This window comes from Colias croceus, chromosome 21, assembly GCF_905220415.1.
Source record: "Colias croceus chromosome 21, ilColCroc2.1".
Lineage (NCBI taxonomy): Eukaryota > Metazoa > Arthropoda > Insecta > Lepidoptera > Pieridae > Colias > Colias croceus.
Genome location: NC_059557.1, coordinates 4556975 through 4773414, shown reverse-complemented (window position 1 = coordinate 4773414; position 216440 = coordinate 4556975). Strand labels below are relative to the sequence as shown.

General features: G+C 32.4%; 13 protein-coding genes, 2 long non-coding RNA genes and 1 other non-coding gene across 22 annotated transcripts; 10 read left to right on the top strand and 6 right to left on the bottom strand.

The window, feature by feature from the left end:
* Positions 1-7378: 7378 nt before the first annotated feature.
* Trnan-guu lies at positions 7379-7452 on the top strand. The gene has a single exon. It is a non-coding gene; the product is annotated as a tRNA-Asn (tRNA).
* Positions 7453-16281: 8829 nt separating this feature from the next.
* LOC123701484 (alpha-N-acetylgalactosaminidase) lies at positions 16282-66604 on the top strand. 2 transcript variants are annotated; one of them, XM_045648975.1, is made up of 10 exons: positions 16282-16444; positions 44401-44663; positions 45996-46170; positions 57784-57877; positions 60517-60692; positions 61073-61234; positions 61856-62053; positions 62891-63055; positions 64291-64363; positions 65652-66604. In XM_045648975.1, exons 2-10 carry the CDS (start codon positions 44494-44496, stop codon positions 65756-65758), a joined length of 1320 nt encoding a protein of 439 aa, XP_045504931.1. In that variant the 5' UTR covers positions 16282-16444; positions 44401-44493; the 3' UTR covers positions 65759-66604. The 2 variants fall into 2 exon arrangements, with proteins under 2 accessions (XP_045504931.1, XP_045504930.1); XM_045648974.1 differs by having other exon boundaries at positions 64291-64366.
* A 2232-nt stretch (positions 66605-68836) lies between these two features.
* On the top strand, positions 68837-69609 carry LOC123701559 (hemicentin-2-like). The gene is made up of 2 exons (XM_045649069.1): positions 68837-69000; positions 69374-69609. The coding sequence occupies exons 1-2, from the start codon at positions 68886-68888 to the stop codon at positions 69607-69609; spliced, it is 351 nt and encodes a 116-aa protein (XP_045505025.1). The 5' UTR covers positions 68837-68885.
* A 426-nt stretch (positions 69610-70035) lies between these two features.
* Positions 70036-71320, top strand: LOC123701483. Its single transcript, XR_006752743.1, has 3 exons — positions 70036-70143; positions 70633-70728; positions 71280-71320. It is a non-coding gene; the product is annotated as an uncharacterized LOC123701483 (long non-coding RNA).
* A 631-nt stretch (positions 71321-71951) lies between these two features.
* Positions 71952-76292, top strand: LOC123701481 (immunoglobulin superfamily member 10-like). The gene is made up of 9 exons (XM_045648973.1): positions 71952-72019; positions 72223-72391; positions 72589-72779; positions 73064-73148; positions 73222-73367; positions 73920-74131; positions 74578-74774; positions 74980-75139; positions 76125-76292. Exons 1-9 carry the CDS (start codon positions 71966-71968, stop codon positions 76249-76251), a joined length of 1341 nt encoding a protein of 446 aa, XP_045504929.1. The 5' UTR covers positions 71952-71965; the 3' UTR covers positions 76252-76292.
* A 1288-nt stretch (positions 76293-77580) lies between these two features.
* On the bottom strand, positions 77581-78843 carry LOC123701480. Its single transcript, XM_045648972.1, has 2 exons — positions 78442-78843; positions 77581-78093 (listed from the first exon to the last, which is right to left on the bottom strand). The coding sequence occupies exons 1-2, from the start codon at positions 78803-78805 to the stop codon at positions 77615-77617; spliced, it is 843 nt and encodes a 280-aa protein (XP_045504928.1). The 5' UTR covers positions 78806-78843; the 3' UTR covers positions 77581-77614.
* A 4151-nt stretch (positions 78844-82994) lies between these two features.
* Positions 82995-84566, top strand: LOC123701479. The gene is made up of 2 exons (XR_006752742.1): positions 82995-83118; positions 84236-84566. It is a non-coding gene; the product is annotated as an uncharacterized LOC123701479 (long non-coding RNA).
* Positions 84567-88955: 4389 nt separating this feature from the next.
* LOC123701478 lies at positions 88956-91618 on the bottom strand. The gene is made up of 5 exons (XM_045648971.1): positions 91590-91618; positions 91392-91473; positions 90016-90184; positions 89676-89769; positions 88956-89316 (listed from the first exon to the last, which is right to left on the bottom strand). Exons 2-5 carry the CDS (start codon positions 91454-91456, stop codon positions 88979-88981), a joined length of 666 nt encoding a protein of 221 aa, XP_045504927.1. The 5' UTR covers positions 91457-91473; positions 91590-91618; the 3' UTR covers positions 88956-88978.
* Positions 91619-91913: 295 nt separating this feature from the next.
* LOC123701477 (WD repeat domain phosphoinositide-interacting protein 4-like) lies at positions 91914-99587 on the top strand. Its single transcript, XM_045648970.1, has 8 exons — positions 91914-92127; positions 93035-93109; positions 93674-93851; positions 96215-96389; positions 96725-96936; positions 97302-97462; positions 97924-98009; positions 98084-99587. Exons 1-8 carry the CDS (start codon positions 92073-92075, stop codon positions 98111-98113), a joined length of 972 nt encoding a protein of 323 aa, XP_045504926.1. The 5' UTR covers positions 91914-92072; the 3' UTR covers positions 98114-99587.
* Positions 99588-100002: 415 nt separating this feature from the next.
* On the bottom strand, positions 100003-101341 carry LOC123701298 (small integral membrane protein 20). The gene is made up of 3 exons (XM_045648721.1): positions 100683-101341; positions 100460-100516; positions 100003-100124 (listed from the first exon to the last, which is right to left on the bottom strand). Exons 1-3 carry the CDS (start codon positions 100795-100797, stop codon positions 100072-100074), a joined length of 225 nt encoding a protein of 74 aa, XP_045504677.1. The 5' UTR covers positions 100798-101341; the 3' UTR covers positions 100003-100071.
* Positions 101342-101919: 578 nt separating this feature from the next.
* On the bottom strand, positions 101920-104645 carry LOC123701277 (gastric triacylglycerol lipase-like). Its single transcript, XM_045648694.1, has one exon. It carries the CDS (start codon positions 104480-104482, stop codon positions 102917-102919), a length of 1566 nt encoding a protein of 521 aa, XP_045504650.1. The 5' UTR covers positions 104483-104645; the 3' UTR covers positions 101920-102916.
* Positions 104592-114612, bottom strand: LOC123701278 (GDP-D-glucose phosphorylase 1). 4 transcript variants are annotated; one of them, XM_045648697.1, is made up of 8 exons: positions 114494-114609; positions 114246-114348; positions 109705-109843; positions 107431-107581; positions 106956-107058; positions 106204-106489; positions 104925-105040; positions 104592-104702 (listed from the first exon to the last, which is right to left on the bottom strand). In XM_045648697.1, exons 1-7 carry the CDS (start codon positions 114496-114498, stop codon positions 104931-104933), a joined length of 897 nt encoding a protein of 298 aa, XP_045504653.1. In that variant the 5' UTR covers positions 114499-114609; the 3' UTR covers positions 104592-104702; positions 104925-104930. The 4 variants fall into 4 exon arrangements, with proteins under 4 accessions (XP_045504653.1, XP_045504652.1, XP_045504651.1 ...); XM_045648696.1 differs by having other exon boundaries at positions 107431-107578; positions 114246-114612; XM_045648695.1 differs by having other exon boundaries at positions 114246-114610.
* A 442-nt stretch (positions 114613-115054) lies between these two features.
* Positions 115055-117087, top strand: LOC123701279. 3 transcript variants are annotated; one of them, XM_045648700.1, is made up of 4 exons: positions 115055-115251; positions 115432-115721; positions 116058-116162; positions 116758-117087. In XM_045648700.1, the coding sequence occupies exons 2-4, from the start codon at positions 115449-115451 to the stop codon at positions 117070-117072; spliced, it is 693 nt and encodes a 230-aa protein (XP_045504656.1). In that variant the 5' UTR covers positions 115055-115251; positions 115432-115448; the 3' UTR covers positions 117073-117087. The 3 variants fall into 3 exon arrangements, with proteins under 3 accessions (XP_045504656.1, XP_045504657.1, XP_045504655.1); XM_045648699.1 differs by lacking the exon at positions 115055-115251 and having other exon boundaries at positions 115265-115721; XM_045648701.1 differs by lacking the exons at positions 115055-115251; positions 116058-116162 and having other exon boundaries at positions 115262-115721.
* A 747-nt stretch (positions 117088-117834) lies between these two features.
* LOC123701276 (probable cytochrome P450 301a1, mitochondrial) lies at positions 117835-129780 on the top strand. Its single transcript, XM_045648692.1, has 8 exons — positions 117835-118323; positions 125199-125392; positions 125873-126074; positions 126839-127001; positions 127434-127603; positions 127923-128001; positions 128815-129012; positions 129374-129780. Exons 1-8 carry the CDS (start codon positions 117848-117850, stop codon positions 129479-129481), a joined length of 1590 nt encoding a protein of 529 aa, XP_045504648.1. The 5' UTR covers positions 117835-117847; the 3' UTR covers positions 129482-129780.
* Positions 129781-143815: 14035 nt separating this feature from the next.
* Positions 143816-170896, top strand: LOC123701281 (probable cytochrome P450 49a1). Its single transcript, XM_045648702.1, has 13 exons — positions 143816-143929; positions 147011-147130; positions 149696-149863; positions 163199-163364; positions 165632-165721; positions 166392-166508; positions 166750-166826; positions 167208-167403; positions 168003-168144; positions 168429-168592; positions 168937-169015; positions 169513-169710; positions 170222-170896. The coding sequence occupies exons 2-13, from the start codon at positions 147025-147027 to the stop codon at positions 170327-170329; spliced, it is 1611 nt and encodes a 536-aa protein (XP_045504658.1). The 5' UTR covers positions 143816-143929; positions 147011-147024; the 3' UTR covers positions 170330-170896.
* Positions 170897-171421: 525 nt separating this feature from the next.
* On the bottom strand, positions 171422-216020 carry LOC123701252 (nascent polypeptide-associated complex subunit alpha, muscle-specific form-like). Its single transcript, XM_045648667.1, has 9 exons — positions 215941-216020; positions 184132-184184; positions 182967-183247; positions 182195-182354; positions 181434-181607; positions 180706-180884; positions 180258-180393; positions 172583-179537; positions 171422-172483 (listed from the first exon to the last, which is right to left on the bottom strand). The coding sequence occupies exons 2-9, from the start codon at positions 184162-184164 to the stop codon at positions 172248-172250; spliced, it is 8154 nt and encodes a 2717-aa protein (XP_045504623.1). The 5' UTR covers positions 184165-184184; positions 215941-216020; the 3' UTR covers positions 171422-172247.
* Between the last annotated feature and the right edge of the window lie 420 nt (positions 216021-216440).

Sequence of the window (216440 nt, the reverse complement as noted above, 5' to 3'; positions counted from 1 at the left end):
AATATAGATGTGTCTTAAACCTACGTAAGCTGTTAAGAAGCTTTTCAGTCATATTTATTCATCTATTTAATAAAGGGCTTAAAAATTCTAAAATGAATTTACCAAAAACTAACATGATGTACAGAAAGCTACATTTTCAAAAATTGTGATGTTTATGTTTAATTCTGTCACACTATTTAGCTATTGTTACTTGCTTTCCTTTCGTATCTTTACTTGCATGACAAAAAAGCTAAAGCTACCTTATTATTTATTAACATACATTTTAAAGCTTCATAATAATTACAATGTGGCAGCCCTAACATTAAGATCATTTATCTTTCTTTTAACCAAATAGGTAGTTGGGCCAAGTTGTATGCCAAGTGCGAAGAGTTCGACAATGGGACATCAAGGTCAGATATGGTGCACACACACAAACAGCTAGATATCATTTTTTATCAATTTTATTTACTACTAGCCCCAGCAGGCGTTGTCCTGCCCTTTGCCTGTTTTTCCTTATTTTTTCATAGAACCTTCCTTGTACCTTAAAAAGGCATTAAAAATAGCCAAATTAGTAAGTATTAGGTTTAGCAACACATTTGGTGATTCATTATTATTACCTATATTTAGACAAGATATCGTCTACGGTTCCGTCCGCTTTATCAAAGAAAATTAACAGTTGCGACTTGCGTTACATTTTTAATGTAGCGCCACCTATCGAAGTTAAGCTATTATAATTTCGATTTCTAATAGGAGAGGAAACATCAAAGAACTTTAAGGGATCAATCTGCGCCTGATTTCACTCGATTAAATCAAGTCCACAATCTCAAAAGACTTATAAGTTATAATAATTTACCACGAAACTATTCGGGACGAGACTAGGTTAAATCTAAATAAAAATAACTATTATTCTCAGTCATTCTGTAACTTTATAAATTTGATAACCGTGCTGAATTTTTAGTAAGTCCATTTAAAATATTTGTCAACCTCTTAAGAAAGCAAATCCATAACTTTACCACATCATACTATAAATGTATAGATACTTTGTTTTACAAAAAAAGAGATTCAGGCTATGAAAGTTTATTAAAATGTTTACTATAATACACTTTTATAAATTATATGTATATTGTATACCTCTGATTTTCTCCTGCAATGTGAGGCTCTCAATATAGAGTCTTGCACACATTACCGTATACAATATTACTATATTACCCTACTAAAATCATTCAGCAGTACATTTTCTAACAATAAGTAAGTATTTATATACAAAGGTGAAAGGTATAGTTTTTTTACTAAATCGATAGCTTATTTGATGACCTCATATCGTCGATTATCTGTTTTTCGTAGAAATGTGACTAATTTTATGACTCCATGGGCCGTTCGCCTTACCACTTTGATTTGATTAACAATATCATTGATAATTTATTTGCAAATAGTTAACGGACCACGGTAAAGGCAATTTAATGAAACGGTAGGTAATTTTAAATGAAAAATATTTACTTACTAATATTAAAGCAATAAATAAGCAAGAATAATAAAAGAGCATTTTATGAATAGGTATTAAATTAGTAAAAATGTCCATTTTTTTCATTTAAGTACTTACATAATCTATACATATAATATTAGGTATTAGAACATATAAGTATATTGAAATTTTTAATACTTTGGATTGGCATTTTTATATGCATATTTTTAAACGCAAAAATCACGTATATTGTTTCAAAATGTTCTTATTTTTAACACAACACCCTTGTTTTTCTTACCACGCATTGAAAATACTTATCTAATAAATTATTTCCATCGGTGGACAGACTTCGGTCCTAACTCCTACGCCTGTCAGTCTTCCATTCATATGAAAGCTACGTTCAACTTACAAGCCGAAGAGAATATTCCTAATGAATTAAATATACATAATGTAATATGCATATTTTCATGTAAAAATTTAAATATCCTTACCACATAAACTTCGTAAAAAACCAAAACAATTTAAATAAATCAGAAATGAAATTAAATTTAAAATAACAACGAAAAACATTGTTGTTATAACACATTGTAAATAAACAGGGTTTAAAAACTTGAGCATGGTTGCAGACTACATTGACAAACGGATCGACTAGGTACGCACGAGGACGCCTACGATTTTTGAATTTGGAAACATTCCTTCAAGAATGAAACGTAACACCATTGCTTTTCATAGGTGTGAGCGGGAAAGCTATACCATCGATCGGATTGCGTCACACAGACCGCGTGGGCGCGATGACGTCACGCCGTTTCCGCCAATCGCAAAGAAAGGAAAAGGCGCGACGAAGAAGTGCAAATTACTAAAGGAATACTGAATAGTCAGGGATAAAAATATATTATCTTTAAAATATTGTCTGATTTAATAGCACTAAAATCTAGTTGTTTTTATTAAAGTTTAGGATTGGAAATACATAACTTAGAATGATGAAATAAATAAATAAAAATTACATTTTCTGTTCAGTTATCAATTCTAAAAATTCGTTTTTACGAAAATATTACCAAAATAGATAATTTATGTAATTTGTGGAAAGGAAACATCAATCTTAATAAATTACCTGTTATTGCTATTGTGGAGAATGTAAACGACACTAGACAATGTAATAAATAATATTACGTTATTAAATTGAATTCGTATCGGAATAGTAAATTCTAAATTACATAATTATTACCATTAATTATCGTACTTATTATTAATGTCATAATGGTATAATTTTATCACAGAATACATAATAGTAGCTAAACGCTAATTTTATAATAATCACAATAATTTATAACGTTTGAAGAGCGCCATCTATATATTTTCCTCATGACGTCTTAAATGCCATTCTAATACATGGAGATACTATTATACATCAACAGATGGCGCTTTTTTCAAAAGGTAAAGTTCAGCATTCAGTGGAACATTTGGATTTCTCCGAACTGGATTTCTGAAATTATTGTACCTAAGAAAACCTTTAAGGATTTTTTACATCCACATTGTATGTAAAATTTACAAAAGTTTTGAAAAATTATTTTTTTTGGAACTCTATTTTTTTGATGCAATCCTGAATTAATAGGACAAATTGCGCCTTAAATTTAAATCTTTTCGTAGTTAGTGAGTTTATTAATATAAATACTTACCTGCAAAAGGCAACGGTGACATTAGGCTCCACGTGTGGAATATCCAAGTGGAATCCAACAGAAAAATTTTGTTTTTAAAAGAGCATTCCCATTATTACTGGCCAATGACATTTGACATTTCAAACTGGTCAGAGAAATGTTACATTTATGCAAAAATGTTAATAAAAAAGGAAAAAAATAAATATAAAACTATTGAATTTATCTTTGAATTTAGATTCCTCGGAGGCATTAATGAGATCCTTGTTTGGTCGAAAGAGTGAAGGTCAAGTTATTCTTGCTAATGATACAAGAAGATCCGTCCGATAATCACGCGTGAAATTAACTAAGTGGATGTTTTTTATTTGTTTTAGTAGAATACAATGATGTGTCCTTGCTGATAACGCTAAAATAACTTCCCTTTCAACACTGTCTCTACATAATATGTTATACCTAAGTATATACAATTTTGATGTATGAACTACTATATGAACACAATATGAAATTGAAATGCTTTCAGTATTTCGAGGTAGGTATCTCAGGGAAGAAAAGCTTGAGAAGAGTAATTCCAACCGTTTTAACTCAATAAAAATATTTTTCAATGCAAGACAACATCTACCATCAGCTGATTGCAAAAGACATTAATTATTTTAATTTTAAAGAATTGCAAGCAAAATATCAAAAAAATGATAGGTACCTACAGTTTTTATCGGTAGATAATAAAACAATTTTCTTCTGTTTAGATTAATAGGTAGGTAGGTAGAATATCAAAATATACTGCAGCTTTATAATTAATACGTCTATAAAACTAGTCTATCGAAAAAACTAAGTTATTTATTATGTTATGTAAAGGTGAAAAACCGAAGCAGTTTTTTATATAGGTATACGTATGTATTTAACTAATAATTCAGAACATCTGATGTCATTGACATCATTAATTAGGTATTACATACGTAAGATGGAGCGAAAAATATGTTTGCTATTTGTGTATTATGTCAACATACATAAAAATAAGAGACCGTAAGAATTAATTACAATTTTTATATATTCAATCGATCCATTTACTCTTTGTAATATGTATTATTAATAAAACTGAAGAGTTTGTTTGTTTGATAGGTTGACGGCGCTAATGTCAGGAACTACTTGAAATATGTATATTTTTGTGGGATTGTGATAAATCCATTTATTGAAGAAGGCCATGAGATATTATTACAAAACGCTACGACCTGTAAGAGCAGACTGATCATCGTTGAAAATGTTACGAAAATTGGAAAATTATTTTAAATAGAACTACCCTACATAAAAAGTATAGATATTTATTTTGTAATATGAAGCTTCAATTATATTATATAAAATGTTTATCAAATTGTATTGCAATGTCTAAGAAATTATGAATTGCTAACACCATTTCTTACATAATATATTATAATAAGTTGTGTTACACTTACATTTAAGTAAGTATACGTAAATTTAATAAAAGCAGTAAGTAGCTCTACCAAGCTCACTTTATTGTGCAAAACTTTTTACAATTTACCTACGGAATACTAAATCATACTATTATTCAAATAAAAGTATTTTATGAGGTCACCTACCTTTTCTGTTCATGTAAGCGGATATCAATAATTTACTTAATCATTATAATATTATAAATTTAATTTTATCTTTCCTTGACGAGACTGGTTCCAATTGTGTCATCGACTCCAACTACTTAACACTAAAAAAAGTAGAAATTCCTTTAAAATTTGAACGTATTTAATATTTATATTGAACAATTTTAACTGCAAGTAATAATAAGCTAATTTTTGATAGTCTAATTTTTTTAAAAATTGCGTATGACACCTATAATTCTTCAAAGAAAAAAAGTCTTGCAATAAAAAATAAATTTATGTCTGATGGATCTATCTAATAGCAAAAGATTAAAAATTACACGTTAAAAAATGTCTATAAAGTTAAGGATATTTTCCTGTGCAGATAAGATGCGCACTAATAAAAGCAACTACTGCCGCCATCCAGAGTCCAGACAGCCCGGACTCTAACCGAAAGAGCAAGAGAGACAGTAAGTATATCAAAAAAAAAAACCACGTTCTAAAACCATCCCTCGAAAGCGTTGCTACCTCCTATACTATTAGGTGGTGGAGCCTTGCATTTAGATAATGAATAAAAGTTATTGTATCAATTATTTTTATTTTGTTTTGATTATATCAATCTTTTAGCTAAGATAATCTTAATATAAAACGAGACATTTTTTATCATCCAATAATCTATTTCCAGTTTTTATGTCCCTACAATTATGTTAATTATATCGATTACATATTTGTAAATCTTTAATTATAGCAATTTGCTATTAATTTCTATAACAACAAGCTACTTGGTATTGTAATATATTATTTTTTCGTAATATTGCAACAATAGGCCAGAATATTTCTATCTTCTGACGATGGGAAATTTCGTGATTGAATGGTGGCCATTGTTATGTCCAATAGCATTGTAACATACTTTTGATTGTATTTAATAGATGGAATAATGTGTGGTTCGTTTTAATTTATTTTTAGTTTGATAAATCACTTGATAAAGTTATGTAGAGCTGAGGGAATCTGAGAATTACGAACAGTTGGCTTATATTTGGTGTGTTCTTGCTTGTTTGTTTTTTGACAGAACATTAGGTATTGAAAAATATTGTTTAATTATTGTATGTAGAAATTGGACCAACTAAAGCTAATAGCATAATATAGAGAATTAGAGAGGCAGACAAATATATCTGTTTTCTTAAATCTGTGTGTAATGAAATTAATAAAACTTTAAGGTTTATGAAAATTTTCCCCCTATTCTTCTTTTTTTTTCATAAAGCTACCACCTGTCATATATTAACTAACATTATCATTTATAAAGTACATACCTACTTAAAGTCCCAGAATTGGTCAAGTTTTATGTATTTCATCACTTGGCCTCTATTTGAAGACAAAAGATACAGAACATAATGAAATGGAAGTACAATATAAGAAATTTACGCATAATTTACTCAATACGTATAATACAATATATGTAATGTTATGGTAAGTTTCAAAACGTATTGTTAACGTAAAATATATTGCAATACATATTAGAAAAGCCTTTTTATAATAATATCCCATTATCAAAAACCGAGAGCCCTAACACCAATTTTCCTAGCGGACGTTAGCGTTAAATTCTTAGAGCATTAAACCAACGTTAGATTAGTATAATATAAACTATTTAATTTTTGACTGTCTGAAGTTCATTTGAATATAGTTTATCAATTATCTAATCATTTATCATAATTATACCAATAATTGCAACACGCTGTTTCTTGTCCTTACTAACGATTCAGTCTTATGTCGTATACCATATTAGGAAAACAATTAGGATTCTGAGCAGAGAAAGACACGTGCAGAGTGCACAGTGCACACGTGTGTCAATCTTAGTATATCTGCATCTACTATCTATATCTTAATAAATAATTAAATATACTATAAAAATGCTTAGTATTAGGAGAGGGAAAAAAATGTTTTAGGCATACAGGTAGTTAGTTAAAAAAAACAAAAAAAAAAACAAATGTAACGACTGAGGAAGTTTTGAATTTTGATAGAGTGCTTCGATTTTTGAGTTTATCTGCTGCCTATGTTATTAAATTCAATTAATTTTAGCGATAATGTTAATAGCTAAAAGCTCATAGGTCAACCTTTAAGGAAGTGATTGTGCAAGTCGTGTTTTGGCCCAGTTTTCCCTAAAGGTGAAGGACAGTTGGTAAGGCTATGGGAATTGCGGACTAAATTGAACGGACATGTTGTAATATTTTGTATGTGATTATATTTAACGAACAACGCCCTTTCCTTATTTTAGACTTCAGAGATACTTCACTTTTAATTTGGTTAGGTACCTACCTATATAATATACATATATCAATAATTTACTGAACGATTTTTAGTTCTGTTTTGGGCAATTGAACAGTATTATGATTGCTTAAAAATATATATACGTATATGTATAAAGCTATTTAAGAGTTTTAAACAAATGTGACTATTTTCGAATTGTTAACGGTGTTTAAATAAATATGTGCCCTGTGTGATTTCCCCAATTTATAATTTCAGTATTTCAGTATTCACTATTTAAACGAATCGTGATAAATTATTGTTTCAGTTGATTATTATTATTGATTCAATTGTTTCTTATATTCTCTAATCTTTATAATAATTCAAACATAGGTACATTGTTTTCTTACGCAATGATGTTTGGTAAGTGATTGGTAATTTCACATGCATGCTCATCTGCCTCCGTGGCGCAATCGGCTAGCGCGTTCGGCTGTTAACCGAAAGGTTGGTGGTTCGAGCCCACCCGGGGGCGTAAATTTTTTTTGCTTTTATTTTTCTGTATGAGTACAGTTATAGTGGTAATATATTGTGAAATAATGAAGCATTTTTCAAATTTAATATTATTTATCTAGTTTAAAAAACGAAATGTAAATGCAACTTTTTAAATCAAAATCGTAATTTGTATCTATGATTAAATACTTATGTTTAATATATGCGTTTATATAAGTACTTAAAAATATAAAAATAACTTACGCAATAATTAAAAAAGTAATGACAAACCTATTAGCCACGATAGATATTTTTTAACATTTATGTATAAATTTTGCAAATGATTTAAATAGTTGTCAATATTACCATTTAATGTTTCCTTATATCTTAATATTTATATCTTATTATTAATTTATAAAATTACATGAATAGTAATTTACAACTAATAATTAATAATCAAAATCAATTTGCGTCTGCTTGTAATGTGAATTTGCGTCTACTTATGGTTATTTTTTTAGGTTTAAGTAGAGATATTTAAAATATTATAAGTACCTACTCTTAGTTAAAGTTTTCAAACAATCCTCAAAAATATTTTCTACATAATATTTAATATTTTTTAAATATATCGTCCCCTTACTGGTAAAACTGACTAACTGCACATTTTTACAAAATTAAGTTATATACACCAATCAATTCGTCTCGTCAAGATCTATCTTCAGGTAAAACCCGTTATCTTCTACGGTGCGTAATACAAAGTTAGCTTCGGCTAAAACAGACTTTCTTGCATGATTCTCCACAATTGCTTCTATAAAAAACGACTAAATTGCTTTAGGATATTATTTTAAAAAATGTATACTGTTAAGACAATGTTTCGCGTTTTAACACGTTTTCGTTTATTGACACTTGTATTCATCATACACAGAAACGATTCATTTAAAACCAGTTATCCTACAGTACTTAGTTTGTTGTGGTTCTTTAAATTTTACAAAATTATTGATTCACAATTCATAAAATAAAAGTTAAAAAGCTTTAGTTACTTTTTCTTGAATATTAGTTAGCGTATTTGCCTTTTTCGAGGCAAGTAAAATAAATTATCCAATTGTAGTACATTATTACTGAATTACATTAGTTTCACGCTTTTTAAATTACTTCAGACAAAACAAACTGCAAGCGCCCCCTCAGCTTATTCTTCATTTTTCTTGAAATTCTTCTGCAATTTCTTAGATTATTTTCTGATAAAACATTACCTGAATAATGGGCCTTTCATAACAAACCACTAATAACCTAGATTACTGATATCTACACATCTTAAAATGTTGTCATACTTTCAAATGCTTATAACTCCAGTTTATGTTTTGTGCAGATAATCACTTTTACCAGTAAGGGGACGATATTTTCTAAGTGTTATGAAATTTGATCCTCGAAAAACTTGTAGAGAAAATACCGTTATTCAGTATAGACGAAACAATAATTAACTCAATAACGGATTCATTATAAATGACATAAACTCGTAAATCATTTGTCATTAATTTACGAAACCATTGAATATTAAGCAACTCGTTCTCACAGTTATTTAGTGATCCATCTTCATGATAAAAAGGACGATGAACCTTTCTTTTTATGTTGAATATAATATTTAAAATATATCCTTAGTCCACTTGAGGTTCAGCAAAGTGTGAAGTGTTTTTTTTTTACTTGTGTAAAATATAAATTAATTCTTCCCATTATTTTCTTATAAATCTATTATCCGCGTATGTTTGTATAAGTATTATAAAATATATACCTATTGAAAACCGATTATCGAAAAATATTACCTATAGGTATTCAGTCGAGTGACTTTTTTCTTCAAATGCTCAGAGCAATTAAATAAAATTTAACCAATTTATATTTCTAAATTCAGTCGAAGTAGTTAAGTATCCTCCAGTGTGTATCTATTATTATTGTTTGATTTTGTTTTGTTTTGTGTGTGAAAAAAAGTGTTTTTTATTTTATTTATTTATCCTCCACATCACTATACCCATAAATTATATATATATATATATATATAGATATCCCCATGGGCACTATGTTGATCAAACGTGCCATATAGTTAGTAATTATTTGATCCGTTTTCACTTGTTGATCCGGTTGGTATTTGTGGATCCATTGCCACACCACCGTTTGTATGTGGATCCGAACGGAGCCACAAGTGTCACCATCAGTAATAATAATAATTACGTGCTTTTTATACAAATCCACCTTTTTTGCGTTTTTGCTCTTGTTGATCCGATTCAAATGAGCCAATCAGAGCCCACCGAGCTCAGCCATTGGTCGCTTGCGGCCTTAGCCATTTGAAGGTTTAAAGACATTTATTCCCGTTATAGAAACGTATGTTGCCGTTCGCCTTCCATAATTTGTTCGGATCTTCGGGAGGGCAAGATAGCTAGCTCGTCTATTAGGATAGTGGCGATTTGATGTTGAGATTATAATATTTGTATTTATGTTTTTATGTAGCGCTTTGCGGATGAACATACACGTATTATAAAAATATAATTGTTTTAAATTCATTATTTTAGTGTCGTCGTAGATTTGATTTGTAGAAGTTAAAAAAGGATAGTTAAAGATAGTTTTAATGATTTTATTTTGTAAAATTTGGAGTGGCGCTAATTTATTTTTGTAAGCACTCCCCCATACTCCTATTAAATACATTAGGTGCGGCTTTACTAACGTGTTGTAGATGGTGTGGCGTAATTTATGAGGAATGCAAGAAGTAATATTACGCAGAGATCTAAGAAGAAGAATAATAAGAAGTGAAATAAATAAATAAATAAATAGATAAATAAATAAGAAGTGCTGATAATTTATTTTTTAGGTGGTCGATGTGATGATTCCATTTTAGAGAGCTGTCGATTCGCAAACCTAGTAGATCGGGAGATATTGACACAAAATTTCGAGTCATTTGTAACAGGATGGCGGTTCTACAGGGGTCTTAGTACGCAATGACGAAAAGAAAAATGATGGTGTGAACGCTGGTACCGGCGGCTTAGTCGCGTGGGCGTTAGTCGAACTCGTCGGAAAAATAGCGAAAGTCAAACGATTTGTAACACAAACATTTTAGAATTTACCGATAGCCCATAAAAAAGATGTAGACGGTAGTGTCATGCCATACTTTTCCGGTGTGACATAAAGCCCGCCATACCGACGCGACGCGAATGCGTTGATTTTAAAAAACAATTCAACCATTGGTACCAGGCTATCTTTTGCACAGGTAACCATCGTCGTGCAGCCATTTACGAAAATCGCCATGCCATACTTTTCAGACGATTCTAAATGGTCGCCATACCGCACGCCGAAATGATTTTGTTTAATTGAATGAAATGTTGAAATGAATGTTTAATTGAATGAATTTTGTTTACTATTTGTTCATTTGAGCATACATATTTTTCAAATAATGTACTAATACGGCTCAACTCCGACCGAATATCCCTCATATCATCACTACATCTGCAATCTTGTTCTAGTGGTTGTTTCCGTTGTCTGTAAGTAATTTGAGTATCAGTTGGCGTAGAACTCGTAGAAAACGAACTTAGCTTCGATAGATCGGGATGCGATCCACCGGCAGTACCCACTGCACCACTGCTGGTTAAACGTGTTGGCGATCTGCGTACACTCATATTTACTCCGCAATGGATAATTTGTGCAGGAATATTAGTCGTCATTTGTTTTTGACCTAAATCTAACATTTTAATTATTTTATCAGATTGATATCAGAATCAGGGCAAAGGCGAACGCTACACGTCAATAAATATTATGATAATTATCTTGATATTTACTGATGTATCTTGGGAGGGATCACAGCACACCCTACACCATCAATACATATCGCGTCAGTACTGAAACGTTCTTTGTACAAGCCAGACGTGATGACGGCAAGATAAATATTGCGATGTAGGTCCTGGGATCAGATCACAAGGAGTTCCAGAAATCCAGCGATATACAGGGTTAGTTTTCAATGACCGGCCAAATTTTCAGAAATGGTTCAGAATCGATAGCATTTTAGATCTAATGAAAAAAATAACTTTTTTTTTAAATTTGATTTCATTCCTGTCCACCACTAAAAAGCGAACGTGTGGACATTACAAAAGCACAATTCAGTTCAACAACCTAGATAGGTAGAAGTTAGCACACACATAAATTTGGCGATGCGCGCACGCACACAAGTGCATTGATTCTGGCGGTGTTTACGATTTAGGAAATTTTTAAGACATTTTCAAATGAATGCTTTTATTTTTATTTTATTTTATTCGACAATAATGTTTCAAATGTACCTTTGGTTTAATATCTAGATCTTAATTTTAAATTTTGGCTGGTCATTGAAAACTAACCCTGTATTGTGATCCGTCAATACACTACCCTACACGTCAATAAATATCGTAATCCGATAGTAAATATTGACGGATCATAATATGGATCTCACGTGTAGAGTTCGCCAAAGAGTTGCCCTGATTCAAGAGGTAGGTTGTTATTTGTAGGCTGCATACTACTTGAGAATTATCACCGTCACTGTATGACGAAAGGTTCGTCCAAATATTTATCTTTTTAGGGTTCCATATTTTTAGTCTCACAACGTTTTCTATAAGTTTCAATTGAATTACGGTCGACTTCTTCAACTTCCAAAAAAATCAGGAGATTTTTTGCTAGCCCTAATTTCATATCCGCATGTCAATGTCATAGTAAGTGCATATAAATGGAACAGATCAACATACGACTTATGATTTGGTATATAAAAAGGAGTCAAGAAGTATTTGAGCATTTCAAAATTTGAACCGTTACGAAGTCGAGTTCGTCTAGTCTAGGCGGATTTAGCAATGTATGGAACATTACCTATGTTTGTGTACGGAGCCAACAAATACTGTAGTGTTTACGAAAACTTAATCTACGTTACTTAATATACAGTTTCGTTTTGTCGGATCAAATAAAGCTGTAATTTTGATAATATAAATGGATCTGATCAACATACGACTTTGGATTTGGTATATAAAACGGAGCCAACAAGTGTTTATGGGTTTCTGAATTTCGGCCGTTACGGAGTCGATTCAGTTCGAGATCTTAGCAATAAAAATGTTGAGTATATCAACTTCTCCACGAATACGTTTGGCAACATCGCCCAAAAATTTGCGCCGTTGCCACTCCGGGCAAGATCTATGCAACCGGAGTCGAGTAATAAGGGGGAAAAGGTGGAGTCAGGAATGCACGGCAGTCGGGCTGGATCAACTTAGTGCCCAAGTTGGTATTTATATATATATATATATATATATATATATATATATATATATATATATATATATATATATTAATTGTATATTTTTCTCTACATTTTATATGACTATACTTACAAGTAGGTATGCAGTATTATTTAACATATTGTACCTTTTCTGTTAATAAAATTAATTTAATATTATGTCGTTGTACGGTATTTTTAATTTTTATAAGATTATGCACCACTCGCATCATATTATGTTTGTAATAGATTTAAATGTATTCAATACAAAATAATAAACAACTAACTGCGTTGAAAAGTGCAAGCTGAAAATAAACGGAATTACGAAACAAACAGACATGAAAGTGTAGCGTAAATATATGACCTTGTTACAACATTCGATTTGAGATAATATGCCCACACTAGAATAATTCGTTATTATGCAAAGTCTCAATAGTTGATTCGATCGATATTTATGTTGTTATTTTCTAGCTCTATGACGAGAATTTTAAAATTTAGGGTGTTATCTCATACTTAAAAAATAGGCTTGGTCCTGTATATAGAGTAGCTTTCTGTTGGTGAAATAATTCTCATGATGGAACCAGCATTTCCGAATATTATCAGAAACATAAAAATTTGAAATTTGTATAATATGGGAGGACAATGATTTATTGGATAAAATTTTGCCATACGACAGACTGAAATCCTACCTCACACGATGATTCTTATAGATATTTCATTGGTTTTATCTATTGAAATAAGTGTCCCAAATATTTTACTAACATTAGCTTGTCGTTGTCTTCAAGTCTTCTATTACCGTACCGAATCTTTGATCTAAGTACCGAATACAAAATACAAATTTATGTTGTACTAATTATATTCGCGAACAAACATTACATGAAATAATATGGCCACAGCATTACTTTGAACTGGGTTCAAGATAAATTCAATATGTTTACGAAACCGGTAACATTAGCTTGAGCTGGAACTGGAAGTATCAATAGTATCCTAGTCAAAATGTTGGGTCAATATTTGTGGTATGGTCTTAATTTTACATCTAGTTTAATTGTAATGTCCACAGTATTTCGTATGTTTTTTTTTAATGGAGTATTCATACATATTCTTAACTACTAAATTGTAGAGTCGAATGTAAGTACTTACCTCCTACTTACATTTTCGACTCTATAACAGCAAATCCGTATAGAAATCTACAGATTACAACAAAAAATAAAGCATAATTACTTATTGTTTTTATCAGGTGTTAAAATTACGCATTTCCTATACATACATTATTGTATACATACAGTATTTGATTGATATCTGACGGTCATTGCCAAAAACTTGAAGCAAAAGGCTCGCATGTTCACTTTAAAATCATTCATTTCTACAAATAAAGGAAGGACTAAACTTGAAGTTGTTATTTGTAAACTTCAAGGTCTCGGGGTCAATAACCTCGCCCTTGTTGAAAAGGCAGGAAATATTCCTTCCGAGTACAATGTGTATAATAATTACATCCCATAAGAGGCTTGAACTTTGCCTGAACATCAGAATCGTATGTATATTTTTGGTCACAAATAAATATCGTAGAACTTGATACAACGAAGAAATAAAATAAAGATGACGTTTTGTTTCGGGGTTTCTCGTTTAAATTAATTTGTATGATGTGTTTTGAATTTGTTTCTTCCTTTTTTGTTCTTATTTATATGTATTATGTACTTCAAATAATTCTTCGAAGTCAACAGCACCAGAAACTAAATTAACTATAAACATAATATTATTCGTGGCTAATAATAATTTTAATTAATTAAATTTGTCTATAAAATTATATTATACAATAAGAAATATAATTTATAACAGCGTGAGTTATTAAAACCTTGATAAACACTTAAACTTTATTTATGAAGGTTTTATAAAAAGCTATTCAATGGAGAAAGATTCTGTAACTTTTCATTGATTTTTTATTAAATAGATTATAAAAACTATTCTTCATTTAATTGTAACTTCTTCAATCTATAATTATAATACTATTATAATAATAACTAGTTCTTCGTAATAGATTATTATCAACTATATATTAAACTGTGCCGCGCAGTTTTATGCGGACGAACCCGCGGGAAAAATCAAGTATTTCTTTACCTCATGTGCACAGAAATTTAAATAACAGGGCAATGTTGATTAGATTTCTGTGTGTGTGTGTTATTCTGATGTTAGTAGGACAGTATTAGGTGTGCGCGGTTTCTCCCGTGGAAAAACCTTTGTTTAAAATCCCGGATTAAAAAATATACCCTCACCTGTAAATTAGATGAAACAATTTATTATAGACTGATTTCAATTTTATGAATTTATAAAAACAACCTCTACCACCATACGTCTGCTGTAGGTACCTAGAAACCAGTAAAAGTTTTTTTGGGCTGTTTTTCAGTTTGGTACATAAGCTACATCACTGCACTGAAAATATAATCTTCTAAATCAGACCTTGGACATTAATTATTGTGCCTTGGAAATAAATCTTGTATTAAACAATATGTAATTGTAATTCTGCATGCAACACAGGGTATCACTCATTTATCAGATAAACAAACCCACATATAATGACATAATTATATTTATTTTTTACATTGTAAGATAATTTTAAACTAAATAAAAATAAAGATAGAGTCATATTATTTGCTTGATAGCTTAAGGACACTGATTCGTTTGCGGTATTAGGATAAAAACGATACTAAGTATATGACAACTAAACAGACAAAATTTATTTAAATCTAAAATAAATGTCTTATTTATATCATATTATGTAGTGTACCTCGATTTCTCAGTAGCAGTCTCGAAGATGCCTTGATATATAAGCTTTCCGAATACTTCACAGTTACAAAGGATATTTAAGACTTCGCTACTGAATTTTGTATGTTCAGAATCAATTTTTGAAGTATACATAAAGCTTAAAAATGGAGCTTCTATCTCTCGGTTATCTACAAAATAAATGCGTACATTTTTGCTGTTATTTCCAGCAAAAAAGTATTAAAACAGTATGGCCTCTTGCAACCATGCAGTTAGAGTCACAATCCATAAATAGAGCATTTTTTCTCACACTTTTTAAAAGTCCAAAGTTCTTGGAATTGTTACAACAAGAAACGGTATTTTGTATAGAATGCAAACTTGGTTGTCCTCTTAAGACATCCAATTAAAGTTCGCATGCATAAAGAGAAGGTTATACCATATTGTTTTTATATTTATTTATTTCCTCCTCAGATATTATCGATAAAATGTAAATTTATTTCAGTTATATGTTTATTATAAATTTGCTAATGAACCCCGAAACAACGAACCAACAAAATAGCAGGAACACGAGCAGAATTTGGATGTTATCGTAAATCTGAAGGATATTTGAAATATTAATAAAATTTAATTCACAGAAAACATTTACTGTTAATTTTTTTACGATGCGTGACAAGATTTATGTGTCCCGCGGAAACAAAGATTGACAGCAGTACATTGCTGGTATGTTTCGGTGTTAAAACGTTGGCTGGAAACTGGAGGAGTAGTAGATTGTATTGAAGGTGGGGTGGTCGTTCGTTGAAAGTGTGGTTACTTGGTAGCGTATTGACCGATGCGCGGGGGAACCAACTGCTTTAGCACCAGACGCCAGTCGACGTTTCGTTGGGAACGCGACTGCTTGCGCCAAGCACCATACAAGTTCAGTCCCATAGAACCGTGGTTCAATTCGTTCACGAACGAGTAAGTGAGTGTAATTTTGGGAATAGGATTTTGATATCGTAGTGTCATCGTCTCCCTTACGGTGAGTGATTTTTTATAGCTTGCCAATGAAATAATTATTTTCTTCGATCACGATATAGCGTGTTTACATTACGATTTTATTTACGGAGAGATTTTATAATCGCATTATTGGTTTTTATTTATTATATAAATAGCGTTATTAGATGCGATTAAAATACCATTGAATTTTTAACTGATAATTTATTAATTAACATAGAGGCATATTTCATAAGCTAAAGAAATAATTGAACTAACTTTTTTTTAAACAAGAAATAAATAATTATTTAGATATTTAACTTTTTTACTACAGAAACATTCCGTACGACATGCTTATGCAACGAAAGAAAATAATTTTACTTTCTATATTATGCACACGTTGCGGTCTATTAAACCTGCCACTTTTTAATAATAAGTATGACTTTTACGTAATTTAATTTTCCGCATTTTTCTTATATATTTTTTAACACAGTCAATCCAAACATGTAATTTATTAAGATCTGTGATTATGTCACATAATTTATCTGTTCCACATAGCTGTGCGCTAGAAAAGAACTAAACGGCGCACGCGCACGTTACCTAATCGTACCGTGTGGAGCCTTATTTAGGCAAAAAAGGAAGTCTTATTTGTAATATTTACGTATTTAGTTCCATTTTGAATGTTAATTTTATGGAGTTGTTTACGTACAAAAATATTAGGCAAGTTAAAAAAAATAACGTCGTGTTGCCAAATATTAATAACTAGCTGTGCCTCGTGGTTTTACCCGCGTGGCTGCTCCTTTTGGTCTTAGCGTAATGATATATAGCCTATAGCCTTCCTCGATGAATGGGCTATCTAACACCGAAAATTTTTTTCAAATCGGACCAGTTGTTCCTGAGATTAGTAGGTATAAAAATAATACTAGGAATAAATAATATATGTATGTATTTAAATTCAAATCCGGTTTTCAAGATTTAAAATATCAAAATAAGAGCTTCCGTTTACTAATTCAGCCAGGCATAGAATACATTAAAATGATGCTGGATTATTTAAATATTTTTTTACCTGTAAATTACAATAATGCATATCAATTTATTTTAACAGCATCAAAAACATTAGCACGCAATTAATATACCTATTCTTGACAACTTGTTCAAATGATTTGCGAATTCCATGAGTGGATTCCTTATTCATGGTAACCAGAATTTAAAAACGAACACGTAGCCGGATGAGCTGATACTACACTACATATTTTGTTACGTTAGCTGTGGCTAGAACAATAAAATATTATGTAAACAAAAATTTACCTGCAATTAGAGAGCTAATCTAATAGTCCATAATAATACCACAGATATACCTTATTATCCTGGGCATAAAATAGGATACTTTTTATCCCGGAAAAATACGTAGAAAAAAAAAATCGTAATTTTTCTTAATTTTTCCGCGCGGACGGAGTCGCGGGCGGAAGCTAGTAAACAAATAATTTTAACAATATATGTTGAGTTGTTGTAGCTTTCCTAGACTCTATCTCTTTCCGCCTGATTGAAATCCTAATAAGAATAATTAATAAACACGTAAATTGTATTTAAAACTACATAAATACATGTACAAATATGTATGTACATAAAAAATATTTTTACGGTCATTTAAAAGAGTAAAAAATAATTTTAAAACTGATACTTAATAAATAAGGCCAAAAGTTAATAATATATAACGTAATATACAATAAACACTTATAAGTTGCTAAAGGTATAAAGTTAAGGTCACAATTTGTGCCAAGGTTGGGTTAAATGATCTATATTTATAATTTTATATTTAATTTGAATATACATTAACTACAATTTAATAATAAATTATTTTTAATGTAGCAGGAAAAAACTTAATAGAAAAAATATTACTAAAAATATTAAAATTGGGAAGGATTTTTTTTAATAAATGCGTTTTAAAAAGCCATGCTGAATAATTAAAAAAATAAGTACTATTTGCAAAACTATCCGTGATAAAAATATACGTGAAAAGAAGATTGAGGATATTTCCTTGATTTGTATTTGTCGTTTGTCGCATGTATTAATTTTTAAATTAAATTTATTTCTCCATGAGTTTTTTTTTCTATTCTATTTGTAAATACATTTTATACTAGATACATATTTATAAATGACTATGATAATTAATATTACGTTATATAATAAAATTTGTAAATTTGTATAAAAGATCACTATATCATCACCTATTTAAAAAAGTCATCACTCACTTTGAAAAGGATAATATAATCGGAACAGAATGAATTTTGTATTAGAGTTAATTACACATATTAATTTATATAATCTCAGAAATTCTAATGATTTATTGAAACAATGCAATAGGATTTCTTATACATTAGATTTCTTTAACGCACATGCATCGTTCTAAGTACTTGTGTAAGTACTATGACTATTATATCAAATGAGTATTAGTAATTCTTTGAAAACCAATTAATATTTAATAGATGACAGGGCTGGGAACCAATGTTTAGAATCATGATATTGTAATTTGCATATTACGTGATCCAACCTTGATATACATACTTATATCAAACGCATACAATAATGCAATTGTAAAAAATATCAATCATCCTGAAACTATTTGTTTTTTATATAATTACCGATGTTTATTTATGATTATATTGAAAAGAAACTTAAATATCTATTAATATTTATATGAATTCTTGTAGATAAACATCGTTATTTAGGCATGCAACTTATTAATATTAAAACAGATGTAATTGCACTTGCAGCAAATGGTTAGATAACATTGGTAGTATCGCGTGGCTCGTATACATTGCTGTTTTAATATGAGAGGAATGTTGTTGTTTCGAGCATATGGAGTAATGTAACTGCAAATTCAATGTTAGTTTTCGTAATTTTAACATTCAACTTTCTCGTATGCACGGAACCGGATAAGCGGAAACCAGCGTGTGGTTGTAATGTGGCTGTAATTGTTAAGGCGAGTGTACATTAGCTTAAATATAAAGTTGCCTATTCATTAGTGTTGCTTTTAAAATAATAATTCACGATTTTAGTGTTAACGTGCAAAATATAATTAAGCAAATATTTCAAATAATTAAAAAAATGTAGACCTTTATAATTTTTTTGTAGTTGAAGAATAAAAAAAAAACATAGATTAAATATCATTTAAGTTTTTAATACGCAATAAAACTTAATGACAGTAATATTATCATAGTTAATGTACTTAAGAGTTAATATCAACAAGCTAAAAATATAATGTGCATTCGACGAGAAGCCTTCCATTTTATCACATACATAATAATATATCTAAAGGACATCACGTAATAATAATAATAGCATTTTTATTTAGATTTTTTTAGATAACATACTTTTTGAGATTATACAGATTTGGTAATAATGAGAAAGAGACAAAGAATTGTAAATTCAAAAGTTGTATGAATATACTTTTAACATTTTGGTTGGTATGTTTCAATCTATACACGTTTTACCTATTATTAAATTAGGTCACTTTATAAACTAAACTGTGTCTCTATGTTATAATTAATGTCTATGGCTTTCGTAAATAAAAATGGGACATAAAAATTTGCACTTAGATGTCATATTTACTTGTTTCTGATATTTGACTTGAAAACCAGACTGTATGTATTTGTTAATAAGTACAGTAATCCAAAATTAATAATGCACATGCAAATCTTCGCTAATTGTCGTATTTCCGAAGACACTCGAATCATTGAATCGTAAGAGCCCTAAACAACGAACTTGCATTTTACACCTTGTTCAAAAGAAATAGAAGTCAATTCATGGTCATACACAATCAAAAACAAATCGGGCGGTAGGTGACGGTAGCCTGTCAGTCAAAAAACTCAAAAATCCGTCAGTTGTCTTTAAATATTGGTGGTGACTGAAATTGTTCTCTCTGTGTGGAATTATATAGAGCTGCTATTACGTACCCTTCTTGGTTTTTTTTTAAGGTGAATTGAATTAATCGATGAAATGATTTACACAGGTGATGGCAGTAGGGAAAGTGAAAATGAAGAAGAGTTCCGATGTATCTAAAATGTCAGAAATAAAGATAATCCCTGATTTTGATTGTTTTTATTTTTTTTGTAATTGTCATAATATTGAAGAATGATCAGTACTGTAAATACTTTTGAACTGAGATTTTAATGATAAGATTTACATATACACACCGGCACAATTAGCGGAACAAAAAAAAAAGTGAGACTATGAGATAATAACGCATATATTTGACGAAAATGTAATTAGATACAAAATAACAAGTTGATTAACATCTTTTAACAACGACTTTGAAAAGTCTTCGTTATTTTTTATTGAAAAATTAAGAAATTTGAAATAAGTGAAATATTTAGATGAATATGAACCATCACAAAAAAATAAAAAAAGTAAGCATTAAATGATTTGACAATAAAATTAAAGCAAAATTAATAACGAGTGTTTCCCCCTCTATCTCTGATTACGGTTTCCATTCGTCTGGGCTTGCTACAGATTATGTTATCGATGATTTCTTGAGGCAATCGCTCCCACTTCTCAAGTAATTCGTTTCCAAGTTCATTCAGATTGTTGGCGGGTGGCATTCTGGATTTAACCCTTCTTTTTAGCAAGTCCCAGACATGCTCTATCGGATTCATATCGGGGGAATTTGCTGGCCACTGCATCACCGGTATACCTACGTGGCTCAGATATGCCTGTACCGATTGTGCACTATGAGCACGAGCATTATCTTGCATTAGAATAAAGTAGTCACCAATAAATGGGGCAAATGGTACAACATGTTTTTCTTAAATGTCTCTGATGTATCTATCTGCTGTCATGGTCCCTCCTGTGACTATCACTAACTACGTGCGAGCTCTCAAACATATCCCTCCCCAAACCATTATCGAGCCGCCACCATAAGCTACTGTGTGTTCAAAATTAGACTATATTTGGCGTTCTCCTCTGTGTCTCCATATTCGCTGTCTCCCATTAATCTGTTTTAAAAGAACTCTGCACTCATCAGTAAAGAGAACCTACTGCCATTCGTTCAAATCCCAGACGATGTTCTCGCGTATCGGTTTCTGTTCCGCTAATTGTGCCGGTGTGTGTATATGGTTTAAATATAAACCTGTGTTTGAAAACCATTCTTTATCTACACTAACATTATAAAGAGGAAAACTTTGTTTGTTTGTTTGATTGTGATGAATAGGCTCATAAACTACTGGACTGATTTTAAAAATTCTTTCACCATTCGAAAGCTACATTATCCACGAGTAACATAGGCTAGGTTTTATCCCGGAAATCTCACGGGATCGGGAACTATGCGGGTTTTTCTTTGAAAACGAAGCCGCAGGCGGAAAGCAAGTACAATATAAATTTTGTATTATTTTAACCTTCTTTTCTTCCATCATTACACCAGCTTCAGTAAGACACTTTAAAAGTACTAAATTTTCCAAGTAAATCAATCCAACAAAGATAATATGTATATTCGCAATCGTGGGGTTATACTCGCTATTTACTTACAAGGAATTATCGAAACAAAATCGTTACTTACCTACAAATACATATTAATCTCTTTTAGCACAAAACATATAATTTGACTAAATTATGCATGAAGAAAATGCATTTAACCGCTCTATATAGATATCATCTTCGGACTCTCCGAGAATATGACAGTTGCCGAACAGTGACGAAGATTTCTATGCGCATTATTACTTTTGGATTACTGTACATACCTACTACAATATATAATATTGACTATCAATATTATACTACTACAACGATAGTATAATATTGATAGTCAATATTATATTATTATCGTTGTAGTCAAAATAACTTAGTCATTATCGAATCAACCATCAGAGCTAATTTAATACGATATAAAAAAAGGTTTACTTCAGTAACGAAACTAGATAACTTCTTTCACTTTTTACGGATTGAAAATGAAAGTTATACTCAATTAGACCTTATTTTAGTACATCCTTATAATCAGGTTCTTACCTGGGCTTAGAGAAAATGTATTTAATGCTGCAAAAATATACTTACAAGAATGTTTTGATGACAAGAAAATCGATCAGTGAAACAGATGTACCTACGCACAATGCATCTGCCTCTTATCCCAGTGACTAGGGGACACGTGACTTCACTTTTTTATAATATATAAATTATAAGTCAAAAATTATAAGTATCTACTAGGTAGATAGAGCCTGCTAAAACTTTCCGCTTACTAAATTTCATGTAGATCCAAATCCAATAAAGTATGAATGAAAGAAAAATAACATTTTGTCATCTTTGGGAGGTTAAATTATGTTACCTACATAATATTTGAGTATCTCTTCTATAATCTTATAATTAAAAAAATAATACAAAAATCAACTTTGTGCAATCGTCTAATCTCTGAGTTTTTTATTCTTTAAACTATGTATCTGTTCTGTAACACATTTTATTATAAAAGTTTATGAATAATTATACAGCTTTACTCCGCATACCTTGAATATAAAATCTTAATTTTAATATGTATATTTTTTTTCTTATTATTAACTTACTTACCTATCGTTTTTATTCTATTAAGGGCCGATTTTTCAATCCTTGGTTAAATCTTATTCGTGAAATATCGTATATAAAACAACCATTTAAAAAATGTATTATTTGCTCGTTTTTTGACATTTTACAGGCATCTGTATATTATTGTGTAATACTTTATTGGATGGATAAGATTTATCCAAGGATTGAAAAACCGGCCCTAAATAAAATATATATTTATCCAAAATTTACAAGATAGACTATAGGGAATTGTTTTTTTTTTGTGTATAAAATATTATGTTGAATTTCTATACGTACTTATAACACGCTGTCTTTTACTAATATTTAACTGTAATACTTGTAACGCTTTTACTGACCGGTTTCAGATTTAAATAGTTAATACCATTTGATAAGAAAGTATTGGACGTTAAAAATTTAATCTTTGACATTGAGATTAGATTGTGCTAAGTATAATAGAGAAAGTGTGTTATGTAGCCGTGAATTAAAAACTTGATTGATCAGAGTCGCAGTATTAAACTAAATTTCTTATTGATGTTTTTACTTTTAATTATTAAATCTAGGTAACTTTTAACTGAGAATACTAAACTTGGTCGGGGAAAACTGCTGTTTCTAACCTAATAATTTAAACATCTCTAGAAAAATATGAAATTGTTTGCGATCTATCTACAATTTGGGTGTTAGTTGTTATTAATTGTGCTGACTTCTTTTTTAAACGGTAGCTTAAAAATGTAAATCTGCAATATGTGTTCGACTCATCACTCATTATAACGCACCAAAAGAAACACAATGAAATTTTTTAACAACTTTCTTTGAAAACATTGAAACCAAGGCGAAGGCCATGCATGCACATTTAAAAAACAAAACGCATTTTGCATATCAATTGAGCTTGAAGAATAACTCATGATAATGCTGTTTCGTAAAATAACTCGCTAAATGAGTAAGATAAAAGGTATGTACCTACTTGTAATTTTTTATTTTACTGATGATAATTCAAACTTAGGTACATGAAGCACATTCTGTTCCGACTTAATTAATCTAATAAAAACAAAAAAAATAGGTATTATTAAAGTTTCAGGTAAATGTCTATACTAATATTTTAAAGCTGAAGAGTTTGTTTGTATGTATGTTTGTTTGAACGCGCTAATCTCGGGAACTACTGGTCCGAATTGAAAAATTATTTCGGTGTTAGATAGCCCATTTATCGAGGAAGTTTATAGGCTATATATCATCACGCTACGACCTACAGGAGTGGAGCCACAGAGGTGAAACCGCGCGGAGCAGCTAGTATCGCATATAAATATTTAAACCTCATTTTACTACGAAATAATTAGGTACGTCGAATATATCACAAAAACGTAGATATGTATTACGTAAATCGTGATATAAAACTGTTTCTACAAATATGGCAGGATCGTTTTCTCTGCGCAATTATTAAATTTTATTCAATAACAATTATTCATATTGTCGCATATTTACATTCTATACATTTTTCTTTTTAAAATTATTTTACAGGATAGCCATATTAGTCATGAAACTCGATTGTTTCAATACAATTAACGAGCGACTACATAATGTATAAATATAGGTACTAATTATATAAGGGTATTCTAAACATATTCTATTTCTTTTTTCTAAAAAAAAAAAAATCTTTATTTGTAATTACATCTAATTTACTTCCAATGTACTTACATAATCTCCTTGACTTCTTCTTAATATAATTAACAATATAAATCTTCGCAAAATTCAATAAACACACGGGGTTTCGAGGCTTTGAGGCTGATAAACACGCACTTTTAAAAATGATCTTTTTAAAACATGTCAAAAGCTTCATACTAGGCCGAACATTATGTAAGCTGTTGCGTTAATAATCACGTTATATGTTACAAGACTACTTATTTATGGCATCATCGTTTGCTCCACATATGCTTTAGGCACAAAGAAACATGCGTGATGTGCGTATTCCCCTAAGGCATCATACGAATAACTAATTATGTTCTTGTTCTATTCGAAATTTGAAATCGGTTTTCTTTTTTTTTTGTATCTGGCTCTCATAAAAAAATCATATAGGTAGAAAAACTTTATAAATATGATGTAAAATAATATTGTATTTACATAAAAATGTGATGATTATATTATAATCATCACATTTTATTAGATATCTGTTAGACAAATATTTAAAAATATTCACTTGCACATGTAAATTTTATAATGGCATCTTAAACTGTAGGTAATAAAAAAAATTGGCGCGAACAGGATTTCGTCCGACTTCTGGGTAATGACATTGACCTCATAGAAAACTTTAATCGTTACTATTTTAATTTAGTAGATATATTATTTTATTAGACAACAAAGCAAGGACACGTTACATATACTTGTAGTTTACAATGTCACAGTACCGCGTTTAAAAGATTAATAAATATATCCCACACATAAATAAAATTTTATAACGATATCAAAGTTATAAAATTATATTTGATCAGTCTGCAGCCTTGCAAATTATTTTATGGATCTTAATATTAATTGAATGCAAACTATTTGGAACAAGCAATTTAAAGCTTTATCTTTTAAATCTTTAGTTATAAAATTGCGTACACAAACATTGTTATACTAAATATTGAGCAACTTCCATTGCTGTGTAAGTTAATCTTTTGTTTCATATCATCAATCTATTATATTAATTGTGTTGTCAGAATATTGCTATTAAATTTAATAATTTATTTCGTGTGAGATTAGCCTTAACGCCTACCTTTATGAATGAATGTAATTAAGGCGAAAAAAACACAATAAAAACTTTGTTTTGTTTTTGTGTTTGGATATGGGACCGATTTTTTGTATAAACAAATCTCAATTGATATGATCATCATACATAAAAAATATACTAAATCCTACAAAAGTATACGAAGCTATTTCGATTTACATTGTTTATAACAACGCAACATAATACAGGGCAAAACAAAAGTTATAGGTAAATTATTCAGTTTATAAGTGTTTCCTAAAATAAATATTGCTAAATTATCACATGCATCCTAATTAAATTATTCGTTCTTTCCTCACAAACACTCATTCAATACGATGTCATTGATACCATTCATCACAAGAAATGACCCCTACTATGATTATATAACTCACGATATTTCGCTTTTAGAGCACATTAATTTGTTGCCAATTAATTATAGATGTGCGATTGAAACTTGTAAATTATATAATCTTATAATGATGCAAATATTACATGTTTTATGATGATCGATTTTTCGTTGCGGTAGATTTTTTATTGGCGAACACAAATTAGAAGCAGACTAACAGATATACATTTAAATATGGTCATCGCCGCCAGACAGCTTTGAAACCAATTATAAATTGATTAAATTGAAGTCTTAAGTTGATATTGCTCAATATTAAGACATTGTTTATTATCTACATCTCAATAAACTTATCTTATACTATAAGTATTTAGTTACAAGTTTGAAAAATAATAGAAACAAAAAAAATCTATTTTTGCTCTACACTTAAAATGCATATATAAACTGAGGTCCAGAGGCTATGTGACTGGTATATAGAGCCTTAGAATACATAGGTAATATATAAACCGTAGGTCAGTTTATATAATATTATGTATTCTAAGACTCTAGAAAACAGTCACGATCAGCGCATACCTACATTCTCCTTGTTAAAAAAATAACTATTTCACTAATAGAGTTGTTATAGAATTTCTCATCAAATAATCGAAAGCATTGTTCGATAGACCCATAGTACGGGATATCAATGTCGAAACACCGTGAATAATCGCTTAACATCGATTCTAATACTCACACTTTTTGCGAAGCTACGCCTTTGTTCTGTTTTTGCTTATTTGCATGTTTGGTTGTGCAAACCGTACGTCTGAGAAAGTGCTATTGTTCTTGCTTATTGGCTATTGATAGTAAACGTGGTCTGCTATATTAATATATTACACTTCCTGGTATGCAATGCGTACCTACTTACTTTATTATTCAAAACGTACGTCTTTATGATACAATTACATTATGAATGATTACAAAATTGTCTATGTAAGGTAAACGCAGGTATTAACGACCCCTCTAAGGCAATTTCAAAATCAACCATATTTTTTAAGTATACTTGTTCTTCTAAAGATTTATAATTTCATTTTATATGCTAGTGTTATGTATAAAAAATGTATTTATTGAAGCAAATACATTCTAATAAAGGATTATCTTGTAAAAAATAATTTCCAATGTGACTTAGTCGATTGTTGCTATTACCGACCCATAAAAACGGCTGTGAAGCTATAAACGATTTTTATGCAGCTATTCCCGATCGTATGTGAGAGGAAGCCTTTTTCCAGCAATAGAATGTATAGAAGCTAGTGATGATGATGATAACCGATCTTAATAAAATGAAATAAAAATGCAAATATATTCGTATTTTTTTGTTGTCAACATAATACTATTAATATATGTACATATATTAAATTAAGGATTTCAAACTCTAGGATATTTCGTTATGCTTTTTGATTGATTGCTTCGGCGAGTTGTGTTTTACTGAATACTTTTCGCCGCTTTCGTGGCTCCATATTTCTGGAAAAAATATACCTAATTATATCGCACCTTCGGTAGAACAAGGGCATAATTGTCAAAAATTGCCAAAATGACTTAAATATGCAGAAATGCTTTAAAAAGGCCCTTTCAACTGGAGGGACAAAGACATTCGTTTAATTCCTACAAAAAACAGCCAGATTGAAATAGTGGCGTTGTCATTTTGGCGCTATTTTGTTTCTCTCTTGGCGAGACAAAGTCTCATTGGTTAGTTGTGCCATCGGCGGGGACTGAGCTAGCTGTCACTTGGAGCGCTAACGTCGTTTATGTAAATATGCCCTATAATGTTTTTGATTTCTGGAACGACAAGGCCATATCTGTCACACTTATGCCTAGTTTACGATTTAAAAATTGGGAGGACAAAGTCGTTCAGACAATTGTGCCCTTGTCTGTCCAAGATTTGTTATACTCCATGGTCTTAAAAGTAACATTTTATTCCGATAATTGCTGTAGAGAGCAAAAAAAAACAAGTTAGTTTTTTAGAAATTTAAACGATAGGACTGCCAATCAAAATACAACAAACACCCACAAATCTATCCTCAAAAACTTTCGAGTTTACATAATAAATAATAATATTAGTAAGATATTTATTCGTAAATAATTATTTTTCTTTTTCAAATTTGTTTTTGGAATGTATTATTTTGCTGTGAACACATTGCCTATAAAATCGATCATACATAAATTAGGGGACCCAGCATAAAGCCGATGCCGTCCATTCCGGAATGTAAAACGTGCAAAAAAAGCTGGCCCAATATCAATATGCACTCCGGCAGAATACATAAGCCTTATAAAAAATGCCTCGAAAAAGGAGGAATTATTTAATGTCAAGGAATTGAATTATGATTCTTTCTTGTTCTGTTATCTTAATATAATATTATTCCAATTTTTAAAGCGATTCCAAAGAATTTTGCTAGGAAACATAATAGTTTCAGATTGGAAGATGTGTAATGGCTGATTAGTAAGTTTTGATCTCTATTTTTGTGATAAAGTACTGCGGCTTTCTAAAGTGTTTAAGAAAATAAAACATTTATACAAAAAAACACGTTATTATCATTCCAAAATTATTAACTTAAAGCTTTAGATATGGCCATATTTACAAATTAATTTTCTTGTTGGTGGAACAAGGGCACAAATGTACACCTACTTAAGAAAAAAATATTATTAAAAAAAAACTAGCAGTTTTTAATATTTGTAAACGATACACCTAAAAGAATATAGTATATAGTTTATGTCATACAAAGCAGAACAACCATAAAAAAATTATTATCATAGCTAGACCACATTAAGTACTACAAATATCTTAAAATGGCTCTCCTGTAAAATTGCAAAAACTGTAATTGTGCCCTTGTTCTACCGAAGGTGCGATATGTTTTATGTTAATTTAACCTAATAAAAATAAAATTTTTAATAGGCACCTATTATGTCATAAAAGTAATAAAAATATATTTGCACGCTCAATTACGAGCAGAATGTTTAAGGATCAATATTATCTGTATATACAAACATCTTTATTCTACATTCTGCAAATTTGAATTTGTAGATGAGAAACTAAACAATCTATATTCGATCGGTAATATAGCTTCCTATAGTTGCTATTGCCGACCCACATGGGTCGGTATTAAAGTATGTAAGTATAAACCTAAATTGTATTACCGACCCATAAAAAAATGGTTATTTTAATTCATTTGACCATCAGACTATAAAATAGATTATAATTGATTAATGTCATACAAAATATGAACAAATGCATATTGTTTAAACAAAAAAAAAAACAATGATTTACTACTGTAACTATTCGATAGGGATCCTCGAAAATATCATAACTTTGTATAAATTGACAACGCTAAAAGACACAACACTAGACAAAAAAGTTTAGTCGCTAATAGATTTTTATGAAGACTCATAGCTTAGATTTAAACTGGTCCATAAAACCACTTGTGTTAGTGTGATATAATAACATAAAAGAAAATAAAACAAAAAGTTACGTTGCTGCCATTGCCGACTTACGGGTCGTTGATACCTGCCGCGGCTTAAACTGGTGAAGCTAACACCGTCCCATTTTAATTTTAAGTTTTATCGTTTCAAATTACTTTTTATTAATAAAATGTTGTAAGAAATGAAAAGTTGACACTTAAATGCATTGACATTTAGTAATATAAATTAAAGTATAGATGTCATTTGTTTGTAAATGTCTTAAAAAGATACTCACAGTACTTACCCGAAGGAACAACGGAACAGTACGACACGTCCTGCTTCCACGCTACCCCGCAGCAACTTACGCATTTTAACTCTTTTTTGCTCAGTTACTCACTCTAACGTTAAAGTATACGATGCTCAAGTAATACATTCGTGTATAACTTTGCCTACCTATAGCTAGAATAGTTCTGGAAACGTTTAAATTTCGAATTACTTTTATAGGTCGGTAATACCTTCAGATTTTCGATGGGTCGTTGATAGCTGCGTTTACCCTAATATATTAAATTTATTGAGATATTGTTTCAACTGTAAAACCAATAAGTATTTAATTTTCTAGTTAAGCATTTCATGAATATATGTTTTAACGTTAATACACAACTTACACGATTTAATAAGGAACTACGAACTATTTTAAAATCTGTGTCAAGTATGCACACAGCGTCCTACTTAACACAGACAATTTTAAATAGAAACTTTGTTGACATTTTTCCCGTATTTCATTTCCGTAAATATCACACAAAAATATTTTTACAATGTAAAGCAAGATCAAGGTAGCTCACGAGATTTTCGCGTTCTATAAAAAAAAGCTCTTCAGCTTTTTAAAATTAGGTTAGTTAAGTGAAAAAGCGTATTCAAATTTTAGTAGTAACGTTTGTTTGATAAAACTTTTATGCAAATATTAACTCATATTGTAACCGTTTAAATTAAATATTGTGGACTAATCTAGTACATATTCATATAATATTGTCATTAGAAATGAATGCTTTATTATTAAGAGTTATTAGAATACCTATTAAGAAAATAAAGAAACCATTGTAATACATATTATCATTCATTCAAATCACTATTTGCAAATCATAAACCATGCATTTAGTTTAAACCGAGAAAAGATTCAGATTAGATATTTTATAAAGAGTAAAAAATGATAATTTATGAACTATTTATATAAGGTACTAGATTTCCGCCCGCGACTTCGCTCGCGTTTGCAAAGGAAAACCCGCATAGTTCCCGTTCCCGGGATTTCCGGGATAAAAACTATCCTATGTGTTAATCCAAGTAACCCTCTATATGTGTGCTAAATTTCATTGTAATCGGTTCAGTAGTTTTTACGTGAAAGAGTAACAAACATTCATACATCCATACAAACTTTCGCCTTTATAATATATATATTAGATTAAGATGTTTATATAACTATATTAATATATTATAACGATACTTAATATTTATGTCTATATGAACTGCTAGTTCCGCTAAATGAATTGAACGAAACATATTAGTTTATGTTAGCGATAAGTAATATTATAATATAATGCTCATTATAAAAGAAAATGACTTATTTATTTTCACGAAACATATTAGGTTTTATATCTTTCACTATTCACCAACTCTTCCGCTAAAAGCTCACCAAACTTTGGGTATACAATTTTTTGTAACATGTCATAATCTAGACACGCGGCAGCGTGTCAAGCCGAGTTCAAGCGAAGAGAACTGGCGAGCAGCAGCCGTGTGTATATTTACACGAACCATTTCGAGCCACTTTTCACCCCCTTATAACTCGAAAACTATTTAAGTTATATAAACCAAATTTGGTACATATCAAGAGGACCTCAAGATAAACAAGAACCTTAAATTTCATAATTACAGATTAAACAGTTGCGTAGATATTAATATCCAAAAATCGCAATTTTTAAGACTGACTGACTTATAGACATATACAAAACCTAACCCACTTCCAGATGACCTAGAAAGTTCAAATTTTGTAATCAACTAGGTAATAGTGAGTGTACAAAGAAAAAAATCAGAAAATACTGAATTTATTTGTATTTAATTTTTTTTTCAATGACATAAATTTTGTTTGTATGGAAAAATGGAAAAGTTTAAAAAAAAAAGAAAATAGTATATTCACCTTACTAGTCTTAAAAAATAGATCAAAACTAATCAGTGGCCGAAAAAAATTTTGAAATCCATCAATAAATGACTGAGATATAGATTATTGAAGTTTACATATTTTAGGACGAAACATCTGTAGATTCGAAGCGCCTCTGACATCACACTCACTCGCGCTAGTATCGCTAGGGCGGATTACTTCGATTGCATGATTTCTTTATTCAAAACTGTTATTAAACGTAAAATAAAAGAAAATTGTAATAAAAATATTGCCTTTATTGCTCATACAGTTAAAAATAATATATCATTTTACATATTCACATTTATTTATTCTTTATTTATGAGTGTTTAGTTTAGTTTTAATTTCAGTGTAAATAAATAAATAAATAAATAAATAAATAAAATCTTTATTTTGCTTTAAACATGGTATTCAATGGTGATACAATTATAATAATAAAGCACAAACATGTTTAGCCAATACAAGCATGCAAAAATAATTACCATAAATGGTGTAATGGAAGAAGGCTTCGTCGAAGGTCGAAATGATTTAATTTAGGCGCGTTTAGAGTAAAATTTCAAGATCGCGTCATGGCAATACCGTAACGTCATGGAGTAAGGCGACGATTCTTCTACAACGATCTTTGCATCTTGGTAATAAATAGTGTGTGTACAAATTCACGCTGGATGGAAAATCATGTAATCTTTTAAACAGAAAACGAGTTTAAAAAATTGCAGATAATGACGGGGCAATGTGCGCTGACATTCATAACATACAAGAAAATATAGAAAATAATACTAAACAAACCATACAGAGAAACCGCAAGAAAAAAAATCGTATATAAAAAGTATTATATTTATAAAGTAAATCAAATTTGCAGAGTAATTTTCTGTACAAAAAGTAATGATATCCCACCAAAAACATAAATGTAAAAATTGGAGCCGAGTTCAAAAAAAGAAATGAGATCTAAATGTGTGCCAAGTTCTGCAGACAGTCCAGAAATTTATTTACAAAGATATATTCAGTTCTTAGGTTGACTGAAAACTCAATTGTTTTATTTTCCCTTAGAGAACAATGTTTATTCCAAAATATAACTTTTTTAATTTGAATAATATAATTATTTTCACAAAGCAAACAACTAATGACCTATTGAACCCCATAATTTGATGAGGCTAGTTTTACATACTGTTTATATTTTGTGAGGTTCTAAAAACTAGCCTCATCAAATTATGGGGTTCAATAGGTCATTAGTTGTTTACTTTGTGAAAATAATTATATTATTCAAATTAAAAAAGTTATATTTTGGAATAAACATTGTTCTCTAAGGGAAAATAAAACAATTGAGTTTTCAGTCAACCTAAGAACTGAATATATCTTTGTAAATAAATTTCTGGACTGTCTGCAGAACTTGGCACACATTTAGATCTCATTTCTTTTTTTGGCAAATTAAGTCAACGATTGAACTCGGCTCCAATTTTTACATTTATGTTTTTGGTGGGATAGTATCTCACGTGAAAGACGGGTCAAAGATTAATGTTTCGCATATTATGACCATATTATATAGACCTCATTTATTGGAATCTTAGATGTAGAGTTGGTATACATCATGCATTTGGTTAAAATTGAATAACTTCTAAAAAAACATTTGAACAGTTTATTTATTTTTGTTGTACATATACGTATAACAAAATAAAATGGACACGTAATTTTTCACGTAGCGTGTATATTTGGTCCACAGTACCTTAATACATTTGGCCTCTATTTAACCTAATAGTCACTGCTAATGACTTCTCATAATGCTTTTATCATGTACCTGTCCTTAACTATTTTGTCACGACTTACAATTTTGGTCACTCCACTGCACTCTAGCTCATACTTACAACCTCGTAACCTATACCAAATAAGGGCAAATTATGCGAACCTACAAAATCTCACAACAATTCAGTCCTTAACCATTTCAAAATAAGGTCAGTTTTTCTATTTCGCAATTTGTGGTCTACGTCATCTTTACTAGCGCTTACGTCACAGACATTTGTTTTCACTACTTTCGATTTTCTATACACGTATAAGATATAAGATAAATAAGTCATTATGCAGGTATTTTTACGGATTGTAACCACCATATCACATCTCCACTCATGTTAATAATATTTAATTGTAATTTATCATAAATTGTCGCTGAGATAATAGTTCTTGTACAATAGAATAAGGTGCGTTACTGATGCGGTATGTGATGTATTTACAAGGTGATATTTAATGAAAATAATAGTGTTTATCAAAGGACAAATATTTTTTTTGTACTTATTTCTATTTATGTATAGAAATATTATCGTCAATTATCATTTATTTTTTGCATTTATAGGATTTTTTGCTTAATAAAGACTGCGATAGCTCTATCATGCTCTATGTTACAAATTTTGTTATTATGTGTATTTCATCCTCTCGGGTTTACATGTTGTACATTCGTTATCTACAAATAAAATAAAAACTCAAATAATAAACTCTATCAGTGAAAAGTATATACTATTGCAAATACAATTTGTTGGTAAAACAGTTTCTATCTCAGTAACTTAGGTATAGCTCTCTCTTCACTAAAGAAACCAGTCTTTTCCATACATTACTATGTTAAATAATAACTAATTCTAGTTAAATACCTCGATGTTAAATTTCCGAGAAGCAAATGTTTGAATTATAATCTTGAGTAACGAATATGCAGAAAAAATCCGGCCAAGTGCGAGTCGGACTCGCGCACGAAGGGTTCCGTACTATCATCTATAATAGAAAACCATTTAAGTATTGTATGGGTCCCCATAAATATATATTTTTTTTAATTTTTTGTATTTGTATTACTTGTTAAATCGGCAACGGAAATACAAAATTTGTGAAAATTTCAGCTATCATGGTTTATGAGATACAGCCTGGAGACAGAGATGAGACAGGTTTAGTAATAGGGTCCCATTTTACCCTTGGGTACGGAATCCTAAAAATGCAATTGAATTTGAAATTAACCAGCAGTATTAAGATTGTGTGAGGATGTTATTTGTCCACATTTGCGTGATTGATAGATGTGTATGATCGAAATTATCTCATCGCTAATGAATTAATAAAAACTGATTAGATATTTGTCATGTTTATTAGTTTTTACTGAATAATTAAAATGGTTTGAGTGTTATTATAGTTATTAGTAAATGTTTACATGATTGTTTTTAAATGTACCTAGAGAATAATATTAATTATAATAATATTCATTCGCATTAATTCACATGATAACATTATACTTAAACTAAGGATACAACGGGATAAACACCAACAATTAGAATAGTCCATACAATAGATAATAAAGTTAAATAAAGAACCTAAATTAACTTTTAAAACCACATGTACTTTTATACCTTCATCATTCATGTTCAAATGTGAAGCAGTTTAAGCACATACATTTTTGTCAATATTGTTTGTTAGAGCAGGCTCTCAGTGGAGTTTCGTTTGCAAAAATAGCGGACCTAAATCTGACTTCTGATATATATTGTATAGATCCCAGACATCCTATAGACAGATGTTGCCAACCAGTTTTGTGGTCCCCCTGCCCGCACCCCGGTAATTAAATATGGCATACAAAGAAAAAAATAAAAATTTCCAAAACATGCCGTGTGGGGTATCAAATGAAAGAACTTATTGAGTAGATCACGAATATATAGCATACTACATATATACATTTCTTACACTTTCTCTAAGATTTTTTAGAAAATTTACGAAAATGGTCCATTTTTGAGTTAACTTTAAACCACTATAGATTGAAAACTCATGAATATATTTTTTAAATTATTATTTTAAATAATTAACAATAGTCCATTGTTTACGATTCAATAGTTCGTACAGTGAAATAGTTGCATGGGGCAGTGGGGGGAGCATTCTAAGATGGCGAGTTTCGATATTTGGATCACAAAACTGGTTGGCAACATCTGTTTATAGGATGTCTGAGATCTATATAATATATATCAGAAGTCAGATTGAGGTCCGCAATTTTTGCAAACGTCTCCACTGAGTCCGAAATTTTAAGAAATAAATATATTGAAATATCGAAACTCGCCATCTTAGAATGCTTCCCCCACTCCCCCATGCAACTATTTCACTGTACGAACTATTGAATCGTAAACAATGGACTATTGTTAATAATTTAAAATAATAATTTAAAAAATATATTCATGAGTTTTCAATCTATAGTGGTTTAAAGTTAACTCAAAAATGGACCATTTTCGTAAATTTTCTAAAAAATCTTAGAGAAAGTGTAAGAAATGTATATAGTATGCTATATATTCGTGATCTACTCAATAAGCTCTTTCATTTGATATCCCACACGGCATGTTTTGGAAATTTTTATTTTTTTTCTTTGTATGCCATATTTAATTACCGGGGTGCGGGCAGGGGGACCACAAAACTGGTTGGCAACATCTGTCTATAGGATGTCTGGGATCTATACAATATATATCAGAAGTCAGATTTAGGTCCGCTATTTTTGCAAACGAAACTCCACTGAGAGTCCGGTCTATGTCAATTTAACATAATTTAAGCTTTTCCTCTTTCAAAAATTTACCATATTACATAGACCTATAAATATTTTCAATAAAATCAAAAGTGAAACAGTATGCTGTGAAGTCATATTGCCTAATGACGATAAAGGGAAGGGCCAGGCAGAAAGTGCAAGCGAACTGGTTTCATTGACATATATTACATTATACGAGAAACCAGATCAAAATAAGTGGTTTTAAACGATTTTCGCGTTTATACAGTAAACTATACAGGCTCAAATCCTTTACAGTGCTTGAAGGTAAAGATTGGATCATAATTTATAGTGTTTATGGATTGTTATTGTGCGAAATAGTTGAATTGATATGGATAATTTTGAGGATTTTTTTATGAAAATGAGGTAAGCAAGAAGAGGTTTTTGAAAGCGAAACCCAAGCACAGAAGATTCGTTTCCAGATTATAAAATGTTGAATCAAAGATTAATAACTCAGCCCCCGGAATCACAGACACAATAGAAAATCTATTGCTCGGGGCTCAATGGGTTAAAAGTTTCAATATCCTGAGATCTGAATTTAAATAAACATAAATAAGTACTAAAGAGCACAATATAACTAATGACTATTTAGTAATCTGCGCTAGTAGTATTGGTACAAATAAAGTACATTTTAACTCATTGCAAAATTAATCATTGCAGACTCTTTGTCCAAATTTATACACAGTATAATTATTAACGTGTCATTTACCCATGACTCTGTATTCACGAATTAATTCAATTAAGACCTTGTTCACGTTTGTCTACCTGATATAAACCTTTAAACTGTAATACTACCTTAAATAAACCCCTAAATTATGCCTTTGCTTTTTATTAAAAGAAAAAAAGTATACTTCTCATATAGAACATGCTTTCCCATACATTGGTATGTTATTAATCTATCATCACTATTAACTTAATCAATTTTTGTTTATCAAAATGTAAATATAAAGTCATTAGAATTGCATTTTGATTGTGAAACACTGGAATTTACTTGAATTTAAAGGTCACTTGTATCTGTTAGTGCGCGAATACGTGAATTATAGGGTGTCCCAATAAGAACGCAAGATTTAAATTTGACATAAAACGCAGATATTTAAAAAAAATTTGTGAAAACTATATTATATCGTAAAGTAGACAAGATGAGGTTATGTTTGGAACAATACATCAGGGAGATGGATGCCGCGGCTTTGCTGGCACATACGCGATCTTTTAATGAAATTTTCAATGACCGTTTTACATAAATGCTGTGGTATTTCATTAATACAGCGTCCAATTTCGTCTTTTAAGGCTTGAGTCGTCGTCGGCTTAATTGCATAAACCATCGAATTCAAAAAAACCCCTAAATCGCATGATCTAGGTGGCCAATTATGGTCCCCAAAGCTTGAAATAACACGACCGAGAAATGACTGATGCAGCAATTGTATTGTTTCTATGGCTGTATGACATGTGGCGCCGTCTTGTTGAAACCACATCCCCTCCATCATGCAAGACGCAAATCTTTCGTCAAAATTCGCTGCATAGTGGATTCGGAAGCACCAATTTTTGGAGCTCGGTGTTGAATTAAGATGGATGGAGTTTGAGCGATATCATCACGTACTGCTGCGATATTTTCGGTTGATCGACCTGGTCGAAGGCGCGTTGTTGTCTTTACATCACTAACAGACCCAGTTTCAGCAAATTTTTCCATTAATCTCTTTTTACTGATCGCAATTTCTTTGATCGCAATTTTTGTACTGTAGCCGCAAAACTTTCACTATTTTGGTAAAACAAATTTTGCAATGAGAATGCGTTGATCCTTCGTTTAGCGTTCCATTTTTACTAACCTTATACCTTCTACTAAAAAAAAATTACATTTGTTGATATGTCAAACAATGACACTTCGAATGGCGCCAAATTTAAATCTTGCGTTCTTGTTGGGACACCCTATATAATTGAATTAGCAAATGGTAAATGAACATTCTTATATGATTGAGATAAAGTTTAATAGACGGGGAATGTCTTGATAGATACGAATAATAAAATAGCTTATGTAATTTAGGTTTTCATAGATATGAATTATCTAAATCTAGCTGCATGCTCATTTGTTTAAGTCGTTTTACTATATAGTATAGATAATATTATATATTGTATCATTACAAATTTTAAGAGACCATTTTTCTCTATACATACATAAATGTATTCTCTGTTTTTCATATCTGCAGCAGTTTTGAAGTTTTAAATCTTAATATTTTGCAAAAATCAAAGATATCGAAAAGTTTAAAAAAATCCACTTTAGAGCTTATATAATACTATGTTATTGATTTATGAGTCTGTCTCTGAATATGAGTCATTCTATGTTACAGATTTGTATCTACTGTTTTTTATCATAACCTAGTGTGAAGGTCGGTTTCATAATATTAACCTTATTTAAGGCTCTATAAAATTTACTTTATCTTGAATCACACTAAACTTTTATGTGTTATTTTATCTTTATTATTTACTCTGGCATTTTGAATGAACGTTGTTTATGTTGTTGTTTAGCTCAAAATAAACAAACTTTTAGATATATTTTTAAATGTCAGATCAAATAAAAGGGATTGCTGGTCAAGTTTTTTAAATCATGGCAGTATCTACATAATACGAACAAGAATAAGTTATTAGTTTTATAATAAAATTGCCCCGTATTTCATTTATTTAAGAGTTATTAAATGTTTTTAATAGATTTAGTTATTTATCCACTTAAAATTCTATTTTTTAACGTCAATATTTTTAATAAAGTATCAAGGCTGAAATATTCGCTACCTGCTACGACTTGTGACAAACCATCTCCTTGTGGAAGTAAAAAGCCAAGCAAGTCGTATGAATGTAGAATGCGGTAATATATTAAAAAATCAATTGAAAAAAGATGCAAATGACCATCTGATTGACGGAAATTACGTTGAAACGTGTTCTTTTAGACATTTTCGCGTAAATATAAGCATTTGGTCCGGTTTCTTATATAAAGTTACGTAAATTTGTACACGTGACTATAATTAAGTGTCATAAGCATGTGCTTATACAAGTAGTGCGGTAACTTTAGGCTTTAAGTGCATATTTATGTATCTGTATGGTTGGATGGTGCTTATAAAATTCTTAAGTATGATATTAGCAAGAATTACCTTGGTTCAATTTGTACTTAGAATTTTGGACATTATTTCGGATATGAAGTTCAGTATTTAATTAGTATCTTATTTAATAAAATAATAGCTATTTAATTATGTAGGTAAAAAGATTTTTTAAAGATAGATCCATTTTGCACTATTAACATTATCTACTTACTAATAACTAGAACGAATTAAATGACAAATTATGTATTTAGAATAAAACCATAAATCAATGTAAATATTGTTGCTAAAATGCCAGGAAAGAACTAAATTGAATAACATAATATTAGAAATAATGCGATCATAATAAATAACAAATTATGTGTTACGGAAGCGTTCAGCCGGACGGAATCTATTAATAAAATATCAAACAGACTTGTTGATTAATTTTCTTACACTTTACGTAACTAGCCTGTGATAATTCTTCTTCATAATTGTTTTCTTCATTAATTCTTCATATTTTATTGTGTATGGAAATATTATCATTTCATTTTTAAATAATTAATTTTAATGAAAACAAGACGAATTGTTTATTTAGGCACAGGATTTTAAGTGGATAATATGGTTTAGATGAAGTGGTGTAAAAAGCTATTTATTTTTATATTAAAATGAAATTTTCACATCCTACTATCATACTACTAGGTAAGTAAAGGTTATTAACGCGTCAGTTTGTAAGATAAATGTTTGTTCGTGTACGCAAAAAAATACCCGATTTAATTGGATTAAGTATAATATGAAGATTAGATTATTATTATGAAATAGACTTGCACGACCGTGTTCATTTTTTTCTAAGTGTCACGCGAATCGACCAGCAGACTGAAGTTAAATAAGAATAAACAACAATGAATTAATGTGTACTAAATATACACAAGCTGTGCTGTGCGGTTTCACCCGCAGTGCTCCGCCTCTGTTGGTCTTAGCGTGATAATATATAGCCTATAGCCTTCCTCGATAAATAAGCTATCTAACACTGAAAGAATTTTTCTAATCGTAGTTCCTGAGATTACCGCGTTCAAACAAACAAACTCTTCAATTTTATAATATTAGTAAAGAAATCTACAGTTATCTGTGGAATCTGTCACTTCTGCTGATTACGTATGAGCCAATCACGTCGTCGCGTCACTTTTTTGTGCTGTCATAAAATGACATTTTAACATGATTGCAACAATAGCACACATCATTCTGTAATAATTCGACTAATTCTACATAATTCCATACTTAACTATTATTACTTTTGAATTAATGTTTTTTCAAATTGCCACTCAAATTGGTGGGTTTTTAGCTCTGGGTTTCCCTAAAGATCATTTGAGCTTTTTATGCTTATTGTAAAGTATGTTTGATACAATCGGATTCATTTAAATACTTAATAATTATAAATTCGGAGATTAAAGGCTGTATGTAAAATAATTATAGAGAAGACATGATAAAAGTCTCGACTTCCTTAGTAACAACACGTCTGGTATATTTGCGCGTGTATTCACCTACGTTTTTTATGTGTTAAATACTTAGGTAAAATCTATTTGCGTTTTAATTTAACCTTAATATTATATACATATCAAACTTAAATGTCAAAAAGGAGTTCAACTACCTATACATATAATTCTGTCTATATTTCATTTTAAACAATCAATTCCGCACCATACAAAATCTTTGCAAAAGCTATACCTAGGTAATTTTTTAGTTTTCTAAATTTCCAAGGATATTTTTGCGAAGAGCAACACATTAATCATATAAATTACGACAACACTGTTGGCTGTTGCAACATGAAGACTAAGATGGTGGTAGCATTAGATACCGCTAGCGAATGTAGGTAAACTATATAATTATATATTACGTGTATCATTCCGTATAAAAACTACTGTTAAATGTCATGAATACTTCTTTTTGCGATTTCAAATGTGTATGTTTATATAAAAATTGGTGATTAGTATTGGTTTCTGTTGATGATTAGTGTTAAAAACGAATTTATAGCCGCCGGATTTCGTTGATGTAATAAGTAATAACTACCAATGATTTTTTAATTCATAAGACATAAAAGTTAAATATTCATATTTTAACAATTTTTTTCTCAAGTGTCAATAAACTTAAGTACGATTGCATTGTAATTATACAATTTTTTTTTATAAAAGAAGGAAATATAAGCACAATTGTGAAGTGTTTTCGCAATAGGAATTAATTGGTATAATTTAAGTAAATCATTTTACACGTTAATTACAAATATGTTTCTTGGTTTACATAATCGTTTTTTAAGAGAAATAATTACATGCTGCGTAATAACTAATAAGTGCATATAAATATGTAAGAAACAATGAATCAATAAAATGAAGTAAAATAATATTATCACAGACAAAAAATGTTCAGAAAGATAAAATTGAAAATTATTAAAAAAATATGCATATCTAAATCGCATTTTTAAAAGATATAGACAAAAAAAACTAGTGGCATTAACAACTCATATAAGAATTACGAAAAAGATATAACAACTCTTTGGTCTCTGGTCTCTTTCATATTCATGTTCCATATTTGAAAAGTAAGTACTAACTGGCCATAATTATTTTAAGAGAAAAAAAAAAAGAATAAAAAAAATAAGCGCAATTTTTTTGTTCACAAACTAATCTACATAATTATTACGATTATTATTGGTTTATTAACTGTATCACGAAGTTGGCAAAACGTCAATCAAGTAATTTTATATCAAATGGTGTGACCGTGACTGTGGAGATGAATATTTCATTGTGGATAATACAATATGTTTACTTTGTAAGCATTGAACATTTTGATTAATACTGAACAATTATATCGAATTTATATATTTCATTAAGAAATTACTTTTTTCTATATTTATTCAGACATTTTGACTCATTTATACATACATACATATATAATAAATCTGTAGAAGGGTCAATTCTGTACATTGAAAATATTGAAAAAATAAATAGCAGGGGATGTTACTGGATACCAAACCCAAATATGTGATTAAAAAAAATTTTGTCTGTCTGTCTGTCTGTCTGTATGTGAAGACATCACGTGAAAACTACCGGTTCGATTTCGATGAAACTTGGTATAATTATACCTTATTATCCTGGGCGTAAAATAGAATACTTTTTATCCTGAAAAAATACGTAGAAAAAAATAATCTTAATTTTTCAGTTATCCATAGACGTTGTTCTGTAGAACCGCGAACACACGTTGCGTATTATTATAGGCCTAGGCGTATTTGGGTCAGATAGATATTTATAAGATAACATTGTCAGAGTTACTCAAAATGGAGAAATAAACCATCCACGCGAAGACCGACATCCGCGCGGACGGAGTCGCGGGCGGAAGCTAGTATAATAATATGTATAAACATATTTTGTATTGATGTGATATCAAGACAAATATACAATATTTCCTAAAACAAAAGAAGAAATTTAAATGTTATTTTGTAAATTTAAATCTTTAATATTACAATTTACACGTGTATTATAGAGTCGTAACAATTAATCAAGATCAAATTTAAAGAACCAATTTTACAGGTCTACCAGTTTCAATCTATATTCAGTTAACACTAGATACTACTACTAGTAACTAGATAATAAAATAGGTACCATATTTAAAGACAAAATCAAGGGAATCCTGTCCTACTAATGTTATAAATACGAAAGTTTGTGAGAATGTAGTATGTGTGTATGTTTGTTACTCTTTCACGAAAATACTTAGGCGGATATTCAAGTATGTAATAATGCATATCTGATACCTTTCAACCAACTTGTTCATAGCGACGTAACTAAAATCAATCAGTCAATGAATTCTGAGATCATCCATCATTTATGATAATAGAAAAATCTTGTAAATAATTAGTATCTTCATTATTTAATGGCTGATTGAAATTGCAATTTAATTGATGTATGACATGATTTTATCGAAGGATTGTAATTTAAATGTCCTATTGATGTCCGATGACATTATTCATAACATAATTTAAAGATTGAACGCTGCGCTTTTATAGTATAGAAAATTTGCTAATGTTATTCTTATAATTTCTTTAAAAATATTATTTTGAGACGTCCGTCCATAGTTTTATTTTGCACTATTCTTTCATTTCTATACCCGTTCCCCGTAAAACGTCTGATTAAAATAATTCATTGTAAGGATTGATTGATTGATTATATTTTCTTACGCAATGAATATCCTATGCTATACATAGTTATTTTAACAAACTAACAAAGCAAACAACTATCTATCTACGGATGTAGCGTGAAAATCGTTTGAAAATAGTGTATAAATTACATGCAAATAGCATTTTATATGAGCGCTGCACTACAATTACACCACGTTTGACCTTTTATCGCGATTAATATAAATATGATTATTAATACAAATACACACGTAATTACACGCTAGGGATAACAGGAAATAGGATAATTTTCACGATTAAATATGAGTGAATAATTATTGCAAATAAGCATTAATTAATTCCCACGATTAAATATGTAAAAGAAATTAAAAGGTTTATTATTTATATCTCGTTTATTTCTGCGTAATCTTATGAAGTAAATGAATGATAATTTTATATGAACACTAGCTTTTCGCCCGCGGCTTCGCCCGCGTTTTCAAAGAAAAACCCGCATAGTTCCCGTTCCCGAGGGATTTCCGGTATAAAACCTATCCTATCTCTCAAGTTGGATCGAACTGCACATGGTGTGCGAATTTTATTATAATCGGTTAAGTGGTTTAGGAGTCCATTGAGGACAAACATTGTGACACGAGATTTATATATATTAAAAAATTTATTGTTTAATTTCTATTTTCCTGAATTTAAATTCATTTTTCTTTCAATGGTTGGCACTTGGCAAATATTAAGTTACTTGGCAAGCAGTTGTTTCTACGTTGTTTATGTTCCCTTTAAGTGCAATATAAAATTATATTATTCAAAAATTTACACGCATAAGGTTTACAATATAAGGAGTATATATATTTTTTCCAATAAATAGTCTAATCAAGATGACGCAGTTGACACTCGACAGATTATTTTTATCTGTCTCGGATGTGTCTAGGGAAATGTCATAGTTCATAAGCCACTCACTAAATAAACAATAACAAGATTTATTTCCGTTGTTACAGATCCCTGAATGGACTAGTGAATAGCTGGCTTCTATATAAATAAGTCGTAAAGCATGAGTATAGTTTCTTTGGGAAATTTATAGTATTTTTGCAATGGCGTCTGTGAAGTCAGTTGTTTGGACAATCGGTGGGGTGTTGTGTCTTCTGGGGCAGATTTTGGGACTGGACAATGGTTTGGCGCTCACTCCGCCTATGGGCTGGTTGGCATGGGAACGGTTCAGATGTAATACCGACTGCAAGAATGATCCGGACAATTGTATAAGGTAAGAACAATGTTTTACTATGTTATACTTGGTTTGTTGATGGTTTGTTGTGGAAGCCTTCGGTGGAAGCTTATCATTAATGTGAATAGGAAATCTTTGAAAAAAGGGAGCCATGTTAGGTTTTGTTAAAATAAATAAATAAATAAATAGAAAAGATTAATTTGTAACGATCTTTATTGATAGGTATATTTAATATCAACTCGGTTAATTTATACGAAGCTTACGTCCAGTTATAAATTAAATTTATAAAAAAAATAATATGCAAGTTAGTTAAGTATTTCATAGCTAAATAAATATAGAAAACCATTTACGATATTAAATATCCATCAGGAAACGTAATGTTAATGTATGTTTAGGGGATATTACGAAAATCCAGTCGTAAATTGATGAATTACGCATAAGAGTTAAGACCCGCATGTATTACCTAGTGTTATTGGTAAATATGCGATAGGCGCGAAGAGAATTTGTCGCGGGTACTGATTTCATATGCTGAATGAATTATATTCACTAGTTGGTTGGCCCGTCTTCGCCTTTGTAAGGTTGGTATCTTCTCTAGATACAGGTTTAGCAATTGAGAATACATACTTAATAACTTTCGTATTTATAGTATCAATGATCAGGGTTAAAATTTCAATCACTTGACTTTGAAATTTTACCTTTGTTGAGTACCTAAGCTGTAAAAGCAATTAAAAATTTATATTCGTAAATTGTTATAATCATGATTAAAATATTATCGAATGTACTGGAATTATTGTTTTATTTATATAGTTATTTAATTAACGCCTCGTTATGCAAAGGAGCCATAAAAACATAGGAAGTAAACATCATAAATAAATAAACGTTTATTATCATTATGAATGTAGTATAGTATACTTATTGGTTACTTAAAATGATACGATATTCAATTTGATAAATACTAATTACATTTTTCGCAATAAATAATTTAAAACCCAATAATATTATTTCAAGTTCTAAATGAACTGTAGATACACATCGATAAATATTTGTTTTCATTGATATGTACTTGTTTTTTTTTATTTTACATTTAACTTTTAGGTCAAGATGCAAAGGTCTTAAAATATAAATTTTTCACAGTGTCCAGTGTAATAATATGTTTTATGCGAATTTTATATCACTATTCATTACTTTAATAATAATACAGCATACAGTCAAAACTCAGAGACAGTCAAAACCACTTTTCACTGCAAAAATAAACTAAATACGTTTTTGATCGATGCCCTCATTCAAAGACTTGATAATTGCTTTGACTGAAACATAATATAAGTACCTATAACTTAAATCATAAAATTATGATGCAAAATACGCTTCCAGCGACCGTCTATTCCGCACAATGACGGACATCCTAGTCTCCGAGGGTTACGCAGCGGCTGGTTATGAGTACATCAATGTTGACGACTGCTGGCCCGAGCGGGAGCGGGACCCGAGGGGCCGCCTGGTGCCAGACAGGGAGCGCTTCCCGTACGGCATGAAGAGTCTGGCTGATTATGTAAGTATTTGTTTGTAGTTTTTATTAAAGTACGTGTGAAATAATATTATACTTAGGCGTAAGAGCACGCAGTTAGCATCGGAGAAGTTATGCCGACAGAAAATCGGCGCGAAGAAGTATCATGGACCAATAATATTGCATGTGCATGGTAGTATATATCTGATGTATTACTTTATTCAGTCTGTCTGTAACTGTACTTTGTATTATTATTTTTCGCTCTCTCTCTTTCTCTTTTATCTTTTTGTTGTGTAGTTGTGTAGTAGAGTTTTGATAAACTATTTAATATTTTCGAGTAAATATTTCAATATATATAAAGGATCAGTTTTATTCCAATTTGAAATAAAAAGTGTGGTAAGCATAGCAGATTATGAAATACGTGTATCTAGGTGTCTTCTAATTTATAATTAACGTCATATTTATTACGCGATTTATTAATTATATTATTCCACTTACCGTTTCGTTTTACAAACGATGACACTGCGACGACATTCGTAATATATTATCATGTCAAAAAAATATGTAGTCTTTAATTTCTAAACGTTATTTTAACTTTAATAATTTAACAATGTCGTCAAGTTTCACTTTTTCCTCTAGAATTCGGAATGTCTCCATAGAAACTGTGTGAAGTTTACTTTCGCCAGTAATTTGATCAAAAATAGAGTGAAACGAAAGTAAATCTATGATCATTATTATCATTAAACATCTTAAAATCTTGTACATTGGTGGCGTGTTTGTTGTTATGTCAGTCACACAGACTGACAGTTCATCTCGATTATCAAGATCATGTAATTGATACATGAGTATACATGCCAATATAATTATTTTTTTATTTTTTTGCGTTCATGTTATCTAATTATAATTAATAAAAATAATAATCCGCCTGTGATATTTATTGCTACTTCCGTGATAGCTACTACTTATTTATATTATGCTATGAAGACTTAAGGCTTATCTTTTTTAATTTTTTATCTGCTTGTGAAGGTCAAATTTTGAATAGCACGAACCAATTGTAATTGTAACTAATATAATAAATCTGCTTCTTATGTCAGCATTCTATCTCAAAATTCTTTTAAAAATCGCGAACTACATACAAAAAAAGCTTTTTTTCCACTAGCGGTATCCCTATTTCTGTACAGTGGAATAACCCTCACATTTACGGTGTACAGTTGAAATAATTCGTCTTGCGTTGCGTGTAGTACATTCTCGCTAGATCTCCGTGACGACGTCATTATACGATGAATAAATCACTTTTTAGATCAATTTCAATGACATAACACAGGCCGTTGATCCAGCGGTCTTTTGTTGTTTAAACGGAGAAAATGTATGCATAGGATTGCGTTTGTGCGCACGTGTACTATGTTTTATTAATTATAGTCTGTTGTGTGATACTCCTTTTTGGGTGTTTCGTGTTTGCGTTATGCTATACCTAGATTCTAGATATTGGATGCGTTAGTTTAAGAATTTGTTAGTAGTTATAAGTTGGTGGGTTTTGTTGTAACTAGTGTGTGTTTTAGGTTTTGTAAGGAACGGTTTTTTAATATTTTTAGCAATTGGCTTTCCGCTTTGTTCGTGATTAAAAATGCCATTCGATCTAATGAATAAATGATAATTTTCTTTAAATTTAAAATATTCTTATATATATTTTTTTTTTTATTTAAATAGAAGTGTCAAAGTAAATTGGTGTCCTTATAAAAATCCAAACTTTTTTATGACTATGTTCCCACTACCTTCCTACTGTGTAAACATTGTGAAATTTCCATTAGCAATTGCGAATATAAAATTAGTTAAAGCAATAAAATTAAATGGGCTTACAATAAAATATTTTTGTATACAGGGTTACTTGTAAAACACAGCAAACAAATGTTGAACAAATGTTGTTACTTAGGTATAATGTTAGCAATCTTGTCCTGCGAGGTTGCTGGTGTTTTACAAGTAACCCTGTAGAAGTAGATAAACCTACTCTTGTATTTTTAATTTCAACATTTATTCGTTGGGTCTTATAAAGTAAATTAAAGGACACTTAGTTATTTCTTTATCGTCTTTATCAGCAAGAAAACGGCAAGAAGCTTATTAAGTTTATATTTCATAGAAAAACATAATATTTATAATATTATGTATTAAAACAGGTTAAACTTGACTATAATAATGTCTAAATTAGTTAAATCCATAAAACACATAAATATATACAAATATTGTCTTGGTTATGAATAAATTATTATATTTATAAGTATCACTACCTAGTTACCTACGTTAAAATGTTAATAATAATTATTTAAACGTATTATTCAGAAGTAAGAATTCCCAATAAAACCCTTAATTTATATTTCTATAGATAATAGGTACTTACTAGTGAGGATTTAGAATTTTAGAACTTAATTTATAATATGTTTTACATATTATTAGGTACATCAGAGTAGAATTAATTTTGTTCAAAGCGGAAGTTTAGAACCATCTTTTCAAATGAAATACATACATATTTCTCTCATATAATCCTTATTAAATGCGAACTCATTTGTACTTGTAATGCTAACAACATATTATGTTATTGGAAATAAATCAAATAAACACGCAGATTCACATATTATTATGCTACATCTTTGGAAAGCGATCGTGGAAAATTCACTTTTTCTCTAAACGTTTCTGGCTATTGCATGTTTTAATATTAAATACTAACTTATATATTAGCGAATAGCGATAGCATTTAGAGCTCGTAGCTCTATTTCGTATTCTATGGCTCTGGTGTTATTTTCTTCAAGGCCAGTAAAATACCAGCCATTCAACAGCATTTCTTACATGTAAATTATATACATATTATAGGAACATAAATGAATCGAGATAATGCCGATTTTAGGTGTCGAATTTAAGCTATTAAATGGACACTATAGAAAAGATGTCACTGACCATGCAAGGACGTATTGACTTGATTATATTATAGCAACTGCTTCTAAAACTCTGCCAAAGAAAATTGTAACAATAGTAGGTTCTAAAATTTGTTATGCATCACGTCAACTTTTTTATAGTACTTATCTATGAATTGTTATTCCGCCATTGTCAATCAAATGATAGTCATTAATAAAATAGCAGTATCAAACGCAACTGGTCTACTGTAATTACATCGTGACAGCCTTTCTTTGACTTTTTGTTCATTGTTAGGAAATCTCACGCGTGTCTTAGAAATTGTATTACGAAATCAAATGGACAAAAGTGCCCGTTTGTAGGTATTTCTCTTTATTTGATTTCTTGAATGGATCTATGATGTAATGGTTGTTGAATGATGTTGTAGAATTTGAATATTAGTGGAATATTAAGAAGAAATTGTTTTGTTCACATAGGTAATAGGTACATTATCACCTGCATCTTTGGCGGCAGGCAGAGATCGATGAGCAATAATTAGGCCGTCTCTTGTAGGTACCATATTCTTTTTTCTGAAGTGTAGCCTATATGTAGCCGCAGAAAATGTTATTTTTTATCTAATCATTTATTTTCACAACTATTGATCATTCTATGTGTACTTAGGTATCAGAGATGAATAGGTATGTTAAAATTAAAACAGTTATGAAAGTAAATAAATTAGTGTTACAAAATATACTGTTAGTTATCTCTGTAATTGTAAACAAATGAATGCAAATGAGAAGAAAGTTTGTGTCAAGTTCACAAGGTTATCAGCGCTCGGATGCGCACGTGTTATTAATGAGGTTAAGACATGACTGAAGATAAGGAGGATTGATTTGAATTTCTTTTTCTGTATTGTCTTTTTGGTTTACTTCTATTGCTATTTATATGCTACTCGAACGAATAGGATAGGTACATGTAAAAACTAAAACGGTATGAAGGTGGAAGGATCTTGCCATGGTACCTATAGTTTGTATAATATCAGACTTTATAGAAATGCAGTTCAAAATGTTTATCTTAAATTATAAGTAGGTACTAAATAAACTAGTCGCTCATCTTTATTTTCAACAGAATTTAATTTTTCGTATACTTCAAATAGCACGAGTATAACAATTTTCTAACAAAGCACCTATTAAAAACTAAATTCCCTTGGATGTCTCAGTTAAATGGGCTAATGGCAACGTGTGTCGTGCAGATAATTGATTAATTCTGTATTACAAACGTATAGATTATAAGAAATATCACTCTTATCATAATCTTATTATGCACTAATTGTTCTAAGTCATTCATTTTCTCAGCATTCACTTTCTCAAATCCTTGAAATTCAATAATGGTTAAAGTTCAACAACTGCGAGCAAAGAGAAATGCATACTAAAAAATTTTTTTTAAATGTGCACAGATTAAATATTTCTTATTGTGACAACCAATGAGGTAATATTTGGAAAAGATGATTACTGGCCGGTTAGAAATAGTTCCAGAGCGCACTTATAAAAAAAAACTAAGAACAAAAGTTTAATTAATATAAATGCGCGCTGTTTTGTTTAATAATCGTATAAATTTAATATTTAGGTATTAATTAAGTGAAATTTTTGTGTGTTGAACATATTATGAAGTGGACCAGAAACAATAAAAAGTAGAAAGTAGTAGAATGAAAAAAAAACAAAGGTACATTTCAATTTCTATTAGTACTAACTTATGACAGTTCTATAGTACATTATAAAATACATTATTGCAGTGTGAAGGATAGTAAAAGTTTGTTTACAATATCATTTTTCTAACTGCTCAACAAAGCCGTGAACACCTTATTACTTTGAAAGAATGCGGTAGATGACAACTGTATAGGTATGTATTTATTTGTGTTGAATCAATTATAGCGAAGTATTTGCGACTTATTCGATTTTATAATGCGGTATTAAAAACGTTTCCAATAATATGTTTTTTCGTAATAGTGTCATTGTCCATTTATATTAAACTAGCTTCCGCCCACGACTTTGTACGTGCATCCCCGTTTTTCCCCGTTCCCGCAAGAATTTCGGGAAATCCTTTCTTAGCGGATGCCTACGTCCTAACATCTACCTGCATGCCAAATTTCAGCCCGATACGTCCAGTGGTTTGGGCTGTGCGTTGATAGATCACTATATCAGTCACCTTTGAGTTTTATATATATATAGATTTCTTACAGTTTTTTTTTTGCGATTCGTGTACAATATAGTGCCTAGTCTGCTTCATTAAACACCATAATTTACTAATTTATGGTAATTTTGTTATTAAAAACAAACTATTATTATTCAGTTAATAATATAAAACAATAATTTGTTGTAAAATGTTGAAAAATGCTTGTGTTCTTATCCCAATTAACACTTCAGTGCAAAATGCAATATCCATAAAATAAACTTCTCTTAATAATCTGAGAAACCGAGTCTTTAATGGTTTAAACACAAAAACAGTAATCGTTTGGGTTACAATTTAGCATATTTTCTCAGGATCGGTCAACGACATTTAACAAATATTTGCTCACGAGCTAAAATGTTTGCAAATACTACATTTTCTACTTCTAAATTTGCATGAACAGTTACTTATCTGTAATAAAATCCACAATATACTTTACTATATTTTATTCAATAATAAAGGAAATCAAACTAAGTAGTTACGTATTAGCTATAAAATACCTATTAGGTAAGTATCTAACTAATAAAGAGGGAATCAATCTTTGTCTATGTCATTAAGATTCTTAAATTTTTGCACAGACTCTCGAGTCTCGTTACGATTCAAAACTTTTTATTGTTTTAAATATAATTTAGCTTTTCTTCAAGCTTTTTTGTTTATTTCATTAATGTCCTTAAGAATCATTCTGATTTTGTTCGTTATGTTATAACTTATAAACCTATAGCTTAGCAGTGCACTTTCTGTTATTAGTTAGTACCGTATCTACTATAGCTAAGCAGTGCACTAGAGCAGTTCAAAACCTGTCGTCTCTATGGAAAATGCAGATGATCCGCTGACCCAACATGCATTTTCAAGATGGCAACCCACTTTCCCGCCAAATGAGCACAAATCGGGCTGAACAAAAAACGTCACGGATATAAGACGATTTCCATAGACGTCATGCTCGGGAGATGGAAAATCACATTTTGTGCAGGGCAACTTTCTTTTGCAATCTCATCAAGTTGTTTATGCTTATTTTATGCAATTCAATTGCATTGATGGATGTAATTTTGAGTCATCTAATTTACGTATTCTCTTTGAAAATAAAAGACTCCAATTGCTAAATCATAGTGCGTTTCTAATAATAAATGTATATTACTAGCTGCTCCGCGCGGTTTCACCCCCGTGGCTCCACTCCTGTTGGTCGTAGCGTGATGATATATAGCCTTCCGGCCTTCCTCGATAAATGGGCTATCTAACACCGAAAGAATTTTTCAAATCGGACCTGTAGTTCCCGAGATTAGCGCGTTCAAACAAACAAACAAACAAACTCTTCAGCCTTATAATATTAGTATAGATTAGACACAATACATATTCATACACTGTTAACCACATATTTTTAATTGATACCAATATAGCATGCCTCAGATGCAAATCATGTACATATACATAATATTTTATATTATAACGATTATACATTGGACTTATTTAAAGACAGAGTGGAATAGAAAAGATCACATTTTTAGCATGTATAGAAATAATTGCTATTTCTTTGACATTTTCGAAGCATGCCCGTGACCCACATCCCGCCCTTATATGTTATCGGCATTGTTATCAGATCAGAAGCGTGGGAAATCACGTACAAAACACGTCTTGATATTTATCTCTTAGTACGTGCGCTAGTTGGATCCGAAGAAGGGCCTAATTGGATAGTTTTGTGAGAAATGGAATTTTAAAATGACAATTGAAGATATGGAGAAAGCAATGTTTGTGTGTTATGTTATAGACTAATTGGTTGTTAATATTTTTGGTATAACGTCCAAATTAGAGCAAACAACGCATAATATACAAGATAGGTACAAACTTTGTACTACAAAGGAACTTTGAAAAGTGCAAGTTAGTGTCTTAAATGGTCAGAATCTTAGTCATATACCCTTTAAAATGCCTGTTTTTTATATTGTTATATTAAATATGCAATTATGCAGTTGTTTTGACATACCTACATATCCGGACGCTAAAAGTACTAAATGCAATAGGACTTCCCATCATAATTGCAGTTTAGCCGTTTAGGATGTAATTTCAATAAAAAATTAAAGGAAATCGAAGCAATAAAATAATTTAAAACTTAATGCGTATATCTGTCAAGTAAAAAATAATGCATTTATATTTATGTATTTAATACAGTTCAGGGTGAACTGGGTGATACATATGTCGATTAGTTTAATTAATAGACTGGTATGGATATGGCGGTTAGCGAAAACGGATATTTTGACGTTTCAATGTCGTGACCACCGTGTGAAAAAGTGGCACCAACACTAGTAATAGTAGGTACGTTAAAATATAACTAATAATTATTTTAACAAAAAACTAAGCCACCTTCAAATGATTTGCCTAAATTTAAATGCTAACAACTAACTCAATTTGGGTGAATTTAGTTAGTTCCCCCCGGCGAAAGTCTTGCTGAACAAACTCAAAGAAGATGAAGTTTAATTATTAAGAACCTCTTCGATTTTTTTTTATGTTTCATAAAAAATGACTTCACAGTCCACCATTCGTGATATTGCAGCTAAATATCGTATTCATTTCGCATTTTATTCATAACATAATCGCAACACAAACAATGGTAACTCATTAGCATTGGCTCTAGCTGTAACAGATAATATAATTCTATACGCACTATAGGACTGTCAATTCAGACAAGCGAAGGTTGGAGTAAAAGTAAAAAATGCGACGCCCAATTAACTAGGTCAAGTTTATCGAATAAGAGTAGCGGTTTTAATGTGATTTTGTACGTTTACTTTCACTCGTTATTAGCGTTTTTTTTCTTTTTTAATTCTTTTAATACATTTTATTTTATTTTGTAGCTGATTGTTTACGTAATTGCATTGTTAAAAAGCTCATTATTTATTCGTTTCTACGATTTTAACTATTTTTATTTTTTTAAAAATTTTATATTTAAAATAATTAACTTTTACTCAACGTTACATCACTTATGTAAATAATCATTCAATTTGAGGAGAATAAATTAATGAGCTAGCAGCATTTAAGGATTACAAAATGGCTGTCACGAATAACGTATAATAATTATATCACGACTATTAGATTACGAAAACCAAGTATCAGATGTAGATACTTAAAAACCTTTCAATTCTTCATTCTATAGCTTTTTCTGATCACATCGGCCGCAATCTCATTATATCACAATTGTGTTGCGACACAGCCCTTGCTATGTGAATGGAGAACAATACATAACAATAACATATAGTGGAGCTAAAATCTTACGATCTGATCCGACCTTGAGGAAAGGATAGGCGTGGGAACGCCTATGTCGTGTCGTTGAAGACAAAAGGCGTCAAAGTAATTTAAATTACTGTTTGTTGTGGCGATATGGTAATCATATCAGTTTTGGAAGGCATTGTTAAATTGTGTGGACGTGGCGTTAGGGTTGTCAGTTTTGTGTTTGTGCACGAAATTTAAAAAATGAATTGAATTTGTGGATGTTGACTAGTGTTGCGGAGGGTTTAGAACCCTTCGTTTGATTGTTTGCTTCGTTAAAGTATCTAGGATAAGATGAATAAAACCTTGGGAGAGCGAACTATGATATTTTGTATCCTTAAGAAAAAACCTCCAGAAACATGTATTAAAGTAAGTTTTAAGGAGACGAGTCTTATCTATACTATCAAAAATAATAGTAACTGCAAATGTATAACTAACCTAGATTTATTAACAATAAATAAAGAGCACTTCACAATAAACTTTATCATTGCTGCAGCCCTTTAACAGACCATTTTTAAAACGTTTATACCCCATTGACCAATGATTACCAAGCTTATTAAAGAAGCATCAGCAGAGCTGCGAAAACTTTTCTGGAGATTGTCTTGAAATAAACAAATAGACAGTGCAGTCTAATTGAAGCTATGCAATCTTGTATTTATATGTCAGTGTTTACAAACGAGTCTGTGGAGGAAGTCATTATTATGTTGCCACAGTGGCACATTTCGTAACTATCCGAGGCGGCAAACACTTTCCCACGCACTACGCTTCTGTAAGGGAATCACGATTTAATGTTGAATAAAACTGTAGATGCTGGATGGGTGTCGAAATAATAGGACAGGTACGGTGATTTGTCGCGAGCGAATCGTTTGACGACTGTGTTACTGGCAGGTTGCGGTATTCTTGGTAGGGTTGTCACTGTTGATTTTTATATTAAATTTAATAATAGATGAGAATTATGAAAATGTGATTCTTTTTGAAAATGTCTATCAGTTTAAACAAAGAAAATTGTTGAAGAAATATTAATTGTTACCTCACATTTATTGTACTTTTAAATTACCAGCTGAGAGGTTTGCAATAATATATTATGTTAAATGTTAAGAATGCAATGTCTTCTAACATGTAATGTTCATATATGTACAGATAGGTCTTTAAATACTGTATTGCCCTTTGATATTTATATAACATCGCCATGTATCATCATATCGTCATCCAATTATTTCTACTCTATAATTCACGAGTAATAAACGCACAAGACAAAGCTTTTATAAACCTGCGATTTCTCAAATGTCAATAAATGTAATAATATTATTATACCCTCAATAAATTTACGCCTACAAGTCGATATAGGTAAATGCTTATTATATGAACGTATAAACTTTGACTGGCGCACCCATAAGTATGTTGCTTCAACAAATATCATATTATTAATGATTTGATTCATATTGAAACTAAATTACTTTGTGCTTTTGCATTTACAAAGTTCTTAGATTACTCTTCCAAGAGATCGTTTTTTCATAAAATCTATTTGAAATGTGTATGTTTTGCATCTTAACATAGACAACTTAACGTTAAAATTATACTCAAATGATTGTACATAATATCATTTTTTGTCCAAGGTAGTATTCGTTTATTCGGTCAGCAGACCTTTTTGGACAGGAAAAATTTTATAGCCCCTAAAAACTTTTTTTTCATTCTTGAGGTCGTGAATCGTGATGCATGAACGATCCAATGATCACATTATATATTTAACCTGACTAATAATTTGATAAAAACAATCCAGTTTTTATTTTACAAGATGTAACCTTCAAAGTTCCGAATCAGTGACTCATATCATAAATCATAACCGAAGATTAGCCAGTTTTTTCGCTCTATTGTATCTCATTTTCGACAGTCGATTTTTATCGATCATTGACCAATAGTTAGCATATAATTTGTATGTATACATCATAAGGATATGATTAACATAGCTAATCGATTTTATATGTTAAGACTGTTTGGAATAAAGAGATTTTAACGAAAGCAGTTATGGGGTCATTGCGTACGTAAAACTGATTTAATTTTTTAATAAACAGATTATTAAAACCGGTAGGTAGTTCTGCTTTAGGTACAAGTTCACAAAAGCTTTTGTGATGACTATAAAATTTTCAATAACGGAATGCCTCACCTACCAACCAACCACATAGAATATATTTCAGTTAATTCAATTAGAGATTTATATCACGTATTCTTGACACACACGTTATAAAATCTCTACTATTATTATAAATGCGAAAGTAACTCTGTCTGTCTGTCTGTTACGCTTTCCTGTTTAAACCTCTCAACCGATTTTGATGAAAATAGGCACAGACAATCTTAAGACCCTGAGAAAGAACATGGGCTACCTTTTATTGCGAAATATGTACCACGGGCGAAGCCGGGGCGGACCGCTAGTAGTGTATACATATTTAGTGTGCATATGTGTGTTTTCTCATATTATTAATGCTTCAAAGCGAAATCAAATAATTGAACAGACTATTGCAACAGCCAACTACTCTACAGACCATATTTGGTCTGTGGACAGTGAACCTGTTAAATTATGCCGGCTATTTAGCGGAGCTTTTGCGCGTGTAGAAAGGTGTTAAATCTGAGGCCATGAATAAACATGTAAACATACTTTCCATACATTGAGAATTTCTGACATAATTTAGATATAATTACAAGGATATTAACTTTGTAGAAATGATGAATTTTGCGATTTTGAATCATTTTATTTAGTCAGAGTTAGATAAGTATCTCTCTCTCTCTCCCTCTCTCTCTCTCCCTCTCTCTCTCTCCCTCTCTCTCTCTCTCTCTCTCTCTTCAGCCTTTCTCCGTCCACTGTTGGACAAAGGCATCTCCTAAGGCACGCCATTAAGTATCTATTGATATTTAAATAAGTAATCGAACTAGTACAAACAAGAAACTTGATTTCATTTGAACAACGAAACAAAACTTTTCTAATTCTAATAATATGCATTACTTATATTTGACTAGCTGTTGCCCGCAGCTTTGCTTGCGTGGAAAAGATAAATTTTCATGGTATAAGTTTTCATCCCCTATTTTACCTACCCCTTTAAGGGATGAATTTTCTAAAATCCTTTCTTAGGGGACGCCTACGTTATGACATCTACCTACATGCCAAATTTCAGCCCGATACGTCCAGTGGTTTGGGCTGTGCGTTGATAGATCACTATATCAGTCACCTTTGAGTTTTATATATATATATAGATAGATTTCAACAAACTTTAACGAGAGAATAATTTCTTCTATTTCTCTTTCCAGGTACACAGTAAAGGATTGAAATTCGGTATCTACGAGGATTACGGCAACTTTACATGCGCAGGATATCCGGGTGTTGTCGGCCATCTTGCTGGCGGTAAATATAATAACGTTTATTTAATTTACATGAATTGCATATCGATTTCCTTAATGCATAATATATCGGTGTATGCAGATTATATTATTATGTAAATACACATAAATATGATGATTACGATTCCTATATGGACGTGTAGGTCATGTGATATCTCAGATATTTCTGTGTCAGAAAATTTAATATTAGTCAACATTTGTGATTAATACATTGTTTTCTTATACAGTTTGTCAACCTTTAATTAAAATGCTAGAGCAGTTCTTTGATTCTTATAAATTTCGTTTTTTCCCCGCAAAAAGCTGGATAACTGTAGAGTAGGCATTCAATTTCAATTCAAGTAGTACATTCAATATGCGCCACTTCATAATTAACAATATAGAAATAAACATACCTACTTACATAGTATCTAATACTATGCTCCGCTAATCATAGCGGAGCATAGAATTATTAGTGTTGCTATGTAGATAACTAACGTAAATACTAAATAGAAATGCAGGTTGGAAAATTAAAATTAATGATTGTGTAAAAAAATATCTTGCGAAGATGAATGAGTTTGTCCAAGCCATTATACTATGAGGTTAAACTTGAGGAAAGGATTTTTGTGGCCTTAAGCCTTTCTCGGTAAATGAGCTATCTAAGACCGAAAGAATTTTTCAAATCGGACCAGTAGTTCCTGAGATTAGCGCGTTCAAACAAACAAACAAACAAACTCTTCAGCTTTATAATATTAGTATAGATTAATTTAAAACTAAATACCAAGCAAACAAACACGTGACACTCGCATGCAGTGTACGCAAACAAATGTTTTATTTCGCGTGACATAGATTTATGCAACGTATCGATTTAAATAACGTAACCGGTGCAAGCATTAACAATTCAATGCGCGGTAATACTGACTAGATACGGCTAAGAATGTATGTGTGATTACGATAATTTACATTCACTTGTGTTAGCGTAGAAATTTAACAAATTTTGTGTCGTAAATTTGTTGATCACGTGGGCTATGGTAGGTTCTGATTGGTGGATGAAATAGTTCGCGGTAAAGTTAAATTGAAAACTTGTATTTTTAGGAATGTTTAATGAAATAACCATTATTACTTTATGTCGTCAGTCTTCTCAGTACTTTTGATGTTTTTTTTTGGGATTGTTAACCGTTTCAGTTTAACGAAATCAGTCTTCTGTACCTCAGAATTACGCTCTTTATTACTGATAATTAAAATTAAAATCAAGATATTTCAATTTGCATTATTAATATTATCTACCAAGCACCTTCCAGTAGTTCTTCCTACGAAATTACTTAGTGAATGAAAATAGAGAACTTCAAAAATAATATTTTATTTTACATAATATGTACAATGGGATATTATATATGTGCTACAATAAACAACCTTAACTAAATATAAATTAATTTCAAACTTGCTCTACACACTGTAGTGGGTGATGCATCCTTTGTAAAAATATTTTTTTTACAAACTGATAAATATCACGTGTATAAAAAGCGTCCAAGTTACATAAAGGCCGCGTGTTTTTATTCGAACCAAGTGGTAACTTCCTAGACTATTGGGTCTATCGGTTCTGCTCATTAACCTTCATTAATATTGAACATGCGATTTCCTCTCTGAAATAACCACAAAGTGATCCCGCTGAATAATAGCATAACAGCTAGCTTTATGATAGAGTTACCAAAGTCTAGAATTGTTCGCTAGTGCGCTACAATTATCGATAAAACTTGATATACATTAGTGAAAAGATTATTATGTCTAATATTTCTCTGTCTTAAAAGTATTTACCTGTTCGTGGTTAAATTCAGAATTGAAACAAATTACACTGCAGTCGTACGCTACGTTACGTTCTAGGGTTTAAGCAAAATGCCTGAAAAGACATCATGTACTAGTCAAATAATGAAAACCATTATTATAAAGGTGGAGTTGAACCATTTTAAAGAAAATACCGTTTACAAGATAAATACGATTCGTAACCTATGAGATGGGAAGATTTCATTAATTACTGTTACGTTTATTTTTCCTAAAACTGAGCTCATATTTCTCAATTTTGAATCATTTTCCAATTGCTCCACATACTAGGCATACCCTGGTTAGTGTGTGTCGCTTGACTGCCCCTTACTTAGTAATTAACGACTCCTCAGCACCTCCTTGACACAATTTGGTATTGCATCGGTCGAGCGACTGGTGATTATATTACCAAATTCGGTGCAATATGTCGTATCGAATTCACGTGTCGGGTTTAAACTAAGCATTGCCTAGCCAAGAGCAAGTCATGAAATAGAATAAGGTCTGTATATGTGAATACGAATGACGAATGGTTTGTTAAATGATTTAAAACTTATACACGTCGGTGAAGGTGAAATAACACGTTTAGGATTCCTAATCTACGCTTCTATTTAAAACCAACTTAACACTTTAGAAATTTTACTGTTCAGATAAATCAAACTGCAAGTGTTTTATTTTATAACATTTAATAATTGGACACAATACGATTTGAAAGTTTACAAAACTTTCCTTGACAAATACTTGCGACAATCGCAATTTCCAAAATTGATTCACTTTCCATCCGGTTTCTTGTACCAAAGTAATTTCATAATTTGTGATATAAAGTATAAACTGATTGTGTTTTGTCAACAGATGCGGCGACATTCGCGGCCTGGGGTGTCGACTATGTTAAACTGGACGGATGCTACGCTCTTCCCGCTGATATGGACCATGGTTATCCCGATTTTGGAAGACAGCTGAACTTAACCGGCAGGCAAATGGTCTACTCTTGCAGTTGGCCAGTCTATCAGATATATGCCGGTCTACAGGTAACTGTATAAAGAAATCAGAACAATTATCCCATAATGTGTTTTTTTTTATGAATAATAATTCTTTTTGGTATTCACTTTTCCAAATAGAATTGACTAATCAGTAATCAGTAAGACTCATTGATGTTATTATACGCTACATTTTACCTTACATTTTAGTTATTTTAGTTTAGCCTTACATTTTTGCAAGTTGACACTTTTCGACAACTGATTGTAATCTTTCCTATTAATGACATTTAGCTTATGAATCAAGTTCAGTATTATGCCATCTCCTTTGCCTATTTTATGACCGACTTCTTTCAAAGTTCATAATAAATCAAAATATCCTTAAGCTGCACAGTTCGAATTATTATTTATATTATGATCATCTCTATTTCCAGCCGAACTTCTCGTCGATAATCGAGCACTGCAACCTGTGGCGCAACTTCGACGACATACAGGACTCGTGGGCGTCCGTCGAGTCTATCATAGACTACTACGGAAACCACCAGGACGTGATCGTGCCGAACGCTGGCCCGGGGCATTGGAACGACCCGGATATGGTAAGTAGAATTAAAGGTACTGTTACACATGCTTATTTCAAGCACGCAGCATGATTCAACCGAGCACTTGCTGCTTACAAGCACGTGTGTCCAAGCCCTTATTTCGAGCATGCTATTTTAGAGCATGTGTAACAGTAGCTTAAGTTATTAAAAACATAGAACGTAGGAAATGACAATGACAGAAGAATTATCAATTAAGTAATTATAGGTACAGGAAATGATAAAGACAAACATATACAGACAATAGCGATAAAGATATGTGATGAAAGGTAAATAGTATGTAAAAGTGAATTGCTGGTGTTTCTGTGGTCATATTGCAGCTTGAAATTGACTTAAAACGATTTAATTGTTCTGAAAGTTTTATAGTATTTTGAAAGCTCTTACGAAATGAAAGATTTAGAAAAGATTAACAATAAACAACATTAACATTTGCGTAGAGTTATAAAATTTATATTATATTTGTACCTACAAGTAGATGTGCATTTGCTCAATTGTGACTGAAGGAGAGTTATAATACCGCTCGATTGGTTTATAATAAAATCTGTTGAACAATAAATCAAATGATAATTATGTGTATTTTCAGTTTTATTTTAAAAACTATTTAAAATATTTTTTTTGCAGTTAATCATAGGCAACTTCGGTCTATCGTACGAGCAGAGTAAAACGCAGTTTGCGATATGGGCGATATTGGCTGCGCCGTTATTGATGAGTGTCGACCTGAGGACAATCCGGCCCGAGTACAAGGCGATCCTGCAGAACAGGAAGATTATAGAAGTGGACCAAGATCCTCTGGGAATACAGGGAAGGAGGATTTATAAGGTAATAATGAAGATGCATTCGCATACAGATTAAGTGGTGATCTAATAGTTTAATAGTTGGTCGTTTAATTTGTCATATACTTGTAATTTTACATTTTCTATATTTGTTTTTAATAAGTGATCATCATTATTAAATCACGGTTTTTCAGCACTGCGGTAAGATTAAGTCACTATCAAATCCAGTAGATTATCGTGCAAGAAAAATCTGTGATGAAATCTTAAGTAACGTAGCTTTAATGTAGTTGAATTTTGACGTTATTACTACGCTTTTTTTAGCGTCACCTTTATGGTTGTGTATTTAATTGACTCCATAAGAGTTAATTTGACCCAAATTAAACGCATAGATTTAATTCAAACTTTATAAATTTATCAAGGATCGGTGATAATATGATAATTTCATGAGATGAAGCGTGTTTTGTTTAGTTTTGTTAAACTGTATTACTTAATCTTATGTCTTTTTTTTTCAAGACCTTTTTTTATAATTGTTGTATACGCCTGCTTTATGGCCAATTCAGTTTATGAAATAATTATTTATGTACTTCTGTAAATTGTATTAATTGAGTCATTATTGGTGTGTCTAATAAATATATAAATAACTAGCTGTTGCCCGCAGCTTCGCTTGCGTGGAAAAGAAAAATTTTCATGGTAATAATTTTCATCCCCTATTTTATCCCCTTGATCAAAATCCTTTTTTAGGGGATGCCTACGTTATGACATCTACCTGCATGCCAAATTTCAGCCCGATACGTCCAGTGGTTTGGGCTGTGCGTTGATAGATCACTATATCAGTCACCTTTGAGTTTAATATACAATATAGATTAATAATGTCTCTTTCCAGCACCGCGGCATAGAGATCTGGTCGCGTCCGATCCTGCCGATCCAAGGGCAGCACTACTCGTACGCGGTCGCGTTCGTCAACCGGCGCACGGACGGCACGCCCTCAGACGTGGCCGTCACCTTGCGGGAGCTCGGCTTGAACAACCCCAACGGGTATAGGGTTGAGGTGAGTGATTTAGTAGAGAGAAGTTGGTAAAATCTTCCTTAAATTGTAGAAACTGGTCTCTAAGAAACTTTAGGTCAATAAGGACACAAGGAAGTTTTATGAAGTCTAAACGGTGTAAAAATAGTCGAATATACCTGGAAACCGGATATACCTGGAAACGGGCAAGTGGCGGAGGGCCTGGAAACGGGCAACTGCTGGGCGGGACATGCGGAAGATTGCGAATGTGTACCCGCATCCCGTCTAAAACAGCGCGTTGGTACACGGTGGGGTTTTAGTCGGTAGGAATCCGACATAACCCACGGCTCCTTCCCCGGGAGCCGTGGGTATCTTAGGCAAGATTTCCCCACTTGAAAAAAAAAAAAAAGGTTGATTAGAAGATGGGTTATAGGAAAGTTGGAAGATGCTTTAGGTTGTAGGGAAGTTGGCAGAAATTTGAGATGGAGCTATAGAAACTATAAATGGTGACATTTTCAGAAATATAATAGGGAAAGAATCTTTAGCTGAACTAGTTCACAGGGTTCACGGGTATCGGGTTGGGGTGCGTCTTATATTAAGATACTTTAGATAATGAGAAAGGCCAAAATGTAGCTTAGATTATAGGGAAGTTGGCAGCAATGTCAGATGGAGCTGTTGAAACTTTAGAGGAGACATTTTTAGAAATATAATGCCTTAGATTGTAGAATTTGTAGGTAAGTTGGCAGGAATGTTAGGTGGAGCTATAGACCCTTTAGGTGATAGAGACATTTTCAGAAATATAATAGGTGGAAAGAAAGATACTTTAGGTCAGCAAAGTAAGAAGGAAGTTTTCAGATGTCTACATGATGGAAACAAGTGTCTATAAATGTAAATAGTGCACCTAGCTCATAGAAATCTGGTTTCGTCCGATCCTACCGGTCTAAAGGCACGTGCTACCTTAGAAACTTATGGTGATAAAGACATTTGGTTAAAACGGAGTTTTCAGAAGTCTACCTGAATGAATGATGATGATAATGATGATAATAATATTTATAACAAACAAAAAGAAGATATCAATGATCAAATACTCTCTCAAACTATCTTTTTAACGTCAACGACTGTACCGTTTTCAGTTTTATGGGCTTTAAAACATTCAGGTAATAAATTCAGGTTTTAAAATATTTCTAGCAATGATTTTTGGACTAAGTTTTTACTAAAACTGGCATCATTTCTAGAAATATTTTTCGATTTATTCATAATATTGTTTATTTAATTTTCAGGATCTGTACGAAGATGTTGATTACGGAGTGCTGTCGCCGCAGACCAAGATCAAAGTGAAAGTGAACCCCTCAGGTAGAAAGTGTCGCACTTATTTATGTATCCAAGGGCGCGGTATTATATATGCAGTTGTTTATTTATTTATCTATACATATAATAAATCTGTAGAAGGGTCAATTCTGTACATTGAAAATATTGAAAAAATAAATAGCATAATAAATAATTAGTGTTACTGGATCGATATGTACCCAAATATGTGATTAAAAAAAATTTGTCTGTCTGTCTGTCTATCTGTCTGTCTGTCTATCTGTCTGTCTGTCTGTCTGTCTGTATGTTCAGGTATCACGTGAAAACTAACGGTTCGATTTCGATGAAACTTGGTATAATTATACCTTATTATCCTGGGCATAAAATAGGATACTTTTTATCCCAGAAAAATACGTAGAAAAAAAGTAAATCTTAATTTTTCCGCGCGGACGGAGTCGCGGGCGGAAGCTAGTTATTTACAAACATTTAGCGGTAGCTTAAACTAAGTACCTACAATTGGTGTGATTTTACCATTTTTACTGAAGTGTTTGATTGAACGAATCTCAGAAACTGCTACAGCTGGTTCGAATAAAAAATGAAAATATTTTTTAATCAAGTTTTATGCACCCACATCACTGTCACTCGCTTGGCTTTTTAATAGTTTACGGTTAATGAAAATGCTTCACACAGCTTATTACAAACTAACAAACTGCACTGTATGATATCCATTGCTGTCACCTCCATCACTAAACACATTGTTTAACTCAATATTAAAAAATATACCTATACAATGCTATGTATAAAAATAAGAATAATAATTATTACCTCCCAAAACAAAAAACTTGACTCCTAATTTATGTACCCTATACCACAGTAATTCTTATGATTACAACGCCTCATATAAAGATAATAGATACCTAATTAATGTAATGTACTAACAAGAAATCACTAACTATGATGGTCTGATAATAAATGAATTTGAATTTGAATTTGAAAGGGCGTTGGGGGAAACATACGGAGTACAGAAATACATACATACACTCGAAAAAATGTGTGCGTGTACTAGTGTACACACGTAAGAAGTGAAACTTCTTTATGACCTTATTTTTCAAAAAATAATTTACTATAATAAATGCAACTTTACAGAAATACGTCGAATCACGCGTCGTAGGGATAAGAAAAAGATGGCGCGTAACGGAAAAATGACACGTGTTGTGCGTAACGAAAAAATGTTACACAAAAAAATTTTCCAACCCCGATAAAGAAGTTTCACTTCAAAAATTTAACCCTCCTTCCACAGCCATAATAATATATTCATTGTGGTTTTTGTATGCAGGTGTGGTGATACTCCGAGCGGACGCGCAGCCATCGTTCGCGTACAACGCGATACCAACGCGAACGCCTTACTCACCCCTCAATGATGTGTTTAGACTTAAAAAATAGATTAAAAATAACCACCACATAGTTTGAAAGCCATCTTTTGCTATAGAACATAACCCCAATAATGTCTATTGAAACGTGCCACTGGAAAGGGGTGTTTCATTTTAGTTTGTGTGATCAAAGTTGTAATATGTACCTACCACGGGCGAAGCCGGGGCGGACCGCTAGTAAAAATATAAAAATAAAATGAACAATGGCGCGAAATGAAAATAGTGTGAACTGTCAAAGTGACAAATGTCAACATGACATTTGATACGTCGGCTATTTTGTAAAGTAGTGTTGCCATCGCGAATATTTTGAAGACCTAGTAATTTAAATTTATCTAAAGTGAGGAAAAATGATATTAATAGATATATCACGGTTTATGAAACATCACCTTTCATCAATAGATTACAATAACATTAAAATACTGTGAAGACTATCGAGGTCTACAAGTACAATATAAAAAAATCTTTAATCTTATGTTTGATTTCTAATTTTGTGTGATAAGTTTAACGCAGCATGATGGATCTCAAAAAGACATCAGTTTATGCTTCCCTTATTTTAGGCAGATTGAAGTACATTTTTCAAGATTTTTGTGTTCAATATTTAAATCAATACTTCATTATTTTTAAAATGGATTGAATAGTTTCATTATTGGATTTGAATGAACTGGTGTGATGTTACCAAGAGGGTCTAGCAACTTGCCTAGTTAAAGATTAATTATTTATGATATTTGCTACTAGTGTGATTATGGACATAATAATGTTGAATTGATATTGCCATTACGTTGTACTTAGAATAAGGATGTACATTGTGTGTGTCTTAAATATAAGGTTTTTTTAGAAAATAAAAATAATTAACTTAAAACGTACTTTTATTTCTACTCATAATTACTAATTATCGTATTATAATACTGAGTTGTTCTAATAATCACGTGGATTTAAAAATTCTTCAATGGAACGCGTGTGAACTATCTTTATTTCTCTTCGCCTATACTTCTGAAAAAAAAAATAATATAAAAATTAATAGAGCAATAGCATCTTTAAATAACAAAAACATTACCTACAAAATAGGAAAGGGACGAGAGAAGATTACATTTCAAATTAAAATTATAACTTATAGTAGTTAATTTACTTCGTTATTTGAGATTTACTAAAATATTTGTTTTATTACTACATTTCTACAATATATTCAGGTTACCTTTTTGATCTGACTCTGTTGCTAGATCTTCTTCTCCCTTTTGTAAATCTCCTTCATTCGCTGTGTCTTTGCCTTTCTCTTCTTTCGGTGGAGGTGTTATACTTGGTTGAACGAATATAAATTCAACCTTATCTGCTTTTTCATTTGCCTCATCCAGTAGATTACTTTTGGTTTCGTTTACTTTCAAATCGTGTGGAATTAGTACAGTAGAATTAGTTTCTAATATTTCTGGTGTCTTTATAGTAGTTTCATCTTGTGTTTTTAAACTGTCGTTGTTTGCCACTTTCGGGATTGTATTCTTCAATGTATGTTCTTTAACAGCTACGGTGTTAGGTTTCGCCTTCAATTTATTGGGCAATTCACCCATTATCTTTCTGTAAACTTTCCTAGATCCAGCAACCGCCATGTCGCTAGACGCATAGTTGTCATAATTATCTCCGTTGTTAGATTGTGAACCTTTATAAGCCGTTGAATTTTTTTTCGAGAAAATTGGATTCAACATTTTCCTCTTAACGTTTGAAAAGAGATCTTCCTTACTTGGTGGAGGTTTGGGGCTAGTTGGAGTGATGACAAATTTACGTTGTTTCATTATTGGTCGATGTATAATTGCATTCTTTTCTTCAATAACTTTTTCTGTAGGTATAAATTTTCGCATAACTGGTTTTTTCCCTACATAGTATTTATACAAAGATTCCAAAGGCTGTTGAGTAGTTGTTTCAGATACAATAAACTTTAATTTACTTTTTGGTAACATCACTATTGGCTTAATTTTAACTGGACTGTCTGCATCACTAGATGGCGCTTCCACTTTTGGTCTTATCCTTTCGATGGGATTGTAATTAGGTGAGGAAGGTGTACCATAAGTCGTACTTATTATTACAAGAGAACATAAAATAATTACCTGAAAGAATGATGAATTATAATAATATGCCAACGAGTAAGAAGAATCAATAATGGGTAAGTAAAACGGAACTAAATATTCGGCAACTCGCTTAAAAATACAATTTTCATAATAATAAAAATCACTTACTTGTAAACTTTTCATTTTTATATCCTCACGACACGTTACCATTGATGCACATACACTGAATGATGGAAAACTACAAAACGAATCCTTAAATACATAAACTCACCCCTAATTTGTTAATACGTGTAATAACATTCGTTAATTGCTTTCTAGGGAACTATTAGAAATTTCCTAGGATTTTAATATTATAATCACATGGTCTTTACCTGATTTAATCCTTTAATTATTATCCGCTGAAGTCATTTGTTTCTATGAAATTCTTAGGCCTCACTTTGAAAAGGATTACCAGTTAAAGAACAAATTAGAATTCAAACGAGTGAGATTAACAGGTTAAACGAAGTAGTTGGAATAGCTTAGAACAAAGGGTGTAATATCAAGAAAAGCACGCATTGTGGTAAATTCATTCACTGCTCGTGTTAATTTAACTTTACGTATCATAATGGTTTTCGAGCCAGCGATGATTTCTTCTGGGCTGATAATAATTAATGTGTACAATGCTTGATGAATGTACAATAATTAAGCATGCCAACCGTCAGTTGCTTATTTTTCAGCCACTTCCTCCGGCTTGAAAATTTCTGATCCATTGTACAAGTCATTAGCCCAGAGGAAATAATTGTCACAATTCGCTATAAAAATACGAAGAATTGCGGTTATCTTAAAACATTATCACTACAATAACAATTTTTTTTTTCGTATTTACGGATGGATAAATATCATATATTCAAAACACCAATCATAGTGTGACAGTGTTTTATCTTATTACAAACATAATTCTCGTACTATCCGCAAAAATATGCCGCATATGCTATTGTAAATATGGATTTTATATATTCGATTTTTATTATATTAGTTGTATTTCAAATAGTAAATAGTGAAGAAAGAACTAGTAGTCTTACCTTTGTAATTGATAATACGGATTCGATGGAAGATGATATTGCACAAGTTAAATTAAGAACAAAAGAAATATGCGATGCAGTGGTTGAGTCAAATGTATCTGTGATCGAAAATTTCGTTTTAGCTACATTCAATGATCCTGGTGAGTATTTTTATGATTTAGTATATTATATTTCAAGAATCGATCATTTATTTTAAGACGAAAATATAAATATTTTATGATTTGTTAATATACAATAGACTACATATAATTTAATGTTTAATTTGGGCTCTTGAAAACATGTCTCTATGATTCGTCTCTTGATAAAAAGCACCCAGCACCTTTTGGACCAATTATAGCTATCGTGATTTAAAAGTTTAACTGTGCTTTAAAACTCCATGCTGGAAAATACTTACAACGTACGAATAACATAATATTTAAATTATATTTACATAATAAAACATAACATTTTATAGGCTCACCAAATTGTTTCATAACCTAGAGACAATATATTATAATAAGTATCATCTTTTAGGTGTCGAATTACGGATAATAACAACAAAGTACGATGATTTTAAGATTGCCCTAGACGCTGTAAGTCTTGATGGCGGTGGAGACTGTCCCGAAATGTCCTTATTGGGAATTGAATTGGGCATAGATTCAAGTAATCCGGAATCTTTTGTATATGTTTTTACTGACGCCTCAGCGAAAGATTATCGTAAATATGATATTGTTTCAAAAAAGGCATTAATGAAAGGGACAGAGGTATGAATTTGAGATTTGTTATTATACTTCAGATTTTTAAAGAAACACATAATTCACTAGTTACGCTTTCATTTACTTCTGATTTTTATTTTAATAAACTCATAAACTATATACTTAATTATGCAGTTCCATCAAGAGGTTACCATACAAAGTATAAATAAGAATTTAGATTATTATTATATTTGGGGGAAACATCCTCGATTGTAAGATTTTTTTACATTAATCCAAATCATGGCAAACCCATTCATTTTTTCATAAAAACTTATAACTATAGTTACAAAAAAGTACAATTAAACATAAATAGAGAGGACTTTTGTATACGAGCCATAGTCTGTATGTAGATCTCTACCCAATAGGAACACAAAATTTCATGAGAATCGGTCCAATCGTTTCTGAGGAGTATGATTTAATTTGCAGGTGACATTTTTATTAACAAAAGATTGTGGTTGCCCAAATTGTCCCAATTATAAAGTGTATGATCGCTTGGCCACTGCTACCGGCGGACAAGTGTTTCATATGGATAAACCAAATCTTTCAGAGGTAAATTACATTTTAAATTACATAGTCAGGGCAGCTAGGTTTTAGACAATAATTGATCTTATTACATCATCCCTAATTAAGGATCTTGTGATTGTAATTAGCGCGTAGAATCTTCTAGGTTCCTTATTGAATTCATTGTGATACAGAAAAAATATAAAGTGAAGGTAAAAGAGTACACTATGCTTGTTGTTATCATAATTAAGCTGTAACGATTTTGTGCAGTGTAGACGAGTGGTTACGTAATTACGTTTGATCTTTCAGGAGGACTATTATTATTAGTTTTAGTATCCTTTGGATTTACAGAATTGATTTTGATTTTTTTCTTAAAACTTCTATAATAAAAAGTAAGAATAAGTCCTGCGTAATAAGTATATGTGTGAGTCTCATAGCGTCATTCCAATCTAACCTTGATAAGTGGCTCCGAATTTTTTTTCGATAGTAACATGAACTAACAATATCTAACATTATTAATAACATACTTGATTTTAGGTGCTGAACTATATTGTTGACTCGGTTAAGAGCAAGAATTGCCTGATAAGCCACGACATTTTACCCAAAATAAATGGTCGGGTTATTACGCACCCAGTAAGTTAAATAAAAATAATATGTAATTGTATAAATTTATAAAGAATAGAAAAAATTCGATCACGAGGCGGGACTCGAACCCAATCCTGGGCGGATGCTTTACCAACTCAGCCACTGGTGGCTCTATTATAATTATTGTACCTATACGAGATACATAAGGGTTTCGAGGACCACGTTTTATTTGGATTAAAATATTTTATAAGTAGTAGTTATTTACAATATAGCCAATACATTACATCAATTAAATTACAATTTGTCTCCGTGACACATTTTTTCGTTTTTGCATCAACTTAATAAACAATAACCAAATTAATATTTTTAATTGTACATCATTATCAACTTACTTTATTTGTTAATTACTTTGCTATTTAAATGTAGGACGCAATTATGTATTAATTAAAATTGTTGATTATGTGAATAGGTACTAATAATAATACACTCTCATTTTAAAGAGGCAAGATTTGTTTTAAAGTTTGTTTATTTCGAAACTTTTGAACTGATTTTGCAAGTTATTTATAGGTACCAGTCTAATACCTATTATTTTTATTAAGTTTTCAGTTGACTGTAAGATGAGAGACGTCACACTATCCCTGGGGCCTTAGACAAACGTACGTAACGCCATGGAATAGAAACTGCTAACGCTAATTATTGACATAAGCTCATGACATTTTGGTAATGGTTCGATCACACTACCAACGACGCAGACGACCACGACCAAAGTTCCAATCTTGCCGAAATTTGTTCAAAATCAATATTAAAATCTCCCGTCATTCTGGTACTCAGGAATAAAAAAATTCGAGGTCAATTAATAAAAAAGAAATAGGGTTTTTTGCGATTTTCGCCGAGACGGTAAGTTTATCATACAATCACCTGAACCAAAATTGTATATAATCTAATTATCTATAAAAAAAGTTAAATACATTTTTTTCTAGGAGCCACCGTTTCTATGAAAAACCTGTTTGTTTATCCATTGATCTCAAATTTTTTTTTTCCAAACACCAATACGACAGGAAATTCTTAAATTTCATTTTTAATTGTGTTTTGCACAATTTTATTTAATTGCGACTGGATGAAAATTTTGTTCGTGGTCGTCGTTGTCGTTGGTAGGGTGACCGAATCCTTATGCAAAACATCATACGCTTATGTCAATTTCTATCGATAGCGTATTCTATTCCTTGGCGTTTTGCCGTTTGGCTAAGGCCTGTTAGGCAATTCGCCAGAATTCAAAGTATATCATATGGATGGTTCAGAGGTGACGATGACGCAACTTGTAAAAACTAAGAATATATATGTAAGTTCAATTTTTTTTGTATGTAATGAAATATACAGTTTAAAAACTATATTAAGTACACGCTTTAAATCCTAAAATTTTTTAAAAATTCCGAGCATTACAAAGTGACGACGTTTTTTGTATACGGCGAAATTATACAATTTGGCTGCGACATATACAAATATGTAATACGTAATGTATTTACCTATATCTTTTTAATTCAGATAGCCAAATTTAACAATATAGTACCGGGTGACTATATTGCAAAAGTGAGCGTTACGGACGGAGATGCAGATCTCATGATAACGGGAGCGTGCTCGTTTTCATTTCGACATGGATTCTCACCGTTTCCACCATCATCTATAAATGAAACCATTTTTACTCCATCTTTAGGTACGTACTTATTATTACGAGACAATATTATATCACGATTATCAAACAGAATCCTCCGTAAATTATGGTTTTATATTTATTATTTATTTTAAAAACAAGAGTATAAAACATTATTTCATTTTAGTCTCTACATGCTCAAAATCTTCGACGTATCTTAATCAAAGTTATATTTTGATTATTAAACAATATTATTTCAGGAGAAAAAGGGTTTCTATCCGTCGAACTCATAAGTGAAGATACTGCTAATGATGTGAAACTATTGGGTGTACAAATACGTGACATAGATGGAAACGCTGTCATGAATTTAACACTAAACATCGCTAATGCAAAAGAAAATTTGTATGTATCTGATGGATTTGTAGCTCCAGATAAAGCGTTCAAGATTGCTGTAAGTAAACGTTATGATATAATTTAGTTAAATATTTTAAAATCATTATAAAGCATTTGAAGGACCGATGATATAGGATAGGAACAACGAAGCAATTTCCTAAGTTATTAAGAAACATTTTCTATTTAGTAACACGCTATGTATTTTAGACGTTGTTTTAATATACTTTATTTTCACAGCAGATGTGATTGTTGTTCTTAGTTTGGTGTTTTCCAAACTGTTTAAGTATGTCACAGTTTTCTGTCATAGTGTAATCAAAATTAGAATTTGTTTAAATATTGCAGATTGTAGGTGCTGCTGAAAATTGTGGAAAAAAGGAAATTATAAGAGTTACTAAGTCAAGCATCGAACCTATGAATCACAGTCCTGGTTAGTCATTTTTGGAATACGAATTAATTTGTATTGTTTCTTTTAATTCATAATTGTTATTGTATATTAACAGGTATATTCAATCAGGTCCCAACCATACAAAAGTTAGAAATTATAACAGCTGATAAGGATACAGTTTCAATACTATGTAAGGCTAGTGGCTATCCCAAACCAAAAATCATCTGGAAAGATAGGAATGGAGACACTATAAGCAACGCTGTAAGTTCACATATTATTTAAGTAAGAGGAAAAAATTCTTAAATTCTAAATTCTAAAATTTATTTCCGAAGGAGATTATTTATTGACCCATAGACGATAGATTTAAAAAAAATATACTTTGTTTAGACGTTCATGTATTTAATAGACATAAAAAACAAACAAACAAGTATCTTCCAGCATTACACAATACACGATCCTAATTACTTACTAGATATTTATAAATAAATTTACGGCCTGAGGTGACCACCATTATGCTATATAATTATTGTATATTTTCTTCGTAATATACTTTGTATACGAAAAAAGCAGTGGTTGTTCAGGGGTTCGGACCTTGGACTTCAAACCGATAATCGGGGGTTCAAGACCAGGCGAACGTGCAGGACATAAATAAAATTATTTTTAGTCATACTTACTTAAATTTATCTGCGCATGTTGATAACATGACCACTGCTCAAATAGTGAAAGACAACAACGTGAGGAAACCGACTACTCAAGGAATGAAAAAGTTTGACGACATGATGTGTAAACTATAAAAAGAATTTCTGTTTTAAGACAGCAGTCGACGACGATGTAACTGGGAAACAAATAACTAGTATCCTGACAATGATAGAACCTGAAGACAATCTATTTACATGTGAAGCCACTAATGACGCCGGCACGGACTCTGATTTTATTCCCTTAAAGTTACCAAGGAAACCAGTGATTGATAAAACAATTAAAGAAATAGTTAAAGTTAAAGGTAACGAAGTTGAAATATTTTGCAGGTATGATGTTTCGTTTGTTGATTGATAATACATTGTAGGGCTGGATTTGGAAGACGAAAATACATAAGATTAGAATATATTAAAAGTAAACTTATTATACCTACCTGCAATGCATGTAATGTTGTTGTGTGTTGAATAGGGATACAAACGCATACAAGCATTTTAGCAGTAATTCGAATTTCGAAATATCAGTGTACCTACTGGCGTTTTGTCCGTTTATTTTGATTTTCTGGAACTTCTCACAAGTTCTGCAGTTATCATAGTTATGCGATGATTTTAAGTTAAATGAATGTAATTTTTTAACAAACATTAATTTTGGTTTATACAAGAATTTTTGCCTTTTTCATTTTAGCTCAAGCACTTATATTCTGATAAATTATTCATAATCAATTTTATGTCACATAATAGTTAATATAACTTAAATTAATATTCAAAATACATTTTAGCCTCAAGCAAGGGAATCCAAAGCCAAAAATTTCTTGGTACTTTATGGAAGATAATGATAATGAATATGTAAAATTAAAATACACAAGCGAATCATTGCTCATATATAATTTGGGTATTCGTAACTCTGGCTCGTATAAATGTGAGGCGGTCAACTCTGAAGGTAGTGATACCTATGAAATGGATCTTTTTATATCAGGTAAATTAATGTATTAGCTTACCGGTTAAAGTTTCACCTATACCTATATTAACCTTTTTTTTTCAATATGCTAAATATTTTTCTAATTTTTCTTAAAGAACTTTTTAAACTATTCTTCCATTAATGATTGTTGTACCCAGTTTCTTTTATAAATTTGCACTGAAATTTTGTTTTTTATAGATAATTACTAATTAATATATTGTAGATCCCTGGGAAAAAAAAGTTAAAGCGTACGAAGGTGAATTGGTAACATTGAATTGTCCCGGTCGACCTAACAGAGCACAGCCTTCCGTGCGATGGTTCGTCGACGATCGCGAAGTTGTCAACGGTGGAAGATATCATATTCATAGAAACCATTCTTTAAGGTATAAAAGTGAAGTCCTATGTCCCCTAGTGGGGTAAGGGGCAGATGCATTATACATCTGTTTCACTGATCGATTTTCTTTAGGGACAAGTAGGTGATCAGCCTTCTGTGTCCTACCAGACCGAGACATTTTTTTTCTTCGTCTCCACCAGGAATCGAACCCAGGACCCCTCGGTGCTACGCTCACGCGTCAACCACTGTACCAAGGAGGCGGTCCAGGTATAGGTACTTATCATTATTAGGTTTCTCTCCATAATACACGGGTACCACCAGAAGGAAGATTCCCGGTCCTTTGGGAGGCTTACGTGGAGACAAAGCTCCAACACGCATAGGCCCTTTTGAGAATTTTAATACGTTGTGGGACATTATTATTATATTATTTGAATAGTACAATTGTTCCAAGTTTCATCAATATAGGTTCAATGGTGGCGGAACGACGGTGAAAATAATAATAATAATAAAGTAATTAATTATGAAATTATTGTATAGTTACCGATCCTTGATAAGTTTTGACGTTTTAACTATATCTGTACTTTTAAAGTGCGTCAAAATCGAGTCAAGGAGTCGGTTACCTACAAACATACAGTTGAAGGTAATAAAAAAAAGCAAAGAAACTCTACATAATGAAGGAAGGTACCTACACCATAGAATAGGTATCATCACTACATAGTATAAAACAAAGTCGCTTTCTCTGTCCCTATGTCCCTATGTATGCTATCTTTAAAAATATGCAACGGATTTTGATGCGGTTTTTTTAATGGATAAAGTGAGTCATGAGAAAGATTTTAGTATATAATTTATTAGGTTTTAGACAAAGCGGGCGAAGCCGCGGGCGGAAAGCTAGTATTATTATAATTATACTCTTACGCCACTCTACACTGTCGTACTAAGACATACCATCTTCGGTACCTTGTTTCCTACAAAACCTCGTTTCTATAGTTCGTGTATAACCTTAAATTCTTATATTCTTATTCTCTTGTTTTCAGTTTCAAAGCAAGCACTTATGACTACGGTCGATACGATTGTGTCTCAATCAATCGGAAAAAGCGGGAGAGAAGAAAAATGTTTAGACTTAAAATAGATCCAGTTTTACAGTTCAGAAACCTAAACTAATATTTTGTTATGGCTTTTATGTAAACAAAGTATTAAATAGACCATACATCTATTCGGAAGCAATTACAATAACAGAATTCATCATAATGATTAATTTGTTTATTTAATTATTAAAACGTGGAAGAATAGAGTTCTTTCGTTTAATTTTTAAAAACTAAGCTCCTTTTTACAGGAATAGGTAGCAATGGCATAGGTACAAAGTTTTAACCACGTGGAAAAGAAATGAGATCCATATTCACGTGGAAAAGAAAAAGATTTTGATAGGTATCTATATCCAATTGAGTTTTAAAATAACATTGCTTTAATTAAAAAAAAAAAAGTTGTGTGGTTTTATGAAACCACGGTAAAAGTGAAACTTTTTTTCACACTATAGACATTTAACTAAAAATTATCGTATTTGTACGATAATTATCGTACGTATCGTGCGTCACGCGACATGCGCTACACAGACCAAAAAGTTTGAGACGATGTAATAAAAGTTTCACTTTAATATATCGCTAAATCGTCTTTTCCTTTAATACCTATGGACTGGTTTATGTTAGTAATGTAAAAAATGTTAATGCCTGTTTATAATATGTAAGCAAAATCTCAATTAAACAACATATTCTTTATTTATATGATTTCGTCTGTCGATCATAAGCTTCCAAAATGTGCTTGGATGATACAATAACCATCCATACTAATATTATAAATGCGAAAGTAACTCTGTCTGTCTGTCTGTCTGTTACTCAATCACGCCTTAACTACTGAACCAATTTGCATGAAATTTGGTATAGAGATATTTTGATACCCGAGAAAGGACAAAGGCTACTTTTTATCCCGGGAAAATGACGCAATCCCTGAAATCCCACGGGAACGGGAACTATGCGGGTTTTTCTTTGACTGCGCGGGCGAAGCCGCGGGCTGAAACCTAGTTATTTATAAATTGTTTATAAGTTTCTGTATAATAACTTTTCGTTTTCACTCATCGTTTGTACATATGTAACTAATAAAGGTTTATGTTTTTTAATTTTTTTTATTTCTAGTAAACCTATTTATGCAATTTATATAGTTCGGCAATCGTTAGAGAAATATATTTTGCGTAAATATTTATTTCGCGTAAATTTCCCCTTAATCGGATCAGCCGTTTTTATTCAATAACAAGGATAGATTATAAATGATTCAGATAATCTAGAATTTTAGTCGCATTTTGTATGCTTTGTATGATTTCTAGAACACAATATCATTTATGTGTGGGTGTATTATAATTTGAATTGATACCGAACAGTTACATGCATGTATTGGGGCCAAATAAATAAAATATATCAACGAAAAATGAATACACTCATCGATATTATTAAACACGATTGACATGATTTATATATTATATAAGAACACCACTGACATCAAAATAAGGTAAATGATTAATAGTAGCTCTAAAATCTGGGATTGTGCAACAAAAAGTATACCCCTCAGATGGATTGTCGGGATGCCAGGTCAACCAAGAAAAATTATTATTACTCCGACACATATCCTCACAAAAGAACATTTCCTTCGCTTCTCTTAGACTGTAGTATGGATTGTTGATACCGACGTACGCTATCCCCTTTTTACTACTAGGTTCGTACACCACTTTGTAAAAATATTGTGGGATCGGTATAACAGTACCGTGCAAATAGAGATCAACTCTCTGACCGTATTGATTTGTAAGTTGAGTGATACCATAAGTTCCCGTATAAATGACTGTGTTATAACCAACTTGGTGTACATGATTCCGTAGGTCCACTTCCAGAGTGTTCCAATTGCCACCGTTGAAGCCGCCCCACTGCGGCGCACAGTTCACGTAATGAAATGTAGCACGCTCTGTGAACGCAAAAACGAAATCTGTTTTAGCCGCTAGATGGCCTCTCGATAGAATTTCGTTCTTATTTATATAAGTGTCCACTAATGGACCAACCAATTTGGCCACCGCTGCTCTTTGACCTATCTGCGAAAATAAAGAATCCACCGGAATGTTTCTGTAGTTATCATTATCATGAAAATATGGCCTCTCCACGCGCGTTTGATATAGAGCATTGTATGGTTTCTGTGTATATTTGGAATAAATTGGAGTAAACATAACATCATTGAAACAAGACTCATATGATGGATAAAACTCATTCTGGACAGTATATCCGACTTCTATTATAGGAAATCCTTCGAAACACGTACGATTCGTGCGTCTGCTGTGATAGTCCGGAGCATCGTTACAACGAAATGATGAAAAACTTCCTGGGAAATTGAGCAACTCTTCGTTTTTGAAAGTATCACCATTCTCGCATGATATGATTGCTGTAGGTACTTCTTGTTTTGCATTTGGATGTCTTATGGACATGGATTCTCCACAACTGAGTGTTAGCGTATCACCATAATTCAAAATAACATTACCATTATTATCATCGGGTTCTAAAAGCTTTCCATTTCGCAAGATCACGGGAAGAGGTTGTCCGAAATTAACACGTGTGTTAAGTATGCACCTCTGGGTATTTTGTATGTTAAAAATACATAGTATGAGCATGTAGAGTTTGTGGAACATATCTTTTTGTTGTTATTTATTTATATTTATACTTCATAATTTTGAATAATATGTAATCAACATGAGTTATGTAAATGAAATGAAATGTATGGTGAAATGTCGCAATGTCATAGTAATGTCTAAATAATAATAAAATCTCTTTGACATTCCTGAGTTTATTCGGGGAAAGCCCAATCAAAGAAATTACAATTCTTTCTATTGAAAAATGGACACGGCACGTTCCCTTGGACACGGCATTACGCGTGCAGCTGGACCGATTTCCATAATCCTTATTTTGATGTCGTAATTGTCAGGAGAAGGAACTTGTAATAACGATATTAAATAAATAATAAATATGAATAAACGTTTCACCTATCTGTCTATAAAAGAAAAACTAAAAAAAAAATGCGCCAAAAAATTAAAAATTTAACAGAAACTCACTCCGTTGTCCGTGTTTCTCTATCACATTTAACAAAAGCAGCAATACTTGCAAGGGACATATCTAATTATCTCCTCGATCGAGATCTAATTTGTCAATAAGTAATAGTATTTTCTGAAATAGTTTAGTTTCTTAAAATCATTGTTATCTACTTCTCTAACCATTTACCTTTCGGATTCCTTTTTAAACAAGTGATAACTGCGTTAAAAACAACCGACTTCAAACTTGCACTTGCAAAATTTACAAATACCTACAGACAAAAATGCTCATAAAATAAAAACTACTGGGCCTATCCGAATAAAATTTTTATGGGACCAATTCGACACCATCCCGCATCGAACAAAAAAAGAATCACGTAAATCGGTTCAGAAACCTCGGAGTAATCGGTGTACATACATAAAAAAAAAAAAATATACCGGCCGAATTGATAACCTCCTCCTTTTTTTTGAAGTCGGTTAATAAATACATATAATACGGCAACTGTAACCAAACTGCTAATAACTTTACAAGATAAGAGCTTTTGTTTGAAATTGCAAAATACAGCAATCCAAAAAATTTAAATTAGTATCAGGTAGAAACAGAAGCCATTGTTTAAAATAATAATGTCATACTGTCATAAAATATTCCTTTTTTTACATTTATACTATGTATAAGTAAATAACTTAGCTAGCTATTGTTGCACTTCATAATAATCCTAATATCTAATATATATTATAAAGGCGAAAGTTTGTATGGATGTATGGATGTATGGATGTTTGTTACTCTTTCACGTAAAAACTACTGAACCGATTACAATGAAATTTAGCACACATATAGAGGGTAACTTGGATTAACACATAGGATAGTTTTTATCCCGGAAATCCCACGGGAACGGGAACTATGCGGGTTTTCCTTTGCAAACGCGGGCGAAGCCGCGGGCGGAAATCTAGTTATAAATAAAAATATATTATACATAAACGCGAAAGTTTCTGATAAAACCTATACCTAGATGGATGGATGGATGTATGGATGTTACACTTTCACGTAAATCCTACTGGACAGTTTTTTATGAAACTTTACAGGACAGGACATCAGAATAACACATGAGCTAGAGAATTACTTGAAATTGCAGGCGAGTTCGTCCACGACTGAATCCGCGGAACACAACTAGTGAAAAATAATACTAAAACCACAGATAATGAAGATAAGTACGTACGTATAAGAATATAAAAAGTTTTCTTAGTGCAAGTATTGAACAAGGTCTTTAAAACAGTCACAATTGTTTTGACTAGGTATGAGAAAATAGATTATAAAGTTTTTGTCATTTCATTATGTTGCACATTTCCGCTCTATCAAGCAATATTTAAACTTATTTTGAATCATATTTCGTTTTTATATTAACGATAATTTTAGCTTCTTATTTTATGAAAAAATCTCTAGAAAACAACCTTTCCTTATGATAAGAGTTAGTGAGTACTTAGGTACTTTAAAAATAAAAGTTTGGTACGAAATTTTCTAGGTATTTCATTGTTGATTAGTTGACATGTTTATTAACCGCTCTACATAAATAAAATCTAGGTATTTGTAAAAGATAGAACCACGCCTTTCAAAGGCAAATGAATAACAGTAGGTACCTACGTTGCCTTTGTTGATTAGGTCTATAAAAAATACAAAGCCAGGTTGAAACTCGTGCGCAGTGATGACAATGCACAAAATAAAAAGGGGTCCAACACAATATGTGATTGTCAACAAACGAAGTACGTACATTCACGTCAATATTCAGTCAGAGGAAATCATTTGAGAGGGTTCTGTGTTTGGTATTAACTATTAAGTCTATTAAGTTATCATTTTTAACTTGTGAAAACAAAAGTGTAAGTTATTCTCATTAATAATTTACAATAATTAAACGTAGCTAGATTATGGGATAAAGCTCGCCACCTGATCTCGAGAAAATAAGTAATACCTATCTATATATCTAGAGAAAGCGACCAACAAGAATAAAATACTTTAATTTGACATACTAGGCACAATCGTCCATATCTTATATAATCTGTACAATTAAAAAAAAAATATTTTATTAGTGTCGCAATTTTCCTAGGTACAATGAACATTAGGTTATTAAGTTTTTCAGAGTACATGTAATTAGTAAGTATTTCAAGTGTCTAAACTCTAACATTTTCACCAAATATTTAAAATAAAAAATATCGATAAATGATAGCGAGTTACAAATATAATGTTGTTTTAAATAAATTATTTATTACCTACCTACTTAATATACCCAAATAACATTAATTTTATTTCAATAACTGAATATTGAGTCCTAAATTTTTCAATGAAAAGCTACAAAAACATATTGGCCCTTTTTAATAGTTCCTAAGTATATCTATTAAAAAAAACCGCATCATAATCCGTTGCATAGTTTTAAAGATTTAAGTTTATAAATGGACATAGGGACAGAGAAAGCGACTTTTATACTATGTAGTAATTCTAGTGTTATCTATCGACTGTTTAAGATAAACCTTGAATCGATATTTTCAAAGAGATATGTCACGTGAATGATCGTGGACAATAACGTATCTATTGTGAAATCATTTCATAAGATATATAAGAGGCTGATATAAAACACTTATCAATGATGCGACTGTTTCCCAACAGTAGCTTATAGAACTAATGTAATTTTTATGAATATGAAGTCATATCATATCAAGGTGGTTACAGATATATAAATTCTTTAGTATTTCAATGTTATTTACTTCTTATATATAATAGGGGGTATAAATCACCAAAACTAAAAGTAATTACACAAAATGCTCATACAAAGCCCTCACAAATGCTTTAATATAATTGTTTATGAAATAAAAATCATAATTGGTATTACCATGTCAAGTAGAAAATGTAAAAGTGTGAAAATTAGAGGTAACTTCGTGATTGCGAACCTACCTTTGAATTTATATAACGTTTAAGAATATCTCAAGATTTGGCATTATATATCTAGATAAATTAAAAAGATAATAAAACAGTTTTAAAATCATCAATGTTGCATTATAATGAATAATCCTTGACATAAAAGATAAATAGGAATCTTATCTCTATAATCAGATATCTTTGAGATGAGTGGATAGGTATCGTCTATTTTTATTATTACAATTAAATAATAAGAAAATTATGAAATTTGTTTATTATTAACATAACTTTCATAAGCATCCATAAAGACCGCTCTTTAATAATATAAACTTTCCGTACAAGTGCTGAAAAAAAATAAGAAATATAAAATATGGCGCCAACGCCAACAAAGTGTCCTCTAAAAGATTTTAATATTATAGATATTCTGATAAGTTATTGTTTAGTTTATTAAGTATGCTTCAATGAGTTTTAATAATACATAGAGTACAATTATTATTATTATCTACATTCGCATATTTCAAACACGTTAACATATAAAATCTCTAAAGAAACTATATCTGTTATTTAGGACATAGAAAACAAAAATATAAAAAAACTATCACACGTGGTTTTTCATCACCAAAAATAAACTTCTTCCGACCCAGTAACAACGTAAATTAACTGTCAATGAACTTAAACTATTATCATGCAATTACGTTATGTGTAACGGTATTATATTGTAGTATTGTTTACAAACATGTAAACATTCATCTATCGTCATTCATTATTGATTAAACTTTGATCCAGACATGATAAGTATGAGATGCCAAAGAACACTTTAACATCTTTATTTTGTACTATAATATTACGTGATATTACTACATTTCAAGCCATACATTTCAAGCCAAGCCAGCCACTCATGTCTCATTCCCATTTTGACAGTGGATCGTGATAGACTACTGCAAGTGAAATCAATGAATTTATAAACGGACTTATTTAGTGAGTGAACTATTATAAGATGACACATAGAATGGTAAGATTCGTGTTGTTTTTTTTTAATCTCTTTTATTTATCCTTTCTTTGAATAAAAGTAGTTTTTTTTTGCAACAAAAGAGCGGCAAGTTCATATTACTGGCAGGTTAAATACTTTTTGACAAAAGCTTATAGAATACTAACATAAAGAAAATCTTATCTAGTAGTAATAGCTCTATACTAGTAGGTAGGTAATTACAACGAAGTAACTTCTTCGTTTCTTATTCCACATTTTTTTTGGATTTTGTGCTTCTTTATGTTCTAAAATAATAACAAAGAACTTTTCATATACAAATTAGAAACAAAACTTTTAAATTTAGTGAAATAGATAGATATTTTCATTCTTAGCATTGAGTTCATTTTATCTTTTAGGGACGCGTTACATTTTTGGTGAACGGCGTGTTTAAAAATAACTTCCCAATAACGTTGAATCATTGTGTTTACTAGAAAAACATTTGGTTTTATTTTGTGATAGCTTTAAACAAAACTAGTAATTTTATGTATGTCTGGATCTTATGGAAGAACATTAATTTATCATTAGTTGCCTTTTTAGTTTTTACTTTGCTTTTAAAACAAGAGTCTCGCGAATGTCAAAGATTCCAAGACTCTTGATTTTTTCTCATTAGTAAAATCTCATTAAGACAATGAAAGAAATATGTAGGTACCTACTGTACGAGTATAATGACTGACACAGTACAAAAGGTCATGAAAGGTTATCATACTTGACTTTTTGCGTTTATTTCCTACCTATGTTGCTATTCATGAAGTCTGCTTTGTATAGGAAAAATTCTCAATTGTAATAATAATTATCGATTAAAATACGGATATAGTAAGCTACATTATTGATTATATAAAATACAGTTACTCAACATAGGTACATTATACATATTCCTGTCGAGAAAAGTGTGATAAATTGTATTTTAATTATTTACTAAGATTAAATAGGTAAAATAACGAAGTAATGATCAGTATAATCTCCCATTATGTTTTCATATTTTGATCGTTAAAAATACTAAATAGTCCTCCTCACATACAAAAGCTATGATAATATGAAATAACACATTATTAAATTGTCGGTTTAGATAAAACATGGTCCATATTGTCATTTATAATTTCAGATTCTGGTGCTCTGCTTGTTATTAGCATTTAATGTCGTATTGACGTACGTTTTACCGCCAAAAAGCTACCACAGAGAAGATATTGATGAAAATAAATTGAACCAATCTGCGATACGTCATTCACAAGACTATATTAAATACAACTATCTTATAACAACGTACTTATAGTGCCAATTGAATAGTAAATAGTTTACTGTTTATGTAAGTAATAAGTTTTAGGTTAGAATCTCAGCTTGTAATACATTATACACCTCGACAAGAATTTATAATAGAGCTCTACCTATATATTTTTTAAATGATTTCTAATATTTTAATAAAAAGTTTTGATGTATTTACGTGTTTTATTTAGCAAAAAAATCGCCATGTGATGATGATGATGATTTTTTCCTTGAACAAAGTCGAATTTCTCCTTCCTTCATCATCATGATGATAATGATGAAAATGACTTTTTTATATCGGAGATTTTTGTCCTTGATAAAATTTGGTAAGACTTACCAGATTATTATTACTCATTTGACATTACAAAAAAATCTATACCTAATTTTACCTATGGTTGAAAATAGTATTTTAGATAAGTTTCTCTTGATAAAAGGAAGAAAACATAGGTAACAAACAACAAGAGCTTTAATAAACTACTATTGCAGGTAAATTTTTTATAAAATGCCTCTCAACTTAGTAACCTCCATTTATAACATTCAGACAAACGGTCAAACACCTTAATACACTGTAATCAATAATGATTAAGCTATTTCTGTACAGCGTTTTTTGTTCTTTGAAACCACAGCAAAATAACTAGTTTATTTGTTTAATTTACTTATGTTTAAAATCACATTCTGAGAGACGTCTAGATTAAGAAGTACCTAGTTATTAATTATTATTTTCGAATCAATGTCTATTATTTTTAAAATATAGTGTAATAACACGAATTTATTATTATACAAAATTGCGAGTAATAACGTGATGGACCTTTAGGAGAGAATTATTAAAACATTTTCCAAAAAAATGGTAGGTGTATTTTGTAATTTAACTGAAATAATCAACAAAATAACTCGTGCGCACAAAAGTTGCTGCAAAAGCAACTTTTGTCTCCGCAACTATATTTTGTCTCTTATCTCCCATCAACTCTGGGCTAGTAAGAAATTGCGCGCACGTAGCGACGCAACTCCCCATATTATACCTAGTTGATGGGAGAGACAAAATAGTTGCGGAGACAAAAGTTGCTCTTGCGCGCTAGCTCAACACTCTACACATACTAATATTCTTCAAATTGTACCATATAATTTATGACAGTTGAAATAAAATGTCACCTCCCTGATCCCCCTAAAGTTGATCGTTGATCATCAATGAGCGGGACATTAAAATGAAACAAATTGACCTAAATAGCTCTACATCACTTAATTGGTGTTTATGTCGTGGCCATATCGTAGATTTGCTCATTTCATGATATGATCGATCATTTCACGAAATGGTCGCATTTCATGAAATGGCCAACATAGTTTGATCAGATCGTTAAAATATAGTCAACGTTTCACGATTTGGTCATCCACATTTGGCCAGATCGTATAAAATATACCTAAAGAGTCCATATTAAAAAAATTCAGAATATTCTAAAAACTTGTTTAATGTCATTTAAGTTAGTGCCGCGGCAGCGGCCGGCGAATGCCAAAAGCGAATCGTTTTTGCAATAGAAAACAGTTAGGTTAGGTTAGATTAGAGTTTGATAAACAACGCACGAGCCGAGCGAGCAAAGCGAGCGCGCCGACGCATTTTTTCTTCAATACATATATAAGATATCCACATTTTCCATAGTACTCGAACCTCTTCGTCGTATATTCTTTGCTATGACTTTTTTATATTGTTATTAAAAGAATTATGAAGTTTTAACTGCGAATAATTAAATTTTCGCCAGCGGCCGCCATCTTATCTTTTAAACAACGAGCCTGCAGCGCCTCTACCAATGATTAATGTAACTATTTTACGATATGATCAAATAATTTTGATCATTTCATGAAAAAAACGCGCGTTTAGTTGGCCATATCGTGAAACGATTTCTTATCATTGATCTGCTCAAACCACATCATGATGTGGCCAAACTAAATTGGCCATTTCACGAAATGGTCGCATTTCGTGAAATGGCCAATCATTTCATGAAATGAGCAAATGTACGATATGGCCACGACATATACAGAATTTTTAAAGGAAGTTTAAAATGTGTTCTTCGTGTAGGTACGTTTTACAATAATGCATCTTGTGTCATATTATTTGTACATAAACACTTGTTGCATGTAATAATATCAAATATGTGCTAAAACCATTGAGCTATTATTACTACGCTAAAACTGATTGTATTAAACGGTAACAGTACCTATATTCTTAATAATTACATAGTATAAACTACACATACATAATTACGTAAATATATTATTAATAGTGAAATGCACGTAATGTATGTACTAAAGAATAAATAAATGAAATTGGTAAAGTGTAACTGGAGTGTATTATTTAAAAAAAATAACGAGTTAATGTGCAGTGCATTTTAGTTAACGTTTTATTGTCAGTTTTGGTTGTAATCAACTTACTAGGAATTTTAACTAAATATAACCACAGTATTACAATATTATTTCCTAATATAACTTTGCGCATAGATTAATCAGTTTGAAAAGATAGTTTTATAATTTATTTCACATTTTTTAATGTATCTCTACCTCTCTACATTTTAATTTTTAAGTTACAAATATTTGACTTAGGTCCACATCATTATTCGAAAGGTCCCTAAAAATGCATAACATGACACGTTTGAAAAACACTTACAAAATATATTAGGTTCTAGCACAGTTGACAGATATGTACTACGTACATAAAGTTAGGAAACTAAGCCCCTGCGATGAAATTATGACGTATAGGGCTGTTACTTTTTGATATTTAACTGACTTGAAAAATAAAGGAGAAGGTTATCAATTCGGCCGGCCTGTATATTTCTGTTTGCTTTTTTTCACAGTTGATTTTGTGGTAATTTGGAGATTAAAACCCGTTAAAATACAAAAATGGTGTAGCCTAAAATACATATAATTTACAAGAAGAAACAATACAACAATACAGCTTGTAAAAGTGAATACGTTTTTATCAGTGCTATATTTCGAAATCTAGTTCTGTTATGGACGCCGAAGGCTATTTAATGTATTTTATAAATTATTTATAATGCTTGATATTTCTATTATACATATATTCAATAATTATTTTAAACCAGAATTTACAATACTTGTATGTAGGTATACCTACTAAATTATTTTTAAAACGATTAATTAAATTAAATTAAAAAACACAAAATATGCAAAAAATAAATTAAAATTATTATTATACGAGCATAGAACCTCTACCTTTTTGTTTAAGGAAGAAAAAGAAAATAGTTTGACAGGCTTAGTGCTTGACAAAGTGGAGACGCCACGTATCGATAAAAATACAATAATTATAATATCTATCTTTTTCTTCCCTAATATTTACGTAATTATGCACATAAATTTAAACAAGATTTTTTTAAGGTTTCCTTTTTTTATATTTTCGTGCTCTTCTAGATTGCGTAAAAATAGATGCGACCTTTAAACAGACTGGACTCCTAATAGTGTCTATTTGTAGCTATCATTTTGGTAGAAAATATGTCAACTTAATTTAAAACTCATGCTGCCATATATATAGAAATTAAAAAATAGTCTCTTTTTAACTTGTAGTCAGATACGGTATTTACAAAATATATTTATTGAAAGGGCTACAAACTGAAACAATCGATATTTATTTAATGTGAATTGACATCACTTTAAACTTTTTTCCATAATAAATTCAAAATCTATGAATGTGTCACCCGCTACTATCGATCCCCCTCAATACCCTCGAAAACACGCTTGATGGGGGGGGGAGCCATTTCGAACATTTTGTATGAAGTTTCCTTACTGTATGTATCTGTATATTGTGGTTCTAGGTAGTGCTTTGTTAGTTGTTACATCAACTTGGAGTTAAGCAATTTCCTACCAAAGAAGCGCATTATGACTCGTTTGATGGACGGTAATGTTACTAACATTCTAGTAATCTAGAAATAATAATTCTGAGTTACAACGTCTAACTACGAAACAATTCTATGTTACCAGAAAATAACCATAACCGAATAACCAAATACTTATTTTATTTGTGTTTATTATAACTAAGTAACAACTTAGCTAAAAATTAAAAATTATATATGAAAATTTTAATTATGCTGGTAGTTACCTTATTTCCATAAGTTACTAAAGAATTCGTATTTTGTCTACAACTGACCACAAGAAAGCTTTTCCGCCAAAAATGTGCGAGGATGTGTAGGAATTAGTACTAGGTATAATTTTGAGTAATAGAAGACCCATTTCAACGCATTCTCGCACCGCACATTTTCCTCGAACAGCTTTGGTGGAAAACACCCAAAACCACAAACATTTGCTTAGCAATTCGCATATCGTCGTTTGTCGTTTACTTGTATGTACTTGTCATTAACACCCTAAACATTATTGTCGTATATAATTATATTACATACTTATAACAAGAGTATACCCAATAAACGCTTGAATTGGCTCGTCGTGATAAAAAACATTAAAAAAAGAAATCGACTTCACTGTTGTATCTGTATATTGTGGTATTTACTAACTAAGTTTTTGAGTTAAAAAACAAATAAATAAATCCTTTACAAATAAAAAACAAATTATCTTCCCACATTTTATTAAATCACACACACGTATCATCAGCCCTTCGCCTGGTCGATGGCAAGGGCTCCTTATATCTTTGCATCGATCTCCAACACGCCTTAGCAGACGCACTGTACGTGTCCATGTACTCAGACCGTCCGGGAAAGTCTGTGAACCAAGTCTGTATGGACTTTGGTGTAACTCCTGTATGCACGGGCCCTGGAGGGTTTATTGTTGGTCGAACTGTTGGTGGATGGTCAGAGAAATGCGTGGGATCCTTGTAACACCGGAGTACGCCAAGACGATTGCTTTCCATGGGAATTGGTGCGGTTGATTGCGAAGCTGCTATTATCTTCTCGTAGTCTTGTACTGGGAATGCTGTGGAAATTAGTTATGAAAGAATTTGGTTTATAATGGTAGTGATCAAGTCTCGGCTTCGTTGGCCGATATTTATTGAGAGTACCTGATTGTGGAAGGAATATTGTTGGTACATTATTGTACACAAACATCACATGCTCTCTATTCACTCACTAATATAGAGTTAATACTTAATAATAAATATAAAGTTTAAGCTATAAAATAAGTTAGTGACTGATTTTATAGCCAAAGTTACTAAAATGGTTTCGGAGAGGAACAAAGATGTCGATGGTAGTGGGTATCTTTTCATCATCGGTATGTTCAAATTATAGAAATCAAATTATATTATAAAACAAGTATAAGATATCGTAGCTACTAACATCTCTTTTTAAAGGTAGCCTGATACATTGTAGTCATTTTCGTATCGAGATCATCGCATGGGTGATCCAGTATATCGTTGGTTACATCCACCATCTGTAATAATTATGATTTATAATTTAAATTAGCATTCAATATAAGCAGTTATTAAAAGTGGATTCGAACTTTACACATGAATATAAAACAGTTTATCTCTCCCGTGACCCCGCGGCAGATAAAAAATAAGGCGGAAGTCAATTTTATGTACCCCTTATTTTAAAGTTATTCCTCTATAAACAAAATCTTTACGCTATTAAATTGCAGATATTGTAGTTCAAGATTATTTTATGCGTTTTTTTTTACCTGTTTTCTCAACTGTTCATAATCCTGGCAAAGCTTCTGCTCCTTTTCAAGTAACTGCTTATATTGTTCGACCCGTGGTGAATAGGAGTGAGCATCGCAGTGACAGTACGGGGCGACTGGCGGAGGTCTGATGGGAGGTGCGGCGTCTGGTTTTGGAGGCTCACATGGTCTGATACAAAAAATGAGTATAAATAATTAATACCAGACCCTTTCAATTGGTCTACTCTCAACAGGATATATTTTGTATAGTTTTTTTGTTGGCGCTCGGTTCATATTGTTTGTATCGAGATCTGAGATTAGATAAATAATCAAAAAACCCCTTCAGCCTGAACAGATAAAAAAATTCAACAGTAAAAAATATTACTTTATTTACGTTTTTTTTATTATAGTTATGTAAATGTTATAAGATGAAGAAACAGATGTTTGAACTATCACAAAATAATATCATAATAATGCAATCGAAGCGTATTTTCTGCAAGTAAATTATAGAATATTATTTGACGTAGTAGTAGTAGTAGTTTGACCTGCTATTAAAAGTAAATTTGCTAACAAATCATACAGAGTACTAGCTCCTCGCTTATACAACAAGTTGAACAATATTAATGTTAAAAAGCTAAATAGGAACGCCTTCAAGAAAACGGTTTTATCATGGCTAGACGACTATGATTACGATGGCATAGAAAATCTCCTTATCTCACAAGTTAAATAAATTATTATTAATGTAACTCAACTCACCGTAATAATACAGATTACACAACATGTTCACTCGTTACCCAAATAAGTTAAACACACACTCCCACAAAAACTCAAACACACATCCACCCACACTCACTCACATACATGCACACACACACACACACACACACACACACACACACACACACACACACACACACACACACACACACACACAAACACTCACACCACACATTCATTGGGTTGGCTATCCCCCTTTTATTTTTAATTTTTGCCTTTGTATAAATTTTCTTTTTGTTTTAACCTTTATCTAGACCACAATGTATTAAGGGAAGGGACTGGCTTTCTTAACACAGGCTATGCCTAGCAAGAGAGCCAGAGCCTCATAATCAATATTGTATATTTTAAAGGTGAAATAAAGATTTAAAGTCATTGTGGAAAAGTCTACATTTTTCCATTTCATATATAAATAATTATAAATTACTGCACACGCGCAAGTTCAATTCAGGTTATTAGTCATCAGACTAGAAATTACTTAATTTTTATATTTTACATCGCCTTGAGAAAATGTAATAGCAAGTTTTTATATACTCTTTAAATACCGATTAATTCATCAGGGTTTTTTATTTAGTTTAAATATGTTAATGAATTGTAATTATTTATTAGAGAGCATTACGTACTTGCCAACTATAGGTTTTGGAAAAGGCCACTGATAATCAGCGTTCACTGTTGTACTGAAATCCATATTTTTATGTCGCTTTCCTAAAGTTACAATGGAAAGACTGTTTAATATAATTTTTTTTTAATTGATAATATAATATAACATTAATATATTATTATTTCTTGCGCGAAAGTCAATTATAGTTAATGGTACTTACGTTAGTTGATTACGTTAATATTTTTCAAATTTATAATTACTATTTTTGCTAATTGACACCCTACATAATTTAAAACAGCTTTTGAAGCCAAAAATTTAATTTGCAACAGGATTTCTTCAAAGAGGGAAGATAAAAACATTTTGATGTTTTATATTTTTTTTTTATTATTGACAAATGACAATAATATTAGTTTATGAGCCAGTGTCTTTTTAAGTCAAAAATAAAATAATATTGCCATATTTTTTTTATTAATGTTCTAAAAGACTCGCATCCGAGTTGGCATTAACTTTTTAAAATGTTTATTTACATATGGCAGCACCTTGTGTTTTTATGTCATCAGTCATCAAATCAGCTGTGTACCACACACAAGGAACATGTAACATAATAAATGTGCGTATTTAAAATTTCGATGTGAAAATGTCCACAGGGATAATTGACAAAAAAACGACTAAATGTTTATGATAAATTTATTGTGGAGTGACCATGGCGCGCCGGAGAAGCAGTGGTATCACGAGCCTGGCTTTTAATCAGAATCAAGGTGTGTTTGACTTCCTAGTTCGTCACCCCAAGTTCTTTGTTCTCAAGTGTAAAGCGTGATATATTCATGATGTGGATGACCCGAGCGGTACGGGGGCGATCAAGTCAGGGGTAACGTGGCTAGCGGATTCGCGTTAGTAATTAAAATTTGCGTCAAATGCAATTGTCGCACTCTTAGTTCCACGTGTTGTTTATATTTTTAGTTTGCGCGCCTACGTAGATTAGTGCGTATTCGCTTAGCCTTTGTTTTGATTTGGTTCTGTTCAAGCATAATATAATTAAACTTACACAGTTTAAGTTCACTGAGCATTCCACATTACAGAAATAATGTTTATCGAAAATCAAGCATATAGTATATTATATTATTTAGTAATATTCATATTATATTATATTTTATAATTTAATTTTTTTTTATGCATTCAAACTGTTTTCTAAAAAAATAAGATAATATTAAGAGTTACATTTCACCATAATAATAATATCATCTCTCTTTACATTTTAAAATAGATTTCTATTTATATATATAATATTACAAAAAGCTTCATATTACTGGGTTGTGTACTTACCACATGGCCTAATAAAACCTTGATACATTTTATGTGAATGAATGACATTGATAAATATCCAAACCTTGCTTTAGAATACACATATTTTAAATAATATTGTTTTTTAATTTATAACTTATGGAAAATATGTTTCCTCCAAATAAATATGGGGAAGACATACATTTCAGAAATAAAATAAATCTACAATAAATCTCTTTCTTAGTAAAAAAAAAAATATATTAGTTTAAGTATGTACGCATGAAAAAAAAACCATATTTGTGCCAATTATTATCATTACTGTCAAACCATATTTTTTTTTTTCAATTTTGGCAGTAAAATTGTACCTTTTTATATTTATTCTAGGCTGCTTCACATGCTGCCTAACATCAGGCCTGCGCGTTTACAATGTCGATCCACTTGTCGAAAAGGCCCATTACAGTAAGTATTCATTACACAAAAATTTCTCATTACATTTGAGAGTTCCTTTCATCCAGGAAATTTTACTTAATATTTAAATAAGTCACGTTATTTTTATTAATTAAACTCTTGTTTATGTCACCTTGCAATCCTATACTTACCAGTTAGAATTACCATTGTATAAGTATAAGAAAAATAATAATTACAATGCATCTATTAGTCTTTAATCTATATATACCTGTGTTTTTTGCCAATTAAATTACCTCAACTTAACATTGTTCAGATCCTATCCTACTTCCTACTAATATTATAAATAAGAAAGTTTGTGAGGATGGATGTGTGTATGTATGTTTGTTTTCATGTTTGTTTTCACGCAAATATTACTGAACCGATTACAATGAAATTTAGCACACATATGGTAACTTAAATTAACACATAGGATAGATTTTGTCCCGGAAATCCTACGGGAACGGAATCTATGCGGGTTTTTCTTTGAAAACGTGGGCGAAGCCACGGACAGAAAGCTAGTTTATAATATGTATAAGTAAGTATAGTCTCTTTAGTAAACTGTATCATTGTGACCAGGCAAAGAAGAGCTGGGCGAGGTGTCACTATGCGAGATGGTGTTCCGCACCAACTGGCTGCTGGTGGTGCGCGCGCGGCGGCCCTGCAGCCTCATGCTGCTCGATGACCAACAGCGTGCCTTCCGAGCGGAGGTGCTCTTCAAGTCGCCGATACGGGCCCTGCGCGCGAGGAAGGATAAGTGAGTGTTGTGTTTCTGGAAACATTGGTGTTCCTGGGAACAATATGCTTGTCAGTGTGGTGTAGCTATGTGAGATAGTGTTCTAGTGTGTTGTAGGAAGAATAAAAGTGAGTGTTGTAGTTTGGGGATGTTTGTTGCTTTTAGAAATACTGTTTTAGGTGTAATTTTGTTGGATTTTGACTTGATATATACTAAGTCCGGAGGTAGATACCAAGCTAAATATCGCGAAGAAGAATAACACTAGTAACACATAGCAAGTGTTGCTGTTATATTTAAGACAAATTGTATTTAAATAAAAATGATTGGAATACTTCTTGATAAAATAAAATGCTTTAAGAATTCGAATAAGGAACAATCTGATAAGATAAAAGATGACCTTAACCAAATAACCCAGAAATATATTTCATTAGTTTGTTCCGATATAACGACTTATTGATTTTAGCTGCAAATTAAGCAGATAATAATTAATGAATGCATTCGTCATTTAGAACGTGAAATTACTTCACGCGAGTTTTTTATAATGCAAATTAAACTTGGATTTGCAACAATTTTATCTATAGGTACGGATAATTAACTTTAATGTGATATTAAATAAAAAACTAGAATTATATAGTAAAAATTTGTACAAACTAAGACAACCAAAAATACATCTCTGATTATTTTTTTAAATCGCGTAATCAATTCCTCAATTTTTACATTACAATTCAAATTGTAAACAAAGTCACTTGAAAATAGTAATACATTCTGATTTAATGTGTTAATATAGCCGGTTTAAATCAATTTTATATTTGATTTCTTATCGATTAATGCGCGCATAGCTAATTTAATGTTATTATTCAGATATCCAGGACGATTTCAATAGTAAACTAATGTTTAAAATATAATACCTCAACCTTTTTTCATCGTAACCCCATAAGTATAAATATTTTTTTTATTTCGTTGCTCGTCGGAAGTGATTTCAAAATATGATATTCGCTTTCCAGGATTAGGATTTGACAGTTAAAAAAATAATGGCGGTAAAACCAAAAAGCGTGGAAATGTGCTCATATCCTCTTTGCATATGAATAAACAGATGTGGACAGTGCAATCTTTATTCGTTAAATTTCTATGCAAAACTTAAGCGTCCAATTTAAGAAAAAAATATTATGCTAAAAATTGAGAACCGTAGTCGCAGTAGGTATACCTACAGAGTAGGTATATTATTATAGTCTTTAGTATATTAGTGTCACAGAATTTATACAATAAAAAACAAAAAGTATGTAAATACTTAAAATCGGTCCGTGATTAATATTATGCCACTTGCTACTCAAAAGTCATAGGATTTTTGAGTAGCAAGTGTGTAGGTGTAGCAATCGTTTTATCATGTGTGATTCACATTACATTGTGTTAGTCGCTCGCTAACCGAACTAGGAACAACCGAACAAAGAATCATTGTCGAATACCTACTTAATATGTAAACCACGAATTACGCACAAAGTTAAGGACAAACTGAAGGTCTCTTAGATTCAATGTTTAATTTAATTCCAAATCCTGTCTACGTTTCGGTTTATAAATATTGATGGATATGTGTGATCGTTTAAAATGTAAATATTGGGTTAAAGTTATGACGTATATATGCTCATTAAAATGTACATAATTTTTTACTTAATCATTTTTATATTATGACATAAGGCAATAATCATCAAAGTCGCGTTCAAACAACACAGAAATAGTTTATTCATATGCGTGAAATGTCAGTCATGGAAATTCTCGTTCTAGTTGTTAGTGTAGTTCTCGTTGTGCTATTACTTTAATATTAAATATTCGTGCTATTTCGATAAGAGGCCTAGCGTAAATCCTTATTAGTATGGATTTCAACAAATACTTTAGAATATCCAAGGTTAGGATGAAGCAAATCGACTTCCGATTGCGATTAAGCCTAATGTAATTTATCTTACACTTCTAACATTTCGTCTTTGGTGTAGAGGAAAAGCAATTAATTTTCGACTCTCGATTACCTGCAAAGTAAATTTTCTCTCTTCTACCTTAGCTTGTTATGTATTACTCATATTCGGTTTTTATTATCATTTGCGTGTGCTTAAGAGCTGTCTTGTGGAGGCATCACTCAGAAGACCGAATGCGAATGCTGCTGTATTTCGACGCTCGAATCCCATACCTTTTTCCTTACCCTTCCCAGTCCATTCCTTTCTTTACTCCATACCTTGTTAAGGTAGCAAACTATTTGTATTTTGCAAAAGCGTAAAGTTGGCAAACGACTTTACGCCTCTGCGAACATTCATGAGCGGTGGTAGCAAGCCACGAGCTTCTTTGCCAACTATAACATAAAAAAGAAAGCTTTATCATCAAATTTCATTGACTTCCAGAGTGGCGGTAGTATTGACATCCTCCATCCAAGTGCTATCACTGCCATCGTTACAGCGCGTAGCGTTGCTCCGTACTCCCGCGTCCGCCCGGCCGCTGTGCGCGCTCGCGACTGACCCCAACGCGGTGCAGTTGTTAGCTGCGCCAGCGCATAGGAAGGGATCGCTGCAGTTGTTGGTATGTTTGGTCATTTGATTGTTGGTTTGAGTACAATTATTAGGTACCTTAATACAAGGAGCATGTAGCGACCCGAAAAATAACAAAAAATAAAACCGAAAAAAAATATTACCGATTTTAAAAATGTTCCATTTTATTTGCGAAGTATATGATTTTCTTGATTTAGCCACAATTAACCGCACATTGTACTTGGTTTTGTAAATACATACTTACAATTTTATTGAACATCCTTGTTCCAAAGTCATTAAAATTTAAGATTATTCCACCCGAATTAAAATTCTCACACCTTAAAATTAGATTCAGATCCATGAGTCATTCAAAAATTTTTCCACCAGGATGTATCACGGGCTGTGAAAGGTGCTCAGTCAAGTTCCCCTGCGGTAGTGGGTTGCCATCAAACGGACCTCGTGTGCATCAGTCTATCGGCTAACGGGGCGAAACTGGCAACCGCGTCTGAACGGGGGACCATTATACGGCTGTGGGACACTAGTACTAAGCAAATGATACACGAACTGCGGAGGGGGTCAGACTATGCGGATGTCTATTGGTATGTGTATTTTGTTCAATTTATTTTCGTAGATTTATTTATTATGATTTAAATGCCCAGATTCACAGGTTTACACTTTTTGTTGTCCTTTATGACATCAAAATTAAGGTTAAAGCCATTCCTAAATAAAGATGCTATTGAATACAATAGCCTCATACAACATACGTCGACATAAAGGGAACATCACTTTATTTTTCTCTATATTCATCAATTATTGTGAAATATCGCAGTTATCACATTTTAATGGTTTATCTATTACTAGCTGCGCCCCGCGGTTTCACCTGCGTGGCTCTGCTCCTGTTAGTCTGATGATATATAATAGCCTATAGCCTTCCTCTATGAATTTGTCCATGCTCATTTTCCAGTATAAACTTCAACTGGTCGGGCTCACTCGTGTGCTGCGTGTCGGACAAGGGCACGCTGCACGTGTGGGCGGCGCGCGGCAGCTTCGCGCGCGTCTGTGCAGCGCCCGCCGCGCCGCCGCTGCGCGCGCTCTGTGCCTTCGCGGACGATACCAGCGCGCTAGGTACGTGTGGGTGTGTGTGCGTGTGTGTGCTTCGCGGACGATACCAGCGCGCTAGGTACGTGTGGGTGTGTGTGCGTGTGTGTGCTTCGCGGACGATACCAGCGCGCTAGGTACGTGTGGGTGTGTGTGCGTGTGTGTGCTTCGCGGACGATACCAGCGCGCTAGGTACGTGTGGGTGTGTGTGCGTGTGTGTGCTTCGCGGACGACACCAACGCTCTCGGTACGTGTGTGTGTGTGTTGAGTGTGTTGCGTGTCAAGGGAAAGCATTGCGGCCTGGGCAAAGTTTCTCATCGCAAACCCACCGCACTTGAATGTGCCCACCGCACCAAAATCATATCAAAAAATCGATTTGATACTACGTGACATAAAGACAAACAAACACACTTCCGCTCATAATTTAATTGAATTAATTTTAGTATTATATGGCAGGACAAGAATTGTAATATTATTTTTTTTTGTAGTGATATGTGAAGATGGAACTTTTCACAAATTTACCTTTTCGGCGGAAGGCAACTGCCATCGTAGTGATTTTGAATACTTCTTACAGGTAAATAGAATATTTTATCAACAAACAATATATGCAATTTTTTACATACACTTAATTTTTTTTTATTTTTTCAGGTGGGAGATGATGATGAATTTCTTCATTGATATTCGGACTGTGGGTCTAAATTAGTAGGACCTAAATATATTATTTTAACCAATAAATCAGTGTACAAATTGGTGGACAAGAAAGTGAATCAACAGTTTAATATTTATTTTGTTGTGAAAAGTGAAACCTTTAATATTAGTACAAAATTATAGTGACCACAAAATAGTTTATATTGGTGATATTTTTTCAACACAAAAATAATTTTTATAAGGTGCAATATGTTAGAAAAATTAAGAAAGTCAGAAAATTTGCATTCCTCCTAACTTAAAAAAAAAGAAGCCCTAATATTTCCTCCATTATTTTTCCTCAATAAATATAATATATATTAATAGAAACGATATAGCAAAGTAGTAGATACACTTCATATTAACACAATGCAAAACATTTAAACTATAAGTTTTTAGTTATTTAAAATAATAACAAATTCAATTCGACCTAACTTTTGAGATTTAATTTCGCTTTTATATTTGAACTGCGAACAGATAATTTATTTTTAGAGTTTAAAACATTTTGTTTTATCCAATTCTATTTTTTTAGACCAAATTCTTGGTCCAAATATTGTCGGCCATTTGCATTTTTAATAATAAGTTATGGCCTTTATAACCATTGTCTTTGTCTTTAATATAAACGAAATCTATATTTTATGTATCTTTTAATTTATTTCAATATTAAAACTTTAACACGTATATTATTAGTCTATTTGTACCAGAATTTATATTTACATAAATTTATAAAAAATATAACGCGCAATGTATATAATTATTTTAATTATTCGTAATGCGTCTTAATCGAATCATAGCCTTTTTCTATCTTCTTATCATAAATAACTTTAGAGTTTTATATTAAAAAAAACACTTTTATTGTTCTGCATAAACATTAGCCTTGTGAAGAAAGGGTGATAAATGTAATCGCTCAATATATAATTTTGCAAATATATAAGTGACGTACCAAATTGCAAATGTAATAAAAAAAGCAACGAATTATTTACGCGGCTACGCGTGGGCGGTATTTGAATAATGTGTGATGTCTTACTTAGCGGTCTATGTTAATTTTAAGTTTATAATCTAATATTACCTTAAATTAATAGTTGAATTGAACTGAGAATAGATATTCACATTAATACAGTATACAACATATTGTAAAGTTGTATACATATTTGTAAATAACTAACCACATGTTATTAGGATTACGATATAGAGATATGAATAATATATTATGTGATCGCTTGTTAAAAGTTACGTATTTTAGGATGTATTGAACACTACATTTGCAATAAACAGTGTTTCAAACATCATATCATTATAAGGGTTAATGTTTGGCTACATGAGCACACTTATGTAAATATATTAGGTTTATTTTTTTATAAAATTGTGACAATGACAAACTCCACTGTTTTGTATAGAAATGCTAGGGTGTGGAGGTGTGTTCTCAATAGGGTATTTGCAATTTTCACAATAAAAGATTCCTTTTGTATCATTTGTTTTATTCATTAGATCCTAATTAATTTGGTACCATGAGGTCTATTTTTTTTCAGGAATATGGGAAATATTGTAAAGGCAAACTCACTCACCACATTTACTCAGGAAATAAATATCCATTGATAATAAACAGATACAAAATTACTTTTACTGGTTATTACTAACCTATAATAATATTCTAACTCTTGAATGTTTCATTTGATTTAAATAACTTAGAACTTTACAAATAACTCACTTAGTAAACTGGTTGGAGTTAGTATAGGATTATCATTCATTGGAATTCATCATACAGAATTACGGTCTTACTAATAAAATGTTACCCATTCAACTTTTCATTAGTAAGACCGTTAAACAATAACAATTTAATAAATTGCTAATACACATTTGATTTAGGAATAACTAAACAACTGTTATTTAAATAAAATCTATATTTCCTAAAATTAAAAACAAATTATATACAAGCTAACTATTTACAAGCATTACTCATTTTGTGGTTTCTTCCTATCAAATGGATCTGTCCATACTTTCATATCTGTAAAAAAGGATTCAGAATATATTTTTAAGTACTTACTCACAATAGCATTTATGTTCAACGCTTCTTTCACCTACCCTTCATATTATAATAAGAACGTTTAGGTCTTATGTCTGTACAAATTTTAATGCATATTATTTTAACATTCTCATAGACTGTTCAATCAATTACAATAAAAATAATCAGTAGATACCTAATAGTCTTGTTTTTATAGTAAAAATGTTAACAATGTTTTGGGTCAAATATATCATTGAATCGTTATAAAAGCAACATTGAACACAGTATCTTGTAACATCTAAATTATATGTAGGTACAGAAAATGTTATTTTACTTACTTCCAGGTTGTATGTCCTCTTGTTTAATATTTTTCCTTGTTACTTTCTGGATTTCCTCTAAAATATAATAAAAATTTTCATTGTACCTACACACTACACAGTTTAACTTTTAACCGAATTCGAATCTATGTCTTTTCAAGTAATTTGACTTCATATTTCCAATAAATTTATGAATTATTTATTTTGTATAATAACAACATTAAACAATAAAGTAGAATCTTACTATATTTTGAAGAATCTATCATGGGGCTTACAGCGATGGGATATAACGTCAGCCCGACCAGGCCAACCATACCACCGATTAATGCTGCAAAACGCCATCCTTTATTAAACACCATTACAAGTATTATAATAAATGTAAATTTTTAATATTTTTCTATTATTTTCTTATTATTTAGTTCAGTTTTTAGGTTATGTGGTTATTTTTATTCAATTTTGATAGCTGACACTTGACACTTGACACCCAAATGCCAATGTCAATCTATTTTTTTTTTTCGTTTATCATGGCAATAATAAACAAGGCAATAAGACCAAACTACCTATTTGCCAAATGTGTCAATCTAATTACCTATCTGAAATGTACGTACAATACTAGCTACTACTTATCTAGCTAACCACTAGCTAACAGTAAATACCTATAAATTCTCATATTCCAAACTTCGTCTGCTTACAGACCACTGCGAGCAGTACATACCTAATATTTTTTTCCATTAATATGTTCCTTACTATTTATGTGCTATTGACTTTGGCCTTACCTAGCGTAATTTTATACAGCCTACTTAAAACCTTCTTAATAAATTAATTATCCAACACCAAAACAAATTTTCAGCACTTGAACGTGCACCAACCTTTGTGGGAGTATTTTTATTCTAGGTAGACTGTACCTACATCCATAGGAGAGCGATTTTTGTGTCCATTAAAAAAAATCAATATTTATCTTTATATGTTTAGGTCACAAATAGTAAGGTGCTGCTGTTATTCGTTGTATGTTTAGTAGGTAGATTTCTTCTTGAGCAAATTATTATCGAAACGTAAAACTCCAGAGTCCAGACTTGTCTTTTTTGCGCCAATTTCAACAAGATTCACCCAGCTGCTGCTATGGTTCGAATGACTTTAGTAACTTCGTGGTCAATTCGAAGTTCAAGAATACCTACGCGTAGATGAAGAAAGTTGCTGGCCGAGTGATCGCCATGGTTGATGGTACGGCGAGACATGGGTTCAAATTCCACATATAGGTACTTATGTATTAGATAGCTGTTATGATATATATATATATATATATATATATATATATATTTTTAATTCTTCAATTTTTTCTATTAAAAGCTTAATAATGCTATGAAAATAAAAAAATCAAGTTGAAAGTCGGACTCACAGAGCAAGTAAGTCGGACTCATTAAAGTTTTGTGTGACAATTTGTTCACAACAGAGGGCTGAATTGATGTGAAATAAAACTGCGGTTAATTTAAATAAGATCTAACTATATATTTTACGCTTAGATCTAGTTTGTACATTTTGATAATAGGTACCTAGTTACCTACTTTAAGTAAAATTACCTAGTTATTTAAACAAGCGCCAGTAATTACCGATAGGAACGATAATATTATCTTTCGGACCTCTTAAAATGCCATTTTTTGTTTATTACCAAGTTATTTGGTATGTTTAGAACTTTATCGTCATGCAAATTCAATATCAAAATTCCATCAGGTAATTAATTGCGTGAGTTGTATTTCGTAACTTTGCTTGGTACAAAGTAGTACAAGCTATTGATTTGTTTTCAATAAAGTTGAATCTAGCACTGACGTAATTATAATACCTACCTATAATTATGTAAATATTATGTGTATTAACTATCTCGTTGCGATACAAAAAATTTCATCTTTAAAATTTAATAATAAAAATAATCTACAAGCCCCCTAATATTAATACAAATACTTACCAATTGATTCCTTGATAATAATATGTCAGATAATTATAAGTATACGAAGTACGAGTCTAATTTTAAATAATATAAAGATATAAAACTAATCAATCTCACTATCACGTCCACGATGACGGTTTTCTATTAGAATGTTGTTAGCAAACACTATATTTGTTATACTAATTTTACACTGTATCATGATTTTATCAACATTGAATAACATAAACAAGTTTATAGTTCAACGTTCAACTGCAGTAAATAATGAGTCACTGGTCATTATCAATTGATGAGTCATTGGTCAAAATAATTTAATATTATAATAATAACAATTACATATTCTAACAACAATTTATGAAGATTCCTAATATCTGGAGCATTTTCTGATGAGATCGAGAAACTGTAAGTGCTAACAATGCAATTTTCTCGTTACATGATAATAATTATATGTACAGATATGCTTTTTTACATAATTAACTAACTAGTTACTTACCTAGTATTTTTTTATTTTACGTCAATTCAATATTCAGACGATTTACCTATATATTATTTTGAATTGGTAAACCGATGTCAATATCGTTTATTAAATTTGAATCACTTGTCCCTTCTTCAAGCAATTCCAAAAGTTTAGCATATACAAGCGTCGGTGCATCGATAGCCCAAAGGAAGTCAATGTGATTGAACTCTTTCAGTGGTACTATATAATGTTCTATAGGATTGGGTAGTTGTACATATAAATTAGTGACGTCTACATCACCGGCCAGCCAATCATTCTCAGAACTCAACAGAGCAATTGGCAGAGTTATTTTATGTATCGGATACTGCGGAGGTGAAAGATTACCATAATGCTTAAAGTTTCCTTCAGGCCCATAATCGAATTGCTGAAATCTTCCTGCGTTTTTGATCTCTTGTGCATAATGAACTAAGGTTTTCGTTGAAGCGCCAGCAGGGACATGGCTTAACATGAGAGGCAGAAGGGTCTTATTAAATTGCCGTTGGTCGTGACCACAAAGAACGAACATAGAATTTTCACAAATAGCCTCCTCGAATTTATTTATTTCACACGCGTGTTTTGACAACCAGCGCAGCACTGCGTTTTGTGGTAGAAATTCATTAGCTCCAAGAAGTTTGAGGAGGTATTCCAAATTATTACTATATTTTGCTAGAAGTTTTATAGGGCTTTCTATATGAGTCATATAGGCGACTGGAGCCAATGCGAAACCCGCTCTCAAAACTTTATTGTACTGGGTTTTAGTAGATAACATAGCAAATAATATCGTTGTGCCCATCGAGTGGCCTATGTAATTTATTTTAGAGTCCCAGCCCTTTTTCTCCATAATGTAATCGATAACTGCTGGCAAGTCATGTTGGCTGACTTCGTGAAATGTGAAATTCCAGAATTCAAATGTGTCAGAATTTAAAGAAACATGAGCTCTTGAATATGTATTGCCCCTAACGTTCGCCAGCCAAACATCGTAACCCGCTTCCGATAAAATGTAAGCCAAACCTTTTTGCGGCCCAGGAATGATCCAGTCTGCGGAACTGCCAAGAAGACCGTGGTGGAGTAACACAGTTTTACGTGGACTCGTTCTTGTTGTAGAATTTTTGGAATACGGTATGCGATGCACTGTCAATATGTAGCCGTCGCTGGTCACAATTGTATGCGATTCAGAAGTATATCCATGGGACGCTATTAGTTGCGGCGTCGTCATGTGAATACTGGGATCATTATCGTTGCAGTCATATTCAATCCTTTCCGGTGCGATAACATCAAAAAGCTTCTTATCCTGCGCTTGAGCATCTTCGACGTAATCATTAAATTTGCGTTTCATCCGTTCCGGCCGTATTGTGATATCTTCCTCCGTTAGATTACTCGGGGACAGATAAGACACTATTCGGTTTTTTACATTATCAACGTAGAATTGTTTGATACTACGCCCTTTCGAACGCACATAGTCTTTTATTTGTGTCGTCTTATTTGTAAACGTAGTCACTAGGTTTTGTGGTAACCAATCAGTGTATCGACTTTGACTGCATTGTATTAAGACGAAAAATGTAAACAATACAATATAGAGCTTCATGTTTACATCGATGCGCACACGCATGCGGCGTCGGAACAACTGAATTGGTAAATGAAGCGTAATTGTTATTTATCTGAGTTGCAGGTCAAGGAGCAGTGACTAATTTGTTGATATAACTTGATACAAGATTGACGTGTGATACAGTTTTTGTTAGTGCGATTAATCATAAAGAACTGCAACGCAACAAAATGTGTGCTTTTTCAATCGAGAAGTTCGAGAACACTTACGGAAATTCAAGATTAATCTGAAATTTACAGGAAAAGGTGCATATATGAAAATCAAGATGTTAAAATGAAAAAAATAAATAAATTGAATGTATTATGTATAAAATAGGTTTATGGAAATGTTCTTATAATAATTACATGAGTATTTCTATTTATAGATTGTGGTTTTTATGTTTATGATGCAGGAATATGCAATTGAAAGATGATATTGTAACTATTAATTTATTTTAATGCATACTTACTTAAAATTAATATAAAAGTTCGATATCTGTACATAACTGATCAAAGTCTTCATACTTCCATTTACACAGTTCCGCTTCCAAACTTTTGATATCAATATTTTCATAATCTTCAGCACCTAAAATAAATTTGTTTATTAGTATTACAAAAAAAAATTACCTGTCACTTACTAGAAACTATCACTAAATTTGATTAACTATCATTAAAACTAAACTATCAATTTTTTTTTGTAAGACTGTAACTACTTATTTTTTTTAACCTTTAATATTTAGTATAGACTCTAACTTCTATTTTATACTAGTTATATGTGGGAGTTCATATAACCTTTTAATATTTTAAAAGGATAAATATTTTAGATAAATAAGCTAATAGAGATTAACTTTAAGGGTTAAGGGCATAACAATATTTAAATAAGATAATACAATAATCAAGATGTAAACATTTAAATTATTTCCTAGCATTGTTAAGCTTTGGATTATAGGATCCAGAATAGGGAATATGCATAAAATTTTAAATGACCTAAAATATTTTTTTCTCGAATACTTATTATCGTAAGATTATAATGAAAAGGATTTTTTTTATTTACTTATTATTTAAACCCTTAAAATAATATTCAAAAAGTGCAAAACAAGGGAGCGAAATTCAAACTTCCAAAACGCGCCACCACTGGTCGAATGAAATGTGACGTCATCTGACACGACGTTGTATTCATCACTCCATATCTAGAGTATTTTGAAGCCCATTAATATTTTTTTCTACGTTATAAAATAGTAAACTATTAATTTAAAACAAAAAAGAAAAACATGAATATTCCCCATTGAAGAAAACTATTGAATATTCCTTAAATGGCTTGTTTTCTAAAAATAATCAAATTGTTTTAATCTGAACAGTGAACATTGAACACTATCTATAGTGTAGATAAAAAATAGTCAGGGATGATAGAATACATAATTTTCTGTTATTTATGTATTTATGTATTCATGCATTAATGAATGCAAGTAGTATAATTAAAGTGTTTATTTTATATTGAAGTACCTACTATAAGATAGAATATTAAAAATGCGAATGTGTCTTTGTCTTTCTTTCACGTGGTTACGAATAAATTTTATGACATGATTTTTATGTCTGGTGATAGTTAATAGTCCAGACTCCAGAGAGAGCCGAGAGGCATAGAGAATTTTACCAAATATCTCATTGCTATGATGATTCCCTTCGAATACGCGGGCGAAGCCGCGGGCCGAAGGCTCGTAAAATATATTTAATTATATAATTTCTACTTACTATATACTGGGAACCATCCACTAAGCTCACATACACCTGCATTCATTTCAGTTAATTGTTTTGCACCAGAACTACTTTTTCTTGGCCATATGAGAACTCTATGTGTTTCCGAGTCGCTTTCAAAACAGCGCCCTCTAGTGACGAAAATGTTATGTGCTATTGATTTTTTGAAGAAATATTCTATTATTTTATACATTTCTATCGCACTTGTGGTTATTTCGAAACAAAACGCTGGTATGGGGTAATACTGTATCACCCAGATTGGACCTTTGATGTTTTTACATTTCTGTAAAGAAAAAAAAAAAGGATTTATCATCTACTTAGTTATTTTGATTGATTTGTGTGCTTCTAATGTCCAGTTATTATACCAGTAGCTATTGTATACAGACATGAATGTAAATAACTGAACAAATGTTTCATTCAAGAAAATTCAAATGGTATCACCACAAAACAATTTAAACACAGTCTAACTTTAAAGTTTAAACCAGGCATCTGTCACTTTAATAGTTGTCTATGTGAAATACGACAAAACCAGATTAAAGAGAACCCGCTCTTAAAGTTAAACCCTGTCTAAAGTTTTTTGTGGTAAGACAGAAAGAATCTAGCTACTACACTTCAATAATAATTTGCTGTCTCTTATTTTCAATGTGTGAAATGATTAAGATTTTTTTTTTCACAAATAGGTACCTACTACACAATTTACATTTGTTTTCAAAATGATAAAATATTATTTTATATTATAACATACTTACCACAGTCTCCACTGGTAAGTTCTGGCTCACAATAAATAAATGGTAGTGTAAATGATTAACTGACGCCATAGCACATAAGCTGTTGAAGCCTATTCGTAAATCCCTACAAAGATATTATCATACAATTAATATATGGAATAGACAGCAAATTCATGAAGAAAATTTACTTGTATGCATTTATTTATAATTTTAATTAATGAGGAACAAATAGTAAAAAATATAGTATAAGTAGTCTAATTAATGGTATAACAAAGAAGATAAAAAAATTATTAAAAAGCAATGTGAACAACTGGCTTCATTGAATCTATAACAATGTTCTGATCATATTATCAAGTTCACTGCAAAAGTATTAATTCCTAAAATGTACCTTTTATTATGCCATATTTAAATTAAAAATTGGATAATATGATGACACTTAATGAATAATGATGTATGCACAAGCAATATGAATGAAAAATTACTTGCCTACACTCACCGATCCCCCGCCATGGTATATAAATCGATTACCAGTTGAAGACTTTCCAATGTGATCATTTGTGGCAACATCTTGTTCACAGATGGACATAATAAAGAATGGTACTTATTTATTGGACTCACATTTACTAGGATTGTGTGGACGTCATCTGCTAAAAAAATGTTTTAACTTTATAAATTAAAAATATTGGTCAGAATTTTGATAATTGATATATTAGTAACAACTAAAAAACAAGTGATACAATATATTATAACAACTCTTAATAATAAATCTTTTATATCAGTGCTCAATTAGTGTATGTACTGTTAGAAGTAACTTTTGATTTAATCATTTTGTGGATGAATAGTTGTCACTATTTCCTATCAAAACATGCTTAGCTGTCGAATTTTATAAAATGCCGCTTTCCTTTGAATCGTGGCGCATTCATACAAATCCTGTCTAGAGGCTCGGACGTTGTTTATACAACATTCGACCTAACTACCCTCACTTTGCTAATAGTTGTTGACTTGCTGCGTTTTGTTATTATTATTAACTACCTACATCAAGGTAGCTGTGTAGAATCACAGTACATTCTTATTATATTCAAACTAATATTGAACCCGGCCTCGTGTGTAATTTCTATCAATCCTATAATTTATAAGAATAAGTTAGTCTTGTTATATTAACCTATAGTAAATAAGATATTTTTGTTATTTATAATATATACTGCAAAAGTTAACTATTAGCCTCGTAACGCCCAGGCTATTTTTACCAAACATTGGCTTGCAGCCCAAGTACCTTTTAAAAGGTTCACATGGTGCGGACCCGGACGTGATGAAATCTAAAAAAAGTGCCTTATTATTTCCGTATGAGCATGGGATTTTTTCTGCATGTAAATGTATGTCAGTGGAAGGTTTTGAGACGCTAAATAACCCCAAATTCGTTATTCTTTATTTAGGCATATGGGCTTTAATGTATTACAAAACCCGATTTCGCAAAATTCGTATTTTTTAAATTATCGATTAGCTGTAGACAATACAAGGTTTATTTTATATTACAAAAAACAATGAACATAAATATTTGGATTAATACATGTCTTCCAAAATTTTAATGACCAAAAAGATATCTCACACTAACAATCTGAGAAAAAAATATCAATTTTTGAACAATATGATCATTATTTTCTGTACTTATTATTTTTAAAGGCTAGTTTATCACGTGTTTTAGGATTTCTATCAGAAGAAATCCACTTCCAACAGATGACAGAAGCAAAAATTAGCAAGTTTTTAAATTGGACCCAAAAACACTATATAATAGCAACCCATATACCTTTTAAAATCAGAATGATAGTAGGTAAATTGATATATTTCTATAGAAATTTTAAATACTTTTGCAAGTAAGGTTTTTAATAAAAAAATATTATTTTCAGTTTCTTCCGAACTGGAAGAGCTTTCTTGGTTTTGGTTTATGTTGTAATCCTCATCTCCAAATAGTTCATACTCTTCTATATCTGACTGATTTCATACTTCTAAAGCATCTTCGATTTGCTCATCTCTCATTGGGTTACCTGAAAAGGATAGGTACTAAAATATTCTGTAACGGACTAAATAATTTACTTTATATTATGAAGGAGAAAACGGTCTAAATCATAAGTTGCAAAGGCAAATCAAATTGATTAGTGGTTTATTCCCTTATACCTTTTAAAATCCAATAATATGTTAATACTCTTATACCTTCTAAAAGGTATCCAGATTTTACGAGGTTATTTTACACGCATATTCTTTATTTTCGCGTAAATCTAAATGTAATTATAATATTTACTTATTTGCCAACAAGCAGAGTAAGATACTCTCAGTTAAAAACCTAAGATTGCATCAATAATCATGGATTGAACTTACCACGTCCTCTAGTCAGTCAAGATGGCCAGACTTTTCGCCGGAAATTACACATATTTTATTTTTCTATTGGCACTATTGCTTAACCATAGACAAAAACATACTTTCCAGTAGCCGGATAAAAAACAGTAATTAGATTTGGAGCGTAATTTAAAATGTTACGGCGTTTTCAAATCAGATACTGTCAGATACCTTTAAAAAGGTACCGAGGGCGTTTATGTCATAAAGTTGGATAACAGCTTGGGCCGGTACCACTATCGAGCTGCATGCCTTTTAATAGGTATCTGGGCGTTACGAGGTTAGTACTAAGGATAATATTTTAACCTTATAGTACCCAGTACTCATTAGTACTAGTAAAATATTATCAATTATACTATGTTGTCTTGCAACATTTACTTACTTTTATTTTCCCTCCAAAATTGAAAAATGACTTCTTCTGGCGATACCTTGCAGAAGTTAAATTTGTTTTTGTCAAATGCTTGGCAAACATCATCTATTTGTTCTGGTGGTCTCCTCTTTGCATTTCTATATGGATTGAACTAAAATTCAATATTCAATATAAGAAATTTTCATAATTATGTGAAGTAATTTTTATTTATTTATTTATTTATAGCCTTTATTGCCAATATTACAGGTTACATTTTTACTTAAAACTAAAATTAAATTTATATGTGGGTACTGGCGTGTCCTTGTGACACAAAGGCCTCTTCCAACTTCTTCCACTCGCCACGTTCTTTCGCCTTCCGTAGCCATAGCGGCCCCGCCACTCTCCTTATCTCATCGGACCACCTTTTTCTTTGTCTTCCTCTTTTCCTTTTAGCATCTGCTCTGGGAGTCCATTCAGTAATGACCCTTGTCCATCGGTTTCCCTTTTCTCTGAGCATATGCCCTACCCACCTCCATTTAAGAATCCTTGTCTTTTTTACAACATCTTCTATTTTTGTTATTTTTCTTATATCTAAAGCTCTTTTTCTATGTTTTTTTGTATAACCTAGTATGCTCCTCTCCATAGCTCGTTGGCATGTTACCAATTTTGTGTCATGTTTTTTTGTTTTAGCCCAAGTTTGGCAACCATAGGTGAGTATTGGCAAAATGCAGGTATTGAATAGTCTTCTTTTGATTGTGATATTGTATTGTGTATTTTTAAATATTTCTTTCAGCGACCAGTATCTCTTCCAAGAATGGGCAACCCGTCTCTCAATTTCATGTTCCATTTGGTCGCTGAAAGCTATTATTTGACCTAAATAAATATAAGAATTGACATATTCGATTAACTTATCTTCTATTTTAATTGGGGTTCGCGCTCTATTTGCTATGATTTTGGTTTTTTCATAGTTAATCGATAGTCCCACTTTTTTGCTTTCTTGTGCCAGTTGAAGAAGCATGGTTTGAAGATTTCCAGGGTTATCTGATATGAGTATTATATCATCAGCAAATCTGAGATGATTCAGATTTGTCCCATTAATGTTTATGCCGAAGTTATCCCAGTCTAATTTTCTAAAGATTCCCTCTAATACTGAGGAAAAAAGTTTTGGTGAGAGTGGGTCTCCCTGTCTCACGCCTCGATTTATAGGGAATACTTCACCTTCGGTTTCCAATTTTACTCTGCCTGTGCTGTTTTTGTATATATTCTTTATGATCCTTATGTATTTATTGTTTATTCCTTGATTCTTCAAAGCTTCCCATATAGATTGGTGTTCCAGTGAATCAAATGCCTTGTTGTAGTCTACAAATGCCATGTAAAGTCGATAGTTGTATTCATGGCTTTTCTCAATCAACTGTTTCACCACATGAATATGATCCGATGTAGAGTATCCTGCTCTAAACCCTGCCTGTTCCCTCGGTTGTTCTTCGTCGAGCTTTTTAGTGATACGGTTAAGCAGTATTTTTGAGAACACTTTATATACGTTCGACATCAGGCTAATTGGGCGATAGTTACCTATTTCGGATCTGTCTCCTTTTTTGTGAATGAGAGTAATGGTAGTTGTTGTCCACTGTATGGGGATGAATTCAGTGTTCAGGATGGTATTGAAGAGCTTAGTCAGTCTTTCTAACGTTTCCGGTAGTGTAGCTTTCATCATTTCGTTAGTGATGTTGTCTAATCCTGGTGCTTTATCATTTTTCTGGGATTTTACTGCTTGTTGGACTTCGCTTTCGAGAATTTGTGGGATATCTTCTGTACAGTCTTCGAGGCTTAAGTTACAATTTAATTGGATCTCTTTGGTAGAGTATAGAGTGCGATAAAAGTCTGTAGCAATCTTGAGGACTGGTTGTCTCTTTGTGATTTGTTTGTTTAATTTGTTTTTCACTTTTGGAATCCAAACCTTTTCCTCTTTTAGTTCTCGTAATGCCTTGTTTATGCCTCCTGTTTTCGATATGTGGTGTTTTATACGTTCAAATCTTCTGTCAGCTTTGTCTTGTTTAATTTTACGGTTAATTTCTTTGCTCAAGTTATTTATTTCTTTTAATGTGGCTTTGTCTCTTCTGTTTCTAAGTAGTAGTTTCCTTTTCTGAATAAGATCAATGGTCTGCGAGGTAAGTGGGTTGTTCTTAATTATTTCCTTATTTTTTATTTTATTTATTATATAAATCTCATTTATTTCCGAGTTGTAGAGTTCCTGCATCATATCTCTTTCTTTGAGTGGTAATCTAATCCTTGGAAGTGCGAACATTGTTGTTGGGTTATTTTTCAGGTATTTTCGTCGTTTCCTAGGTTGTTTGTTGAATAAACTTGCTCTGACCATGCGGTGGTTGCTGTTAAAGTTAAAGTTATTTATAACGTTGACGTTTTTGAATGATTTAGGTTGATTGGTTATTATAAAATCTATTTCATTTCGATAGGTTCCGTCTGGTGATATCCAGGTCCATTTTTTGGTTGGCTTCTTCATAAAAATACTATTCATAACAGTTAGGTTGTTTTCGAGAGCTAAGGTTACAAGTCTTTTACCGTTCTCACTTCTCTTTCCTGTGCTATATTTTCCAACTACATGCTCTTCGCCTTCATTCTGTTTGCCTATTTTGCCATTAAAATCTCCCATTACAATAGTATTTTTATGAGCCGTCTGTAATGTATCTGAAAGTTGACTATAGAACTCATCTTTAGCTGTTTCTTCTGCTGCTTCTGTTGGTGCGTATATCTGTATTATAGTCCAGTTATTTTTGTATCCCTCAATGCGTATATTAAGAACGGCGATTCTTTCGGATATACCTTTGAACTCTAGGATTTGTTTTTTAAGATGCTTTCTTACCATGAACCCCACTCCATGTAACCCCTTTGTTTCACCTATGTAGTACAGAATATATTTATCGTGTTCTTCAATTTGGTTTCCTAATCGTCTTACTTCGCTCAGACCTAAAATGTCCCATTTAATATCTTCTAGAGCTAGTTCAAGTTCCGTAAGTTTTTCTGGTGTCCTTAAAGAAAGTGTATTAAAAGTAGCTATATAAATATTTTTTAGTTTTTCTTTATTTTTAGTATTCTTAGTGTTCTTCGTTGGAAGGTAGTGGTCGTCTTCCCCCACGGTGACCAACCGGCTTGGGGTGTGTTCTTCAGTAGTTGTTTTGCATAAAGTTGTGTGATATTGGGTTTGATTCCAGGTGCCGGTGGTCGTTACAAGTTTTTTGGGATTTCTGAGAGTGAAGCTGACCTAGGTCGTTCCATGAAGTTAAGGATAGTTGGTTTAATTATGTTTTCCTTCACAGCTCCTTTAGATTTTGTAGCCGTTGTATATGCTGTGTCTTTTGTGTTTAATTTCTTTTGAATTGATTTAGGAGAGCCCGAGGCTTCCCTTTTCCTCTTGTCTCTTGCTTGATCTAATGGTTTCTTCACTATTAATTTATCATATTTTATAAAGGCTATGTTTCCCTTCTTTCTTTCTTCCTCCACCTGTGGTTGTAGTAACTTCCGTTTTTCCAGTGTTTCTTTCGAGAAATCTTCCTTTACATATATGCCTTGCGGAAGTCTAGCTTTATTTTTCAAAATAAGATGTTTCTTCCATGTAGATGTTACTGTAACCACAATGGGGCGATTTTTATTATTAATTCTTTTCCCAATTCTATAAATGTTACTTATCTCCTGGCTGTCTAGATGCGTTCCTGAATCGATAATAGTTTCTTTAATGTAGTCCACAAGCTCTGCTTCCGATTTGCCAATTTCGTCAATTCCAAAAAATACTAAGTTACATTTCCTTTTATCCTTTTCGATTGCATTTAATTTTAACTCCAACTTCGTTATTTTAGATTTAAGTTCAATATTTTCTTCGGTTATGGTTTTGATTCTCTCATCTATAGCAAACATAACGTTTTGCGTTACTGATTCGGTTATGAGCGTGACTTGTTGATTTAATTTCGCGTCTAATCTTGACCAGAGCAACTCCATACTTTTCTCCATTTTTTTTTTTTTTTTGTTGTGGTAAATATCGAGTACCTTATGTGGAAATTGTAATCTGTTACTGGCAACACTGAGTTGTAAGTTTACTGTCACTTTGGTTGACACCTGACAATTGACACTTGACAGGTTTAACGGTTATCCGTTATGTTGGTAGCACCTTTATGATGGTGATAATTAGTTTTTAGGTTATGATATTCGATCGTAAAGTTGAGATTTATTGATGAAATAGATGTAAATTTTGCACTGTTCACTTTCTACAATTATAGTTTGATCACTAATTCGGACGAACTTGTGGTGTAGCACATTTATCTTTCGCAGTGTACAATATTATTAATTAATATTAACGGAGCAAATTTCGCGTACGTGTTTACAATACGATCACCGGAACCGATGTGAAGTAATTAGGTACTTTCAAATTTAGCTTTAAATTAAAAAGTAAATAGGTACTCACCAAAGTATTATTTTGAATTATGAAACGCAAGTTTCTACTTAGTTGATTATTTTTATGTAAATTTTTAAAGATAAAACAAGGAACGTAACAGCTTACTTACTTGAAACACATAGGGGCCTTCAATCTTTTGCTTTAAATTGTCCACCTTATATCTAAATACATCAGTTTTCGTGTGTATTTTCTCCCAAATATCTTTAAGTCGACTAGCAAAGGAAAAAGTATGAGAACTATGTTTATTTGATTTATCTTCAAACACAAACATATTTCTATTAAGATTGTAGAGTTCTCAATTTAGTACTATTGTGATTTTTATAAATACACAAACGGATAATTACACAAGGTAATTACTTCATAATCCTCAGTCCTCGTGGAATTTATTGAAATTTTCAGCATATTACGATGATAAGACTACGGATTTCAGTAAATTCAGCAGTTGGCAGTTTGGCACTTGGCACTTGTTGGCAGCAGGCACAGTTGCCATCACAGTTGCCATTTGTCAATTCCCAAGCCAATTCTTGACTTCAATGACGCATATTGACAGAATCAAAAAAAATAACGCTTCTGAAATCCAAGCTGAAGCCCTGTGCAATGTGCATGTGCTGTGCATCTAAGTGCTGTGCAGACACAGAGCAAGTAATGTGTGCTGAGGCCATTGAGATATACATATTATGGAGACGACACCGCACTCAGTCGCTTGCTCGCAATTGCGAGCAAGCGACTCACGACTGAGTGCAGTTAAGCCATATGGTTTATGGTGAACGGAACATAAGTAATGTAGGCGGTGTCGTCTCCATATGTATATCTCAATGTTATGTTAAGATAATCTACAGTATTGTTTATCTGTTAACTGTTCGAATTTTGACATCCAGCTCAATTCTCACAAGTTTATTATTTTTGTTTACATTTTATTCACGAGTTTAATTTTTAAATTAAGATGAAATAAAATAACAAAGTATTTAATTAGAGTAATAAATTATATTATATTGTATAGAGCGTATGTAAACCTGATGTAATTATATCCAAAAATAAAGTTTTAAAAATTCATAGTTTTAGAATAGAAAAAAGGACTAAAATTGGTTGATTATTGGTTGAATAAAATAATATCTTGACAGTTGAAATTGATGTCGAAGACGAAGAGCAATAATAGGTACCTACCTAGTTCAATCATCGAGTAATCATTTAAAAATATGTCGTAAAGATATTACAGAAAGGAAATAAGAATAATTTATAATGGAACAAAATTAACTAGAAAATATTTGACCCGAAATTTACAAGTTATAGGTACCTACCTAGTACCTACAATATGCTGTCGGATTTCGCGAAAGAAAAAGTATTCTGGACTAGAAAGATGAATTTAAATTTAGTGAAATTTATTCAAAGTAGGCCAAATATATGGAATCCAAAACATCCTAAGTACACCTCAAGTGAATCAAAAGATCAGACTTATGCAGAATTTGCTGCCAAGTATGGGGATGAATTTTCTGGTCAAGCAGTGAAAGAACGATGGACTAACATAAGATCCACTTTCGCTAATTATTTACGAAAAGTTAAAGCCAGTTCAGACTCACAGAGCGAAGTAAGTTGCACACTATTTGTAACTTTCCTTGAATAAAAAATAATATTGTAACTCTAGTAAAGAAACCATTATGAATAAAGTCAGATGAAATAGCTTTGCCTGTGGAACATGTTTAAGTTTTCTCTCCATAAGAACCATCCTCATACATGAAAGAATATTATAAATAAACAATTTCAGCCATTCTTGATTTATGTGCTTACCAACACATTTTGAGACTGATTTTTATATTATTCTATACCTATATAGGTACATTAAAATTAAAATTTGTATTGAAATCATTCAAATAAACCTAGTCAAGAATATAATGCATATTTTTAAATTCCTTTCTTGTTTTAGCCATATAAAGTAAATTGGCATTTGTGGGAACCGTGCCAATTTTTGGTAAAAGTAAATAGAAGCTATAGAAATGACACAGGGCTTGATGAAGAAAAAATAACAAAAGTAAGTTTTAAGCTTGTTTAAATCTATTAATTTCAGGGAAATGTTATGATGTAATAGCTTTTAATAAACATTTGAGTATAAAAAATATCCAAGTTTTGTTACTTTTCAATGTAATGCTTCTTTTCAAAAGCTAATGTGAAACCCGTTTCGCATTGTCACGGCATCACTTATAAACAGCTGAACCGATTTCGACAATTCTTTTTCTATTATATTCCTTGAAGTACGAGGATGGTTCATATGTAGAGAAAACGTAAATATGTACATATGTAAACGTATAATATGTAAACGTAATAAAGTATTAAATATATAGCATACTAGATTTACGCACCCGCATTTTCAAAGAAAAATCTGCATGCTCTCGTTTCCGGGATAAAAAGTAGCCTGTCTTACTTACCTTACTTATTTTGAGTCTTCATGTACATGCCAAATTTCATTGTAATCCGTTCAGTAGTATTTGAGTGGAAGAGTAACAAACATCCATCCATCCTCACAAACTTTCGCTTTTATAATATTAGTAGGATTTAAAAATGTAATTGCTTATATAGTTGTAACTAAGCCAAAGCTAGGTTATTTATGCAATAATTTTTTTTTCTAGAATACATCAGACTCTGAAGAGCAAAACCAAGATTGGGCCAGTGACCATTCACAGGACAGTTTTACAAATCCGACCAAACTTACTTGTATGGGTATAGCGGAAAATCTTTTATCAGTATTTAAAGGTGTTCAAAATGATGCTTTTGGCTTAGAGAACAGTAAAAACAGTAAAATAGGCAAAGCAGTGGTGGAAAAATTAAATCAAATGGACTCTTTAGAAGCGGCTAAGGTGTCAATGAAAATTTTGGAAATACTTTGGATGTACGATGAGAATAATCCGATAAATCCGAATAATTTAAAGCCGGAGCTGTTTTAAGTTAGTTAATGTAAGTAGTAATTAGTATCTATAATCTATCCAAATGTAAATTGTTTTTATTGAATGATGCGTATATTATCCTCAATATAAAGTAGAGTTTTAATATCAAACAACTTTTTTATTGTGATAAAAATTGATGTGATATTGTATACCTAGTTGTGGTATATTTTATGTGATGCTTTGAGACAGTAGTGGATGGTCGGATTAAACAAACACACATATACAGAGTGGAATTTTGTAAAGCTACTGACGGAAGCTTAATATGTATTTATACAGATACAGAAGATAGAAAATTTAACTAAAATGAAGCATTCCATTATTTTTTAAATAAAGAAAACTGCATTTAAGGATTTCCAAAAATGTACTTGCCACACCAGGAATTTGAATCAACTTCACTCTGTTAAAAATATACTTACCTGCACTTTTATTTCATTGATTGGGGTGGGAAATAAATAAATATAGTTAGGTAGATCAAATCCTTGATAAATCAAATGAGGGGGAATCATGAAAATATATCATACAAGCTATAAAGTATAAATTATTGTTAATGAATACGAAAATAAAACAAAAGAAAGACTCAAGAAGTCATGTTATTTACACCGCGTATAAAAACAATAACAGCATGGTGAACTCGGCGCAGCGCTATAGAAAGTTAAAAAAAAAGAGAACGCACCCATGTCCGTGACTGCAATGCCTCGTCACCTAACGGCAAATCTGCCGTGTACGGTGTATCTCGCGCCAGTCGTCAAAAGACCGCCAACCGGTCGACATCGTTATGGGGCGTTCCTTACAAAAGTTCACCGCGTACGCGCGCCCTTTCTCCGTAACACACGCCCGCCAAGCGACCACGGGATGCCCTTTTTCCAAACGTCAAAGATCCCAAATAGCACCCACTGCCTCTCTCACCGATGAAGTATTTGCCAATGCTAAACCCTACTCCGAAGTACCAGGTCCTAAACCCATTCCTCTCCTTGGTAATACGTGGCGAATGGTTCCTGTTATCGGCCAGTTTGATATATCCGAATTCGCTAAAGTGACCAAATTGTTTCTCGAGAGATATGGAAGGATTGTGCGCCTCGGTGGCTTGATTGGCAGGCCAGATCTGTTGTTTGTGTATGATGCTGATGAAATCGAGAGGATGTACAGGCGAGAGGGACCCACACCCTTCAGGCCAGCTATGCCATGTCTTGTGAAATATAAGTCTGAAGTTAGGAAGGATTTCTTCGGAGACTTGCCTGGAGTTGTGGGAGTGTAAGTATTTTTTTTTTATAATTAACTGTAAATCTTGAAATGAGAGTTTTGGAAAACATTTCTGGAAGTTCTTTCTTAAATATTTTTCAAAATAAAGAAATTACAATATGGTTCTACCTCTATTTAGTAGCGTTCCAAATGAAGTGCGATATAAAGCTGCTTTCTCTCCTAAATTCTTGTTCCATTTCCCCCAGAATGTTTCTAAAGCTCTTATTATACGTTCGTAGTGTATCTCAAATCTCAGTGATGTTGTCAAAACTCAAAAGTAGCCTTGACTTTCGCGGCGACTTTCACCGCGCCGTATTCGCATTAAAAATTAAAATATGTTAATTGCGAAATATACCGTGATATTCATTTTTCTATTTCCTATATAACAGTCTGAATGTAAATTTAACACACGCAATACTTTCATTCAATATCACATCGTGGATTTATTAATTTTATTTTATTGAATAGCTGATAAAATTTGAATGTAAAATAATTTTAATAAAAAATTTATCAATTTACTAAAGTTCATGACGACGTTTCAATAAACTAAAAATACCTTAAAACTATTTAATGTTTCATTGTATTAAGAATACTTAAGGCCAAAGATGTTGCTTAAGCATCTTTGTAAAATGATTAACTGCCAAAAGCCTTGAATTGTTAAAGAATGTTACTCACGCAACTGTTTTTTTAAATAATATTATGCCCAGGTATCTAAGCCGCGCCCAACGATTAAATCCATTAGATATTTCGCAACTAATCTAGGTTTAGAATACTTTCTAAAATAGTTTCCTTAATATTACATAGGTATTATGGTATGAATTGGATATAGATTACAAATATATTTTTGTGAATATTAGAAATAATTTTTGATAATGTTCTGGCTATTCGTAAAGAACCTTAAATTTTTAATTGTCAAAGCTAAACTTGCATATCCTCCATATATACAATTAAAAATATTACACATAGAGCTTTTTGTTTATAACTTTTACTGACCTTTGTTTGGTTGGTTGGTTCCATACAATTTAGCTATTAACCCAAATTTGTTGCTACCAAAGTGTTACAGCGTAGTCTGTAGATATCGCAATATAAATGTCTAGACTCTAGCTATTTACAAATCTGTCATCGTTTTCGAAGACACGATCGACACAGTGTCGATAAAAGTGTAATTCTATGAAATAATCCTAACCATTTACATTCTTTTTACGCGTCTGCTAATGCTATCTTGCCCAGTACGGGAATACCAATCGCTGTTTATGCCTATTTATTGAATACTTCAGCATCTATTGACTCACACGATTCAATTATTCTTCACCTTGTGATTGTTTGCTTATTTATATAAATTTATGCCTTGTCACGTATATTGGTCTCATAGGGCATAACTTAGACCTAGGCATTGTGATTATACAATGATTTATTATACTGGTTCTGTTCTGTACCTAGATAATCTAGTCTCAGTATTTTAGGACTTGTAATTGGAGTACTGTGGTTAGTGAATTGTATACCTCAACGAAGTGATAGAAGGTTGTTGTTAATTGCTCATGTCGAAACTTGGGTAGATCGTGTCAACTTTCAAGATCTCGTTTTAATATTTTATAAGGTCAATAGATTTCGATGTGTTGCGTTAAGAAGCAATCGTTAATAAATAAATGCGAAAAATATGACCGCCTCCTTGGTACAATGAACGCGCATAGATGAGAGGTACACAGTTATTAATTGCTAGGGGAGATTAGGGAATGTGAAGGAAAAATAATGTTTCGGACATACAGGAACGATAGGACTGAACTGATCGAAACGAAAATCAATCAGCGAAACAGATCTAACATGCAGCATAAAGGGACTTCCTACTCTTCCTGCTTTTGTTCACGATCTTCGGATATTGTTATTATTTTATTTAATCGTTGGATCCGGTATAATCATTTTTTAGTTGATTGTTATAATTTTATCTGTCAAATTGCAACATTTCTATTAATACAATTTAAAAACTATTAAATTCCATTTAGATCTCATAACGGCTCTATCAAATTGGTTATACAGTGTCCCATGTATCAGAAAATAACTGCGAAATTCGAGACTAGAACTAGAGGAATTTACTTATGATACAGTTTACACGACCTTCAAAACTGTTGTGTCATTGTTTTCCCAATTACTTAGCACTGAAATGTACTAAACTGAATGACAATGACACTTAGCGGGATGGTATTGAATGTTTGTTTAGCACTTGCGTTGGCGCTCCTGACATAATGCACTTGGAAACTAGAATATGCGTAATGTTATCGCATACTAGGGTTATGTGTTACTAATAATACTAATAAAAAATCTAATTTTTGACCTATAGTAGGAATGATTATTGGAATTAATTCAAAGGGATTGCATTCGGCAAAAATTATAAAAAAGCTCACAATATGTTGGCAATTGTCACCAAAACGGATTTTTGTTAAGGATTAATTTTTGTGCTAATGGCTGGTATAGTTATGATAACTTAAAATCGGTGTAAAAATAGCAAAGTTGTCATGCATAGATTCCTCTGGTATATTTGTTTCCATCATAATTTTATGTAAGCATAAAGTTTGTCCATTTTATAGGTACTAACTGCTAACCAACTAGTCAAAAATAGCTAAGCAAATTAGCATAACCTTCGGATATATGTACGTTATAGGTAATTCGTGATATGACTTATTTGTTCGCACACATATCGAGATACATCTCCGTGTCTCCATTGACCATAGTTATACTAATCTACACTAATATTATAAAGAGGAAAACTTTGTTTGTTTGATTGTAATGAATAACTACTGGACCGATTTTAAAAATTCTTTCACCATTCGAAAGCTACATTATCCACGAGTAATATCCCTACTAATACATATTATAAATGCGAAAGTAACTCTGTCTGTCTGTCTGTTACTCAATCACGCGGCACGCCTAAACTACTGAACCAATTTGCATGAAATTTGGTATGGAGATATTTTGATACTCGAGAAAGGACATAGGCTACCTTTTATTGCGAAATATGTACCTCGGGTGAAGCCGGGGCGGACCGCTAGTAGGCTATATATTATCACGCTAAGACCAACAGGAGCGAAGCCACGCGGGTGAAACCGCGCGGCACAGCTAGTAGTAGATATATTTGCGAATTTTAGGACGTCCATAACTATATTAACTGTATTATGTTTGTTATTACATCCAAACTTAATCATATTATGGCAGAATGTCTGAATGAATTTGGATGAAAGGCCAAATCCTGGTCTTAAAAATAATAGTTCCTCTTATTAATTATCATCACTATTTTAATTCTAAATCCTTTTTTATAGATAACGACAAAAGTATATAAAACTTTGTCAATATGTACACGATAGATATTTTTACACTTTATAAAGGGGCAAGTAAATAAATAACCGTATTTTAAACCCACTATTAATTTAATATTCGTATAAGTAGGTATTATTTTAGTTTATCCCGAGTCACTTTATGGATAAGTCACAGCAAACAGTAGCATCACAATTATCTATCAAACCGTGCGTGGTGCGAACCAGTCAGATGTGTTCTACTTGCGAAGTGGGGCGAAGCGAAAGCGAGGTTACCATAGGTAAATGACATCGAGTGGCTTTTAGGACTACCACCATCGCTAATTCTCTAGTAGGTAGTTACTAGATTTCTTTGTAATTAATTATAGGTATTTTATGAATAAGATATTGTATGGGAATGTAATTGTCTTAATTGATGGGGGTGTTATTTCCAAACTCTTTTACAATGTTCATTCTTTATTTGGCGATTACATTATAGAGTTTTAACAATGAGTACTTTACTAGTTAAGAAAACGTAGTTATAAAACTCAAAGACATAGAACCTCCAGTACAAGCACATACTAAATTTACAAAGTACTTGCCTAGAAAATTATTGCATCCTTAATGCAGTTTTCACTTTAGAACGATGGAAGTTGACATAACCAAATCGGGATACATGCATCCTTTTACCACGTGACAGCGGACAGTTAATTTGAATTTTCTAAATATCTTACGATGAAAGCAAACAACATGCTATTGGTATGGCATATGATTACGTACTATTTGCTATTGGTGAACTACCTATAGTTATTTTACAACTTACAAGTCGACCGTGAAGATGTTCAGTCATTGTTTTATAAAGAATGATAAATAAACTTAAGTAAATATGAGTAAGAGAACCGGTAAAAGCGATTCATGGACATTATCCGGTTTCGAAACTCGTACAGCAAAAGTATTTAAACAGTTCCTACATATATGCATGAATTATATTTAACTAGCTTGCCGCCCGCAGCTTCGCCCGCTTTGTCTAAAACCTAATAAATTATATACTAAAACCTTCCTCTTGAATCACTCTATCTATTAATAAAAATCAAAATCCGTTGCGTAGTTTTAAAGATTTAAGCATACAAAGGGACATAGGGACAGAGAAAGCGACTTTGTTTTATACTATGTAGGTAGTGATGATACATGAAAGGACCAATCATATCAGGAACTGATGATTATTTTAATCTACACCTTCAATTACTTCATGTCATGAAGTAATTGAAGCTGTAGATTAAAATAATGTTCTTAGCGGTTTCACCCGCGAGGCTCCGCTCCTGTTGGTCTTAGCGTGATGATATATAAATATAGCCTATATGCCTTCCTCGATAAATGGACTATCTAACACCGAAATAATTTTTCAAATCGGACTAGTAGTTCCTGAGATTAGCGCGTTCAAACAAACAAACTCTTCTTTATAATATTAGTATAGATTAGTAACAAGTAACAGCGAATTTAAAACGTTACGTCTCCAATCTGCCACTCACTCGTCTATGTATGACATGCTACAATTATTTTCCTTACTTACCGCATTGTCTCACGATCGAGAAGCACGACAAGCAAACAGCCAATCAGATGGCTACCTGTATAATTTTCATTCTGTATGCGATTTCTTCATAACTACTTGGAAAGGAGAATTTTTAATGTTATAAACGAGTTTGTGGGTTTGATTGGTTTGAATGTAGGTTGTTTTGGGTGTTATGATGTGTTTGTAACAGTATACATATTTTGCTATGATAAAATTTGAACATTTGTGTAATTCATTTTTATTTTAAAACTCGTAGGTACTTCGGGAAAGTTTAAAATAGAAACGTAGAGAGATCGGTGGAGGTAATCACGAATTTTTGTATGACCTTCGAAACATAATATTATGTATTAAGTAATTATTATATCAACTTAGTCTCCCGGTGGGCCGTGACCACACTCGCTGTAATGTTCGAAACGAATGATTAACCGTATTTAAAATTATACCCACTCTTGTAAAATCAATAAAATAATAAGCAGGAATTTTAATTGAAAAAGTAATAACTAGTGTAGTTTATAACTAAGAACGTCTCCAATCTTCTTGTGAGTTATGCCAGATTATTTTTATTGATCTTCACTGTACATCAAAACCAAGGCCCTTCGATAATCGATTATAAACGCTTATGAATTAACCACTGAATCCAGGCGAAGTAAGCTTCGCCTTATAATAATCTGGCATAACTCACAAGAAGATACATATATAATAAAAGTTAATATAAACAAAAGAAATAATGAAATGAAATTAAATTTCCTTGACATAATTATGTCAGTTGTTTTTATTCAACCTGTTTGGATCGTTGAACTTGCGAGTTCATTGACACATTTTACTATAACTTAATTTATCAATGAGTGTAGTATTTAGGTTTTCCGAGAGTATAATTGTTATTCATTGAGTTGCTTTAGGATTAATGAAGGTCTATTGTGAATTATTCATGTAACCTGATTATGAAAGACACACGTGCTAATAGATCGTTAAATAAATAGGTAGTTACTATAGTTAGGTCTTATGTTCGTACAGCTAATAATTTTAGAATGTGTGCTGCCGGCTGCGTTTTTTGTTTCGTTACGACTTACGATAGGTATCTCTTTTTAATGCGATTTTTTTATTGCTGGGCTAGCAAGTAAAGAATTAGTATTTTTAATTCGGGAATCGTGAGTGTGGTAGGTAGGTATTTTTGATATAATGATTTTTTTTGCTGTTACAATAACTATGCATTTTTCTATGCATATTCAATAATTGAAAATGTATAAAAAAGGATCTCTTCAATTAAAAAACAATGCGAAAAATTATTTCTAGTTTGTGTTATTGCGTATACAGTAAGCTTATTATAGTTTGCGACTTTGCGTATTTTAGTTTCTGAATAAATAATATTTTCGCTGTGAATTTAATAATGAATTATTTGATTACTAGAAGTATTCTAGTTATATTTTTATAAAAATGCTCTATCGATTATGATAAAAGGTTCACGTTAAGAATATCCTTGTGAGATTAGCTACCTATATATTCTCTCTGTTTAGTGCCACCTTCCTTAATTAGTTACCTTCCCATAAACTTAGCTCAACTAGGTTCGTCAGGCTAAGATTAACATTTTAATTGTCATGAGCACATCTCTAGTGGAAATAATAAATTATGACAAAACTTTAACCTTAGACCGGTAGAGTTGAGAAATGTTTGTCGAGGGCCAAAGTTTGATGTCAACATCATTTTGCCTGTAGCTTTTGGTAATTATTTACTTTCGTAAATAAAACTTGTTGAAATAAAATTTACTAACTAAAACTTGTTGCTTGTAACTTTTTGCTTATTGGCAATATACCTATATTGCCAATAAGTAAGTTAAAATATTAAAATAATAACAAATTCAATAAATGTTTTTGTAAGGGTCGGTAAAGCACCTGCAACAGTGTTATGGGTGAAGGTGACCTCGTAATACCATGCCACCTGCTCATTTGCTTGCTTTGCCATAAGAAAAGCATTTAAGCAGGTCTTTCCAACAATTTTTTCTATAACTACCATAATAACCATCAAATTGTTTACAGCCACGGCGAGCAATGGAGAACATTCCGGTCCAAAGTCCAACGTCCAATCTTACAGCCTCAAACTGTCAAGAAGTATGTGGCTCCCATTGAGATGGTGACAGAAGACTTTATAAAGTACATGGAAGATGCTAGAGATGAAAATGGAGATTTGCCGAAGGAATTTGACAATGATATACATAAGTGGTCTCTGGAATGTGAGTATTAATTCATTTTATGTTTATGTACGTTTATATTATATGAATATAGTAGGGAGGGAACTCTCACGTATATGGGATTATAGTAAATGCACTAAAATTTAGTTTTAAGTAAAACCTACAATTTTAGGTAGGATCGTTTTCTTTCCTACCTACTGTAAAGAAAAGTTAAGCACTTAACAACAATAATTTTATTTATTAGATGCTTTTTATAAACAAGGGTCATCATGAGAGGGATTTTATTGTGATGTTTTAGTACATAGTATACCTGTTACAGAGTACTAATTAATTTACCAAAAAAATAACTTTTAATATTTGCAAGTCAAGTATTGAATGGTATTGATCATATTTGGATAAAATTTCGCACTCTTCAAACACAAATACCATTAAAAATTTACAATTAAATCCAACCAGCATTTTTACTTACTTACTCTAAGTTTACTAACATGTTAATATTAATTAATAAAAATTATTCTGCAGGTATCGGCCGTGTAGCTCTAGACGTGCGGCTAGGTTGTCTCTCCCGGGACCTAAGCAACAACTCAGAACCGCAACGCATCATAGACGCGGCCAAATACGCGCTACGCAATGTAGCTGTGTTGGAATTAAAGGCGCCATACTGGAGATACATACCGACGCCGTTGTGGACGAAATATGTTAATAATATGAACTTCTTTGTTGAGTGAGTATTGCTTTTAGAGGTTTTGGGAAGGTGTAGTATAGTGTTTTTAAACTTATTGCGTGATTTCACTTCGCTTACTCGATAGTCACAAAATATTCAATTTCCTTGCAAAATGGACGAAAGACGATAAAATAGTAAAGCTTTTAATTATTGCCTTTTTTAAAATAATATACATACATGGTCTTTAATAAACCCTTCACTGTAATCCTATCGTCACAATTTGCGACAATTAAATAAATAATAAATAATAATAAATAAATATTATAGGACATTATTACACAAATCGACCTAGTCCCACAGTAAGCTCAATTAAGTTGTGGGTACTAGGCGACGATAAATATAATATTTAATAAATACATATATAGATAATAACACCCAGACCCAAGAACAATTGAGTTCATCACACAAATATTTGCCCTGACCGGGGATCGAACCCGGGACCGACGGCTCAGTAGGCAGTTACTTTTACCACTGCGCCAACCGCGTCGTCAATTCAATTAATTCTTTCTTTCTCTTGGTAAGTAATCAAGAAATTGTTAGACGTAGCTTTTGATTTAATATCTTTGTGACGTTATTTATACGACGACCCAACTACCCTCACTTAGTTAATAGTTGTTGACTTGCTGTGATTTGTTATCAACTGTCTACATCAATTAGGCAGTTGTGTAGAAGCGCAGTACATTATTATAACATCCAAACTAATATTTAACCCGGCCTCCTGTTTAATTTCTTAAAAAATATATTCTTATATTTGTATTTTCCAGGCTATGCTCACGTTACATCAACGAGGCGCTAGAGCGTCTAAAAACCAAGAAAGTGACGTCAGAGAATGACCTGTCCCTTCTCGAACGGGTTCTCAAGAGCGAAGGAGACCCCAAGATAGCTACAATTATGGCCCTTGACCTTATCCTCGTTGGCATTGATACGGTGAGAATTTCTTTTTTAAGTGAAACTTCTTTAGGCGCGTTGAGAGTAAAATTTCAAGGGCGCGTCATGGCAATACCGTCACGACATGGAGTAAGGCGACTATTTTGGTATATGTACTTGAATCTTGCCAAAGAAGTTACACTTCTGACACGTGTGCTGGGCATAAACTCTTACCACAGATTACTAAATAGTATGTAAGTTTTACAGGTGAAGCACAGCACTTATTGTGATGAAAATAGTTGAAGAACAAGGATTAAATATAGGAAATAGTTGATGTGTGTGCCAGTTGTTTTGTCTACGTTTAAAGAGAATAGAGATAGTATTGCATCCATTTGTAATTTCATATAAAGATTTGATTTAGATTTTCCCAAAGATTCCCTTAATTATACAGAAGAAATTAATAAAATTGCGTACATACTTATCTTCTTATAGATTTCAATGGCAGTCTGTTCGATTCTCTACCAAGCGGCCACAAGACTGAAACAACAAGAAAAAATGGCGGAAGAGATCAGAAGAGTGTTGCCCGATCCGACTAAACCTCTCTCTTACTCGGATTTGGACAAGTTGCATTATACCAAGGCGTTTGTTAGAGAAGTTTTTAGGTATGCATTTTAATGCCAATTTTAATTTGCCATAATTAGAAACAGAAGAAAATGAATGTAGTCTATAATTACTGAGGAATAAAGTAAATTTCACTAGTAGTGCGATTTTATATAAAGGTTAGTAGATATTTTTTTGGTTTATGCCCTTAGAAACAATTTAATCTTTTGCCTTTATAATATCAGTGCAGAGGAGGCAGTTACTAGCAAGTTGGCACATACAGTTTTTGTATTGAGAAAATAGTAGCTGTTTAAAATTCTTGTTGAATTTGATTTGTTTGATTAAAAATTTTCATATAAATTTCTTCTTTTCTAATTGCAGGATGTATTCAACAGTTATTGGCAATGGAAGAACGCTGCAAGAAGATGACGTCATTTGCGGCTATCATATACCGAAAGGCGTAAGAATATTTTCACATAATAATCTATTATTATTTTATGTATTGGCTGTTACAATTGATAATAAATATAGTTAACATTCATTCATTCATTCATTCATTCATTCATTCATTCATTCATTAAATGTTGAGTTTTTGATAGAAACAAAAATAAATATATTATTCTATCACGCTTAGGAATAGTGTAGCTTTTTCCAGCGAAACCATGTTTGAAATCGCTGCAATAATTTTGACCATATTGTATAACACACATAAAATTGTTGCCCTTTATAATATGTATAAAGTATATAAGAAACCCACCTACCATTATAGAACATAATTATCACCAGAGAGTTATAATGATATCTCTTAGCAGTATTATTAGCGCTAGACGACCTATAAACTGGAAATAATACTGCTTTAAGATATCACGTTACGAGGACAGGTCCGTAAATTAAAGTATTCGAACGATTCGTATATTAGAGATATACACCTGATTCAAACTATGAACTAATGATCACCAGGTGCAAATAGTATTCCCGACCATAGTTACTGGTAATATGGAGCAATTTGTCTCGAACCCAGACGAGTTCAGGCCAGAGAGATGGCTTGAGGGAAATGGCCGATTGCATTCATTTGCCTCTTCTATCTATACTGATATTATAAAGCTGAAGAGTTTGTTTGTTTGTACGCGCTAATCTCAGGAATTACTTGACCGATTTCAAAAATTCTTTCATCCTTGGATTTGTATTTTGCACGTGATTCCTCATTGTTATAGGCTATAGTAGGGGTGAAGCCGGATTGAACCCCTAGTTATAATATATCAATTATCTCCAGGTGCAAGTCGTATTCCCGACCATAGTGACTGGTAATATGGAGCAATTTGTCTCGAACCCAGACGAGTTCAAGCCAGAAAGGTGGCTTGAGGCAAATGGCCGTTTGCATTCATTTGCCTCTTTGCCCTATGGCTTTGGGGCAAGAATATGTTTAGGCAGACGATTCGCGGACTTGGAGATACAAGTGCTTTTGGCTAAGGTTAGTTTATAGCATTGTTTGTTGTTATTTAAACTCGTTTGTTTATTAAAGTATACTTCGTTTTAACAATATACGTAGATGAATATCTACAATATGTAAAGTGTGTTAATTAGATCTGGTAATGTTGAAAAGTTTTCGATTGTTGAAAATGGATATTTGAACATTGAACAAAATAAATTGTTGTTGGCATGAAAAAAAAATGTAATTAAAAGAAAATGTAATTTAGTTTTATTACCATATAGAAAACATTTTATAAAATACACCTCATAAAGATATTCATTAAATACACGACTGCATAAAGTATGACTGCATAATGCATAATAAATACCATTTTAACAAGATCTCAATATTTATTTTTCAGCTATTACGCCGCTACAGATTGGAATACCACCACGAGCCGCTCGAATACGCAGTTACATTCATGTACGCGCCAGACGGGCCTCTGCGTCTCCGTATGATCGAACGATAGAATACTTTTTAAAAATTCAAATTTAGAATTATGGTGTTTTATTTTTAAATTTTTTTTATGACCAGTTATAATAATATTTAAAAGGAATATGAACTGTCAAATGCCAGCCTGTCTATGGTTCGAGTGATTTTTTTTTTAGTTTAAGAATTAATATCTAAATGGACTTGATATTATTTTGCAATGAAATGATATGAGTTATGAGGTTGTATCACGATTATACAATATACATGAGCATGATAATATGCTTTTAAATTATTATTATTAAGTGCATCAATATATATTTTGTATCTGTACTCAAAAGTCAAACGAAATTAATATTATTAACAAGTTTTTATCTGTTTAATAATGTACATTGTACACAGTATGTAAATAAATAAATAAAATTATATGCTTTTGTTTTATTACTTAACGATTCATAACCGATTGCCGAGTCGGTATGTCTGAATTTATGTTTTATAACCAAAACATCCTGGGTTCGAAACCCGGTGCTGATCTTCCAAGGTACCTATAGTTTAAAATGAAAAACTAAAACAATAAAGCCTTAGCTTGACACTTTAAAATTTGTGTGTGTGAGCAAGTAAGATAATTTAAATGTACGAAAATGTATCATACAAATGGACAAAAAAAATCGACTCTTTCCTATTTTTATAAATACACAAAACTTAATCGGTTTATAGCATAAAAAATTGCTTGATCACAAATAAATCACGATTTATTCTCTTTATTAAGATCTTCACGAGACTATAACCTCATCCAAGATCCTCGATATTTTATTGCCCATACATAAATAACCATTATGTTGGTAAATCGGTTGTGTATTTGACGATCATAACTTCAATATTTACCTCAGCCCACTGACGTATTAATTATCTTTTATGGCAAGACTACACCTATAGTTTGTAATAACTGAGCGTTTTCTAAGTGGTTTAGGCTTAGAGTTACCAGAAACTAATTTTTAACCGACTCCCAAAAAAGGAGGACATTTTTAATGTTTGTGAAATGCGCACAACAAGGCGTACAATGAGAGCTGTCAAATATATTTGTAAATAGATTGCCTTCATTGTTGTTTTTGCAAATACAATATAGATTAATTACATTCATTCTCGTCAATTTAATGGTAAAAGTTTGACTACTTTCAACATTTTAGTGTGGTAATTATCATAGTGTTTGTAAAACAAAACTACATACTAAGTCGTATAACATCTTTATTGGAAGGAATTCACACATGATGTCTCTACCTCTAGCAGTCTCACGAGAGTCGAGCAAAAACAAAAGATACTAGGTACTATGAGAACCACATGAGAACAATCCCTCCATAAGCCATAGTATACAATGAATGCTCGGTTGAAAGTAAGAGATTCTCGTAAGTACACATAAAAAATAGCAATTAAAATTTCCTCCAACATTCTACGAGACGAAATATTAAATTTATGTACCTGTATCATGTGTGTAGTAAAATATTATTTAGAGATTCTTTATTTTGTGAAAAAATTTAAACAATAGAAAAACAATAACGAAGCGGGATGTTATTAAATTGTATAAAATTTCTCATAAGCACAAATGCTATAAAAATAAAATGTTCTTTGCTATTTTCACAGAACAGTAAGAACATAATAGAAGTGCTATAATGTCATCATTAGTATGAAAACCAGCACAGAACAGTAAGAACGTAATAGAAGTGCTATAATGTCATAATTAGTATGAAAACCAGTGTCGCCAAACCCACACATTTAAACCGATAGTTATACAGTACACTACAAGTAAACTATGCCTTTGATTGGACAGCTTAATTTGAGTAAAAACCGACTAAGTTTATAAATTCAGCATTTCAATATGTACCCTAAATCACTATGTTACGGTTTATTTTAGTATAACATCCCTAGGTATATTAGCTGTTTTGTTTCTCTTTGCTCAGAAATTCCAAATTCGAAAACATTCAGCTACTCCACAACAGAGGGCGTTAATTTTCGATAGATATAACTTTGAACCTCAACACATAGAAATAAGGTTGAAATTTGTGTCACTCTAAATTAATGACATTAACTTGACATTAACCTGATGCTATGCTCTAAGGGATGTCAGCCTTGTTATCGATAATTCACAAATAAATATATTTTTGTGCATTTTTTTTTCTTTCTATTATATGAGTATAGGATAATGTGTCACATTTTGGAGTATGTTTATTACTTCTAAGTACGTCTTTTCATATTATTATATTTAAATAAAAAACGAAATAGAATAGTATAAATCTATATTTACAAAACAAACAGAAAATATGCATTATTTTAAATCTTGGAACTGCCGTAGGTTTGATGTATCGGTGGCCTTTGTTAGACTGCTTATTGCTGTTCGGCATCCAGTTAACTCGTCACGTTGCATTTATTATCCATTTCTCTTTTAAATTAGGCTCTTTCGAAAATCTATAAATAAATAGGACAAATGAAAGCTAAGGAAAAATAGAATAAAATTTAATATTTATAATGTTTGTCTTTTCTAAAGTATCGATACTGTCGATATGCGCCACATGCATCACTAATCCAACATTCGTTTGTTTATTGCAATAATATTCCAGAAAGTCTTGTTTGCTGTTCAATCTATATTAGTACTTATTTCTTATGGATTAAGGTTCATTTTGACTTAATATTTTTATAAATTTTTGACAAATTATGACGAGCGAAGTTGTAACGTAAAATATATTTAAAATAAATTAAAATAAGACTTACCGATGGTATGAAATGCCTCGATTGCTGAAATTATTTCGTCTGCTATCATTTTTCCACTCTAATACCGAACAACACGCTCTAAATAATGAATAAATATGGAAATAAGGTTTGACAGCTGACAACCGACTCGAATATTTTTCTGCGCACAACTGAGAGCGAGTTAGGTGATCTTACCTTACTAGTGACACGTGGGCCACGCCCACATCGCACTTCTATTATGTTCTTACTGTTCTGTGAAAACCAGTGTCGCCAAACCCACACATTTAAACCGATAGTTATACAGTACACTACAAGTAAACTATGCCTTTGATTGGACAGCTTAATTTGAGTAAAAACTGACTTAGGTTATAAATTCAGCATTTCAATATGTACCCTAACGAACCAAGTTACGGTTTATTTTAGTATAACATCCCTAGGTATATTAGCTGTTTTGTTTCTCTTTGCTCAGAAATTCCAAATTCGAAAACATTCAGCTATTCCACAACAGATGGCGTTGGTTTTCAATACATATAACTTTGAACCTCTACACATAAAGATAAGGTTGAAATTTGTGTCACTTTAAATTAATGACATTAACTTGACATTAAGCTGATGCTATGCTCTAAGGGATGTCAGCCTTGTTATCGATAATTCACAAATACATATATTTTTGTGCATTTTTTTTTCTTTCTATTATATGAGTATAGGATAATGTGTCACATTTTGGAGTATGTTTATTACTACTAAGTACATCTTTTCATATTATTATATTTAAATAAAAAACGGAATAGAATAGTATAAATCTATATTTACAAAACAAACAGAAAATATGCATTATTTTAAATCTTGGAACTGCCGTAGGTTTGATGTATCGGTGGCCTTTGTTAGACTGCTTATTGCTGTTCGGCATCCAGTTAACTCGTCACGTTGCATTTATTATCCATTTCTCTTTTAAATTAGGCTCTTTCGAAAATCTATAAATAAATAGGACAAATGAAAGCTAAGGAAAAATAGAATAAAATTTAATATTTAAAATGTTTGTCTTTTCTAAAGTATCGATACTGTCGATATGCGCCACATGCATCACTAATACGACATTCGTTTGTTTATTTCAATAATATTCCAGAAAGTCTTGTTTGCTGTTCAATCTATATTAGTACTTATTTCTTATGGATTAAGGTTCATTTTGACTTAATATTTTTATAAATTTTTGACAAATTACGACAAGCGAAGTTGTAACATAAAATATATTTAAAATAAATTAAAATAAGACTTACCGATGGTATGAAATGCCTCGATTGCTGATATTATTTCGTCTGCTATCATTTTTCCACTCTAATACCGAACAACACGCTCTAAATAATGAATAAATATGGAAATAAGGTTTGACAGTTGACAACCGACTCGAATATTTTTCTGCGCACAACTGAGAGCGAGTTAGGTGATCTTACCTTACTAGTGACACGTGGGCCACGCCCACATCGCACTTCTATTATGTTCTTACTGTTCTGTGGCTATTTTATATAGTACCTTTTATATTATCTGTGGTTACTAGTAGTTAAAGACACGTGCAAAATTTCACACTCATGTGGTAATGATGTAGTTCCTATATTATGTAAGAGGTGCTAACTATTAACTAACTACAAACTACTTGAGTTGACAATTTTATAGTCTGGAAACTCCCAATTTAAACAAAATAATACGGATTTAGGATAAATGATACACTTATCCTCGTAACGCCCAGGCTATTTTTACCAAACATTGGGTTGCAGCCCAAGTACCTTTTAAAAGGTTCACATGGTGCGGACCCAGAGGTGATGAAATCTAAAAAAAGTGCCTTATTATTTCCGTATGAGTGTGGGATTTTTTCTGCATGTAAATGTATGTCAGTGGAAGGTTTTGAGACACTAAATAACCCCAAATTCGTTATTCTTTATTTAGGCATATGGGCTTTAATGTATTACAAAACCCGATTTCGCAAAATTCATATTTTTGATATTATTGATTAGCGGTAGACAATATAGGGTTTATTTTATATTACAAAAAACAATGAACATAAATATTTGGATTAATACATGTCTTCCAAAATTTTAATGACCAAAAACATATCTCACACTTACAATCTGAGAAAAAAATATCAATTTTTGAACAATATGATCATTATTTTCTGTACTTATTATTTTTAAAGGCTAGTTTATCACGTGTTTTAGGATTTCTATCAGAAGAAATCCACTTCCAACAGATGACAGAAGCAAAAATTAACAAGTTTCGAAATTGGATCCAAAAACACTATATAATAGCAACCCATATACCTTTTAAAATCAGAATGATAGTAGGTAAATTGATATAATATTTCTATAGAAGTTTTAAATACTTAATTTTGCAAATAAGAGTTGGTTTTTAATAAAAAAACTATTATTTTCAGATTCTTCAGAACTGGAAGAGCTTTCTTGGTTTTGGTTTATGTTGTAATCCTCATCTCCAAATAGTTCATACTTTTCTATATCTGACTGATTTAAGCTTCATCTATTTGCTCATCTCTCATTGGGTTACCTGAAAAGGATAGTACTAAAAGATTCTGTAACAGACTAAATAATTTACTTTATATTATGAAGGAGAAAACGGTCTAAATCATAAGTTGCAAAGGCAAATCAAATTGATTAGTGGTTTATTCCCTTATACCTTTTAAAATCCAATAATATGTTAATACTCTTATACCTTCTAAAAGGTATCCAGACTTTAAGAGGTTATTTTACACGCATATTCTTTATTTTCGCGTAAATCTAAATGTAATTATAATATTTACTTATTTGTCAACAAGCAGAGTAAGATACTCTCAGTTAAAAACCTAAGATTGCATCAATAATCATGGATTGAACTTACCATGTCCTCTAGTCAATCAAGATGGCCAGACTTTTCGCCGGAAATTACATATATTTTATTTTTCTATTGGCACTATTGCTTAACCATAGACAAAAACATACTTTCCAGTAGCCGGATAAAAAACAGTAATTAGATTTGGCGCGTAATTTAAAATGTTACGGCGTTTTCAAATCAGATACTGTCAGATACCTTTAAAAAGGTACCGTGGGCGTTTATGTCATAAAGTTGGATAACAGCTTGGGCCGGTACCACTATCGAGCTGCATGCCTTTTAATAGGTATCTGGGCGTTACGAGGTTATAATTTAATACAATAATCCAGTAATATTTTTTAATGAATTGCTATGAATAATAAAGCCAAAACTAAGTATGTATATTTAAATGTATTTCATAGTATCTACGGAGGTGCTTTTGAAAAGACTAATGGGAGTCCATAATTATTAATAATGTTATATCAAAGTTTCAAATACTTACTGCAGGGATTCTAAGTTATGATACTAACTTTTAGGCTCCCTAAAAGTTAGTATCAGAAGACCAGATTAATTGGTATTATAATTGAAGGTTTTTTTTTAATATAGTAAGTACATATTTATAGTTTATACATACCTACTTATATCTAGGTAAATCAAGTTTGCAATCTCGACGGCCCAACCCATCTCATCTGTACTGTGGCAGAACAGGTTCGAAAGGTACGAAAGATTTTCTAATAGACACAGTTTTCCTAATATGTCACATTGAGCTATTATTACTACGTAGGTAGTAATAGTATCTCAGTGATATGTCATGGTATTTTTAAACGATTTTATTTATAAAGAATAATATTGAAACAATCATAAAATCTCAATATTTTTTGAAAAGGAGTGCTAATTGAAACAATCTAATAAGTTTATATTATAAATTGTAGCCATACTTATACATAGAAAGTAAACCAATAATAGAAATTAAATACTTATTTTGCAAAGCAAAACAAGCCACTAAGTACACGAAAGTAAAGATATTAGATATTATGATATGGCCTCATGCCCGATTACCTAAACGAAGAACTTTATGTGTATACGCACGATACATATAGGTAAAAATAATATCGATTACGAATGCGCAGAAATTTAAAGATAATCGTAAGAATATTTAAAAAAAATGTCAAAACACATAACAAGCAGTCTGCCCCTGACCGCACAACAGAAAAATTACCTGAAATATCAACATTCAAGAGCTGTAAAGATAAATATATGCCGTGTGTATTGAAGTTTAACTATGTGTACAATTTACATTAATATTAATATTATAACTGTTGGTGAAAAGAGTTTGTATAAACAAATGTGTATGTCAAATACCTAGGTATGTGTCATCTTATAATTTCTCTTCTTCCGTCTTTACCCTTCGTACTACGCGCATCGTCTAATAAAGAATCTTAAGTTTATTTAACAATCTTTGCTTTTTCCTGCCCAAAACCCATCAGGTTATGGGCCCAGGACGTTATCTTTGCTCTGTATATAATTATTTTTGAGTTTTGGCAGAATAAAAGTAATTTTATAAGTAAACTAAAACGCCCGTCCATACATGTAAAAATGGCGACATCGACATCGGTTTCGACTTTAACTCCTGTGGAGAAGTTGAGCGGCATAGAAAACTACAGTAATTGGAAGTTCCAACTGAAAATGCTACTCATTCACGAGGACTTATGGGACGTCGTTTCGGAAGATAAAACTGAAGATGTCAAAGATGCGGCTCATATGAAGAGATCTCAGAAAGCTCTTGCTAAGATCTGTTTGTCAGTAAAGCCCTCGGTTTTTACGCATGTAAGGAACGCAGAGACGGCGCGGGATGCATGGATTAATTTGCAAAAGGCGTACGAAGACAAGGGGTTGTCAAGGAGACTGAGTTTGCTTCGTCTTTTGTTTGCAACAAAATTATGCGAATGTGAAAGCATGGAAGCTTACGTTGCGAAGATTAGCGACCTAAGTCAACAGCTGAACGATATTGGTTCACCTCTGGAAGATGATTTCGTTGCAGTTCTCTTACTGAGTGGCTTGTCTCAAGACTTTGATCCACTCATAATGGCACTTGAAAATTCTAATATCAAGTTGTCGAGTGAAGTGGTCAAAGCGAAGCTCATGCAGGAGAAGCATCGACGTGATGAAAAAGGTGACACGAGTTCAACAGCTTTGGTGGCGGCACGTAAGAAAATCAAATGCTTTAAGTGCAAGAAGCTTGGTCACTTCTCGAGGAACTGTAAATCTGTGAAACCAGTTAAGGCGGAGAGCTCAACAAACCAGTTACTATTGACAGCATTATCAGCTTGTGTGCAGAATGATATATGGTTAATAGACTCTGGTGCGAGTAGTCATATGTGTCATGACAAGAATATACTAAATAACTTTGTTCCTGGTTATGTGTCTGAAGTCAAGGTGGCTAACGGTGAAAAATTATTTACTGCTGGTCGTGGTGATGTAAAAGTAAATTTAAAATTAGGCGTCAAAACAATCAGTGAAGTTTATCATGTACCGAACTTAGCTACAAACTTGTTGTCAGTCAGTGCGTTAACTAGGAAGGGTTTTAGAGTTATTTTTAATGAAAAATGTTGTAATATATTCTATGGTAAAAAGCTAGCAGCTACAGCTGTACATAAAAATGGTGTTTATCAATTAGAAACTGCAGAAACTGTTAGAGAGCGTGATCTGTGTGTGGTAGGATGTGGTGGCTGTTCTATGTTTTCTGGGAATAGTGTAGAATCTGCGACTACCAAGGTAAATACAGAAGCTCAAGATTTAGTGCAGAAGAAAGCATCTGAGAGCTGTAAGAAAGAAACTGAGCTGAGTTTCCAGGCGGCTGCTAACTCTGTTACGCAGGAGACATGGCACAGGAGACTAGGACATCTCAATATGAGGAGTATGCATTTGTTAATGAAAGGTATGGCTAGTGGTATTACTTATGATAAATCACAGTTCAGTCAATGTGAAGCTTGTGTTAAGGGGAAGCTTAGCAAATTACCTTTTCCTAAGAAGGCACAAAGTAGGTCAAATGAACTGTTAGGTGTTGTACACAGTGATTTATGCGGGCCTATGCCAGTGAAATCTTTCGGTGGTGCTAGTTACTTCCTCACGTTTATTGATGATTGTAGTAGGAAAACATGGATTTATTTTCTGAAAAATAAGAGTGAAGTTTTCGATAACTTCAAACATTTCAAGGCAATGGTGGAGAACCAAACCAATAGAAAAATAAAATTGTTGAGGACGGATAATGGAGGCGAATATGTCAATTCTATATTCCAGGAATATTTGAAGGATAACGGCATCATTCACCAGACTACCATACCGCACTCGCCTCAGCAGAACGGTGTTGCTGAGCGGGCCAACAGGACAATCGTCGAGAAGGCTCGCAGCATGTTACGAGACGCAGGCTTAGATGGGCAGTTCTGGGCAGAAGCGGTCAATACCGCTGTTTATTTGAAGAACCGGTCCCCTACAAAAGCAGTCTACGGTAGCACGCCAGAGGAAAAATGGACTAATGAGAAGGTGAATCTTAGCCATTTACGTATATTTGGTTGTGTGGTTTATGCCTTGACACAGAATCGTAAGAAATTAGATTCAAAATGTAAACCTTACATTTTTGTAGGATATTGTGAAAATAGTAAGGGTTATAGATTGATTGATCCAGAGAATCTCAGCAAAATTATTAAATCAAGGGATGTTGCTTTCTTTGAAAACAAATTCTATACAAAAAACACTGAAAAATGTGAAAATGGTGATTTTTTCATGATGATAAATAATTTACAGACTGAGAATTTAAACTCAAATGATTCTCATGTTGAAGTGGCACAGTCTGAAAATTCACTATCACCAGAAAAAGGGGAAGAAAATGAGATTGTAACTAATCCCAGAAGACAGTGTATTTTTGAGTTAGATGACTCTGACAGCAGTAGTTCTGTTGATCCTTCCGATGTCACTTACATTCCAGGTGAATCTACACTTGAAGATGCGATGGATACATCGGAATATGACAGTGCGTGTACTGCAATGCTGACCTGCATTGGAGATGAACCAGAGACAGTTCAAGAAGCTCTAGGAGGGGCTGAAGCTGTTCACTGGAAGAAAGCAATGGCTGATGAGTATCAATCATTTATTAAAAATAAATGTTGGACATTAACTGATCCACCTAAAGATCAAAAACCGATTAAGTGCAAGTGGGTTTTTAAGAAAAAGAAAGATCTTGATGGAAATCTAAAGCAGTATAAAGCCAGATTGGTAGCTAAAGGTTTTACACAGCGCTATGGAATTGATTACGAGGAAACTTTTTCTCCAGTGGTTCGATATTCCACTATTCGCATATTATTGGCTTTAGCAGCTGAAAAGCAGATGGATATCGATCATTTGGATGTAAGAACTGCTTTTCTAAATGGAGATTTGCAAGAAAAAGTTTTCATGGAACAACCGGAAGGTTATAAAGTAAAAGGCTGTGAGCATAAAGTATATAAATTGCATAAAGCAATTTATGGCCTAAAGCAAGCTTCGAAGTCTTGGTATGAAAAGATAAACCATGTGTTGGTTACAAAACTTTGTTTCAGAAGACTGTCCTCAGAGCCCTGCGTGTATTTTAAATCAAATGGTGAAGAATTAGTCATCATTGGGTTGTATGTGGACGATATATTATTATTTTCAACCAGAAATTCACAAATGAAAGTTGAAATAAAGAAGAAACTCATGCAAGAATTCGAAATGAAGGATTTAGGGCCAGCCAGCCATATACTTGGTATGCGCATCACAAGAAACCAAGATAATATCTATCTTGATCAGTCTAGTTACATAAAGAATGTTTTAGACCGTTTTCATATGACTGACTGTAAGCCAGCTCAAACTCCAATGGAATCGGGATTGAAACTTGTAAAGGCTGATAAAAAGGAGGAGAATTTGGAATATAGAAATTTAATTGGTTGTTTAAATTATATTTCAGTTAGCTCCAGGCCAGACATCGCGCACGCGGTAAGCATGCTGAGCCAGTATAATGATTGTTATGATCAGCGTCATTGGAGGGCCGCGAAACGCGTGCTACGGTATTTAAAGGGTACTGTAAACTACAAACTTGTTTTTAGTAGAAGTGGTCTAGACATCAATGGGTATATTGATGCTGACTGGGCTTCGTGTGAGGTCGATCGTAGGTCGTACACTGGGTTTGTGTTTCAAATTGGGAACTGTTCTGTATCGTGGGAAAGTAGAAAACAGCGAACAGTCGCTCTTTCTAGCACAGAAGCAGAATATATGGCTCTATCAGATTCTTGTAAAGAAGCGTTATTCATAAGAACTCTGTTGTATGAATTGTTAGGTAGGCATTGTTCTGTTACGATTTTTAATGATAACCAATCAGCACAAAAATTGTGTAAGAATCCTATGTATCATGCTCGTACGAAACATATAGATGTGCGGCATCATTTTATAAGAGAAGTTGTAAAAGATAATATTGTTAATTTGAATTATTTGTGTACTTCTGAAATGACTGCCGATATTTTAACAAAACCACTTACTAAAGAAAAGCATTATAAGTTTGTAACGTGTTTAGGTTTACAATAAATTTGTTAAATTCTTAAATTGTAAAAACTAAACTTGTTTAATGTTGTACAATAATTATGTACCTACACATTTGTTTAAGGGCCAGTGTTGGTGAAAAGAGTTTGTATAAACAAATGTGTATGTCAAATACCTATGTGTCATCTTATAATTTCTCTTCTTCCGTCTTTACCCTTCGTACTACGCGCATCGTCTAATAAAGAATCTTAAGTTTATTTAACAATCTTTGCTTTTTCCTGCCCAAAACCCATCAATAACTTCTTTAAAAAGCACCTCATAAAATAAGATTTTTCTTAATATCAGAATGTGGTATTACCTACATTTGAACATCTTGCTTGGTAGGCGGAAGGGAGGTTTTAAAGGCTTTAAGAATTATGATTTTATTTTTGCTTTTTACAGGGGAATCCCACTTTGCATCAACATAATATATTTATGACTTTTTTTATTTTGATTGACGAAAATTATGGCTTATGAGATCACAGACCAGAGAATTCTAGCAAGTTTGTATAAGTTGATGAATCTATAGTCAAAATTATTGAACGTTATACTCAAATTAAAAAAGCCGAAAATTACACTTATTAATGAATTAATTGGGTACAAGAAATTGCAACATAAATACCTACCTATATTATTTTATGTCTACAATTCTAATAGTTGCAGGTAATATTTTTTGTGTATAAAGGCTCTATATAGCGTTACACAATATTACAAAATAACACAAGTATGAATTTAACATACAAATGCCTCAAATATAATATACGAATACGAAAAATAAAAATTCTTGCAAACCTTAATCCGTGACCCGTGACTGATGAAATCATGCAAATTAAATATACTTTCATTTTATAAAGCTGTTTTATCTTGCCTTGACTTTTATGAGTTGTTTAAGACTTCATATTATACGAGTACAAAATGTGTTGAGGTTATAATAATTACGTATTATGTTATTAAACCTTTGAACTTTGAGGTGTACTTAATATTAAATCTGTGACAAAAGGTAGAAAGGCTCTATAAAAGCTGGGAAAATAAGCCCGAACCTTGGCCCGAACGATATAGAGCAAGTAAATATAATTTTGTTTTTTTTTTTAAATATTACTTTTTAACAGTAGGAACCTAGACGAAAAATCTTTATTAAGTTAATCTTACACAAGTTAAGTTATATTTTATAAAGGATGAGACGATATCCTTACGACAAGTGAACGTCCATTGAACATCGTTTTTATTGCGTCATTTATTTATTTATTTAACCATTTAATGTACCACGCCATTTAACATTAGGTACCTACATCAATGAATATAAAAGCAACACTAAGCACTATCTGACACTGAAAATGTTTAAAGTTTATTTGCTTTAACGGGATCGTTAAAATACATAAAGCACTGAGTACCTAAATTTATCAATAACTTATGCCTGGTATTAATCAAAGTCGTCAAAAACCGATAAAACTTTAAAAGCACTTAGGTATATAATATAGTCTTTTTATAGTTCATTAATACGTGCAAATGTAAAGCAGTAGTTAACGATTTATTTCATCAACATGATAATATTCTGACGAAAGAAAGAAAGAAAAACCATTTATTTCACAACACAACGTGACACATTATATTACAAAGTAGACAGACGTATGTTTTAATTTTTGCGACATACCTAGAATACAAAATTTCGACTCAACGTTAATCACCGTTAATCAAATCTAAACCTGAATATATTAATAACTGTATATCTCAAAATATCTAAACCTTACATATCACGATCGTTCTACTTTCACGATGTTAATTACTGATACGAAAGCTTAAAAATCTAGACAGCTCTGGGTTAACGATACTTAGTCAGTGCTCTGAATAGCAAATACGTGAATACTACGAAAAATACTCGTAATAATGTATGCCGAGAACTAAGAAAAATGTACCGTTTTGGTTTCATTCAATGCTTAATACATATTTAAATACCTATTGAGACGAATGAAAGCAGATGTGTAACAAATCATTAATTGTTTGAAATTAGTTGCAGTTGTCCTACTGTTTAAAACTCAAATAGTTTCCAACACATTCTTAGCAAAACTACATCTAACCGTCTGTTATGGTAACTTAAACATTGTTAATATGGGATGGGAATATGGGATATAAAAAGTTGCCGGACATAGAATGTAAAACAGGACCCTAAGCGAAGACGAGGGAAATTTTTAATATACGCAGATACGTTTATTATGTACCTACTTCAATGTAACGTTTACGAGTAGGTACAACACTGAGCACACCCAAAACAACTCATCATTATGTTGACATGTAATTTATGTAATTGAATACAATTTCGTGGTTGTAAGTATTATTTACAAGCTGTGCTCCGCGGTTTCACTCGCAGACACCACGGTAAGTTGATTATTGAAAATAAAAAGTAGCCTATTGACTCTGGGCTTTCAACTAAATATTTCTTTTGAAAATTATCAATCCAAATATGAGGTTGTAAAGATTAACTAAAGAGACTTTCGCATTTATTATATTAAGTATGATGATAATTTCGAGGTAAGGTTCTCGAAAGTTTGGGCCTCGTTTTACCTTTTTAATACGGAACCCTAATTAACAGAGAAAGTGTACTTTGATATCGTATAGCTCGCGGCACTCCTTTCGATTTTATAGTAAATACGAAATTGATAATGGTGTGCGTATCGCCTTACTTGATATACTTTTAGTGATTGCGTTTCCATTGTTGAACGATAAGATTTTGTGAGCTTTTATCGAAGGTATGAAGTGAATTAGTACGATAAATTAGTAAAGCTTTATTCAGCAATAATTATTCTATTTATAACTATTTCAGCACTTCATTACTAATATTAAAATAAAGGATCATTAAATTGAAAAATCAAAGTGTAAAAAAGTACTAGTTAAGCTTACTGTTATTAGTGTGTTTTCAACGAAATTTACTATGTCTAAATTGATTGAATAGTAACTAGTAGTAGGTACTTATACATATACCTAACATAAAACTTTATGTTAATTTTCTATTAATGGCTTTCTAAACATGCTTGTAGGCCTACAGTACATCCATTTGAAAAATAAAATTTGTTACTTAATAACGACTATTTAACGATAACTCGTATAAAGATTTTCAATCTCGTAACGTGCGTCAATGGAAACATAACAAGAGAGCGAATAGAACACTGTATATAGGCGGCGCTCAGTCTGTCCGTAACGTGCGGTCAGAACACAATACTTTTATATATATGTATATTAGTGTATGTGACCGTGAAAGAAAATTTGGAAAGTGCAGTGTTTTGTAAATTTGTGTTGTGAACCGTGGAAATTGGTAAACAGGTCTTTTTTATATTAAATTTTTATTTTATCGCATTGAATGCTGTTTACATTAATTAAAAGAAAGCAATAACATTTAAATATTAAATAACTCAAAATGAAATAATTTCAAATATTTATACGTTGTTTAAAATTGTTTCAAACATAAGAAAAACTGAGTTTTAAAATTTGTTTTTTTACAATATACCTACGTAAGAAACTTTTAGAGATAAAGCACAGTCTACATTAGCACGATAGGCGATTAGATAGATAATAATATAATCCTTACTTAATATTATAAATGCGAAAGTAACTCTGTCTGTCTGTCTGTCTGTTACTCAATCACGCCTAAACTACTGAACCAATTTGCATGAAATTTGGTATGGAGATATTTTGATACCCGAGAAAGGACATAGGCTACTTTTTATTGCGAAATATGTACCACGGGCGAAGCCGGGGCGGACCACTAGTATACTCATAAGCTTTTTTACCGCGGTGAAACGGCTCATTCCCACGGTAATTACCTTTTACCATGCGGGTGAAGCCGCGGGCAGAAATAGTATAATATTAACAAGACTGGGTTTCACGAAAGGAATCTAGGTTCATCACGAATTTTCTCATAAGAAGCTTTTACTTTTCTTAACTATAATATCTTTCTTTTGCTATCTCCGTATTCATGTACTTGTAGGTAATTATTGTGATTATGATACATAAGTTGATTCAGTTTTTGTTTGAATAACTCCTTTTTAACCGACTTCAAGAAAGGAGGAGATTCTCAATGCAGCCGGTACCTACCTATAGTTTTTCTTTCTCAATCGCGTCACCAGATCATACGAATTCATCCGTCAGACAAGAGGATATAATTAATACCTGTCTTATAATATAGTGAGACAGTTACAAAAAAAAAAAAATCACTATTATTGTTACCAAGCTGTTCAAAAATATTTTTGTTCACGTTTTTGTTACCAAGCTGTCCAAAAATATTTGCATACATTAAATTTAAATTATACGTTATAACTTATATTGTTGAACAGGATCTGTTGTTTAAGATATCAGTTGAAATTGCCACACGTTAATATCGGGTTATAGTTTTTACATTCACTTCTCAGATTTTATAATCTGTGCAACGTTCTTGACATAGATGCCGTTCAAGCTTAATTGAGATAAAAATATTATACAAAAAAAAAGAAATAACGCGACTATAACTTTTATTTTCTGACTAGCTGTGCTCCTCGGTATTACCTTTTGGCTTTATGGAGATTAGATAGCTAACACCGAAAGAATTTTTCAAATCGGACCAGTAGTTCCCGAGATTAGCGCGTTCAAACAAACAAACAAACTTCAGCTTTATAATATTACCTATAGTATAGATTTAGATGTAGGTAGTACTAGGTACATATAATCAGAAAATTACAGATTATGCGTAAGTAATAAAAATAAAATATACTTTGTTTTATTGTCTAGTAAACTACATACCCATTATATAAAAAAGTACAGTATAAACTGAGTATAAAATATATCAGATATTATTTTTTTATTTTTTATTTTCGTTTAGCATATTCACACGGATATAATATTATAATGAATGTAAATAGCATGGCTAAAATAATTACTAGTAAAATTTCAACGTAAGAACAATAGCTTTTATGAAAGTCTAACATTAGATTGGATCTCTACTAAGCTACGCTTTCTACAAGGGTCATTCACCTTGTATTAATAATTTTTATTATACCTATATCATATTTTAAATACCTACCTACATATTAGTATTGTAGGAACATTCTTTGTAAAATACTGAAACACCAAATTCAACATTCCGTCAACTTAATCATAAGTTACATCACAAATTATCGTAACCTTACTAACTGCTGCTAAAAGTATGATAAAACAATGTCACTAGGAAATACAATATGTACTAATCAATAAATATAACTTTTATGGTTCGATTGTACATTGTTACCAATAATTAGGTTACTAGGTTTTAAATCAATGGTAGGTACACTGAGAAACATTTCATTTTAGATTCGAACCCGTGTTCATTCGCTTTAGTACAAGGCTTCTAACTTTTGTGCACTGCAAAAAGTTATTATTGTTTCATTTATTGAATGTTCTTATTACAAGACTTATTTTATTCCTTGCTGCGCTTCGCGGTTAATATTATGTAGACTATAGGCTTCCTCGATAGATGGGTTATCTAACACCGAAAGAATTTTCAAATCGGACCAGTATAGTTCCTGAGCAAACCGTTCAAACAAACAAACTCTTCAGCTTTATAATATTAGTATAGATAAAAAAGTCGAGCCCTTCACTCAAAAAAGATAAAAATAATTCGATGCCCATATCGATTCATTTGCATCCTTTCTGTATTTTCTTGTTATTTATTTTTATATTCAGAAACAATAACCTGATTATGAACCTGACCATTACGAGAAACCAAAGTTGGTGTTCACGGTACATGCATTTTATGAAAAGTATACGTGAACTCCTTTCACTGTTACGTTTACGAAGGATAAATCCGGCGGAAAGCGAATAATTGCGACGCGACCGTAATAACGTGGTAATAACAGCGTAATGGTAGAGTTAAGGCCGTTGCCGTTGTTGCAATTAGCTATTGCATTTTTATTGTTTGTTACAGAATTGTGATATAAAACGTTAAAAAAATGTTACATGCAACCTATTTTCGGGAAAATTAAGCGATTTTTTTTATTGATATAAAAATTTTTCGAATAAAAAACCAGTTATTAAAATAGGTACGTACTATATTTTAACACAGTTCTAATAAATTTCGTTATTTTACTCTATATTTCTAGCGCAAGGTGCGTGCCTTGCGTACCTACTACACCTTGCGTAGGAAGTATGGTCAGATAAAATATATTTATGATTTCAATATTATTGCAGCCTGTTTATTGTCATCAAAATTAAATTATCATCAGAAAAAATTTAGAACGCATAGGTATGAATGGTGGTGGAATGGTATATCTCTTATTCGTAGTAAGTTAATTTAATTCGAGTAGGTAGGTTTACTACCTAACCTAACATATTCCTATGTGTCATATTTTTCTAAAAAAATTGTATATTCTTATTATTATTTTTACAGTTTAACTTATAACAATGAGGCACAGAGTGTCAGTGGTGAAATGGCCATTGAGAAAATTATCTGTCAGACATTTCAACACAGCATCCGTCGATAAACAAGCGAGCGATGGGAGTGATATAGGTATGTACCTAAAAGATATACATACTAAAGAATAAGGCTTTATTTTCATTAACTTTCCTTACGGTGGGAGCACCTATACATCTAAGCCTATCTTCTTACTAATATTATAAATGCGAAAGTTTATGAGGATCTGTGTGTGTTTGTTACTCTTTCGCGCAAATATTGAAACGATTACAATGAAATTTAGCACAAATATAGAGGGTTACTTGGGTTAACACAAGGGATAGGTTTTGTCCCGAAAATCCCACGGAAACGGGAACTATGCAGGTTTTTCTTTGAAATCGCGGGCGAAGCCGCGGGCGGAAAGCTAGTACAATATAAGGTACTTCTTATTAGAGGAATTCTTATAAATATTTTTTGTTATTTTAAGTATGTATGTTATATATACCTTCAACTTACATACTTTACTTATGTTTGATATTATAAAATGTGTCAGAGTTTAATCCATACTAATATTATAAATGCGAAAATAACTCTGTCTGTCTGTCTGTTACTCAATCACGCCTAAACTACTAAACCAATTTGCATGAAATTTGGTATGGAGATATTTTGATACCCGAGAAAGGACACAGGCTACTTTTTATCCCGGGAAACGCAATCCCGGAAATCCCACGGGAACGGGAACTATGCGGGTTTTTCTTTGACTGCGCGGGCGAAGCCGCGGGCGGAAACCTAGTAAAAAATAATTCTATAAATAAACTCTTCTCAAACCGCGTAAATATTACTCAAGACTCTTTAAATATTGAATTTTCAAGTGTTTAATCTCCACGTTTTTATTGACATTGCATAATATTGGGCGGTTTTTAAGCAAATAAGACGTCCGCTTAAAAATATAGGCATATTGTTTGCTTGAAGAATATTTGTTTTGAGATTAAACATTTTCAACGAGTTAGTGAATGAATTGAAGTAATTAGAAGGCTTTACAAACTTATTTTTTCTAATTTTATACATATTTACTATGACGGAAGAAATTTTAAATAAGGGATTGAGGAAATAAGATGAGAAGAATTAATAAAAAGTGTGTTAGAATAAAATTATCGCTAGAATTCTACTTTTTAACCTGCATCTGCATTCTACAAAGATATTATGTATAAGGACATAATGAGAAATTTGAGTTTAATTGTTATTTTAAACTACCTAATTTTTACATAAATCAGCATATTATAATCCTTAATGTGGATGGATTGATTAGCATTAGAGATGCGCCGAATAGTGGTTTCACCGAATAACCGAATACCGAATACTATTCGGTTAGAACCTTACCAAACCGAATATTCGGCCGAATTATTCGGTTCAATGTTTTGACGTGTTTTGATGCGTAAACCGTTTCTAACGGGTCGCAAGTAGCTGCCGGCTCGGTGGCGAGCGAGCCTTACCTCACCGCCCGCCACCCGCGTATATCGCCCGCGCACTCCGTGCCGTCTCAGTTGTGTTGAAACTTCGCACAAAATATTAAAATTCTTAAATTGTTTAAAAAATTTATATTTTTACTTTAAGTTAGGTAGTGTTTGCAATATGAGCGGACGTAATGTCATTTTCTATTGGGACTAAAAGCATTGTCTTCAGACTTCAGGATTTAAAGTATTATAAATATTAAATACTGACTAAGTTCTAATAATAAACATGATTAAATTATGTTGATGTAAATTTACAAAATAAACGTTGGTTTGAAATGTAATGATCGTTTTATTTTATACAGGGTGTAATCGTTAAGTGTGCACAGGCGATTATTGCATAGCTATTACAGACATCAAAAAACTTTTAACTCATATTGAAAGTACTATACCTAATGAGTAAAATGACAATCATAACTTTTTAAAAATAAAACGAGAAATATCCAAAAATGTTACATGAAACGCTCCCATACATTTAATATGAAATATGACTATTTCAAACATTTAACATGAAAGGTTTTGCTTTGTTATTTGATTTTGTGCTATAATTATTTCGCAAATTTTAATGAAAGTTCATTTAGAGACTGTAAATAGAGCTCGATGTGGAATACAATGGTATTCCAAATCGAGGATGTCGTCTCGAACATTGTATGGGACAATGTATGGGAGCGTTTCATATAACATTTTTGGATATTTCTCGTTTTATTTTTAAAAAATTATTATTGTCATTTTACTCATTAGGTATAGTACTTTCAATATCAGTTTAAGGTTTTTTGATATCTGTTATAGTTACGGAATAATCGCCTGTGCACACTTAACGATTACACCCTGTATACCTTAGGTTCAAACATTCTTCATAGGATTTCTTTGACTTGTGTATAGTATGACATAAATCATTCATAATATGAAGTTATTTATTTAGTTCTATAGCCAAGAAAGTAGAAATACTCATACCGAATATATTCGGCACCTAAACCGAATAATTCGGCCGAATACGAATAGTGAAAAAGATGCCGAATATGCCGAATACCGAATATGTATTCGGTATTCGGCGCATCCCTAATTAGCATAGACCAAAAGACTCCATAGAGTCCTAACAAAAATGCCTAGAGTTTTACAAATCCCAGGAAAATTAACAATTATCATTTTTTAATTTACTTATTATTTCCAGGATTTCGAGGTCAATGTCCAATCCAGAGTCAGCGTGCTAGATCGACACACGCGGTTGCTACCCCCGTGTTTGAAACACTGGCTCCCTCTGTGAGGAGCTGGGAGGAGGTACCGGGGCCTAAACCCTTGCCTTTACTGGGGAATACTTGGCGGTTTATACCGTATATTGGTAAGTTTTTTGTTTTGTAGCTGGAAACTGCGACTTTACTCAGATAAAGGTGCTTTAGGACTATAATTATATCGGTACAAATATGAAATATCTGTGTATCGAATTACATACCTACTGATTGATACGTTCAGACGAAAATGCGTTTAAGAGGAACAAACATCCCTTTTTTCAAGATAAATCTTGAAATACAGGGGTGTTTAGCTTAGCTAGCTTACAATTTTTTTGTTAAAGCCTTTAAAAAAATTAGTAAGCTAAGCTAAGCAGCTGTTAATAGTTTTGTATTTTTCGTATAGTGCATTTGATTTTTGATCGATAAATTATTTTTTTGCGCAGTAGATAAAATAATACGTTGTTAATTCTAACCTCAAGTGGAGAGTTGCAACTTTCTGAATATTAATAAAAATATAAATATAAATATAATGTTTATTGTGTTAAGGTTCAAATTAGCTCAGCAGAGGGATATTGAAGAAAAATACGTGTATTCACTTTGACTGTTTATTTCATACTGGATTTACATTCATCGCATCGCATCTATCAATACACTTAGATCATTATGTAAAGTCAATACACAACAAAAATTCAAATAATGTAAAATTCTCCCGAACATACCGGCGGCCAAAAAACAATAGTTTTTTATACTGTAGTAAAATCAACATGAACTCATCTAATAACATTCAAATAAATTTATACAACAACTGTAAATAAGTAACATATTAGTGGACTGTAAATTTGTAAATAACAATCGTGTATAAATGTAAATCAAATAAACTAAAAATCTTTAGGCAACGCTATCAATTTGTATAATGGCCGTTTAAACTCATGATTACCCTGGCACTGTACTGTCACCACACGGACATGGTTGTCTGCCCCGGGATGTAGATCCTTCACTCGTCCCATTAGCCATCTAGTGGGAGGCATATTATCCTCTTTAATAATCACCATATCTCCGATTTGAGGTGATGGTACGCTGACCTGCCACTTGTAGCGTTGTTGTAGTGTATTCAGATATTCGAGTTGCCACCGGCGCCAAAAATCCTGTGTCATCCTCTGTACGAGTTGCCATCTAGACAACGCACCAATCTTCATATTATCATAGCTAGCGTCGGGTACACCAATTAAAGTTTCGCCCACCAAGAAATGACCAGGCGTAAGGGGTGTATCCATATCATCATCGGTTTGACATAACGGGCGAGAATTCAAACAAGCTTCAACCTGGGCCAAGAGAGTACACATTTCTTCATACGTCAAGGTGCTGTTCTTACTAACTCTATTTATGTGCCTCTTTGCAGATTGAACGCCTGCTTCCCACAGACCTCCGTATGATGGCATTCTTGGCGGAATAAAATGCCACGTTGTTCCGTCGTTTTCTAAGACTTCGGCTATTTCATTAGAAATATTACTCTTACCCGTACTAAATAAATCTTTAATCTCTTTAGCTGCGGCTACAAAGTTAGTTCCATTGTCGCTCCAAAGGTGAGCACAGTGGCCTCTGCGAGCGACAAATCTTCTAAACGCAGCTATAAACGCTTGGGAAGTTAGATCTGTCACAGCTTCCAAATGTATAGCGCGTGTCGCCATGCAGACAAACAAACATATATAACTTTTAGTCGCATGGTGACCACGTCCCTTAGATGTTCTTATCCATACGGGACCAGCATAATCGACTCCGCTGTTAATAAACGGTCGATGTCGATTGACTCGCATTGCTGGTAGCTGACCCATGAACTGGCTCTTCACTTTAGCCTTGTCTATAATGCATATCTTACAATTACGAATACATTGCTTTACTGCCGACTTCACTCCAATCACCCAATATTTTGTTCTAATGTAAGTTAACATTAGTTGTATGCCACCATGGAGCGTTTTTGTATGTGCTTCGTTAACTAACAACCTTGTAATGTGTTGATGACTCGGTATTATAATAGGATGTTTAGTTGTATCTGACAGTGATGCATTCTGCAACCGGCCCCCTACTCTCAAAATTCCTCTTTCGTCTATGAATGGAGCTAGTGTTATAAGTGTACTTCTTTTCTTCACTCTTCCTTCTTTCTTTAGCGCTTCTATATCCTTTTCATAAACAAAGTTTTGATAATATCTTATGCATTCTTCTAATATATATTCCATTTCATGTGATGTTAAATAATGATGTGTTTGTGTTGTCCGTTTCTTACCAAATCTTCTACAATATGCGAGTACCCGTTTCATTCTTGACATAGTGGAAAATCTCTCCCAAATTGGCTGTTCTTCTATAATAACATTACATTTTAGCTTCTTCATTTCTAAATCTATTTTTGGAACATCACATCTCTCAAGTTGAAGGTTTGTTTGTTGTAACCAAACCGGTCCCATCCACCAAATCTCAGAATCTACTAGATCACATGCGTCAATGCCTCTGGTTGCAATATCTGCAGGATTCTCTGCAGATTTGACGTGTCTCCAACATTCATTATCCAAGACTCGTGTTATACCTCCAACCCGATTTGCAACAAAAGTCTTCAAGTGCATTGGTTGACATTGTAACCATGAAAGTACAACCATTGAATCGGTCCAGGCGAATATTCTATGTTTAGGTACTTTGAGTACTTCCACAAGATCTTCAATCAGCTCCGCTAGTAGGGCTGCAGCGCAAAGTTCCAATCTTGGTACTGATATTTGCTTCAATGGTGCAACCTTGGTTCGTGATGCAAGTATAGTTACATGTATTTTGTCATCATGAAAAACTCTCAGATATGTTACAGCAGCATAAGCTTGAGCAGATGCATCTGCAAAACCGTGCAATTCAACTTTGTCATTATCAAGTGTAGTTTTTAACCAGCGTGGTATCTTGAGGTTTTGCAAATGTGTAAGTTGTTCTCTGTATCTTATCCACTCTTCGCATAAATCCGGAGTTAGTTGATCGTCCCATCCTAGGCTACATAACCATAATCTTTGTATTAAAATCTTCGCAGTAACAATTACAGGCGAAAGCCACCCAAAAGGATCAAAAAGTCGAGCCACATCAGATAGAATTGTCCTCTTTGTTACAGGAAGCTTCATTTCTGGTAAGTTGACTGATACCTTGAATGCATCATCCTTTCTATCCCATGTTAATCCGAGAATTCTTATTACATCATCTAACTTTATATTTATCTTGTCCCTTGTATCAATATCATTTCTTTGTAAATAGTTCAATACTTCTTCTGAATTACTAGACCATTTCTGCATTTGAAACCCTCCTTTAGCTAATATCTCTATTATTTCTTTACACATGTTCTTTGTCTTCTCAATATTTTCATTTCCTGTCATGAGGTCATCCATATAGAAAGCCTTTTTAATAACATCAGTGTCCATATAATTATGCACCTCATCATCTGCTAATTGTATTAAAGTACGCACAGCCAAATAAGGAGCTGCTGCTGTGCCAAAGGTTACAGTTGTTAGGTCATATTCTTCAATTTGATCATGAGGATTATCTCGCCATAAGATGCGTTGTAAAGGTGTATGTTTAGCAGTCATGTTGATCATTCTATACATCTTAACGATGTCCCCCACAACACATATCTTATGCATTCGCCACGCTATAATTAAACTTCTGAGGTCTGGCTGTAACACAGGTCCAATCATCATACAATCATTTAATGAATAGCCATTAGAACCCTTTGCCGATGCATCAAAAACGACTCGTACCTTCGTTGTTTCTTTGTCATCACGTATTACTGCATGATGCGGCAGATAAATAGCATTATCGTTATTGACACTCTTTACCTGTTTCATGTGACCCATTGCCTTGTATTCATGTATAACCTTTGTATATTCTATTTTCAACTTCTCATCTCTTTCGAATTTCTTTTCTAGTTGTGTAAATCTTCTCATAGCTTGCTCTTTTGTTTTTCCACATAATTTAATCGTGTCTTCTATACTTTGTTTTAACGGTAAATGTACTTCATATCGTCCTGTTGAATCTCTTCTTGTTGTATTCTTGTAAATCTCCTCACATAGTTCTTCTTCTTTTGTTTGAATCTTCTTCTTTTTGTAGACATCTGTTTCTATTTCCCAGAACCTTCTAAGTAAATCATTATCTTCTTCAACCATCCTTGTTATATGTAGTGTTATTATATTGTGTTTGTTATCCATAATCTTTTCATCTCTTCGACCTGATATAATCCATCCCAAACGTGTTTTCTGCACCACTAACCCATCTGACAATTTTACCAATCCTTCTTCTATAATTTTGCAATAGACATCCGCTCCCAACAACATGTCAATTCTTCCTGGTGTATGATAGGTAGGGTCAGCCAATGGTAACATTTGGAGCTCTGAACAGTTCGTCTTGATGTGTGTTGAGGGCAAACTTGTTGAAATAGTCTTAAGAATGTAAGCCCTGACTTCAATACTATCATCTTCTTTTTTCCATCGTGACGAAACTGCGAGATCGACTAGATGTTGTATTTGTATACGATTTCCTTCTCCCACTCCTGAGACTACACCGTTGATTTTGGATTTTGTACAACCCAAAAGTGCCGCTGCTCTCGCAGAAACGAATGTGGCCTCTGATCCCTGATCAATTAAAGCACGAAGCATGTGTGTGTAACCGTTCTTCGCTTTAACCATAACTTGTGCTGTCGCTAACAATACTTGTTGATCGGGTTGTTCTCTAGAGAAGTGTGCTGTTGTGATGTTTTGTTCTGGTTGTGGTTGTTCATCTTCGTCCGTATGTGTCAGTCTAACCTTATGTAAAAGTGAATGATGTTTTCTTCCGCAAACTCGACATGTTTTCCTTTGTTTACATTGATATACATTATGATTCGGTTGAAGGCAATTGTAACATAAATAATTCTTCTTCACAAACTCTTGTCGCGCATCAACCGACTGATTCACAAATTCCTTGCAGTTGAATATGTAGTGCTCACCCTTGCAATATGTACATAATACCGGTGAAACATGAACTCGTGGTGTTTGATAAATATCCCGGCGGCCGTCTTTGACTGTGGCGTGATGTGACTTATATGTTGAAGGTTTCTCCCTAGTAGATGTAGTTACTGGCGTGACAAGTTCAAGTGTACGAAACTTAGCTTCAAGAAACTTCTTCAGTTCTGACCATGTAGATAATTCATCACTTCCATCCTTGTGTGTAAGTTCCTCCCAGTCCTTTAACGACTCTGTATCCAACTTCTGCCCCACCAGAAATATAATTATAGGATCCCAAGAATCGGTGTTAATATTCAAATTATTAAGGCTCTGTATGCACTCTGTTGTTGTATCTAATATCGCTTTAATTTGACTTGCAGACTGGTTCACTACTTTCTTTTGGTTAAATAATCTTTTTAAAATAGAAGTAACCAGGGCTCGGAACCGGTTTGAAAAGAGCGGTTAATTTAGATTATATACCGGTAAATATATCGTTCCTTCATTTACCGGTTAAACAAGTGAACTGTTTATAAGTAACCCAAATGATTAAGGTTACCGGTTACTTCTGCACAAACGGTTTTGACACCCAAATTAACCGGTTAATTCCTTTATTATTTTTGCCTCATTTTTTAACGCTTGCCACAAGATATAGTGAATCTAATATCTATACATATATAATAAATCTGTAGAAGGGTCAATTCTGTACATTGAAAATATTGAAAAAATAAATACCAGGGGGTGTTACTGGATCGATACCAAACCCAAATATGTGATTAAAAAAAATTTTTGTCTGTCTGTATGTTCAGGCATCACGTGAAAACTAACGGTTCGATTTCGATGAAACTTGGTATAATTATACCTTATTATCCTGGGCATAAAATAGGATACTTTTTATCCCGGAAGATACGTAGAAAAAAATAAATCTTAATTTTTCCGCGCGGACGGAGTCGCGGGCGGAAGCTAGTATCTAATATATTCTATTCTAAAATATAGTTTGTAAGTATAGATGTATGGATGTATGGATGTTTAGCACACATATAGAGGGTAACTTGGATTAACACATAGGATAGTTTTTATCCCGGAAATCCCACGGGAACGGGAACTATGCGGGTTTTCCTTTGCAAACGCGGGCGAAGCCGCGGGCGGAAATCTAGTTATCAAATTCAAATTTCAAATATAAACTAAAATTGCGAACTTGAGTGCGATTAAGAATTTTGTAACTTAATAACTTCGCAACGTCCAGGCCCGTCGAGCGAGGGTAGCGGGGGCCGAGGATCCTTATGTAACTTGGTTTTAACCGGTTAATTTTCACCACCAAAACCAATATTAATGAAAAACCGGTATTTCGCGTAAACCGGTAAAAACCGGTAAAGTGCAACCTTTAACCTAAATCAATTTCGGTTTGGGGTCAATGACCGAAACCGGTTAAGAATTTAAACCGGTTTCCGAGCCCTGGAAGTAACAATCATCTTTTTGTTTCCAAAACGGCCCTTTAATGTATCCCACGCTTGTTTATAATTCGACCCGGTAATAGGTATATTTCTTAACAACATCTCGGCTTCACCACAAACACTTGTTTTTAAATAATGTAATTTCTGTACATCCCCTAATGAAGTGTCATGAACGAGCGCTTTAAATAAATCTTGATAAGAGGGCCAGTCTTCATATCTTCCCGAAAAAGTTGGCAATTGTATCCTGGGTAACTTAGAAACCGATTGTTGACCTTCTACGCATGCTATTGACATATTATCACACGGCGGAGTGGATTGATTCGGTTGTTTCAATTTAATTAATAAATCCCGTAAGTCGGCTTCTAAGTTTAGATACAAATCTTCATATAAGTAATATTCTTCGTTCAGGAAGTATGTCAATACTCCCTTCTGTTCCCGTGGCGTACACTTAACAAGACCGTTGTGAGCTTGCTTAAACGATGCCCAATACCCTTCAATTGTCTGCAATCGCGCTGTGATATACCCTTCCGTTAATCGCTGCTTAGGACACTTCTTTAAATTAGTTTGTGTTTTTTGTAAAGTGCTAGCTAAGTCTTCCAATGTGCTTAAATATCCACTTTGTTCCATAGTAGGCGGCGACATTTTTTATATTCGTAAATAGTAAGTAAATCTTCCAATAATCAATCTTCACAAATGTTATAAAAACGTAATTATCCAATTCTAACTTGTTTACAGCAATACCGATGCAAAGAACACCTGCGTTATCTAAGGAATGTGTCGTCTTTTGTCTTCGCTGGTCGAGCTCGCTAATCCCTCCGTTCAATATAATCCGGCATCGATGGTCCATATGTTTATTGTGTTAAGGTTCAAATTAGCTCAGCAGAGGGATATTGAAGAAAAATACGTGTATTCACTTTGACTGTTTATTTCATACTGGATTTACATTCATCGCATCGCATCTATCAATACACTTAGATCATTATGTAAAGTCAATACACAACAAAAATTCAAATAATGTAAAATTCTCCCGAACATATAAATATAAATAATTAATTAATTGGGTTACCTCAGTAGAAAATTAGTAGTATTTAAATTTTTGTACATATAATATTATAAACTTTCTAAAAACCGACCTGGTTTACAATTTTTGAATGGGGATTATAATTCAAAATGGCTTGTTTAAAACTTGTTTCAATGGCCACTTTTACAAATTACAGCTAGTTACTAGGTAGGTATGTGAAATATAAGAGTTCACGAATTTTTGCAATATGAATGTATAATAATGTGTGTAGAATGTAAATATAGTCATTATAGTTTCAATAATTGTAATTTATAACACAAGCTCTAAAGCATACGTATAATAATTAATTACTAAGTAGGTAGCTGATATCTTCCCATGCTTTTTAATTACGATTTCTTAATAACTGATCAATTTTAATTTCTAAATTTGGCCTTATATATGTTACCGGCCATACCCGATTTTAGGACAAACTAGTTTGGCCTAGCCTAAACTAGTTCGTCCTATACACGATCGGATGAACTGGTATAGCCTAGGCCAAACTAGTTTATCCTAAGACCAATAGGATAAATTAGTTTAGACTAGGCCAAACTAGTTTATCCTAAAATAAATACGTTAGGTTTAGGTTTGGTTAGCCGTTAGGTTAGGTTAGGTTTCTTAAAAAAAAAACTATACAGAAATAGGAGCCCCGCGTAGCGGGGCTCCGTCGACGCACAAAAAAAAATGGCCTAGCCTGAACTGATTTATCCTATTGGTCTTAGGATGTTCTAGTTTGGCCTAGGCTATACCAGTTCATCCGATCGTGTATAGGACGAACTAGTTTAGTCTAGGCTAAACTAGTTCGTCCTGAAATCGGGTTTGTCCGGTAACATATAGATACTCGGTATCTATGCCTACTTGGCGAAATTCTAATATGGCTTTCACCATAAATAGTGACGATAAAAATTAAATAATCTATTTAATTAATGATTGGTTTGGTGATTGTTCAAAAATTAATGAATAATTAATCCTTCAATTAAAAAACTTTTAATAATTGAGATGAAAGGAATGAAAAATTCTATATTGACAAATCTGACGATTGCAAATCAATAGGACAGTACTAAATATTTAAATACAGCCTTAATAGCCTAAGGTCAAGGGCGATTAACAAACATTGAATTGATAAATAAATCATGAACCTTTCATATTACAAACTACGTAGTTATAAGCAACATCACGTAGAATGTAGATAATAACTTACTGAATACATAATATTCTAACATGTATATGTAAATTATTCCCACGCAAGCTATTGTCGTGAATGAATAAAGAAATGTTACAAAACAAACAAACATTCCTTTTCTCTTCATAGTATTGTAATAATAATAACTTATATTTTTTTTTTATAATCTGTGCAGATTTTTATGAAAATAGCTATCTAGTTTATAGTAGTGTATTTTAAACATAGCTAAGAAAATTTCACAAATTTCAACATTCGCAAAGGGATCAAAACCTACAGGGTACTTCCCGTAAACAGAGTCTTTATTTGGTAGAAAGCACGGTAAAGCTAAACTAATCTTTTAGCAATTTTTCGTTTATCTGTATAAACGAAAATTTGCTAAAAGATTCAAATTGAAGCAATTTTTCGTTTATCTGTATAAACGAAAAATTGCTTAGTTCCAACATTATTAAAAATTTCATAGCCCAAAGGTTTGTGCAAAGCGCTGAGTCAGACTCGCACTTGGCCGGTTTATTATTTGTTATAATAATAATAGCTGACTAAATTTACCTGTACGTATAATTAAATTGAGATTAAGACCTACATACAAAAAATACTTGCGGAAGTAGATAACTTTCTAGTAACAAAAAAACATAAAAGGCAGTTTTGTATTCATAAATCGCTTTGCCCATTTGAATTAATGAGATTTTATTTTCGAGGCCGTAGTAAATTTAAAAAGAAACGTATAAAATAATATTACTTAAATTTTATATTATGAGTAAAATTTTGAATATAAGTAGGTTATGTGATTTTTTGAATCATCCTTCAAAAGTTCTATTTTCACTGTAGATAAGGCTCTTGTGTTATAAAAAGTTTACCAGGATATTCGTATTAATAAATTAAAAAAAGAAATAAGCACATCCAAAAAAGGATTCCGGAACCTATCTCATATTCTTTCTCAAGTTATCAGTGTACGAAATTTCATTCCAATCGGTAAGGCGTAAAGAAGAGACATACAGACAAGAGTTACTTTCGCATTTATAAAATGAAAAATTTAATTTTAGTCATTTTAATGTAAGTACATAGATAATTATCAAAAATAAAATAAATACAAATATTCATAAGATCAATTATAAAGGTCACGCATAACTAAAATAAAAATACATACAAATTAATTTCAGTCATTATTCTGCTTTGAATCATGCACGTATTAATATGCAAAATACTTTCTACCGTACAAAAGAAAATAAATGAATATTAATATAGATTGTTTTGTACAAATCATAACTTCAAAGCAAGTATGTATCTATACTTAAATATTATAAAGAGGAAAGGTTTGTATGTATGTGTATGGTTTTCGCGCATAAACTACTGAACCGATTATAATGAAATTTTGCACACATATAGAGGGTAACTTGGATTAACACATAGGAAAGGTTTTATCCCGGAAATCCCACGGGAACGGGAACTATGCGGGTTTTCCTTTGATAGCGCGGGCGAAGACGCGGGCGAAAAGCTAGTAAATTATAATTATGTATTCTTGTACTGTTGTATTAGCGTAAGTTTAATGGAGACCACCAGCGGAATAATGATTTGATTTCATAATGAGAAAGAACTTAATTTTGGGACAAGGTTGACTTTTATTAACATGTGTCGTCACTTAAACATCGCATTTGACGGTCAAACAATATAATAATTATTAATTATGTTATCAATGGTGTATCAGCTGGTGACCATAAAACTTAAGTAGGTACTATATCTATTTCAATGTTTTAAAATTCGTTAGCTACTACTTTTACAGTCTGTTAATTTTGCATTAACAAAAGTATAATGTACATAAATGTATATAAAAAAATTACTTAAAATACAATAGTATTACCTATATGTGTTATTAGCAAACGGAAATGCGTTTGCTAATAACGAATAATTCAGTAATATCCCGACTGTTTTTATAAACATATAAATTGATTGACTACAGATTTTTTATTTCATTTTTTAAGGCTATATTCATAAATTAAATTTTTATTTTTGCAAATAATTTTTAATCTAATATCTAAAATTCAATAATATTACTAAACTGGCCAATCTTACTATTAATACGTGTATATGTGACCTACATAAAATAGTACAAAAAATACAGGGTTACTTGTAAAACACCAGCAACCTCGCAGGACAAGATAGCTAACATCATAGTAACAACATTTGTTCTACGACTTTTGGCATAACGCAATAAATTATTTTTAAATGATTTTATAAGCTTTTATTGTACTCTCCTAACATTTGTAAGTCTAAGTATGTTCTATTCATTATCGAAAGGACGACTTGTTTTATTCTTGTTTTATACGTAATTTTTGTGATGCGCTTTTATAATGAGTTTATAATATTCAGATGGAAAATGAAATGAATATTTATTTTTGTATGAAAATAAAATCTAACAAATTATCAAAAGTCGTAGAACAAATGTTGTCAGTAACTTATGATGTTAGCTATCTTGTCCTGCGAGGTTGCTGGTGTTTTACAAGTAACCCTGAATATGTAACCGTTACATGCTTATGTCTAGGTAACATATTAACAATAACGGCATGTCAGGAGGCGCGGCTGTTATTCGCAAAAATAATAACGGTTATAATCATCAATTAAAGTAGGTATCAAAACTGGTTTGTGAATTATTTCGACAGTATACATCGTTTAACTCGCTACATTGAATATCTAATGGTCTTCGTATGTAAATAAAAAGCCTGAGGCACAACGAACGAAACAGTAACTGTTTAAATTTGAAGAATAAAATAATAATATTGTAGTCTGGAGAGATTATTAATAATACGTAACCTATAGATAAATGAAATACCTAAGCATATTCAAGCATGTTTTGGTAGAGCAAAGAAAATAAATAACCATAATACGGAAAAATTTAAAACCTTCGGCGTATAGCCCGAACCGAGCCCGGCGTAAAGCCTAGAAGGTTTTAAATTTTTAAGGTAGGTTATAATAGACATAAATATTGAAGCAATTGCATCTTAAAACAAACCTTAAAACAATAAACGAACAATGCCCTTGCTACTTATTATTAATGCATAAATTTTTTAGGATTCGGGTTTTACCTTTTTTTTGTCGGGAAATCTTCCAAAGATACCCACGGCCCCCGGGGAAGGAGCCGTGGGTTATGTCGGATTCTTACCGACTAAAACCCCACTGTGTTCCGTCGAGCCGCTGATGGGGGCCGCGGGTATTGGTTGGAATTTTTCCGTTACACCATTAAATTTCAATGTAAAAAGAAGAAGAACGAAATAAAAGGTTTGCTCAATTGGATAAACGTATGTTTTTGGTTATGTAAGGCACTTGCGTTGAAGTGAATTACGATTATAGAAAACTGCAAACCACATTTTGTACCTAGGTATTCGTATGTTGCAAGCTTTATGGTGTGGTTAGGTTGTAACCTCGGCATAAACTCGAAATTAAGATTCTTCGACTAGGCCGTTGATGTTTACTTTTTGTTTATAACTAATGTTTAACTAACGATAGTTACTAGTTATTATTGTGTGGTTTAACTACCGTAATATTATTGTTTTAAAGCCAATAGCTGCTGCTGATGATCGCACATTTTGAGAATATAATACCAAGGTATATCAAAATCGTGAGTAGTTTGATTGATGAAGCATCAAATTGATGGTTCATCAATTAATTGGTGATGATAATACCTACATTAAACCGAAGTTAGGAAGAATTATTTATTAACAAACCATATCGTTAAACATGTGGCATGATATTTCAAGTCATGTAGAGCTCGCTTTTTAATGTTTATTCTTCAAAGAAAATGATCATTAAATAAATTGGGAACGAACTGTGAAGATTATAATATTTGTCGCACATTTTCTATTATCACTTAGCAGAAGATTATTTTTACTGAAGACTAGACTGAATTTAAAAAATTTACAAAAACATTCCTGTTTCTTATGAGAATTTAAAATTATTAATCGTGTAGGATATCGTATTCGCAACACGGCAAAAAACAATATTAACATGATATTAACCGACCAAGTTGTTAGGTAACTCTCTCCCGGGTCAGATCGGTTTGTAAAAGCGGTTTTACCAGGTTAGGTTTATACTGTCTCCTATAGATGGATGAAATACGCGAAATCTCTCTTTTTATGATAATTTATATAGAAATGAAGATACGGATCGTTAATTGGTAATATATTGATTTAAATTTACATTAGTAGAAAATTAATTTAACTAGTTTAACTACTAATATAATCAATTTTGACTTTTGAGAGTTTAGAGAGTTTATAGGTGATATAAGTCCATTTATTCTAGATTTGTTTTAAAACATTTAAGTATGCAAAATAATATTATATTTTGATACTCGGTTGTGTTCTTTACGTAATCGTAATTTGAAATTTCCTTAACAAGTCGAGAAAAGAATCTTAGCTGCACGCACGCATCCATGAGTTTTGTTTTTTAATATTGCTGTAATACCTACATTTAAAAAACATCTGTAATGTTAAATGGCCTATTAGAGTTAGTTGATTAGGCGGCCTTTTCACAAGGCAATCGTAATGACTAATGAGTCTATTTCGAGCAAATTTCGAGCTTGAGCAATGTCACGCAATGTTATAAAGAGACGAGAATGTTAAAAAAATAAAGATAAGTATTTAGTAAATTAAAGGTCTAATTTAAAAATAAAAAATAAAAAAAATTTCAACCTATGAAAAGTCTTTATTCCGTATAACTTAAACTTATTATTTGAAAAATCATACCCATAATATAACTATTTCTTCCAGGTGGCTATTCCGTAGAACACGTAGACAAGGTGTGCATGTCACTTCGCCAGCAGTACGGCAAATGCGTCAAGATGGCCGGCCTGCTGGGCAGACCTGACATGCTCTTCGTGTTTGACGCGAGTGAAGTGGAAAGGGTCTTCCGTGGAGAGGATACAGCACCGCACAGGTAGAGTATAATTAGTTAAAGGTATTGGTATGGGTATAGATATAGATACGGGCATAAATATTGGTATTGGTGTCGGTATTGGTATAGGTATAAAAGGATAAGTTACTAGAATTATTAAAAATACGTTGTACATACGTTAATATATACTTAGCATTTTTGTAGATACAGAATTTTTCAGCTTCAACATAATATCAGGTTATGTGATTTATGATAAAAAGCGTATGTGGTCCAGGACAAAATAATAAATATCTGCGGTAGAGAAGAAATTTTTCTTTTAACATTTATTTATTTATTTATTTATTTATTTATTCACACATATCAAATACCATTACAGGATTTCCTAATTCGGTACTGACTTAAAACTATATGTTATACATATATATTAAACTAATACATACTACTAATACTTATACTAACAACTTAAAACTAATAACTTACAACCTACTAAAAGAACATACAATTAACACCATCCAATAATAACAATATAATTAATAACAAATGACATGAAGAAGAACCTTTGTTAATTCACCCAACTTGCATGTAAATATATCCACTCTCCCATGGAGGTCATTAAGAACCCGGAGCGCTCGAACAAGAGAAGACTTCGCGAGCAGCTTGGTTCGTGCTTGAGGCACGCAGAATAGCGGGGGTCTGTGGCGCTTCTCAATGTACTTGTCCGGCACACATAGAGAGAGGGATTGGAGTACTCCAGGGTTATGCGCATATCCCCTCAATAACTTTATTAAATATAGCGCCATGGAGAACTCCCGTCGTACCCTCAGTTCATTGTATCCTACCATACCCAAAATGAATAGTGTAGGATACATTAACGGGTAAAAGGGGTACACCCCATACAGCTTAAAATAAAGATATCTAATGTATTTGTTCTGGACCCGCTCTAACATTACATTATATTTATCTTCGTGTGAGGACCAAACAACTGAATTGTGCTCCATGTGACTGCGTATTAACGCGTTGAAGAGCACTTTTATCGTTGCAATATTTGAAAAATCTTTTGTTTGGCGCAGAAGGAATCCAAGGTTTTTGTAAGCCTTTTTACATATGTTTGTGATGTGCTCACGAAACATCAGGTCCGGCGTGAAGTACACCCCTAAGTCGCGCACCTTATTCACCCGTTGAATAGGAACGGATCCAAGCGAATAGGTGTGTTTTATATTTTTATTTGCACGAGTGAAACTAACTACAGAGCATTTTGCTATATTGAAATATAGCTTATTTCGCAGACTCCATTCGAATATATTTCGTAAGTCACTTTGTAGACGCTCGCAGTCCGCCTCCTCATTTATTTGTAGAAAAACTTTCAAGTCATCGGCAAATAATAGGCACTGACTGTACTCTAGGACATCCGGTAAGTCGTTAATCATTAAAACGAACTCCAGAGGACCGAGATTACTGCCTTGACTTACGCCAGATGTCGTTAGGTAGGGGTCGGACTCACACCTTTTGAACGAAACATACTGCTGCCGGTCTTGCATATAAGATGCCCAGAATTGCAAGAATTTCGGTGTGCATCCTACTTCCGCCAACTTCCTCAATAAGACATCATTGTCGACGGTGTCAAATGCTTTTTGGAAGTCCAGGTATACTACGTCTACCTGTACTCCTGCATCCACCGCCGGTACTAAGTTAGCCATAAGATTGAGCAAGTTGGTGGAAGTACTACGCGCAGGCCGAAACCCATGCTGTGCATCACAGAGCTGCCCTGATACCTGTTCGTACATCCTGTGCTGTATAGCGGCTTCAAAAACCTTTGCAGGAGTTGAAAGTACTGCAACAGGCCTGTAATCTTGAACGCATGCACTCACTTTACCCTTGGGCACCGGTATCACCCGCGTAATTTTCCATTGCCTTGGGAATATATTTGCATTCAAACAGGCATTGAACATATGCAATAACGGTTCGGCCAGCACTCGAGAACAATCTTTAAAAATAAAAGCGGGTATCCCATCCGGGCCAGCTGAACGCTTCGGTTTCAACCGTGTTAGCGCCTTCCTTACATCGGCTACGGTCATAACATTCTTGAAGTTACCTATTTTACAACAATTTCCTTAACGAAAGATCTATTACATTATCGTCATAAAGTAACCTTTGGTCAGTAAATAGAGTCGACTTTTATAAATATTAAAATGACTAAAGGCGTACGCATGTGTAAAAGTTGATTTGTAAATATTGTGTTATTAATGAAAAAAGTAAATATGAATGGTGTATTGGAATATTAATAGGTATTGTATTTTTTATATTTCCAGACCTTCAATGCCTTCATTGAATTACTACAAGCATAAATTAAGGAAAGACTTTTTTGGCGCCGAAAAAGACTGCGCGGGAGTTATTGCAGTGTGAGTTTTTTTATAATCTTATTGTAAACAGGATACTAATTAATTTTATTGATATTATCCAATTGCTGCCCTCGAAATGTGATGTAATTTTTGCCATTAGGATGTTATACGATAGTGCCATAATAATGTTAATTAATTGTTATATATAAATAAAACGTTAAATTTTATTGTATCTACAATGAAATTAAGTTTCGATTTTGACCCATTTAAATAGAAGATTTAATTCAAACGTTGCATACCTACTTATCAATCGGATCTTAGAATCGGATCGTTGAATATTGTTACGAGATTTTTCATTAACGAGTATTTTTGTTTCCTTTTCATTATTTAATTTTATTTACCAACTTACGTTTATAAAGAACTAGATTTCCGCCCGCGGCTTCGCCCGATTTCCAAAGAATAACCCATATAGTTCCCATTCCCGTGGGATTTCCGGGATAAAACCTATCCTATGTGTTAATCCAAGTTACCTACCCTCTATATGTGTGCTAAATTTCATTGTAATCGGTTCTGTAGTATTTGCGTGAAAGAGTAACAAACACACACACATCCTCACAAACTTTCGCATTCATAATATTAGTAGGATAGGATTAGTAGGATAGTAGGATAAACCGTGATACCTACATATTATAGGAACATAAAAAGTGTTTAATATTTATAATGTTTACAGTCATGGCGACTCATGGGCAGCATTTCGTACAAAAGTATCGCGAGTGGCTCTCAGCACGGGTGCTGCGGCTCAGTATACTGAGCAAGTTGCTGAGGTTGCTGACTGTTTTATAGCACGGTAATATTTTTATTGTGTTATTTTAAGAAAGTAGCGAGAAATTTTTTACAGCTTTTCTTTGCTTGTCCAATTGTTTTCATATTCATGTATAATAATCACAAAAATTAACATAATTATAAAATGTGAATTTTATAACTTTTTCATATATGCATTCAAATGCAATAATAATCATGCATGCATGCATAGAATGGAAATTCTCCGAAGCAAATGATTCGGTGTAATATTTTTTTATTTGTTTCAGAATACGCGAAATACTAGATACAAATCAAGAGACTCCAAACGATTTTCTTAATGAAATTCATAAATGGTCTTTGGAATGTAAGTTTATATCACAATACAATAGGTACTATTACTAGAAAAAAAACTTGAGCTCTATCAAACATACAATCAAAAGCGCTCTTCCTACTAAATCTATACTAATCTCTTCAGCTCTATAATATCTAATAGAGCGGAGTTTGTTATTTGGTTGGTTACCTACCGTTGTCGTCGTACTACCGTACGCGATAATTTCAGGAACTACGGGTCTGATTTAAATTATCCAATGTGAGATAATAATCTATTTATCGAGGAAGGATATAGGCGCTATCACGCTATCTTTCTTTCTAAGACCAATATGGAACGGAGCAATGCGTGTAAAGCAGCGGTTCACAGCAAATTTTCATATTTGGTATTATATTTTGATGTTTAATCTCATTCTAGCTCTCGGCCTAATAGCGCTCGACACGCGTCTCGGCTGCTTCCAATCCCGCGAAGGGTCAGACAGTCAGCGACTGATAGATGCCGTTCATACATTCTTTCTTTGCGTGGGAGAGTTGGAGCTGCGAGCGCCTTGGTGGAGAGTCTACCCGACAGCCATGTTCCGGAGATATGTGGCCGCGTTGGATACTATTTTGGGGTAATAATACTGATAACTTGTACTTTCTTTAGGTCATGTTTTAAAGATTACCTAAAGAAAGTACTACGTAGCTAGATGGGTATTGGGTAGTGTTGTTATAATTTGATGCTTTTTTTCGGCAATGTTCCGGAGATATTATGTGGCCGATCAGGACAAAGGGGTTATTTATTCTTTCCAATAATGCTAGAGAGAAATTTAGAGACTGATAGTCGTCCAGCATAAGTTTCTCCTCGTTTTACGTACTAATTTTAATATACCTACGTCATTTTAAAATTAAACTTAAGTATTTCGTTCACATTTAACATTCATTATAACAAAATTTTGTAATAATATAGAACCTATATCTACAAAAGGCATAATATGTACCTTCCTAAATATAAACTGATGATTAAATCTATAATATAAAAATGAATCCCAAAATGTGTTGGTAAGCGCATAACTTGAGAACGGCTGAACCGATTTCGTTAATTCTTTTTTTATTATATTCCTTGAAGTACGAGGATGGTTCTTATGTAGAGAAAACGTAAATATGTACTGGCGAAGCCGGGGCTGACTGCTAGTTAATAATAAAATTATCAAGAATTTGTATCTCATTTCAGTGTTACAATGAGCCACGTAGAAAAAGCCTTGAATTCATGCGACGAAACCAACAAATCCCTCTTACAAGATCTGGTGAGCGCGGCGGGTACAAGGGTGGCCGCCATCGCAGCACTCGACATGTTTCTTGTTGGCATTGATACGGTAAATAACTAAAAATTAATAAAAAATTTGTAATAAAATACTAGGTACCTAATCTATTGATTGAAACTATCAAGTTTATCACAACTTTGTCTTTAACTTTGGTATTACAAAATTCCACCCTCTAAACGTGTATGTTACCGGAAATGTATTCAATCAGTCATAACACAGTATGAAAAGTAAGTAATTTTGAAAATCGTTTAGAAATGTGTGAAATAATGTTCTTCAAAACCAAAAATTGTGAATGTAATTAAAATACAAGAGTCAGGAATTTTTTTTAATTTCAGACCTCAAATGCCGTAGCGTCAACTTTATATCAACTGTCAATGCGGCCACAAATTCAGGATAGGTTATATGAAGAAATAACTAATGTACTCCAAGGCAAGTCGTTGAAACCCGGGGATATTAACCGAATGCCGTATTTAAAAGCGTGTGTTAAGGAAGTTTTGAGGTACGTAATAATAACCAAAATACTGTATGTACTGTATGATATGTAGTAACATTCTTTTTTTATTCAATCTTCTTTATTCTTAAATAATTAATTAATTGAGTCAAGAAATAACCTAAGTATACAATTTTTGTGAATAATAATAGTAGCTTAAATTAAAAAAAAAATTGTTGTTTTTGTTGTAGGCAACATAATATTTTGCCATTTTAAAACGCCTGCGATTTTTTTTGGCATCATAAGCCACTACGTAAAATTTGCTCCTATTTTCAATGTAAACGAATGAAGTTTACTCGTAAATGCTTGTATAAAAATTAATATTATAAATTATAATTATAATTATGTTTTAGATTATATCCCGTTGTAATTGGAAATGGCAGGCAATTAACAAAAGATACTGTGATATGTGGATACAAAATACCAATAGGCGTAAGTATTTAATTACAGTATGTAAAATTTCTTGAAATTTTATGTGTATGCCTACACACTATAACTTATTCAAAATATTATTTAATCTATGATATTTTTTTATACGCATGTAGATAAGTTTATTTTCCAGTTATTATATTATAGACTAGCTTTTCGCATAATTCCCGTTCCCGAGGGATTTCCGGGATAAAACCTATCCTATGTCCTTTCTCAGGTCTCAAGCTATCTCTGTAGGCTGTACCATATTTGAAGTACTTTTTGAGTTTAGTCCGACAAAAACAGAGTCCGAGTTTACAGACAAAAATTCTAAAAACTATACTTTTGGAAGATTTTTGGCTTTGATATCGAGTGTGTAGTTCACGCCCCAAGTATTTTTTATTTAACACCTATTTCAAGGAAACTGTCATGCCCCATTTTATCTCTTTAGGGGTGGAATTTATCAAAATCCTTTGATACAAAACACTGTACAATAGTAAGACTGCCTAATTCCTTTTCAGACTCAAGTGATATTCCAACACTACGTAATGGGCAACAGCGAGGAATATTTCACGGACGCGAAAACATTCGAGCCAGAGCGTTGGTTGCAGCGATCTTCATACAAACATCCATTTGCATCTTTACCCTTTGGTTTTGGTAAACGTATGTGTTTGGGACGGAGGTTCGCGGAACTAGAAATGCATATAATGATTTGTAAGGTTAGCCTCGTTTATTATATGTACTAGTTTTATTTAGTTATATACTACGACGACACCAACACAGACATCTTCTTCAAGACCTAAGTTATGTATTGGTGAAGGCAGAAAATTGTGAGTAGGTAGGTAGGTAGTAGAGATACGGAGGAATATGTTTATAATACATAGTGCATAATAATATGTAGGGTAGTGGGAGTCCACCTTCTAGATTAACATGTTAAAATAGATGAGAGACCCTTTTAAGAGTAGAGAAACCTAAAAGATCTATGAATAAACTTTGTTGAAACTAATAACATAACATCGATTTTAATACATCCTTATTTAATTTAAATGTAAATAATTTTAATAATAATATCACGTCTGACTGTGCAATGTTAACGTATTTTATGAATCAAATTAAAACTAATTATGGAAAAATCGATTAGTGATTTTTCAAGTTCGTTTCGTTCAAGGTCGTGTACTCTATTAATATTATTTAATTAAAGTAATATGTTTAAATCTATTCATGTTACAGATGGTGCAGACCTTCAAACTGGAGTATCATCACGAGCCATTGGATTATCACATACATCCTATGTACACTCCTAATGGGCCACTGAGAATTAAACTTATCGAACGATAATGTTCATTTAATGAATTATTAATTCGTTTAAATAATGAATAAATTGATATATTAATTCATTTAATGATGAATGAACAATTGTTATTACGACTGCTGAGATAGGGATAATTTTTGTACTAGGTATATTGTTATTATAAATTTAGAACCGATTTCACAATTTAATGTAATTGATGTAATTGATTTTGACTCATTTTGGCCTACATTTTTAGACATTATCATACATATTGTTTTATTCCGGGGATTAAACTCGGAGATTCTCTGAATACTTTCAATAGATGTATTTTTATATATTTGTGATCTACATTTGTTTTTATTTAATAATCACTTTCAATGTTATTTATTTTATAGTTCATATCTTATTTTATTAATGTATAGTTTATATTAGTCTTATTTTATATATGTAAGTAGTTTATAAATCAATAAGCAATTTGTCAAAATATTGTTGGATGAAATCTGAATTTTATAAACATTTCTATCCTTTTCTAATTATTTGTAAGAAATACCTGATTGTTGTTACCATAAAACTTAGCCTTTATCTGTTGAAATAAATATAAAATGTTTAATATATTTTTATGTTTTATTTGTTCCTTTGAGCCATTAATAAATTCATCAAAATCGGTCAATCTATTTAGGTGTGAACGCGTAACGCGTACGATGAAGAATGAATGTGATTGATTGCGAGTGGGAGTGAGAGTGTGAGTGAAAGTGTTAGCGTGATTTTTAGTATCCTTTAAAGTAGAAAAAAATATTATTTCGTATTTGTATTAATTTTTGTCAGTGTCAGTAACTATTACTTTTTTTTGGTATGGAGGCTAAAATCTTAGCTAAAATGAACCTAATTATTATTGATGTTTTCCGTTAAGCCCATTGACGTACTATAAACAATTAGTCTCATAATCGCCTATTACAGGACATTATTTCAAATTAATAGCATATTTCGGGTTCGTTTATAACCATAATATACAAATATACAGTACATAATATATTGTATTGTATGTATGAGTTTTACTTCTGTCAATTTTGACCCAGATTGTGAGTCTGTTTGTTTATGTAAATTACGGTTGGGGGATAGAAAAAAATAAAACAAAGACATACATTCATAGAATGTTTTAAGTACTTATATTGATTCAATAAGCAAACCTACTTATTACATTTCTTTTATACCAAATGTGGCTATCATTCTTAGTTGTTAAAAATATAAAATGGTAACAAAAATGGTAGAACTTTGATTGAATTAAGTGAATTTAACATAATTATTTTAAATATTGAATATACAGTTAAAACTATCCATACACAAAACATAATTGAGCAAAATTTTTTTATGTAATTACCTTCGTATGTTAACCAATACAAATAATCCAATGATCCTACAATAATATATTATTTAACATCATATGTTTCAAGGCTTTAACTTATAACAACTACAATATTTTCTTGCTTATAAACAAGAAACATTATGTAAATTCACTTTTTTTCAAACAACAAAGAACGAAAGTCATTCAGAAATAATGCAATAAATCTATCTATACAATAGAAATGGCCACAAATATATTGGCATATTTACAAATACTTATATATTGTCTATCACGAACATACATAATAACTTCATAAAAAATATATTTATTTTCAGAACACATTGACTAGGGAAAGTCTATAACAAATATGAGTTTACAAAAATAAAATGATTCTTTGAAGGAATACAGGTTTTGTTAAAACAGTTTATGGCACTATTTTATTTCAATTTCAGTTAAACATAAGTGTCCTGAAAATAATATAAAGCTGAAAGGGCAGTGACAGGAAATTATATCAATTCATATATCACATTTCACTTATGAAATTCTAAAATTAGTTATAACACATAAAAATAAGCAAACATCAGTATGAAAATATCACAATTCATTAATATTTTATAGATTTTTTAACAAGGGCTCATATTTTTTGTACTAGTGGGGCTATTGTGATTTTGAGCACGTGAACGTTTGTACATAAAAACTGTAAATGCTATAGACATAACTATAAATACGGCGGATCCAACTAAGGCTACATATAGATAGCCGGCCCCATCTGTTGAGGTATCCAATACATTATCGTTCATTCCACTAACATCTCTTACATTCCTTGTTCTTGGTTGCGTGCGTGAAAACTCAAAGTTACCTGAAAAATAATAATAACAATTTATAATGTATATTTTTCATAACATAAATTGAGTATATAAATTGATTATAAAGTAGAATATTGCAACAAGTTACTTACTTAAGTCCGTAAGCGAATCATCGTAGTAGTCGAAATTTTTACTCGCCAACTTTGCTTTTACAGATGATTTTATTTCGTTACCAACAGGTGGTAAATACTCTAATGGTGGGTTCGTACTGCTTGGAGCAAATGGCTGAGGACACTTGGGATCCTTTGAACCAGGATAACAGGAACTAGGTGTTGTTGTTGGTGTTGGAGTAGTAGGTTTGGGACAGCGTGGGTCGCTGCTGCCTGGGAAGCAACGTGGTGGTTCAGGAGTGGTAGGTTTGGGACAGCGTGGGTCGCTGCTGCCTGGGAAGCAACGTGGTGGTTCAGGAGTGGTAGGTTTGGGACAGCGCGGGTCGCTGCTGCCTGGGAAGCAACGTGGTGGTTCAGGAGTGGTAGGTTTGGGACAGCGTGGGTCGCTGCTGCCTGGGAAGCAACGTGGTGGTTCAGGAGTGGTAGGTTTGGGACAGCGCGGGTCGCTGCTACCTGGGAAGCAACGTGGTGGTTCAGGAGTTGTAGGTTTGGGACAGCGCGGGTCGCTGCTACCTGGGAAACAGCGTGGTGGTTCAGGAGTGGTAGGTTTGGGACAGCGCGGGTCGCTGCTGCCTGGGAAGCAACGTGGTGGTTCAGGAGTGGTTGGTTTGGGACAACGCGGGTCGCTGCTGCCTGGATAGCAGCGTGGTGGTGCAGGTGTAGTAGGTTTAGGACAAAGCGGATCTGTGCTGCCGGGGTAGCACTTTGGTTGTGCTGCTGTAGTAGGTGGCAGATATGTTGCTGGTGTCAACGTTGAGGGCCTAGGTGGTTGTGGACATTTGGGATCAGGCGATCCTGGGTAACAGACGGGTTTTTGTGTTGTTGGTTTTGGACAACGAGGGTCATCGCTTCCTGGGAAACACCTTGGTGGCGCAGGAGTAGTAGGTTTGGGACAACGCGGGTCGCTGCTGCCGGGGAAGCAACGTGGTGGTTCAGGAGTGGTAGGTTTTGGACAGCGTGGGTCACTGCTGCCGGGGAAGCACCGTGGTGGTTCAGGAGTTGTAGGTTTGGGACAGCGCGGGTCGCTGCTGCCTGGGAAACAGCGTGGTGGTTCAGGAGTGGTAGGTTTGGGACAGCGCGGGTCGCTGCTGCCTGGGAAGCAACGTGGTGGTTCAGGAGTGGTAGGTTTGGGACAACGCGGGTCGCTGCTGCCTGGATAGCAGCGTGGTGGTGCAGGTGTAGTAGGTTTAGGACAAAGCGGATCTGTGCTGCCGGGGTAGCACTTTGGTTGTGCTGCTGTAGTAGGTGGCAGATATGTTGCTGGTGTCAACGTTGAGGGCCTAGGTGGTTGTGGACATTTGGGATCAGGCGATCCTGGGTAACAGACGGGTTTTTGTGTTGTTGGTTTTGGACAACGTGGGTCGTCGCTTCCTGGGAAACACCTTGGTGGCGCAGGAGTAGTAGGTTTGGGACAGCGCGGGTCGCTGCTGCCGGGGTAGCAACGTGGTGGTTCGGGAGTGGTAGGTTGCGGGCAGCGTGGGTCACTGCTTCCTGGGAAACACCTTGGTGGTGCAGGAGTAGTAGGTTTGGGACAAAGAGGATCTGTGCTACCTGGGAAGCACCGTGGTGGTTCTGGAGTGGTGGATTTGGGACAACGTGGGTCACTGCTGCCAGGGAAGCAACGTGGTGGTTCGGGAGTGGTAGGTTTGGGACAACGTTGGTCACTGCTTCCTGGGAAACACCTTGGTGGCGCAGGAGTAGTAGGTTTAGGACAACGCGGGTCGCTGCTGCCGGGGAAGCAACGTGGTGGTTCAGGAGTGGTAGGTTTGGGACAACGTGGGTCGCTGCTGCCGGGGTAGCAACGTGGTGGTTCAGGAGTGGTAGGTTTAGGACAACGCGGGTCGCTGGTGCCGGGGAAGCAACGTGGAGGTGCGGGAGTGGTAGGTTTGGGACAACGTGGGTCGCTACTGCCGGGGTAGCAACGTGGTGGTTCAGGAGTGGTTGGTTTGGGACAACGCGGGTCGCTGCTGCCGGGGAAGCAACGTGGAGGTGCGGGAGTAGTAGGTGCGGGAGTAGTAGGTTGCGGACAACGTAGATCTGTGCTGCCGGGGTAGCAATTTGGTTGTGCTGCTGTAGTAGGTGGCAGATATGTAGCTGGTGTCAACGTTGATGGCCTAGGTGGTTGTGGACATTTGGGATCAGGCGATCCTGGGTAACAAACGGGTTTTTGTGTTGTTGGTTTTGGACAACGTGGATCGTCGCTTCCTGGATAACACCTTGGTGGTGCAGGAGTGGTAGGTTTGGGACAACGCGGATCGCTGCTGCCGGGGAAGCAACGTGGTGGTTCAGGAGTGGTAGGTTTGGGACAACGTGGGTCGCTGCTGCCGGGGAAGCATCGTGGTGGTTCGGGAGTGGTAGGTTTGGGACAACGTGGGTCACTGCTTCCTGGGAAACACCTTGGTGGCGCAGGAGTAGTAGGTTTGGGACAACGCGGGTCGCTGCTGCCGGGGAAGCAACGTGGTGGTTCAGGAGTATTAGGTTTGGGACAACGCGGGTCGCTGCTACCGGGGAAGCAACGTGGTGGTTCAGGAGTAGTAGGTTTGGGACAACGTGGGTCGCTACTGCCGGGGTAGCAACGTGGTGGTTCAGGAGTGGTAGGTTTGGGACAACGTGGGTCGCTACTGCCGGGGTAGCAACGTGGTGGTTCAGGAGTGGTAGGTTTGGGACAACGCGGGTCGCTGCTGCCGGGGAAGCAACGTGGAGGTGCGGGAGTGGTAGGTGCGGGAGTAGTAGGTTGCGGACAACGTAGATTTGTGCTGCCGGGGTAGCAATTTGGTTGTGCTGCTGTAGTAGGTGGCAGATATGTAGCTGGTGTTAACGTTGATGGCCTAGGTGGTTGTGGACATTTGGGATCAGGCGATCCTGGGTAACAAACGGGTTTTTGTGTTGTTGGTTTTGGACAACGTGGATCGTCGCTTCCTGGATAACACCTTGGTGGCGCAGGAGTAGTAGGTTTGGGACAACGCGGGTCGCTGCTGCCGGGGAAGCAACGTGGTGGTTCAGGAGTGGTAGGTTTGGGACAACGTGGGTCGCTGCTGCCGGGGAAGCATCGTGGTGGTTCGGGAGTGGTAGGTTTGGGACAACGTGGGTCACTGCTTCCTGGGAAACACCTTGGTGGCGCAGGAGTAGTAGGTTTGGGACAACGCGGGTCGCTGCTGCCGGGGAAGCAACGTGGTGGTTCAGGAGTAGTAGGTTTGGGACAACGCGGGTCGCTGCTACCGGGGAAGCAACGTGGTGGTTCAGGAGTAGTAGGTTTGGGACAACGTGGGTCGCTACTGCCGGGGTAGCAACGTGGTGGTTCAGGAGTGGTAGGTTTGGGACAACGTGGGTCGCTACTGCCGGGGTAGCAACGTGGTGGTTCAGGAGTGGTAGGTTTGGGACAACGCGGGTCGCTGCTGCCGGGGTAGCAACGTGGAGGTGCGGGAGTGGTAGGTGCGGGAGTAGTAGGTTGCGGACAACGTAGATCTGTGCTGCCGGGGTAGCACTTTGGTTGTGCTGCTGTAGTAGGTGGCAGATATGTAGCTGGTGTTAACGTTGATGGCCTAGGTGGTTGTGGACATTTGGGATCAGGCGATCCTGGGTAACAAACGGGTTTTTGTGTTGTTGGTTTTGGACAACGTGGATCGTCGCTTCCTGGATAACACCTTGGTGGCGCAGGAGTAGTAGGTTTGGGACAACGCGGGTCGCTGCTGCCGGGGAAGCAACGTGGTGGTTCAGGAGTGGTAGGTTTGGGACAACGTGGGTCACTGCTTCCTGGGAAACACCTTGGTGGCGCAGGAGTAGTAGGTTTGGGACAACGCGGGTCGCTGCTGCCGGGGAAGCAACGTGGTGGTTCAGGAGTGGTAGGCTTGGGACAACGTGGGTCACTGCTTCCTGGGAAACACCTTGGTGGCGCAGGAGTAGTAGGTTTGGGACAACGCGGGTCGCTGCTGCCGGGGAAACAACGTGGTGGTTCAGGAGTGGTAGGTTTGGGACAACGTGGGTCACTGCTTCCTGGGAAACACCTTGGTGGCGCAGGAGTAGTAGGTTTGGGACAACGTTGGTCGCTGCTGCCGGGAAAGCAACGTGGAGGTGCAGGAGTAGTAGGTGCAGGAGTGGTAGGTGCGGGAGTGGTAGGTTGCGGACAACGAGGATCTGTGCTACCTGGGAAACATCTAGGTGGTGCTGGTGTGGTAGGTGACGGGCAGCGTGGGTCACTGCTTCCTGGGAAACACCTTGGTGGTGCAGGAGTAGAAGGTTTGGGACAGCGAGGATCTGTGCTACCTGGGAAGCACCGTGGTGGTTCAGGAGTGGAAGGTTTGGGGCAACGTGGATCTGTACTACCGGGGTAGCACTTTGGTTGTGCTGCTGTTGTAGGTGGCAGATATGTTGCTGGTGTCAACGTTGATGGCCTAGGTGGTTGTGGACATTTGGGATCAGGCGATCCTGGGTAACAAACGGGTTTTTGTGTGGTTGGTTTTGGACAACGTGGATCGTCACTTCCTGGATAACACCTTGGTGGTGCAGGAGTGGTAGGTTTGGGACAGCGCGGATCGGTGCTGCCGGGGAAGCAACGTGGTGGTTCAGGAGTGGTAGGTTTGGGACAACGTGGGTCACTGCTGCCAGGGAAGCAACGTGGTGGTTCAGGAGTGGTAGGTTTGGGACAACGTGGGTCGCTGCTGCCGGGGTAGCAACGTGGTGGTTCAGGAATGGTAGGTTTGGGACAACGCGGGTCACTGCTGCCAGGGAAGCAACGTGGTGGTTCAGGAGTGGTAGGTTTGGGACAACGTGGGTCGCTGCTGCCGGGGTAGCAACGTGGTGGTTCAGGAGTAGTAGGTTTGGGACAACTCGGGTCACTGCTGCCAGGGAAGCAACGTGGTGGTTCAGGAGTAGTAGGTTTGGGACAACGTGGGTCGCTGCTGCCGGGGTAGCAACGTGGTGGTTCAGGAGTGGTAGGTTTGGGACAACGCGGGTCGCTGCTGCCAGGGAAGCAACGTGGTGGTTCGGGAGTGGTAGGTTGCGGACAACGCGGGTCACTGCTGCCGGGGAAGCAACGTGGTGGTTCAGGAGTGGTGAGTTTGGGACAACGTGGGTCACTGCTTCCTGGGAAACACCTTGGTGGCGCAGGAGTGGTAGGTTTGGGACAACGCGGGTCGCTGCTGCCGGGGAAGCAGCGTGGAGGTGCGGGAGTAGTAGGTGGCAGATATGTTGCTGGTGTCAACGTTGATGACCTAGGTGGTTGTGGACATTTGGGATCAGGCGATCCTGGGTAACAAACGGGTTTTTGTGTTGTTGGTGTTGGACAACGGCGATCGTCGCTTCCCGGATAACACCTTGGTGGTGCAGGAGTGGTAGGTTTGGGACAGCGAGGATCTGTACTACCTGGGAAACATCTAGGTGGTGCTGGTGTGGTAGGTTGCGGGCAGCGTGGGTCACTGCTTCCTGGGAAACACCTTGGTGGTGCAGGAGTAGTAGGTTTGGGACAGCGTGGATCTGTGCTACCTGGGAAGCATTGTGGTGGTGCAGGGGTAGTAGGTTTGGGACAACGCGGGTCGCTGCTGCCGGGGAAGCAACGTGGTGGTTCAGAAGTAGTAGGTTTGGGACAACGTGGGTCGCTGCTGCCAGGGAAGCAACGTGGTGGTTCAGGAGTGGTAGGTGCGGGAGTGATAGGTACGGGAGTGGTAGGTGCGGGAGTGGTAGGTGTGGGAGTGGTAGGTTGCGGACAACGAGGATCTGTGCTACCTGGGAAACATCTAGGTGGTTCAGGAGTGGTAGGTTTGGGACAACGCGGGTCGCTGCTGCCGGGGAAGCAACGTGGAGGTGCGGGAGTTGTAGGTTGCGGACAACGAGGATCGGTGCTACCTGGGAAGCACCGTGGTGGTTCAGGAGTGGTAGGTTTTGGACAACGCGGGTCGCTGCTGCCGGGGAAGCAACGTGGTGGTTCAGGAGTGGTAGGTTTGGGACAACGCGGGTCACTGCTGCCGGGGAAGCAACGTGGTGGTTCAGGAGTTGTAGGTGCAGGGGTAGTAGGTTGCGGACAACGAGGATCACTGCTTCCTGGGAAACATCTTGGTGCTTCTGGTGTTGTCGGCGGTAAATATGTGGCTGGCGTCAAGGATGATGGCCTTTGAGGCTTTGGGCATTTAGGATCAGGTGAACCTGGATAACACACTGGTTCTGGTGTGGTAGGTCTTGGGCAGCGAAGGTCAGTACTGCCAGGGAAACATCTTGGTGCTTCTGGTGTAGTCGGTCTAGGGCATCTTGGGTCCCTACTACCAGGGAAACACCTTGGAGCTTCTGGTGTGGTCGGTCTTGGGCATCGTGGGTCAGTGCTACCAGGGAAACATCTTGGAGGCTCCGGCGTGGTCGGTCTTGGACAACGTGGGTCTGTGCTGCCAGGGAAACACCTTGGAGCTTCTGGTGTGGTCGGTCTTGGACAACGTGGGTCTGTGCTGCCAGGGAAACACCTTGGAGCTTCTGGTGTGGTCGGTCGTGGACAACGTGGGTCCGTGCTTCCAGGGAAACACCTTGGAGGCTCTGGTGTCGTCGGTCTAGGGCATCGTTGGTCAGTGCTGCCAGGGAAACATCTTGGTGGCTCCGGCGTGGTTGGTCTTGGACAACGTAAGTCCGTGCTTCCAGGGAAACACCTTGGTTGCTCTGGTGTGGTCGGTCTTGGGCAACGTGGGTCCGTGCTGCCAGGGAAACATCTTGGAGGCTCCGGCGTGGTTGGTCTTGGACAACGTGAGTCCGTACTTCCAGGGAAACACCTTGGAGGCTCCGGCGTGGTTGGTCTTGGGCAACGTGGATCGTCACTTCCCGGTGCACAAATTATCTGTGGAGGTGCCGTCTGACATTGTGGGTCAGGGGAACCTGGATAACATTTTACTTGTGGTCTAATTGTGGTCGTTATTTGAGTGGGTGTTCCATCACATTTAGCATCACATTCACTGGTACATAACTGAAAATAAAATAGAATATAAATTATTTATCCATTACAGTAAGCGAATTCATGAAAAATATACTTTCGTTTTAACTCTTTATAAATAAAAACAATAACAATACTGATGTTTCATGTTAGTTAATAAACATAATAGACTAGAGTAGATAATTTTTGAAACAAAAGAAAATCGCAGTCGGATGAAACCCATTAGAAAAGGAGGAGAATATGATGAAAATAAAAGGAAAAATAAATTACGGTCAATTTGAGTTCGGGAAGTGGGAGGGGGGAGCTTTTAAGAGAAAAAACTTGGTTTTTTGAATTTTTCACCTAAATTTTGAGGTTATGTGAAAAAATTGTAAATATGTATGTAATTTATTTTTCCTTTTATTTTCATCATATTCCCCTCCTTTTCTAATGGGTTTCATCCGACTGTGATTTTTTTGCACTTTTTATTATTTTTAAAGGGATCTACCCCAGTCTATAACACGAATTTTCAAATTGGTGTAATAACTCAGGCCCCGGAACCACAGACACAATAGAAAATCTATTGTGCCTGGGACCAATCGGGCCGCTTGGGGCTCAATGGGTTAAGTGATAAAATAAATTTTTGTTAATTAAAAAGAATGCATACGCTCATTGATTTTTGTTATTTAATTTTTCTTTATTATTTTCTATTAAACGATAGCAATAATATCTTCTATTTGCGTATACGAAAGAGTGTAAAGTGAATATAATTACCTCAACATTACATGTCAAATAAACTTGGTCAGTCTCAGGGAATCGGAAAGCGCTCACTTTGCTATATGTTATCAATGTGGCTCCACTCTTACCGGTGTTTGTTGTTTTTTGCCACAAATCAATCAACTTCTTCTTCCTGAAATCGCATTATAATGGTATTTTAGTTATTTTATTACACATGGCGAAGTAGAAGTACTTTTGAGTACAATATATTAAAAACAGGATTTTTGAGAGATTTTCTTTATCTGCGATTGACAGTGTTGCTAAGAAAATCAATTTCATTGCAGTAGCCAGTAATTTACAGATAATAGCGATAAGCGATATTTTGGATACAAAACTAATTTCTTTTCACGGTATTTCATATTTTTCATGCATAATTATTAACTTGTTAAGTCATTTGTGATAATGTTTTACAAATAGACATGTATTTGATGTTTTTTATACATACTTTGGACATCCTTCCTTATCCGTGAGCTGTATTTTGCTCGTTTTCGGGCTATCATAGTCTTCGTTATCATATGCCCAACAATCGTGAACCTTCAAACTGAATTGATTCCTGACGTCTTTCAAGTAAATAAGAATGGTCAAATATTCTCCAATTTTGATTGACTTTTCCAAAGGAGTTGTCTGGAAAAATATTGAAAAAAGTTACTTACGTCATTTTAAATATAAATTATGATTTTTTTCAAATATTATAGACTAAAAATTAACAGCTATAATCGCAGAACACTCGATTAGGTACTCTTTAGTTATTTGATAACCTACTACTAGGCTACTTTTTATTCCGGGAAATATAAAATATATGTCGTTTCTCGGGTATCAAAATATCTCCATAGCAAATTTCATGAAAATTGGTTCAGTAGTTTAGGCGTGATTGAGTAACAAACAGACAGAGTTACTTTCGCATTTATAATAATGGATTACAATATGAATTAGTTCTAATCTGATTGAAAGACTAGTAGTAGACATAGTACTAACAGCTAGCATATTATGTACTTAAATTCCGCTCCACTAGATTTTACTCTTTAAAAAAATAAAAAAACACTTTATTGCACAATGCATAGACACAAAATATAGTTTCAAAAACAAAAATAACTTCACTGTAAAAATTGGCGGCCTTATCGCTTTGGAGCGATTTCTCTTTTCTCTCGAAATAAGGTAATCTCATGAACTTACATTAGGGAAGACTCCTTTCTGTATGTCCATCCAGCACTCCAATCCTCCAGCTGGTCCCTGAACTGCGACAACATCCAACATATCAACCATAAAAGGTTTCAGTTTCAATACATGCGATTGCTCTTTTTTCACTACTCCAGTGCTCACTTCGAGATATGTGCTCGCGCATGATACCTGTTAAGGAAAAACAGTATGAACAAATGCGTTTAATCAAGATATTTGGTGACCAAGAAGAACAGAATTTACAAAAGAAAACCTTATAAAAATACACTCATGTTTTTCGTTTTTATTTTTGTATGTTTCAGTGCCTAAGACCGTATTAAAGAGGAAAAAAAAGACATAAGACAAAAATATTGTTTTAAAAAAGCGAAACTACGTAATACTTATTCAAAGTCTCATCCTACATTTTAGTAATATTCTTTGGCATATTACGATACTATTATATACGTACAGTTACTTACATATTTTGTAAAATTAAATTGTAATACTGAAATGATTTAAAAGAGCAACTATGGAGTTTCTTGCCGATTCTTCTCCATAGATACTGCTTTCCGAATCGGTGGTAAATGTTAGAAATATGTATTGACGTTTCAAAAGTGCTTCTCGAAGAAGTATAATTGAATAAAATATAAATGTTTGAGTTTGAGTTTGAGTTTGAAATAGCTAGCTACTAGTTATTATTCTGTGGTTTAACTAGTTTAGTTTAACTTTTGAATCCTATACATATACTACTTATGCATAGTATTAGAATATATGCTTACCTTCCTCGCAAAATCATTAGGGCCCTGGATGAAGTCGTCAGTTTGGAAGACGAGGACATTATCAACAGTGCCACAAGCATTGCAGAGAGGTCTTGTACCGCAGCCGTTCAACGGTACTCTGAATGAGTACCGGGACTGGCTGCCTCCGATGGAGACGTACCTAGGAAACGATCATTGTTAAGAAATATGTTATTGGTATTAGGAGTAATTTTTGGAATTGCGCAACATTTTGTTATCAATTTACACAAGGTCTGAGATTAGTTAATATTGTTTTGTATCAGTTTATATAAGTTCTGAGATAATACTTTGTATTGTATTAGAATATTTTTTTAGAAGTTAGTATAACAGAATATTTGCAAGCATATTTACAAAATGTTAAAAAAAAATTTAAATTTAAGTACATGTTATGTTTTACTGAAGACTTAACATTTTATTAACCATCAGTACTTAGGCATATATTTACAAAATATTTACAATCATTAACATAAGTAAATTATATTGAATATGATATTTTAGTTTTGTACCATTCAAAATACAATTTTTTTTATTTCGGGTTCCGGGTTCGAATCCTGCCTAGTGATCTATTTAAAAAAAATGTATAATCCATTAATTTTCTTGAACTTTCGATTAAAGTTACTAGTCAAATCATACTGAGGTTTAATACATTACATAATATGCTGATGCACCTATTTTGCCTATAGTATAGATAAAATCATTATAATAATATAATCTACGCACTGTTTTAGCTCTAAAAAACAAACAGTCGACTTACTTGCACTTCGGGTCATTCAAATAACCCTTACTGTAAATAATACCGTCGAAGACATCACTGAATTCAACAGTAACATCGATGAAATCCGCCGAGCATTGCACATCAATATCTGGAGAGAGGGGCGAGTCAGCAGCTCGGGATCCTCTCACGAAGTTCACGCCGGTCTCATCGCTGGACTCGAAGGAGTAGAATGGGGAGAGGGCATTGTCTCCAGCAAGCTCTAGGTTCAGCTCCGCTGCTGTGAGCGTGTTCTCATCTGAAACAGCTGTAGCGAGCGACAGCTACAACAAAATAATTGTGAATAAATATTATTATTAATAAAATAAATGACTAATCAATGCCTTCTTTAGTTATGTAGAATGTAATTTAGAAATACGTGAAGATATATTATAGAGAATTGATTCATGGTCATTTTCTAATATTTATGGTGCTATTTGCCTTCTCGTTTGAAATTCCCGTCAATATCTTCTATTTCAATACTAATTATCCCACAATTTATGGCAAAATTTCGTAAAATAATAATGATTTAATACTCTTGCGCATCTGTATTTCTAAATCCATTTAAAATTTAAATCCTAGAAGATCGTAAGTTTGCAACAATAGATGCTTGCGTCATATGGTATACGACTGCCCTTTGACTGCACGAGCTTTTATGATGAAATAGTGTCGATTACAGCTAGTATTTAAAAGAGAAATATTGATTACAGTTGGATAAGCATAAATAATACTTTTGTGTTAACTAATTTTGATGTATTTGTGGGGCATTAAAATATATGGAGAAAACGCGTCGGCTCTAGAAAGAGATTTAGAAAAATATCTTTTTTTGTAATCAAAATTCGGTGTATTTGTTACAATCAGAGCTTTTTAACCAAATCTGGAATTTCATTATTTACATTTAGCTGCGTTAAAAGAAAATTATTGCTTCCGATGAAACCCATATTAATTCAAATGAGATCAATTACCTATTAGTTCTACGAATATCAGCGTAGCTATTTCATCTATTTAAACATGCAATTATATCTAGTATTTATTATTCAAATTTCAAAGCAATGCCTTTAAATGTTATACGCGAAAAGTCAAACATGTGCTACCTCTATAATTTTATCAATTACCCATTATAATAGTATATTATAAAGTGTTAATAATCGTGAAGAATTAATCTCACCTGCACGAGTGCAATCAGTGTCGCTATACGCATGACAGCCGCTTCATGGGGACCTGGAACAATATAATATTGATATTTAATACATTTTAATAATAAAAAATATATAAATAATAAATATATATAATTATTAATATGTAAGGACTTTGATAAGTTGTACCCAATAGAATAAAATAGGGGTAACAAAAGATTGTATCGTGAAAATTTATTTTGAAGACGGACGAAGTTGTGGGCAATAATAGTATGTTTGTATGCGTGTATTATAACAAAAATATTTTTAAAATACATCTTTTTAAGGCAATGGCTAATTTCACCTCAAAAATTAATCGTTCATGATAATCCAATTATATTATCTAGAGTTATTTATTTCATTCAAAAATCAGTCAATAAATAAAATAAAAGCAGACAGTCGAAATAATATAACACATTTTATTCATGCTTCGTCCAAGGTGATATTGTAAAAAAAAACCTACATCATGAACGAACGTAAAAGCGACAATTTTTACAAACCATAACGTATTTAATCAATCTGAAGAAGCGTGAAATGTTAAAATTAAACACTGGCAGGTCACGTTGTTCTTAATTGTGCTTACAGATTTCGTGAGGTCAGAACTTTGAACTCAGCTGTTTCCGTGTAAACAAATTGAAATCTATGCGATCGTTATTTCCTTGTTTTAATTACTGAAAGATCATGGTTTAAGGGAATGCTATTTTGTCGCTTTTAATTTAAATAAAATTATAATAGTTAGATATTATATGTGTAGATAACTACACGTTTTATGTAGGTAAATAAATGTCCAAATAAAAAAAGTACGCTCTATATATTTTGGACATTGGTATAATTGTTAAAATATGTAATGATGATTCGAAAGTGCTTCTAAAAGAAGTCTAATTGAATAAATAAATTTTTTAGTTTGAGTTTAATTTTTATCATTTATCCAATATAATTTTAACTTTATAGCTAGAATTAAATTAATTAAACTCCAATTAGCAATCAAATTAGTAATTTGCTAAACGACGCGTTATAACTATTTGTTAACAAGTAACTCCCAATCTGTAAATGGCAGTAAAATCTAAAATGCCATATGTTGTATTATGTATCAGTGTATAATATTAATAACATTCTCAAAGGTTAGCATCAACGTAATTAAATGATTTACAAAAGTTCAAGGGACGCAGTAATGCACACGTCATATTTTGTTTTTATTATGACTAATACGTGGAATCTATACTAATATTATAAAGCTAAAGAGTTGGTTTGTTTGTTTGAACGCCCTAATCTCAGGAACTACTGGTCCGATTTGAAAAATTATTTCGGTGTTAGATAGCCTCGAGGAATCGAGGAAGGCTATAAGGCTATATATCATCACGCTAAGACCAACATGAGCGGAACAATGCGAGTGAAACCGCGGGAACAGCTAGTGTTAAATTATAAATAAAATGATGAGGGTATTGTTTAAATATTAATTTGTAATATATTTTAATGGATTACAAATTGGAAACTTTGATGAGTTTCCAATTTGCTAAGTCACGTCGTCATTTATGTAGATCTTTTTTATAGCTCTATGTAAAGTATTATATTATCTGTAGTTATTTGTTTATTTGCGTGATTCAGAAGAACAGATAAAGCATAAAAAAGTTAATTATTCTTTCTATTTGTACTTACTTGCATGAAAAAATTTGTTTGGAAGTAGATCATGAGAAATATTTTAGTATTAGGCAACGGACTATGACTGAATTGTTAAAAAGTATTGAATTTTCGTTAGATGGATAAGGATTGTATCGTAATTTACATTCTTTATTAATAAATATACATCTCCAAGGTCGCTTACACTTAATACGTTTTTAAATACATTTCACAAAGCTTTGACAAAAAAACCGCTCGTAAATTTCGCATTAAGTATTTTCGTAATATATAGGTGTTAAATTGTCATGCGACATTGACCACACCAAAAATAGTAATACCTAAGTAATATATTCTTCAATGAAATCGAAATTTATGCGTGAATCCTCAAAGGGTTTATGGAATAACTGAATATTATCTGTGCCATGGTCAATATGACATAACATACGGTGACCATGCGTTTTTAATATTCCCGTATTTAACGGTAATTATTGTCATGACAAAAAGTGAATTATGGATTGCTTTTGAAGATTTATTTGTAATGTTGATTTGTTCAATGGTATTTAAATACAAATGTATTTATTTTGCAGCTGCACGTCGATTGGGGATAATTTGTGTAAATCATCTGTACTTTAATATTTATTTTATTAAATCGATATCTCTGTTTTAAAAATCATTTTAAATTTATCATGATGTAAGTGCGGTGTGCTTTTTTTAATAATTGAAATCTTTTATTTCGAAAAAATAATAATATTTATAAATAGGGTCTTATTGTTTCCATTTTTTCTTATCCCTTTTTTCATACTCTCTTAATACCACTTCATCTTCACACAAATTTATTATTAAATGTAAAACAATTCAACAAATATTATATTAATCCGATACTTTACTGATCTTCTTACTAATTAATAAATAATTAACAATTCAAAACAAATAGTCCGCGATAATAAAAACGCCCATACACCCAGTTCTCGACTGGTCCGACTGGTATAATATGGGGCCCATTACATAAGAGCACGGTTCCCATCCGTTGTCAGGGGCAACGCTGACATATTAAACGATTACAATGAATGCTTACAAGATAAGAACACCGCCTATGTTTATGTTCTTTAATCGATGAACTGTGACAATCTGTTATTCATACTTGAGGGCAGGTGGTGACTGGTGGATTCATTTCGGATTTTGTTGAGTTTTGTTCTGTGATGTAGTAGAAGTGGTGCGTGTTTTTGTAGTATGAATGATATTTTTACGTTTTCTTTTTTAGAATATGAATTTTAAGGTGCTTTAGAGTTGTTTTTATATTGCTTTTCCCAAGGGTATCTAATATTTAGGGGTCCGCATCGCATTATTTTAATAATCTTTAATTTATTTACTATTGTATATTTTTTATTTTTTTTTTAAATTGCTTTGACTGAGATTCCAAATTACATGTTGTTTTGAACAATATTTATTCGTGCAATATTTACAAAGTTACTATACTAATTGGTTACAAGCCTATATTACAGCATAGTATTACGTTGCTAAACAATCTATTAAAATGATACACACTATAATCGTGTTATGTATTAAGTATATTAATATAATAAATTAGACAGTAATTAAGTTGATGGAATGTGAATATAAATTACTATTATTACACCCTAGCTTTCTGTTTTTCTCACTTTGTGAAACATGATCATATTATTATAATATCTAGAAATTATTTTAGCATGATTACGTAATATTTGAAATCAAAACAAGTTTTAGTATCAAAACATAATATATATAGAATTATTAATATGTTCTTTACACCTTCCTTAGTAATAGAAAACAAAACTATACGAGATTTTATAGTAAGAGCAAACATTTTCTATGCAATATAATGTTTCTTAACACATTTCATAGAAAAGTTTCAAATAATACCTACATGAATTCTATATAAATTTTGCCCATAATAATTCTCACTTACTGGACAATTCTAACAAAATGATTTATAACTTGCCGGCACTTGAAAGGGACATTAACCCATAGAAAATTGTTAATAACACTAAAATGCTATTCAATGTGAATCGTTTTACATACATGCGTTTCTTTGTATGTAAAATTATACAAAAGGTTTATAAGATAGGATAAACTTCAATAATGACTTGATAAATTTATTTCAACAATATAATAATATGTAATTTCTTACTTGAGAAACACGGCTTGTTAATTATTATTTGTATTTAAAAGCTCAGTAGTAAAGCTTCGTCGTTTTTGCTACGAAGTTTCGTAGACAATAGTTACGGATTCATAAGGAGTGAGAATCGCGGTAAGTTTGACTATTTCCATGTTTTTATTTTATTTTTATTTAATAAAGTAACAAAATCATATTATAAATTTACATATCATGAATTAACATCCGGACATGAATGCAAATCTATATTTTTCAAAAATATTAATATTTATCATGGAAAAATCCAAGGAAAAGCGAATTCAGGTTTCTCATTTTCCCTGTTACCGTTTCTGCAATCTAAGGTTGATGAGATTGCAGAAACTATATAATATATAACTATATAGAAGTAGAACAAGCTGTGCCCTGCGGTTTTAACCGCATTGCTCAGCTCCTACTGTTCTTAGCGTGATTAGATATACTACAGCCTTCCTTGATGAATGAACTATCTCACAGAAAAATGATTTATTTAACCGGACTCGTTCCAAAGATTAGCGCGTTCAAGCAAACAAACAAACCAATAAACTCTTCAGCTTTATAATATTATTATAGATTGTACAAAACGATGTCGTAAATTGTTATCCATATTGCAAAATAGCATTGAGAAGAACCCATAATTACTGTCTCTGAGTTTTGAGGTATTGTGCAATTTTAAGGGCTATGAAATTCGTAAACAAGAACTTGTACCCTTGACATAACTGTTATTCGAATGCAAGTTATATAGTAAAACATAGTTGTTTTCGTTGCATCTAATTACATATGTAATCATTTCGTAATTCCCTCGCGAATATTTTAAGAGGTCGTGACCTATACGTACGTTATGTTAAGATGAGTTGACTTAATATATTTAAAGAATGGCCTAGCATTTATAATATTATATACTGTAATTCCAATTGGCCTTGATCAACACGTTGCCATAATTTCATATTTGTTTTACTGTTAAATGTGCACTTAATATTTTGAAGATTCTTCACAACATTTAAAATGAAATATACATATTTTATCAATATTGTTTTTATAATACGTTATGAAAACTAAACCAAGACAATATAATTAAAGATGAATAATAGCTTAATTAAATAATGCTTTTTATTAATGCATAGGAACTATTTATGCTTGGAAGAAATTGCTTGAAGCAATAAAGCTGCCCTTCGCATCAAATGTCCTGTCTGTGTGTGTGAAATTTGTATTTATGTTTTTGTATACAATAAAGATTTTAAATAAAGATTTTAAATAATGCAAATTTTACAGTAGGATCTCGTTTTAACTAAACCAGCTTTATATTATAAACTAAATTTACCATATTTTATTAAAGCGATCCTCTTCCATATAAGGTATTGATATTGATGTCTAACTAATTTAGTTACATATTACTTCCTTATAGTTGTTTGCGTTGAACGATGGGTCATTATTTAATTTAGTATAAAAACCAGGTAGTAACATATTAACCCAATAATATAGATACTCGTTTTTATATTGAAGTTAAAATATTCCGATAGAGTCGTTTTATAATAAATAGTGGTGCAATCGTCTAGCTCTAGTATTAAATTTTATAAGCTTACTGGTTTTTTAAGGATAGATTTCTGACAAACAATTCAAAACAATAGGTAGATTATTATTTTTAGAAATAGGATTTTTACACACCTTTTTGTTCAAACCTACATAACAAATAACTGAAACATTTTTTTAAGTGGAACTTCTTTAGGCGCGTTGAGAGTTAAATTTAACTGAATACCGTCATGTCATGGAGTGAGGCGACGATTATGTTAACTTTTAATTTTGCCAAAGAAGTCTCATTTCTGACACGTGTGCTCGGCACACGCGCTCTTTTTTACACTAGTATGCAGTAGCGTAGATTGTAGAGCCAAAGATGATTTGTCACAAATTTTTTAAGTCATCTTGTCTAATGATTTAGGATCTATTTATGTAATTTTGTTCAATCGTATAAAGTAAAGGCTATTTGCAAATAAAATAAGACGGATTCTAATCTAATTGCGTTTCTATATACCTCGTTGAATAACCGAATTCAAGATAAAAAAATGGTACGAAAGTATACTGTATTTTATGGGTTTATTTATTCGATTCAAAACTTTATTGCATAGGCAATTTGTACTTTATCGTAGTAACATCTATAGTGAACTATTATAGTTATTACATAAGTCGAAACTGATGGGATGAGAACTTTCACTTGTCGACTATTACATTTACATATATGTCAACAAGTTACATGGCTTGAGTTCTAACATAATTGTGATTTAAATGTACTTATATGAATACAATGAATTAAAGAATTGTTATCGACTGTCATAAATATAACGTTGAGCTGTTTTTATCATTTGCGTTAATCATCAGAATAGCTGGACGTTAAAAGGAATGAAATTTTAAAATAAATAAATAAAGTTAGAGATGTTTTAATTTGAATGATTTTATGTAATAAATATATAACCTTTATAAGATTTGCTTATTGTTGATTAATTAATCAAGGCATATTAATTATTATAAAAATTATTTTTGGTACTTTAAAACGTAATAGCAGACACCAAATCGATCGATTTCTCTCTGTTATCAATTATTAATCAAAGTATGTAATCAATACGTAAGTTCCATTGCAATATAAATAGTAGGATATTATGAAAGGAATACTTAATCTCTCTAAATAGTTAAATACCTTAACCTGCTATTCGAAGTTATAACCTTTTATAGAATTGCAAACCTGTGCAACATATAAAGAGCATCTTAGTTGATGCGTTCTCTTTTACTAGGTCTATAGATTAACATTTGAATATTAGACTCTAGCTTTCGCTTAATGCCGTGGGATTTCCGGAATAAAACCCATCCTATATCTTTCTCAGATCTCAAGCTATCTGTGTGCCAAATTTCATCCCAAACGGTTCCGTGGTTTAGGCAGTATGACAGCTACAGAGTTACTTTCGCATTTATAATAATTTTAAGATGCGGATTTAAGAATACATGAATCCGTACTTATATGTATAATTAAGTAGTAAGATGTTTAACATTCAAATGATGTATTGTTTCAGATGAAATTCTACAAATGTGAGAGATTATGTTGGTTAGTTTGGATGATTGCATTGCTTGCTCAATTACAGAAAAACGAATTGATATTTTGATTTTTGTAATTTGGTTTAATTTTTCTTTATACCAATTGAGTCTCTGCAGAATTATAATTAGCCATTATTACGTTTTAACAAGTTAGATTTATTCATATGAAAGTAGACGGTGTATTTATAGTACATTATAACAGGTATCTTTGGTTTTATATTGAAGGAATTTATTGGCAAAGCACAACGCCTACATTGTCCAATATAAGAAAATATTTCTTTGTTCTTATTCATGTATGGTAAGTATTGTGACTTATGCAAAATATGTGAAGTAATAAGTTGATTTTCTTCTTTCCTTATGAATGGTCATAAATTATATTTATGTTCAAAGATTTGTAATTAGTTGTGATGTCGTAAATGTCTTGTTTTGAAATGTTTTTAGACCCTTTTTGTTTCTTGCATATGTTGGCGTTTTTATAATGTTATTTCCTATGAGAAAGTTTTTAGACTACCACAAAACAATTTAAACACAGTGTAACTTAAACCAGAGATCTGTCACTTTAGTTGTCTATGTGAAATACGAAAACCAGATTAAAGAACCTGCGCTTAAAGTTAAACCCTGTCTTTTGTAGTAAGACAGATAATGTTTAGCTATTAAAATTTGAAATATAGAGATTAGAGATACATAGAGATTAGAATTTCCTGTTACTCTTAATAAAAATAGGAACAAATTTTAATTCATATTTCGTACGAGTAAAACTTCACACAAATAGACACATAAAACAATAATTCTTATTACCGGCCCTGAAATACACAAACATTCAAATAACCATAATGAAGCCTCGCAATCAAAGGTTAATGTTGTAAAATTGAATTTTCTCATGCGTTCAGATAAATTAGCGTTTTGTTTGATGTGAATATTACAAATAATATCGTGCATGCAAATGGCCTCTGGAGCGATTACGATTTGAGTTCGAAAGATTATCTTGGGGTCATAGGTTACACAAATTACCTATATTTTTTTTGGATTTTGGTATTAAGTTTTATGTCCATTGTTTGGGGTTTTATTTACCTTTAATGTTATTAATAATAGTTTAAATACTTAGAATACGCATAATATACAAGTAAATTGCATTTTAACAGCGGTTTTAACAGATTGATAAATAATTCTGAGATACACATAGTACATTTTGTTTTAATTATTATTTTTAGAAACATTATTTTAACTATTTTCTGTAACATGCTAGAAGACGCTTAAAGTTAGAAAAAATATCTTTAAATATTGTTATTTTTTACTTCAATACTAAAATATACCTAGATAGGCATTTAAATCTATTACATAGGTAACATTTATCCAGATAGTAACCGATTTTCACACACCGTGAAAATATAAAATTATCATTCTATTGCACATAGTATGATAGTAATAGTAACAATAAACAGTAAAGTAAACTTTAAGTTACAACATACGTTCGCAGACTAAGTGGCATCGCTAAAATGTTTGACATTTGACTTATTAATATTTCACTGACTTTGCCTCACAAATTCAATGATTTTACAGTCGTGGTTTTGTAAAGATCGCTTATTTTGGCGCGTGAGTTACGTTATAGGACATTAGACAATGGCTTAGTCATGTACATATATTGTGATATATGAATTTTTGATGCCACTTTTGATTCGAATATTATTTATAGTAAGTTATGTCTAATGTCACAAACTAAATTTTGAGAGAGATAATCTTAATAGCAGATAATTTATTGTTTAAAAGACGAAAGGCTGCTTTTTTTCTTATCTGATTTTAAATCGTTAACTGAGCCTTTGTTGACAAATTGCAATTTTCGTTGCAGTAGGCATTTAATTCGGTTTTTATCAAGCATTGTGACAATTCAGTTATTATATTGTCATTTTTGTAGATTCAGGTTATTATTTTCGGTGTAAATCGCAAACTAAAAGTAGGTACCTTACTATTAAAATATACATTTAGAGGTAGCATACAAGAGCAACTTTTGTCTCCGCAACTATTTTGTCTCTCCCATCAACTCTATGGGCTAGGAAGAAAGTACGCGCACGTAGCGACGCAACTCCCCATAGAGTTGATGGGAGAGACAAAATAGTTGCGGAGACAAAAGTTGCTCTTACGCGCTAGCTCTTAAATGACATTTAGCTTATCATGAATGAAGTTTCAACTGAGAGGTTCATAGTTCAAAACTGACAAATAAAAGATAAAGCCTCTCTCTCTTATCATACAAATATGTTTCCTAAAGGTGCCTAAAGGTTGCCTAAACAAATTAATTGCATTTTCCTTCTCTCAATAAGCCTCTACAAGAAAACAGTTTAAATATTAAAAAGGAAAGATTTGTATGTATTTGTAACGAATTAGCTCAAAAGTCAAAAGATACAGAACGGATTTGGATGAAAATTTACTGTAATATCGGTCGGAATAACACAATATGAGCTATACCACAATATACAGATACATACAGTAAGGAAACTTCATACAAAATTCTCGAAATGGCTCCCCCCCCCATAAAGCGTGTTTTCGAGGGTATTGAGGGGGATCGATAGTAGCGGGTGACACATCCACAGATTTTGAATATAGTATGGAAAAAAGTTTAAAGTGATGTCATTTACATTAAATAAATATCGATTGTTTCAGTTTGTAGCCCTTTCAATAAATATATATCTGTATCGTATCTGACTACAAGTTAAAAAGAGACTATTTTTTAATTTCTATAGATATGGCAGTATGAGTTTTAAATTATGTTGACATATTTTCTACCAAAATGATAGCTACAAATAGTACCTATTAGGAGACCAGTCTGTTTAAAGACCGCATCTATTTTTTACGCAATCTAGAAGAGCACGAAAATCTAAAAAATGGAAACCTTAAAAAATCTTGTTTAAATTTATGTGCATAATTACGTAAATATTAGGGAAGAAAAAGATAGATATTATAATAATTATTGTATTTTATCGATACGTGACTTTACCACTTTGTCAAGCAGTAAGCCTGTCAAACTATTTTCTTTTTCATCCTAAAACAAAAAGGTTATATAAAAGGAGGTTCTATGTTCGTATAATAATAATTTTAATTTATTTTTGCATATTTTGTGTTTTTTAATTTAATTTAATTTATCGTTTTAAAAATAATTTAGTAGGTATACCTACATACAAGTATTGTTAATTCTGGTTTAAAATAATTATTGAATACATACGTTGTATCATACAAATATCAAGCATTATAAATAATTTAGGTAGGTACCTACATTAAAATAGCCCTCGGCGTCCAAAAAAGACAAGATTTCGAAATATAGCACTGAAAAAAACGTACCTATTTACAAAAGTAAATAGGTACGTTTTTACCTTGTAAAAACAAGGTATATATTTTATTGAGATTGTTTCTTCTTGTAAATTCATATTTAGGCTACACCATTTTTTAATTTTAACGGGTTTTAATCTCAAAATTACCACAAAGTCAACTGTGAAAAAAAAGCAAACAGAAATATACAGGCCGAATTGATAACCTCCTCCATTTTTGAAGTCGGTTAAATATCAAAAAGGTAACAGCCCTATAGCTATACGTCATAATTTCATCGCAGGGGCTTAGTTTCCTAACTGTATGTACGTAGTATATATCTGTCAACTGTGGCTATACTTACCTAATTTTGACCGCGGTTTCGGCACATGTAGTTTCAATATAAAGTACAACAGTTTATCCGTTGCGTTGTTTTAAATTCACACTGAATGTAGTCCATCAATCTATTATACGATTAATTATGCCAAAATTCGAGGGCAAGCCACTTGAATGAGTTAACTAAAACAATGGGCGTTGGGCAACTTGTCATTTCTTACGGACAATGGGAGAGCTTCACACCGACGTTTGTTACGAAAGTATACGAAAATATGCTTTTAAATATTATGTTTTTGGAATATTTTAAATAATTTACGTTAGTATAAAGTTGTTCATGCTAAATATGTCATTTTATTTATACAAATATTAAATAAAGGTACTGCATTCTTCAAATAAATCGAAGCATTTCATTTCTACGATGGAGATGTTAATTGTTGACAACATTTCTATGATTTTTGAAATGTATAGTTCCTTTTTTGATATACATAATTGGTGTAAAAGGGACAATACTGTAACGATCAGACGTAACGATAGTTGTAGCCTTGAATAAAATGTATCCTACATTTTTATTCAACCTAGGTAGGTATCTATTACATACATTTTTTTATATAATACTAGCGGTCCGCCCCGGCTTTGCCCGTGGTACATATGAAAAATAGATGTTGGCCGATTCTCAGACTTACCCGATATGCACAGAAAATTTCATAAGAATCGGTCAAGCCGTTTCGGAGGAGTATGCAGACTAACATTGTGACACGAGAATTTTATATATAAGACAAGATTTATTGCATATCAGTTTCAATTTGGTTACCACATTCTAGTATTCTCTGAAATCCAACTTTTTGCCAACACATTTTGTTTAATAATTCAATACGTCGATTCAGAACAATGCTCTTTATGGCTTAGCAATTCCTATTATAGCATTGTGTTTGAACAAACGCGTGAACAGATATTATCGCCGTATTCAAATGAATCATAAAAAATAGCTCCTAATGCATATAATTAGTTGATAATTGCATAGTAAATGTATGATGGTTTTAATGAAACGTCAGGTATATGTCAAAATCATGATCCAAAAGGTCAGCTAAAACAAACACATCTTTGGTACCTAGTCTTTGTGTAAATAGTAATTATTGCGTTTGTACGTGTTATAAGTAAGTTTAACGTGGTTTTACTGTATTTGAGAATATTTATATTTTATTTTCTTTTGTGTGATTTTATTGTTTCTGGGATTATTTACGCTATAATTGTAAACTAAGTGATTTAGTAAGTAATTAGACTGAAATTATTAGTAACGAGAAAAGTTACATCTTACAGTCATTTTATTTCCTTTTCAAAATATAGCTTCGAACGTAACTATACTACTATAGTTGAATTATTTCATACGGATCCCTATTTTTTATATAAATATCAGTCTATCTACAAAATTAAAACATATTATCTAATAATTTATACGTAATACGGTACATTCACTAAAATATTTTCGATCAATGCAAGGATCATTATTGTATATTCACAAGTTTCCGCAGTCTTCAAATAAAGAAGAAATTAAAAACATTATATTGTTTATAGACTAAAAATCAAGAACTATTAACCTTCAAATTTCAAGGAGTTGTATTAATGAACCGTAATAAATAAACTAACATACTTGAAGATTATAATATGAAGATGTGAAGATTGAATTTCGTTAGTTCATTAACATGATAATGATTATTTTATGTCCAAAAAAGAGAGACCTTGACATATACAGACTTTATGGCAGTGTTTTTAATAGGATATAATATAATCATTTTTTTTAAAGTCACGTGCGTTCTGTGAAATATGATGTGCATGTATATGAATTTTATAAAAGTATGGTTTTGCAAAGCTTTCGTTTGATTAAAAGTTGATTACATTTTGTAGTTTATTAAGATTTTATTATTCTCCTAACCTTCTCCAATCCATTATAATCATTATTTTATATACCTCAGCAAGAAGCACGTATTTATATAATAAAGAAACACCTATTTATAATATACTTATGATTAGATATTAGATACTTCATACAATGTAATAAGAGGTCTTGTGAATAGTGTGGACATTGCTTTCCTTTAAAACTCTAAAACATCCTGTAAGGAAAATTTTCATATGCAATATGTAAATTTAATACTAAATAAAAGTCAGACAACAATAAATATTATATTACCAAAAAAACAACACATTTCAGCCGGTTTTATTTCCAACGAATTGAGTCTAAAAAACATAATAATATATACTTAATTATTATAATAATAACGTCATCACATTATATCGATTCTATCATTCAAGGTCTTTCTCTTTTATGCAAAAAATGCTCTAACGAATTTTCATATCAAATGTAAAAACGTGACAAAAGTTCCGAACAGGTTAATTTGAATAATTAATAATTTTCGTCTAGAGAAAATCCTGTATAATAATAACAAAAGTAAGGATCAAGGATACAAAACAGATGGTTTTTGGCAGTCTCTTTAAAAATGTATACCTTTTTTTTAATACATAATATCTGACCATATATTTGGTTTTATTGAGACTTAAATTAGACGACATGCTTAGCCGATATGTCGGGGCTTATCTTCAGTATAAATTATCAGATTTTAGATAAACTGAAGATTTTTACATTTTTTGTACTTGATGTATTCAAATTGAGATTTAGTTATCACATAAATACTTAGTTTGTGTTTTTTTACATTAATTAAGAGCGAATCATACAAATTTTCTAATATTTCTGTCATTTATACTTAAACATTGTTAAATCTGTATAGAAAATGAGACATTACACCTATTTAATATGTTATAATATATTATAACTCATTATCCATATATAACTAACTCTACATCATTAAAACTCTTAAAATATTTTATCTAAATAAACATTACATCTGCATAGGTACTATAATAAAACGTAGATACATACATGAATAGCGCAAATCGACCATAAAACAAAATGGCCGTTTATAAAACAATCATTAACACTTTAATGATAATATCAAATGGAAAGGTCAAAATTACAACACAGGTGTCAAAATTTGACCTATACTTGTGTGTTCTCGTAATTCATACCTACATACCATTTAAACATAGGTACACTATCATCAGTCAATTGTATAATTGTATCTTTTTATTCGGTTGAAGAATTTTGTTTTAAAACGTATAATTATCGATATCGTTTTACTACCAAGCTCTTCAAATAATTTTAATACTTACTTACTACATTATTTTTAGGTATACTTTTGAAGTTATACTTCTTTTGGCGCGATGGAGAAAAATGATGAGAGTGAATTTTGTTTTTACTGTTCTGTGATTTTTACGATGCGCGCGCACACCGACACCTAAATTTAACAGCATGAAGTTAGTTCTAGGTGGTATGAAAATTGATAACTATGTTCAAGTTGTATATTCTTGTATTTTTTCCATACGCCAAAGAAGTCTAACTTCTAACGCGTGTACATAAGTACACACTCTTTTTCGTATATATGTCCTACTAAACGAGAAAAAAACGCATTCATACAAGTTATCATTTTTGGAATACAATATGCTCTATGCTCATTAGTTATAGATTAACAAAAATGAACAATAGTTTATCTTATCGCCTTTGCTTATTCATTGCACTAACCTATTGCAAATCTTAATAACATCATTACATAGAACTAATGTTGTATTTACGTGCGTTCATATTCACCTTTCAACTGACACATACACAAAAGAAAATAGCTCATTACGAAAGATTAATTTGTTCAAATTGACATCAACTATCCTATCCTACTAATATTATAAATGCGAAAGTTTGTGATGATGGATGTATGACGTATGTGTATGTTTGTTACTCTTTCACGCAAATACTACTGAACCGATTACAAGGAAATTTAGCACACATATAGCGGGTAACTTGGATTAACACATAGGTTTTATCCCGGAAATCCCACGGGAACGGGAACTATGCGGGTTTTTCTTTGAAAACGCAGGCAAAGCCGCGGGCGGAAATCTAGTCAACTATAAACCTACGCGGATGCTTGGTGCTGAATTAAAATGTCGAAATAATAAATAAAACTGATTATTCTCCGATAATTTCATTGTCATCATAGTTCATTCATCATGGTTGCGTAAGAGATGATATAATCGATACGCGAAAATACGCATCTGTGATATAATGCACGTATCAGATTCGATCTTTATTGTTACTTAATTTTCGGTTTAATGTCAAGAATTCTGTTGAAATATTGTCTGGGAATTATAGTGTTAATGTATGGGTGTGTTTAGAGCTTCAATACGTGCTGAATTGGACGCACAATTGATTATTATATTTTGTACTTGGAGATACTGAACATCTGAGTCTTATGAGAACAATATAAAGGATATAAAATTATTTTATAGGTACAGTAATATTATATAATAATACAAAATACAACATAAATTGCATTATTGGTTTCGAATAATTTGGAATTATATTACCTATATTATGATTACAAATAGGTTCTAAATGTCAAACACAATAAATTTATTAAATACTAGGCTGTTCGCCGCGGTTTCACCCGCATTCCTCCGCTCCTGTTGGTCTTAGCGTGATGATATATATAGCTTATAGTCTTCCTCGATAAATGGGCTATCAAACACCGAAATAATTTTACCAGTAATTTTCGAGATTAGTGCGTTCAAACAAACAAACAAACTCTTTAGCTTTATAATATTATAGTATAGATACCTGCATACTTGAGCCATTATGAACAAACCTCTTAATTCGATTTGGAGAGATCCTCTATCTAAAAAGGCAAACGTAAACCGATCAAAGAACAAAAGACTGATAAGCCGAAAAGTCGATACCAATTATCCAAATAACAGATGTAAGAAACAAAAAGACTTGACACTTAGACAATAGCACGCCAACTTTCACCTTGTGATCGACTGCTCAGACGATTGCATCTTCAGTCGTGACATCGGATTTCCGATGTATTTCGCAAACTTATTGAGATAATATTTACATAATGTGCTGGCATTTCGCCTGCAGGTATTTTATGTATCTACACAATTACTAATCAGTGTTAGTCGTTATTTTCTGCGACTTTTGTGAGCATGTCGTTTCAAAAATTTGGAGAATAAAGAGAGAGCTTCTACTAATTTATGTTCAAACTTTTAAAACTACTATGAATTTACCTTATGCTACCTTATTAATGTCTAGCAGAATTATTCATGAAAAAAATTATAATAGTTATCTAATATGTAAATTTTTTGTTTATATGTTTTTTAAAGTGCCGTCATAAACGCTTCACGCAGAGTGCCGGATGCATTATAACCCTATAATATATTATTATAACCCATCAGTGTTTTAAGTCGTTCGTGCTTTATCAAGGATAATATTTTGATAGGTAGGTTAAATATTTTAATTTATACTAAACTCGTTTAAATTTAAAATCACACAAATATATTTTGTTCTCGGCTTTTCGATTATCTAACTATTATCATAGTTTAAAGAGAACGTCTAAAGTTCTCTTTATACTATGCTATTATATTTCGTAACTTAACATAAGTCAAAATGATTGGTTAAATTTTAAACGTGTATTTATTCATTTTTATTTTGTTATTATTTTAATCACCATGTTTCAATCATGTAATTAAAGAAATTGACTTTATTGTATTCAATTATTTTTACGGTAACATAATAAATTACGATATTCTGTGTGTCAAGTCAAGGTAACTTTTTGTGACAATTGTATGTTGGTCTCATCGGAACTGGAATTCGAAAGGTCAAGAGGTTCAAAACATGCTGCAGGTCGTTAATTTATACAGATTCCATCTTGGCAAGATTAAATTATTTGGATTTTTTACGGCAATGTCATTTGTTTTGATTTAAGCCGATGAAGTGTTTATGTGATTTGCAATAAACGCTATAAAATTATTTATTTTATGTGCGTGTGTAATTGTAATGTAAATATAAGTACCTACTGATAAACTAATACTACTCACCATGCAATTATGACTTGATTTTATATTCCATAAATTCAACGAAATTTAAAAATACTAAGATATGACTCGATATATCTCTATATACCTTAATATATTGAAAATTAGAAATAATAGAATAAAATGTCTGATCAATTCATCAATCATGCGTCTACACTTTATGAAATCAAGCTATAAATAATTTTTAAAATACAATAGAAAACCCGATATAGTAATTAATACCTATGTAATATTGGCAATATTATGTATAACGGTTAGGTATGTTATTATTTTCATGTATTACATTTATAGTAAGATATCTATAGGAATGTAATTATGAAAATTAAATAATCAATCAATTGATTATTCAATAATTTAAATATCTGCATATTGACCGTGACCTGCACAATAATCCCAGTTTCATCTTTACATAATCTTAAGTAAATTGTTCACAGTTTTTTCGTACATGTCTAAACTGAGGAATTTTAGATTAAGATCTAAGCCGCAAAGGACTTTTAAATCTTGCTTATACAGCAATAGAGCTTCTGTGTTATGTGAATCAGATATAAATATTTTTTATGACTAGTTTGGCATACATACAAATTGATAAAAGTACGCTTACGTTCCTCGTGAAATAAAGACAAGTTCTTAGGCGAAGTTGATAGACTACTAGATATTTTTATTTGCATAATGTAGCCTCGGATAAAATGCATTTTATTTATGTTAATTTCAAATATAAGTTAATATTTTAAATTTCAATGACATAAAATTGCGTAATTTAGGCGTCTCCAATGATTTTTTTTCTTTTAAAAGTGTGATTTAAAAAGAAAAATCTATGTTTGTAATAGTGGTTTCGCACCTATTATTTGTCTAGATATTTGGTAAGTTCTGGGCGTTTACAAAACGGTGAAGCGTTAAATAATTAATTTATTCAAACATTGTGTAAGTTAACTGGTATATGATCTATGACTTATGTGTTTGTGGGTTTTTTGTACGTTATTTTGGGAAAGATTCTTCTTAAGGTACATGTCGTACTTCTTTCAAATTCTGATCTCTAGTTTGTTAGGTTGTAAAAAATGATTCAACGATAACCATACTATATTATGATTATTAAATTACTTATTACCTATACCTACTATGTAGTTAACAAAGAATATATTTATTTAACTGGTCAACGATATCAGAATATTACTATATTTAACTTACAGTATATATAACAGCGTTATATGGTGCTGACAGAATAACAGCGTTACAGCCTCTGCTGTAACATTTATGCTGAGTCAGTAATCCCTTTCCCTGAGGTGATACAGATATAATATAATATTATTATGTCTACATGTAATGTTATACTTTTTTTTTAGTTATAAGTGTTGTCTGTAATTTAATGTACTGTATCATTTTTTGGGAATAAATGTGTTTCTATTCTATTCTATTCTATTCTATTCTAATTTCTGAGCATCTTGATTCAAGCGCTTCTTGAAGATGTCTTGTTGAATAAATAAATGCTTTATTTTGAGTACGACAAAATGTTCGTTGATATTTTGTAACATCTTCTTACCGTTTAATTAGGCTTTGATAAAAACATCCAATACTCACGATAATAAACAAACCACTATAATCACTTATTCATATCAAAATACATATTCAATTAGCAATCGGAAATGGCAAATTATAGAAAAATTATTGTTAAAAGGTTAACATTTAAAATTAAATTGAAGTTTAACGCAATCTAACATGGTTATTGAAAGACCTTATATAAGTCTGTAATTAAATAAAGAATTTTTAACATTAGGTACAAAACTTATAGTAGATAAATAATTTTTATTTAGTAATATATTGTTATATTTTATAGGTAGAACTTTCCAATGAAACACTAAAATTAATATAGGACAATCTGTCTAGTATTATAAATTTCCAAATAGGAAAAATATGGCTGATGACTCTACATTTCCTAGAATATAAAAATGAATCGCAAAATTTGTTGGTAAGCGCATAATTCGAGAACGGCTGAACCGATTTCGTTATTTTTTTTTAATATTCCTTGAAGTACGAGGATTGTGGAGAGAAAGCGTAAACATGTACCACGGGCGAAGCTGAGGCGTAGCGCTAGTTGTAAATAAAAATGAAAGACTATGCAAAACTATTCCTCTCTCGTTTAATTGGTCTAGTGACACAGTTCAATAGCACAATGGGTTATGTTTTACGACGTAATTAGTAATTACGAACGTTATTGTATCCGTTGCGATACATATTAACAATGCTTATTGTTAACGTACCTTGATTTTATGAGTTTTATGACCGATGTGTTTGTAGCTAGTATTTTTAATATTATTAAAGACTACTAGAAATCAATAGAGTAAAACTTTTGTAAAAAAGTGCATTTTTTATAATTTGTAAAGACCTATTCCTTCTCCTTCCTGGGCTTTGGCTTTTTATTCTTGATATAAAATGTGTAGACAAGAGGTAGCTCTTATTAATTCCTATAAAGTCGATTCCAGGGGAGTTACCATGATGTTTAAAGGAGTATACATTCCAATGTTGAAAATTGACAGGAAATAATACGCCTTTACGGCCCTTAGGAGACATCAAGAAGCTATTTCTATTTATGTTTATGTGTCTAAGATCCGGGATTAGAATAATGTACCCTCACCTATCACCACAACTCTTCTGACAGATGAGGGTATATTTTCTAATCCCGGATCTTAGACTAATAGAAGTGTAGTACAACCTAGTACAACCTAGTATATACTATCCGTGGTACAACTATGAATTACGTGCGTAAGGCCTAGCCGACACTTTCGCTTTCGCATACATGTGTGACGAATCTCTTGTTTGTTATGTTCAATGTTTACGTTATTTAACATTTGTGACATTACTGGCTCTAAACGATTTCCGATTTTAGTTACATATATACTAAACTAGCTGTGCCACGCGGTTTCACCCGCGTGGCTCCGCTCCTGTTGGTCAGCATGATAATATATAGGAGTCTTTACAAATTATAAAAAATGCACTTTTTTACAAAAGTTTTACTCTATTGATTTCTAGTAGTCTTTAATAATATTAAAAATACTAGCTACAAACACATCGGTCATAAAACTCATAAAATCAAGGTACGTTAACAATAAGCATTGTTAATATGTATCGCAACGGATACAATAACGTTCGTAATTACTAAACCTATATTACTCGTGGAAATGTAGCTTTCGAACGGTGAAATAATTTTTAAAATCGGTCCAGTAGTTTATGAGCCTATTCATTACAATCAAACAAACAATGTTTTCCTCTTTATAATATTAATATAATAAATGGAGTCTGTTTGGTCGTCTGTATTGCCATAACAGATGAACACTTGATGTATTTTTTGTATGTATATTTTGTACCTATTTTTTGTCCAATTTCAACTAAAATAATATCAAAGGTAAATTTGCCTCTAAGAACATTGTGATATTATATTATAATTATTTAAATATTAGCTCTTTTTACGAATAATTTATTACAGTTTGAAATTTGTAAGCGATACTATAAAAAGATTTGTCATGATATTTTAAAATCTTAAACAAATTTAAATATTTGTCCACAGTAGACTCGTACTTTTGAAATAATGTTTATTCTAAATCAAGGCTACTGTTGCAAATATACGTGGCCATCTGATTTTTTATAAGTAGGTAAATGTGCCATTTAGTATAAATTCTAAAGTAGCCATTTATTGGATAATTTGAAGATGCTTAAAGAACTTTTATTTGTTTATATATCTATAATGTAACAACATTTTAATATAAAATAAAATGTAAATGGAATGACTCAAGTTCATTACGCATAATTATAAACATAGTGATTCATACTCTGTGATTTACTAAACAATTATTTCAGTATATATCTATTTGACAAGAACAATAAGACACATTTTAAGTGAAAATCAAATAAAGAATTGAATGTCTTTCATTAATGATAATGTTAAGGCTTAGATGGAACTACATAGAAATAAGCATATTTATGTTCGTAGTAATATATATAATTCCGAATTTGCAAAGGTCAAAAAAGTGATTAAATAGTGCAGTTTAGAGGCGCTTCATATTATATTAAATTATAAGACAAGGTCAAAGGGGCGGAGGTCGGGCATTATTTATAGTTCGCATATTTGAGTGGCTAGAAAATGTATAATTTTGTGATATTTGAAATTATAACATTTTTAAATAATTGTTTAACTGTGGCTGATGTAGATATTAATAGAATAGTGCCATGTGAAAAACATTTTCCAAAGTTTATTTTACTAAGGTTATTTTTGGAAAAAAGCTTCATAAAACTTTGATGACATTATGATGAATTGAGCCACGTATACTTTAAACGTCATCGAGATAAAATAATTCATTCAATAATTCATTCAAGTCAGTTAATTGGTTCAAAAGATATGCAACAATTAAATTTTAAAGTTAATAATTTGGTGCACTAACCATATTTTTTGATGGATTACATTAAAAATTAATTAAAACTCCGTGCGAATACCGATAATCTAGCAATGATGGTCACACGATGTTACTCAAGTCTCAAGTTAGACTCAATCTCAGAGACCATTTATTTAAAAATAATATAATTATGTGATTTTGACGGTTCTATTCATAGTAATGATGCTATCTGTCGGTGTCTTTTATCTGCTTATTACTGTGAATGTTATACGCAATAATACCTTCACTTAGAGATAATTTATATTGAAATGAAATAAATATTTTAAGGGTTCTTGACATTCATTTGATGAGACTCTATTTTGACAGTTGTTGAAATCTCATTAATGTAAGTTCTTTGGCTAATTGTTTAACAATGCATTTATTAATTACTTAAGTGGAAAACACTTACATTAAGGATGTTCGTATATGTAATAAAACAATTTTTAAATTCGTGTATGATTTTCATGCATTTAGTTTTTAAGTGGTAACCACTCATAAAGGTTATGGATATGTTCGTGTTAGTAATAAAACAATTTTGAATTTATTTTGGCTTTTCACAGTTACAATTTTTTGTTAATTAGGTAGTTAATATTTTCCTATAACTTTACTCTTTTTAATCTCCCTTTTTTCAACTTTATTAAGTCGGAAAATTGGTATTGAAATGTAATACACATCTAGGTCCAGAAATAACGTTCGAGATTTTCTTGTAACCTTTTTATTTCTCAATATAAATGTAACAAATATATCATATTATACAGTTGTTCTATATTTACCTACTAATTAAAAAAGCGTAATATTTCAAATGTTGTGTGTTCTATGACGTGGGAGAGTAAGCTAATTTATGAATAGAGTTTCTTCATTTATGATATTTGAAACAAAAATTCTCAAGCGCGTTTGGACAACATAATTATAACGTGCTTAATAAATGTGGTAGAAAAGTGAAATAAAAACAAATGCAATATTTATGTTTATGGCCTATAGTTATAGCATTTTTAACAGTTCTTCTACAGTTTTAAATGTAAATAAAGTATATCTCTAGGTTATTCAGTTCAGGAAATTAAGGTAAATAAAGTTTTGGTCCTTAACATTTTTTGGTTTTGCTATATAAACCTTGGTTTTGGACACGTTAGGTAAAAAATACCTTACGGATAACCTAAGAATAAATATAATTTCAAATGAACACTTTTTATATAGCACTAGCTGCTCCGCGCGGTTTCACCCCCGTGGTCTTGGTTGTAGCGGGATGATATATATACCCTATAGGCTTCCTCGATAAATGAGCTATCTAACACCGAAAGAATTTTTCAAATCGGACCAGTCGTTCCCGAGATTAGCGCGTTCAAACAAACAAACTCTTCAGCTTTATAATATTAGTATATATTACATTTTCAATTACAATATAAACTAAGTGTGTTGCACTAAATGAGCTGCGTACTTAAATATTTTAAAAGCAGTTAAGATAAACGAAAACTCAGTGTTATATGGTAATACACGGCTAGTTTTATCTATCATTGTCTAGCGAGTCTCACGGAAGAGTGTCGACATACTTACACACTTTAGTCTGTTTATATTTTAGCAATACTATGTAATTCTATGATTTGGTTGGAAATCACCTTAGGATATTACTGTGCCATAATTTTATGTTCGATAATTTTAGTTACAAATTAGTTTTCGATTATATAAGCTGTAGATAATATTGATGGGAATTATATTAATTTTGCTCTTCCTTATTGTGTTTAAATTAGTGTTTAGTGAATAATCGAAAGGTCGGTAATTAACAATAGTTCAAAGTTTAAATGTTTTGCTAAGTATTTATAATAGTAAAGACTTAGTAAAGATCTCTGCTATAGCTTGTTCAAAGGTGAGCCTAACAGTATTAGACTCTAGTCAGACATAGCCTATACAACTGTTTATCTTTTTCTTAGACTCTAGTCAGACATAGCCTATACAACTGTTTATCTATTTCTTTCCTCATAATCATCTTAGTTGTAACTAGTACACCTATATCCATACTAATATTATAAATGTGAAAGAAACTCTGTCTGTCTGTTACTCACTCACGCCTAAACTACTGAACCAATTTGCATGAAATTTGGTATGGAGATATTTTGATACCCGAGAAAGGAGATAGGCTACTTTTTATCCCGGGAAAATGACGCAATCCCGGAAATCCCACGGAAACGGGAACTATGCGGGTTTTTCTTTGACTGCGCGGGCGAAGCCGCGGGCGGAATCCTATTAGCGAATAATTTACAACAAACGAGTGTCACTAACACCCGACACGCGTTACAAAACAATGTACAATTACTTAAACAGCGATAAACAGTTTACGAGTTTTCTATAATTCGCAACCGCAAAGGTGAACAAACTCGGTAGATGAATCTTTACCCAGTGACCCGTCTATTTCTTTGTAATCAATGTAACATGAGTTATGTAATCCCGCAGCTTTCGCTTGACCCCCGACATTCATGTTGGACAGATGCAATACGGTTTTTTTTCGATCTAGCCAATTGGTGCGTAGATGCGTGATTAAATTACGTTCCTTGATTGGATGTGGTAGGTCGTTATTAATTGGTATGAGATGAACGTTTTATTAATTAACATATTGTGCAAGGTTATCAAATTAATTAGGTTAGCATGGGATTAATGCTTTAACGTATTAAGACAGTGTGCAAATATTAGTAATTATAAAAATCGAACTACGTGACGAATTTTTAACTTATAGGTAATAGAATATGTTTTAATCAGTTTCCAACGAACACACGCTTTCTCAGACTATACAAAACAAATTGTAAATAAAAAATTACTATTTATGAGTACTTTAACAAGTCGACTTATTAAACATGCATAATATTATACAGAATTACTTTCGCATATACTTTTAATACTCTTTCAGCGTAAAGGTTAACAATGCGTCAGTCAAACTATTTTAACAGCGGATTCCTTAGATGTGATTGGAGTAAAGTATGTCATTCTCATGACGTACTGTGATGCAATGATCTCAATAGTACAAGTAATTTCTCACAAAGGTCTTCGGAGTGAGACGTACAAATTCAATGTTATTATTCTTACGCTTATCTTATGTCATTTGTTCCGACGGTTGCAAATGAGAGAAGAGACTGGGCAATTGAAGTGTCACATTGGAGAGATGTTTAATTTAGTTAGGCGGGAATTTTTTGACGTCACCAAAAATCTATGCGTTTCTAGGTTTGGGTAGAAGTATACATCATCATCATTATCATCACAAACATTAATTAATTGATACTGGCTTTGTTTCCTTATCTCGTGAATATTTCATAAAAAGTGATTTTTTGTTGCTTCAGGTCATAATAAGGCACGTTTTAATTGGAATTAAGAAATGAATATGTCAACAGAGTATACTTTATTATGATAAAAGCATCGGAAAGATCGTGAGCCAAGTATCTTCTTATTTCTGAAGAAACAATGTCGCTATATGCTACTCTATCTATATATTCCTTTTTTATATTTAAGACTAGCCAATTACCTAAATGAAAGGCATGACATAAATTGTCCATCCGTCCATTCTTTTTCGGTTTGAACGTTTGCATGCATTTTAGTGAACTAGATCTTGTTTCAAAAATATGTATATTATCAGTTTGTAGGTTATGCCATACACTTAATTTTGTCTATATATAACTTCCTCAATAGCTATGAGACTTTTAATAGTCAAAAACTTGTTGGCTTATAGTAGTGTTGGGGAATATTTTGAGCGATGTCTTTGTGTTATTATATAAATTATTTATTTAGTTTTAATAATATAAATAAATGTAGGTAAGTTTCATCTCAATTTGAGAGCTCAGAATGTTATGTAGTTTTTTTATGAAATTATTAATATAAGTTGTTATTACTTATGTTTGCAAAATACTAAAAGAATTTAAAGGTAAAAATTATTCAATATTACATAATATTAACAAGCTGACTAATATTTTTTGTTAATTATGTACAAGTATTATATTATTACATCAAGAGGAGGTTCACTAAAGATGACCGTCGTGACACTGTTTTGGGCATAATTACAGATGTGAAGAAACCTACATGTTTGGTAGTAACCTTGTACATTTAATACGAATTATTATTAATGGTTTTCATGGTATTTTTAGTTTTAATAATTTGATAGGATTTGTATTGGAAAATAAGTCTAAACAAACAAATTTGTTGTTTGCCATTGTTCTAAATTATATTAAGTTGTAATGTAAATTATATAATATAAATAATAGTTATTTTTATTACAAAGAGACGTTTACAAAAATATGGTCTTGGATGTTTTTAGTAATGAACAACGTAACGAATTTTGAATTAATTTTGCCAATATCTTAAAGTTGCGGCTTGCAAAAAGATAAGGAAAACTTCAAACATAAAATTAAAAGTTATTCCTACAACAACATTTCATTTTTAAATAAAAGACAATAAATTTAACAGCGTATGCTAGTCGGCTCTAATTTATTTGTTTTCAGATAAGATAAAATAAAAAGGCGAAAAAATGTGATTCGTTTGACCTTTACACATTTTATTTGTCTATTTATAATGAATTCGTTTTTTATGAGGATGTTCGCATCTTACTCAATAAAGGGGTTTACCATAAAAGTGACGTTTTTAAAGTTTATGACATAGTTTATGGCTTATTGGGTCAAATTAGTATGTTGTTAACAATACACGGGCCAATTAGGTAAGTAGAAATAAGCTCCTAGTAATAGAGTCGCCCCGGGTCTTTCTTATAACTATTCGAAAAAAAATTATTATCCTAATCCAAGGGAAGATAAAGTCAAACTAGGTAAATAATAATAATTAAAATTCGTTCTTAAATTTAATATATTTTTCAGCGGTTCAATGTTCTGCATTCACCGATCTACAATGCGTATTTGAGTGCATTTTTAAATGTTAAATAATTAAAAAAATGTTTCACCTTTCTAAACGTATGTTAATTTAAAACAATATTAGTCTCGAAAATTTCTTAATATTCCAAAATACAATTTTGTATTTCAAGCAATTTTTCATAATAGATAGATACCTGAATATTTATGAGAATATATTGGTATCTACCCAATATTGTCTTATATAGAAGTACCAAAATTATTATGTAAAAAATTAAGAAAGGCATTCATTAAAACAAAGTATCACTTTCATACAGAGCGCTTGCGCATTACGAATTGATTTGCATAATTACGTATTTTCACTTTATTTCGCCTTGACTCGTAATAGAGAACATGTCAATAACACATTGCTTAAACTAATGTTTTAAAATTACCTAAATATTAAACAATATTGATGGGCTGGGCTAATATAAAAAATGAGAAAGGAATTTGGTTCTCAATGACGGCGAAACTATTGAACAAATTTTAATGAAATTTGGCAGTGTTATAATATAGCTTGTTACCAAGATAACTATACTATTTGTTATTGACTTTGGATGCGGTGATTATTTATTTTAAATTGAATATTAAGCCATCATTTTAAGACTATTATCGAAAGAATTTAAAGCGTTTATTACATTGTATATTGTAAATAACTTTACAATAAAACCGTTGCGGTTTGCTGCTAACAATTGGATTAATACTGTTTCTGTTTAGTTCGTGTACCTATCTTTTTTCTTCTCTAATCTTGCAATATGTCTCGTTAGGCATTTGAAAGCTGGTTGTTACAAGTACCTATATAATTTATTGTAAACTAGGTTTCCGCCCGCGGCTTCACCCGCGCAGTCAAAGCAAAACCCGCATAGTTCCCGTTCCCGTGGGATTTCCGGGATTGCGTCATTTTCCCGGGATAAGAAGTAGCCTATGTCCTTTCTCGGGTATCAAAATATCTCCATACCAAATTTCATGAAAATTGGTTCAATAGATTAGGCGTGATTGAGTAACAGACAGACAGACAGAGTTACTTTCGCATTTATACATAATATTAAGTATGGATTAAAAGAATTTACAAATTTCCTCATCAATTATTGGTTTTAAAAGAGAAACAGACAAAACGCAGTAGTACGGTTTATAATAAGCCAAAATTTATTTTTATGATGAAATTATATCGCCATAGCAACATTATTAATTTCTAAATTCCATAGCATCTCATTATAATTTAGTTGTTTTGTAAAATACAATACTAATAATATTAATACAGAAACAAGTTATTGTGATGACTTAATAAATTTATTAATAGTAATCATGTGTAAAGGATGGGCCTGGTGAGGGCTAACCTTGGCCAGAAGCCGGATCTTCAGCCTTGTATAGTACCTTATTCTTCATTTAATATGAGTTAAATGTAATGGGGATGTTTTGATATTTTTTAAGTGTTAAAGGTCGTAGTGTAACTATAGGTTGTGATTTGTACACATGTAAATATCTACCTACATTTTCGGATAAACACATTTATTTCTCAATTGAGTAGAAAATTTAATCATTGTATTTCCATCTATACTAATATTATAAAGCTGAAGAGTTTGTTTGTTTGTTTGTTTGTTTGAACGCGCAAATCTCGGGAACTACAGGTCCGATTTGAAAAATTATTTCAGAGTTAGATAGCCCATTTAATTTTCAAATTGGACCCGTTGTTCCTGAGATTAGCGCAAAACAACAAACAAACGCTTCAGCTTTATATTATTAGCATAGATTATAACAAGGTATACGATTTAATTGACGTATAATCGATTGAAACATCAATTGACCGCTTGTCCGATTAGACGCGTCTATTGACTCACAAACATTGACATTATTGTTAACGCATTGTCTCAAGGAGAAACTTTAGTTGATAATAGCTTTAATTTGAAGATTTTACAAGGATATTTAATACGATTAATTAACTATATTTAAGAGGAGTTTATTGTGAAATGTGTTTTCCAATGTTGGTTTGAATGGATATAATTTATTTGTTTTAGTATTTTATTTCTAATACTACCTACTAATAATAATAAATAAATATAAATAATAAAGATTTTTTCCAATACTACAAGCAATAAACTATAAATATTCAAGGTATAAACAATAAAATGATCTATCAAAGCTCAAAATACTAATGCACCTTACATTTATCGAAGTAGTAAGGTACCTAATCCTAAAATAATAATGTCGTAGAGGTCAATAATAACCTCCTTTTGAAAAAAAATATTGCACATATATAAATACGGTAGAAAAGTAATACGTGTGGAACATCACTATATTCTAGGAGGTAGCAACGTTGACAAGTGAGCATTTTAGTATAGTTGGTTCCTTGATATGCTGTTCCTCTTGCTATTTCGGTTACAGTCCGGGCTGTCTGGCTGGCCGCAGTGGTTGCGTTTAATAGTGCGCATCTTATCTGCACAGGAAAATATCCTTAATTTAAAGTCATTTTTTAACGCGTAATTTTTAATCGTTTGCCTTTAGATAGATCCATTAGACATACATTTTTTATTGCAAGACGTTTTTTTCGTTGTTAAATAGGTGCCAGACGCAATTTTTATTTCAAAATAATTAAAATATCATCGAAATAAGTGAAATTCCATCAACATGAGTCCCAGTGAAGGATAAGTATTCACTGTGTTACTTATACTATATATAATATTCATTTACTATTTACAGTTTTTTTGCAACAATCTACCATATCGCCTCCTTTTTCCCAACGAACCTCAAATAGGACGTTAATGTAAACTTGATAAAAACCAAATATCATCAAGAAATTAAAGACTTTTTAACGGATTTTAAACGCGATTTATTCATTGTATTATTTTCCCAAGTCTTTAATTTCAAAATGTATAATACTCGCGTAAAATCAAACACTACAAAATACAAATATCATCAAATTCATATTTATACCCAAAAGTGTAATAAATATGAAACCATCTATTAAACATATTAGTTTACTAATTATGCAATATAAGTATTAAAAAAGGATAATATAATATAAATAATAAAGTTATTACTTACCTTTTAAGCGGACTCATGTTGATGTAATTTCACTTATTTCGATGACATTTTAGTTATTTTGAAATAAAAATTGCGTATGGCACCTATTTTACAACGAAAAAAACGTCTTGCAATAAAAAAAATTATGTCTGATGGATCTATCTAAAGGCAAAAGATTAAAAATTACGCGTTAAAAAATGACTTTAAATTAAGGATATTTTCCTGTGCAGATAAGATGCGCACTAATAAACGCAACCACTGCGGCCAGCCAGACAGCCCGGACTCTAACCGAAATAGCAAGAGAAACAGTATATCAAAAACCCAACTATACTAAAATGACTTTTTTTTAAACGTTGCTAGCTCCCGTACTACTATGCCTACAGTCATTTGCAATCAATGAATGCACATATCTAACCGTTGACTTCAAGGATGTGTGTTCACGATAAACAGACAGACGAATAATATGCAATATTATTTGTTATGTACCAATTTATACCAGTCTTCTGTTAGCTCATCTATTGGCATATTAAAATATTATCGAATAATATTTGGAGTATTGAAATACTTCCGTATTACGTTAATGTTAATTTACATTATTTTTTGTATTTTATCGTTTATTTTTAACCGAATATTAGTTTTTTCAACGATTTTTATTGTTTATGCAAGGATTTTTCGCAATAAAACATTTAATTGATAATTTAAAAATCTTGAAGCGCTTACGTATAGTAGAGTCTATGTCATAAATAGTACAAATAAAATTATTTACAAGTATTCGTAATTATTTTAGAACATAATATGGCCTACATTTTTTATTGTTACCTATCTATACTAATATTATAAAGAGGAAAGGTTTGTATGTATGTATGTATGTATGTATGTAGCTTTTCACGCATCTATACTGAACCGATTATAGTAAAATTTAGCACACATATAGAGGGTAACTTGGATTAACACATAGGATAGGTTTTATCCCGATAATCCGACGGGAACGGGAACTATGCGGGTTTTCCTTTGAAAACGCGGGCGAAGACGCGGGCGAAAAGTTAGTCTAATACTAAATTTGAAGATTCTTTTGTAACTTCACATAGTAATAAGATGAATGTAGTGAATAAAATACATATCTCTTATCCGTCTATCTCTATCTAAGAAGGTAATATGTGCCTCAAAAATTGTCTAATAAAGGTCAATTTCAGTCGCATTTGTGCCTCAAAAATTGTCTAATAATATCTCAGTCTCACTAAAATTGTATTTATTCGGTCTTTAATGCTCATGTGTCTTCAATTGAAAATGGCATACATTTCCAAAGAGCTTATTATGTTAAGTAGTTTATTAAGGTATTTAGAAACCTTCAGGTAAAGGGCAGAGAAGGCACGTATTGGATTAGTATCGAACATCGTGATGCATGGTTTTATCGAATATTACAGAAGGTTATCGCTTACCTAATTGATTGTTTTACTCGAGCTTTTTAACAATTATGAGATTTGATGCGGCTCCACTTGTGAACGCTTCTAAATCAATTGAGTCATTTGTATAATGTGTATTTAGGCTTAACAAAGGATATTATAAAATTATATAAATATGATAAATAAAGATTATAAGGTGCTCTTAAGGATTTAATAAAATATCAATAAGTCAGCTTTTACAAATTAGTTTATAATTATTGCCTAATTATAATTAAGGCCTAGCAAGAGAGCCACACCCTCATATCTACTATTGTATATTGTACTATTAGGTAGTGCTACATATATTGTACAGGTAGGCACAATTTGATAGGTAGGTAATATTTATGACTTTGTTAGGTAAGGATAAAAAACAAAATATTTTAAGGTAGACTGAAAAAGTGGGACTTCTTGATCGTTGTCAGGTTGATTATAATATAAATGATAAAGGTCAAATGCTTTTTCGGTAAACCTGAAATGCCGGCCTGATCATTAATTTGCTCGCTTGCAGTTTTTAATACGATAATTTAAAAACTTAGAACTATAAAGTGATTTATTTTTATATATATTATCTGTAGTACAATGAACAATTTTATTAACAGTCTCAAAAATTACCTATATTTTTTTACAATTACTACGTAATGCCTACTTATTTTAATTTTATGTCAACCTCCTTGTAAAAATATATCAGTATACTGTTCTATTGGAATATTTTTTGTTAAAATTAAAGAAATATGATGCATTTTACTATACACTAATTTAATTTAATCATCAAATAATAAAATTACACTTAACTATTATTATTTGTATAAATGGGATAAAACGCATGCGCATAAAGTGACCTTTGCGAGTCATCCACATACCGAGTGTTCGAGACTTGCATACTTAAAACTTAAAGCACTTAAACGTTATTGAGTATAATTGAATAAGTTAGGAATAAGTTAGATCCTGTTTAACTTTGTTTAAGACATTTAAATAATGATAAATGATTTTTGCTTTTTTTTAAATCGAAATTTTAGAAACGATGATTATACCATCTTTACATACAAATCATAATATAAATAAACACATAAAAATAACATTGTATAAAAATAAGTGCTACACATCGATAAGGGTATATTTTGTACTATAAAATACTCGAAGAGACAATCCGCAGGTCGTTAAACGCACGTTGATGTCTTTATTATGGAGTACAAATAATGTAGAAAATTGACCGTTATATTTTTTATGTTGTTGTATTTTTTATGCATTTTGGTCTATCATTTATTTAATGAACTCTTCTTATTAATATTTTTTATATATCTCGCTCAAGGTCACCCCGTGACCCGGTTAAGGGAAAAAAAAGCTTTCAATTTTGAACTTTATCACCTTTGGATTAAATATTAAATTTGAAATATTAAATTACCCGCAAATAAAGGATGAATGAATTTAATACAACTTAAATAAAAAAAAACATTAAATTTTCAATACATTAAAAATAAATTTAAACATTTAACCAATAAAGCACAAAACAATCAAGCACACAACAACAACAACAAAAAAAATTTTTCATATATTTTTTTAAATAAAAAATATCGCTCACCTCGCACGAAATAAAACACGACAATACTGTCACACACACAATATCACTGCGCGGGGTGTGAGGTCAGAGTGCGCTCGGCGGTATATCGCGACTCGCGAGACGGACCAGTGAAAGTGCTTATATAGCCTTAGCGTGGAGATGCAACCTCGCATCTTCGCAGATTTGTAGTGTAAAACAATGACTCCTTTTTGGACGCTAAACTAAGATAAGTCAGAAGGTTTTAACCTATTTTTGTTGGAGAGTTTGATTTTTTTGAGATGGCCAATAGTTCATTAAGTTCTTATAAAAAAGCCTGAGGTGCAGCCTCGCATCTTCGCAGATTTATAGTGTAAAACAATGAGTCCTTCTTGGACGCCATAGTAAGTTAGGTTAGTAGCTTTTTACCTATTTTTTTTTGGAGAGGTTGATTTTTTTGAGATGGCCAGTGAAAGTGCTTATATAGCCAATAGTTTGAGAGGCAACCTCGCATCTTCGCAGATTTGTAGTGTAAAACAATGAGT

What these genes read in the sequence shown, in the direction of transcription:
- LOC123701484 (XM_045648974.1), top strand. Translation starts at nt 44,494, where the DNA reads ATGGCGTCTGTGAAGTCAGTTGTTTGGACAATCGGTGGGGTGTTGTGT. An exon ending in TGAAGAGTCTGGCTGATTAT is followed by an intron (nt 46,171 to 57,783) that starts GTAAGTATTTGT and finishes TTCTCTTTCCAG; the next exon opens with GTACACAGTAAAGGATTGAA. An exon ending in AGGGAAGGAGGATTTATAAG is followed by an intron (nt 62,054 to 62,890) that starts GTAATAATGAAG and finishes GTCTCTTTCCAG; the next exon opens with CACCGCGGCATAGAGATCTG.
- LOC123701559 (XM_045649069.1), top strand. Translation starts at nt 68,886, where the DNA reads ATGGAAGATGATATTGCACAAGTTAAATTAAGAACAAAAGAAATATGC. An exon ending in AGCTACATTCAATGATCCTG is followed by an intron (nt 69,001 to 69,373) that starts GTGAGTATTTTT and finishes ATCATCTTTTAG; the next exon opens with GTGTCGAATTACGGATAATA.
- LOC123701481 (XM_045648973.1), top strand. Translation starts at nt 71,966, where the DNA reads ATGGATGGTTCAGAGGTGACGATGACGCAACTTGTAAAAACTAAGAAT. An exon ending in ATAAAGCGTTCAAGATTGCT is followed by an intron (nt 72,780 to 73,063) that starts GTAAGTAAACGT and finishes TAAATATTGCAG; the next exon opens with ATTGTAGGTGCTGCTGAAAA. An exon ending in GAAGTTGAAATATTTTGCAG is followed by an intron (nt 74,132 to 74,577) that starts GTATGATGTTTC and finishes AATACATTTTAG; the next exon opens with CCTCAAGCAAGGGAATCCAA.
- LOC123701480 (XM_045648972.1), bottom strand. Translation starts at nt 78,805, where the DNA reads ATGTTCCACAAACTCTACATGCTCATACTATGTATTTTTAACATACAA. An exon ending in TCACAGCAGACGCACGAATC is followed by an intron (nt 78,094 to 78,441) that starts GTACGTGTTTCG and finishes TTGCGTTCACAG; the next exon opens with AGCGTGCTACATTTCATTAC.
- LOC123701478 (XM_045648971.1), bottom strand. Translation starts at nt 91,456, where the DNA reads ATGGATTTCAGTACAACAGTGAACGCTGATTATCAGTGGCCTTTTCCA. An exon ending in CCAAAACCTATAGTTGGCAA is followed by an intron (nt 90,185 to 91,391) that starts GTACGTAATGCT and finishes TTTTTGTATCAG; the next exon opens with ACCATGTGAGCCTCCAAAAC. An exon ending in ATGAACAGTTGAGAAAACAG is followed by an intron (nt 89,770 to 90,015) that starts GTAAAAAAAAAC and finishes TAATTATTACAG; the next exon opens with ATGGTGGATGTAACCAACGA.
- LOC123701477 (XM_045648970.1), top strand. Translation starts at nt 92,073, where the DNA reads ATGGCGCGCCGGAGAAGCAGTGGTATCACGAGCCTGGCTTTTAATCAG. An exon ending in TGTCGAAAAGGCCCATTACA is followed by an intron (nt 93,110 to 93,673) that starts GTAAGTATTCAT and finishes CATTGTGACCAG; the next exon opens with GCAAAGAAGAGCTGGGCGAG. An exon ending in GGACGATACCAGCGCGCTAG is followed by an intron (nt 97,463 to 97,923) that starts GTACGTGTGGGT and finishes TTTTTTTTGTAG; the next exon opens with TGATATGTGAAGATGGAACT.
- LOC123701298 (XM_045648721.1), bottom strand. Translation starts at nt 100,797, where the DNA reads ATGGTGTTTAATAAAGGATGGCGTTTTGCAGCATTAATCGGTGGTATG. An exon ending in GATAGATTCTTCAAAATATA is followed by an intron (nt 100,517 to 100,682) that starts GTAAGATTCTAC and finishes ATTATATTTTAG; the next exon opens with AGGAAATCCAGAAAGTAACA. An exon ending in AGAGGACATACAACCTGGAA is followed by an intron (nt 100,125 to 100,459) that starts GTAAGTAAAATA and finishes CCTTTTTTACAG; the next exon opens with ATATGAAAGTATGGACAGAT.
- LOC123701277 (XM_045648694.1), bottom strand. Translation starts at nt 104,482, where the DNA reads ATGCGTGTGCGCATCGATGTAAACATGAAGCTCTATATTGTATTGTTT.
- LOC123701278 (XM_045648695.1), bottom strand. Translation starts at nt 114,407, where the DNA reads ATGTTTGTGTTTGAAGATAAATCAAATAAACATAGTTCTCATACTTTT. An exon ending in ATTTTGGAGGGAAAATAAAA is followed by an intron (nt 107,582 to 109,704) that starts GTAAGTAAATGT and finishes ACATTTTTTTAG; the next exon opens with CAGATGACGTCCACACAATC. An exon ending in ACTTACCAGTGGAGACTGTG is followed by an intron (nt 106,490 to 106,955) that starts GTAAGTATGTTA and finishes TTTTCTTTACAG; the next exon opens with AAATGTAAAAACATCAAAGG.
- LOC123701279 (XM_045648700.1), top strand. Translation starts at nt 115,449, where the DNA reads ATGCTGTCGGATTTCGCGAAAGAAAAAGTATTCTGGACTAGAAAGATG. An exon ending in GTTCAGACTCACAGAGCGAA is followed by an intron (nt 115,722 to 116,057) that starts GTAAGTTGCACA and finishes TTCTTGTTTTAG; the next exon opens with CCATATAAAGTAAATTGGCA. An exon ending in ATGAAGAAAAAATAACAAAA is followed by an intron (nt 116,163 to 116,757) that starts GTAAGTTTTAAG and finishes TTTTTTTTCTAG; the next exon opens with AATACATCAGACTCTGAAGA.
- LOC123701276 (XM_045648692.1), top strand. Translation starts at nt 117,848, where the DNA reads ATGGGGCGTTCCTTACAAAAGTTCACCGCGTACGCGCGCCCTTTCTCC. An exon ending in TTGCCTGGAGTTGTGGGAGT is followed by an intron (nt 118,324 to 125,198) that starts GTAAGTATTTTT and finishes AATTGTTTACAG; the next exon opens with CCACGGCGAGCAATGGAGAA. An exon ending in GCTATCATATACCGAAAGGC is followed by an intron (nt 128,002 to 128,814) that starts GTAAGAATATTT and finishes AATTATCTCCAG; the next exon opens with GTGCAAGTCGTATTCCCGAC.
- LOC123701281 (XM_045648702.1), top strand. Translation starts at nt 147,025, where the DNA reads ATGAGGCACAGAGTGTCAGTGGTGAAATGGCCATTGAGAAAATTATCT. An exon ending in GATACAAAATACCAATAGGC is followed by an intron (nt 169,016 to 169,512) that starts GTAAGTATTTAA and finishes ATTCCTTTTCAG; the next exon opens with ACTCAAGTGATATTCCAACA. An exon ending in TGCATATAATGATTTGTAAG is followed by an intron (nt 169,711 to 170,221) that starts GTTAGCCTCGTT and finishes TTCATGTTACAG; the next exon opens with ATGGTGCAGACCTTCAAACT.
- LOC123701252 (XM_045648667.1), bottom strand. Translation starts at nt 184,164, where the DNA reads ATGCGTATAGCGACACTGATTGCACTCGTGCAG. An exon ending in CACTGATTGCACTCGTGCAG is followed by an intron (nt 183,248 to 184,131) that starts GTGAGATTAATT and finishes ATTTTGTTGTAG; the next exon opens with CTGTCGCTCGCTACAGCTGT. An exon ending in ATTTGACATGTAATGTTGAG is followed by an intron (nt 179,538 to 180,257) that starts GTAATTATATTC and finishes TTTTATTTTCAG; the next exon opens with TTATGTACCAGTGAATGTGA.